The sequence below is a fragment of the Bactrocera neohumeralis genome, chromosome 3, assembly GCF_024586455.1.
Source record: "Bactrocera neohumeralis isolate Rockhampton chromosome 3, APGP_CSIRO_Bneo_wtdbg2-racon-allhic-juicebox.fasta_v2, whole genome shotgun sequence".
Lineage (NCBI taxonomy): Eukaryota > Metazoa > Arthropoda > Insecta > Diptera > Tephritidae > Bactrocera > Bactrocera neohumeralis.
Genome location: NC_065920.1, coordinates 73,360,426 through 73,648,783, shown reverse-complemented (window position 1 = coordinate 73,648,783; position 288,358 = coordinate 73,360,426). Strand labels below are relative to the sequence as shown.

The 288,358-nt window shown below is 34.5% G+C and overlaps 4 protein-coding genes and 1 long non-coding RNA gene across 17 annotated transcripts; 3 read left to right on the top strand and 2 right to left on the bottom strand.

The window, feature by feature from the left end:
* The first annotated feature begins 94,832 nt into the window (after nucleotides 1–94,832).
* On the top strand, nucleotides 94,833–125,651 carry LOC126753753 (uncharacterized). The gene is made up of 5 exons (XM_050465422.1): nucleotides 94,833–94,854; nucleotides 118,015–119,873; nucleotides 119,959–120,322; nucleotides 120,379–120,559; nucleotides 123,295–125,651. Exons 1-5 carry the CDS (start codon nucleotides 94,833–94,835, stop codon nucleotides 124,079–124,081), a joined length of 3,213 nt encoding a protein of 1,070 aa, XP_050321379.1. The 3' UTR covers nucleotides 124,082–125,651.
* Nucleotides 125,652–127,475: 1,824 nt separating this feature from the next.
* On the top strand, nucleotides 127,476–134,339 carry LOC126753355 (uncharacterized). Its single transcript, XR_007666121.1, has 2 exons — nucleotides 127,476–130,096; nucleotides 130,145–134,339. It is a non-coding gene; the product is annotated as an uncharacterized LOC126753355 (long non-coding RNA).
* A 10,228-nt stretch (nucleotides 134,340–144,567) lies between these two features.
* On the bottom strand, nucleotides 144,568–186,558 carry LOC126753352 (probable phospholipid-transporting ATPase IIB). Of its 3 annotated transcripts, none has more exons than XM_050464731.1 (10): nucleotides 184,874–186,558; nucleotides 150,112–150,620; nucleotides 149,892–150,034; nucleotides 149,624–149,809; nucleotides 148,828–149,467; nucleotides 148,573–148,749; nucleotides 146,876–147,250; nucleotides 145,823–146,807; nucleotides 145,091–145,164; nucleotides 144,568–145,003 (listed from the first exon to the last, which is right to left on the bottom strand). In XM_050464731.1, the coding sequence occupies exons 1-10, from the start codon at nucleotides 185,671–185,673 to the stop codon at nucleotides 144,870–144,872; spliced, it is 4,023 nt and encodes a 1,340-aa protein (XP_050320688.1). In that variant the 5' UTR covers nucleotides 185,674–186,558; the 3' UTR covers nucleotides 144,568–144,869. The 3 variants fall into 3 exon arrangements, with proteins under 3 accessions (XP_050320688.1, XP_050320689.1, XP_050320690.1); XM_050464732.1 differs by lacking the exon at nucleotides 184,874–186,558 and adding an exon at nucleotides 153,721–154,179 and having other exon boundaries at nucleotides 144,575–145,003; XM_050464733.1 differs by lacking the exon at nucleotides 184,874–186,558 and adding an exon at nucleotides 151,292–151,404 and having other exon boundaries at nucleotides 144,576–145,003.
* Nucleotides 186,559–188,278: 1,720 nt separating this feature from the next.
* Nucleotides 188,279–196,235, top strand: LOC126753353 (DNA fragmentation factor subunit beta). Of its 3 annotated transcripts, none has more exons than XM_050464735.1 (5): nucleotides 188,279–188,519; nucleotides 188,590–188,827; nucleotides 189,761–189,884; nucleotides 189,944–190,996; nucleotides 193,640–196,235. In XM_050464735.1, the coding sequence occupies exons 2-4, from the start codon at nucleotides 188,591–188,593 to the stop codon at nucleotides 190,966–190,968; spliced, it is 1,386 nt and encodes a 461-aa protein (XP_050320692.1). In that variant the 5' UTR covers nucleotides 188,279–188,519; nucleotide 188,590; the 3' UTR covers nucleotides 190,969–190,996; nucleotides 193,640–196,235. The 3 variants fall into 3 exon arrangements, with proteins under 3 accessions (XP_050320692.1, XP_050320693.1, XP_050320691.1); XM_050464736.1 differs by lacking the exon at nucleotides 193,640–196,235 and adding an exon at nucleotides 191,611–192,083; XM_050464734.1 differs by lacking the exon at nucleotides 193,640–196,235 and having other exon boundaries at nucleotides 189,944–191,422.
* A 2,279-nt stretch (nucleotides 196,236–198,514) lies between these two features.
* Nucleotides 198,515–282,495, bottom strand: LOC126753350 (protein piccolo). Of its 9 annotated transcripts, none has more exons than XM_050464728.1 (13): nucleotides 282,229–282,495; nucleotides 278,982–279,340; nucleotides 224,705–225,459; nucleotides 223,505–224,184; nucleotides 219,130–219,651; nucleotides 218,973–219,066; nucleotides 218,635–218,914; nucleotides 218,311–218,382; nucleotides 216,361–216,635; nucleotides 215,654–215,704; nucleotides 215,408–215,533; nucleotides 204,538–211,429; nucleotides 198,515–198,923 (listed from the first exon to the last, which is right to left on the bottom strand). In XM_050464728.1, exons 2-12 carry the CDS (start codon nucleotides 278,993–278,995, stop codon nucleotides 205,728–205,730), a joined length of 8,571 nt encoding a protein of 2,856 aa, XP_050320685.1. In that variant the 5' UTR covers nucleotides 278,996–279,340; nucleotides 282,229–282,495; the 3' UTR covers nucleotides 198,515–198,923; nucleotides 204,538–205,727. The 9 variants fall into 9 exon arrangements, with proteins under 9 accessions (XP_050320685.1, XP_050320686.1, XP_050320687.1 ...); XM_050464729.1 differs by having other exon boundaries at nucleotides 282,331–282,495; XM_050464730.1 differs by having other exon boundaries at nucleotides 282,444–282,495.
* Nucleotides 282,496–288,358: the final 5,863 nt, after the last annotated feature.

Sequence of the window (288,358 nt, the reverse complement as noted above, 5' to 3'; positions counted from 1 at the left end):
CCATCAAAGACCAGTGTTTATCATTGGTATGGTGAATTCAATCGTGCAGCAGTTTTTGAGGTTAAGGCTCAACCGGAACTTCGCACAAGAAGTTAGGCCCATGATATATAATCTTTTAAGCTTTAGCTTACAATGGATTGAGTACAAATTTATACCTTTTGTAACCATTCAATAGAAACTTGGCATGGCGCATGCCTTGGAATTGTTACCAATATCCCTCCCTGCTCACTCATTCATCCTTGTAGAGCAGCTCTTTTATGGTATAGGGACCAACCGCAATGAAAGGTTCGGGTCCTACCATGTTGGAGGATGCTGCGGAGCAAGCGGCTTCATCAGCCAAATAAGGTTACGATCTGATAGACTGTCCAGTCGTTCAATATACTCCTGCACCAATAGCGATTTAATCTCGTATGCAGAGATCGCTTTTAGTGCCGTTGGAAGTTTATCTCTACGCACCGACTTATAGCAAAGACCTATGCTTGGAATATGTTCGGAAAAGTGGTATTTCGCCACTGAAGTTCTCTATGCGCTCGGAAGAGGTTATCTTACCTCAGCCAAACCCTTTTGCTGTCTTTTGGAGCAGAGTGTGTTTGGCAACCTGCCAGATTACTAGGTAAAGTGGTGTGAGATCCAGCATGACTTCAAGTGAAGCCGTCAGACATGTGCGCATGGCACCCGGACACGCAATAAAAGCGAGTCATTGCAGCTTTCTTTAGTTGAAGTCCCACTGAAGTGTGCGATGCTTTCGAGGCCCAGAGTCATCGCTTCATATAAGGTATTTGACCATATTAGTTATTTCTTTCTCTATGCGCCCAAGGTTAGGTTTCTGAGGCCAGGCAGGGACCTGCGTCTCGTAAGCGGAAGATAGTCGTCGATTGATGTTCAGTCCAACCCCTCTTCACAAACCCTTGCTTAGGCCTAGTCCCCTGTACGATATCGCAGAGGGTGTCCTACAATTTTCCTATAGCTATGATAACAATCTCGTCCGCATATCTTTCACAGCGAATTCTATTGTTAGTTAGCAAAAAGAGCAGTTCCTTCACGACAAGGCTCCATAAGAGGGTGGATACTACTCCACCCAGTTGGCAGCCTCTTATAGTGCCGAGACTAATACTGGTATCCCCTACTGTAGTTTCAGCTATTTTGTTGCGCAGTACGGCCTCTGTCCAACTGCTCACCGTTGCCGCCACATTCCTTTTACCAGTGCTCTTTCTACGCTCGTGTGAGACGTGTTGTCAAAGGCACCTTAGATGTCTAGGAAGGCGCATAGCATTACTTCCCCCTTTCTAGTGAACTCTGTATCTCCGAGGTTAGCTGGTACAGAGTAGTATTGGTTGATCTGATGAATGCTCTGTAATCATTCGTAGGCAGGGGTGACATTTTCAGCGCCTTCGACCTTATTTCATAGTCCACCATCTTTTCCATATGCTTTAGTAAGATGCAAGTTAGACTAATTGGTCTGAAAGATTTAGCTAGTGAATAGTCCTTCTTTCGATATAATAATTACCTTCGTGGTCGTCCATGGTTCAGGGATATACGCCAGCGCAAGGCTATCTCTCATCAGCCGAACAAGGTGGGGTGCTCTTCCTGTTGCAAAAGTTCTGAAAAGAGTTTAAGTCAGGACTTTCATTTGTGCTTTTTTACATGATCGATTTGGTGGCACTGAATTTTATGGTGTACATTGATAATAGTTTTAAAAGTAAAAATGCCTTCTCTTATAGATACTATTATTTTTCGTAACTAATCGATTTAAGGGAGTACGAAATAATTTTTTGTATCTTTTTCAACCATAATTAAGTGCTTCGATGAAAAGCCATCGTTCATCGCTAAAATGAATATATTTGCTCTCTTATTTTATACGATATTTTTGTTGAGCTTGCGTTTGTTTTCTATGGATTGAGTTCGAGTATTTGTCGAAAGTTTTGTGTCATTTGTCTGTCAAATGGTAAGTAGGAAGCCTACTCACTTTAACTGTGAATATTTCAAAACACACTTAATGGATATGTGATATCTCGAAAGTGTAGTAATAGTGAAATAATATCTCTAATTTATGACTAAAGTTCTGCTGTTGCTGCTGCTAAGTTATAGCAAAGGATGATTCGAGGTTCCCTACTTTTTTAAATAAACAACACTGAAACTTCGAATTTATTATCAATCGAAAGAACATTCTTTCGCATTTATTTTTTTAAGATTATCTCTTTCAAATGTCCGCGGCTACATCTCAGATGGTCTATCCTTTGAGTCCAATTTTCGATGATTCGTTAGAGCATTTCGACTGGTAACTGGCGAATGACATGCGTGATATTTTGCCCCAAGGCCTTAATCGAATCGAGATTGTCTGCATAGTCTAAAGACTTTACATAACCCCAAAGAAAAGTGTCAATGGTGTGATATCACATGATCTTCATCGCTGAACACAATTTGGTTCGAAAACCACGGGTCTTCTTGGAACTTTTCAGTTCTTACACAAGCTGTATTTTTTACTCCTTCGGTTTAAGATATCGACGTGAAATGCGCCAAGTCATTCCATACGTCATTTGGAGTTGCTGCGGACGGCGCTGAATCGACTTTCCTTCGTGTACACCCTCAGGTCGCAGGTTGAATGTTATCCAATGATATTGGGTCTCAAGATGGAGGATAGTGTTATAAATAGTACGCTCAGTAGGCCGATTATGTTGGCCATAACTTAAGCGAAGCGCGCGAAAGGTATTCTTCACAGAACGTGAATTTTAGTAATAAAGTTGGACCATTTGTAAACATTGTTCAGAGGTAAGTCTTTTCATGATGAAATGCCAAACAATACTGAACAAAAATAGCATGGCAGCTTGACACGACTAACGCGTGATCTGTCAGAAAAAGTACCTCCTCTTGGAACTTCCGTTAATATAATAATATGCGTGAATTTGTTTTATTAGATAGAGTCGGATTTATGAATTTTATAAGAAGTAGACAAGTTCGAAGAAGAGTTTACGGACCCGCATAGTCTTCGAGTGTAGCTGCCGCTAAGTGATACCCGTTCGTAATCAATTCCAGCTTTCTAAGTATTCGAATAAATTGATTGTGTATTACAATTTAAGTTACAAAATATATACATACAATGTATTTACTTCATTTTAATTCACTTACCGTTCGCTTAGATTTCTTGTATGTGTATGTTACCTAAAAGAGTTTCTATCCAAATATCGCATCACTTACGTTTCCATAGCCCTCCATTTAACAAACGAAGCCAACAAGTTCGAAATCAATCATACAAATTGCATTTGCGCAAGCCATGCAACTGACTTGAAAAATTAAAAAGACTATGCTTTTGCAAGATTGTGGAAATTGTGGTCCTACTACCACATAAATACTTTGACTATGAAATATCGACTGGACACGCAAGCGCTAACCATTTAGTTGACAATGCAACACAAATTCTCTTGACATTCCAACAGCGTGTGTAAAAAAAATATATATATACATATATTTATATATATATATGCGCTTATGCATTTACAGTGGGCAGTTAGAAATGCTTGTCAATCTTCGGTGGGTTGTATGTTTGTACTCGCTTTTTTGTCGGCATATAGTACGCTGCAATGCAAATGCACCGAAGCAATCAATCATTGTTGATGAGCAGCAATTCTGAAGTGTGACAGTTGAAGCTCAAATATTTATATGCACACAAACGTACCCAAGCGAAGGCAGGAGCGAAGCAACGCCAACAATTTCAAATATTTTTATCTGCATGCTGCACACATACATAAATATCTGTATAAATATATGCTCATATATGTATATATGTATATTATACATATGCATAAAATACCACACACTCGCATTATAAGCCATGGCTGACTGCTCAGACCACTCAAAGTCAAATAAAATATTTCAAATCATGAATTTTAAATTGCTATTGTGGTTGCGTAAGAGCCTTCAAACAAAGCATTTTAAACGAGTAACCAATACTAACACAAGCAATATATTCATAAGCGCGCATTTACAAACACGCTGCACAAAAGCCGCTAATAAATCAGATTCATTATATATCTGATTAGTTAAACGCCTGATAAGCTGCCTTTGAGCGCTTCATTGTGTCTGTTCCTTTGTTCATTAATTTTCAGCTTTGATTAAATCTCTTAAAATATTGCCTTATTAGTAACTAAAATTAAAGTGTTTGCACTTGTGGCTTATTAGTAATTAATTAATTTTCAATTAGCCCTTCCTCGTAAAAGTTAATCTACTTGCTGGGTAGTTTTGTGATTTATTACTAACATTTGAGTTTAGTTTGAGTTGAGAGTTCCACTGTGGCCGAATACATTGCACGGTCAAAATCTAATTTCTCGAATTTTTCTATAAAATATAAAAAATTTTAATATTAAGATAATGTAATACGTTCACTGGTGCATCTTTTTCATTTGAAACTAATTTGCTCTCGCTCCTAGCTGTGAACAATTTTTGTTTATTTGCTATTTTCACATATTTTTGTTAGGTTACGTTACGTTAGATTAATCTGGTCGGGCAATAAACCACGCATAGACCAGTTTTGGTCCTTTGCGATACCAGATGGTGTTCAGTTGCTAGGTCCAAAAGGAGTAGTCATCCTTTAGGATGCCGCGTTTGGCTCAAATTTTAACAGATTCTGCGGTCTCACTATCGATACCTCCTCCAGTAGATCATACCGTGGCAATCCCAGATGCTTACAGCGTAGTCTTGCCAATGTGGGACAAGTGCACAATAGATGCTCTCTTTTTTCCCTGTTGCCCTTCTCTAGACATCTTCTGCAGTTTCTGTTTACGCAACGTCAACTCATCAGTTGTTGTCATTGTCCATGCCTCTGCATCATATAGCAGGACGAGGATGATGAGTGACTTGTAGAATTTGCTCTTTGTTCCTCGAGAGAATACTTTACTTCTCAATTACCTACTAGTCCGAAGTAGCACCTGATGGCAAGAGTTATTCTGCGTTGGATTTCGATACTGACGTTGTTGTTGGCTGGTTCCTAGATAGACATTAGATACCCCTCGTTACCAGACCCATTTTTTGTATTAATCAGTCTGGAGAAAGCAGAACTAACGGCGCGATTGTTGAGGCCAATGATATCAATATCGTCGGCATACGCCAACAGCTCGAATTATTTTTTCCAGCCGTAGATTCAAAAAGTCGCACCATAGGGAGGTCCTTCTCGATGCTGACGGAGCTTTTAGTTTTGCTGTACGTCAGATAACAGAGCCATATTTGTTTCGCGAGGATACAAAATTCAGACACACTTGCACAGCTGTGTATTTTTGTTCTTTGTGGTATCTGAAACTCCAAAGTATGAGTTACCAGATCCTTATATGTACTTTTTCAAACACTTACCACAATACTTTTGTGGCTGTTAAAAACAATCCCAGCCACTTCTCTGGGTTCGCTGAAGTGTGTCTGCCGAGATATCTGGGCCAGAAGGATCTCGCGGCTGCCAAGTGGATTCATATTCAGCACTATTGCACGGGGGAACAACGGACTCGTCTGCAGTTTGATGATATTTTGATGAGGTCGCCTCTTTTAGCAAGCAGAACAGTTTTGCAGTTTCTGGCGATGCCATTGTGACTAGGCTCCCAAATAAGTCGAATGTAAAATAAGCTCAATGCTATTACTAATAAGTTCATGCACTTCTTAATGCACACAGTCTGCTTTACTGTAGGAGTGAATGCACATCCTGCACTTTAGAGCAGCACACTGATACCTGGTTGGTAGCTACCTCCGCTTGAAACACAACAGTGGCCTGTTAGCTTACGGTCAGAGTCGATGCAGAGCCGCCGGTAGACGACTCCACCTTTTACTCCACCTTTTACCCTCCCGCTAGGCTTCGATCCAACCGGAAAAAAGTTCACGATACCTCTTCTTCAGCCGCTTTGCAGGACTGAAAAATACCGCCCAGGTGCATTAGCAGAGTTGTAACCACCAGGAGAACGTTATGCGTTAAATTAATATGGATTGTTAGTAATACAATCAAGATAGTGGTATCCCTCATAGAATTTTATTGTTATTGTAAAGCTTCCTCCTATTTTATAACTAACTCTTGTTAGCGTAAAGTTGAAGTGTTTTATTAGTATAGATCTGTATAGAGTGCCTTTCATACAGCAGAAAAAGCAAGTATACTCATTTTATCATATATTAAAATTTATAAGGTAAGTAAAAAAAAGAAATCGCCACAATAGAAAAATAAATTTCAATTCGACTTTACTTTGAGTTTTATAATGTTGAAACAATTCTTACAATAATAATCCTAAAGGTAGGCAACATTAATGATAAGGAAATATCATATGTAAAATGTTGCCTATTTTTAGGTGCACTATTATTTTTCTAAAGTAAGATATATAATATTTTATTCACTTTGATATAGAATTATGAAATAAAGTGATTCAGAACAAATTATAATTATAAGTATGTGTAGTGTGACAAATATATTGCATGCATTAGAATCGCTTTCACAACGTTTGTATTGAAAAACTAAATGTTGAAATTTTTTTCTTTTCAGGTACGTTTCGAACTATATTGATTGTATTTCTGTCCGAACATTAAAGCTCTACAAGGTATGTTCTCAAAATATTTTCCTTTAAAGCAACAAATAGTCTATGTATTTCAGTGCTTATATTTTTGTTTGCCCCAGAAACATACTAAATTACATATAGGTTAAGAGCGCTCTTATATTTCTTTAAATAATTCTCTTTGTTCTAGTTCACATGCTCACTTCTTGTACTTGCACAAATTGTATCCTTCCGCAACATAAAACAGCAAAAACAAAAAAAAAAACACGAAAATCAAATCAAACAAAAACCAGTGTGCTCGCTTTCGAAACTAAGCCGGCTGCAGCATTCGTCTAACTAATAGTATAAGTACATTCAAAGCAATTACCATTATATTTATTCAGTTATACTCGCACAGCCTACGGACGCTGGCAAACAGGCAGCAAACTGCATTTGTTTCATTTGCACGTATATATATATATATGAGTATACTGTCAGTGCGCCTAAAAGCGTGCTGCATGCCTTGTAACAGCGCTGTTTTGTGAGAAGTGCTTAAGTGTGTTTATGTTAGTTTTGGTTTATCATATGAATTATGGCAGGTTTTGTAAGAATTTGTATTTTCTTTTTGTTTTTAAGAAATTTTGGAGTTTCAGTGCTCAGAAAATATAATTTTTTTAATTCACATTTTTCATTTTTCATATTTTTGCTGGTATTTGTACCCAGAATAGCTTTTAAATTTACTATAACCAAGCAGAGAAAAAACAACGGACACTTTAGAAAGTATACACTTATAGGAATGATCAGCTTGATGTGCTGAGCCGAGTTTGAGATGTCCTCTCTTCGTCCGTCTGTATATATGAACTAGTTCATCAGTTTTTGAGCTATCGATTTAAAATTTGGCATACGTTGTTCTCTCCTTAAAATACTTCTTATTTGTCGGAATCGTTGATATCGAGCCAATATTTCATATAGCTGCCATACAAACCGATCTTTCAAAATACAGTTCTTGTATGGAAAACTTTCACATTTGATAATGTATCTTCACAAAAGTTGACACAGGTTATTGTCTAAAATAATAATGTAATATGCGAAGAAATTGTTCACATCAGCTCACTATAGCATATAGCTGCCATACAAACTGGTTGAAAAAAATGTAGTTATTGTATGGAAAACTTTTTTATTTGATGAGATATCTTTTCAAAATTTGGCAAGAATTATTACCTGATAGACCGCAACAACATCCGAACAAATTATTAAGATCGGCCTACTAAAGCATATAGCTGCCATACAAACTGCCCGACCAAAATCAAGCTAAAGATCTTTTTATAACCTTTAGGCAATAAGAAATGCAACTGTGTAGGGTATTATTGTTTTGGTGAAACTCTTTTTCTTCTTCGACTCAAAAAATTATCAAAAATTTCGCTTAAATCAACTTAGCTAGTTTTTTTAGTTACAGCAATAGCTTGCCTAACACACATTTTATACATATCCTGCACGCTGTTATGCTAACATATATACTTTCATGTAAAACCACAGCAACACGAATTCCATATAAATACACTACGTATAGTATATATGCTTAGATACATATATTGTGTGTATATTATGTATTCACATATACCTTCATTTACAATGTGCCCGCATATTTGCATCTACAATATTATGCTGTCGCAACAAAAGAGCAAAAATCTTTTACATTTTTAATTTTGACCTTCAACCACTTTTATGCAGTTGAACATCAGCATACTCTCGTTCCCCAGCGCCGCCGCGCATACTTGTGTCGCTGCTATATTTGCCAGTGTACAAACGTATATATGCAGTTATGTCGGTAAGTTTAGTGTAGCCACACCCATTAAATTCATTAGATAAGCATTACAACATGCCAACGCACACAACAGCACCAACAGCAACAAACACACACAAACATTTACTTGTATTGTGTTTAGTAGCATATGCATGTGCGCCTGTGTGCAAGTAAAGCCCAATATCATTTGTGTAATACACTTGAGTACTGCATTGAATTGGCAAATATTTATTACTTAATTGCCAACATTGTTGGCAAGCTCCGGCTTCGGTGCTCGTGCACCATTACAAATGTCGTCCCATGGAGGCGTTGCATACACGACCGTGTAACGATGTGTGGCATACATTTAGGCGCACAATATTTGTCAATTGCTTGTTGGCACATATGTGCTGCTTGCCGTGCTGTGCTGTGTTGGTATCAATTGCTGATTTATGGACATTCATAGGTTGGCTTACATGTTTATTAATTGTTGTTAATGTTTTAGCATTTGTTAAATATTTTATTCGTTATTATTTTTTTATTGATTCTTATTGTGTAAAGTTAGCTTGAAATTGATGGCGTGGCGGTTAGACTGAGTGATATTTGACACTGAAAACATCTACTACATTTTCTACATAGTTTTCCGCTGAAAAATTTATCAAAAATGCAATGAAAATAAAGACTTAGATTCATAGAAGTTTTGAAGGGAGACTAACCGCCTTTTAGTTACTTGAACTCTCGCGCTCCCTTTCCTTAAAAATTTCCTATCCGAGGAAGAGTTGCTTATATTTTTCTATTTTCAGATATGACCCTCATCCGATTGTGGAACAAGATATTTAAAGCCTTAATGTCATCTAATATAAAACTACATATTATTTTTATAAATTTTAATAAAAATCTTTATTATCGCCTTCAAACTAAGCTCCCAAGCCATTTTCTTCAAGTTTCAGCCATTTTTCCATACACTTGCGAATGTTGCGTTTTACAGTTTCAGCTCATTTTTAGAGCGCTACTTGTATGATTTTTAGACAATGTTGACGTCATAGCCATGAACACAAGCCTTGTCGATACTAAAGATGGTTTCTGATTGAATTGAATTACGTTACTAATTACTCGGGTCTTTTGGTACGAGCTTAACAGTGGCATGCTTCATACCCACAACATTAAACAAAATGTGTTGAGTCGATCCATAGGAGGTGAACGATCGGATTGTGCGAAAACTTTTGTATTCATATAGAGTATTATAGCTTCGGAGCAACCGAAGTAAACGTTGTTTCTTGCTTATTTTCAGATATAATTCATATTCAATCGAGATAATGGGTATCTGAAGCCTTATGATGCTGGCTAGTTGTTACCATCAATTAAATAATATATGATATTAAACCGCCATAGCTTTCAATAAATGGACATTTCTAAAAAAAAATGATTTTCATTATCTTACCTACTACTTGTAGAAATATCCATGTACACTGAAAATAATTTTTTTTTAAATCCTTCATTCCTGTTTGATTGAACTTTCTTTTATTAGTGTACACTTTCATTTTCACCCATATAGAGCGACCCTGTTCCATTGATATTTTACATTGACTTTTTCGCCATTAACCAACTTTTATAAAAGCCTATTGATACTGATATCTGATGTCAACAGTTTCGGTCCTTTATAATTAAGACTTAGCCTAACAAACGTAGGTTTAAAACGAAGTTTCTTTATGATTTTGCATTCGGCTTTTAAAAGAGAAAAAATGTGTGTCTTGGTTTTGACAGACTCTGGATGTCATTAAACTAACAAACGAATAACGCAATGTGTTTTGCAGAAATGACTGACAATCAAAAGGTTTCCATAGGGAGCTGGCAACAATTTTTAAAGATTTACGTGGGCTTCAGAGGTTTAAAAAGGGTTTCTACTATTATACTCTTGCAACCAGTTGCTACAGAGTATTATTAGGCATATATATATATAAATGATCAGGCTGACGAGAAAAGTTGAAATCCGGTTGACTGTCTGTCCGTCCGTCCCAAGTTGTAACTTGTGTAAAAATTATAGAAATCTTGATGAGTTCATAGATGGGACCACTACGCCCATTATTTACTTAAGCGAAACGAATATTGCAAGAACTACTACCATAGTGTTAATAAAAAAATTTTGAAAAATATATCTCCTAAACCAATAAAGCTACAAAAACAAAATTCACCCAGCACGAATATTGCAAGAACTACTACCGATAGTGTGAAAATGGATAAAATCGAATGAAAACCCGTTAACTCCCTACATTACCATACTAAAAGCGCGATAAATCGATAACTAAATGCGCCAGAAACGTCAAAATTCGCCAACGGGATAGTATGACATAAGGGTCGGAAAATTATCTCCTTTATCTCGGAATCCGACTAATCGGTTTCGATAAAATTTTGAACGTGGCATTTTCCTCATATACCTATGTCACTCTATGAAAATGAGTGAAATCGGACAATAACCACGCCTGCTTCCCATATTGCACAATTTAAAATTCCACTTGATTTTTTACTTTCCGGTACACAAATCAAGAAGCAATTAATATAATGGGATCTCAAAAAACAAAAACAAAAAAAAACTGATCCTGCTATGAATCAAACTATTTCGTTAATATATGGCCGAAATGTTACAGTCAATGGGAAACGCTATGGATCCATGACTGATGACATTTTCGTGTCTGAATTGGAGTATGTGGAGAAGTTTTGGTTCCTACCAGATGGTGCAAATCTTTTTTTAAACATAATAATAAAATAATGATAAAATAATAAAAAATCTTTCCTTCGATGAGTTGATAATATTATTTCAAAGCTGTATTATTATATTTTGGAATAAAGTCGCTCGCATCGATTTCTAATTTTAGGAGAATTTAAATATTTTATACTATATAATAAGTTAAATTTTTTTTTACGATCCCGATTAACCCCTTAAGAACAACCAGTCTAAGAATGAGCAAACTAAGCTCTTAGTATATGTACACTTATCAAATTTGATAATTAAAATATGGTATCTTTGGGGTTGAAGCCAATATTGGGTACATATCAGTTTTAGCTCTTCACACCCAGAGCTAAAAGTCACGGTCGCTTATTATATTTTGAGCGAGAGGTGCCGGGGATCAGAACGTTGAGCGCAACAAAATATATATTTGAAAATCTCTTTTACTTGTAGGTGATTTTAATTTTCGGGGATATCAATATCAGTTTTCCGAAATGGACAGTTCTTCTGAGAAAATATTCGACCTAATCACTTACTTGTAGATCTGAAAAATATCCTTTTTCACAATAAACTTACAGACGACTACTTTTCTGGAAGCAGATGAACTAGCCAAAGCTGGCACCAGCCTATAGTTCGACTTCGGAAAAGGCGGAAATTTATGTGACTCTCGCTACTTGCAGTTTTTTGTTACAATAACATGCTATAAATATAGCAGAGTTTTGGTGGAGTCACTCCCTGACTCAATAAGCAGGCAAACATGGCATGAATAGAATATGGGCGGCACATGCTGACCATTTAAATTAAGAAGGGATGACTTAAGAACTTTAGTAGGCATGCTAATTGGTCACTGTTAAATTAGTAGACATGCCAGCAGACTATGAAAACCGTATAATGACTATTGTAGCATTTGTCGGGAGATATAAGAAGAGGAGACTAAAAAACATTTTCTATGTGGATGCAAGGTTTTGTGTAGGAAAATAATCGCAACTGCCGTCGTGGGTTTCTTGAAGCTGTTTCGGAGGTTGCACAGATATTTGTATTGACTGTTTGTATTGATGATTTTTATCAGAAGCAAGTGGTAGTTCAGAGAGAGGAGGCAATAGAGTGAAGACAATAGAGTGAGAGATTTTCAGTCACGGTGGTATCACAAGGAGTCTTCAGACCTGCTTACTGCCCCCCATCGTTTCATCATTGACTGTTCAGAACCGTTTAGACTGTTTTTTAATTTAGTCTAATAAATTCTAACCTTAAAAATATTAAAAATACTTTCCAAAAGGGCAATGTTCTTGTAATATACTCTTTTTTCTGATATATATTTTAATAGCTTTATTCTCGATGTAATTATTAAGCTATTATTTTTGAAATGCGCTCAGATGTAGGCAACGTTTCTCAGTTATTCTGCTATATTTATATCATGCGCCATAATGTAGGCAATGTTTTTCAGTTGTTGTTATTCAAAAACGTCAAGGATTAATTAAATACATTAGAAACAATGGACCAAACCGCAATTGCTGTCGTCAGTCTTTGAGGTTAAATAATGTGAAAATAGATTCCTACTTATCTTTATTATATTTAATTATTATTTTAGATATTATGCTTATATTCTTTCTCTAGCAACAACCCTCTATACGCACAATCCTCATGTGCGTCCTTTCCTTTGTCTAAAATGTCTTCAAATTTCTCCAAATCAGCAATTTGCACCCTTATATTTGCACAAAATCTCCATCTACATACTTTTTTGTAATACTGTAAAGTGTACAATCCGCACGAACACACATGCGCCAGCACGTAATGGTATGCCAGAACTTTTGCCAGAACATTTGACACTTTTCCGTGCTTTGCTTTTGGCAGTTGTCACAAAAGATATAAAAGACATTTGCGTCACATTCGTTCCGTCGCTCCACACTCGGCTGCCAGCTGTAGGTGACACTTTGTCGCACGCTAGCTTGCTGCAGCGAAGCACACTTACGACAGCCAACATGTGGAGGCATACAATCAGGCGCAAGCCAGCCCACACACAGCCCTACGTAGATACACTTTGCAAGCGCAGCGAAGTGGCATTTTGGGCGCTTAAGTGTGTTACAAATAAATTATCTACCTATTGTATAAGGCATAAGACGCCTGATAGCGAGCAAAAAGGGTGTGTGAAAAAATGCGAAAAGATGAAATGCCCACAATTAAACGCTAATTGCGCCTCAATGTTGACACTTTGTTTTAGGCGTTGTGTGGTGTCAGCAGCAAAAAGGGCTGCTAGAACTGCGCTACTTCGACCTCAAATTAAGTGCTATACACTCCGTCGGCATTACAGCAAAAAAAGTAAAGAGGAGCAGCACGAAGTTCCAACAACTCGAGTGCCTTTACATACTAAGCACACAGCAAATAATAATTTTGCTCCAAAAAACTTTCTCATCTCGCCGCTTTTTTGGCCATTTTGTGTTGCACTGCCATAAATTACAGTTTGCAGGTCATTAGATTTAATTTATATACACCATATTTATATTTTACGACTATCTTTTGGTGACTATGCCGCAGTGGGTGAGTCCATGCAGGCTTATGTGTGTGTCTTTGTGTATATGTGGGGTTGGTGGTTCTCCTTTCTGCGGCTGAAAACAAATTTCGAGTGTCAGCCTGAAGCCTGGCGGTGTTGTCTCTGCCCAAAAGGCACACTGCCTTTGCTGTTGTTCTTGCATTTTAGTTGAACTTTTTTTTCTTGACTGCCATCAATATTCTGCTGGCTTGCCTTGGCATGGGTGGCTGTTGTTTTGCCGCTTTATCTCGTTATTGAACGTTTTTATGCGCTTGCTGCCTTAACTTGCCGCCATAATTTCGCTGAAATGTCCCAAAAGCCAGTTGAGTAGTCTTAACTTCGCCGCAGCTTACATTTGCATTTCCCGTTTGGGTTAACGAGTGTGTTGTGAGTGGTGTTGTTTCGCTTAAGCTACCAGCCGGCTTGGATTTGGGTTGTAGTTATCAGTTTGGATATAAGCAACACCGGGATTACACTAAAATTTGGTGGGATATTATAATTAGGGATAGGAAATTTTTGTAAAAATAAGTGTGTAAACCCTAACGTTCCAAAATATAAAATTCATTTGCATTATTCAGCGTGATTTCATTCATTTAGCATTCAGTTTTGAAATGCTCTACTGGCTTATGAAAAAGTTCTGTTTAATTAAAAATTTCAAATTTCAATTTTTAAAAAAAGCCTGGTTGCAGCTTCCCTCTGCCACTTCTTCCGTAAAATTTAGTGTTTCTGACGTTTTTTGTTAGTCGGTTAACGCACTTTTAGTGATTATTATCCGATTTCTTCCATTTTTGAACTGTATATGGAAATGCCTGAAGGAAACGACTCTATAGAGTTTGGTTGACATAGTAGTTTCCGAGATATGTAGAAAAAACTTAGTAGGGGGCGGGGCCACGCCCACTTTCCCAAAAAAATTGCGTCCACATATGCCCCTCCCTAATGCGATCCTTTGTGCCAAATTTCACTTTAATATCTTTATTTATGGCTTAGTTATGACACTTTGTAGGTTTTCGGTTTCCGCCATTTTGTGGGCGTGGCAGTTGGCCAATTTTGCCCATCTTCGAACTTAACCTTCTTATGGAGCCAAGAAATACGTGTACCAAGTTTCATCATGATATCTCAATTTTTACTCAAGTTACAGCTTGCACGGACGGACGGACGGACAGACGGACGGACGGACATACAGACGTCCGGATTTCAACTCTACTCGTCACCCTGATCACTTTGGTATACATAACCCTATATCTGACTCTTTTAGTTTTAGGACTTACAAACAACCGTTATGTGAACAAAACTATAATACTCTCCTTAGCAACTTTGTTGCGAGAGTATAAAAATTTACCTGTCTTCCATATAAGCGGGAGTTGAGATGAGGTAATAAAAAATTCCCGATACTTTCTTGACAGGCTGTAAGTTCGCAAGGCTGTATCTCCGAAACTATAATTCGGATCAACTTGAATTTAGGACAATACTCTAGAGGTGTTGTAGAATTTAATAAGATAATAAAAATCGATTTTTTGAAACTCGTATACCCGTGTAACCCCTTAAGTTTTAAAATTTGGTTAAAGACTTAAATAAGTACCACATTTTGCCAGTACAGGGTTTTCCTGCTATCACGTATTTGCTTCATTTAACTAACAGAGTGTACGAAGTATGCAAAAACAACATTAAACACTGCGGTGTTTATCTTTTCTGGCAAAAGCATGCTCAAGTGTAAGCGCTAAGCTTCAGTACTCATACACATGCATACATAACAATCCGTGTATGTATATGAATGTCCGTATGTACCAAAAACATTTCGGCAAAGTTTCCTTCTTATTTATATTTTTTATTATTTTTGTTGTTGTAGTTTTAGCATGAACACAAAATCAGCTTATTTTTGTACGTCTTTTTTTACCACCATTTGCTCTTCATTTTCGTTGGTATTGTTTCGGTGGTTGATGCAATTGTCTTTACACGAGCGCTATTGGCTGCTTCTGCGCCTAAATATATGCCAAGTGTTCGCTGCTCACTTCTCAACCATTTGGCGATATCTGTGTGCCACATTTTCGCCAACATTTACGCACATAAGCGAAAAGAGATGCCTCCTCTTTGTTTGCTGTCACCTTGTTTCTTTCTTTTATTCCCGCCTCCCTTGCCTTGCCTTGTTCCTCCCTTTCGTGTGCCTTCGCTACTTGTTTGTGCTTTTTTGCTGTGGCCCATAAATATGGTCTGCTGCATAGTTTTAGGCACTTCCATGTTATGCTCGTTATTAAGTAGGCTCCCTCGTTTGTTCCTTCGCTGTCATTTCTGCTAACAAAGTTGCTTTCAACATTCGTTTACCACGCGGGCGACTTTGCACAGTGGTTGGTTAAATTTTTATACATCGCTATATTGTTCCTTTTTATGCCGTTACATATTTCATGTTTGTAGTTTTTGTCACTGCGAGGCTGCTGCCAACCGCTTTTACTTTATCACCACTTTAAATACTTTTAAAGTTTTGAATAGCTCGTTAAATTCAGCGAAATGTTGTCGGCATATAAAAATCTATATTGAGTGCTCTGCTCTAGGCGGAAAATGCTGGAAAATGTAAACACTGGCGATCATGAAAACCGCACCACCTCGAAATATTATTAAGTTTCGTAATTTTTTAGATTTAAACAAGAAGAGACTACTGCCTATTAGGATTTTATTTAACCTTAAGGTAGAGGAGAAAGAAAGCTTTTTGATTAAAAATGTTTAGACTATAAAAGGAAAAATACAAAATTCGATATATAGTATAGTATATAGTTCGAATAAAATTTTGTACACTACAGAAAGCGAAATTTTTTGGTAGCCAATTGTTTTGCAAGATAATATAATAAAATACGATGCAAACCTCCTTTAGTCTTTATGATGGCCAGTACTCTTGACCGCATGGTGTCAACAAGGTTCTTGAAGACTTCCTCGTTTATATTTTTGTGTCATTTATTTTCCAAAGCCGCAATTAACTCCTTTTTATTGGTGGGTTTCTGTGCAGCCACATTCATTACGTGCCATAAGTGCTCAATCGGATTTAGATCTAAGGAGTTACCCGTCCAAGCCAACCGTGAAATTCCTGTGAAAAAATTTTTTGCTTGCAATTTTATTGTTGAGAAGTATGACACAATTAATACAAAATATTACTTACGGACTTAGCTAGGTGGCACTGCGCAGAGTCGTCTTAGAAAATTGGCTCGGAAGTATAAGAAAGATGCGGAACATTTGAGCATTCATTGTGCCACATAAAAAGTGCAAAGGACTACATATGTAATGGGAAAAGCACCTGCAGATCATCTAACTTTGAGGGAACTTAACGGTTTGGACAATACATTTTTCTTCATATCATTCTCTAGCAAAGCGGCGCATATAGGGCAAGTTGTCGGCGCACTGCAGGTTGAACTTGCTTTCTTCTGATCATAAAACGTTTCGTCATTGCTCAAGTAACTAGTTCTTGTACTTGTTTGCCCATTCTAGACGCGATTTTTTTAATTTTTTAGGTCAGTATTGCCATTTTTGTAGGACGTCTTCCAAACAAACCGGCTTCTCGCAACCTTCTTCGTACTGTTTCCATACTTATTCTCACCTCATAGTGTCTCGCTAGCGCTGCCCGTATAGAAATAGTATTTTTGAATCGATCCTAAACACTTATCATTTTTATTATACCATCAATGCTTTTGTTAGGTGCACGTTTGGGACCAGATACTTTTTTTTCGCCCCAGATCCTTTAAAGTATCTTTTTTTTGCAAGAAATGTACCACAGTTGAAAGTGAACAGCCCATCCTTTTAGCAATGGTTATATAAGGAAGACCTTCCTTCACCAATGCTAGATTAGTGACTTTTTTATCACGTCTCAACTGCTTGTAATTTACACCCATTTTCCTCTTTTTATAAACACAACTCAATTATAACAAAATATCACTCGCGAATGACTAACATTTGCTGTCGACATATCAACAATACTTCATCTCTTTCTTCTTTACAAATTAATCTGTAAATTCCCAACCAATTCTATAGTGTTGCCACTTTCATGACCGCCAGTGTAGTATACATACATACATGTAGGGTATATGTAGTATTTAGAGAATAAGTTAATTTTCGTAAAAGTTTGGCAGTTTGCTTCGAAGCATCACAAAAACATAATAATAATGCACCACAATATTAGTTTGATAGTATAAAATAAAGTTTTAGCTTTATCGAAAAATATTGAGAGATAGGAGATGAGATCACTCACTTCTAAATCCGATGAAAAAAACTGTTTTGACACCTTTTTGAAAGTTGGCTATACTTAGACATTAAACAAAAAAAAAAATTCATACTAAAAGTGTTTCTTTTACAAAAGCATAGTGCTCCTATATCTCTGCTCCTATATCTCTAAAGACGTAAAAAAATCTCACTTTATATGACTTCATATCTCTATAGATTCTATTTAGTTCTCAAACCATGATTATTCAATATTCTCATATCTTGTTTGATGGCAAAATTCGAAAATAATTATAATATCCACCTTCCTAGTCAGTTCAACGTTGTTCAGCACAGTTGGGGCTCTCTCCGATGATATCATGGTGAATTTTGCGCCTTAGGATCTGCATCCGTATAAGATATGTTGGCGCAAAAACTGAAGCTGACAAACTAAATTTGCCGCTATTGGCGTCAGTAAAACCCTTCAAGATTAAAGAAACCAAATTGCATCACCAAAATTGACCGTTTGGTGCGGATTTAGGCATTATTACAACACTATTTTTTCCTCGGAATTTGAGGAATTCGAGGCGGACATCTCTATTTCCAACAAGAGTGTGCGAGACAATTGGCCGTCAAGATCCTGCGATTTAAATTCTCTAGATAATTCTCTCTAAAGGTATGTTAAATCAAAGGTTTACGCCAAACAACCAGCAAACCTTAAGAAAGTGGAATACAACATTTAGCGCAGTATGGCCGAAATGTTGCGCAGGGTCATCGAAAATTGGCATAAACGGGTTGAGATATGCAAACGAAGCTATGGTGGCCATTTGGCAGACTTTTTCTTAGATTTTTTTATAACTCAAACAAAACTTTAATTTAGGTTAGGTTGTAGAGCTAAACCTTGCATCTAAGGTGAAACAAGATCCCACTTGGACAACTGTCCTCTGTGATTTCCAAAAGTTATTGTTGTTAATCATTAGACCCTTATTGATCAATGAACTGATTTGGCTTACCACATACAAGTATTAGTTAAGGCGGCTAATATCAATCTCTGCAACTACGCCCGGCTCGCCAAAAGTGTGTCTATCTCAGTTTGGTTAAAGCAGTTTTGCACTTTCCAGCGATTCCTCCAAGACCAGGCACTCAAACATGTTGAATAACAAAATAGCGTGATGCTTTGATAAATAAGTTTAACAGCCTTCGACAAGTTCTACGCGTACTCTTAGTGAGCTCAATGTCAATATTGCCGCTCCTCTGTCGAAGTAAGTGTTCATCTCTCTGAAGACAACTGCACTTCGGAGCAGTATATCTTCTGATACTTTGGTGGCAGCTACCTTCGCCTGAAAACACTGTAGTGGTTTGATAGCCCGAAGCTAGAGTTGATGGTTAGCTCCCAACAAAAGACTTTCCCTCTCATCTTCGCCCTAAGCTTCGATGGGTAAAAAAGCTCAATTGCTTAAAATTTACTTAACTAAACAAAAATTTTAGTAAGTTAACGTAAACTTACTTGCTTAAAATTAACTTAATATAAAAATTAAAGACTTAATGTGAACTAATTTAACTTAAAATATAATTTACTGATTTAAGGGGAACATACATTTAACATAAACTTTAATGACTTAACGTAAACTTAACTTTAACTTAACTGAACAAAAACTTTCTTAACTTAACGTGAACTTACTTCTCTTATAGTTATCTAAACATAAACTTACTTAACTTAAACTGTACTGACGTAACTTAAACTTAACTTAAGGTAAACTTGACCCACTTAACGTGAACGTGTAACGTAAAATTATCTAACTTAAAGTCTACTAAACCTTACTTAACTTAATCTCTACTTTACTCAAACTTAACTTAAGATAAACTTTATTTCAAACTTAAACTTGGCTTAACTTAAACTCAACTTCACATAAACTCAGCTTAGCATTATATTAAATTACTTGACGCAAACTTACTTTACTTAATATAAACATGACGTACAATCACTAGTTTATCATAAACTTACTTAATGTAAAACTTACTTAACTTAATATTGCCTTTACTGACCTTGTTTCACATAAGCCTAACTTAACATAAATTTTACTGCCATACTTATCTTAAAGTTAACTTAATATAAACCTACTTAAACTTAACTAAAGTAAACTTAATATACTTAACGTGAACATGTAACAAGAAATAAACTAATTTAAACTTAACTTAACATAAACTTTATTGACCGTAAGCTTAACTTTAACTTAACTTAACATAAACTTTACAAACCTAAGGCAAACTTTGTTAATTTAAAGTTGACTTAACATAAGCTTACTTAACTTCACTTAAACTTCATAGACTTAACTTAACACTAACTTTACTTAAACTTAACATAAACTTTATTGACTTACTTAAAGTTGACTTAACATAAGCTTACTTAACTTCACTTAAACTTCATAGACTTAACTTAACACTAACTTTACTTAAACTTAACTTAAAAATTACCTTACTGACTTAACTTAAACTTAACTTTACATAAATCAACTTAACATTAACTTAACTTACTTAACTTAAAAGAACCTTAACTGACTTAACGTCAACTTCACATAAACTTTACAGACTTAACTCAACTTAACGTAAATTGACTTAACTTTACATAACGTAATTGTACTTATCTCAAATTAGCGTAACTAACAAAAAACCAAAGTTCTTAATATGCCACATCCATTTCTTATGATATTAAAGCAAAGAATCATCTTTGCTTCTTTCCGGTTTACAATAAAATTTTACATATTTAATGGCTGATCTCCAAAAATTTTTTTTTTTTCATTGTGCATACAAATGCGCACACGACCTGCTCGATAACTCGCATAAACTTTAATGCATTCACGCAAAGCTTTCTCTACGCAGATTTTGCCTTCAGCGCACAAGAATACAAAGCAGCTGCTTAGCAAATGACATTTACAGCTCCATTAAAATCCGCCCGACAGCGAACACCTTGCAGGAATTAGTTAAAAGCATATGTAAGTAGGTGCTGATACACAAATGAGCGCCAGCAAATTAAGGCTGCATAAGAGGATGACAGGGTTCCGCAACAAGGGAGGGTGGAGGCAGGTGTGAAACACTTTAATGAGTTATTTGCAGCGAGCAACGCGACAAAAAATGCGCATTTCAGCGCCATAAAGTGAGAAAGGCAAGTGTGGCGAAAGGTGAAAAAATATTAAATTTGCATAAACAATGCAAAAAAGGGAGCAGGAAAAATAACAACAAAAAAAAAAAACAATGAAAAAAAAACACAAACAAAAACAAATGAATATGAGTGTTTACACAGAAGTGCAAATAATTCGCTTTAAATATTTATGAGGTGCTTGCAATCAACTCAGCTGCACATATATAGATGTGGGTGTATTTGGGTGTGTGTAGGGGTATATTCGTGTGCATGTGTGTGCGTGTACTGCAACAAACAGCAAGCGAGTCAAACACGTGCATTTCTGTTGTTGCTAGTGCAAAGCTGCAAAGATAAATTTCACGAATTTGCTTGCTAAACTAAAATAACGGTTTGTCAACTATTTGTACACACACACACACCCCCACAAAGCACTTTGCATACAAAAACAATTATTTCACTGTTTGTTTGTTTGTTGTTTGCAATGCAAATTTTCATAGCGGGTAATTTAAAGCCGCTCAGCGTTCGCACGCCAACGCGCCACCATTTTCAGCGTCAGCAATTTACAGTTGCCAGCACACACTGGTGCACTATCGCTCGCCCAACTACTCCCACTCAAATGCATTTACTCGAACACTGTACAAATGAATTTATTTATGTACCGTTACAATCGGCAAAAAAACGGCACTTTTTTGCTCGCGCTTCTACTAGTCTTCCGCTGGTCTCACGGCTGGGTCGCTGCAATTTCGCTGGCAGTATCAGCATACAAGCATTTATTCATCCATTCGATAGCATAGTTTTAGGCGCTGCAATGTTTTCTCTCTTTATACATGGGTATACTATGTGTCTCGTCGATTGCCCCACTCGAATTACGTGTTATCTTTATGCGTTTCGCCATCAGCTACTACGTTATTTCTTCAATGCCGTTGTAATCCGCTGCGAGCTGTTTGACAATGCACACGCACACACCTACATATGCGCATAGCTAGCTGCATACATCAATAAACGCGCTTGTGCAGTTGTCTGTGTCTGTGTTTAGCTGGTTTTCGTTGCTTACAACTAGCTGCAGGCGTTTCACAAAGAAGCTGCTTACATGCAGGCGCAAATTTCTCCCTTACATAGCTATGCGTGGGTATGTGTGCCACTTGGTTACATATACATATATCCGGCTGCTTCTATTGCTATGTTGCATGTTTGCTCTGCACTCCTATAAATATGTAACGTAAAATGGTGATTGTGTCGTTGCTGTGATTTGGCATGCAAAGGGCATTTTTCCAATTGCTCCTGCCGAATGCAATGCCTTAGCCCCACTTTCCGCTCAGTCTATGTCTCGCACTGTTACTGCAATTGCAACCAAATCGAGCTAGATACTTGGCCATTGCGTGTACACTGCACGAAAATGATAGCTTTAAGTTTGCTTGAAAAACACTCAAAATGTCAGAAAGTAAATTGGTTCTGTCGATTATTTGAGTAAAAAAATAAAAGAAACAGTTCTAGGCGGAGATGACAATATTATGTAGAAGTGTTTTTGTTGTTGTAGCAGCAGAATTCTGTCGAGTTTACAGTCTTTGGCCGGTATAAAAATCTGTCTGTCGTGGGAACGACAACTTTCATAAGTGTCTTGGGAGTTGGTAACCCACAGCCCCTTTCATTCTAACTCCCGTAAGCTTGGAAAGCGCTAACCAACAACCAAAACTTCTGCGGCCGTGAGATCCTTCTGGGCCAGTGTAGAACGCAAGTGGTCCTCCGAACTGCTTGCTTGAAGCAAAATTAATCTTGTTGCAATGGTAGATTGTCTGAGAGGATACTTTTTAAGCTCACATGGGGTTAGATGAGGTATCTTGTTGGATGAAAATTCCTAAAACCGTATAGATAACTCAGCTGGTATTTGCCACACTACACTTAAAATATCTCAACACATACAATTTCAGCGAAACTGGCGTTGTGGCTGGGATTGACATTAGCTTCCTTTAATTTCTTTTTAACCTCAAAACGCTTTAAGCGTTTGGTGATTCATATCTAAAAGTTTTGTGGTTAGTGTAGAGTGAAGGGCGGCCTCGGAACCATTTCTACTTTCTCTTATATGCTCATATAGAAACGGTCGCTCTATAAAAGATTGCTGAAAACCCTGAAATTTCATCGAGTGAGTTGATCGAAAGCTTTGGATTGGATCCTTCCTTTCGTACAATGGAAAGGCGACTAAGAACATTTGGTTTAAAAAACTATGCCGAAAAAACAACCTTTGATTTCCATGGCGAATAGGAAAAAAGGACTAAATTTTGCAAAAGAATATAGAAATATGCCAACCACATTTTGAGAAAAAGTAATTTGGTCCCCTGAATACAAATTAGAACTACAGCTGTTGACAGCTAATTAGAAACGCTCCGTTTTTTGTAGGTGGCTGTTGAGTATAATGATAAAAATTTTTAATATACCGTTATTTATATTCCTAAAAGTCTTGCATTGTTCGTGCTACTCTATTTACTACTAAATTCACTCTGTTTTGTAGTTGTCAAGTTAAAGTTGTGTTATTTGTTTTCCAAATAGCAAATGCGTTACGATATGGAAGGTGAATTAAGTGAAACAGTTGCTTAAAGAATTAAAATTCCTCAATGTGTTAATTTTTATTAATAATATTATTGATTTCTGTTAAGGGTGTGTTTCAAATTGTGGTTTAATTTTATATTAAAATGTATTATTCAAGTTTTTTAATGAGTACAAGCTGCAGCTGTCTCCGCCCTACGTAGTGACATTTTTGACCTTCGTCAGTCTGGAAAGACGTACAAACCAATTTCGAATCAGGTCAAATGCTCGAAAAAAATTGTTTTCAATGCCCTCAAGCCTATACAGAATTTTAAAACCATTTTCAATATTGCACGCAAAGAAAAAACAAGAAAAACTTCTGCAGAAATATACCGCAGAATTACTACCATCTCCCGAGGAGACCCAAAAAAAGAGTTGCACTGACATTCTACATAAATATAAAATGAATATAATGTCCAAATATCCAAGAAAACAATTGCCCGGCGTTTATTCGAACTTGGATTTCACGGTAGGGCAGCACGCAGGAACCCACTTCTGCCTCAAATTCATAGTAAACAACGCGTAGACATTTTCAACGTTTATTAATCTTGGACAGCAAATAAATGGAAATATGTTGTTTGGAGCGATGTTACCAAAGTAAATCGCATAGATCATGATGATCGAAGCTATGTTTGCCGACCAATCTATCAAGAATTTGATCCTCGCTAAGTTTCACGCGTAGTGAAGCATGTTGGAGGATCAATCATGGTGTGGGAATTTTTTTCCTGGAATGGTGTAGGTGCGCTCCATATGATTGATGGAATTTTAAATAAGCAGCAATACGTCGACATTCTAAAAAATGTTATTCTGCCATGGACTAAGGACAATTTGCATGTTGTATGGAAATTCCAACAAAGCAAAACAATCCAAAGCATACGGCAAAGTCAACACAAAAGTTTTTTGTTGAAAATTCCATGAACGTTTTGGAGTGGCCTGAAGAGAACACATCTGGGTTGATGTCAAAAAAGCTGTAGGTATCAAAAATATCACAAATATTGATGTCCTTTTTGATGAAATTAGGACAGCATGGCAAGCAACACTAGTGGTGCGCTCTCAGCGACTTATAACGTCAATTTGCAGTGGATGTGAAGCAGTATTCAAGTAAAAAGGTTAAGCAACAAAATACAACTGAAAGTAAGCTATATTTTTTAATATCAGTATTTTTTGCTGATAAAAATCGTTGATTCCACACATTTCTGTTAAAATCTTCAAAAAGAAAAAGGATTTTTAATTAAAATTTTTACTATTAGAGTTTAAGTTTAATGTAAGTTTCAATTAAATGAGTGAAAAAACGATGAAATAAGTGATTTATTCGAAAATAATTTGATTTGCTTCAAAGTAAGTCGCCTTTCTAATTAGCTGTCAACAGCTATGAGGAGTTCAAAAAAACGTAAGCGAGCGTGATGTAAAGCTTCTGTGCGCATAAAACCAAAACCACAGTGCATAAAATCATCTGGGAAGCATGGAGGAGGTCCTCTGATGGTTTGGGGTTTTGCTTGTTTAATTAAAGTCGGTATACGATTGGACAGGTGCTTCATATGTTGACACTCTTAGCGCAAATGTGACAATAATGGCGGAAAAAATGAGTTTGGCGTCGTTTAACTTCCAACAGGATAACGACCTCAAGCACACATCTCGCTTGGCCACTCGCTTTTTTTTTTTGCAAAATGCTTAACCGAATAAAATCTAACCAGCTTAGTCAATGGACCTAAATCCAGTTGAGCATTTAATAATAATAAAAAAAAAATTTGATTATAAAAAAGCTGCTATTGACGCGTTAGTGAAGAAAGTTCTTTCTTATAAAACCATTGCTAAAAGGATGGGTTGTTCAAATTCAACTGTAGTACGTTTTTTGCAAAAATAGGATGCTTTAAGGGGTTAGGGGTAGTCAGAATTTTCAAAAAATTAATTAGTTTTTGCACTTTCGTTAAGTGTAATATCTTAAAAATATTCTCTGAAAATTTCACGTAGATCCGATAATTATTTTTTGAGTTATTCGACAAATAACAAATAGAGCTCGGGCACTTCAAAGCGCTAGTGTGAAACTTTAAACGCGTTTTTCTCAAAACTATGTTTTTTAAATTGGTGACAACTGTAACTCGAAAACCGCTCAGTAGATTTTAATGAAATTTAATTTCGATTTTTTAAGACCAATTAACTGTTGATTTTTTCCCAAAAATTTCCTAAGGCCGTAATTTTGTTCATTTTTGAAAAAAAAAATGCTTCGATCAAGCACAGGATTATCTATTTATTAAACTAATTTCTTTTGTGCGATTGATTTTAGATGAATCTCCAAGGTATGGTATGGTCTTATGGTTGTCACCGCAAGTACCTTTTTTTGGAACTGGGTCAACGCAAACAACTATAACTTTGGAAATTATTATTTTTTTTTTTTTTTGAAATTTTCGTGACTTCAAATCAACACATTCCATAATAATGTCATATTACTACTTTTGTAAAATAACACGATTTAATAGCAAAAAAAAAATACTGAAAATTCTCATTTTTTCGTGCCTCTGACTACTCCTAACCCCTTAAAGGACCTGGGGCAAAAAATGGGATCTGGTCCCAAGCATGCAACTACCAAAACTTACTAAAAATACATTAATAGCTTTCATGGTTGACTTAAACGGGTAACTCCTCAGACCTCAGTCCGATTGAGAACTTATGGCAAGTAATGAAAAGGATATAGAAATATACATATGTATATCGAATTTTGTGTTTTTCTTTTTCTGTACATTTTTAGTCAAAAAACTTAGGTATTACAGACAACGTTTCTTACTGCTCTTTCAAATGAAGGTAGTAGTCGGGTAACTTATGCCTATTTTCATGACTTCTTTAGAGGATGGTTTTTTTTATAGGAAAATAAAAATAAATTATCTTGATTTACAGTGGTTTTATTTACATATTGAAAATATAAAAAAAAATTATTTGAAAAAATGTAATACTTTATTACAATTATTATTGGCACTCGAAGTTGGAACCCCAAAAAAAAATGCACATGGGTGGCCCGTGTGATTTTGGCTCTTGACGTTATCAGAAATCAAATATTCTTCATTATTCTTAACCTATAGACATGTCATTCTGGTCGGAACTACTGAAGTTAAATTTCAAGGGTAAATAGCCGAATGGCGGACTTTGAAAAAAAAAAGTTCTTTTATTTTAGCAAAGAAATGGTAGTAAAATAAAAGTTAGGGGTCAAAAAAAATTCTCGTTAGTACCGACGAGAACTATAAGTGTTTAGAACAGCCTGCTAAAATTTGAAAAAAATCGGTTGAGTAGAAAAAAAGTTAGGACCCGGGCCGACCAGAAAAACAATGTTTTGAGAAAAACGCGTTTAAAGTTCAACAACTCCGAGAGAGAGAACTCCGAGGCGCTGTAGGAAACTCGTTATAACTTCCGGAATATTTCGAATTTCTATCTGAAATTTTCACAGTATATTCTCAAGACATTGTACTTTCAAATTAAGCAAAAAAAAATTTTTCGATTTTTTGAACCCAAGTTACCCGACTACTACCTTAAATAAAATTTTCCTAATATTTAGTATACAATAGTCTTTTTTTTTACCTTCTAGCAGAAAAATAGCTTTTTGAAAATCTTCCGCTGCGAGATATTGTAATGATTTTTCGTGGTTAGTGTGAAGTCTGATGCTAATATATGACAGAGAGTTTATAGCTTTTGCTTAGAAATCCAATATAATCAAATACTACATATGGTATATGTATAAGTATATTTTTCATTTACCTTCTGCTCCTTTACATTTTCGGTATTTTTGCCAGATGATATGTCACATTTCCTCGGCCCTGAAAAGCTACTACCGAGCGGCCAATAAAAGGCTTTTCTGAAAAGTATTTCCTTTAATGATTTCTGTATTCTATTTTTTTATATTACTATATTGATTTTGCTATAAAAATCTTACGCCAGCATATCGAAGAACATTTTTTAAAAAATTGGATGCATTTACTTCTGGTCACAGATAATTTCTTTTCAAAATATTCTCAATTACGTTCTATACACTTTTGCATGCATTTGAAACCTCTTCAGGTGTCAAAAAAAGTTGACGTCTTAGTTTATTTTTTATGTACAGAAATAAGAAGCAGTCATTCGATGACATGTCAGGACTATAAGGTAGATAACTCATCAGATACAACTAGCAAACAATTTTTTTTTTTAAATCAAACGTTCATGCGATTTTGAATGTATGCTGATCCCACTAATGCCTATAGTGTTCTCAATTTCACGATAGATCATATGATGATCTTGCAATATCAGTTTGCGCACAGCATCAATATATCAATATGAAAAATGTAAAATTTAAAACCTATGGAGTTGTAAGTTGGCAGTTTACAACACTAGGGTTACCAAATCCCGAAATATATAAGGCAACCTAGTACTTACAATTAGAAGATTTGATGGATTACGGCTACTTGCAACTCTTTTTCAAGACTGCAAAAGATAGTATTCTTGATTTCTTTCACGGATGCTTTATATGAAACTTGTATAGCTACTTTTATAGCTCTCGGTCAACTCTACCGATGCAGCACATTCTCGCTGTGTAGTATCTCGTATTAAGAGCGATTCACATACACAGCCACATGCTCATATACAGATGCGTGCTCGCTGCTTGCTCGACATTCATATGCGATGTAGTATTCGCATAATACAAAAAATATTCCTTTGCAGCATTCTAAAGTTGCCGTTCCCACATTTAAGTAGAATTTAGTATGTATGTGTGTGTGTGTGAGCATGTGTGGGTGACTGCATATTGCAATGTTTACAATGCAAATTCGATTTGAAAATCGCATACAACGCACGTACATACATCTATACACATGTGGAGCCAGCTTCAGCAAAAGCAACGGCAATGTGGCTATAACAAAAGCAAAAATGTTAGCATTAACAACAACAACAATAACAATGCGCACAAGAAACTGTGGCAGCTGTGCTGGCTGCCCACTATGGATGCGTGCTGGCAGCTGTTGGCCAATTGTACAAGTACAGTAACAACAACAACAACAACAACAACAACAATGAAAACGACAACGAGAACGAAACGACAACAACATTAATTTGTAAGATTTAAATCGTGGTGGTGGTGCAATAAAAGGCGCTTAATTTTGTATTGCAACATACTTGCCAGCGACTTAAGCATGTTTATATTTATGCACATTTACATTTATTGGCAGTTGCAAGTGCATGTGGCAACTATGGATTACAGCTATATTTATGTGTTTTATTTGCTAATGCATTAAACCGTTATCTGTGCACAGGCTATTTTAACAAATGGCGGAGAGTGAGTGGGGACAGAGAGTGCTTTAGTGTGTGTGTGTGTGTATCATTGGCAGCATCAGTTTGAGGTTATGGCAGGAATGTTGGTGATTTTATTATTATATGTTCAAATGCAAATTCCAAAAGCTGGAAAGTTTCAGTGTAGATGTGTGTGTGTGTGCATAATTTCGTGTGTATGTATGCCTGTATGTGTGTGTGCGAAATTTAATTGGTTATTTTAAGTGGCTGCGCTGAGCAGTTGGCATTTGGCACTTATCACTAGGCAGTTGGCAATAATGTCAGGTGCTGCAACAAATTCTTGCTACAAAATTCATTGTCAGAAATTTCGGAAAGTAAATGGTGATGTCATACAAGCATTGCCAGAATATGTCTCAAATGTCAACCCTGACCTGCAGTTCATGGTATTAGCTGCCACGCTCACTACCACTTAAATGCGTACAAATTGCACACTCTAATGCATACCCACTTGCGGTGTTATCGAGCTATTTGCTGGCACATATTTGCATACAAACTCACACACACACATACACATACACTTAGAAATAAATATGCTTTGCGTAAAAGTTTCCACTTGCTACACACACACATACAGGCACTCTTGCGCGTAGCAACTGAAAACTGTGCCGAGCAGTTACTTTTCATTTCCCCAATGTGCACTCACTTCCCGTTTCGCCACTCCACACTCGCACTCTTGCAAAAAAGATGGCCTCCCTTCCTGTCTGCTCGACCGTTCGACGGGCTTTTGATTGTGGAATTTTAAACTTTTCACCTTTTTGCGTGAGCGCACATTTTTCTGTTGTTATATTCCTTTATTATCTCCGCTGCCTACATGCCAAATGCGCCCTGTCACTATGTGTGTGTGTGTGTGTGTGTGTGTGTGCCCAAAAGGTCACCGAACAACAATAACATGGATGAGAATACAAAAACCCAAATGTGTGTGATAAGAATTCCAGTAATAGAAGGGAGAAGACTACAAATAAGTGCAGAAAGTTCATGGCGAAAAATGAATAAGTACTGGGAAAAGTTCTAAAACAATATGTGGGCACAAAACAAATTTGCACGTCTGCATTTGATTGGCGAAATTATTGCTCGAAGAAAGTAAATTGCATAGACAGCGCTTATGCACATGTGAAATTTGTCGCTGCTATTTTATTGAGGCTGGCTAGGTGAAGTGAAATTTTCGAAAATTTGTGTGCCGCAAAAAGTTGCGTATACGTCATGTTGTCCTTATGTGAATGAATTGCTAAAGTGTCGCAAAGAAAGTTGCGGTAAATTGATAGGAAGAAAAATGTATTTGTGGTTAACTTCCAACTCCCAAAATTCTGCCTGTGTCACATTGGTATTTCGTTGATTTCTTACAACAACTGCAATTCAATTCAGGATAGAAAATACTCTACTTTGTATTACTATTAAAAAATTACAAAAAATTATAATATTTATACCATGGCAATTATTCAGCAATATATGTAAATAATTTTATTTATTTTAGATTTCAAAATACAATAATTTATTTATGTTTAAAAAATAAACAAATTTGTAAAATATGTATGACGGCGCGTATGAGCAACATTTTGGGGACTCATACAAAATATGAACATACTCGGTTCTAGCGTCGTTATGAACAGCAATATGTGCGAAATTTGGTGAAAATAAATTTTCAAATAAAAAAATGTTTCACTGCAGGAACTCGATTTTGATTAATCAGTTTGTGTGGCAGCTATATGCTATAGTGATCCGATCTGAACAATTTAATCGGAGATTGTATCGTTGCTCTGAAGAGTAACTTGTGCCAAATTTCGTGAAAAGATCTCGTAAAATAGAAAAGTTTTCACACAAGAACTGGATTTTGAACGATCAGTTTTTATGGCAGTTGTATGCTACAGTATTCCGATCTTAATAATATGTTCGCAGAATATAGAGTTGCTTTTAGTAATAATAAGTGCCAAATTTCGAGAAGATATCTTGTCAAATAAAAAAGTTTTCCTTACAATAACTTAATTTTGATCGTTCAATTTGTATGACAGCTATATGCTATAGTGGTCCAATATCGACACTTCCGAAGAATGAGCAACTTATGGGACAGTAAAGGTGGTCTGCAAAATTTCAGATCGATATCTCAGAAACTTAGGGACTAGTTCGCGTAGGCAAGTTAACATGACTCAATTCTCTCTCTCTACTCAATTCGTTATATACGCGATCATGATCTTCTATACATATATACTTGGTAGAGTTCCCGATTTTTCCCTCTGGGTCTTACAAACCTTGTGGTAAACTGTAATTACCTTAATACACTCCGTTCTCGGTACACCAAATAAATAAAATGTGAATGGAGTGGCGTATGAGCAACTTTTTTGTGGCCTTTAACAAAAACAAAATGTGACCGCTATATTATTATATTGTTTATTCGAATATCCACGATTTAGTTAAATTAAAAAACAAGATAAAATATTAATTTTTTATTGCTTTGTAAGACCAACAGACAGCAAAGCAATCCACAGACGAAAGTTAAAGGCCTTTGAATCCATGAGATCAAATCGCTTCAGTATATTTGACTTTATCAATATGCTGTGACTAGGTGTGTCTTTGTAATTTAGAAGATGGCACAATAGACCTACAGTCGCGGTGCATTCCTCGTCTAACTACCTAAGACCAACAACAAAAACGAAGTATACTGACATATCAACTAAAAAGTTCCATTGGCAATCAGTTGCAGTGGGTTATTTATATCCAAACAGCTGAACGTAGACAAACAAAGAGTTTCCTCCTTATACAAATATAATGAAAATTGTATTTTAGATTAATTCTCGAACTTTTACTTGGCTGTTTGACCTCCATGGTGGCGTGCTTTCTTAAAAAGAGCACCGTGATATTACCTCAATCGACTTTTCATGGATTGGAGGGAAACAGAAATTAATCTCAACAAATTTACTACTACCGAATTGATTTTGATTAGTAATGCTTATAGTATAAAAAAAAAATGTTAACTAAGATTAACCGAACTTTCTGGCGCATAGTTTGCATGCAAAGTTTTTTTTCTACGTAAACATTATTTGAATTTGCTATATAACAACTAAATTAAAAATATTTTGGAAAAATAAAAAAAATTTTATGGTACTTTCTCAATAAAATATTTATCTTCTAAGCCTTCTCTATTTGACACCATTGAGTCTTTATATTCATTATATTACCTGCTAACACTTTTATATTCTGTTGTTAACGACTTTTCCCCCTATAGACTTAAAAATGTTAAAAAATATACTGTAAGCTATTGATAACAAAAATAACAATTCATATATTTCACAAATTTGCATAAGATATCTGCAAATCTGGGTAAGACTCCGTAAAGGAAAAAGCGACTTGAAAATGTTTCTATGATATTTTGGAATACAATAGTCTTATATTACTCACAATTAATCCTAAAACCTTATACATATGTATGTTATAGTTATACTGAAGTGATCAAATGGAATTTTTAATTTATAATTCGCTTGTTTTTCGAATCGGTAAATGTTTTTTTTCTGTAAGTTGGTAGTACTGTTAGTGACATCTATGCTAAATTTCTCGTCAAAATATTCATTAGTATTTGAGATACGCGTCGTTTTGTGAGGCTCTAAAAGTGAATTCTTCGATTTTATCATGTCTGAATTTATTGAAGAAAGAAGTGCGATAATGCACCATCTCATACTACATTGGTTATTCGTGATTATTTCGCCACATTTTCAACTAATATCGTGCCGCAACCACCGCATTCCCCTGATCTACCTGCGTGTAAGTTCTGGCTATTCAGCAAATTCACATGACCACTCCGAGGACACCGTTTTGACTCGATTGAGGATATAAAAGCTGAATCGAAGAAAGCTCCGATGACCATAACGACGAGGAATTAAAAGTGCTGTGATGACTGGAAATTTTGTTGGCATAAGTGTGTTGCAGTGGGAGGGGATTACTTTGAAGGAGATGAAATGGACAAAATTCACCTTTCAATTTGATCACATTAGTATTAAATAAATCAAACCGTATGCTGCCAAGGATGGATTTCAGTAGTAACTTGTGAATACTCTCTAAACGTGAATAGAAGAGATCTGTATTAGAGGAGGAGGATGATATCTGAATATATATCGACGGCTACAAAATGGAATGCGGAGTAGGGAGAGGAGCATATTCTAAGTATGTTAACACCTCTTACTCTCTGTCCATTTCCCCGCATCTATCATGTCAACAACAAGCATACTTAAGTAGTTTCGTTGAGGGAGTGTCTCAAAATGGCTCTTCTAGCATTAATAGAGCGTGCGGACGCTGCTTACATAATTATTTGCGAAAAGCGTGTAAAATAAAGCTCGTTATGATTGGGTTTTTCTGTTTGTATTTAGAAGTCTAATTTTTGGTACTGTTTAAACTCTGTCACGAACTGGACGCAATGTAACTAGTTATAAAGTGGTCCAAGTCATACTAGTTTGGAAAGTACGCCTGTGTAAAATTTTTTTTATGAAAATTACTCAAAAATGTTTCTACATACATATGTAATTGAATACATGTTATGATCCGTTAAGAAAAACTATAGATACATATAACTGTACATGTAAATAGATATGTCTACATTTGGATAATAAACTATTATTATTATAAAGTACCCAAATATGATTATAATAACTACTCTAACAACTTGACTCAAAGTAACTAGTTCTAAAGTAGTTCAAAATACACCAGTTGGGGAGTATGCCCGTATAATTTTTTTTTTATGAAAATAACTCAAAAAATGTTTCCATGTAATTGCATACACGCGATGATCCCTTAAGAATATAACTGTTGATACATATAACTGTACATGTATATATGTATGCATTTCTAAATTTTCTTGTTTATTCTATGCAGCAGACTGAAAGCGAATCTTCATTGGGCAATTAAATTTGAACTTGCTTATTTTACTAACGGGCAAATACTACACATAATAAATAAATATTTGCACATGCTCATATTCAACTATATACAGGTACATGTACAAAATACATATGTACATTATACAAACCGTTGGCACTGCTACTTGACCTTGCCGCACAATGGTGCGCATGTATGCCAGTAAATATATGTACATATATTATATACATCTATAGTATGTTGGCAACATAACACAACAAAATGGTTACGAGACAACAAATTTACAGTTACATGCGACAACTACCACCACCACTGCTATGGCAGAACGACAATAACAACAACGGCACTAATACTTAAAATGAAAATTGTCAAAGTACGGAAACGTCGAAACATTCTTTTTCCACTTAACATTGTTGTTACGGTGGTTGTTTGTTTGTTGTTGTTGCTGCAGACGCTTTATTGTTGCTCGCATTCTTGGAGGCTGACAGAAGTATTTGTTTCGACAGCACAAGACACACGAGTAGAGAAACATAAACCGGGCTGTTGAGCCTTACTTTTACGATACGGTATTTGTTGTAGTTGTTTGTTATTGTTATACCCTGAACAGTGTATATTAGGTTTGCTACGACGTTTTTAAACCAGAAAAAAATCCATCCTTTAAAAATATATATATATATAAATTATGGGCATCAGTAGTCTAGCATAGCTAGCTGATTTAGATATAGTATTCATGTGTCTGTCCACCTGCCTGTGTATACGCAACCTAGTCGCTCGATGTGGGATTACTATAGCTTATAGCTGCCATACAAACTGAACGATCGGCATAAAGTGCTTGTATGGAAAACTTTTTTATTTGAAGAGATTTTATAACAGAATTTGTCATGAACATTTCTGGTTAATATTAGTACAATTTCCGAAGAAATTGTTCAGATCAGATCTCTATAACATATAGCAGCCATATAAACTGATCGATAAAAATCATGTTCTTGTATGGAAAACTTTTTTATTTGAAGAGATATCTTCACGAAATTTGTCATGAATTATTCTTCAAAGCAACGGTACAATCCACGAAGAAATGGTTTAGAACGGAGCACTATAGCATATAGCTGTCATACAAATTGATCGCTGAAAATTGAATTTTTGTAAGAAAATTTGAAGCTGTGAAGGGTATTCTAGCTTCGTTGCAGCCGAAGTTACTGTTTTTTCTTATATTTATTTCATTTTATTTTATGTACATTGCTGTGCCGCTTTTACCGTACCAAAACTGTTGTTTTTGTTGTTGTTTTTTTTTTTGTTTTTACTACTTGTTTGCTGTTTGGCCTCTATATGTCCTCAAATTGCAAGCGCATTTCACATGAGTAGGCAGCAAAACAGCAAAGCAGCCAACAACAACGCGCAGCACTACCACTAATGCGCAGCAGTGGAGAATAGTCGAGTAATAACAATAAAAACGAACGGAAAAAGGACACTCAGAACTTTTTTGCCAGCGACGGCAAAGAAAAACTGTGGAAAATATAGTGCAGCGCAGCGAGTGAAAGGCATAAAGCATGTGAAGAGAGTTGTTGAGTGAAAAACGACAACAACAACAACAATAAGAAAAGTAATATAAACACTCAATGTAGTTGTTGCGCTACGAGTGGCGCAGAGAAAGCAGCGGCTACAGAAACAAGTCGCAACGCCAGCAGCGGCAGTGGCAGCGATCTTTGCTGTTGGCAGTAGGCTGGCTGACAGTCAATACGCCCGAAAAGTATGCAGCGAAATATAAAACATACCAAAAAACTATATACTTAGGTACTATTGCATAACGCAAATATACTTGCTGTGAGCAACTCGATAGTGGACTGCGCTTTGCAGTGATTGCGGCCCTAGCACAGCCACAGCCACACATATCCACTTCCAGCCTAAGCAAACAGCGGCGTGGCGAGCACGACAATCGAACTGAAGTGGCGTCGCAACACTGGCTATGTAAAATGTGTGCGAAAAAAGTCTCTCATTGTGCTCGTAAAGAGCGGGGAGCAGCACTCATAAGCCACTATGATTTCTTTGGCACATTTTTCCTGCTTAAAAAGTGTATTTATTTTGTCAGCTTTTATTGTTGTTCTTGTACTATGCTATAAGTGCACTTGCTAGTTTTTGTTATGCCGAGAAATATATGGCCGTTTTACCGTTACTTTTGCTGCAATGAAGCTATCAGTTGGCCAGTGGTCAGGCTGACTGTCACTTCTGGAAAGTTGGCTTTTTTTTTATAAAATAATAAATCATGTGCAATTTACTTCGTAACAGTTTTGTAAGAAGAGACTTTATGCAAGAAGCTTGCACAAAAAATTCATGATTCTTTGAGAAATTATTCTTCTTGGCTAAACTGTTTGTTCTGCTGAGTTTTGAACTCATATTAGCAGCAGTTTTTTCACTTTGAAGATGTTTGATAGATAAAAAGAGCACACTGGAAGGTTGCTTTGTAGAAGGATACTCATTTCAAGCCACCTCTGAAAGTTTATGCATTTCGCACGAAGTTTTTCATTAGAAGATCTGCTGCAGTCAGCTATTAGGTAGCTGCTCCGCATGCTGCATTTTTCTGATATCAAAGTTTAAGGGAGGGTTTAGGATTTCAAGGTAAAAAAAGACTTTTTTGCGAATATATTTTTAAAATATGAATTGAGTTATTTTATTCGGATCTTTTGTACATTATTGAACATACTTTTGACTTTGAAACCCTGACAACTCCTTTAAACATCGTATGTTTTCTATATATGATTACAGGTAATGATCGAAAGAGTAACCCAAATTTTGATTGTTATTAAAATGATGGCTTTCCAAAAAAAATTTAACAACTTAGAAGATAGGATAGTCAGAACAATTCATTGATAAGAAATACAGCGGAAACTGCGCTAAATGGACGCTCTATTTAGCGGATATGTCTAATAACTGAACAGAAAAGCTGGTTTGTTAGTCTCTATTTATGGGAGATTTCACTGTATATACAAGGTGCGTTCCAAAGTAAACAGGACTTAAAAAAAGATACATATCGGAGATGCAGCATTGAGAACTTGTACGCTAAAGACTAGCTAGGCTAAGTGCCTCGCCTTTAAACGCGTTTCTCTCGAAACTGTATTTTTGAAGTCGGTTGGTAAGATCTCTCGCGAACTACCCAACCGATCTTCCTGAAATTTTACACAGGGGCTTGAGATACATTTTTTAAAGACTTGACCGAAGTTTTTTTTCGATTAAAACTTTTGAAAAAAATTTCCCGCGATTTTCATTGAAATTTTAATTGTTTTGTAAAAATATCTGTCAAAATACAATTTTAATTTTTTTTCTTCGTTTAAGTTCTAAGTTAATGTTTTCACTTTAGATGATTCTGCAGTTATCCTGCCAACGCTTTTTTAGTTTAAAATCTTTTTTCCATAAATTTCAGAATTTCTTTGTTAATAATGTAGGTTTATAATAATAAAAATTCGAATAAGATACAAGGTGCGTTCCAAAGTAAACAGGACTTTTCAAAAAGTTTAAAATCTTTTTTCCATAAATTTCAGAATTTCTTTGTTAATAATGTAGGTTTATAATAATAAAAATTCAAATAAGATATAAGGTGCGTTCCAAAGTAAACAGGACTTTTCAAAAAAAAACACAAAACAGAAGAAATTGTTTTTTCGGCAAATTCATATTATTTTATTCAAAATAATCTCCTTCTGCTTCAATACAGCTTTTTGCACGGTCCAAAAGCATGTCGAACGGTATGCCGGTGCAAGCCTTTTGAATGGCCCCTACGTCTGCATAACGCTTTCCTTTCATGGACAATGCATTTTTCCGAAAAGGAAGAAGTCGCACCGTGTCATATCAGGTGAATACGTGGAGTGGTTAAAGGTTAAAATGTGATTTTTGGTCAAATAATCGTCCTTCGAATGATGGATTTTTGCAATTTTTGGTCTCCAGTCAATTTGTGCGGAACAAACCGTGCACACAGCTTTCGTAAGCCCAAATGTGCGGTCCAAATGCGATAAATCGATGGTTTGGAGATGTTCAATTCCATTTCCATGAATTTCAATGATGATTTCGGCTGATTTTTGATGAATTCATGCACAGTTCCGTTGGAATTTCCGGTGATCACGGATTTTGATTGGCCCACATGTTGATCATTATTTATGTCCTTACGACCACTTTGAAAACGTTGAAACCACTCGTGCACTCTGCTACGGGATAGGCAATCATCGCCATAAACTTGTTTCATCATCTGAAACGTTTCGGTAAAAGTTTTACCAATTCTAAAACAAAAATTTAATGTTGGCTCTTTGTTCGAAGCTCATTTTCGCACCGATAAAACAAACATACTGACATTTAAAACGCAATAACTTCACTACCAATTAATGAAATGTACCTTCTCTCGATAAAGAACCTTTTTTAACCAGAACTGATAGATACTGTTAATCTAACTGAGAAAACAGCTTTGAATACGTTATTTTTTCCATTGACATTTATTTGTATGAACATAAAAGATTAAACCTCAAGTGCAATTCGCCTTCATTCATAAATGAAATTTTCACTGAATTTAATACTTTATTGTTTGAATAATAGTATAAAATGTATACCATAGCAACGCGTAGCCGGATCCACTAGTGTTATATATTATATAGTATATGGTATATAAAAATTTTACAAGATTAATCATAAATCCTAAATCCTTCATAACTCTTCCTCAATGTAAGGCACTTTTTATACTGAAAAGTATGTGCTTAAACATCTCCACGAAAATATCTCCAACTATGAGCTCCTAATTTTAACGAATAGGTCCACTGCCTTACAGTTCTCTATTTTTATCATTATCACATGTCCCCTGTGAATTTGGTGATTCAAGACAAATGACATTGAAGGAGGAGCTAAACGAGATCACTAAAAACTACTTTTTTAAGTGCTTATGATTGGAAATTTTGAAAAGCATTCACAAAATGAATCTACAAAACCTATCAAACGAGATAATGGGTTGTCAAAAAAGTCTTGCGGTATTTTTATTGAATTTTTTTTTTATTGAAATTGAAATGAATTTTTGATGACTCATGCCCAGCTATACCAACTATGGCTGCTATTTTAACGAATAGGTCTCTTTCGACCAATTTTAGCGATTTTATCATTTTCGACGATGGCCTTCCGTGAATTTGGTGACTCAAGACAAATCATTGAAGGAACGAAAACGTTGAAACCATCGTTGTGCGGTGGAAATGGAAACATTATCGGGTCCATAAACTGCACAAATTTTATTTGCGGTATTGAGATGCATTTTTTTTATCGTAGTAACTGTAAAATATGTATTTTTCTTTACTTTTGCTCCATGCTTGACCGATGCTATAACTCACGAACGACTTAAAAGCGCGTGTTAGCGCGTGAAATGAGCTTTCCAAAAATGTATAGCATGACCCGATGCGACGAATAAAACTAGAACTACGCGCTTTCAGCGCCAACTAGCGAAAATACCGCAAGACTTTTTTGACAACCCATTATTTCTTCAAGTATTTGAAAGCGATATATGAATTTTCCTAACAGCTAATTAAAAAAATATAATAAATAAATAATAGTAAACTGTAAAGCGGCAGACCCTTACGCTCATACTTGAAGAGATTTTTTTAGTGGTTTCTAAGAACTTTTTTTCAGAGTAACTAGCGTAAAAAAAGGAAAAATTCCATTTTAATAATAATTTTATTTTTTTCAATATATATATAATATAATAATACATTCACAAACACCAAGTAACATCACACTTATTTATTATATGGTATATAAATATATATTTTTTTGTATAACAACACTAAATAAAAAACTTTGTATAAGAAAACTAACAACTAACTCAACTTCTGATTTTAAATATTAACAATAAATTATAAATTTAAATGAAATATGTAAATAACAAACTAATAATCGGTCCAATAAAGTCAGTTCTATAAATCTAGTAAAACTAAATAACTGTGTAGGCAAGTTGGACGCCTTGTCAAAACATTTGAAATATACCACAGTCACTTTTAGTGCTGGCAAGGCTAATCTATTTAGACTTTGTATCACAAATTCGCATTCTAAATTTAAGAGCGTGCTCTCCAATCTACGCTCAATGGCCTTGCCGAGGTAACTAGATCTAATTTACAAACCGAATTTAGAGTACATTAAATCAGGCTCCTTCATCATTTCCATAAGCTTCTTTCGTCGTCGACTCAAGCGGCAAGCTTCCGTGTTCTTATCTCTTTTACGCTGTTCCGCTGGCGTGCGTTCTTTAGGCGCAAAAGTGCGTGCCATCTCACGGCGATAAGGTAATTCTTTTTCGATCTGCTCGCGCGACATTTGAAATACTCTCTTTACCAACTGCTCCTCTTCCTTGTCTTGTGCCAGACGCTTACGCTTCCTTTGTGGCAACTGTGGCGCGGTAGTCTGTAAAGTTGAAGCCGGAACTGATAATGGTTGCGGCATAGCATGTGTTGACACATCTGTTGCTCGGCTAGGCCATGCAGTTGGTACCGCTTGTATCTGGATTGGCATACTACCATAAAAGAAGCATGGCACAAATCTATTCCACCATGCCATTGCTGGTACCGCTGGTTGGGGCCAGTAATTTAAAAAGTTTGCCGCTGGTGGCCTTTGTACATTTATTGAATTATATTGATTATCACGATCTTCCCAGGGACGGAAACATCTTCTAGCTGCTGGTTCATCATATTGTATATGATTTTGGTTATTCGCCTCAACCTGTTTTCGGTCATTCATTTTGGTTAGTAGTGTTTGCTTGTTTAATTTGACTACTCTTGGACACGATGTGCACCATGTGCTTTTTGGTTCGATAATGATATGGTAGCAGAAATGTCTTCGCGATATATAGTCAAACCGAACTTTTGCCTCGCAAAAGCCGGATCATAGAAGGTGTGCAGGTAGTTAACCTTTTTAACACAAAGGACTATCTTGCATACCTGCTACCTGAATGTAGGTATACAAATTTAGACAGCAACACGGCCTAGTTCTAGGAATCAATCTTTTCTTGTTTGGGCGTGGGAATAATGTTCGAAGGTTTTCTACTTTTATTGTTATATTAGAGAGAGGCAGGTAGAACTCTGACCTGTAGGCGGTAACTGTTCAACAAACTCTGTATCTATTATATTTTGTGTTTATGAATTAAAATCGAAATAATAAGTCAGTTGTCTCTTCAATTTTCTTCCTCTGCTATATCATCAGACAACACTATAACTAGGGGAACTATTGTGTTAAAATATAATATGTCTTTTATTACAAATTGATGAAAAATGAGTACATCCACTCGATGTAAGGTGATGTACGAATCGAACTCTCAGAATGTGTCGTCAACTTCGAAGAGAAGTTAAAACAGAATTTTTCTCTCTCAAAACTCTTCTTCAAGTTTGAATAATTTTGTTTTCTCTAAAACATAACTTTTGATGCCTAAAAAGACTTAAATCATATATTTATAATATTTTATAGCACTAATTGCTAGGTTTTTTAAACATTAACTCGAATAGGTTTCCTAAACCACTTATTACAAAGTTCAAAAAGTGTATAATATTTGTAAAGCATAAATAACTCGTCTACTTAACACTTAATACCAAAAGACAAACATATTTCCGACTCATATGAATATTGTAAAGGCATAACTTTAACCAACTGTGGATTATTGAGTACAATACTGTGAACAAAAAAAAAATACTTTTTAATTTAATTTTCGCTCGAAAATCCATTTGCAGATTTTTTTAGGTTGGTATAAATTCTGTGCCAAATATCACATCAAAATAATCATTACTGTATACGCTTATACTCCTGAAATACATAAAGTGCATACGGCGATTTTTATGATGAGTGGAATTATTCATTAAAAAAGTTCCATTAATATCTGGTGCCTGAAAATATTGAAAAAGATCTTCAGAGACAATTGTTTGTCATGAAAAAGTATTTTTGATGGTACAAATTATTCAAAGAGGATCGAGAACGCATTGAGGATGAATCACGTGCAGGACGGCCTTCAACATCAACTGATGATCGACACGTTAATAAAATAAAGGAATTGTAATATTGGAGTGCTCAGTGAAACCCATTTTAAGAGGTCATTTGGGCATAAGAAAAGTGTTTCGATGCAAACAATGTTTTCCGACTACCAGGATGTCATGAAACGTATTATTACGGGCGACGAGTCTTGGATCTATGCTTACGACCCGAAAACAGAAGATCAATCGGCCGAATATTGTGGCAAAGGTGAGCCGAAGTCGAAAAAACCACGTCATAGCAGATCAAAAATTATGTTATGTTATGTTGACAGTTTTCTTCGATTATCGAGGTGTGGTGCACTCCGAATTCCTTCCAACCAGCCAAACTGTCAACAAGCAATATTATTTGAGTGTTACGCGTTGTTTGAGCAAAGCTAATCGTTGTGAGTCAATTGAGGACATAACACGTGAATCGCTGTGCGTGTTGAAGGCTATGCCGGAAATTGAATTTAACAGCTGTTTCGAGGAATGGAAAATACATTGGCACAAGAATATTGGGGACGATGGGACTAGTTACTTTGAGAGCGACGACATAGATTTTGAAGAATAAGTTAAGTTTTTTACAATTAAGAAATTATGAAAGGTCTTACTATTTTTTGTTGATAGTAGTATGTATGTATTGTACAGTGCATATTACGTACCTACATACATATATGACAACATAGCGTTGATCTTTCTTAAGGGGAACACCTTATGAGGCAATCTTGAAAAAAGTATTTTTTTCAGAATTAAAAAAAATACGCTTATGTATGTATGTATAAGTCCTAAGGGTATAACTACTTTCACATATAGAGAAAACTGGGCTCATGATGACCTACTTTGTTTTAAGTAAATTTATTTTTAAACCAATTAACACCGATATTGCTTGAAATTTTATATTTATAATGGAATCATGGTTACAGAAAATGTTACAGAAGCTTTTTTTTGAGAGCCTACTTTATGAAAAGCAAAAGTATTTGATTGCTATAAAGTATTCGCTGAAACTCGTACAGTCATCGAAGACTTGCCTCATGCGAGTCATCCATTCACCTCTGTTGAAGATCGTCTTCGACGACACGTCGAAAAAGAGTACCAAAAGATCCAATATCCTTATATTTTGACTCAAAACATTTTGCTTGAGGCTTTGGGTATGAAGCATATCAATGCTAGATACTCCAAAAGACTTGAATGTTTAGAAAATCCGACGTCGAGTAGAGCTCCTAAGCATTCATGACAATGTTGCTACTCTATAGATTTAATCAACGTAGCTTTTGCCTTACATTCATCAAATACATTATTACTGGTGATTTGACGTGGTTATATGAATATAACGTCGAGAATGTCCAAAAATTTAGCTAATGTCGTACCAGATAAAAACCGAAATAAATAAAAACAAAACTCGTTAAAACTACTGAAGACCAACACAGCTGTTGTTTCTAACAAGAATTTGATTAAGCTTTGGCATGCTTGTATTGTTTCAGATGTATATTTTGAAGGCGATGTATTAATCACCTGAAAATTTAGTTTTTATCAGTCAAACATATATTTTGAAGGCGATATTCAAAATACATGAAAACTTAGTTTTTTTCCCAGTCCGTGTTAATTTTGATCAGATGTCAGCGGCAAATAACCTTAGTATTTTCTGTTGAAACTCTCAAAATCGACAAATTTTGTATTAAAATATTTCTGATTTATTCAAAAAGTGCTCTAGAGGTAAAATTTGAGTTACTATTATGGATATTATTTGGATATATTAGCTCCCACTAAGAATCACCAATTTTATGTTATATTTTCTGTACTTCAAACTCAATTAATTGTACCAAAAATTGTAATATTTTTCTTAAGTTAAATAAAGTCTACGGAAAATAATCTGAGCTCTTAAAAAGTTAAATATACTTCATTTAAATTACCTAAAATTGTATTGCTACTTTAAAGATGTAATCAATATTATCCAACACGAATTGTACTCCTTCACTTCCATTGCCAAATATATTTTCTACTAGCAAGAAACATTGTGGTCATTAAAACTTAAATTCAGTCTTTGCTATGCTAGCATTTACATCTAAACACCACCACTGGGCACTTTAAATGCTGGCTCAACATAACCATTTTATTTGCAAACTTTTTAAGTGTCAATATTGTGCAAAATGCGGCGTTGCCTCAAGCGCACTTGAATTGTAGAATATTCAACTGGCAGCAATTGTAACTTTCAATTTATACACAAAGTACTCGTATTTACACTGAACTGAATTGCTTGGCTTAAGTTTGCCGTGATGATGACAGCTCAAAGTACTCTGTGCGCCTTAAGATATGCTACAGATGTCTTAATCCAATATAATCCCACACTACAACGGTTGACCATTAAGTCAACGATTGTGCGAACATATGCATGAGTGTGCAGTTTTATTGGCGATGATGTTGAGCGGCAACACGAGCGGAAGACCAGCAGCTGACACACATATATCTTATATAAATATGTATATATATTGTAAATATGTAGTATTTCTATGTAAGTGTGGCTTTTACATTCAGCTAAGTATTTGAGTACAGAGCTTCACAAGCTTATGCAAACATTAATGTATAAATGCTTTGGCTAACGGCATTATTGCAGACATTTATGCAAACTTACAAAGATAGGCATACATATATTTATTTGACAATCTGAGGTGCTTGTAAATTTGACGATTTCAATGGCTTGGATTTGTTTTTACTAACATCTATGCATATATACTTATATCATATATACATATATTTATATTATGTACATACATATATATATATTTCTGCATACTTCATATCTCCACTTCCGACTATCTTCCTGAACAACCGCAATCAACCATTAGAAAATATGCATTATTTTAGCCAAGCAGTGCAGCCAATATATTTGTTCGTGTTCATACATATAAAATGTAGCTGTCAGCAATTCTCTGGAACATTTTTCATGAGAATTGTTAGCGCGTGTGCGGTATGCTTGAGAATGTAGAGTGCTTTGGAAAAGTGAAAAATGGCAAGCAACGACAGTTGTCTGTGACCCAGCACAGTCCACGGGGAATGCAAACTCTTTATTGTTATTGAACTGTGATTTTTAGAATTTTTGTTGCCATTTGTGATTTCAAGTGGAAAAATAGTTCCAAAAACAATGTTTTAGCAAGCTTTGAATATTTGTGAAATTTGTTAACCTTTTTCTCAGCATAAATATCGAAACGTTATTTTAGACTTTTTTGTTTGATAAAAAAGTCCACAAAATAATTTGGATGACCGTAAAATGAAGTTGTTTTTTTGATTTGATGAAAAAAGTGCCAGTGGATGCCGCGCGAGTCACTTTTGACTAAAACCAACTACGAGTTGATGATTCGGAGCAGTGTTTGGAAATATTCAAAAGTAATAAATTAAACTTTTTGTATCGATATGTGACAATGACTGAAACACGGCTCTATCATTTCATTTTGAAGTCCAATCGATAGTCACGAAAACGACTGCACACGATGAACCCACATCAAAGGTTAGAAAAACGCAACAGTCGGCTGGCAAGGTTGTAACGTATGCATTTAGGGAAACGCAGGGACTTATTTTTATTGACTACCTTGAAGGGTCATTAACAACGACTACCACATAACGTCATTGAACCATTTGAAGGACGAAATCGCTGAAAAACGGTCGCATTTGAAGAAGAAAAGAGTGCTATTTTACCAAGACGATGAAAGACAATGATGTGTGGTACAAGTCAGTGAAAACGATGCTAAAAAAAAACCATGAATTGGGCTTCGAATTGCTTCCGCATCCACCGCATTCTCCAGATTTGGTGACCAGCGACTGTATGCTGTTCTCAGATCACAAAATAATGCTCGCTTTGAAGAAATTTTCGTCGAACAAAGGGGTGGTCGCCGAAACTGCGACCTATTTGGAAGCACAAATCGTACAACTAATATCGAAAAGTATAACCCTTGAAGGGAACTATGTTGAATAAAAAAAAACCAATTTCACCAAAAAATTAATTTTGCTTTGGTAAGCCATCACAGTATGGTAGACAAATCGAGCAATATAAGCACTTCAACGTCAGGTATAAAATCAATTTTCACTACTTTAATTTCAAAGGCAGCTGGAATGTCTGATATCACTACATAACATATATTGGGGCTATGGAAAAATCAGAACTAACATGTGAATAAAACAAATCATATTATGCAGACGTAGAGGCCATTCAAAAGGCTTGCACCGGTATACTGGCGGCAATACCGGCCAACGAGCTCAAACACTCGTTCGTCATGCTTTTGGACCGTGTAAAAAGCTGTATTGAAGCAAAAGGAGACTACTTTGAATAAAATAACTTGATTTTGCCAAAAAAAAACATTTGTTCTGTTTTTTTTTTGAGTCCTGCTTTCCTTGGAACGCACCTTGTATATAGTTTCATGCATATTTTTGGCCATTTCTTGCACCATGAGCGGCGTTGCATAAAATGTTGCTGATTTTCATTGCACTTGTAAGGCTGAATGTCTGCACTTCCGCTTATATTTATATTCCATTTTACTGTTATTTTCTGTAAAATATGGTTCAGTTATGTAAGTTGTGTGCTTAATGGCATCAGCTGTGGTTTTCGGTTGGTTTGACTGCGACGAGTCTTTAAAATGCTTTAAGAGTTCTCGTAAATTTTTTCTCTACACTTTCGGATTGCTATACTAAAAATTAGTATTTGTTGTAGCGTAGAACTCTAAATGGATAATTTTAAGTTTCTGTTCGGAGAAAACTTCGAATTTGTGAACTTCCCGTTTCTCGTATGGCAGCCAAGACCATAGCTCGAAGAGAGAGACCCTATCGAACGACTAATGGAGCTGTTAGGGATATTAATAGTTTACAGGATTTTTCCGGAAAGTAATAGGACAGATTTTCTTCCTTCCCGACTGTATTTCGAAGCGGGCGCACACCGACTGGAATTGGTAGAAGGCGTTCCTAGCTAATGAACCAGGAGAGTCAGGGCAAACAACTTCGTGCGACGTGTTTCTGTGAGTGGTGCAAGCCGAAAATGCAGCGTTCATTAGAGCAGAGGTAAATCTGCGACAGAGACGTTTGATATGATCAAGCAGGCTTACCCAGATGTTACTTTAGAAAGAAGTGGTATGATTTGGTGGCAATAGGCCTTTTTGGATGGCCGGGAAGAGGTCGTTGATGAAGACCGGAAGAATAAGCAAATCCAAAGTGAAAACGATGCTCATTATCTTTTGTGGCATCTTCTCTGAAAGGCATGGTCCACCATGAATTTGTTCCTCCTGGACAAACCGTCAACGCCAAGTTTTACGTGAAAGTCCTCTACAGACTCAAAAGAAGGGTCCGAGAAGACTTCGCAGCTGGCTCACACTGCCTTTCCAAGGCCGTGATCCCAACGCTTCCGTAGCCGCCCTACAGCCCAAATGTGGGCCTCCGGACTTTTTTGTTTCCTTGCCTGAAAGAGGCAACAGAGGGAATCCTAGCAGCATGAACCTCGGCTTTCAAGGCTATTTCGGAGAATGTTTTTCGTCAACGCTTGGAAATCGCGCTGGCAGCGCTGCATCGACGCAGAAGGAGAATTGTAACGATTGATTCAATATTTTTTTTTAATCGACTCAGTCCAATTACTTTCCGGACAAACCCTGTAGATATAAGAAAGGTGGACCTTGCTGAAGACAAGGAGTTCCCAAGAGCTCCAGCGATTCATCCTAAGTCAGAGTCTGCGAAGGTTCGATATTTCTTGCTCACCTTTCTGAGTAGCTCCATAATAAGCCCTCGAAATTATAATTGATATCCATCAGGTCTCGAAGGTTCGATAGTTTCTGCTTACTTTTCTTCTTTAGTAGCTCTACAATAAGGGCACGATATTCTATCATTACTTTATCCGGTCTTTTCTACATAGAACTGATTCAAAGTTTTCCTTTTTACCTCTGTATGGACATTTTCATTGCTGAAGGGTCTTCAAATATTCAAACATCCTGTTGCAGTCTGCGTAACCGTTATCTAAATGCTTTTAAAAAATACTCTCAACGCTAAAATGGAGTTATCGTGACAACCGGCCACATTCCATCCCAAGCTTTAATTGACCGCCTCTTAACGTTGGCTAAAGTTGAGCCAACAGAATTTTCACAATTTAATTGCAAACCGTTTTTACTTTCCCCACCACAACAAAGCTTTCATATCCGTTGGCATTTTCGAAAAGTTCGTATTATTTTCTCATAAAATGCAGCCGCATGATTGTGGCGCACATACGCTTGCCCTCTGGATGACCTTACTCAATAGCGCGCCCACCATACCATGCTGGTACGCTTATCCAGCTGTCGACCGGCTGATTTCGCAATCATACGAGTACGACCGCTTGCCAGCACCCGTTGGCCGCCAACACTTTCGCTCTGAGTCTAGTCACTTGTCAGTTGTCACTTGTCAGCTGCTTAATTAAAATTTTTCTTCCCCCCCTCCACATTATTTGCAATTTCATCTTTTGTTTGGCGTATGTTCCGTTTGGCGTTTATCTGAGTTAAATGAGAACTGTTCAATGTTATGTCGCGTATAAACTCGTCGTCGAACAATGCAACAATCAGCGGTGGCACGAGTGACAGCATGTTAAACAGCTGCTGCTCAAGCACAGTTCGTGTGCACTGACCTCCTCCCAACTTTATCTATACATTTCGGTGGCTGCTTTGTTGTTGTGTTAATCTTTTCTTTTCTGCGTTATTATCCTCATTATCGCAAGCTGCAGCAAACGGACCGTGGTTGAGTGGCGCTTTAAAGCTCGTAAATCAATATACTTAAAAGGCATTTGTGTGCGTGTGTGTGTGTAGGCGATTGATTATGTGTGCGTGTTTACTCATACATACAAGTGGCCGTCTGTATTTTCAAGTGCAAGCGTTGCCACTCGCCAACAGTGCACATGAACCCACACATGCAAACGCATTTTCATACGCCATTTTGACATTTTCCACACAGATAGCTTTCCGCATGCATTCTGCCGGACATTTCGTAAATCATTTTACTTGTAAAATACACTCACATTCGCTATTCGGTTCAATTAAGCCGAGACGCGTGGCACAATGGGATTTTGACGGTAAAATACAAACATTTTTGAAAATGCGCCTGGAATTTTTAACGATTACTTAAATGTAGTATACAGGGTTTGCCCGGAAAGTAATAGGACTGAATCGGTTTGAAAAATTTATTGAACTAATCGTTACAATTCTTTAAAACTTTCAAAATAGGCTACTTCTGCGTTGATGCAGCGCGTCCAGTGCGCTTTCCAAGCATTGAAGGCGTCACGGTAGGCATTTTCCGAAACCGCCTTGGGAGCCGAGGTGTATGCTGCTTGGATTCCCTTTCATCGGCCTTTTCGGGCAAGGAAACAAAAAAGTCCGGGAGCCACACTTTTAGGATGTTGTTTGGATGAAAAATGCGTCAACAAAAAGTTTAAATTATTTTGAAAAACTTAGTAGGTTGGTTGAAAAGTAAAATAACTTTTCAACCAACCTACTAAGTTTTTCAGTTAGCGTTAGATCGCTGTCGACTGCACATAGGCTATGATTAGGGTCTTTGCGCTCCCGATTGATAACCAATTAAACCATAACCAGCGATTCAATGGAATTGGCTTGATTGTTTCCACCCAACTTTCTCAATGTCTTTTGATACTTAGTCTTAACTTTGGAAGTCTTAGAATATATCCTGTCTCTATTGCCTGAATGCTGGCCATTCGCAAAACTAATATTGCAGCGTCTCTCAAGTCCACAGTAACTTAAGTATAAGCATTTTCATCTGTCCACCATCAACACAACCCCTAAGCACTTTTGTGGAGTGTACTGTCTTGATGTGTTCCAAAACCTGCAATTTTCCTTTAGAGCGCATTGCTACGAGCAACTCTTGAAGGAGTTAACTAGCCTATGACTGCTTATGGGCTGTCCTTCGTTTCTATCCTTATATGATTAGATACCCCACCGAAATTAATCGAGTTCCCAACTGAGAGTTAGTGGAGCATAGTCTTAATCGCCGTTTGGTTATCCACTAGAAGGCTAATAGACTTGCTGGAATGGACGAATTGTAGTAATTTAGTTGGAAGCTACTTCTGTGTATGACTTACTCCAGGAGTAGTTTGCTTCTGCTCTTATTTCCGCCTTTGATTCATCGTTGCATAACATTTACAGATTTTATCGTTGCAACTATGTTCGTCAAAGAATCTTTGGTCCATTCTTCTCAACCGGGAAATGAAACGTTGTATTTAATTACTCATGGAATTTTGAAGAAGTTTCTTATACTTTGCATAAATCACAACTGATTTTGTCTTAATACGGGTTTATATTCAATCACCTATTTTATTCGTTATTCTAGATTTTTGTACTCTGAACAGCGAATCTTAAGTCTGGAACGTTTGCACGCCATTCGTTCTTCCTTTTCTCAGTTCACAAAGTGTAGCCAGTTCAATTTTCGACCTGGTCTTTCCAACAGTGGAGGTCTTCAACACATTCCTCTACTTCCCCCGGTGGACACTTCGTCACACACTTTCAGACCTGGAGGGTTTCGTTCATTCGAACGAAATGACCTAGCTAGCGGAGACGCTGTATTTTAATTCGTTGAACTAAGTCAATGTCGCCGTTGCCAATGCGTAAAGAACCATAAATCTTCCGCAGAACCTTTCTCTCGAAAACTGGCAATGCCTCTGCACTACACAGCAGGACGGGAATTATAAGTGACTTATAGAGTTTTGTTTTAGTTCTTCGAGAGACTTTCCTTCTCAATTGCCTAATTAGTCCGAAGTAGCACCTGTTGGCAAGAGTTATTCTGCGTTGGATTTCGAGGCTGACATTGTTGTTGGTAATAAAACTGGTTCCAATACGCGAACTAGTCTCTCAGTTTTTGATATATATATCTGAAATTTTGCACGTATCCTTTTCTCGGCAAGAGGCTACTCATTTGTTGAAGCCTTCAAAGTCAAATTCTTGAATGAAAATTGTTCTTATTTGAAAAGATATCTTTCTTATTGTCCAAAGTAGTGCTATGTATAAACTGAGTAACATAGACTATGACGACCCGGAATAAAAAAGCACTTTGAACTTAAGAAAGAATTGTTCTTCGCAACATCTTTGGAGCCGTCCGCGTGAGCGATGAATAACGAAGAAGATGGAACCACGAACTGTATCAGCTCTATGGCGGCACGGATATAGTAAAGGTATAGTATAAAGGATACGTGGGTGAACATCGATTACTCATGGGTGGACAACGGAAGCAAAAGTGCCCACGAAACCACTGGAAGGACCAACCGCATAGCGACCTTAATGCACTTTCGATGCACAACTGTTGTGATCTCGCCAGTGTACTCGGCTCAGACCGACCTACGGTTACAGTGCCAAAGAAGAGGAAGAAAAGTGCTATAAACTCCGAACAAATTATTCAGATCGCGCCACTATTATAGTGTATGTAGTTGACTTACAAACTGACAGATCAAAATCAAATTTTTGTATAGAATCTTTTATACTTGCGAAGAGCTTCGGCGCAATCGAAGTGAACATTTTTTCTGGTTTTTTTTTTTAAGTTTTTAAGTTTTACTGTTATAATTTTATTGCCAATTTCCAATTTTTCATTGATTTGGACTTAAATTTTTATACTAATTTATTATTGATATTCAAATGCCCTACAAAAAGTTTAAATAATGAAATTATACAATTATTATATTATATACAATTTCTAATATTATAAGTTTAGTAGTGCTTAAAATATTATTTTAAAATTAAATAAATGCGTAAGAACTTTTAAAAATTCAAGGGGTTGGGGTGCTTTTCACGATCCCAGAATTCATAAAACAATGTTTTCTCATTACAAAAACAATACACCATCAATCTTATTCCATAATGCTTTCAAATTTTAAGATACATACACCTGACCTCGCTGGCAATTAAAAACTTTGAGGTCGCATAACATCTGGTAACTGGCCTTTCTTATATTTTAATCCCTTGCTTTAAACAACAATGAAGTGTATTTCGAAAGTTCCAAGAAAGGATACTGTCGTGCAGATAGTGCATATTTTAGTGGTTTTAAGTTAAGGTTAGTGGCAGGTTGTTGGGAAAAACCCATTGACTTGACGTGAAAGAAGGTGGATTGTTTGGAAACTGACCTTGAAATAGTGAAAAATTTTTACCTGTGTGCTATGCATTGAACGACCCATCGATATCAAGAAAAATATATAAAGCAAGTAAGGAATGACTAAGTTCTGGTGCAACCAAACATTTTATACTGTAGCAACTCGCAAGAACCAAAGTCAAGGATTTAAAGAATTTTCGGTCATAAGCTCATATTCGTGCAAAGTTTTATTCTGTTATATTAATTGCTTCTTGATTTACGTTCTGCAAACTGAACGAATGAAGTGGAATTTGAAGTGCTATATGGGAAGTAAGCTGCTTTTTACGATCCCAGAATTCATACAATAATACAGAGTCAATACCGAGTTAAATAAAACAATGATTTTTCATTACAAAAATAGTACACTATTCTCATTTCATAAAACTTTCAGATTTTAAGTAGCAAATGACCTCGCTGGCAGCTTAAAGACTTTGAGGTAGCATAGTCTGTAGCATAATGCTAGAGTTTCAGATCAAGAAAGCATAAATACTTCACTTTAAAGTGGGGGCCCATATAATTACTTAATCCCTTACTTTAAACAACAATGAAGTGTATTTCGTAAATCCCAAAAAGTGGTTTTAAGTCAAGAGTAGTGGCAGGTTGTTGGGAAAAACCCATTGACTTGACGTGAAAGAAGGCGGATTGTTTGTAAACTGACCTTGAAATAGTGACAGATTATTACCTGAGTGCTATGTATTGAATGACCCATCCCATTCTTTTATAAAGAAACCTTATGTCGACTATGTGCTGTTCTTTGTATCAAACAGCGTAGCTAGAAAAAAAAAACCTGTTTAACAAAAGATTGAACATCTATAATCATAAGGAAGTTTTTAGAATATTTAAAAGGGTTTGAAGTTAAGATTGTACTAAAAGTGTGATTTAGTTTTTGGTCAAAGTTTATCTTCTTTAATTACTAAATTGTATAGAACTATACCACTGTGCGTCGCACAAGTGATGCACACTCACGATCGTACTATGTTGTTACGTGCTCTATATACATACATATGTTTATGACGTGCATACACAATGCCAACTGCGGCCTGCTCCGTCTGCCGAAATGCATCGGCTTTTGTCTCGCATCTGTGTGTGTGTGATAGCAATACTTTCTGCTGCCACTGTCACAATGCGCTTCACTTGTTAATCCTTTTGAATATAACTCAATGCTCATTTATGTATGTTGATTTCGATATAATTTACTGCCTGCTAAATATGCATAATAAGTGGCTGCACACAACTGCGTATTCATGTATGTGTTTATGTGTGCACGTGTGCGTAAATTTATATGGGCATTAACACAATTATGCTTTTAGTTGCGTAATAAATGCGTTTGCTTATTTTTGTTTTAATGGGAAATCGCATTGATGCTTATTTATTTGATGTTAAATCACTCGAGTTGTGACTTTTATTTTCAAGGCCAACAAAATTGATGATTTTGACATTGCAACGCATGGTTATGTAATTACGAACACGTTTTTATATGTGCTTTACTTTGTGGGACGCTTCGGCTGCATTGTTATGAAGAATAGATATTCAATGTTTTCAAAAAATCTTTCAACAAAAAGAAATGATTTGTCTTGGTTTGAGTAAAAATATGTTTTGCTCTGTTTTCGTAAATCCCTTCAATTTCTTAAAGCACATAGTTCTCCTTCCTGGAAGTGCTGGACAACAATTGACCTGCTTACCCGCAGACTTTAGGCCACACGTGTAGTTATATATTTAACACTTACTTTTTATTGTGGCTGGCGAAAAAACTCCAAGGTCGACCATAAAGTTTTTGTAGTAAAGTCAGTCGTTGTTCTACCTACAAAATCAAACAGATCTTAACAAATGTAGGTAGTCGTAAAGGTTTCGGAAGGAGTTCCCCTTTTCTGTTAAACTCAATTACTTTAACCTTGACTTTACGCACCACAATCGGCTTACCGCTTTATATTTAGGTCAGCTTTTCTTAGAATGGCCTAATGACCTAATAACCTCATAATGAGTTACCTCAAATAGTTGTTGCGTTTGGCTAGCGCACAGTGTAGTATATAGCATTTATGCAGGGGGAGTAAATTTTGCAAAGATTTCAATTTCCTCAAAATATTATCTCAGCACATTTACATTTATATAAAAGATATAACTTGATACATTTATATAAGTAAACATTGACAGATAAATTTCCATCAGGTATACTAATTATAATAAATTAAAAAAAAAAAATAAGAAAAAACGTTAACTTCGGCTGCACCGAAAAAAACAGGTGCGTAACTATGTGTTCAGTTTGTATTTGATGAACAATTTTTTCGGAGATTATATTGTTACCTTAAGCAGAAATCCTATGACAGCTATATGTCGTAGTGGTCCGATATCGGCAGTTCCGACAAATGAACAGCTTCTTGAAGAGAAAATGACGTTTACAAAATTTCAGAACTATATCTTAATAACTGAGGGACTAGATCGTATATATAAAGATGGACAGACAGACAGACGGACATGGCTTCAACATACATCATTTATTTATATATAATAGATAAATGGACAAACTTAAAATTCAAAATTTCATTGTCTTCTGGAGAGAACTCATCAACAATTTTACACACTTTTTTCCGACTGATATAATGAACAGCATCCAATGTCAACTTCTATCGACCATCCCGAAGAAGGTGTTGACACATACCTTTAATATTTTATATATAAAAAATTTTGTTGTTGTCTCGGCAGAAAATATTCCCATAGTGTTTTTGAAGCATGGTACCGAAGTGACAGTCCTTGATCGCATACCAATCCGCCTGTACTCCATCTACTTAGACCCGACTATCGTAGGAACAGTTCAGTTTCCTGTTATATATTTTTTGTTCACTAAATATAAAAATTTTGCTGATAAATGCCAATAAACAGTACCGTCAGTCCTTGAACGGTTATAAGTTCGCGGACATTCCGGCTATTTAGACCCGACTGTCAAAGAAACCGGGAACTGAAATGTATTTTTTACTCTTTAAATATAAAAAAACCAAACAGTTTGAAATAGATCTCGATGATATACAAATTGTATTAACACATCTAAATTAGTATTTTTAGCATGTGATATCACCTTTTCAGTGACTTACGTTCTCTATGTAACTTATTTGAGTGCTCCCTCGTGGGGAGCATTAACCGGCAACTAAATGGATTTGCAAAATACATGAATATCTTTTTCACTCCAGCTGCCCAATGGATCTTAAGCTAGTGCATTGGAAGCCATGGAAGATATCCAGTCCCAACCGGTTAGAGGTTGGGTATTCGTAACGGAAATGTTCCAGCGTCTCATCATACAAGTACTCCGTATACACTCTACATACTGCCGATTCCACTTTACATAGTTTCTGAGAGTTACTTTCCTCTTCCACTTTACCTAATTTCTGAAGATGTAACCTTATAAACACTGTTACATTGTTCTATCTTGCCTAAAAGTAGAAGTTTTTTGGTCTGCCCACCATCAACACTACCCGAAAGTAGTTTTGTAGTATTGTAGCATCTCCTGTGTTACTAGTTTTCCGAGACCTAAAGAGTTCCTTTAGAGTCCATTATTTCAAGCCACCATTGAAGGGGCTGTATCATCTGAAATGCTATTCCCTTAAATAGCCTCCGACTGGGTCAGATTGTATGCCTTTCATTTCTTTCTATTGCTACCAGTAAGATCTCTGACGGTTAATCGTCGATTCTCTAGCACCAATTCCTTTATTATTGATGTGTTGTTCATCTGTTAATGTTGATGGCCGTCCTGGGTGTGATTCATAGTCAACGCGTTCTCGGCCCTTGGTGAATAATTTGTACCAATCAAACACACTTGCTCACGACAAACAGTTGTCACCGAAGGCCTTTTACAACATTCTGAACGTTTTGGCACCAAAAACTTGATTCCGCACACAAAATTTAATGGAACTTCTTTGTTGAATAATTTCACTCGCCGTAAAAATTGTCAACTGCACTTTATGTACTTCAGGACAAGGCAATACAAAACATTAATGATTATTTTGATGTGACAAATGTCACTGACAGTCATTCCAATCTAGAATAGCATTTATTTGGACGCATGGGTTTTCGCGCGAAATTTAAATTAAAAAGTCTTACTAATTTTTGCCCACTACCTAGATGATTGTTTAACGAGCTTTGCACTGAAAATGTAGTTATTTTGCTATTTGAACGAAGTGAGGCTTAGTTTAGGCGCTGTGAAGTGCCTTAATTGTTAAGAAAACTTAAAATTTTATAAAGTTGGGATATCGGCTTAAAAGAGTGTACGCATACATGCAGGAAACCTATCCACATACCTCAAATGTAAAGTAATGTATCATCACTTTATAGTTTACAGAATTTCGGTTACAAGTTGGTTATATTTGATAACAGAAATAACTGAAAAGCAATATGAAATAGAAACCACAAAAATTGACTTTTGATTACATTTTAGTTATATCTGATAACAGAAACTTGATATTTTGTATGTGTACAGGTATACATATCGATTATGGTAAACTGAATATTAACCAATAAGACCCTCAAATTCGAATTTTTGGTTATACGCTGTTTTACATTTTAAAAGACGATATAACCTCAGTTTGAATATTGAATAATAATTTAAATTTTGCATGCATATGTGCATTAAATTAATCAAATTCAAATTGCTACACAAGCCACGGGAATAAATTTGGCAGAAAGAATTTAAAATTTATCGGTTTATATTATAATGAAAGGCTCACTACATTAATTTTATGATATATGAAAAATTGTGTAAATAAACGAAATTTCTGTTGCTTATATTTATTTATATTTTGCTGCTTATGTTAGTTGCAAACTAGTAAACAAGTAAATACTCATATTTTGCCGTGAAATAAATATGGAATTAAAATTTCGGCTTAAAATTTGGAATGGCTTTAAATAAATACAATTTATTATTATATTTTTAATAAACGTATTTTATTATTAACATCTAAATTATTATTAAATATTACTCGTGCATAACAATTTGATGGCGATGACGATATGGTTAGAGAATTAATTAAAGGTGTAGATATGAGTATTCATATTTATTTTGTATTTTCATAGGTGACATTTTGTAAGTGACATATTGGTGAGCTTCGAATAAGCTCACCTAAAAAGCAGTACAGCGCAGTATAAGTAATTACTAAAGCATTTTGAGGTTAGAGTTGTATGGAAGGTATATTTTGATATTTCCACAGAACAAATTTTATATCTTTGCTTTTTAAGAAATGAGCTACTTTCCGCTGTAGAAATATTATAAGCCGTTGTTATGCAGTCGGAATCGTGTACATATTCAACCCGATATATATACAGTCTCATAAAGTTGTAAATTATAACCAGCGTTGAGAATTGTAATTGCGTAAAATTATTTCTGTATGTAATCCAACAACAAATAAAAAAGTTTGATTTTACGATGCATTATTACAAGTTTTGCTTCCCCTAATTGTATACGTAAGTTAAAAAACTTAAATTTTGTTCTACAATTTTTAAAGATTTTGCCATTAGGGTGAATTTTGATCACCCAAGTAATATAGAATTAGAAACCGTCACGAAAGTCTAGGCAATTTCAGTTCATTTGTGTCAATACGTAGAAATCAATAACCAATGGTTCCACACGAGTATTTTATTATAAACTTATTTTCTTATAAATCATTAACATTAACTAAAAACCATTCTATGTATATTAAAATTTTATACACACTATACTATATGTTTATACACTTATATTTCTATCTTTAATGAAAATTTTTACTTAACCCTTCCCTTTTCTTTTTTTCAGTTATTCCATATAAATAACAATTCAGTGGAATACAATCGAAAGGTAAGAAGAATATTTATAATTATATTTTTTATATATATTTATTAAATATCTTCAGATTTAAAATATTGTAAGAATTCTAAAAGAATGGAAACTAAAATGTATACAAATTCGAAATCAGTGAATACATACATACAAGGTGGGGTCCAAAGTAAACAGGACTCTTTGAATCAAGCGCCCCCTGGGGGCGCCATCTATATGTCGACTGGTGCGTTAGAATCTGCTATCTTCATCAATTGTCCAGTCAGAATTTTATGATTCATCGATTGGAAGTGAAGTTATTGCGTTTTAAGTGTCAGTATGTTTGTGTTATCGGTACGAAAATGAGCTTCGAACAAAGAGCCAACATTAAATTTTGTTTTAAAATTGGTAAAACTGTTACCGAAACGTTTCAATTGATGAAACAAGTTTATGGCGATGATTGCCTATCCTGTAGCAGACTGCTTTTTGAGTAAAATAAATTGATTTTGCCGAAAAAACTATTTGTTCTGTTTTTTTTTAAGTCCTGTTTACTTTGGAACGCACCTTGTATATTAAAATTTAGTATACGGGGTATTCTAGTCTAAAGACTTGAACTTCAAACGTTTTTTTCCATTGATATTTTTACCATCCATTTCTGATCATTTATTAATTTTTATTTTAACTATACAGAAATTATGCAGAAAAAAACAGTAAATTTTCTTAAGGTTGTGCTTCTTTGAAGTACTATTATAGTATATAAAATAAAGCGCCGTATGAACCAACATACAAAAAAAATCATTTTTTTTCATAAAAGGAGGTTACTTAATTTCTTTCACAAACTTCTCATTTTTCTCAATATTTTCTTAAATGATACATACTAAAAGTTTTCAATTTTGTCAGTTCATATATTAAAGAAATCATCGTCATCATCATAAAAACAAAATTTTGAGAAAAACGCGCTCTAAACAGCTGAAATATGAAATAAAAAAGTACTTGCCTTTTATTTTATACTATAGTACTCCCTTTAGGGACTGTCAGATGAGTTTTGAGTTAAAAAAATGTACCCATTATTTTTATATCTTAAGGATATATACTAAAATACCGGATCAGCCTTGTCGTTATTTAAGTGAATAAAACTAAACTATACTTTATTTTATTCATTTTATTAGTTTATTCATTCTTCTTTTTGAATTAGTAAAAACTAAACAAACTAACTTATTTAAAAATTATAAATTTCAATATAGTATGGAAAACTCTCAAAATCTGGTGCGACAAAACGAAAGCACGAAATGGTGTTATGATTGAAAAATTTATTTATTTACTATTTATTATTAATTTGTTGCGTATCACTTATTTTTCAATACAGCTGTACATCGGCGAGGCATGGACTCAACTAATTGAATTAATGTGTCGCAGAAAATACCGTTACATGCTTCCTTTATTTGTGTGAATAAAGTAATTAAAACGTCCTTCCTTTTACAATTCTCACATCTGATTTTTCGATCTAGAATTTCCCATATATTTTCTATGCGATTGAGTTCTGCTAATTGTGGGCCATTTCAGAACTTCACTCCTGGTTTGTTGATAAACCACTGTTTTATACAAATAGCAGTGTGTTTCTGGTCATGTTGATAAAACCATTTTAAAGACATTTCTTCTTCAGCATGCGGTAGCATAATATTCTGAAAAATATTTTTATACTTAAATTTGTACATTATACTATTGCTATGATGGATTGACCATATTCCATGGCCTGAAAAACAATCAAACACCAGTTCATTGCCTCCACCGTGTTTCACAGTGGCTGTTGTATAACGTAGATTGAAGCGATGTCGCTTCGCACCAGCTTCAACCCCCCTTTGCACCTTTCATATTAAACTTGAATTCAGGGAAAAAAGTACAGTTCGTCATTTTTTAATTGTCCTATTTAGGTTCATCCTACCAAATTTCAGTCGCGCTGTTCTTTAAATAAATGTACGGCTTTTTTGCACTCCTTTAGCATGAAAATCCACCTTGCACAGCTAGATGTTGTATGGTGTATCTCTGTGATTAGATTTATTTATGAGGAATGCACCGCGACCTTTGGTCTATTGTGCCCCTCTCTGTGATATATTTAACCATAATTGCCTAACAATAGATGTTGCAGATATAAAAGGTTAATTTTTATTGCCAAAATGACTGCCTTATCCCCTCGTTTGGTTGTTTTCCGCGGTTTTCCACTTCTCTGCATTGCAACTAAAGAGCCTTATGTGCAAGTTGCAAGAGTATAAAATCTTCGAACTTAGTCCTTCCTTACTTGTTAAAATTAAAATTACTTAAACCCAAATAAACCATAATTATTGTTTAGCAATAACTCAACTGTTTCGCATCTCTGTCCGGACTATCTCAAATTAATGGCATAATTAACAATTGGATTATAATGAATTACATAAAAGATCTGCTTCATTTACATGCTCACAACTAATTAAAGTGACAGACTTGACATGGAAAAGAAATCATAGCTAATCAGCACTCAAAATATACATTAAAATGCAAATATTTGCATAAATAGCAATGAGTCTGCATTAATCACATAGCAACTGAAATGCATAAGTCTAAGCAGATTATAGAAATTTACATTAATGCAAGCTAAGTGTGGGCGATACTATTAGCAGAAATCTTGTGAAAGTGAATATGCACAAAAGCCCTGCATAGACAGTACTCAAGCTGTGCGTATGTTTGCTTAAGTAAATATGTTTGTTTAAGTAAATATCTACGTGTGTGTGTGAAGGTAAGCGCTTGCTGTAATGCAGTAGCCTACGAAATTTCACAGTTATATGCTTTTAGCTGCGGAAGTATATATGCATGTGCCTGTGTGTGTGCGTTAGTGCAGCGTCAGCTGCTTGAGTGCGCTTAATATTAATTAGTATTACATCTTAGGGTAGTTATATAATTACAAGTTTTCAATTGCAAACTGAGAGTTTACCAAGAATCACAAACACTTCAAAAGGGTCTTAGCTGAGCAAGGCAAAGTGCTTGAGTACAAGTAGAGGAGGATGGGTGGATTTGGGATAAGAAGTGTAATTGCGTTAGCTAGTAAAGTCGTCAGCTGAGATATACATATATACATATACAGATACAGCATCGTCTCACACGTCTATTTCTCCCCATGAAGCTTCTCTTTTTTCCAAACTCTCTGATATCGAACCAGTAAAGGATACGGTTGCCATAGAAACTGACCGTTCAAAATACAGTCCTTGAATGAAAAACCTTTTTATTTGACAAGATATCTTCATGAAATTCGGGAAATATTATTTTCCGAAATAGAACTACAATCCCCAAACAAATTGTTTATATTGGAGAACCATAACATATAGCTTTCATATAAACTGACCAATCAAAATCACGTTCTTATATGAAAAACTATTTTATTTCTCAAGATTTCTTCACGAAGTTTGGCATGGATTTTTGTACAAGGCAGTGCCACAATTTCCACAAAAATTGTACAGATCGGACTTCTATAGCATATAGCTGCCATACAATTACATCGATCAAAATTAAGTTCTTGTAAAGAACAATTTTTTGTTTTTCAAGATATCTTCACGAAATTTGGCATAAATTATTTTCTGAGACAGCTTGACAATATCCAAATAAATCGTTCAGATCATATAACTATAGGTTATAGTTGCCATATAAACTAAACCAACCGAAATCAAGCTATGCACCTGTGAAGAATACTATTACAGCCTCGGTGCAGATGAAGTTAACGACTTCTCTTACATTTTTGTCATTTTCTCTTTCTACTTTTACTCTGATTCAGCATAATATACTATACACTTAGTTAGCTCGGTTCCTGTGTACTACTTTTAACCCAGTTTGCAAATTCAATTAGAAGCAAAGTAAGTGTGCTCACACATCAGCTGCCAACATCACACGTTTTATGTGCTCATTGTAACTTTGTATGCAAACTTGTATATATTTGCTATATACACATACTTACATATTTACGTATATACATATATATATATATAGGCTTGTATTTACATTTCTTTATATATTCACACCCACATTCATATATACATACATACGTAGTATATAAGTATATACACACAACAGCGAAGGAACAAGAGCTGAAGTATCTTGCCAAAGAAACTTGGAATTTCCCCGGTCTGCTGTAGAACTTCAAAACTATATACAAGTATGTACATACATACCTGCAAACGTATATATATGCATTTACATATGTATATATCTATATGTTGGCTCACAGAAAAATATGAATAACTTTGTGAACGTATGTATGAAGTTTCATACCGTTACTTAGAAACTGCAAATTCTTACCTACGCCCAAAAGTTTTTAGGAAGATTAAAGATACGAGTTCCTTACCATTTTATGTCATATAAATTGATGATGTGAAAGCACATTTGTCGAAATGGTTTAAAGAATTTTCTTTTCGCCTTAACACATTCCAAGTTAGCCTACTTATGAAGTGTTTAAAGGGTCAGTGCTATATCGATTTCAAAAAAGCGTTCGGAATTCTATATCAACATGCGACATAGACATTCCTTCCATGCAAAAGAGGTTCTCGAAAAAATCGTCAACCTCTTAAAATAGTTATACTCAGCCAATAGCTGTCATGTGAGGTATGAAAATATTCTACTCAACGGTATGCAATTTTAGACTGGTGAGTAGCAGGGTGTCATCATGCAAGAGATTAACATAGTTTTGAATCTGATGACGCGTTGAAACACAAGAACAAATACATAACTTGGGCTTTGAGTGGTTGCCTGAAGATTTCATTTATATGGACGATATATGTCTGATGGTCCACAAATACTCATATATTTTAATAAATATATGAAGATAAAAATATTCGATTTAAAAATGATATCTGATTTAGATAATTTCTTTAGACCTAGACAAAAGTTGGAATGGGTGTATGGAGTATAGAACAGGTCCCCGTTAGTTTTTTTTTCCTTTAATATTTTTTGAAATATTTTCTCTAGGTCTACGACGTACTTATGTATGTATTTAAATAAATGAAGAAAAGGTGTGGAGTATGGAAAAAGTCCCCTTTAGGGGACATTTAACATTTTTTGAAATATTTCAAATATTTTCTCAAAGTATATACACACTTATTTATATAATTGAAGAAAAATAGTCGACATAACGGAAACTTGTTCCATGCTCCTTTACAATTTGCTCATTTGGTGTTTTTTACTAACTCACTCATCTTGCCTTTAAATTCTATAAAGGCGATCTGGCGGATTTTGACTGTATCTATAACTTAGAGAACCAGCTTCAAGCGTTTTAATTTTGTTATTATGCAGCCTGGTACATACTTGTACATATATATACAGATTAAGTTAGTTTGGCTCATGAGCCACGCCTAGACTTTTCATTCATAACGATGCAAGTTGGAGTGCCGCTACGTAGTTCATGAGAAGTAGTCATCTTTCAAAATGACAGCGCTTGACATGAATAGGTTCTGCAGCCTAGTCGACTCCTTTTCCAATGTATGAAACATTACCATACCGTTTCATAGAGTAAGGTTCCTAAATATTTGAACCGGTGCGTTGCAAGTGTACAAGAGATGCTCCATTATTTTCCTGGTGCTTTGCTCTCGAAATTTCTTGCAGTTATCTCAATCTATCAGCCCCATTCTGCAAGCAGGTGGTGCCTATAAGTTGTGACCATTGAGTTTATCATTTATGTACCTACAAGCTTTTCTATCAAGAGTAAGCAGGAACTTTGTTTATTTTAGATCAATATGACTTTTGAAGTTTACATCCTCCTCAATCATTCCATCGAACTTTAACTTTCCTTGACATGCTCATGTTTAGATCATCGTAGGTACAATGCTTGGATTTACCAGCGTCGAGCTCGTTATTGGACGACAGCCTACACCACTCTTGGTCATCTCGTTCATCATATTATTGTCATCGATGCCTTTGTGGCCTGGCACTCAATAGAAGTACAGACGATTGTTCCTGGCGACACTGCATGCATTGCTTCAAAAAACACTTCTGAGCGACATGCGATATGAGGTTATTGGTTACAAATCTATCAAATTTGAAATAATTTACTTAAATAGTGAATTTGTTAATATTTTATTTAACTTGCCAAGTGATAAAAGTTTCTTTACTTCAAAGCCGCTAAGGTGACGTCATTTTAGTGCCAAAGTTATCTCAGAAAAAAAATACTTTTAATCGAAATTTATATGAATGAATAATTTTCTTTTTTATATCATATGGAAATTTCGATACTATTTTTTGATAGAAAAAGAGTTGAAATTACTGCTTTAGTAAAAGAAATATGCCTCTTGATTGAAATATCACTTTGAATGAACACATAGGTGGCCAAAGTAATTTTGTATAGATAAAATGTGTTTTTGTTGTTGTAATAGCAGAAAATATTTCAAGTCTTCAATTTTAAAGAATTATATTTCAAAGTAAAAATGTCTGGCAAATATAAGCATTTTCTCTGAATTTACAAATTTTGTGCTGACGATGAGTTACTGGCCAAAATGCACAAGGCATATGATATATTTCAAATATAAAGAATAACAAACAACTTGGTTGGATCTAAAATCAAAAATATGATTACTATTTGTATTAAATATTGTACCAAATACTTTCAAATTCTTCATTTTCCTCTTAGCAGTGTATTTTATATTTACTTAAGGGGTTACATGGGTTTCCTCGGGTAAAAAACAGCCTTTTTTAACAATTTTTTTCTCATATAAAAAATTAAATATTTTATTAGAATTTTTTGTTGTCACAAACATACACTATTAACAAAGAAATTCTGAAATTTTCGGAAAAAAATATTCTAAACTCGATCATTGCGACGCCATTTCCGGTGACCCCTCGGAAAAAAGATGCGCCTGTGTTGACAGGATAACTCTTTATAGGATCATATAAAGTGAAAAAATACGTTTTCAAATTAAAACCTTAACTTCGAACTTGGACGAAAGAAAACTAAAACCTGAAAATTGGATTTTTGCAGACATTTTTACAAAAAAATTAAAGTTGTAGTTAAATTTCGCGAAACTATACTCGGATCAACTTGAAAATTTAGGACAATATTCTAGAGGTGTTGAAGATTTTATAAATATAATTAAAAACAAGAAAAAACGTTAACTTAGGCTGCACCGAAGCTAATACACCCTTCACAGGTGCATTTCTTTTAGTAACTATGTGTTCAGTTTGTATGGAAGCTATATGCTATAGTAATCCGATCTGAACATTTTTTTCGGAGATTACATTGTTGCCTTAGAAAATAATCTATACCAAATTTGGTGAAGATACATTGTCAAATGTGAAAGTTTTCCATACAAGAACTTGATTCCGATCGTTCAGTTTCTATGGCAGCTATATGTTATAGTGGTCCGATATCGGGCGTTCCGACAAATGAGTAGCTTCTTGAAGAGAAAATGACGTTTGCAAATTTTCAAAAGGATATCTTAAAAACTGAGGAACTAGTTCGTATATATACAGACGGACAGACGGACGGACGGACAGACAGACAGACGGACATGGTTAAATCGACTCAGCTCTAAATACTGATCATTTATATATATACCCTGTTCAGGGTATAATAAGAATTTTTGACACCTCTTAACCCATGTAACCACTTAAGTCTTTCACAACCTTACTCCTTTAAGCTCCTGCCACAAATATTTTGTAATACTTCTTAATAAAATGCAAAACTGAATTATCATGTCGATACTTTCGATTGCATTAACGAAGAAGCGCTTAAAAAATGCTGCACGGCGATTTAAATATTTACAAATATTCGAAAAAAATTGAAACTCGATAAACGCGCACGAGCATGACGCCAGCCAGCGTTGCAACAAAATAGATTGGCGAATATCAGCACACCAATCACTGTGCAGTCACACATGCAATGCAAAATAAATAGCCCATCGTTTTTGCAAGGCGAGAGATAAAAAATAGCGAATATCACGTATACGCCTAGTGGCGCCACAGCACGTGCGAAGCAGGCGGTCGACGGTGGCCAAAAAAAGATATCAAAAGCCAAGCGACAGGCAAGGAAAAATGCCAGACAATACTGTCAGCAGGCGGTGCAACAAAAAAGCCAACAACAACAAAAATAATATACGCTAAGGTTCTGCGTGGAGGGCTACACAAAAATTGAGGCCATGGTGCGCGTTAATCTTTGGCGACAGTTTCTGTTTGCTGTTTTCTGCTTAACATACACGGTTTTCAATTTCGGCTGCCCATGTCAGCGTGCTGTTCACAAGAATGCGTTTGTCCGACACATTTTTCCACTTTCCACTTTTTTGCGTTTTATTCTGCGCGCCGTTTTGGGTGTCCATATTTCGAGGAAGCTTGTAAATTCCACTTTAAAACTGTTCCGTTTTTAATTGCTTACAGCTCTTCACACACACAAACACTTTAATTTAAAAATCTTTTTTATGCAAACTATTTCAATTGGTTTATTTGAGTTGCATGCACACGCTAATCGCTTGCTTGGCTATGTTGCCTTTAGCATATTTAATTTCCTCTCTTCATTTTAAATAAATTCGCCAAAGTTCGCTGCACGTGCTGCTCTTACGTAATACAACGCTTAAAAAGTTTTCCGCACTCTGAAGAAGCGTAAAATTTCGTGCGAGCAAAATGTTTTTGTTGTTGTCGCATTTAATTTTGTCTAAAATGTTTGAAGTTTTAATGGGTTGGCAGCGCCGCATTGAAATGCCAAACTCTTGAGAAATCTTTGCGAAGCTCTAATAATATTTCTTACTTATTTTAAGCTAATTACTATTGACTTTTGGTTTCAAATTGCATTTTCAGAAATTAAAAATTAAATAATTATAATAAAAGCCACGAGTTGTGCTTGATGGCTTGCTATTTTAGTATAGGAGATAACAATAATGCAATTTATCTTTTAAGAAGTCGTTGAAAATCGAGTCTTTTACTAAATTTTGATTTCTTTTTACTATTGAGAAGGTTCCGAAATCGGTGGTCACGATTTCTCAGAAACTAATGAAGTGATCTTATATACATATATTGGGTAGCCGAAAAATCTTTTCGAATTTGTAATCAAACTTCAACTTATTTTTTTATATTTAAAATCAACTTTAATGAACAAAATATGTATCGTTCTTTTTGTAATTTTTCGGCTAGAGACATTATCCCATCAGTGTATAACTCTTCTGGTTTCTCGGTGAAAAACTGCGGCAAGTAATTTTCACAGGCTGCTCTTGAAGCCAAGTCATCAAAAATGTGTGTGGTCTAGCGTTGTCCTGATGGAAGACGAAGCCCTTTCTGTCGATCGGTTCTGACCGTTTCTTTTCGATTGCTTGATTCAATCTCATCAGCTGTTGACAGTAAAATGTAGAATCAATCGGTCGACCAGACTGCAGCAGCTCATAGTGGATGATTCCTTTCCAATCCCACCAAACACTCAGCATAACCTTTCGAGACGTCAACCCTGGCTTTGCGACCATTTGTTGAGCTTCACCACGCTTGGACCATGATCTTTTTCGCACATTATTGTCCTATTTGATCCACTTTTCGTCTCCTGTTAGTCATTCGCTTTAGAAATGGTTCGATTTCATTTCAAATGTCACAGATGTCAATTTTGTCCATTAAATTTTTCACAGACAATTCATGTGGTACCCAAACATCGCGCATCTTTTTGTAATGAGCCTATTTTAAAACCGTTCAAAACCGTTTGATGATGAATTTTAAGTTCCTTAGCGATGTCATGGCTGCTTATGTGACGGTCCTGGTCAATCTTTATAAAAAAATAAAATAAAATAAAAAAATCGATATAACACGATGCAGACCCGATTTCTTTCTGTAGCTTTCAAACAGTATTTCTGAGATTCACAATTCCCTTTCCACGTCTATTGGCACCAAATTTCCCCGATTTTCAATAACTTCGTCTGCTTTTCTATGTTCTGAAATGGCTGTTTGTGTGACCTCAATATTCTGCGAGCTTTTATTGTATTTAGCAACAATTTTCATCGAATGATGCCTTCAGTTCTTTATCTTGAGCCTTTTTTTCCGCTCAGGACATGCTTCATCTTCATACCCAAGATCACCATTTTTGAATCAGGAAAACCACTTTTGGCACATTCGCTCGACTAGAGCATGCCCACTTTCCACCAAAATACGATGACCGTCGGCTGAGTTTTTCTTCATATTAAAGTAATGATGAAGAACTCCCCGCAAAAAACATTTTTTCAGGCTCTAATTTTACTTTAATCTGCAACGTTATCCCATAAACCGGCATGGCAGATCTTACCGATAGAATCAGACCCGATATAATACTAAATCATCTAATCATATCCGAAATGAATATGTTTAATTGCCTTGCACTTCGTTCAATCTCTTTCTTAATTCACGTATGGGTCACAGCTTGGGGGTGAAGGCTTTCTATCAACTCCACTTTTAGACTTCCTGACTATTGCAGTGTCTTCCAGGCCGAGGTTGCAGTCATTAAGGTAGAGGTAGATTTACTGCTGCGGAATGCAGCTTCCTTCAGAGAAGTGGGCACCCAATCAAATAACCGAGTGGCGATACCAGCCTCGAACTCATTAACAGTGCGTTCAAGCAGTGCCTAACCTGGCTATCAATATCAATAGCGTCAAGTGTCTTTGTCATAAGACTGGAATGGGCGCCAGGCTACGGCGGAATCACAGGAAACTGAAGAGTTAGCAGGAAAATGCACCTTAAAACCGCTATCGGTAGAATGGGAGCGGATCGGTGCTCCCGTATCCTCATGCATTCTGCTACTAGATAGCTGAGCTTCCCTGGCTCAAGATCGATCGCAAGAGATCCAATGGTCTCTTTACACTCAGTAAAGCCAGCTTCTACTGCCCTATTGGCGTCCACGCAGTAAGGCTGGGAATCCTAACAGACGCCATCTGCAGAATCTGTTTGAAAGAAGATGTGCTGAAAACAACTCCACCTTAACTGCCCCGTGTTTGGGAAGTCAAGACTTAAACACTTGGGAGCGCATACCTTCAGACATCCCACCGAGCTGCCGGGGATAGAAATTAAACGTCTGTGCAAATTTGTGTTGACTACTAAGTGTTTTGCTAATTTATCTTTGATCTTTGATCAGCCATCTAACCTAACCTGACCTAAGCTTCCTTAAATACTTCAATTTTGGTCAAATTTATTATAATTAATAGACCAAAGATGGTGGAGATATTTAACTGCTCAGTACTCGCCTGCGACTATAACACTAACTACTTATAAACTGACTGTTTGAGGTTTTTCTATAACACCTATTCTGCAGTTATTTATATCTTTCGCATTTGTTGGTTTAAGCCTCTGTAGCTCATTAAATACCGCTTTAAGTGTAAGAGACATACTTCAAAATATTTCAAATCTGATATATAGAGAACAATTTCTCAAAGACTCTGACTAAAAATTGATGTAAAGCGATGAAAAAATTATGTTGAAGATAAAAACATCCCAACTTCGATTAGTCTATTCGAATTTTGAACATATTTATTTAAGAAAATTTTAAAAATAAAGAACACATATAAATTTATTATACAAAAATATGTGGTTTTAATAAAAGTTTTATTGTTCTAAGTATTCTCCAAAAAGTTCACAAAATTTTGCTTGCCCATACTTCGACAGTTTATACCAATGTTGCTCGTATTCTTGTAACTTCTTGCGTCGTCGACTCAAACGGCAAGCTTCCGTGTTCTTATCTCTTTTGCGTTGTTCTGCTGGTGTTCGCTCTTTGGCTGCGAAAGTGCGTGCCATCTCAGGGCGATAGGGTATAATTCTCTCGACTTGTTCTCGGGAGAGGTGGGCAATTTTCTTTACTAATTTCTCTTTGTTCTCACCTATTACCTCGTACTTAGGTTCCTTACGCGCGGTTTGTGGAGCTACAGCTTCCATAGTTGGTATAGTTGGTTGATTCCCTAATAATGGTTGCGGAGTTGACACACTCGTTGCTTCGTAAGGACATATAGTTGGTGATGGTTGTGTTGCGATCATAAATGTGTACGATAAATACCAGTAGTACCACCGTGGTATTGGACTGACTACGGGTTGTGACACTGTAGCGTTTGGTCTTGCAGCATTTTGTTCACTTTGTGCTTCCCAGGGCCGGAAGTATCTTACGGTTTGTGGCTGCTCATCTTTCTTCTGATTTTGGTTGTTAGCATTCATCTTGCTTAATGAGTGAGTTGCTCCTGAGTTACGAATATCACTTTTTCGTCGTCGGACCGAAAATGAAGTCCTCACAGATTTTACATAGCTTTTATAGGTCAGCTCGACTCTGAACTCAAAAGCAAAAGCGTGATTTAAACAAACAATACAATCACTGCTTGCATGTGTCGGCTACCTGAATTTAGGGATCGCAGCCAACGCGAACAATGGTTCCGCTTGCAGATCAATTAAGTTTGTGGCCTTATTTTTCATGGAAATCTTAACCGTTTTAAAGTTTTTGTCGCTTGACCTTGATTTTTTCGCCTTCTCTTAAAACAAACTCAAGGACATGTATGCACATATGCAATATATACAGATGTAAGAGTATGTGTGGGATTATAATATATTGTTTTTGTGTTTCAAAATTCGTTTGAAAACTCTTTTCTTTGGCCTACCAGATTAACCTAACCTAACCCAACTTAACCTTTTCTTTGGAAAGGTAGCTAATATGAAGCACTTTTTATTTCTGCAGCAGTCAACTTTAATATGCTTTCCAAACGTCAGATATTTACTTAATTGTTTCAGGACTGGTGAAGAATTTTTTAAAGCTCTAAGCGTAATATAATATAGTTTCTTACGGTTCACCTCAACGAGGAATTGCATTATTAAACCTTTCATAACCTAAAACTGAACTAAAGATTAATGACATGCCATGTATTTTTAAAGAAAAAAGGAGCAGTACGATATGGGTTTCGGTCTCTTGAACTTACAGCTCAACACTTAAGATGCTGAGGCAAAAGTACGTCTTCATGACCTACTCGTCCGAGGTCATGTTTTGTCGGAAGAATGAAAGGTATATTGCTATTCGTCAAGGTCGTCGCCAGCATTTTATTTTGAACTTAATTGTGCTTGAAGGTACATTCTAACGACCGGTTATGAAGCTTAGGTTCTTAATCTGTAAAACAAAGGATAAACTGTTGGTAATTGCAGCTGCAACGCTTTGATTAAAACTTGTATGCTTAAACAAGAGCATTTTCATTTCTTTTTAGTTGACGCTTTATGACTCTCATAAAAGTGGAAAGAAGTAAGTGTCAAGGTCAACGTTTTACAACTCAAAACCGCAAAAGTAATACTTTTAGCGTGGTGAATCGTCATCATCGGTGAATACCGGTCTTTCTGATTACAGCATCACAAACTATTTTTTCTGGAAGTTAGCAATTCACCAAGGCGACCTACTTTCATATTATTTGTTGCAACTTTTATATCAGTGAACTTGACGCTTCGATAACACAAAATACAAAAGGAATTAGTTTTCGAATCTAAAATGGTCTAACTTTGAGAATTTACATATTCTAGAAATATGCAAAATGAAATAGAAATCTTATCTTTCAGACTTTATTGAAAATGTTTCAATGTAACAAAATATTAAACTGGTCTACAACGGTTTTTGTTTGTGTTTTTTGGAAACTTGGCACAACACTATAACTGAGGGCATACAAATTACTTTGGAATTGATTTCATTAAATAAAATGTACATTCTTTAGACTGAAAATGTATCCTTTTACTCCCCGGCGGAGCCATAGGGTGCAATGTATATCGTCACCTAAAATGCAAAACAACGTATCATCAAAAACATCGAAATTGAGTTTTTTACTTCTTAGGAATCACTACATCATATAACATACAAAGAGTGTTCCAAAGTAAACAGGACTTAAAAAAAAAACTGAACAAGAGCATCTGTTTAATTGTCTTGCACTACGTTCAATCTCTTCCTTAATTCACGGATAGGTCAAAGCTTGGTGGGGAGGCTTTCTATCAACTCCATTTTCAGACCTCCTGACTATTGCAGTGTCTTCCAGGCCGAGGTTACAGCCATTAAGATAGCAGTTGATTTACTGCTCTGAAGTGCAGCCTCCTTCAGAAAAGTGACCATCAATTCAGATAGCAGAGTACGTTCAAGGCTGAAGTGCCCAACCTCGGTATGATTCTATTGAGTGTCTCTATGATAAGACTGGTGCAAGCCACAGCGGAATCGCACGAAAGCTTGCTTGCTTGCAAGAAAAGGCTCCCGTATTCTCTTGTTTTCTACTACTAGAAAGCTGTGCTTCGCTGTAGTTTGGCAGCGCTGGGCCGCCATCGGTAAATGCGCTATCGCAAACGCCTTTTGGCCTAAGACCTATCGCAAGAGATGTAGTGGTCTCTTTACCCTCAGTAAAGCTAGCGTCTCTTTAGTTTTGAGGCAACAGGCCACTGTCCACACTGTGAGCTTGGGAATCCTAACGGACGCCATCTGCGAAAGCTGTATGGAAGAAGATGAGCTGGAAACAACTCAACTCTTCCTTCTTAACTGCGCTGCGTTTGAGAGGTCAAGACTTATGCACTAGGAGCGCATACCTTCAGCTACCGGGAATAGAAATTAAACATCTGTGCAAATTTGTATTGGCCACTAAGCGTTTTGCTAATTTATAGTCGAACACATGAGTTCTTCTTTTCTTTGGCCTCACAAGGGACTACATATATGTAGTAGTGATCTTTGATCAGCCATCTAACCTAACCTGACCTAACCTTCCTTAAATACTTCAATTTTGGTCAAATCAATTGCTATTTAATCTTAATAGATCAAAGATGGTTGAAATATTTAACTGCTCAGTAATCGCCCGTGTCTACAAACCTAATTACTTTAAATATCGCTGTGTTGTTTAAGGTTATGAGCTCTTAAATACTACTTTAAACAAGACTTAAAGAAACGTATGTCAAAATACTTGAAGTCTGATATATAGAGAGCAATTTCTCAAAGACTCTGACTACAAACTTAAAGAATAGCGATGAGAAGCTTATGTTGAAGAGAAAAACATTCCAACATAACAGAATTTTAAAAATAAAGAACACAATTAAATTTATTATACAAAAATGTATGTATGTTTTAAGATAAGTTTTATTGACGTAAATAATCTCCAAAAAGTTCACAAAATTTTGTTTGCCCATACTTCGACAGTTTATACCAATGTTGCTCGTATTCTTGTAACTTCTTGCGCCGTCGACTCAAACGGCAAGCTTCCGTGTTCTTATCTCTTTTGCGTTGTTCTGCTGGTGTTCGCTCTTTGGCTGCGAAAGTGCGTGCCATCTCACGGCGATAGGGTATAATTTCCTCGACTTGTTCTCGGGAGAGGTGGGCAATTTTCTATTACCTCGTACTTATGTTCCTTACGCGCGGTTTGTGGAGCTGCAGCTTCCATAGTTGGTATAGTTGGCTGATTCCCTAATAACGGTTGCGGAGTTGACACACTCGTTGCTTCGTAAGGACATATAGTTGGTGATGGTTGTGTTGCGATCATAAATGTGTACGATAAATACCAGTAGTACCACCGTGGTATTGGACTGACTACGGGTTGTGACACTGTAGCGTTTGGTCTAGCAGCATTTTGTTCACTTTGTGTTTCCCAGGGACGGAAGAATTTTACAGTTTGTGGCTCCTCATCTTTCTTCTGATTTTGGTTGTTAGCGTTCATCTTGCTTAGCTCGTGTATTACGAATATCACTTTTTCTTCTTCGTATCGAAAATGAAGTCGTTACAGATTTTACATAGCTTTTATAGGTCAGCTCGACTCTGAACTCAGAACAAGCTCTTGAACTCTAGAACAAAGGTCAGGCAATATTTGAACAAACAATACGGCTACCTGAATTTAGGGATCGCCAATGACTCGAACAATGGTTCCGCGTGCAGATCAATTAAGTTTGTGGCCTAATTATTCGTGGAAGTGCTAATCGTTTTGAAGTTTTTGTTTTTTGACCTTGATTTTTTGCCTTCTTTTGGAAAAAATTCGAGAACATGTATGCAATATATGCAGATGTAAGAGTATGTGTGGGATTATAATATATTGTTTTTGTGTTTCAAAATTCGTTTGAAAATTCTTTTCTTTGGCCTACCAGATTAACCTAACCTAACCCAATCTAACCTTTTCTTTGGAAAGGTAGCTAATATGAGGCACTTTTTATTTCTGCAGCAGTCAACTTTATATGCTTTCCAAGCATCAGCTATTTACTTCATTGTTTCAGGACTGGTGAAGAATTTTTTAAAGCTTTAAGCGTAATATAATATGGTTTCTTACGGTTCACCTCAACGAGGAATTGCATTATTAAACCTTTCATAACCTAAAACTGAACTAAAGATTAATGACATGCCATGTATTTTTAAAGAAAAAAGGAGCAGTACGATATGGGTTTCGGTCTCTTGAACTTACAGCTCAACACTTAAGATGCTGAGGTAAAAGTACGTCCTCATGACCTACGCGTCCGAGGTCATGTTTTGTCGGAAGAATGAAAGGTATATTACTATTCGTAAAGGTCGTCGCCAGCATTTTATTTTGAACTTAATTGTGCTTGAAGGTACATTCTAACGACCGGTTATGAAGCTTAGGTTCTTAATCTGTAAAACAAAGGATAAAATGTTGGTAATTACAGCTCCAACGCTTTAATTAAAATTTGTCTGCTTAAACAAAAGCATTTTCATTTATATTTAGTTGACGCTTTATGACTCTCATAGAGCTCTGCTACGGGATAAGCAATCATCGCCAAAAACTTGTTTCATCAATTGAAATGTTTCTGTAAAAGTTTTACCAATTTTGAAACAAAAATTTAATGTTGACTCTTTGTTCGAAGCTCATTTTCGTACCGATAACACAAACATACTGACACTTAGAACGCAATAACTTCACTTCCAATAGATGAAAGGTCATGTCATTCTCACTGGACAATCGATGAAAATAGCAGATTCTAACACACCAGTCGACATATAGATGGCGCCACCAGGGGGGGGGGGGCTAGATTCAAAATGTCCTGTTTACTTTGGAACGGTGCTTGTATTATATACAAATGTACATATATGTATATATAGCATACAATTTACGGCTTCCGCTGTCAGATATAACTAGTTGATAACCAAAATTCAATTTTGTTTCAATATGACTGGTTTCTATTATAACGTTCTTCCTTCGCCTGGAAACTTATGAAAAGTGATGGTACGATATTTTGTATTTTAGGTGACGATATGTAAGCCAGATTTAATTTTATTTATCGTAAAAACCTTCCGAATAATTTTTCACTTACTTTTGGTAAGGAATATGTAATTGGGCATCACATGAAGTTTATATTCGAAAAAATTGTGCACAGAAGCCTAATTATGACTGAAAAAGGAAAATATTATATTAAAGAGCCGATAATTGTTGAAAATGTAAAAATATGTACAATAATTATAAAACAATAGCAAATTCACTATATATTTTCATATAAATTTTTCAAAAATGGTAGAGTTGTAAGCAAAAAGATAAAATTTGTGAGCAATGAAATAAGCAATAAATAGTTTAAAAAAGAAATAGTATATAAAGTATAAAATAATATTTCAAGTGAATGTCAACGTTTACAATACTCCCAATGCCTGATTTGCAAAAGGCAAACATTTTTTAAGGTTGTACGTCCTAAAACTTGCTCAAACTCCGACGCTACCCTGGATTGATGAGGAAAAATATTGATTTTGGGACTCTAAAGTGTACTTTAAGCCAAGAAATTTTAGTTTTTGTAATCTCTACACTGATCTAATTCCTAAAGGGGCAAACTCTGTGAATTAAAAAATCGATAGGTACTACCTTTAGAAATAGCATACTGTTTTAACTCTTTAATGGGCTTACTTATTGAAATTAAAAAATAATTATAACTACCTTTCAAAATAGCATACCAAACTTTTAAATCAAAATCTTAAATAAGGTATGAGTTACAGACTTCTAAGGTGTAGCCGCTGAGTTCAATCAGTATATCTTTTAATCATATTTTCCTCTAAGCTACCATTTTCAGATTTATTTGAGTGTCTATTCGAAAACAGATCACTACACAATTTGTCTGCATGTTCTATTTATAGTTATTAATGTATTGCCTCACCAGCCTTTGAGCTGATCAAAAATTGATTTTAGTGGATCAAAAACAACTAAAGCTCCTATCAACTGATAATAAAGACACTCATAAAGTATTACTGAGTCTATTACAATTTAGCAGAGCCCGCTAATGCCAGTTTCGGCTATGACTCTTGTTTCGTAAAAGGGAAAACTACCGATATACTATATTACAACCTCAATTTTATAAAAACTGGACAGTGGAGTAGAGGAGGCTGTACGTTTCCATCTTCCACGTAATTCCACCGCAATCTAATGACAGCAACTTCTGCCTACAAACACTACAATGCTCTGGCCGTTTAAATCTGACCCCGACGGAGAGCTCTTTACAGAAAACTACTCCTCCAACCTTCCCTCCTAGCAGTGGTTAAAGACACTGCAAACAGACCAAGAGGAACATCCAAATAACTTGCTTCGTGACTGATACCTTAGCTTCACTAATTAAACATTTATTTACATACTAAAACAAAAAGTTAATTTATTAAAAAACTGAAAAAATTTATATTTTTTCCCGAACACCCACTATGCCTGACACAGTTTGTACGAATGTTGCTTCTGCTTGTTTTTTCTGCTTGTGCCATTGCTCACACCTGCGTCCGGTACTCATGTGCCTAAAACGTCGACTATATAACTGCCGTTGGGCGCTCGCTACCTTGAGGGCATAAATAACACTTTTTTCTCACTTACAATGCATTCGTTGGATTTTCATTTTCACCTGCTGCAGCTTTCACCTTTCACTCAACAAAGTGCACAATTTCCAACACAAGCGCACACACACACATATACACGCAGTTGCATATATATATTATTACATACACATACATGCATATGAAATGCATGCTTGTGTTGGTGATTGTAATCACAAAAGAATACTATGCGCTTTTATGCCTAAAAGTATGCTTGCAATGTGGCTGAGCAAGAAAAAATGCCGCCAAACTGGCGCTGTAGTCGGGGCTCTACAACAGCTTGCGGTACAACTGGCACGTTTAATCAAAATGCATGATGAAAAACTGTAATCTATGGTATATGTATGTAACTGTATATATTGCATGTGTGTGTGTGTGCATTATCTGCATCGCTAGCATAAAAACAACAACAGTATTATCGCTTATCTCGCCAGCATAACGGCATGGCCACATTTTTGATGCGGTTGCATCAGTTGCATCACCCGCAAAACTACAAAAAAAAAACAAAAACAACAATGAAAATAATAAAAACTGATTTTTTCTACACTGTTGGTCAGCTGTTCGGTCAACTCGTCGCCCTATAACCAGATTGTCTGTTCTTTTTGGCGTTTAAGGCGCTTGGCTGTGTCACTGCTGCCTATTTTTAAGCTTGCCACTTTAATTAAATCGCACTTTAAGATTTATTTGCCACGCCTCGTGTCGTTAAAAGTGCTTAAATTTCAATATAAATTATGAATTCCATTCGAGTCGGGACGCTGAAAGGGAGTTTTTGATTTATTGCACGTTTCTGCGCGTTGGAAAAATTACGGTAACGTGAGTAGTTGGCATTTTTTATGCTTTAATAGGCATTTTTACGGGCTTACAAGTATAAATGGCCAATAGGTGTGAGTGTGAGTGAGGTGCTCATTGGTGGTAGTCAAAGCTTTCTAGAACCATATCTCAAATTTTATATTTGCGGCGCCAAACGATTCGTGTTACCACAGGAAAAGCTGCTACGGCTTTATATGGGAAAGAGCTCTGGAATTACTGCTTTGTGAAGATCATGAGTACTTAAGAGACTTAAAGTAGTTGATTAGGATGATATGTTAGGCTAAAAGGTCGATCACACCTAAAAAGCTCAGAATGCCAGCCTATTGTGATACCAAAATAATCGGAAATATTATTGGAAAATACTCTCAACGATCATCCAATCGATTAGAGCCTTCCGCCAATTTGTTAAGGCGGCTGATATCCATCCCGGCTATTTTGCCAGGTTCGGCGAGAATATGCTACTGAGTAGTTACAACCACAGTCTTGCAAAATTTGGAGAAGAAACCACATGGATTATTCTTCCTCGTTTTCATCCGTACAACTTTTACGGTTAGCGTCGGGCAGATTTTCCAGCTTTAGCGCATGCAGACCGTTCGAACAATAATCAGTAAGAACTCCTACGATTGCATCAAGATGAACCTTATTGAGAGCAAACTAGTTCAGTGTATCTCTTGGTTTCCGTGCAAGGCCGGAAGGATGTCGGAGTCACACAGAATTTAGTTCTTGGACAGCGCTTGGTAAGCTCAAGGGAGGCCAACTCGTTTCCATTTCGATATAGTCGAGGCAAAGGAGCTCTCTTCTAAGGGCGCATCGGCTTTGGTATCCAGACGAGTCTAATAATAAATTAGGTTGATGAGGTCAAGATGAACTTTAATGAGAGCAAGCAGTTCAGTAGATCTCCTGGTTCTGCACTAAGCCCGAAGGATCTCGCTGTCATTCAGAATTTAGTTCTTGAACAACGCTCAACAGAGCTCCAATCCGATTTAATCGAAACAAGAAAACCCCTCTCTTGAAGGCTCATCGACTTTGCTGTTTTCAGCGATTCCGACATGGCCAGGTATCCAGGCAAGTCTGATAATAAAGTAGGTAGATGAAGTCAAGATGAACCCTACTGCGGGAAAGCAGTTTTGGCTTTGATGTTTCCACCGATTCTGCTATGGCCAGGTATCCAGACGAGTTTGATGATAAAGTAGGTTGATGATATCGATCGTGAGGTCAGATACTCTTTAATTAGCACTGAGCGAGGTCAAGTTAGTTTTTAGGATTCAATTTTGATGAAGGCGATGTGACTCTGTCCTAATATTCTTCTTCTTCTTGTTCTTGGTCTAATTTTCTTGTTAATATGTCTAAAATTATTCCAACTATAGGGGGATTATTTCAAAGCGCCATACTTTTTTATATCTTTTGATATTTTTATATTTCAGTAAATGAAAGCTAAATATAAAAATATTAAAAAGTTTTAGGTATCAGAAACCGTAAGATCAATATCTTGGGGTTTCCAACATTTACGTATAGAGATCCGGTAGTAGAGATCTTAAACTATTTGCTGTCACATTCAGTCATACGGTTCAACTTTTTCCATTCTCTACCCAGCAGTATACTTGTAGATATCTTATCTATTTCATCTCTCATTCCCTCGTTGAGTTCCCTAAAAACGACCTATCTCAGATCGCAAAAGTGTTTTTGGTATGCAAAAAAGTTTCGTATAGAATATTTTAAATGCACGAGTGTCTCTCCAATAACATTCGTGGCTCGTTATCACTCGTGTGCGTTAACTGTCTTTCAACTGGACGCCAATTTCCGTTTCGCAATTTATACGCACACACACGAGACCAACATTTTACTATCGTTTTTCCTGCCACAAGATCCTTGTACAATGCCATTAAGGCTTAAACCAAAGCGTATGGCCGAAAGAAACACAAAATAAACAAAAAAAGATGCAGAAATGGACACGCAAAGGAGGAGAGACAAAGCAACCGCAATTAAGTTGCAGATTTACTTGACTGCTTGGCTGACTGATTGGTTTGCTTGCTTGCTTGCTTGCGTAGTTGGCCACCAAGTTGGTAGGCCACGGTTGGTAATTTACATACATTCATATATATTGTGTGCTTATGGTACACATGCAGACCACTTTGCTGTTGCCTTGGTCACCTGCTGCACTGCGCTGGTATTTGTGCTGCCCATTTGTCATTTTTGTTTTCCTTGCGCAATTTTATACGCCACATTTTATATTATTTTATATATATATTTTTTTTTTTTTGAATTTTTTTAATTGGCTTAATTCATTACCAACCTCATTGTGTGTTGCGACAGCAACTCCTTTGATGGACCGCACGGCCAAATGTGACATTGTGGTAATACATTTATTCAGCAAGCGTAAAATGCATTTTTACAACATGTGTGTATGTATGTGTGAGTGTGGGTGGAGGTGTGGATTGAGCGTGTTACAAAAGGCGAAGGCCAACTAACTGCTGGTTGTTTGGGGTTGCTGCTCGCTTGGCTGGTTGTCGCCAAAAGCGCAATGCAGTAAAATAAATTGCAAAATTTTTTATGTCAACTTATTTTGCAATTCGTTTTTATATTTTTGAAAATTTATAATCCGTTGTAATTTAAATATTTTCGTGAAAAGCAAAGTTTCGCTGTATCTTACTATAAGCGATGATAAAAATATGTTTCAAGTAAAGTTAATGGCAACTCTGTACTGAAATAATCCCCTAAACCGATTATTAAAAAACAGAGCTGCCATTTAGTTGAACTCTATTGCAATCTTAAAAACTAATAACTAATAGTACGAGGGCTGCTATATATATTTCTGGCCTAATAATGAAAATAGGAATATTTATCAACGAAAATGGTTTTATTGTTTTTCAAAATATTCTCCATCAAGATTTATACACTCTTGCATACGCTCAAACCAATTTTCGAAGCACTTTTTCCACTCCGATTGAGACACCTCCAAAACATGGTTTTTGAATGCTTCAACAGCATCTTCTGGCGACGAAAATCGTTGACCACGCATTATTTTCTTGATGTGTGGGAATAAAAAGAAGTCATTGGGTGCCAAGTCAGGGCTGTACGGCGGATGACCCATCAATTCGACGTTTTGGCCGATCAAAAAGGCGCTGGTTTGAGCCGATGTGTGAGAGCTCGCATTGTCATGGTGCACAATGATTCGTCTTCTCTTGTTCGTTTTTCGAATTTCTCCGAAGACTTCAGGCAAACAAATGGTGGTGTACCACTCAGAATTAACCGTCCTACGTTGCTCAAGCGGAACAGTCGCCACATGACCAGTTTTGCCGAAGAAACAGGCGACCATTTGCTTCGAAGTGCTTCTTCCACGAACAACTTTCGTTGGATTTGGCTCGTCTTGGAAGACCCACACGGTCAATTGCTGTTTTGTTTCGGGCTCATACGCATAGATCCATGATTCGTCACCTGTGACGATCTTATAAACGTCTTTTGAAGCACCGCGATCGTATTTTTTCAGCATTTCTTTACACCAATCCTCACGAGCCTTTTTTTGAGCGATTGTCAAATTGTGCGGGATCCAACGAGAACAAACCTTTTTTACGGCCAGGTGTTCATGCAATATCGAATGTATGCTGGTGGGAGAAATACATAGGCATGTCTCTATCTGAAGGTATGTTACATGACGGTCTTGCATTATCAGCTTACGTACGGCATCGATGTTTTCTGGCACAACGGCTGTTTTTGGACGACCTTCACGGAATTCATCTTTGAGCGAGCGTCGGCAACGATTGAATTCGTTGTACCAGTTTTTCACAGTGCTATAGGATGGTGCTTCATAGCCATACAAAGATTTTAGTTCATCGGTGCACTCTTGTCGTGATAATCCACGTCGAAAGTTGTGAAAAATGATCGCACGAAAATGTTCACGAATTAATTCCATTTTTTGGCCGAGATGAATTTTTTAATTCCCTGTAAATAACACAATTCACGATTAAATGACAAAACGTTCTGAGTGATGTTATGCTAAAAAATGTCAAACTTTCAAATGGAAATGTCAGATTGCACCTGGCAACACTTAGTGTTGCCTAGGCCAGAAATATATATAGCAGCCTCCGTATTTTATTCGGTCGGTAACTCTATCCAAAAATTTTTCAAACTTAAGCCAAATTTTTTCAAGTTTTTCCAATAATTCATACTCTGGTTCCTTACCATTGAAGTCAACCTCTTTAACAGAAAATACTACTATTAAGCAGCATCCCACTGAAGGAATTTGAATTTCTATTGCTATTTTAATAGCATATTATGAATTTTAAGTGCCAGCTGGCAGTCTTAAGCTGTCATATCCACTTGCAAGTCAGAAAATTTGAATTTATTTTTGCGAATTTTTTAGAAGAACATTTTTTTATTAAACCAATAAAAATAACCTAAATTTATAGAATGTATTGAACTTTAACAAATGGTTATTCATATTGCAAAATTCTGGATTGCTTTGATTTCCAGGAGAATCTCCGAAAAAGGTGTTTGGCGTGGAAGAAAATTTTTCGATTTGAGGTAATTTTAAGCGGACAAATTTCTTCTCCGCCAAACACATTTCTGAGAGGTTCTACTTCAAAGTGACTTAAAAATCGGTCTAAATAAATCTCATTCCTTCGATTGGTTCAACTTCAAATTTCGAAAATTATTCTCGAATATAATATATCTACATATGTATATTCGATATAACTTCATACATGCAAAACCAAAATCGATTTTTTTTTTAATTCACAAGTGGGTATAACGCTTTCATACCCATAAAATAAACTTAGAATATCACCATTGTTAAGCTTTTTGTAAGCGGTGGAAACCCTAAATATTTCTCAAACAAAATATACAAGGTGCGTTCCAAAGTAAACAGGACTTAAAAAAACAGAACAAATGGTTTTTTCGGCAAAATCAAGTTATTTTATTCAAAGTAGTCTCCTTCTGCTTTAATACAGCTTTGTGCACGGTCCAAAACCATGACGAACGAGTGTTTTAGTTCGTTGACCGGTATGGCCGCCAGTATGCCGGTGCAAGCCTTTTGAATGGCCCCTACGTCTGCATAACGCTTTCCTTTCATGGGCAAATGCATTTTTTTCGAAAAAAAGAAGTCTGCCATATCAGGTGAATACGGAGAATGGTTATTGGTTAAAATGTGATTTTTGGTCAAATAATCGGTCACAATGATGTACTTCAAATGTTGGAATATGAGCAATTTTTGGTCGTCAGTCAATTTGTGCAGAACAAACCGTGTACACACGTTTCGTAAGCCCAAATGTTCGGTCAAAAGGCAATAAATCGATGTTGTGGAGATGTTCAGTTCCATTTCCATGAATTTCAATGATGATTTCGGCTAATTTTTGATGAATTCATACACAGTTTCGATGGAATTTCCGGTGATCACGGATTTTGATTAGCCCACATGTTGATCATCATTTATGTCCTCACGACCACTTTGAAAACGTTGAAACCACTCGTGCACTCTGCTACGGGATAGGCAATCATCACCATAAACTTGTTTCATCAATTGAAACGTTTCGGTAAAAGTTTTATCAATTTTAAAACAAAATTTAATGTTGGCTCTTTGTTCGAAGCTCATTTTCGCACCGATAACACAAACATACTGACACTTAAAACGCAATAACATCACTTCCAATCGATGAAGTGTTATGTCATTCTCATTTGACAATCGATCAAGATAGCAGATTCGAACGCATCAGTCGACATATAGATGGGGCCACCAGGGAGGGGCTAGATTCAAAAAGTCCTGTTTACTTTGGAATTTTTCTTAGTAGCACGTAATATTTTAATTCCTTGTTTTTCTTTTTGAGGCAACATTTTTTATTAAAAAGACTTTTTACTTTTTAAGAATTTGCTATGTTCGTGGAAGTCCTTTTTTAGATTTAAAATTTTTTAAATTAATATATGTATGTGTTAAAACATTTTAATATTTACTATTTTCTAGAAGTGGCAACCCTAAACATTTTTCCAACAAATTATTTTTAATTTTTGTTGCACTGGCTTAAATACTTTACCATAGTTGATAGTTTCATGTACGATTTTAATTCCATTTTTTCTGTAGGTGGTAACTCTTTTTATTAAGAAGACTTTTGGCTTTTTAAGAATTTATGAAAATCTGTTTAAAAATTATTTTTTTATAAATTAATACATATATGTAACGAAACGTTTAATATTCACTTTTTTCTGAAAGTGGCAACCCTAAATGTTTGGCAAACAAAATATAAATTCTTTGTTTATATTTTTAAATTTATTATTTAAGTTCAAAATTTTTTTTTTACCCTTTCCCTTCACTATTTCTGAGAATTTATATTTGCACTATTTGTATGCTTTTAATTCGGATTTTTCTTTTAGGTGCAACATTTTTTATTAGAAACTTCGTTTTTTATCTTAAATCTTTTTTAAGTCTGTGCAAATATATTTTTGATTAAATGATTGATGTTTTATGAAATATTCTAATATTAGGGGTGGCAACTTTATTAGTGATTTTAATATTTTAATTTGCCATATTAATTACCATTGGCACGATCTTAAATACCGTTAGTTTAATATCAATGTAGTATTTTACTTTATGTGCTATGTTTTCTGCCATAACAGCTTTCATTTCTGATAACATTTCCGAAAATAGATTTATACCTTTTCCTTTTTTATACATGGGAGAAGGTATCCATAGTGAGGCCGAAGCCTGTTAAAATTCGCGTCAAGCGCAGGCATCCACGACTACTCCTCTTGAACCTAGCAACTGAACTCCATCTGTTATCGCAAAGAACCAAAACTGGTCTATGTGTGGCTTATTGTTCTACCTGCTTAACCTAACCTAACCTTTTCTATTTTTATATACTAACAATATTAAATATTAATTTTTATTACAAATATTTTCTCTTATCATACCTTTTCTTATCCTCACTCAGACAGCGTATTGTGTGGTTATTTTTTTAGTGTATTAGCTGTATACTCACACGGTGTACTTGCGAAACTTTTTTAATATTCACTCATTTTCTATTTTTCACATATTTTGCTTATCACTTTTATTTTCCTGGTAAAATTTGTTTACTTACTTTATTATTAATTTGCTGCTATTTTTATTTGTGTATCATGCATCCGTTTTGCGTATCACTTTTGCTATTCTAGACTCTTCCTCAGAAGTGGAAAGAGGGAAAAATTCACACACACCCACACCGAGAGAGCAATGTGTTTATAAAAAATTAATAGCATACCTTTGTGCGCACATCGTTCCAGCTCGTTTAAGCAACATTTGACAGCTTGTTTGCCAACACTTGTAGCAGCATACAGTTACGCGACGAGCACGTCCACCGCACACACACACACAGTGATTTCAATGAATGTTGTCTTTGTTGTAGCATTTATGTATTCATAAAATATTTAAGGTGTACACGTGTATGTGTGTGTGTGTGTGTGTAGTTTTGCATATTTGGTAGAAAGTTTATGGCGCACTCAATTTTGCTCTACACCAGGTGCGACCGATACGCAGGAGGAGACGACGATATGTCATAGTTGTGTGTACACCATTTTTGCTTGCTCTTAAGCATTCAAGTCAGCAAGTTGAGAATGATTTCGTTTAAGATATTCTTAAATGGATTTGGCAAGATTTTGTCTTAATAAAATATGTAATTTATTTGAAATTGTCTTCCTCGGAATTATGTATGCACATCAAGACAACTACGAGCACGCATACGCACACACCTACGCACTAAATATGGCATGCTTTTTCTTCGGCTTGTGCGTTTATAAGCGCATATAATTTGAGCTTTTGACAAAATACGTCACGTTTTTGAGGTGATTTAAATTCCTTCATTAGTCAATCTTCAAGAAATGGAAATATCAGTGCTGACAGCTTTATTGCGTATTAAAGGATTTTCTCTTTTTTGTTTTGATTATATTTGAGTGAGAGTTTAGTGTGTGGAATTAAAAAAAGTTTTCATTTATGTTTATCGCTCGCAAAGGCCGACTTAATACTTCAAATGTTAACAGAAATCACAATTTTCTTAAAATCAATTAAATGCTGTATTGTACCATATGATCAAATTTGAACCGGACGGAGTGTATTTTCACATATTTTCATACAAATTTTTATTATCGGCTCGAAATAAGCTTCATAAGCCAATTAAAGAATACCAAACAGTCTAACTTTTCATGTACATGTTGTTGTTGTTTTAGTGGCAGAATTCTGCCAAGTTGACCGACCTTGGCCGGATAAAAATCTGGGTCCGTTCTGATTACGTAGACCCGACTGTCTTGTGAACAGTTTCATATACTTAACCCTTGGCTGGTATGCTCTTTAGTGCTTTCAATGAATTTTATTTTTTCCTGCTTCGGCCGCGATTCCATTGGAAACACAAACTTTAAACCAATCTTGTTGTTCAATTTTTTTCAATGAATAAAATCGCCTGATAACCAGCCAAACACACATGGCTTACGACCTTCAAAAGTCTTGTACGGCACCACCACAGCACTTGGCATCATAAACGCCCGGATAGTTCATGGCCTCAACTAAAAACCACCCTACGAGATGACGATCCTCGTAGTGTTAGACTTGTCAAAAGCCTTTGACACAGTCAACTACACAACGCTACTTGAGGACATGTTAAAATCTACGCTCCCTACAAGGTGAAGGGGTGGACTGTGAACTACCAGAGCGGCCGGTAATCTTTCGAACTCTTTCGAGGTAAAGACTTTAAATTGAGAAGAATTAAACAGGGGATTCCGAAAGGTGGTGTCCTCTCCCCGTTGCTGTTTAACTTCTACAACTCGAAACTCTTTCAACCACCAGAGGGAATTTCTATCACCTCGTACGCTGATTATTGCATGATATGGAGTCGATGGCATGTGCTCAAAAGTAAATGACTATCTCTCAGACCTTTCCCACTTCCTCCCTGTACGAAATTTAGCGTGCGTCCCTGAACATTGCTCTCCGAAAGATAACAGGATGTTCTTTTTTGATGTCTCAGTCATCTTGAAGCAACTACGTCGACGACATAAGACAATACGCTGACCAGACTTCGGACGCAACTAACTTCAGACATAGACTACCCGCCATTCACACTGAAGCCACAAACACCTTCACCGACTTTCTCGCAGTAAATGGCGTACTTGGAGTCAAACCAGCGCCTATTGCCGCCCAAGTTGCCGCGAGAATCGAGAGTGACCCTTACGCAGCTTCGTTTAGGACATATCAAATATATGTCCAGCATGCAACGAGTCCTCGCATGGCTCTAACCACCTCCTTGCATCCCTAGCTAACCCTACGCATCTGACATCCCTCTCCCTATAGTCCGACCCCGTCGAAACAGCACGTTTCCTGGGCCTTCCGTTAGATGACCTCGGTGACAACTTATCTAAACGTTACCACCTCTAACGGGAACTAGAAAACCGCTATAACAACAATACAATAGTTGATATATTACATATTAAATACAGGTTAATATGAGTAATTCGAAATTAAATCAGATGTTGGTCAGCGGTCTACTGTGAAACCATTAATGGATAGAGAAATCCCACAGTATTAGTAGAAAAACTGTACTATATGGACCAATCCGGGTCCAATTTTTCTTGATTTTGAGTGTATATTAAAGATGCTTTTGTTCTGAAATCAAATTTTGAAGTAAAAATAAAATTTCAAAGTCAAACTAATAATAGAAGTTAAGCGTCGTTTTCTAACAGTGAACGAAATACCGTATGTTTGATTCCCAAGAAATCGATTAACTTATTTTCCTGACCGCTACGTAGGTTGCGATTTATATTTCGAGACTCAAGAAAAAAACAAACTTTAATCATCGAAAATCACTTCATTATTTTTCACAATATTCTCCATTAATATCTATACACTATATCTACACAAATCGAAGCAATTTCGCGACTTTGATTCAGATATCTTAAAAACATCCGTTCTGATCGCATTAGCCGCCTATGTCCAAGGTGTCCAAGAACGTTGACCTATTAGTTTTTCTTTTACGTACGCGAAAAAATCATTCGGTCCTAACTCATCAAATCGATGTTTTAAGCACTCAAAAATGCAATTGTTTCAATCGATGTTTGAGAGTTCGCATTATCTTGATGAAAAGTGATCCGTATTCGGTGGTTGATTTTCCTAATTTCTTGAAAGACAATAAGCAAACAAATGGTTGTGTACCACCCATAATTTACTGTTTTGCGTTTTTCTAGTGATATGGCTGTGACATATCAAGCTTTTCCTAAAAACAGGCAACCACCTGCTTGGAAGTGTTTCGTTTGCGAACAACTTTTGTTAGATTCGGCTCATCTAGAAGCACGCATACAGTCGACTGCTCTTTACTTTCGGGCGCATACGCATAAATCTACATAAAACACTTCTCTCCACCAATGAATATGAACCTTTCTTTGGAGCGAACGACAAATTGAGTGGGCTCCAATGTGTACAAATAAGTTTTACAGTCTGCAATATGTATGCTAGCCCCACTAACGCCTATAGTTGTCTTCATCTGACGCAAAAATAATGAGCGTCATGAGCTGAGTTGATTTCGCCATGACCGTCTGTTTGTCCGTCAGCATAAACGCTAACTAATCTTTCACTTCTGAGATATTGGTCTGAAATTTTGCACACTACAAAGAAACTGCTCATTTGTGGAAACCGGCGATATCGGACAACTACAGCTTATTGCTGCCATACAAACTGAACGAACGGTTCATATAACGATATATAAAACATTTGTATTTGATAAGATATCTTCATGAAATTTAGCAATGAATATTGTTCAAGACAACGTATCGGAAAATATAGCTTATAACTGCAATACAAACTGAACGATTGGAACCAAATTCTTATGTGGAAAACAATTGTATTTGATAAGATATCTTCTTGAAATTTAGCATCCAACTTTGTCCAAGACAACGTTGCAATCTCTATTCAGATCGGGTAGCTGCTATCCAAACTGACCGCTCAAAATCCAGTTCTTTAGGGACTTTTTGTATTGATGCAGCCGAGGTTGACATTTTTTCTTGTTTCTATGACAATTTAAAACTAAACTCAAATTCAAAACTGCCTGAAGTGCTTGTGACTCTATTCACAGTCGTCAAGCTGAGCTGCGAAGTGGAGCACAGTGCGCGCACTTCAAGCCATGCTATGCACTACTGCCATGCAGCTGCTCAACTGGATGTCACTTCACAGCAGAATGTGACGCAAGGCGACATATACATACATTTATGTATACATATAAGTGCTTATATGCACATACACATACATATATATTTACTGTGGGCGCTACATACATATAAAAGACTAGCCACGATATTGCCGCCATACACACGTAGCTGCCATTTCAATCACACGTTGTTGTTGTTATCATCACTCCATGCATGCATGGAAGACTCGCTCTCAAACTTATGCAAGCAAATAGCATAATGTTTGCATAGTGGAGAAATAAGTGCACGGACACGCGCTGGAGGAGCACAGCATAGCTTGCCATAAAAGCAAATGAATAGACGGCTAGACAAGTGCATGTGCATAGCAACAGTAAACAAATATTATCACTATGTGTGGGCACTTGCGTGTATGTGTTGTATGCAAATGTGTTGTATGTATGTTGTTGTAAAGCCGTTCGGTTGCGTGTGAGGCAGGAAGTAACTAGCGAAACTTTAAAAGCAACAGCAAAGTTTGCTCACACACATGGCTGGCCGCCCGTCTCTGTTTACTTGTTGGCGTGTGTTTATGTGTGTGTGCATACGGAAGCGGAAGTGCAAGTTTAAAAACAGCCAAAAGCAACTTCTTAACTTTCTTTCATTTCTCGCATTTCCTGCTTTTATGCGGAGCAGCTGCAATTTTTCTACTTTTTTGCCCGGCAAATAATACTTAGGTGTATTTATGGGTATTACATGCGCTAAAATGGAGTTCGTTAATATAAAAGTTGATACACTCCAGTGTATGCTGAAATGTGGAGTGGATCAGAAAATGGAAATTGATTTCCCACACTCGTGACGTTCTGGCGCTGCGATTTATTATTATTTTTTTCTTGTTTGGCAAATACTGCAAGGAAACGCTGGGGTATGGAGTGTTTAAGATCAGATTGAATATATAATATTTGTGGGTATGAAGTCGGGTCTGCTAATTTTCGAAAGAAAACTCATTGAAGTCAGGAAATTCCGCCGGCTAGTTTGACATACTCAGATATGCCTAAAATGCTTTTAAAAAATATCAGTTTGTGACATGACTATGAGAAAACAAGATCTCTAAATAATACTTGAAATTATTTTGTTATGCTAAGGAGAGTATAGCCAGCTTGCTTCCTTGATACCTTGATACAATTCATGATCAATTCATGAACAAAAATAATGATTAACTATAGAGATGTGGCACCGATGAGTAAAGTTATTCACCAAAAAAAGCGTGAATGGAAATCGTTTACATAAGCAAAGTGGAAATGGTTACTAGCCTTGCTACACTCGCCTATATAAATCCTTGTACTTATTTCTTGCCTTAAATACTACGTCGTCCATCCACCTACACCTCTGTTAATGACGAAAACAGCGAAAATTTTAAAGAGAAAATGCTTAAAAATCTGTGTTTTTATCAGAAAGATAGAAGGTGAACTTAACATCTCATATGGATCGACTCAAACCATGTTTTGTTTAATTTTTTGGGTATGAAGCCTATCAATAATAGACTCTTACTAAAATACCTGGATCTTTTGCAAAAACGACATCAAGAGATTTACAGGATTTGTCAGGAAAGTAATAGGACTGAGACGTTTTGAAAAATGTGTTGAACCAATCGTTACAATTCTTTAAATAGGCTCCTTCTGCGTCAATGCAGCGTTGCCAGCGCGATTTTCCAGCATTGAAGGCGTCACGGAAAGCATTCTCCGGAATAGCCTTGAAAGCCGAGGAGCATGCTGCTTGGATCCCCCTGCCGGCGTATGCCACTCGGGAAATTGCCTCTTTGTCTCGGGATCATACTCAAAGATCCATGTTACCGGTGATTACGTTACTCAAAAGTTTGTGGTCACTTTCACACATGTTCAAATTTTCTTGGCACACTTCCACTCGCCGCAATTTCTGGTTGTCAGTGAGCACTTTTGGGACCATCTTCGCGCACACCTTGCACATGTTCAAGTGCACCGTAACAATGTCATGAATCACAGATTTTAATAAACTTAACATCTGCGCAATTAAGAGAATACTTAGTAGATGGTCTGAGTTCAAAACTATGCGCATGCGAGTCATGTTCTCGATGTGTGTCGATGTCGCAGGTCTCCCAGCAAGATCTCCCAGTACGGTCTTCATTACCTCTTCCCAGCCCTCCAAAAAGACCTGGTATCACCGAAACACACCACTTCTTGTTAAATAAAACAGGTAAGACTGCTTGATCAGATTTACCGAGTTTCACACAGAATTTAATCGCGTACTTTTGCTCTAATGAAAGCTACATTTTCGGCTTGCACCACTCACAAAAACACGTCGCGCGAAACTGTTTGTCCTGACTCTCCAGGTGCTCGGAGAGAACTGACCAGCTGCTCGTTCTTTAGCTAGGAATGCCCCTTAACGAATCCAGTCCGAAGTACAGTCGCGGCGAAAGAAAATCAGTCCTATTACTTTCCGGTCAAACCCTGTACTTGGCATCGCAGCGTAATCGTCAAACGATGGTAACCAGAAGTGAGTTTACGAATATGATTTGCGACAATCAAACGAATGCCGCTCGAACAATTTGCCGAAACCGTAAACACCACGTTAAAGTCAATCAAATCTCAAGGTGATGCTCATCATTATCTTTGAATATCTTGTTGTGGCTCACCAAGAATTCGTTTCACAGAAGGGTGATTAATGAATACTACTTGACCGTCTTGAGGTGTCTACGTGATTCATAAATTTTTCGTGATGATAATGAGCTAACATATTCTTTTATGATTGTGACTAACTTCTTGTCTAAACACGATAGAAGAGACATCGCTCAGTCCCCGTATTCGCCTGATTTTACTTCCTGTAGCTTTGTATTATTTCGAAATTGTATTGGCTGAAAGAAAAGATGTTTGATTAATTCTGAAGGCCATTACAAATACCAGTATTAAAGTTAAAGAAAATGGCATATTTATTTGTAATTTTTCTTCTTCTTTAATAGCATAGACACCGCTTACGCGGTTTTAGGTGGTCATAGATGGAGAAGCCTCCATAATTTTAGTATGCTCTGGGCGTCAGCCACTAGATCACCTCTTGAGATTCTACAAGAATATTCTCTAGTCTTGAAACCTTTTGTTAGTCACCACAACTTTTCGTAGAATTTTGGAGCATCACTTCTGTCGGCCAGCTTGTAAGCTCTTCGTGCTCACGCATTTCGGCCTCTCTCTTTTTTTGCCTGTAAATGCTTCTAACTTCCCTCTTCAACTCTCGGTATCTATCCCATCCTGCACGTATTGTGATCGATTGAAATGTTGCGAGGTAGGCAGTCTCTTTTCTCTCCGCTGCGACACGCCACTCCTCATCGTACCAGCTGTTCTTTTGAATTTTTTGAAAACTAATGGTTTCGTTTGCAGCTGTAGGTAAGAAGCTTCAAATGCCGTCCCACAGTTCCCTTATACCGATTTGTTGTTGAGTGCTCTCACAGAGCAGGAGTGTAAGTCGAGTAGAAAATTGTTCGGCTGTCTGTTGTGATTCTCTCTTCTCGACGTCAAACCTACCTTGTGTTTGTTGACGTGCCTTTATTGCTACACAGAGGCGGATGCGTAGCTTGGCTGAAACAAGGTAGTGGTCCCCGTCAATGTTAGGACCTCGGAGCGTACGCACGTCTATAACACTGGAGACGTGTCTTTCGTCTATCACAACATGATCGAACTGGTTGGTGGTTTTTCGATCCGGAGACAGCCAGGTAGTCTGATGAATTTTTCTATGAAGGAATCTATGATACACGTAAAACTTCACGGAGCTATTATAATGTGAAAATTTCAGCAACACATATCTTTGAGGTTAGGAATTATAGTAGCACTCTGCAGTGAACGTATTCATTGAATGGTCGTATTAATTAAATAGTTGTAGCCTTAAAGGCCAAACGTTGAATCTCGTTTATGAAAAAACGAAATATTAAAGAAATAAAAATTCGCATAACTGAGAATATCTGGCATGATACACGTGTTGCATATTATAAACTAAAGAAAAAAATACAGATATGCGCAAAAACGTGTTTAAAATGCATAAAACATTGAAGGTAATCATGAATCTTAATTAAGGTGTTCAATATTTAAAATGCAATTAACACCTATTAATGATTTATTTGCCTTATTTTCACAAGCATACTATGTACAGATATTCCGTCAATATGGCAGCGCTGCACACACTATCAATGACTGCGTAATTTAATAAACTGCAAAAATATATGTGTTGTGGTAGTGTGTGACAAAATGTTGGAAAAAATGTATTTCATGCATTAAAAAGCATATTCAAATTCATTAACGAGTTGTGTACAAAAGCGGCAATTAATAAAAGCAAACACAAATTCTTCTGCTGCAATTAACGCAATTACCAGTGGCGGCTGAAATTCAACTTATTTGCAATTGTTTATGCATTTTACCTTCTACTGAATATTTTTTAAATAAATTAAATATTTTAACTAAAAAAGCAAATTGCTTGAGTACTTTTTGTATTTTAGGTTTAAATTTAATCGCTAAATATTATTGTGTTGGCCGTCGTGAGCTAATCAGAGCGTGTGAAATCGCGCAGATGCCTTATGTTTCATATCGATCACATTTCGCGGAATTCCATGCAATTAACTGTTATCCGTAAATTAAGTAGAAATGTATTAAAATCGCATTAAGCAAGAATTTCAACACACTCATAATACAGTAGGATTACAATTATGGTTGCATAAATTTCGAGGCGGAGTTAGGGAAATTACCCAAAGCCAAATGTAGTAAAATAGCAGAGTGCTCACATTTCTTATTAGGTTAACATAAACTAACTGACTTTGTTTATCTCGGAACCGGCTTAAATTCCTCAAATAATTTAAGCCTGCAGATCAACCGCAGAATAATTCTTGCTAACTGCTAGTTTGGGATCGATAGGCAATTGAGATGAAGATCCCTCTCTCGACGAACAAAAATTACGCTATAAGTTTTTTATTAATTCCGTTCTATTATACGCCGCAGAAACATGGATAATGACGAAATAAGATGAGAAACCGCTTCATACATTCTAGAGAAAACTATTTGACCCAAATCTTTGGAGCATTAGAAAGAACTGTTCTTCGCACGATCTTTGAAGCCATTCGTGTGAGCGATGAATATCGAAGAAGATGGAACCACAAACTGTATGAGCTCAACGGCGATATGGACATGGTTAAGCGCATAAATATTCAACGAATGCGCTGTTTAGGCCATGTCGTTCGCATCGAAGATGATGCTCCAGTGAAAAACAACTTCGTCTCGAAACCCATGGGTGTACAACGAAAATAAGAGCCTTCATTTATATAATGGAAGTACCAAATGTGAAACGATCTGTCTACACTTCCAAGTACAACTAGCGTGACCTCGCAAAGGAAGTTTTATGATTTCGGCCCAGACTGACACACGTGTGTGGTGCTTGAAAAGAAGAAAATTTAAAATACCGTGTTAAATTTTGAAAGAAAACTCGAGATTTACGAACAGAACGATTAAGCTTGCAAAAAGTTAAAATAAATTATTTCTGAGGTAATTTTTGAGGTGCACTTTATGCTTTGCTTTGATTATACAGGTATCTTCATCATAACGAAACTTCTTCTTAGCTATCATTTCCTTGGGGTCTTATAATAGAAAAAAGTCACTGGAGGAGAATCAGGATCATAAATTATCTTAAAGCAATTAGAATGCTGTAACTGTTTTTATTGAGTTGAAGATGGCACAGTGTTTTGATAGCGCAGCATTCCTTTCTTCAGCATTTTTCATCGATTTCGTTTATTTTTCCTTCAAACGCTCAGTAAAACTTCATTTAATTCACTTTTTAATAAAAAGAAAACACAAGAATCTCGAGATTTGCGAATAGAAAGTGAAAGCCTGCAATTACTGGCTTTCATGGTTGAGGTACAAATTAGGTTTTGCTTTCATTATATCATCATCGTCGCGAAACTTCTTTCCAGCCTTAATTTTCTACCTATGCGATAACAAGAAAAAATCGCTAGAGATCATTTAATTTAACCAATGATGTCATTGTTTTCGTTAACTTGAGAGGCAGTGAGATGAACCGATGAAACAGTAGTCCTTTCCTTCTCAGTTTTCCTCAATTTCGTGCGTTTTTTTGCCTTTTCAAGATAGTTGATGAATATTGTTTCAATAATACCAAAGCGTAGGTATCATAACCATGACAGCTAACTATTCCGTCTTTCCACTTTTTACCAGCAAGAACCACGTGATCTTAAAATAAAAGAATAAAATTTTATGCGATTAATATTGCTTATAATTTAAACATAATGTCGGGCAACTGACCACCACAGCTCCGTTTGCATATTTCAATTCGTTTGGGCCAATGTGACCCGCTGCAGCATTTCGCCTGGAGTTTCGGCTAGAGTGCGCTGAATGTTGTTTTCGAGCTCCTCGTGCCTTGCTGGTTGCTTGGCGTAAGTCTTTGACTTAACATACCCCTAGCGAAAATAATCTAGGGGCGTTAAATCGCATGATATTGGCGGCCATTCGACTATACGATTTCTCGAAATCAACGAGTTGCCAAACTTTGCACACTATGCATCCACATTTTGACGTGAAGCATGAGGCGGCGCTTGTTGGAAATAGAGATCGTCCTCGTCGATTTCTTAAAATTTCGGAAAAGAAACTCGGTTATAATGCTCGTCATTGATGGTAATGGTAAAACCTGATTATTCTCCCCAAATGGTAAATTTTTAGAGACGTAATTTTGTTTCCTACCACACGATAATTTGACTCTTCCCAATATTTTCAATTTCGTTTATCGACGAAGCCAAGAAATGTGCCTCAACTGAGAAGATGATATTTTGATTAAATGAATTTGTGAGAATGTGAATTTGCGTAATAATCTTGGACAATTTTCAAGCGTTGTAGTAAAGTAAAACGTGAAATGATGAAATTGCAAACCTTACTGAACGCATTGACAAAGTTTGACACAACCCTGTAAGCACACATGGGCGCCAAAAACTATCAAAATCACGTCATATCGATTGGTGAACATTGTACCATATCGTTCGATACATCCAAAGTCAGTTCTTTTATGTTTTCATTGTATCTCTTCAATTTGATTTTCGTCCCAAATGTGGCAATTTTGCTAGGTTATATACCCATTAAGCCAGAAATGGGCCACATCGCTAAATAAAATTTGGCTCGAAAACGTCGAATTTTCTTGGAACTTTTCAAGAGCCCATAGAGCAAGCGTTGTCGCTTGGAATTGTCGAACGGCTACGGTTCTTCCGTATTTTGTACGTTTTCAATTTGAGATCTTGACGTAAAATGCGCCAAGTCGTTCCATACGTCAGTCCGAGTTTTTGCGAACGGCGCCGAATCGACTCTCCACGGTCTTCGTGTACACTCTCAACTACGGCTGTTATATTTTCTTCACTGCATTCTGGACATGGTTTATTCGGTTGAATATTTTCGAATAAGGAATGCTGGGTTTCAAGATGACTGATGGTGTTGCGAATAGTACGCTCAGTAGGTCGATTATATTGACCATAAGTTGTGCGAGGCGCGCGAAACACATTACTTTATTCTTCATGAATGAAACAAAGATAACAAATTCTAGAAGTTATTCTCCGTAAAATAGTTAGTTGGTAGTGTTCGGAGTATAATCTCCGAGTAATCACTCAAGCTAATTGGAAAAATGCTTTTTTACGTAAAACGGGATTAAAGATTAACTAACAGAGCTGATACTTTAGAATTTTATTTGCAATCATTATTTAACTGTTGGTTCTTATTAATAAGTCCGAGTAGAGATAAACCTCATTGAAGCTTATACTTCACTGAATTATAATAGTTTTTGTTGTCCACCTAGCGAGTATCTGCGAGTTTCATTACTTCAATCAGGCATGAAGTACTCAAATGTACTGCAATGTAAACAATAATTCTCATAAACATGTACATGTTGTAAGCTAATAGTAGTAAAATAACAAAATAAACCACAAACGAATTATGCAACATGCGTCCACATAAAAAACATGCAATAAAAGTAAATGAGAAACTTAAAAACAATAAATTAACTAGAAAACATACGCCATGCAATTAGTGCACTGCAATTATATCATATTTACAAAACTCGTCTACACGGCACTACAAAAACAACTTCAGCGAAAGTAAAGGATACAAGCTGCACATTTCGAGGGCTAAATTGGAAGACACTGCTCCTCACATTGCTTATGATGTTTATGCAGCTGTTAGTTTTATTATTATTTTGAAATTTGCGTCAACTTGTTTGTCAACTTGTTTATACTCTTGCAACATGTTGCTACAGAGTATAATAGTTTTGTTCACTTATGTATCACTTAAAAGTAAGCGAGTTAGATATAGGGTTATATATACATATATAAATGATCAGGAGGACGAGAAAAATTGACATCCGGTTGCCTGTCCATCCGTCCGTGCAAGCTGTAACTTGAGTAAAAATTGAGATATCATGATGAAACTTGATACACGTATTTCTTGGCTCCATAAGAAGGTTAAGTTCGAAGATGGGCAAAATCGGCCAACTGAGCTAAAAAATTTGAAAAAGTTTGAGTGGCGCAGTCCTCTAATATGTTTAATGTATATATTTTTCAAACTGTTCAAGCCAAAATAACCAAATTCGCTCGAAGTTTCTCCGGACCCGTCCAAACATTTTCAACCAAATTTTTTGTGGTACGTGACATTCTACTCATATTCCTTTGCTTTGTGCAGATAGGCAAAATCGAACTGCAACCACGCCTATTTCCCATATTCCCATAGCACAATTTTAAATTCCATCCGATCTTTCAATTTCCAGTATAGAAACCAAGAAGAAATTAATATTAATGGATAAAACTTTTGCATAAATATTGTCTTTAGTATGTGCCACATTATGACCAAAATTGTTTAAATCCAACCAAAACTGTTCAAGCTCCTAGGTACCGAAATTTGGACCCCAGTACCAATTATTGACTCTTGATCGAAAATAACGTTCAGTAAGCGAGATATAAAATTCATATTAAGAGATAATACTTCTTTGACAATGGTTGGTCTGTATATCAAAAATAGGTTCAATTGGGCTCAAACTTCCCTTAGCCTCCATATACTTAATATAAAGGTTTTCGAATTTCCGGGAGACTACTTAATGCATATATCAGCCAATATACTTGTAAGAGTTATATCAATGAAAATAAGAGATCGGTGAGAGTGTTTCTTTGAGTCTAAAAGAGCTAAAATTGAACGAAAAGTGGACCTAGCTCCCATATAACTAATATCAAAATTTTCGAATATCCGGCTGACTTTACCTTATATGATTGATGATTGTATGTGAGGTACCTTAATGAATCTCAATAATTTAATTAAGAGTTTACATCTTAATAGTATGTAGTATTAGCAAAGATAATTAAAATCGGGTTGATACTATCCCCAACTCCCATATGCTATATATGATTCTCGCTTTTATCGAAAATGTCAATTCAGTGTAAGAGTTATATATTCATAATGTATATATATAACTGCTTGGGTTCCGATCTTCTGGTTGACGTTTTGCACCTTAAGGGGTTAAATGGATTTACGGGTTTCAAAAAATTAAATTTTTTATTGTCTTATTAAATTTTACAACACCTCTAGAATATTGTCTTAAATTTTCAAGTTGATCCGAGTAATAGTTTCGGAGATACAGCCTTGAGAACTTGTGCACTTGATCCTACTAAGCTAAGTGGTACTCAAATATTTAAACGCGTTTTTCTCGAAACTGTGTTTTTAAGTTCGGTAGTCAAAATTTCTCGAGAACTACTCAACCAATCTTCATACATATCATTAAAAAAAAAATTCGCGAAATTTTCACTGATTTTTTTTTTTTTGTAAAAATGTCTGCCTAAAATCCAATTTTCAGTTTTTTTCCTTCGTTCAAGTTTTATGTAAGTAAGTTAAGATTTTTACCAAAGCACGTATTTTGTTCACTTTAGATGATGGTGTAAGGAGTTATCCGCCCAACGGGGGCACATCTTTTTTACGAGGGGTCACCGGAAATGGCGTCGCAATGGCGGAGTTTAAAATAATTTTTTCCAAAAACTTCTGTACTCTTTTGTTAAAAGTTTATGTTTGTAACAATAAAAAATTCTAATAAAATATTTCATTATTTATATGAGAAAAAATTTGTTGAAAAAAGCTATTTTTTATTCGATGAAACCAATTTAACCCCTTAAAGTATCTCCGTGGCTTTGATTCTTGCTAGTTGCAAGAGTATAAAATCTTCGGTTGCACCCGAACTAAGCCCTTCTTTGCTTTTTGTTATTAATTTACTCTGGAACTTCGTGAGTACCAGACTATATGTATGTGTGAGTGCGTGTGTGTCTCTGAATACGAAATGTAAACAAAGCAAAGTTAGTTATCGTTGTCCCTAAGGAAATGAAAATGCACGAATATTTGTTGGAGAATAAATGAAAATAACACAAGAAAAAACTGTATTTATATATACAGATCTTGAAATTAGTATGTATGTTTATGAAAATAATGTGATTAAAGGCAAGATTCGAACTATTTTTTTTTTTTCAAAAAACCAGTTTAAGAGCAATTTAGAGGGACTTACAATTATGTTTATCAAATTTAAGGAAAATTCTGACGGACACTACTTTAAACAAAAATGAAATCGGATGATAACCTTGCCCACTCCTCATATAATAGTTATATCCATAGAAACATTAAATTTCACATCCGTGATGGTAAGGGAGGGCTTTTTTGGAGCCGAAATCAATAGAAGATGGGGGTGGCACAGCCCGCAATTAGGTGAAAACCCACATCTCAGGACTTATTCAACAAATTTCAACCAAATTCGGTAATATGGCCTATAACCACTCCTACGTTCCATATAACACAATTTTTAATCCGTCCTCTTTTACAAAATTAGTATACAAATCACGAGCCAAACTGTGAATTCCGTCAAAACTTTGCACGAACGGTGCCTTTGAGGTGTGCTGTCTTATGAAAAAAAAATAAATTAAAAATCTTTATGATAACGATTCCTCAAACCGGATCAAAACAATTGAAGCTCGCAGATACCGAATATGTGGACCTCAGTTTTTATAGCGAACTTCTTGCTGAATATATCGGTCAGCCTAACCAATATACTATTGAAATTCCAAACAAAATTTAAACGGGTTTGAAGCTTGAAAGTTGAGAGTGTATAAAATATTCGTTCCCCCTGAACTTATCGCTTCTATAATTGCTTTTTTTCGTATTACCGAAAATCGTAATAAGAAATAATTTTGAAATCTCTAATCTGAATACCAGAATACAGAGGTAAAAAATCGGATTAAATGCGAAATATAAAATTGGAATTCCTAATGCCGGATTGAAAAGAAATGTTAATCTCTAAAATTACTAAATTGAAAAAAAGAAAGTTTATTTTTAATAGAATTTCAAAAACTCTTTACACTTTTTCTGCTCTTTACTTTAATAATTATTCCTCTGTTGTGGATATGTTAATCTTTCCTTTTTATCACTTTTCAATCCTGCTTTTCTTTTGAAAAATATTTTTTGTATGTTTTCCAAATTTTTGAATTAAAAAAACATTTTATTAATTTCAAAATAATTTTTTTTGAGATCAAAATTAAATTTCCAAGTTTTATATCGGAATGGTGATGAAAGTTTTAAATTTAAAGTTTTAATCCGATTTCGTAATTAATACTTTAGACATAATTTTAATCAAAAACTTTTTAATTAAAAAATTGTTTATAAATTTTTAAATAATTTGTTGAACATTAAAATTAAATTTCCAAATTTTGATTCCGAATCGAGGTGAAAATTCAAAATTTCAATTTTTAATTTGATTTTGGAATTAATAATTTAAATCTATTTTTCAATCCAAAAATGTTTAATTCAAAAACGTTTTTGAAGTAAACATGAAACTTATTTAAAACCTACTCCACTCAGATCTAAGATCTGTGATTTTTCTGATTTTTAAGAAGATTCTGAAAATAAACTCCAACTCTGCTCAAAAGCCGTTTACCCCAACTTGTATTTTATGAAACCAACAAATTTCAAAAAGTAAAAATTAAATTGCGAAGATTTTACTTCCGGCCATCACCAGCGGAACCCAACAACCATTAATGCGAAGTGAGCCTCTAAACTACTGTAGATTAGTATTCAAATTTCCATTTGCGGTCCACAAAATATTTCCGAGCACTCCTTCTAATACAAATCACTTCAGTGCCACCACCTTTGTGCTTCTACCTTTGCGTCCATTGAAGCGTTGCACGCACAACTAGCCACTTAGCTAACTAGCCAATAAGTACCAGCAGCTGTGACCAACATACAGCGGCCAGCTTGTATTTTGACAGCAACAATAACAAACGACTCAATTACCTTAAAGCAGCATGTCTATCAAAGAGTTTGAATGCGTGCGCCGTGACGTATGAGTGACCTCAAAAGGAGAACCGCACGCACACGACCCAAGGAGCACAACTACCTCCACGCGCACGAACATACACACACACAGTAGCTGCGTTTGTGTGTTTGACACTTGGGCATAAATCACTTTAAAATTGATTTAATGCAATACGCTGCTGAGTGCAGTCAAGGGAAAAGTAGAATATCAAAATGGCATTAAGGAAACTTTGAGGCACACAGCAATGGAGGGAAATGCTGGTGTGGCGCACGAGCAGTGATTGGTATTGAATACAATGGACGTGTTGGAAATGCGTGAATGGCAGCATATATAGACACGTATAAACACGAGTTCGATTGCCTGATATATTATGCATTAGCGCGTTTTTGGCAAGCGTGCTGAGCCAACTGCTGCCGAAAAGCGAAATGCTGATGGAAATATTTCTTTCTAACGCAACAAACGTGCTTATATATAGTATATTAGAGTATGCCATGCGTTGGTACATAAATAATTAAATTTGATAAATAGCAGATAAAAGGTCGCTTCATCTTCGCCTTAATTTGTGCAGCAAACAAAGCGTTGACTGTTGCTTCAATATGCTTACTTTCATTAACGGTGAATATCATCGATTTTGCTGTCTGCTTTGATTAAATGAAATGCGTATGTCGGTGTTCTTCGCAGTTGCGTCATTAGTTCACTTCATTTTCGAAATTTCGAAATGTCAAAATCTTTACACATCATCATTTGCACTGACTTTAACGACAATAAATCATAAGCATGGCAAGCAATCAATTTTCCAACAACAGTAAGCACTTCAAACCAAACGTAGTGCTTAGGCGGTGATTATCCAAAAATTGTCATTTGCTGTTTGCTTTGGTAATTTGACTCCCATTTGCTTTGTGCGGCATTCATTGCCGGCAATTGGTTTCAATTAAAATCAGACATCACTTTCCTTTGCAACAAAAGTCGTCAGCAATATTGCTGCTGTAGTGAACGCTCTTTTGCCATATACTAGAGGGACGTTACTTTCGAAGATTACTCAGCCACTGTACATTACTGCGAGCTTTTCATATGAAATAGTTTTGTATTTCTAGTTTGAGTTGTGGGTCTAATCTCATGTACATTCCTGTTACTGTCCTAACTTACTTTACAGAAAATATAAAAATCTCGTCTCATTCGTTAAGAAAATATTCCCTCTTAAAACATTTATAACGAAATGTCTTAAGATGAACACAGGCTTTACATCCCGTGTAATAAAGATTTTGAAATTTCGAGAGAAACATTTAGCCATTGTGTGGTATGACGAGCAAGCAGAAAAACACTGGATTCGGTATAATCCTTTACAAACGCAAAAAATTTCTTAAATACCTTTAGTTCCTTTACCGAGTTTGTATGGCAGCTATATACTATAGTCACCCAATCTGAATGATTTCTTGCTAGATTACACCACTGCTTTATTCTATAACTTGAGCAAAATTTCAAAGTGATATCGGAACAAACTGAAGGACTAGTTCGCATATATTCTGACGAACAGACATACGGACATAACTAAAACTACTCAGCTCGTCATTCTGATAATTTATATAACGGGGTTTTCAATAGGGACGCTACAAAAGTAGACCGATAGGGACAGCCAACGACGCCATATTTCCCGCTCTTTTGCTACTTCTCTTCAGCAAGGTTTGCCATTTCATCACGGAATGCAAGAACTGAAGCCGCTTGACCGCTACAATTGTCGTATGTTCGAAATGAAAAATGATCCGGATTTTCATCGAAAAGTCATATTCAGCGATGAGGCTCGTTTCTGACTGAATGGCTTCGTCAAAAAGCAAAATATGCATTACTGGTCGGGCAGCAATCCACACGTACTCCATGAGTCAATATTCCATCCCTAAAAAATTACGGTTTGGTGCGGTTTATGGCCCGGCTGCGTCATTGGGCCGTACTTCTTCCGTGATGATCAAGACTGACACGTTACTGTGAATGGGAATCGGTACCGCTCAATGACAGCCGAATGTTTTTAGCTCGAATTGGATTATATGGACTTGGAGAATATGTGTATCTCACAAGACGGCGTCACCACCCACACAGCGAATATCACAATCGATTTATTGAAAACCAAGTTTTGTGATCGTGTTATCTCAGAAATGGTCAAGTCAATTGTTCGTGCGATTTGACGCCGTTAGACTACTTCCTGTGGGGCTACGACAAGAGTATGGTCTACGCCGACAAGCATACGAATATCGAACGTGAAATTGCAGCAGTATCGGCCGATTTATGCTTGAAAACTGTCGAAGATTGGGTTCAGCTTGATTTTTTCTTCAATGTTTTTTTTTTTTATATATGTACTCTTAAGTTTTTAAAATAGTGGATGAAGTCGATTTTTTAATCCCAAAAATCGCCTGCAGGAATTTTTAAGTGTGTTTGTACCTTGATAAAGTATTTCCTACAATATTTTCCAAATTCAGTCGAAAAAATAAAGATTATTTTTAAAAGCAATTTTAAGAATTGGTCAAGGCGGATCTAAATCTAGATTAGTTTTTCTTGCCATGAATATTCATTCATCTCAGATATATTATGTATCTGACAACCATTTTTGCAACTTTCAAAACTCTCTTATCAAACAATCTTTCTTCACCAATATTCAGTATTTAACTTATTTTTTAAAAGTTCCTGAAAATCGCACAAGTGCTAAGCAAATCTGCTTCGGCACTGATTTCTCAAAAGAGTTTTGTTCTTTCTCTTTGTTATTTAGACTCATTTATCGGAGAAGAGCAAGTCGTGCACCACAAATGAGAGGAGAGGCTCATGGAAGCTATTAACAGAGGCGTAAATGCCTGTATATATGTATATACAAGGGTTATCGTATTGTACAATATCGGATGACCGTTTACTTATACAATGAAATTCCAAATTATGAACAGTCCTCATAGCCGGACATTTTCCATAACTGGACAAATTTCATGAACACAACGTTTTCTTTATTATTTTCATACAAAAGCAATTCTTATAAGCGGACATGATTACGTTCCAAATACCGAACACGGACACTATTTTGATAGTATTTCTTTCAAATTACAAGTATCTCTGATAAACGGATGGGATTTCTTAAATTTTGTCCAGAAAATTGTGTACAATTAATAGTTCTCACTTTTTTAAAATCTTTTTTTGGTGTTTTGAGACAGTTTTTTTTTAAAGAACAATACGTAAAATGAACACAGCAAAGAAATTGTCTTGCGCTGCTGCCGCCCGGTTCGCGGTGGCCCAAAGGAAACTTACATATGTTCTGGCTGACATTAGCGCGCATTCATTAGTTTCATAAAAATATAGTTCTGAGTTGCAGCTTCTGACTCTAAGGATACATTTTAAATACTCGTGTTTGTCTCGCACCTTTATACGGACAGCTCCCTTAGCCGGACAAAAAGACGAACCGGAACGAACCCTGATTTTTTATCCGGCCAAGGACTATCAACTCGGCAGAATTCTTCCGCTACAACGACAACAACAACTGCAATGGTGGGTGTCCGGCTATGAGGAATTTCACTGAAGATCAAAAAATGTCGCAACGTTATATAAATCTGTATTAAAATTTCTTGTATTTCAAAACAGGTGGCAACACTATAAATTTGTATATTACAATGTCGAGAATAACGTAGACTTAATTTTTTTTCTAATTTTTAAAATAAATTTTAGCAAAAGTTAAGTAATGGTGGCAACCTCGTTTCAAAGTATGCCTAGAAACTTTCTTATATGAAGTTATCTCTGTTCTCAATCAAACTCTCAAATTTTCAGCTTGTTAATTATTTTCAAATAAAAAATACAGTTGGCAACTCTATAAAATAATATTTTTACATTTTTTACTAGTCATCTTTTACTAATAATTTATTGTCGGAATACATTCTTAAACAGCTTTTTTTTAGTAAAACTTAATGGAAATTCATTAACGATGGCAACCATGCTTCCTTCTTTATCTAAAGTCAGGCTGTGTAAGACATTTAAGGGTGCCATAAATGCACTGAATAATTTTTAGGTTTTTATTTATAAATAAACCAATCATAAATGAAGTCAGTTGGTAACTCTGTTATCATAAATATCCTACTTTTGTTATGAATCTTGCGTATTTACCTCTACTTGGCTACTCTAATTAAGTTGAATTTTATAAATGACATAGATTTCTTAATTAAATATGGCAACCCCAATTTTTACTTAAAAATATCGTTCTTTTTTACCCATCCTAATGTATAATGTATACACAAAAAGGATCAAATTTGAGCCGGATATAAATTAAGCTGTCCGTTATCTTTTATATATATTATAGATTTTTTCCATAAAAATATTACAATAAAAGTAAAAGTTATGTATGAAATGTGCATATCAACATATCTCAAAATCATACAGTCCACCATGTCGTATGAGTAACACAATATCTATAAGGCACTTGTATGAAGTTGCATAAAGATATTTATGATTAAATTGACAGCCTTGCATACTACTCTTTCCAGCACCACAGCCACTCCAGCTATTTTATAATATAGCATTTAGTGCACATACCCGCATTTACCAGATTATTGCTTATATACTACATACATATGTATATGTACATACAAATGTCTACATCACACAGCTGGTATTTAACACCCGAATTTCAATTTCTGCACACTGCAACAACAATGGTTTCCCCTTTTGTTACTGGTTACCACCTACGCACACAACTGCGCCACCTAAGCCAAAGTTTACCGTTATTATGTGGCAATGACGTCAGCAGTAAAATCGACGTTTGCTGTTGCTGTCGCTGCTTTGTAGCGCGAAAATTCTAGAGAGTTAGTGCTTTGCTAACACTTCCTGTACTATTTTTGTAACTGCATGTATGTGAGTGTGTTTGCACATATTTATTGCTAATTTTTTTCACTCTCTTCAACTAAAATCCTCTTTCGTTGACTACATGTACGTTGGTACATTACTTTGACTGGCTGCTGGAGCAAACATCATTTAGCCTGTTGCTAGAAAAGTTGTTTGCGAGTTTCTATACATGTAGTTGTTGCAGTTACAGTTTAGTGTTTGTATGTACGTATGTCGGAGCTCGCTCTGGTTGCACTGCACTCAATTAGGTAAGCATCTGCGCAAGCACATAAGTTGATGTGTGGTGTGGGGTTTCGACACTGTTACGGAGTGTGCGTGCGGTGGTGTGCTACAAATATGTACTGATGCTGATTTCCTTACATTCACATATGTATATGTGTAAGAAAAATGTTTTCAGGAAGTTAATGTGACATACGCTTTTAAATTCTCCCCATAATAAGTTGTCTAAATAGATTTTTTAGGGTTCGATACTCTAAAAACCCCTTAAAACTTAAAGTTTCTTCAATAATAAGACACCACAAATAATTCTTAGATTGTAGCCATTTATAATTCGAGATTTGGCAGCCCTATTGTTTCAATCTGGCAACTCCCAACTTTATCGTAAAATTTAATATTTTTATTGTTATACATGCTCAGAACGTTTTGACATACGAGCGCTATTAATGTTGCTTACAGTTCCTTAAAATATTCATTTCGGCCAGAAAATGGAAATAAATAGCAAACATTTTCGCGCGATTATTTTTTACAACTTCGATTATCTCAGCAACAGTGCATCGATGAACTTAACGCAATATTTGAATCCAATAGAGATCGAGAATCATTCCAAGACGAAGTTCGTGATTCGTCAAAAATCGGTTGATCTTCGGGAAACTATTGATGCTGTGTACAAACTGATATTGCAAGATCGCCATGTGACCTATCCAGAAACCAATAAAAGTTAATCGCGCAGGAAGCTTTTCCAAGCAGTGGTTGCGTGATGTTTTGGAAAAACTGGACATGTAGCAATCATACTGCTAAAGAGTTGTCCGTTTTGAGGTTCCCTACTCTTTTAAATAAACTTCAAATTTACCAGTGAACGTTTATTATCATTCGATAGAACATTGAATTGAAGTGCTCTCCCAATAAATCTATTGGTTGATGCGATGTATGAGAAGAGGCGCCGTCTTATTGAAACCAAATGTCGCCGAGATGACGAACTTCAATTTCAGACATCAAATAGTCGATTATCATGACGCGATTACATTCTCACCGGCACAATTTTTGAAGATGATTCCACAGGCACACAACCCACACCAAACGGTTGTCTTTTCGGTATGAAATTTCAGCTTCTCTTCAATAACTTCAGATTCCTCTTCGTCCAAATGCGGCTATTTTGCTGGTTTACATACCCATTGAGCCAGAAAAGGCCTCATTATTGACAAAATTTGCTCCGAAAACGTCAGATATTTTTGGAATTTTTTAAGAGCCCATAGCGCGCAGGACACAATCTGTATTTTATACGCTTCCATTTTAAGATTTCGACATAAAATGCGCCAACTCCAACTTCCATACGTCAGTCTGAGTTGCTGCGAATAACGCCGAATCGACTCTCCACAGTCTTCGTCTACATTCTCAGCTACGGCTGTTTTCTATACTGCGTAATGGATGTGGTCTATTATGTCGAATATTATCCAATAATGAATGCTCGGTCTCAAGATGGGTGTTGCGAATAGTCTGTCAAGGGAAGGCTGCTGAAAAAGGTCTTTTTCTACCTTTTATACTTTTTAGCAAACTTTACTAGTGCGACAAAGCTGAACTATTGAGCTCTAAATACAAACTGAATCATTATTAATTTTTTTAGGAGCCATCGCTTATTGCTTAAACTATTCCCGTTGATATTATTGTCTCAATCCAAGGGTGAATGAAATAACTAATAATTTCTGCTCCAAAAAATCGCAAATATGGCAATGAAACTACACACAAAATAAAAACAAGTCTATTTTACATATAACACTATAAAACAAGTGCAACCAAACTAAATTAACTCAACAATAAATACTCATAAATTTGTTTCTGACAGTTGGTAACGCCACAATTTTATATTGTTTGTTTTCACAGAGATTAAGTGTCAATAGACTCCTAAGAGTCGGAGAGAGGCTATAAAACAAAAGGCAGCCTGATGACTGAAATTAATAAGATATATAAACAATAAACACGATTTGACCGAGGTTGACCTTTCAACGCAACACTTTTCTATTCAACTTCGTTCATTTCGGTGGAAACTTTGTTTATTTGTATTATTGTGCTGTTCATTTGCTGCCACAACTTAAATTATTACTTTATGCTGGTAGTAGTGGGGCCGTTATGAAGTCAGAGCATGTAAATAATTTCTTTGGCAGAAGGAAGCAGACAACAGTAATAAATAAAGTCTTTTCACAGATTATTTTAAATGTAGTGAATAGAGAACTTGAAGACGCACGAGTTGGGAAAAAGAGTTTATGAGGAATTTAATGGCATGAAAGAAACACTTAGAGGAGTAAAGTGTTAAATAAGCTTAGAGAAAAAATACGAAATAAAATCTAAACGTCTTTTTTCTCTCCTGTATACAATTAATATATTGGATAGTCGAAAAACCCCAATATAAAGAGCATAAATTTGTTTCTGCTAGTTGAGGATATTTACGGTTAAATTCCACTTGATTTTTTTCATGTTGCCATTTATATGTGGTGACATATACTCCTGAAAGATGCAGACCAACCACAAAATGGCTTGAGTATATATTTTGTTTGTCAACTTCGATTCTACCTAGCAGTCCTCAGAAAATATATCAAATGGAAAAAGTCGTAAGGCTCATTTTTGCAAAATATTTTATCTGCAGTTAATAATATAACATTTCGTCAAACAAAATCTAGGTTTAAATTCTGGTATATTCTCCAATATAAACTCATTTGGGCATGACCAGGGTATTTCAAGTTTTCCATGATATTTGTACTCCCAAAAGTAAACGTCAGATATCATAAAAAAAACAAATTATTAGCGTCACGAGTCCGTCTGTCTGTCCGCCGGTCTGTATATGGCTATGCACAGAGATATAGCACACTTACAAAATTTTGTTTGAAACCATTTTTAGGCAATTTTTTTCAAAATATTTTTTTTTTTTTTAATTTGTTTTAGATGTAAAATTATATGACAAAAAAACACTTAATTGAAAGAAGTTATTTTCCTTTAAATTTTTTTTTTTGTTCAACGTTCACCGGTTTCGGCTGCACACAGAAATAGCACTCTTCCAGAATTATGCAAACCAAATTTTATAAATTTAAAAAATGTAAAAAAAAATTAATATATTATACATATGTTACCAGACTAATATTTTGTACATCCAGCCTACCTTTGTCTGTAAATTTATTTATTTGAATAAATAAATAATACATTTTTGTACAGCCTCGATTTTTCAAGACAGCTTCACATTTGCGAGATAAGCTCTCCACTAGTTACTGGCATCTACTCCGTGGAATGAAATACCACGCCTTCTTAATTCCAGCTCAAAAATCAACCGAATTTTTGATATTTTTTTGCCCGATCTTAACTTTTGCACCATTCCAAAGATTTTCTATTGGCTCAAAAGAGAGACTTTGCGCTGGCCACTATTTGAGTCAATACTTTCGGTAGATAATTATTCCTTTACAGCCTTAGCTGCATGTTGCGGATCATTATAATGCATGAATATCCATTTTGCAGGCATTGATTCAGGTGAGAATGGCTCCATTGTGTGTCTTAGGATATTTAAATAGGCATACTGATCCATTTTGCCATCAATTCTGACCCCACTCTATATCATGAAAACACACCCCATAACATAACATTAGTTCTACCATATTCTAGCGTTTCTTTAATGTTTCCCTGGTTTAAGGATTGGCCTTTTATATATATTTTTTTAAAGAAGCGAGTTTTTTCGGCTGATGCGTTCACAGAGGTCAGCGTCATTAAGGCGTCTTCTGACAAGCGCGCTGGATTTGGTTAATCAAAAATCTCATTAATTTTGGCCATAATGGCACGGGAGGCTTGACCTTGTACTTTACCACAGTTGTTTGATCAACTTTGGAAGGGGTTTTATGTGGAGAAGCCTTTCGGATTTCCTTTTTTTTGCCACTGTGTCATAATTGACTGATGTAGTAGCATTACATACCATTTTTCGCAATCATTTTAATATTTCTGCGGTTTGGGAAAGATTATTCCCGTTTAGAGTACAATATATTCCTCTATCTATTTTTGTAGTATTTATGCAAATTAAAACTTTACTCCAAAATCAATAACTTTCTTGCACAACTTTCGAATTTCAAATGAGAAAAGATCAATATCGCCAAGCATGCTATTTCTCTGAACATCTGCATAAAACGCAACTTATTTAAAAAATCGCTATCAACAATATACTAGTCCATCAGATTTTGAGACATAAATTTACGGAAAATTTTCAACCGTTCAAACACTCAAAGGCTAATCAAATATACTGACATTGGACCTTTATTAGAAATAAGTTGCCATTATAGTTACACGATCGGCATAAAATGCTTGTAAGGAAAACTTTCTCGCATAGATTATTGTTGAAAGCAATATTGCAATCTCCAAAGAAATTGTTCAGATCGGATAACTATAACATATAGTTGTTATACAAACTGAACAAACGGAATCATGTGTTTGTATGGACATTTTTTTCATTTTTCAAGATATCTTCACGTATGTTTGCATGGACATTATTCAGGGCAGGGCAGTATAGGAATATTTTATATGTATATGCGAAAGGATTATAGCTTCGACGCAGCCGAAGGTAACACTTTATTATTTTGTGTTACACTAATAACTCTTTTGGATCTTTAGAACTTAATTCTTTAGGATTTGTGATGCTAATGAATTTCTCCAACACAAATCAAACCATTTTCCGAGATTTATCGTATTGTGAAGAACTCATGAGTACTTTATGACGAGCTTTAATCACTCTTGTTTCATTTTAAAGAGATATTGATTTCCGTTAGATAATTTTAAAACAAATATATTCCTATTTATAAATAAATATACTATTAGTATTATTCCTTTTTGACTTGGATGACAGTTTTCTTCAGAATTCAACAAAAAAATATACAAAAATATTTAAATTTTTTGTTTTTAAAACTTTGGCACCTCTCTCTCTCTCTCTGCATGATTCGTGCGCTAGTCCTGAAGTATTTTCATAATTTGTTTCGATAAAATAAAATGATTCAGTTTACGATTCTCATTATCGCTTATCTAAAATCAAAAACCAAAACATCAAAAAGACAAAACAAAATAAATAGAATCGGTACAATCATTTGCAAGCTTTCAAAATATTTATTAAGATAGAAATATGAATTTAGATACATATTTACATAATATAGTGTAGTTTAAGAAAGGAAATAAGAAAGATAGTGTTGTTGTGAAGCAAAAGTTACAATTTCAAGTGAATACATGTGACAATTACGCTCAACTCCTCATTTGAAAATGCAGTGCCCAGAACATCACGTTTGGCGTTTTAAGTTTTGACAATTGTATAATACTTTTAAGACCTTAAAGTAGAGTCCATCGATAATAGTGTACATAATTTCTTAGACCACCTTTTTGAATTTTGTTTTACCAAAATCATCCTTTCTTAATAGTTGCTTCATACAACTTGCACTCACTTGTTAAATCTCCACAGCGATAGTTTGCTTCATTCTGTACGAATTCCATTATTGCTTTATGTATTTAATTATTGCTTCTTTGCATATTCATGTACTGGAGAAGAAAAGTAAATTAATAACCCACAAATAATGCCTGAACGAGTTTCATTCCAATATCACTTTAGTCCACTTAAGTTTATGACAACTCAGTAAAGATATTCGACACAGCATTGTGCGTTAATAACACACTTGCAAGCAGTAAATAACATTTTCTGCGAACTCTTCAGCCTTAAGTGCCAATTGCAGCATAATTTGTATGAAAAGCAACAAAAACAAATCTGTTATTATTTGTACTCAATTTACACGGTGGCAAAAGTTTGTATGCAAAAAGCGCTGCTTCAACGGAATTCACTTGCCATTATTTATAAGATTGGCTTTTTAATCTGCGCACAAAAGGATTTCCTTTCATTGCACACGTCGACGAAAGCAATTATACACATGTCATGCATTTTTGTGTGAAAATTTAATTATTTTGGAGTATTGAGAGGTGCAGGCAAGCTGTTAAGTAATATTCAAAGAATTTCAACTGAAAAAGAAAACCATTGATTACACACATTTGAATACAATTATTACACTACATTGATAAATAAATGTGCAAATATGCTGTGGGTATACTGCTACAATAACAAAGTGTGTGCTCGTGTGTGCGCCAGCCAATGTTGTATGTTAAAGTTACTCATACGCAACGTCAGCTCAGTCAAGCACATATCACAACATACAAAAAGGTAACTGAGGCAAATATTTTAAATGTAAAGAGTATTGAATCATTTATTTACAATGAACATTTTATACTCGAGTGAGTTTAAAGCAACTTGCAGACAATAAAAAACACACACACACATAAGTAAGGAAAACCAGCTGGCTTTAAGAATTTATGCTACTTCCTATGTTTTTTTGTATTTGTAATGAATTCTTTTGCACAGCAATGTGTTGATATGTGTGCGGGAAAGCAGAAAATGTCATCGAATTATTTTATGAGAATTTTATGAACTTCAGTGTTGCCTTGGCAGACGACCACATACATTTCTTACATGTCTTTGCACGTTAATACTCTTATTTGTAGATGTGTGTGTATTATATATGTATACATATATATAAATGTAAAGGGTGCACTTTACGAGATATGGAATTTTGTTGATCATTAAGTTTAATATAAACCACCTACAAAACACCTTTATGAAGCGTCTAATCTTGATTTTCGACAGTCAGTTTATATGACAGCTATATGCTAGAATGGTCCGATCTGAACCATTAACACAAAAATTTGTAGCTTTGTTATAGTTAATATTCCATGGCAAGTTTAGTGAAGATATCTTGTCAAATGAAGAAGTTTTCCATATAAGAATCTAATTTTAATCGGTTCATTTATATGGTAGCTATATGCTTTAGTGCTCCGATCTAAACAGTTTCTTCGGAGATTATACCATTATCTTGTGTAATAACCTGTGTTAAATTTGATTAAGATAACTCGTCAAATAAACAAGTTTTCCTTACAAAGACTTGAGTTTTATCGGTCAGTTTGTATGGCAGTTGCAACAGATATTGGTCGAATACCGACGATTACAACAAATAAACCGCTTTTTAAGAAGAGAAGGACGTCTGCAAAATTTCAGAGCCATATCTCATCTTCTGAAATACAATTTTTATTTATTTTTTTTTTATCATTTTCTCAAATTTATTTTAAATTAAAACTTCCTTACCCCTTAAAAAGACACCCTTTATTAAGCATAATAAATTCACTCGTGCATGCAAATGGGTGAGGGCTGCCAAGGCAGCAGGAAATATGCATGGAAGATGAAGCAAAGCCAAAGAGATAAAGACAAATCTGCACTGCAGCCTTCTGTACGTGTTCTTTATGGGGTTATACTATGGCGCACTACAACTGCATGCAATCATATTTAGTGGCAGCTGTTGCAGCTTTTGATGCATTTTCTTCTTTTATTCAGTTGCTACACGCTCTGTCCCTCGCAACTTATGTACCGTTACACGCTATTTATATCACCCTCGCATTGCTTTGCTGTATGGCGCTGCAACTGACTGCCAACTTGATTTTCTTTTACATATTTCCAACTCGAATGCCTTTTTGATTAGTTAAAAATGGTGAAAAGCACAAATTTTTCTGTACTTTTGTGCTGCTGACTTACGCACGCGCAATACTTTAAGCGCATTAGCTTTGTGTCAAAACTAAAAACAAAAACAGTTAAATTATTATTTTTTCCTTTGTTACATAATTAGTGAAAGTAAATATCCAGAGTGAAAAATTTAAGTTTTGTTCAGGAAAGTATCCAAAATAATTTGTTTATGAAATGCTATTGAAAATATATATGTATATATATATTACTCATTTTTTATATTATATATAGTATATATGTTTTCTCGTTATCTCATTAACTTTTTTTGACCTGCCCCCTTTTCGTAGACCAGGTCACATATAGGTTTTTCATTAACGATGTGTACTTCGTTACAATGTATATGAGATCACTTCTCTTCCACTACTGCGCTTAAGTATTTTTTTTTTTAAATATTAACTAAAACTGTGACACTAACCCTCTGTTACAAATATGTTTCCCAAAACTTTCCATAAAAAATAAAAAAAATGTGAGTTTTTTTGAAGTTGTGTAAGCTGTCTAAGCAATTTCTGCTCATTCGCTTTTATTGCAATTTTTTTCTAATTTTTTTTTTAATATCTTTTTCCAAATTTTTTTTCAAACATATTTATTAACATTTGTTACAAAATAATTATATTGATTTTAAAAGATAATTTTTTCCAAACATTATTTTCAATATTTTTTACTAATTTTTTTTTCAAAAATTTTAAAAAAATATTTTCCAACATTTGTTTCTAAAATTTTAATTTAAATCTTTTTTTCAAAAATTTCAAAAATATTTTCCAACATTTGTTTCTAAAATTTTAATTTAACTAATTTTTTCTTAAAAATTATTGCTAGGGCACTTTTCAGTTCATTCGTTTTCAGTGTAAGTCTTTATTAATTTCTTTTTCTGAAAAATTACTTTCCAAATTTTTTTCCAAATATTTTTTTTTAATATTCATTTCTAAAATAATAAATTTATTGGATTTTCTTGCAGTTATTTACTAAATCCTTTAAAGAAAAAAAAATTACTTTTAAATTTTTTTTAATTTACTTTTAATTTTTTTTCAATATTTATTTCTAAAATAATTATATTAATTTTTAAAATAATTTTATTTAACATAATTTTCAATATTTTTTCTAAAAATTTATTTTAAATCTCAAAAAAATTTTACAGCATTTGTTTTTAAAAACTTTCATTTAATTAATTTTTACATAAAAATTATTGCTAAGGTATTTTCTGTTTATTTCTGTTTATTTCTTTTTATTGTACTTCTTTACCAATTTCCTTTTTAAAAAAATTTATTTTTCAAATTCTTTCCTAAATATTTTTTTTTAATATTTTTTCTTAAATAATAAATTTATTGATTTTTAAAAGAAAAAAATTTTTCTAAACATTATTTTAAATATTTTATATTTTTATTTATTTTAATTTTCTTTTTTTAATTATTTTGAAAAAATGTTAATTCCAAAATTTTTCTAATATTTTTCAAAATAGCATTAAAGCTATCAACGCTCTCGCGGACTATATTTTTATGTACCCATCATTTCCGCAACAGTCAGTTCTACATACATACATACGTACTATGTTAATACCGGCTCTGTTACTAAATAAATGTTTGGGAGATATAGAAGTATACATCTACAACATATGTATCTATACATATGTGCTTAATAAAATTCGAAATTATTATTTAACACTATAAAACATTAATTTTGTACGTTGTATGGGTATATTTCTCAAAAAATCAAAGATTAACTGTAAAATATGTACATATACACGAGTATCATTGTAAGCCACATTCCACACACATTACCAGTGAAATCTTTTTGAACTATTAGTTGCTTTCCGCGAATTTTTCCGCCGACACGTGCGTATGCGCTTTTCACCACGACCTTGCAACTATAGTTACTCATACGCCATGGTCATGCACCATAGCGACTTTTATTTTTTTTTTTCGAAAATGCTTTGATTGAAATTACTTCCACTCTGTTTTTAAAAATGTAATTCTTTTCAAGGAGTTTTTAATGTTTTTTATATTATTATACTGTGAATATTATTATATCTTTGAAGGCGCATACCGGCACGCTCAAATGCATATGCGTTAATATTGTCATGAGAGATAGTTTAATGAATGTAGAACTGTTTATATATAGTATAAATAAATCAACTATCCAATAGATGAATATATAGGTAGTATTTTGTATCTCACACGCGTTAAAAGGTTAAGATTTTCTACGAAAAAAACAAACATTTCAAACATTTTTAAGATTGCTGGACTCAGTATTGTTGGAATACGCATGAAGTGTGAACACCAGCAAAGGGGAAATATGTCTTATTTTACTTTTTTTTTTTATAGGGGAAAACACAACAAGGCGACTGAGAATCTGGTTATTTTTTTGGTTCTTATACGACGGGAAACAATCACACACAATTATGGTTTCGGCGATTCCGTTCCAGTAATTCTAAGGTCAAATATGCTCAACGCTCTGAAAGGCCCATTGCGGAAACATTTATAAAATAATGGAAATGTCATGTAAACACTATTTCGATTGCCCAGAAGCTTAACATTGCTCAAAAATACTATTATAAATAATTTATATAAGGCAGGATATGAAAATAAACATGAGGTATGGTTGCCAGACGAGCTAATGTAAAAACAATAAAATTTGACACTAAATTTCCATATACGGATCGCTGAAAACCATTGTTTATTGATGATAAAAAATGAGTCACTTACGACAAGCTCAAGCGAAGAATGCGGTGGGCGATACTCGGTGAGCCGGCGCAAACGATGACCAAGCCAATTGACGGTCAGGCAGATTTTATTTTTGTTTGGTGGGATTGGTTGCATTATCAACTACAAGTATTAAAAGTTACTCCCTTTAGACCTGTACTGTTAAAGATTATACCTTCTAAATGAAGAAATCGCCCAGAAGGCCAATAAGTGAGGAATTATGTTTCATCTCGGCAACGCCTAGCCACACATAGACAGTGTGTCGCCAGAAGACGACCTTGATTGTAGGTTAATATCGACTATGACCGTTACTATTACCTGTTCCTGTATAGCGGATGATTTTACATGTGAAAAATTCACCTTAAGAGAACCACGATTCTCGCAGTTTTAAGTCACAAGGGACCAATATTTCTATGAGAGTAGCGTCATAAAATTACATTCAAAATGCCAACATATTTCCGAACAAGATGGTAAATATTTAACTTTAATAGGATTATTCTAAGTTTTCTGAATAAAACTCTGAATTTGGTGCAAAAATATCAGATTTTTTGTCCTAAATATATTATATTTTTTATATTAAACAAAAATTTAGTTAAAATATTTAATTTCGTAATTCCCTTACATTCATTCAGCTATGTAAAAGTTAGTGGAAGGCCATCAAAGGCTTACGCTGATTCAGTTTTTTCAAAAAAATAAGCCTGCGAGTGGTACAAAGTTTCAAAAACAGTCAAGGGATCCTTCAAGATCCTCGTACTGGACGACCTTCGATCTCTTGAACTGATGGAAAAAAGTGGAGGATGTGGTGCTTAAAAATCGTCAGGCAAGTATAAGAGATATGGCAGGAGAGCTCCACATATCTCGTGAGTACGTTCTAATGATCTTGGTGAATATTTTGGGTATTAAACGCATTCTTGCTCCACTCGTTCCCATAAATATGTTTTCTTTTCAAAAAAGGACTGTAAACAGGTCTCCTTGGACATGCTTGATCGTGCGAATTCCGATCACACATTCATGGCGAACATTATAACTGCCGAAGAGAGTTTATGAGTTTAACATGCAAACAAGCCAACAATAATTGGAATGGAATGGAAAAAAACAAGCCAAAACAAAAAACAAACACGCCAAGGCCGCTCAAAACTCAAGGTGATGGTCATGATTTTTTCGATATTCGTGGTTTGGTGCATCACGAATTTATTCCAGAGGGACAGTCGGTCCTTATTAGTTCTTTTTGATCGTGTTAATGCGTTTGCGCAAGAACATCTGTCGAAAATGGCCATAATTGTGTAAGAACAATTCCTGGTTTTTACAGACTGATAATGCACCATCGCATCGAGCTACGATTGGGACCGAATTTAAAGCCAAAAACGCAATGAATTCCAACGATCAACCACCGTATTAACCAGATTTGGCTCCGTATGATTTTTTCTTGTTCCCCAAACTGAAATTGCCGCTCTGTGGAACCCGTTTTCAGTCGATCGAAGAGATAAAAGGAGATTCGCTGAATTCGCGAGGCGACAAAATAAATATTGATGAATAATTAAATAGTTTGCGTTTGTTTACAATTTTCGGGTATTTTTAAGACACAATGTATACATATGTTTTATTGTGTAAGAAGTAGTTACCGACTAATTGCGCTTTTAGCTGCCTTAAAAGCTTCGTTAACTCCCTATATAGAGACAACTGTGAAAGCTAATTAAATTGTGCTTAATTCATAATCCTTTTGGATTCTCGTGAACTCCACGGCGTATACGTAACTGCCACAGCAATGTAATAAGATTACTTAGGCGTTGATACATGCACCGCATTTGTTGTGTAAAAGACACATTTCTATGAAATCCGGCCCTCTATGCTTCAATTAATTAATAGAAATTTTTTTTCACTTTTACTTGCAGTTTTGTGCAGCATCTTGTACGATTACAGAGCGGCTCAGACACACAAGCGACATAAAACAAAGAGAAATATAAGTTTACAATCACAAGCAGTGATTAACGCGATAAATCAAGTTATATAAGACAAAGATAAAATAAGTATTAAATAAAAACCGTTTGTAATCCACACCAAAGCATTTTAATCAGTAACAACGCCTCCATATAAACACATACCCATCCGTCACCACACCATCACATTGGATTACGCGCAGCTTTATTTTCGTCCAGAGCCAACTAGTGGCCCCATACCGCAGCAGTATCAACAGTACCAGAAGTACCAACAGTATCAGAAGTATCAGCATCAACCGTACCAGCAGAAGTATTCACAGTATCAGCAGTTGCCACAGCATTACAACTACTACAACTACAACTACAATCATAATTATAATATCACCAGTTCACGCTCCACACCGACCCATTCGCCCGCTCCCTCATATACACATCTCCATCAACACTCACATCATCAACAACATCATCTGCAACAACAACAACTACTTATACAACAACATCAATTACAACAGCAACAACTACAACTACAAAAGCAACAACAACAACAGCTGCAACAGCAGCAGCTGCAGCAACAACAATCGCTGTCCCAGCAGCAGGCACAACAGGCGTGCAACTATTATACGGCGCCGCCGCCACCAACCACCAACACCAGTTCGAACCACCACACGCCGAGTCATCACAGTTCGACCTATAGCGCATACGGATCGTACGGTTCGTACGGCGGCGGTACATACGGCGGCGCTTATCTCGGCACGAGCGGCAGCGATAGCGGCGTAGGCGGTCTTACACCCATCGGCCGCAACTATCGCTGGTATCACTCGAGCGGCAGCGGCGGTAGTGGCAGCATCAGCGGTAGTGTTGGCAGCAATTACCTTACTGCCGGCTCACTTGGCGCCACATACGGACGCACGTCGCCAGCCGCGCTTGCACACGCGCGCCCCTTGCTCGCCTCCACATCGACAGCGGCCAGCAGCAGCGCTGGTGGTTGTGTTGCCAGCAGCGGCGCATACGGTTTGGGACTTGGCCTGGGTTTGGGCCTCGATCTCGATACCAGTGACTACGAATACGAACGCGCGTCGCTACACTCTGGCGCTTACGCATACAAATCGTCGTCATCGCGACGTGGCAGCAGTCTTGCTGCCGATTATCTATTGGACGTTGCAGCACGTTGCAGCGTACCATCGCCGGCACTTGAGGCCGAGCCGGATACTGATCTTGAACTTGATCTTGATCTCGATCTCGACGTGGGCGTCGGCGTCGGTGTTGACGTTAACGACGTTGACCACATTGGTCACGACATTGGCTTGGGCCTTAACGTCGAGGATCTTGAAGATCTTGATATCCCGGTACCAGAACCGGAACCCGAGGCGGACGTACACGACGAACTTGTGCGCGCACTCGAACTTGAACTCGATTGGGGTCTTGACTACAACACCGCCACCACCACCACTACCACCCATCTCAATCTCGAACTCGACAGCAGTACCGATCTCGTCGGACTCGACGACATCGATATTGACGAAGAAGAAGAGCCGATACTATCGCCTGTGCTCAATCGGTCATTGCGTCCATTCACCTATCCGGCGCTTACGATCACAGCACCAGAGAATAGTATCGCAAGCGAATCACCAATACCTGTGGCGACACCGCCACCGACACCGACGGATTTTCTATATCCGCAGTTGTCCGTACACAGCAACAAAACGTCACCTCAACAGCAACAACCACAACTACAGCAACACCAGCAGCTGCAACAACAACAACAGCAGCCACAACAACAATTCCAGCATCAACCACAACACTACCACCACCAACAACGTACAACGACGACACGTTTACCGCAACACGACGACAGTTGCGAGGAGTTCAATAACATTACCGACGATCCGACGTCCTGCGTCGGCCAAAAAAGAATGATGGTTAGCCGTTTGTGGAACAGTTGTTTCCCCAAATTCACGCCGGAGCATGTGCACCGGCACAATTTCTACCTGTGTCAGGTAAGTCTCTCAACAGTCTACTCTTTTTGCTTAACATGAACTGCTCCTTACCCTCCATTCATCAATAATCTTGACTCCCTCTTAGTGGCAACGCAACACCCAAGTGCGCATAGTGTATCTTTTTTACCGTTGGCTAACGGCAATTACCTGCCTCGCCGCACTCGTTTGCTCGCTACTCGACATCGGTCGCACCGAAGAGCACTTCGAGAATCATTATGCAAAATGGTGGATCTACTTGACACATTGGGGTCTGCTCTTTTGTACGGTGCAAGCTTGGTTGGCGGCGTGGATTGTAACGCAGGGCATGATGGTGGAACGTGAGGATTTCGAGGTTGTGCGTCAGGTGCGCAAGAGCCGCCTGCATCATATCTACTGGGTGCTCTACACATGCGCCACCGTGTACTCGTTCATAATAACGATGTGCTATTGGCTGTTGGTGCACGATCCAGGTAGGAAAAACAAAGCACTTACTTTATTTATTTATATCTTTTCGTTTCTTTTGCAGAAATCCACAAAATAGATGCTTTAAATATAATGGTGCATGTGTTCAATTCGGTGATTATGCTCATCGATTTAGCTATTGTCGGACATCCGATTAAATTGAGTCATGTCTACTTTACGACCGGCATCGGCTTGGCCTACGGCATATTTACGGGCATATATTTCATAGCTGGTGGCACAGATAGGTGAGTACAGAAGTTTTCCGACACAAACCTTCACCTCTATGTTAAAACATAATTTTTTAGTATTGAGTTCACGATTAATTGAGAAATGCACCCAATAGTTTTTAATTTTTCTTCGCAATTTACTTATCACTTTTTGATTTTTTCACAAACTTATTTTTAAAATCAACGTTTTAATTGCTCTTCCGAAATCCACAAGTTAAAATTTTGGAAAACATGTCTGTCTAACCTTTAAATCTCCTTAGTCAAGATTTCATGTTACAATGAGCTTCAAAGTCGCTTCCTTCAAAATATTTGGTAATATAACTCCAATTGATAGAAAAGATTCTTTACGTGCTGGGCTAAAATAAGACGCGATTTCTAGATACATACTTAAAGACCTTTTCGGTTGTTATTCTGATTCTCTCGAGCTGTAATCCTTTTAGAACGTGCACTTCGAGCCCTGGTTTTCTAATGTCAGCCGCCCTCTTGGAAGGCTATGGTAAGCTTTCGAGTATATTTCTGTTATAAAAGAACTCTTTACCACTTAGGTGTGGGCTTAAAACTTTTAAGTCCATGGGGACCCTAGCTACTTACAGCGTAGTCTTTCCAATACGGGAGATGCTGCATTCTTTCCTTGTTGCCTGTCTCTAGACATTTCGTGCAGTCTTCTTAATCTGTAAGGCCCATTTTGTTGTATATATCGACTTTATTGATAAGATAGAGAGAGTTATGTTGACAATTTTCAATTACTTAAGTATCCAACTATCATTTCATTTGCTCCTTAACATTACATCTCAATTTGAACCATTTTCCAAATGTGTGTATCTGTCTCCGCCCAGCAGATTGGTGAAAATAGTTGCTATATACAATTTCAGAGTGTACCATCTAATCAAATTTGACTCGAATTTACACTTTTTACATATTTTAATACAAATCTTTATTGTCGCATTCAAAATAAACTTATTTAGAGCCAATGCAAACATGCTGGAACTTAATCCAATTTCCCTTCCACTTGTTATTGTCTCGACTGGCATGACCTTCAGTGAGTGAGTTTTAAGGCCCTCAGAAGATTCTTAACACATTTCCCAAAATTGAGTTTTTAGTTTTGAAAACAAAGAAAAGGCACAAGTAGTCAAATCTGGCGTATAAAGTGGTTGATGATTGACTCCCATTTTGTTTTTGGTCAAAAAACAATTGAACTAGTATGTGATGAAACTTTATCGTGGAAAAAATCTCTGAATTTACTGCACATAAGTCCGTCATTTAAGACGACTTACTTCACGCAGTTTTATCGGTTTCTGCTTGTTTTTGGAACGACATTAATTAAATTGTTAGATTAATATATAGTTCTCAACTACTCTGGGAAACAGCTCTTTTGCGACTTCTACTGCAAATCGTTTTTGCAAAAAACTCAGCAGGTCTTTTTGTACGAGTCTGACAATGACATTTTTCATACCCAACACATTAACCCAAATGTGTTGAGTCGAATCATAGGAAATGTTGAGGTTCCCCGCTATCGCTCTTATGACAACATTACGACTTTCGATCAATGTTTCTTTAAATTTTTCGTGGAAAGCTTTCGATTATTTCCCGACCTTAACTGAATGAAATTTCGTTTTTCAATATTTTTCATGGTAAAATCGCCAGACCAACCTTTCACGTGCTAAACAAACAGCTGCCAAACACACACTATTCGACAAATGAAGTTCAAACTTCACACGAATGTACCTTTAGAAAGATTGTATGAGAAATCAAAAAGAAATTTACTGGTCGGTTTGTGCGCGTAGTTACAGGGGTTTACTCGGGTAAAAAACAGCCTTTTTTCAAGAAATTTTCTCTCATAAAAAAAATTAAATTTTTTATTACAATTTTTTATTGTTATATAAACATACTTTATCAAAAAAGATATTCTGAACTTTTTGAAAAAAAAAAAAAATATTTTAAACTCAGCCATTGCGACGCCATTTCCGGTAACCCTTCGGAAAAAGGATGCGCCTGTGAATTCTATCTCAAAGATTTGTGTACAATTTTATGAAGATCTGTTGTTCTCGAGAAATCTTGCCAACCGACTTCGAATTCAGTTTCGAGAAAAACGCGTTTAAAGACGACGCACTTAGCCCCTAGCGAAATCCGAAGTTATTACTCGGATCAACTTAAAAATTTAGGAAAATATTCTATAGGGGTTGTAGAATAGTAGATTGGCAACAAAAAATTTGATTTTTTAAAACCCGTAATCCCATGTACAGCTTAAGTGGAACAGTCTGAGTGAAATTTGATCATATAGTATACTATGTATGCACTATAAGGTCCTAAAAGTTTACGTTGCAAATATTTTCATTTAATCCAGTCGTAGAAATGTTAAAACAGTTACTTAACTTTTAAAATTATTTTGCAAATATATATACATATGTATGTATATATGTATGTATGTATGTTTTATTTTATATTTGCTTGGTGTGTTCAATAAATTATTTTTTTGAATGTTTTTAGACTTTATCTAAAAATATTTAATTGAAATATTGTTTTTATAGTAAAAAATAGCTCCACATTAAAAAGCAAATATTATTTTGAATGTATAAAATGTTGAAATATGCACACGGCAACCCAGCACATCACTTTTTGGTTTGATTTCCACATCTTCATTGAGTTTCCTGCACACATTCACCACCTCAACACCGTACACCAATTGCAAGCACATCAATAAATATATAATAAACGCTGATCTTCTTACAAACGTCACAACTTTTTGTTCACAGAAAGAACAACGTCTACATTTACCCGATGCTGGACTGGACCAAACCGGGCAAGGCCATAATTGTCACCGTGTGTGCCATAATATTCGTCGTTGTGGTGCATTTCTGCTGCTATCTGCTCTACCGCACGCGCGTCTGGCTCTTCACCAAGCTGTGCATACGCGGCGCGCACAACCGCGACGGCGACATGGGCGAGGGGCTGCACGACGAGTCCACGGCGCGTCTAGGCGGTGGCACTTCGCAGGAATACTCACATCAACAGCAATATCCGATATTGCATTCCGAGCAACCGCGCAGCGCGCATCACCATCATCAACACGGACATCCGCAGCACACACAACAGCAACAATATCAGCAGCAACAGCAACAACAACAGCAGTACCAGCAACAGCCGAGCGGAAATGTGCAAACGGTAGACATGGTAAGCGGCAGCGGCGGTGGCGGCGGCGGCACACAGCATACCACACCGCCTTACTATCCGCAGTATTCCGGCTATCAGCAGCAGCCCGTTGTGGCGGGCGTGAATGTCGGTGTGCTCAGCGCCGGCGGTTACTATCAGCCGGAAAACAATAATCAAAATAAACAGCAACAACAACAACAACACAAACAACAACAGCAGTCACAGCAGCAACAGGCACAACAGCAGTCGTCGCAGCAGCAGCAGCAACAAAAGCACTCCTCACCCGGAACTGGCAGCGCATCCGGCTTAAGTCGCACCGTCGCCCACTTGGATGCGGCACAGCGTGAGCAATTCCTGAATCCAAACAAGATTGTGGAATATAAGATGTAAAGGCGTTGTACCCGGCACCGATATACGTTCCACTTGTCTATGAAATTCTTGGAGAAACACTGTGCGCAATGTCAGGCGGCCAAGCGACGCGCCGAGGCCGAAGCCGTCGCGGAAGCGCATGCCAAGGCGGAAGCGCAAGCGGCCATCGAAGCGGCGGAAAAGGCAGCAGCCGCAGCGCTCGAAGCAGCCGCCAAAGTCAAATCCGAATGCGCGAAATGCTGTTGAGCGCGTCGCCGATGCCAATGCACTCCGCAGCTCCTAGACATTGGCTACAACACAGGCGGCCGGCCAGTCTTGATTCGTTAGCGTCACAGTGTGCCTGCGTTTTCGTAACTATGTGTGTACATGTGTGTTGTTGTTGTTGTGTGCGCACATTGTTGTTGGTATTAGGTTCAATTTAACTACTAGACAGTGTTCAGTGGCTCCGTTGTTATGGTGTCGGGTATTGGCGTTTGCATTTGAGGTAAACGAAACGGGCGTATGTGCGAGCGCTAGAGAGGAACAGAGGACAAAGAAACGGAGAATACGAAAAAAAGGAAAAAAAAATGTTGAGGAAAACTGGAAATTTTTTTATGAATACAAATGCGGTATGGGGCCTATGGTGGGGTTGAATAATTTTTATAAACAAATAAACGTACAAGTTAGAGTTAATGTAGAAAGCAGAGAGGGGTGGTTAGAGAGAGCAGATGTTTAGAGACTTGTTTGCCGATTCATATGTGTTCCTTTAAAAGCCGAGTTCGTAATTATTTCGTCTGTTATATACAGTTATTTATGAATATAGGTTATTATTTAGGTTAGAGAAAAAGTGAAAAAATGGTTGCCGTAAGCTATTACAAGGGAGAACCATAGTGGAGCTTATGGAGAATGAGGTGCTCGAGAGTTGTAAAAAGACCACAAACGTAAAGGTTGGTAAAAAAAAGTTTAGAAATATTAACATTAAAATTTTCTAGAAAATTTTGGTGCAATTTAGTAAAAAAAAATTAATTTTTGAGTTACAAAAATTTTTTAAAAATTTTTTGGAATTATTAAAATTATAAATTTTGTTTTAGATTATTTTTCTTTAATTTATTGATTTAAGCTATTTAAGAAAATTTTTTAAATTAATTAAGTAGCACGAGCAAGCACATATCAGTATTTTCGAAAGCAGTTGTTTTTAGATAGAATTATCTTGCCCATTTTGATGCTTTAAAAATATTTTAAATTTTTTTTTAGTATTTTGAGGTTAGGATTTTTTTTTACTTTTAGCGTGACAGTATTTTATTTAGTATTTTGGTATTATGGTTTTATTTTAGCATGATAATATTTTATATAGTTCTTTGGGTTATAGTTTTTTTACCAGTATTTTATTAAATATTCCGAGGTTATGATTTTTTTTTTGATTTCAGCTTTACAATATTTTATTTTACATCTTGAGGTTATGATTTTATTATTTTTAACCTGACAGTATTTTATTAAATATTTTGAGATTATGATTTTTTTATTTTTAACGTGCCAGTATTTTAGTTAGTATTTGAGGTTATGATATTCTTTAGAATTTTCTTTACTAAAGCTTAATTATTAGGAAAACAAAACTAAGTGGTCAATTAAAACGAAATTTTAAAAAAGTTTCTTTTGTTTTTTTTTTATATTAATTTGGATTTCCTATATTAATTTCGAGATATCATTTTTCCAAAAAGCCAAAAGTATGCCCAAATTAAATTTAACATTTTTTATATTATATAAATTTAAGCTTATAATAAATTATTTAAAAATATTTGGAACAACTTCTTTCTTGTTTCAACTTGTTTAGAAATTTATAAGGCAAAATTTTTTTTTGTAATTTTTTATATTATATAAAATTTTCATATAGTTTTTTTTTTATAATTTTTATATTATAAGGTTTAAAAATTTCTTTCTTTACTAATGCAATAATTGATTATTCTATTATTATTCTAAGCCTAGTTAGACTATTTTTGCATATATACACCATATACATATCTTTTTAAAACTTTTTACTAAAAGAATTTTTTTGAGTGAAATAGATTCTATATTTTTGTATAAAAAGTATTTGAGTGGAAATTATTACCATTTTCAGTAGTATGCATTTGTCTGGTACAATCGTTTTGTTTCCTAAGTGCTATGTTGCCATTTTTCTTAAATGCTATGTTTCCAAATTTCTGCTGCAAAAGCGTTTTAAATAGCAAAGAGAGCTGCTAGTTATTGCTATTGAAATTTGTGCATAATTTATAAAAATAAATGCTTTTTATAATTCAATTGCACCATTCCGTTTTAAAAACGTCAATTTGTAAAAGCGACTTGGCTAAAACAATTTATTTATTCGGAAAAGTTTCTAATTTTTTCTGTAAAAGTAATATAAAAAGAAACAATAACGTCAAACCAAGAAAGTTAAAATATATTATCAGTATTCAACAATTTAGTACAATTTATGGATGTTGTGGACTTAACTAAATATAAATTTATGCGTGTCTAAATAAACGATATTTGATGCAATTGCTTTGATTTTTGTTATTTTAATTGTGAAAATAAAAACCATAAAAATACATTTCCAATCCTTGGTATGATGTGTTTAGCAAAGAAAAATGTTTAATGATTCCTCTGCTAATTTTTGGCAATTTTCCGTTTCTTTGCTTTTTCATAATTTCGCTTATTGTCAATGTAACTTACTAATTGTTAGATTCTTCTCCTTATTCCTGATAGCTAGCAGCTACTAGCACTTAAGAAACAAACTAAATATAAAACAATAAATGTCAAAACGATTTTTTTCAATAAAAAATAAATATATTATTATGATAATATTTTTTTATTAATATATTATTTTTGTTGTAAACAAACAAGCTCAAAAAAAATTATTATTTTTACAAGTATAAAATATTGAAATCATTGAAAAATTATATCAAAATTAAAATTGTTTACAAATTTTTCTTTTTTCAATATAAAATAATGAATAGACACAATAATAAATTAATGAATTATTACTTTTATTTCTTAAATAATTTTTTTTATATTAGTTTTGAAAAAGTTTACCGAATGTATAATTTGTTTTTATTCTTAACTTTTTATTTTTTATTGAAAATAAAAATTAGAAAACTGCTACTAATTATTAAAAATTTTCTCATTTTTTTTAATAATTTTTTTATTAATGTTGGTACGACTTACTGATTATGTAAGGGTTTTAATACAAATTTAAAAGATAAACATTATGGAAGTATAAATATTTACATATTTTTTATATAGTCACATTTTAACAAAAAAATATTACTTTGCCAGTTTTAAATTATTTTTTTTTATTTATATATTATTTATTTTTTATTTATATTTATATACATATTTTTTTATTTGTACACATTTATATTTTATGTTTATTTGTTTGCCTTTTGGGCAAAAAAAAATAAAATATAATTTTTTTTAACTTGCCGCTTTATTTGAAAAATTATTTAATTAAATAAATTAAATTTTATTTAATGTTTAGATAAAATTTTTTTAATAATTAATTTAGTTAAATAAAATTTAATTAAAATTAAATGTCAATTCTACTTTCGTTCATATCTGCGAGTCAATACATATTTATACACGATAGACATACTTATTTATTTGTGTCATGATTGTTGTGCATAGCGGGTAGTTGGTATATCGGTGCAGGAACCATATATGGATACATATTTATACAGAAAATGGAAACAATAAAAAATATGTACTAAGTATATATATACAACTAGTGTGAGTAGTAAGCAAAACGTAGTTGAAACGTAGAAAGGCCTTTAATATTCAAAAAAGATGTAAATTTGTTAGCGCTTGTATGTATTTATTTAGGAATAGTTGGAACGCCAGAATTACAATAAACAAAGCAAATAAAGAAATACTAAACTAAATTATAAATAGTGTCTACAAGACAGGCAAAAAATAATTAAAATACAAATATGCAAATTTAAAATGAAAAAAAAAAAAATAATAATAAAATGAAATGGAAATTAAATAAAAATAAAATTTAATGAAAATAAAATGAGGGGAAAATGGAAATAAAAATGAAAATAAATATAAAATGAATATAAAAAATCGGTGAAAATTAAAATGTTTTAAAATAAACACACATGTATGTTATATGTGTGCATGTACATAAATTCATGGGAAGCTGAAAAGCCGATTTATTTTTTACTTGGCTTATAGAAGATCATACATGCAGAGTACACACAAAAAACTTGTTAAAATGCTGATTAAACCGAAAAAATAAACATCAATTACTATTATATATACTACCAAATATATATTATATATGAAAAAAAATTAATAAAAAATAATTAAAAATATTTAAAAAATATTAAAAAAGAAAACCATTAAAAAAAAATTAGAAATAATAAACAATTAATGCTTAGCATGTAAATGGCAATTTCGCAACAATAAAAAAACAATTTAATATGTAATTAAAAGCAAAAAAAAATTACTAAATTTAATTTAGCATTACACTGTAATATTAAAAAAGAAAACTATATATTGTATTGTTAAAAAAGCAAACACAAAAATGTTAAAAAAAATACTTGAAAATTGTTAGCAATGTGGTAGTGATTAGTTATAAGGCATTACTAAATATAAAAGCTAAAAAAAAAATAATAAAAAAATTAAATTAAATAATTATGTTAAAAATATATATACAATATAAATGTATTAATATATATTTACATTGCATAAAAGAATGTTTTTCAAAGAAAATTAAAAAAAGAGGAAAAAATATTTTAAGAAACCTCTTCAAAACGTTGTAAGAAACAGTAAAAAACAGTAAATAATAAAAATAAGTACAGTAAAGACTCACCAAACATTCCAAAAGTAAGCACCAAACCAACTAAAGATATCATTTGCAAAAACAAATAGTAAAATAGCAAGAAAAATGTATAACCAAATTATTTCTAAGTGCAGCTGAAAAACAATTTCAGTTTATAACAAAAGAAAGCAAATCCATAGAGTACAGTAAGCAAGAAAATATTAAACCCAAGACCTACATACATACATAACGTCAACTAAAATGCAAAATAACGTAATATCACTTATCATAAGTTTACAGGCGAAGGAAAAACGATTTAATAGAAACCACTCATACTGAAACAAAATTTGAGTTTCGGTTATAAAATGGGTATATATTGGTTATAAAATGGTTATATATTGTTTATGAAATGGTTATATATTGGTTATCATACACTAATACCGAAACTGGTAATATATCGATTATTATATCTGACAGCGATTTTCAATTTGTTTTTGATGTTCCGCTATTTTGCATTTTAGGTGACGATATATAATATAAAGCATACATACCTACAATAAGGCAATGCAATATTTGTAAAACTCGTCAAGAGAATGTGTTAAATATGTATTACTATAGAGACAACACAGTTTGAAAACTTAAAATTAAAAAATATTAAACTACAGTTGCAAACAAAATGTCACACTCAAATTCGCACTTGCCCACTAAGCATAAAATTTATTTTAAAATAATATTATTTTAACTGAACTTCAAAATTGCTTTCAAAAATATTACCAAAAAAAGGTAAAAGCTATGACAGATGAGCGTTTGACAGCTGTCGAATAACTCAATAAAAAATGACTAAGTGAATTTCAAAAATTCAATATGGTATTAAAAAAATTTCAAAAATTTTGAAAGGCATACAGTTTGACATATGAACGAACGTTTGACAGCTGTCAAATAACTCAATATATATTTCAAACTTTCAATATTTAGTTAAAATAATGCCAAACCACTTGCTGATACACCCTATACAAGTATAAGCCATCAAGAATTCAGAGAACAATATTTACCTCGCATTCACATACAGTTAGCAGCCATTATTAAATGAAAGTTTCTTAAATCTCACCCTCTAACTTCCACTTTAATATGCAGCAATCCTTCTTTACGTACAATTTTGGTTTTCCTTTCCATGAATCCTTCTTTATAGGTTAGATCTTGACATTATATTGAATAAGACACTTCTGTGTCGTCAACAGCTTCAATAAATTAATATTATTGCAGTCGTCTATCACATATGCCATCAAGCTTCAAAAATCGGCACTTATTAGGGTATAGATTTTACCATTTTCAAGCCAATTAAGAAGGCGACCTTCTTTGATGTCAAAAAATTGTAGTTAAAGGTTATCATACTCCATATCCATATTAACTTCGTATATACTACCCACTTTCTAGCTCACATATTCGAGTTTTACGAAGTTTAGCAAAAGGTTCCCACAGTTTTCATACAGAAGTGCTCAGAAATAACAAATAAAGACATGTTTTTGTTTTAGTCTCCAAAACTTTTAACGCAAAACCCATTTTCGAAAGAGTTATGTACTAGAAAAACACACTACACAAATTACCACAGTCTTTTTTTCTTTTATCTCTGACATCCTTTAAACACTTTTTGTATAAAGTATGTCTTAAGAGCGACAACTTCAAAATTACGTAAAAGTTATTGAGATGGTTTTCACTATGTTATTTTTTGAGAGCGTTGCTATGGCATTTAGTTTTCATTTCTCGACGAGGACGGCTCTTTGACTTCTCCCATTCCATGGAGGTACTTTTTGAAGTATCCGTGACCGGATAACAGCTGGTGTAAAAGTCGACTTCTCCAAATTTACGGCTTGTCCATAAGTTTAAGTATTTTAATGGTCTGGTCATCGTAGATGATGTTCCACAAGTCTGGACTTAAAATCAATCCTTTTGCTGCTCCTAACGTGATCTCTATCTATCGTGATCCCACCCTAGTTTTGTACAGTAGTGTTCTGTTACTAAGGTAGTTTCGCAGCACAACTCTGAGCTTTTTTCGAGAGCGTCGATCATATCTACCCATCTAGCGCTGTTGAAGGCGTTTCGGACTTCTAAATTCGCCAGCAACACTATTCCTTAGTATTTATGCCATCTACGCGGTGCGGCTTCTTAACTAAACTTTCAATTACGCATTTTATACTCCAGTTTCGTTGCTAGCCTCTTCGGATTAGCACCAGCCGTTGCTTTTTCCAGGGTTCAGAGAATAATCTGGCTTCGAGGCAGGCGTTGTACATAGTTATTAGTACTGCCGATCGCTCTGCAGCGATCATTTTCAAGATTTCTGCTGGAATCCTGTCCGGGCCGGGTGATTTGTTGGCCTTGAGCCTAGCAGTGGCTAATTGCAGCTATTCGAGGGTAAACTGGGGGACTTGTGGAAATCTTAGTGTCTGTTCTGAATCACTAGACCTTTTTTAGTACGTGAGGTGCGTTTACGATGTGATCCATTTGGCAGTGGTTAAGTCAATTGGTTTTGCTCAAGAGCCGAGTTTCTTCATCACTATTCTATTCCCAAGTACCCAATAACGCGTTCGTAAAAATTGCACAGTGTAAACCAAACATTAGTTTCACCAAAAACACATTTGAATTTTCAAAACCACAAAGCAAATATTATTTAAATCTCAAACATAAATTAAGACGTTTTTCGCACGAAAAAAAAACAATGTGTTCATTCATTTTTAAGTAAAATTACGAACACTGCTTTGATTTAAATGTTCAAATACACAACACTGAGCGCTTAAAGCTCACAAATACCAGATGTGAAAAAATAACGATACAGAAAATAAGTGAAATTTAATTACGTAATATAACTATGAAAGACCAGTATTTCACCAACCTATAGTCAGTGCACCTTAAAATTATTCAATTCAACTAAAGAACTAATAAATTATGTAATAACTGAAATATGAAATTTAATAAATTTTTAGCAGCTACAGTTGGACAGCACAGTCTGAACAAAAAAAATAAAGCCCACTTTTTTATTTGTTATGTTTCTAAATAAATTCAAAACGCGTAAATATTCATGAGAAATAGTATTATATATATAAAAATAAAATAAATATAGACTGATTACAAGTTTACGCCGAAAAAATACATAAATAATGCAAATGCAACTAATAAAATGGAAATAAATAAATTAAAATTAAATTATTGATGAAAGAGTTCAAAAATTAAATTTTAATTGTTTAAAAATAACACTGAATATAAAATAAAAAAAATACAAAAATTAAAAAGCCATAAAAAATTAATTGCTCCATAATTTTCAAACAGACTGTAAAAAATTGATAACAGAAATTTTTAAAGTAAAAAAATATTAAAAATTCTATTTTAATTTCAGATACACTGAGATCTTTAAGGTCAGAAAATATTAAAAATACAATTTCGAATTTCGATTGCTTTATTTCGTTTCAAAAACCTCAGATTGTAGGTGCAAAATGGTGTGCGACTTGGCTGAAAAACTTGACTTTGTTCTAAAAAGTTACGAATATTAATTTTTTCACCTAATGTAAATATAAAATATTAAAAAGGCCGTACTTCAATCCATAAAAAATAATAGCGCAAAATTAATGATGTTTGCATAATTTTCGCACATACTGTAACAAATTTGACTAAAAGCTTTAAAGTCAAAAATATTAAAAATATATTTTTAAAATTCAATTGCAGCATTCCGTTGCAAAAACGTCAAATTAAGGGTGCAAAATGGTGTGCGACTTGGCTAAAACTTATAAATTTTATCTGAAAAGTTTCGAATACTGTTTGCATACTTTTCGAACACACTGTAACAAGTTTGACTGAGATCTTTAAAGTCAAAATTGATTAAAAAGTCATTTTCAAATTCTATTGCTCTGTTTCGTTTCAAAAACGTCAAATTGTGGGTGCAAAATTGTGTGCGACTTGGCTAACACATATAAATTTGTTCTGAAAAGTTTCTGTTTCACAAAATGCTCAATGAAAAACAAGTAAGTTACAAAAACAACCAAGAATGTTAGTGTGGATAATTAATATTAAAAAATTTTGCACGATTTGTGGAAAAGGTTTTAGACTATACTAAATATAATAATTAGGTTTTTCTTTGAAATACAACAAATATTTCCCGTTTCTCTCTCTTTCTTCGATATAAATTTTACTTATCTTATTGATTTTTCTTTGTGGAATTATTACTTCAATTTTTGTATTTCGCTTCAAAAACACCAGACAAGAAAGAATGGTGTGAAACTTTGCTAAGAAAAAGTAAGCAGATTGTTACACAAAATGCTCAATGAAATAAAAGTAATTTTAACAAGAACAATAAGTTCAAGCCAAGAATGTAGAATAGCTTACCAGAATTCAATAAGTGTGTGCAATTTATGAAAAAGGTTGTGGACTTGACTAAATATAAAAATTCGATTTTTGTTTGAAAAACTACAAATATATTCAGTTTTTTTTTTTCCTTCAAAATAAATTTTACTTAACTTATTGATGTTTTAGTGTGGAGTTATCTCTTAAATTTCTGTACTTCGCTGCAAAAACGCCTGACGTGTAAGAATGGTGTGAGACTTTGGTAAACACATAAAGTTTATTGCTCAATGAAATTAAAGTAATTTTAATAAAACCAATAATGTCAAGCCAAGAGAGTTAAAATTGATTATCAGTATTCAAAAGCTTAGTACAATTTGAGGAAAAGGTTGTGGACTTGACTAAATATAATAAGTCGATTTTTGTTCAGGTTTTCTCATTTCCTTCGAAATAAATTTTACTTGTTTTATTGCAGCTTTTTTGTGGAATTTTCACTTCAATTTCTGCATTTTGCTTTAAAAACACCAGACGTGGAAGAATGGTGTGAGACTTAGCTAAAAAACATGACTTTATTCTAAAAAGTATGGGATGTTGATGGATGGGATTCAGAAATACTGCATGAAATAAAAGTAATTTTAGGGAAGACCCTTTATACTTTTCTTAAGGTATGCAAAAACAGATTATCAGTATTAAAAAATTTAGTTCTCGCACCGTTTATGGAATAGGTTACGGACTTTGCTAAATAATTTGACTTTTTCTTAAAAATACTTTTTTTTAGTAAATCGTATATATAATTTTTAAATTTTTTTAGAAATATATTATCATCTCTCTTTGTTCCATATTCATCTTCAATGACTCACATATCAACTAACCACATATACATATACCTATATATAAATATAATGGATTGTATTTAAACATATTTCGCTTTAAGCCTAAATAACCAACTTGTTGTTGTTGCCTGTATACAATGAACGAATCAAACGAAATAAAACAGAAATTCTAAAACGTAAAAACCGAAAAAGATTTACCTCATGGGATGTGAGTCAGCAAAATCATGCAATTATTCACTACCTAACCACAAAAATTAAATTAAATAAAACAAAAAATAAATAAAATATGTATGTAAATCACAAAGGAAAAATTATTAAAAGTTACCTAAAAAGTAAATAAAAAAATTAAAGCATAATAGCTGCTGAGAAAAGAAAAAGGACATACACATAGTCAATATTCATAAATAGTGCTGATATGACATAATGAAAAAATTCATTGCTGCAGCAGTTTGTTAATCGAGTGTCGGGAATTCATACAATCATAAATCATGCGAGTACAGTGTGTCGAACAAGTATAGCTTTAAACAGTTAGTTGGTAAAAAATATATAACAAGGTTCATGATTGCGCGGTTGCAAACAAAAAGCTCCTTCCGAAACATAAATATCATGGATATTATCACAATTCTAAGGAAAAAGTTCTATTTTTTGTTTAGGGAAATATTTTCATTATTTTTTTTTATAATTTTTATTTTTAAATTATTTTGTCGCTAGAAAAAACTCTTCCAAAACAAAAATATCACATAATTTGATAAAAACAATATATATATACATATGTGTATACCATAGAAAATATTTTAACATTTTCTTTTATATATTTTTTTAATACACCATCAAAAAATTGTTATTTTTTGTTTGGGAAAAAATGTTTAAATATTTTTTTATTTTTTTATTGTTGCAAAAAATCTCAAAACTCATATCAAATATCAACCAAACATTTTTCTTTATAATTATTTTTTTATTGTTGTTAATATTTTTTGAGAAAATATTTTTCTTATTTTTTCATAAATTTTTATTTATCATTTTTATTTCTTATATTTTTTTTTTGATAAAGAAAGTATTTTTATAACTTCTTTTATCTTTATTATTATTATTTTGGCTATGATTTATTTTATTCTGCACTATAGAACTATTTTTTTTTTTGTTGAAGAAAATACTTGCAATATTTTTTTATTTTTTATATTTATTTTTTAACAATCTTTTAGTTATTTTTGTTGTTGAAAAACCTCCTTCCAAAATGCAAATATCTAAAAAAAAATTTATTTAAATTTTTTTCTAATATAAAATTATTTTTTTGTTCAAGAAAAAATTAAAAAAAAAAAATTTCTAATATAAAATTTTTCAAAAATTTTTCTAATATAAAATTTTTCTAATTTTTTTATTATTGTTAATAATTTTTTTTACTGTTCACAAAAATTGTTTTTCTCTTAAAAAAAATATATTTTCTTAATTTATTTTGTTTTATTTTATTTATATTATTCTTCCTAAGAAGTTGTACTTTTTTTGACGTAATCAAATATCTCTATATATTATTTTATTGTTGCAACATTGCAACAAATATTATACAATAAAAATTTTTTTCATATTAATTTTTTCTATTTTTGTACATATTTTATTTAATTATCCATAAAAAAATTTTTTGTTTCTTTGTGAAAATATTTTTATAATTTTGTTACAACTTTTTTATTATTTATTTTTATTCTTCATATTTTTTTTTCTATTTTGTATAAGAAAATATCATACAATTATAAATTTTTTTATTAAGAATATGTTTTTGCATTATTTTTTATAAAAGTTTTTTCTAATTAAACTTTTTTTAAATAAAAAATTTGTTTTTTTTCCTTAAGAAAATATGTATTTGTATACTTTCTTTATTGTTGTGTATTATTTTATTGATTTCTTTTATTCCTCATAAGAGGATTTATTTTTTTTTAGAAAATATTTCTATAATTTGTTGTTGTTGTTATATATTATTTTATTCTTCACAAAAAAAATGTTTCTTTAAGAAAAATTTTTTTATTATTTTGTTATAACTTTTTTATACTTTTTTATTATTTTATAATTCTCCACAAACTTTTTTTGTTTAAGAAAATATCATTAAATTTTCATTATTTTTTAAATTATAAAATTTATTTATTTTTTTCAAAAAAGTTCCTTTCAAACCTCAGATATGAAACAATTCAAAATTAAAAACAAATTTTTATATTATGTCTTTATAAAATTTATTTCTAGTTATATTTATATTGTTGTTAATATTTCCTTCTATCCATCATAAATAAATTTAAATTTTTTTAGCTTAAGAAAATATTTATTAAATTTTTAATTTTTATGTTTTTATATATTTTATTATTTTATTTATTTATTTATTTTTTTAATTTTTTTCTTAATTTTTATTATCTTTTTATTTATTTTTATTTTAAATTTTTATAAGCATTTTACAGTCTTTAATAGAAGCATTCCTAATACAGTATTATGTACACTTTCCTGTATTAAAAATATATAACGAAAAAATGAAGAAATAGCTATAGAAAAATATTTTAAACACATATTTAAAAATTCAGAAAATTCAAAACATTAAAAATAAAATAAAAAAATAATAATTTCTCATACAAAAAATGAAATAGTAGCAGTACAACCATAACAAAAAATAAATAAATAAATGCATAAACGTTTTAGTTGTTTAAAACCTATTATTGATATTTACTTAGAATAAAACAACAATAAAAGGGAAGAATATGATAAAAAATAGTATACAGCATACTTTAAGATTATATACATACATATAATAAATTATAAAACATTAAATACTGAATATATAATTTAAAATTGATATTAAAAAAATAAATTTAGTGTTTTGCAAAAAAATAAAAACGAAAACAATTAAATAGCAAGTAAATAACCAAAAATCTAGCACCAAAACAACAAAAATAGTTAAAAAAAGTAAAACTCATGTAATTTGTAAGAAAATTTAGAACGCATTAGTTTCTGATAAACAGTAAATAATATTAAATAAATTTAAAAATAAGTATGTATGTCATTTATAATTGCTTACAAGTATTAACTAGACCAAAACAATTCCTGAAAACGACACAAATATCAAACGAACACAGCAAAGGAAATTCAAAACTTATTTACAACCACAAAATTCCAAGCAAACAAAACACAACCAAACTATAAAAGCAAGAATAAAATAAAATAAAATTTAAATTACTTAAAATTACCAAAAAACAGTAAAACAATTAAGCACCTTACTTTTGAAAATTTTAACCCAAATTGTACTGTTGTTGACACACTGTTCTAAGACTATTCGGAAATTTCAACTGTTATTACACATACACGCGCAAAACTAGCAAGTCACATAGGTAAAACAAAATACTGCATAGTACCGCATAGTACCGCATAGTACCGCATAGTACTCATGGTACGACATAGCATGAGTTAGTATGTAAACATGATAAACCAGAAGTATTAGCGCGTTAAAAGACATAACTAGTATTTGCAAATATATATTAAGCAGATTGATAAATTAATTATTTACAATTGATTACATAAATATGCGGCATTCGCGCATAAGTTACATAACATAGCAGTATGTGAAAAGTACGGAGAGGAGCGCGAAATGAACAACTACCTAAACTCAGTTTATCAGAAACGAAAACCAAACCAAAACAAGAACAAAAAACAACAACAAAGAACACGACTAGTTTAGTATTAAAATAAAATTGAGATAAAAAGTGGAAATAAAATATATTAAACAAAAAATACATATAAATGGCAATTCGTGTTTATATTGGGTAGTCGAAAAAGTCGATTCGTACTTTTAGTCAAACTTCAACTTATTTTTTTATATTTATAGTGAACAAAATATGTACCATTCGGTCGACCACTTTTTGGCATTTTTCCGCTAAAAACATTATTGCATCAGTGTAAAACTTTTCTGGTTTCTCGGCGAAAAAGTGCGACAGGTAATTTGCACAGGCTTCTCTTGAAGCCAACTTTATTCCATTAAGGGAGTTCTGCATTGACCGAAACAAATGGTAGTCCGATGGTACAAGGTCTGGATTATATGATGGATGCATCAGGACTTTACGGTGGATGCATCAAAATTTTCCAGCCAAGCTCTCCCAGTCATCAAAGTTGTGTGTGGTCTAGCGTTGTCCTTATGGAAGACGAAGCCCTTTCTGTTGATCAGTTCTGGCCGTTTTTTCGAATGCTTGCTTTAATCTCAACAGTTGTTGACAATAAAATGTTGAATCAATCGTTCGACCAGGCTGGAGCCGCTCATAGTGGATGATTCCTTTCCAATCCCACCAAACACTCAGCATAACCTTTCGAGACGTCAACCCTGGCTTTGTGACCATTTGTTGAGCCTCACCACGCTTGGACCATGATCTTTTTCGCACATTATTGTCGTATTTGATCCCCTTTTCGTCTCCTGTTACCATTCGCTTCAGAAATGGTTCGATTTCATTTCGTTTCAGCAAAGAAGATGTTAATTCGGTCCTTTAAATTTTTCACATACAATTCATGTGGTACCAAACATCGAACTTCTTTTTGTAGCTAGCCTTTTTTAAATGGTTCAAAACCGTTTGATGATGAATGTTAAGTTCCTTAGCGATGTCATGGCTGCTTATGTGACGATCCAAACTTTTGCATAATTTCATGGACTTTTTCATCGACAGGTCGGCCAGTCGCATCGAAATTTCCAAAACGGAAGAGAGCGAACCATTGTTATGCTACAAGAACTGATACAGCATCGTCTCCGTAAACTTCACAAATTTCATTGGTGGCTTGCGTGGCATTCTTCCCTTTTTTATACAAAAATTTCAAAATTCTTCATACTCAATTCGAGCCAACTAGTGTTTCAGCTAATATAATATTGATGAAAAAACAATATTTTTATTTTTTTTTATTTATTTATTTAAAAGAGAAACAATTTTAAATAATTACCTCAATATTTTTTATAGGTTATTATTTATAGGGTGAGAAGTCTATGTATAGATTTATCAGCAGCAAGGTGTATTCCTCATAAATGCTAATTTCTACGAATAGCACTCCCCTCAACCTTAGCTTGAACCAAGTCATCAAACATATAAAATGCCAAAACAGATAGTGAACCAGAACAGGCTATAAGACTTTCAGAAATTCTTTAGTTTACCCTCGAGGAACTGCTAGCAAGTTCAAAACCAACAAATCGTCTGACCCGGATGGGCTTCCAGTAGAAATACTTAAAACGATCGCCAGAGAAAGAGCTACAAATTTGTACAACGCCTACCTCGAAGCTGATATATTTTCTGAAATGTAGAAGAAACAACGATTTCTTTTAATCAGCGAAGGAAAAGGGGATCCCAACTTGCCATCTGTATATCGGCCACTATGCATGCTCGAAACAGTGGGACAGCTCTATTAAATGCTATCTAGAACAAAAATGCTAGATCTAGTAATGCTAAAGACTGGAAGCGGTTATCAATGGTTTTAGACTCGGAAGGTCAACTCTAGAAGCCATCCAAAACGTTTTTGAAAGTGAAGAAGTTGCACAGCGTAGATATCCGAAAAAGTTACAAACGAATAGTTCTGTTGACGGGCTTTCTGCAAGCTTTGATTGTCTCTCCGCCGACTCCTTTCTCCCATATCTCCCTCGAAGCGACTTAAAATAAATAATTTCGAATGTTATACGATATCGAATACTCTAAATCCAGTTGTTTGGATACTTTTCACATTTCTGGTAATTTTGAAGTTTTGTTTTCGATCCGAATTCTTGCACACATTATTTTCTTCTCAAGAAACTGCTTTGTATTCGGAACCATTGATATCCGACCACTATAGGATATAGCTGCCATATAAACCGGTCAATCAAATTATGGTAAGTCCTCGTATGGAAAACATTTTTAACGAGAACAAGTTCTCCAGATCAGATAACTGCAGCATATAGTTGACATACAATCAGACCGATCAAGATATTTATCTTTTTATGCCCTATTACCATTTGAACAAAAATGACCGGACTGACAAAAGAGTCCATTTTCACGATTTTAATACAAGTCTTTATAATCGCCTTCAAAACATGCTCCTCGAGTCAGGCTGGCATGAGTTCAGTGTATTTTACTGGTTACACTGGAGTAGCCGAAGTGAAAAGAGTCACAAGGAGCTACATCTTCGCGACGGCGGCTGAGCGATGAATCTCGTTTCGGGCTTGGTCAAGAAGTCAGTCACAATCATATTAAAATGTGACGAAGCTTTATTGTGGTGAAAAATCCACGAATATTCTAATGAATTGCTTCAAAAGCCAAAACCAGCTTGATTTTCAGCCGACTTTGACGTGGTTTTTCCGATTTTGCCAACAACTCAACACCGTATTCATAAGCACGTCGTATTCATACACGTCTCGTCAGCAGTACTAATCCGTTTCATAAACGTACCAGGTTGATGAAGAGAACAAGAGAACCGCCGTATTCACTAGATTTGACCCCCAGCGACTTCCATTTGTTTCCAGAACTCAAAAAATGTATGAGTGGCGTTTTTCATCATTCAAATGAAGAGGTCATAACGGCTGTGTAAGCATATTTTGCAGACCTTCCGGATTCTCATTTCAGGGAAGGGATCCACAGATTGGAGGATCGTTGGAGGGAGATTATACTGAATAATAAAGTGTATTTTGAATTATAAAATTGTGTTTTTCTTATCAAACGACAAAATTTAACCGGCAGGGTCCTCAGCTACTATGTGAAACAACTCTCTTGCGACTTTTACCTCACGTTTTTCCCGAAAAGAGAATCTTTTGGTATTGACATTCATACCCAAAACATTAACCGAAATGTGTTGAAGCAATCTAACATTATCTACAATCTCTCTGCTGCCAACACCACAGTTTTCAAGCACTGTTCTTTCAACTATCTACTATTAATAGATCGCGGAGTTTTTAAATTTAAAAACAAACTTTTTTTGGCATTTTAGTTATAATTTTTATTAATTTATTTTAGTTTATTAATGAAAATAATCACTGACTCAATTTCTCATTAATTGTTTATTATTAATTTGTTTTAGCAACTAATAATAGTTCATTAACTATATTACAAAATCTAATGATTCTTTTTGTTTACATTTATTATTTGTGTCACTTTATAATTACTTTCGCACTTTAATAACTTGTCATCAGATCTGAATATTTTTATGTTTCAGTTTTTTGCTTTCATCAATAATTAAAATATTGCATATGATTACATAACTAGTTGTGTATATGTACATAGGTATGTGATTATATGCCTTTAGTCCTACATAATAAGATTTTTAGCTTTATTTATTATTTTCAGCAACGCATTTATTTGTAAATTTCTTTAGTTTTGCAGAATCTTAACATTAGCTTGGTTTATTGTTGTTGTATTGGCGCAGTGGCTTTGATGCGAAAACTGCAAAAGCTGGCAAAAAGCAGGTAAACTTGTTGTGGAGCGGAGAGGGAATTGAAATTGGAAACAAAAATTTAAAGTATTTTTAATACTTTTTTAATTATTTTTTGATATTTAAAAAAGTTGTTAGCAAAATTATAAATTATAATGATGGGATGTTTAAGAAATATAACAGAAATGCTTGCAGATTTTTTTGTAAGTTTTAAATGTTTGAGTAAAATATGCAGTTGAAGATTGTAGAGGTTGGGTCTAAAGGCTTTTTTGGCTCCGCTTCCGATTAGGCTGCCAGTAGGGATGGTAAACTCGATTCCGATTCTACTCGAAAATCGAGTTTTCTCGTAAAATAATCGATTTTCCGAATGTCAAGAATTGATTCTTAATCGACTTCTACTACTGAAGATCGATTCTGAAAAATCAATTATTTTACGAGAAAACTCGATTTTCGAGTAGAATCGGATTCGAGTTTACCATCCCAACTGGCAGCCATCGCGTACACATATAATAACCTCCGCAGAATAACCACCACAAAAAAAACGATGTTTTTTCCATGTAATTTATATAATTGAAAGAGGCACCTCTTAATATTAATAGCTCATCTTTTGAGTGACTTTTTTTTACACATTTCGAAAGTTTTGAGCCTGTTTTTCAGTTGAAAAAAAAGGTTGCCTCAAAATGGCACACCCTAACATACATACAAATATAATAATATTAATAAAATAAGAAAAAATAATAAATACCTAATAAAATAATTGAAAAAACGAATACAAATTAAGAAACAAAAAATAAAAAAATAATAAAAAAAGAACGTAAAAAAAGTTAAAAGTATATACAAAACTAAATTTTCGTAAAAAAAAGTTAAAAACAACTTAAAAATAATATATAAAAAAAATAAAAATAAATATATAATATATAAAAAAGATAAAAATAAATAAAATAAAGAAATTAAAAAAGAAATAAAAACAATTTTAAAAAATGGTTAAAAAATAGAAAAAAATAAATATACCGAAAAAAAATAAAATTAAATGAAAAAAAAAAAAATTTTAAACAAAATAAAAGCTTAAAAAAATTAAAATTAAAAGCTTGAAAAAAAAAAAAAATAAAATCAAATAAGAAAAAAAAATAATTATAAAACAAATAAGAAACAAAAATAAAATTAAAGAAATTAAAAAAATCTAAAATCATAAAAAAATAATTAAAAGCAATTTATAAAACGAAATTTTCAATCCCCCAAGATACGCTTTGTAGTAAAAATGTATAAAATAATTATAAAAAGAAACAAAAAATTTAGAAATTAAAGAAATTAATATGAAAATCTAAAAAATAAAAAAAAATTACATAAGAAAAAAAAACAACAAAAATTTAGAAACCATGATCTGCTTTGTAGTAAAAATTTATAAAAAAAAATAGATAATTAGTATCTAATACTAAATGAATAAAAATAAATAAAAAATATTAAATAAAAATATATGTATGTATATGGAATTAAAAAATTACAAATAATATAAAAAATAAATAACTAATTAAATAATAAAAAAAAAAAATAATTGAAAAGCAAACAAAAAATTAAAAATTTTCAATAAAAAAATATCTAAATATGAAAAAAATGCATCAAAAAAATAATAAAAAGAAATACAAAACAAATTAAAAAAATAAATTATTAAAATTTGATAAATACGAATAAAATTAAAAACAAAGTAAAAAAGAAAAAATAAAATTAAAAAAATTATGAAAATATAAAATGAAATAAATATAAATAATAAAATACAATGAACTGAATAACTAATTAAATAAATAAAAAATTAAGAAATTAAAAAAAAATTAAAAATTATAATTAAAATCTAAAAAATAAAAATAAATAAAAAATTTAAATTATAAAATTAAAAAAACGAAATTTTCAATCCCCTTTGAAGAAAAAATATGTATGTATACATACATATGTATGTATGTATGTATATGTATGTATTTTTTTAGTTTACGCAAAAAAGGATATATATATATGTATGTATGTGGGTGAACTAACCGGAAGTGAAGCCGCCATTTTTTTTTATTTTTTTATTTATGTACTTGTTTTTTTCCGTTGCTCACCTTGTATATAATTTATTAATTATTTCCACATTCCATATTTGTTTGTTTAAAAAAAAAAATATTATTAAAATAATAAATAAATAAATTTGGATTCTTTCTCTATCTTCAGTATTATTATTTTTTAGAACAAAATTCTTGCAAACGATTTTTATTAAATTAAAACGATTTCAATTTTTATATTTGTTTTATATTCATGAGCTTTACATATTGATTTATTTTTAAATATTTAAAAAATTTTAAATTTATTTGATTTTAATTTTTAGAAAGTATAAAAAAAATTATTCGAATAATCGATTTAAAACCTAAACTTTATCTGCATCAAATTTTTTATTATTATTATTTTTTTTGTTAAAAATAAAACAAAAATTTCCTTGCCTACCTTTTTCAACAAATATATTCCATAAAATTTATTTTCATTTCTCATTTTAATTTTACCATAACTGTCTCCAACTAGTACTCCTATTTCTTGCGCTGTAACTGTATTTTGTTTTTTTTTTTTTCTTTTTTCACTTCACTGTTGCCATTAGCCTAATTAATTCATATAATTAACAATATTTTTTTTTATAATTTTAACCATTGTTTTTGAAAATTGTTGACACATATTTGCTTGCCAGTTATGCCAATAATTATTTTAGCAATTAAATATTTTTGTATTATGAATTAATATTATGTTTTTTTAAAAATCACCTACGATGTTACATACATACGTTACCAACTAACAACACAGTCTGATTTTATATAAGCTTACAAATTCTTCAATAGATTTATTTTTTAGCGTTCGCGAGTGCGATAAAGGGTGAGAGTTCACGCTTGCTAGCCTTCGCTGACTTTCTCGAAACTTTTTTCAAAGCGCGAAACTGAAAATTTTTGTTACACATTTTTTAAATTATTTATTTTTTTTATTTCAAAAATTTTTAATTAAATTTTTTTTTTTTGAATCTAAAATTTTTTATGTGAAAATATACGCAAAATCAAAGCAAGAATAATACGTTTGTTAGCCAGCAAATACACATAAAAATGAAAAAGAAAACATCAATAAAGCAGCAAAATAACAGTTAACTGCGACGACTTGTTAAACAAAATACCATTTTTTTTAATTTTTATTATTTATTTATTTTTTCTAACCAACATTGGCTTAAATATTTAAATTATTATTTGACTCTTCAAATGCTTATTATTCATATACATATATACTAGAATATAAAATATGTTTTTTTTAATCTAAAAGGCAAACGAAATGTTCTTAATCGCGTGTGTCAACTTAAAGCGTAAATTACTTATTCGGAAATAACAAAAAACGTGGGCAATAAATGAGAAACATATACATACGGACACTTTGTGTATGTGTGTGTGTAAAAATAATAATAAATATCGCGCTTTACGCCAACAATTTACGATAACTTTAAATATGACGGCGGTGAGCATTTTTTGCGCAAGAATTTTATAATGTACAAAGGGAAGCAGGACACTAGGGTAATTATGGAGACCTTCCAGAGGAAGTCATACGACCAGATGAACTCCCAATCTGTGTGTAAAAAGAAAGAGAGATAGAAGGAGAGAAAAATATAATTATACTTAAGTAATAATAATGAGTAAAATATCAATAACTCACCGAAATACTCATGCAACACAGCCAACGATATCAAGTAGAGGGCCAAACTGAAGAGTTCAGCTAATACCATAAGGCTGTAAAAGCAAGAGAACAATTATTTAGCAACGTGAGATATTGGCTTAAATAAATACAATTTTAATAAATTTCGTGAAATAATTTGTCACACAAAAATGTTTTTCATACAAAAACTTGGTTTTGAACGATCAGTTTGTATGGCAGCTATATATGCTATAGTGGTCCGATCTAAAAAAAAATTCGGAGATTGTAGCTTTGCCTTAGAAAATAATCTACGCCAAATTTTCGGGAAGATAGATTGTCAAATAAAAATGTTTTCCATACAAAAACTTGGTTTTGAACGATCAGTTTGTATGGCAGCTGTATGCTATGGTGGTCCGATCTAAAAAATATTTTCGGGGATAGCTTTGCCTTAGAAAACAAGCTATGTCAAATTTCGGGAGGTTAGCTTGTCAAATAAAAAAGTTTTTCATACAAGGACTTGATATTAATCGTTCAGTTTGTATGGCAGCTATATGCTATAGTGGTCCGATATTGGCGAATCCGACAAATCAGCAGCTACTTGGGGACAAAAGAATGTGTGTAAAGTTTCAGAACGATATCTCAAAACCTGATAGACGGTTCGCGTATATACAGATTGATCGTATTGACTTGAGAAAATTAAAATATGAAAAAATTAAAATTTAAAAAAATTTTTTGCAAACTAATCTCACTCACCGATGCCACGTGCGCACTGTCAACGCCACCATGATCAGCTCGGTGACAATGAGCGCCGAGAAGCTAATCGCCACAATATGTATGAATTCGTCCTCGAATAATATGAGTGCGCCATACATAATCACACCGCCTTGGTATATACTGATTAGCACCCAAATGAAGAACGTTTTGTAGCTTAAACTACGACCCTTGGATAGATCCTTGTACAGCTCGGGATAGGTGACTGCTGTGGTCGATGTAATATCTTGATCCAGCACCAAAGAGAAAACGGGAAACATTGTGTACAACGTTGAATAGCCGACCATGAGGAAACCTTGATACAAAGCCACCGAACTGAGATAGAAGACGGCGGAGAAGACTGCTTGCAGTGTAGTTATAATTAAACCACGATGTATGACGAACTGTGAAAGCGCCGCCGAGCGTTTATACGAGCGACGACCATGCACCAACAGCAATTTGGCAATATGTGAGAATTGTGGTACGCTAAAGTCGCCCGCGAGCGAAGCTTGTCTACCCTCACGACCCTCGATGCCCACACCAGCATCGGCTTGTTGTATCATGCTGACATCGTTGCCACCATCGCCGACCGCGCAGGTCCGTTTGCCGGTGTGATGTTGTATGAGTTGCACGACTTGCGCCTTTTGCGTGGGACTGCAGCGGCAGCACACAACCGCCGGACTGGCGGTGGCAAGTTCGAGGAACTCCGGCCGATAATATTGTAAGCAGACCTCGAGCGATTCACCTGATATAACCAAGGCGTGTCCCTGCTTGCGGCGGAAGTTATTCAGCTCGGCGTGCGCTTCGGTACGCGTCGACACGGAGCGCAATACATGTAGGCCCTGATTGCGACCGATCAGCTGTGATGACTTGGCAATACAACAGGCGGTCTCGAGCTTGTCACCCGTCAACATCCACACACGTACACCGGCGTTGCGCAGCAACTCGAGTGTGGGACGCACGCCATCTTGCAGACGGTCCTCAACACCTGCAAAAACACAAAGGAAAAAATTTATGTAAAATTATGGGTTTTACATTCCTTGCCGTCCAACTCACCCGTCAAGCAAAGCAACTCCATTTCACGTTCCAATGACTCAATCACTGCGGCGACTTTTGCAACACGATCGGTTACGCTGAGGCGTGCCGCGCTTATGCGCGTCTCAAAGTCATTATATTGCTCTTCGGAGAGCACTTTCTTGGCGACCACCAAGGTGCGCAGACCTTCGCGCGCCATATTGCCCGATTCTTCGCTCAGCCAATCGTTGTACTGCACGATGGAGGTCATGACTACGTCGGCGCCTTTCAGATAGAAAGTTATTTCGCCGGATCCTGAATCGCGCACAATAATGCCCATACGTTTACTCTCGCTGGTGAAGGGGAACAGCTGGAGAATTTGAAATTGCAGCATACCGTCTGCAGACTCGCCTTTGGCTGTATGAAAGGAGAAGAAGCGAAAATTAATATTAGAAACAAGTAAGGTTGGAATATGAACGGGTGTTGTTGGTATATTGTTGGAGGTCGTCAGTGCTCTCCAGGAATGTTTTATTGATGTTTCGAGGAGGTAGCTCCGCTTGAAAACATCTAAGCAGAAACTGCTTGGAGAGGAGTACATTATGTTCCTTAACCGGCGGATCTCACTATGGAGATGTTCGACGTGGGACATCAAGAGACATCCTTTGACAGTCCGGTGTGCGGTGTGCTGCCGGCAACCGACTCTAGGATCTCTCTAGGACTCTAATGATCGGGATTAAAAGATTACATACAATCAAACGTTACCCAGACATACCCAATGTATGTCCTGCATGCAACGAGTATCCGCATGACACAGACCACCTCTTTGCATGCCCTACCAACCCCGCTCATCTAACCCCTTTTTCCCTTTGGTCCGACCCCGTCGAAACAGCACGTTTCCTGGGCCTCCCGTTAGATGACGTCGATGACAACACAGATAACCCTTACCATCCTAACGGGATTGATAACCGTTAAAACAACAACAACAACATCAAACGTTACTCCCAGGATTTTGGGGTTTTTCACAGTTCCTCTGGATTCAGCAAGAATAGCTTTAGGCCTCTTGCAGTGAAGAAGCGAGAAATGTCGTAGAGTTAAGGGTCACTTTCAAACACATGTCATCGATTCCAGAGCCTGACGTGAATATCGTACATCATACGATATAATGGAACTTCCTTCTGGTGAGGAAGAGAGTTTTGAGATATTAAAACTAAACTGAGGCGGGGAAAGGACAACACCCTGTACAACCACCCGTTTTTATACTTTTAGCTTAGAATTTTGACTTTGTTGAAGTTAATTTTTGGTTCATCTTTTCAGCCCTAGTGGAAACGTGGATTTTGCAATGTCTTATAGTAGTGTTGTGTGACTGCCAGAGTTAAAAGCTTTTGACAAGTACAATAGGATCGTCCTGTTGTTGTTTTTGGTCTAGCGGCAGAAAACATTCCTAAAGTAATACCAAGTTGACTGTCCTTGGCTCGTTAAAAATCCGGGCATTTCCGATTATTTACACCCGACGTGCGAGGGAGCGGACTAGAATGGTCCTCTTATAGGGGGGTTTTTGATTTAAGCCACGAGTTATCTGAGTGTTTAAAGTGCTATCAAGACTCATGGTATTAGGTACAGAGACAATAAAACTCGGGTTGGACCTAACTTAATATTATCCGTCTAAATCAAAACGTCTTCTACTTACGCATATTTTGATGGACAAAATACTAAATCACTGATTTTGTCTTAATACTCACATTTTCTCGTTTTCATTTGCAAAGTCATCGAATTAATGTCACGTGCAATTAAAGTTAGACCAACTTCGGCCGTCCACTTAACCAGCGCGATCTCATCGGGTGAGGAAGCCTGATACTGGTGCTCCGTTGCGCTGGATTCAACATTTATCACAGATTTTGTAGGTGAAGTGGAGCCGCCTGAAACATACAATAAACCAAAAGATGGACTCGTGTTTAAGATATAAAATTAATGTATATTAATGCAAATACACGTACCGGCCGATGATGTGTAGGTCGACGACGTCGATACAGACTTGTTATCGTCCTCATCAGTGATCGGTGTAACATTGTGACATAACGCCAACGCCTTAACCGCCTCCCATTCACGCCAACCCTCCGGATGACGCATGCGATTGCCGGAATACATCGGTTTATTTGTTATAATTAACGGTGCTTGTTGTTGTTCAACGACAACACTATTACCAGCACCACCGCTGCCACCACCACCGCCGACGCCCGGTGCACTTTGTGACAGTATTGTGGGCGCTAAATTTTGTATTATTTGACCGATGTGATGAAATGTGTCATTGTCATGTGAAACTATGCCCAAGTGTATCTTCTTGAAAACCATTTCGTTTTGCGTCAGCGTGCCGGTTTTATCCGTCAGCACGTACGATATGCGACCGAGCTCCTCGGGTATGGTTGTCGAACGTACTACGGTACCTTGTATTTCGGGATCGTTTTGCATTTGCCATGAATAAAAGGCTTTGCCCATATCCAAATTGACGCGCAAGCTAATGGGTATGATGTAGGAGAAGAGTAGTACAAAGCGGAACATGTAACGATACCAGGGGCCGCTGAAGCCTTTGAGCATCATCATGACGAGCGACAAGCCAAGCACGGCACAGAAAAGCACCTGGCGGAACGAAGATTAATAACATTATGTAATTTAGAGTATTAACGAAAAAAACGATTACTTTAGTTGCGACGAGTACCCTAAAGATATAATATACCCTTTTCGGCGGATAATAATCATATTTCAGACATTTGTTGCATGGCAGCAAATACCTACCTTCGTTAGACCATTAATCTCCACATCGAGCAGTCCAACCTTCGAACGAGGCTGTGAGTTATTCATTACGCTACGCGTTTCACAGCCTGTATAGATGACAATGCCAGTGGCAGTGCCGGCAGCGACCACTGTATTCGCCCACAATGTATTTTCCACATTTAGACCAGTTTCATCGCCACCATCGTGCTAAGGAAGAACAAGAAAATTAGATTTTTACGTAAAACTTAATTAAAAATGTTATGGATTCACAAAGAAAACTGCAACGTACCATCGAAAATGTGCCTATGAAGGAGTGTATATCGTTTTGTGGCTTTTCAATGTAAACACTGGCATCAATATTAAACAAATCGGAATCCTTGTTTAACTTTTGCGTAAGCGGCACGGCCAAGCGCAGTTTCCAATCGGTTTCACCTGTAACCAAAGTACAAAGAAAACATATTTACTTTTAAATAGTAACACTAGCGTTCTACGGCGCACACTTCACTCACCATCCAATTGATCGGTGCGCACGAAAACGGAGCCGCTCTTGTCGCTGGTGCGCAGCAGCACTAAATCGGCTGGCACGCGTTCGTTCTTCTCCACAATGATCATATCGCCCACTTTTAGTTTTGATGAAGGCACCATTTCATAACCTGGTGTCTCATTTACAGTTAGCCTCTTGTATTTCTGTGAATTCACCTCGTGATCACGTTGGTGTCGCCGCAAATCGTCGACTGCCTCACGTCCAATTGTCACCATCAGCACGAAACTAAGCGGTCCCCAATAGGTGTACGGATAGCCAATGCGTATGTCGGGTATGAATTGTGACAATGCCATGAGTAGGAAATAGAGATTTAAAAAGAAGCGGAATTGCTCGAATAGCACGAGCGGCAGGAACGTGATCACATTGTATTTTTGATTGCGTATCTCGTTCGGTGGGAATTTCTCAGTAGTCGCACGTCCTAAGTGGACGGTGCGAGCGCGCAGTTCGCGTGGTGAAAACCATTTGCGCCAACAACTGTAAAGGTGGAGATTTAGTTAAAACGTTTTGAGGTGAAATAAAGAGATTTAAAAAAAAATTTGTTGTTGGAAAAAACAGTTTGGTTTTTAAGTTATTATTTTGGCTGCTGGGAGCATTTTTATGATATTTGGAAAAAACAGTTTGGTTTTTAAGATATTATCTTGGTTGCTGGGAGTATTTTTTATGACAATTTTTGGTAATAAGCAATTTTTCAAATAATTTTGAAGTTTTGTAGTACGTTTCACCACACTAGGCAGTAATGACCCATAAAATGAATATGTTTAGCGCTCTGGCAGCATAACTTAAAACACTTTATACATATTTATACTTTCAAAATTCGATTGAAAACGCTGTTGCATCTACACATAAACACCAAATCACAAATTTTCAACAGTTCTTTATTTTTTTCTGAAGGATCTGCAAGTATTTCAAGCACTTAGTATGTCTAGCTTTTTATCGAGCTTAAAAATCAGCATTCATTGTCTCAATTCACCCAGATTTAACTTTTTTTATGAAATTGCAAAAATTGTACTATGTGCTTTTGTCCAACTTTCTACAGCGGACCATTTTTGGACAAAGTTTCCAAATAAGTATTCCAAAATTCACTTGACACACTAATCAAAGTCTTGGGAAATTCACAATTTAAACGATATTTTTCCCAAACCTACAAATATAGTACTAGGAAAAACTTTGCGCTCAGCTTCAACTTCACCAATTCCTTGCCCGTTTCTTTATTTTCGACAACTTCCGACATTTTTGCACTTTACTTTCACAAATTCGTCATCGTTCAAGCCACACCAATAACTTACTGACTGTTTGGCTAGAAGCAAAACTTCAATCAGCACAATTCGTAAAATATGAAAAATAATAATACAAATAATAATGCCTGACTTTAAAGTTATACTAAAGGCAAGCAAACGTATTGATTTTCTGAGCGTCACATTTGAGCTTATGGGCACTCGTTTAATTAACCAGGCATGGCTTTGTATGGCGAAAAAGCAACAAAAATCAAATACAAGTGGAATAATTATAACCAAAAGCTAATTATTATTCATAACTTGAATGCGAACGAAAAAATAAAATAAAATAAATACAAACAATAACAAAATAGCGCAAGCTAAATTCTGAGCAATGAATATTGTGAGGTGAGAGAACTTGCAGTGCATAGCAGAGTTTGAGTGGGTACTCAATGCTACATTAAAAACCTTCAAAAGCAAAACAACTTGCGCGCTTCTAAAGGTAATTCAAGAGCTTTTGAAAAGTAGTAATTAATAAAGCAAACATAAATATAAATATATGTGTTCATCTAAGAAAATATACTATGAAACATAAAGTGTTTTTTTAAGTAAAAAATTCAAACAGAATCAAATAAATCTAAAAACAATAAATTTCCATTAAATTGGAGTTACAAATAATTCAATTACATTAATAATACTCGTTTAATACGTAATTGCAACTCTGCTGCAATGCAAATTAGAAATATCGCTACTATAAAGAAGACTGCTTGCAAACAGAAAAAAGTTTCAAAATTATAACGATATAGTTGCACAAAGGCTTTGATAGTAATAATATAGCAACAACAAACGCAATTTATATGGAAAATAGACTACATATACTACATATATATATTGTGGCGTTGAACTATGGTACAGATTGTGTAGTCATTCAAGGGAAAAAGTAGTTAGTCGTAAATTTTCAATATATGCACACTTTGCGTTGCACTTTTATTGCATTTTATACACATTTATATATTTGTGCAAATTTACAAATGAACATTTTAAACACCCTCAACGATTATATTACCCACTGAATGTGCAGTAATAAAAAACAGTTGAACATAAGCAATTATAAATATGAGAGTGGGAAGCGAATAACAAAACTAGACAAAACTATTCATTGCGAATAATTGCCACAAAGACGAGATGTAGCGAACAGCAATTATAGAAATTCAGCTTTTGAGATATACTTTTGTATATGTATAACTATACCCAGACATATCTGTATGATGTCATGATTGTAACTAACAAATAACATTTGTTGCGATTATTTTTATTATAAAATCATAATAAACAAGTGAAGGAGACTTGAGCAGTAAATGTCATAAGATCTGAAACCACTTTTAAAGAAAAAATACAATTTATATTAAAATCGTCTACACCAAGTGAAAACTGGAAATAAGTTGTCCAGCAAATGCTGATTATAGAACTATTCAATACACATACATATATATGTATGTATATATATAAATATTTTTCTAGATAACTGCACAATGTATTCGGTACAACAACTAGTTGTATAAGCAACACGTAATAAGAATTAATTTTTATTTGGTAAAAATTGGTGATATGAACACTATTTCCAATGAAATTATGTATGTATGTAGAAGCACATCTCTATATACATACGGTCAAGGTCGCTCAAAATACATACACAATCACACATATTTTCTTAATGCTATTTATTAAATTAAAAGTTATTAAGGGAAAGGTCGGAGATTTTATCATTCATTTCGACGGGGTTTGTTATTATTTGTACTCACATTTCTACAATAGACTCTTTTGGTCTGTCACCATGAGTTAGTAACTACATATGTGCATATTATATTGAATTTGTAAGTATGTTACTATTGTGTTGCGGCTTATCATATTTTAATAAAATTTTTACAAAAATTGTCTCAATGGAAAAATTCATATAAACACAACACTTTTATCTATACAACGGTCAATATAGATGAAAAAAATAATTAAAATGCGGACAATAATAACCCAACAGCTTTCTCCAAAAATGGTGAGCTCCTCGCAAACAAAAACAACATACAAAAAACTGCTTTTCACTGCATTCAGCGCGAATGTGGGTCTATAGCGAAAGCTGCAGCCATAAACATTAGTGGAGCACCACTCCAGCACAACGACACACAAACACACAGTAGCAAGTGTAGTTAAAAACTTTGTCACCGTTTTATATAAGCGAATATCTTGTCTGCGTTAATCAATTCCACATATGGCATACCATGTCAAATAACTGTGCAAATAAAATTGCAAACGACTTATGCACTTATATATCATTAAATACACTTAATCGAAAATTGATGATTCACCTGAATAAATACCAACGTCGTCTGGGTCGATTTATTAGCGGAATGTTCTCTCGAGCCGCCATCGGCGTAGTTGCAGAACTTTGCGACGCGTCGTCCATTACGAAATTAGTTAATTTAAACGAATACACTTTTGCGTTTCCAGTTTAAAACTTGGCTGCTGCGTTCTTTGTTATTTGTTCCACACCAAAGACTGGGACTCACACACGATTTGTAAATTGTGAAAGACAAAGTGCCACTTTTTGTATTTACATTGCTTACAGCACAGCAAGTTGCTGAGTAATACACTTGAAACACTATTTCCAGAATACGCACAATATTATTCCTTATTTTTACACAATATTTAGTTCACTCGAAACGCTAATAACAATAAAATTCGCTTTTACATCGGTTAAAATTTTTTCACAGAACTGGTTCCAGACAGTGCTGAAAAATTTCAATGCACACTATCGCACGAATACGCAAGAACACAATGAAAATCGATAAGCCAAATGGCGCAAACGATGAGCGCGAATGTGATAGCATGTCATGTTTTCATTGAGTTACTTCGCAACGTCTGTCACAAGCGTGTGAGTAGAAACACTGCTGACCAGGCTAAGAAATGGCAACTGTGAAGTGGTGGTGGCAACACTGTTTTGACGTTCTTGCTTTCATCAACTTCTGTTTTCGTTGGCTTTGCTTTATGCCAATTCAAATGTTGTTTTTTGTTTTGGTTTGAAATTTTATTATTTTTATTTTTGTTTAATTTTGCTTTGTTTGCGTATTTCGTAAGCAAATGCAACAAATCAGCTGTTCAAAGAGTATGTGCTCGGTCTGCAGAGAAGGTGTGGGAGTAATAGAAGAGAGTATATTTAAAAATTGTTGGTCTTTGGTAGGAGAGCAGCGCAAATGCATATTTGACATTGGTGACAGGAATTTATATTAATTTTATTGAAAATTTCTGTATATAATTATCTAACAGGAGATATTCTTGTTATAATATCAACAAGATTCAAAGGAAGGAATCAAGTTATGCTTAGAAGATTCGTTTGATATATTCCACTCTTTGTTTACAAAAGTTTTTTCTGATTTGTAAGCCCTTAATAGCGTTTCTGTTTTTATAGACGTAAGTATTCATATGTTCATATGTATAAATAATCCACAATCAAACTTCGAGTTAGAGCACTTTCGAGTTATGGAAGGAAATTTGTATCAAATTTGATTTTTATTCCCATTTCCAGAGTTCCAGTTATTGAAAACTTCGAGTTGTAGAAGTTCGAGTTATGGAAGTTCAACTGTTCATATATGTATATTATTCATATGTATATGTACATATATTAATGGAATAAACATAAATTTAAATATTTGCTGAAAATATAATATATATGTATATAAATATTTATGTATGTACATATGTACATACAAAAATATATATGTACACGCTTGCAATCACCCTCATGTATGTGCATATGTAAATTCAAAATTTTTCTTAGAAAATTCTAAAAATAAAATCTAATTAAAGGGAATTTTTCAATATCCAAATCTGCGTGACTATAAAAGAAAATCAGTGATCAGTGATGCGTTGAAATCACACATCAAAATAAAAACAAATTTAAGCAAGTAACAAAAATGAAATATATTTTGAGTTAGCGAATTCATTTCATTTTGGAACACAATCAGTTGGATCAGCAAGTCAAGCAAATAAAAAAAATCTATAAATATAACTAACACTTTTGCTACTAAGAAAATAGGCTGCTGAGTGCAAAAATATTTTGTGGAACTACATAAATTTAAATAAAACTGAAAATTATAAGGTTTTTGAACAGTAAATTTGATCAAAAATCTTTATATAAATTTTATGTTTATATAGAAATCTTTATAATTAAAGTACATCAGCTGTTTGGAAGAACTCTACAATACATTTGTTGGATTACATACTCAAGATCAAACTTGATTTGTCCGGGATCCATATAGTAAACTAGTTGCGAAAACCACATCGATTAAAAAAAATTGATAAATCAGGTTCAAAATTTATCTAGAGCGGTCATTATCTCTTAACTACGCAAGTGAAATATCAATTGCCCCCCATTTATTTGCAAAACCATTTTAGTTATAAATAAATATATACATAAACGTCAAAAAATCCATTTGTGTCTGAGTACAATTTCAATTCTCCCCATTTATTGCCTCGCCAACTGACGCCTCTAATCAAGGTTTCGCTCTGAACGTTGGTCTCTACTTTATATATTCATTTAACATGTAATTGCGAAATTCTTTGTAAATATATATTTATATTTATAATTATAAATGAATTCGCTTTCTTCAATTAGTGTGTATATTTTCAATGAACACAAGTCGTTCTGTTTCACACACATACACCAACGTATTGCAATCATTACAACACCCTTTCGGGCTACCTTATCGTAGATTACGGAAATTCATTAAGTCGACAGTCTGTGTGGGGCGAGCGATTTTGTGTGAACAGTTGTTGGCGTTGTAATGTTTGACAGCGGTTGATTCCACGTGTCAAGGTATTTATGAAAAGCTGTTGTTGGAATAGTTTGCATACATATGTATACATTTCTGTTATTATTAATTTTTAATTATATTGTGCGACAGAAAATGCTGCCGCGCTCAGTCAATTTGAGCAATCTGGTTAATTATATCAGGTATAATGGATTACGACATTAGATTGTTATTGATTCGAAGCTTTATAGAGATACAAATCAGTTTGAACGGTATACAGAATGCTTATTAAAGTATAATAAGCGTCGAACTAATGATTTTTTGCTAATGTTGAAATCAATTTTTGATATACATGTATGTATGTACTATACATATACTTATACCCTAAATAGGGTGTACATACATATGTACATATATTTAGTTTGCAACGAAGTTTGCAAATCCAAAGAAAATGTGGTGAACCGTATAAAATAATCGTGGGCGTGGACGACGATGTGGTCAAAGAGGGCACCTTTGAATCAACGATTGGAAAATTTCGTCTTTACGACAACACCTCCGACATGTTACGCCGCGGCGCGTAACATAGTAGTTTCAGTAACTTAACATTCATAAAGCTACTTGGATGACCCTGATCACAACACGTGCAAAATTAAACACGATGTAATAGACAGAAGAAACGCTTCCAATGTGCTAGACGTATTTTTATTCCCAGGTTCTAACATCGACTTGGATTACTATCTTGTTGCAGCCAAGGTACGCACACTCCACAGTGCAGTGAAGAGCATACGTCAGACAACATACCGAAAGCTATACGACGAAAAGCCGCAGTCAGAACAGACAGCCACAATCCTAGTTAAGCAAACCAACTCCCATCGCGAGCACGTTTCGAACCTGATAACAGACACACAGAGTACACTCGAAATATAACGGGAATACTTCTCGAAACTACTAAATGGCAAAAGCAAAGAACAACAAAGCCTCGAGGACGCTGGACCGGATAAGCTGTTTAGAGCCGGCGGCGAGGAACTGGAAAGCATGATTTGGTGGGATGAATACATACCCAATGATTGGAATATGAGTGTACTCTGCCCTATTCATTCGAAAGCAGATCCCGCAGTCTGCGCTAATTATCGCAGAATTATGTAGCTTTCTTAACATTGCATATAAGATTATTTCGTCAGAATTCTGTGAAAGACTTAAGCTCATTGTAAATAAACTGATTGGACCTTATCATTATGGCTATCACCGGACTACTGTAGCCATATAGCTATCATACAAAAATATATGGAGAGGCTTTTTATTTGACAAGATATGTTCTCGAGATATGCTATTTGTGTTGTTTACAGTATCTTAAAATATTCTTCCCGAAAAAAAATGGATTGAAATTGCGAACATTTTCGCGCGATTAACTCATCAAGCGTACTTAGATGAACTTGCAGATGCAGCTCCATCAAGGATCAGTGTTTATCGATGGTATGGTGAAATCAGTCGAGGTCGCAGATCACTTCAAGAGGAATATTGTGAAGATTGCACAAAATCTGTTGTTGCCATATCCAACAAAACTTGTTCGCGAACGAAGCCTTTCCGAGCAAATAGTTCCCTGTTTGTTTGGAAACAAACGCAGAATAGTAAGGGAAGTGAAGATCTTCCTATGCTTCTCCCGGCGGGTACTGCGTCGAATACTTTCAGAGCTGGAGTGTTTTCGTCCATTAGGACAACATGACCTAGCCACCGTAGCCGCTGTCTTTTAATTCGCTGAACTATTTCAATGTCGTCGTATATGCATACCGCTCATCGTTACATCGAATACGATATTCGCCGTTGCCAAATATTTATCTTAATGGCGAATATTATTAAACACAATAAAGCGATTTTCGATGATCAAATTTTAATTTGTTTTCGAAATCCGAAATATGTATGTATAAAAGGCAACGTACGTATGTATGTATATAAAACTTTTTCGTAATAATTGTTAAAACTTAATAAATTCCAGGTTTCCATTTTAATTTTTCTCAAAGCAAAGCTTTCTCAGGAAATAAATAATTTTTCTACTTTTGTAGTTCGCTGCATTTTCTTCTTCATTTATTTTGTTTTTTTTTCTCAATTTTATTCTTCTCTTATCTATGACGAACCATGAATCACCAAACTATAATATTATCAATATAGTTAAATAGACAAAACATGAAATTCAATTTAAAATTAAAAATGACGTTTGTGCTACATACAAGTCACGTCACCATTTGACATTTTACAGCGTCACCAGATTTTTTAATCAAGCCACGTAAATTTTACGGACGAATCATTAACGAGTTAAATAGTTTAGACGCATTTGGTTCATACACACAAACATATGTACAAATATACATAGAAACTTATAAATTTGTGTTTAGATGTGTGTATGTGTCTAAAAAGTTTGCTATAAATAATACAAATGAACAAAATTGAGAACACTCGTGTGGCTATTTAAGTATTACTTTTCTATAACGTCAGCATATTTGCGGCAAAATTAAAGAACGTCTAGAGTGAACGAAGGAGGCGCATGCAACGGCACGTTGTCTCGGAAAATCAAAGAGTCAATAAACAAGCGAGAATGATGAGAAAGGGCCGAAATACATTAAGTAAAATAAAAAAAACAGCAAACGCAAGCACAAAGCAATAAAAATAAAAAAAAACAACAAAAAATAAAAACAACAAAAAAGTAACAAAGGCGAAAATAACATGTAGACAAGAATCTTGGCTAAGCGTTGGTACGCAATGGCATGCCAAACAATACTGTTAAAGGTAAATGACATTTGCTGACATTTTTCTTTGCGCTCCTACTCCATCTTCCGCTTTATTATTTATTTATTTTATAAATTTTTTGTTTAGCGCGTTTTCGTTTAATTTCAGCAACATAATGTGAAAAATATCGTTTGGTGTGTATAAAATGTATTTACATACATATATAGATCCATGGTGTGAGTGAGTGAACCGCGTCGGTGTGTCTTGTTCATAAATCTTGCTAAATTTGCGAAAAATCTCTGTATGAAAGGCGAAGTAGTTGACACAGGCCAAATAAAAGCCTGCATACCTGCCGAAATTTGTAAGCGCCGACAAGATTGCGCTGGAAAAGGTGGTTGCGTCAACAATCAGCCGCCTTTGTGTTGCTTATACAAATATTCGGCCTCAGCATCGAGGTTATTTACATACATATGTAGCGTTACATACATTTACATTATTTCGTGTAATTTAGGTCAAGCTGCAAATGACTAATATCTGTGGAGTTCCAAAGAATATGCTCCACAAGCAGAACGTTCAAGCGAAACGCGAGTTATGACAAACTTTGATGACAAATCAGAAAACTCTTACGCATAAGCAGTAAATTTTGTGGTGCGTAATTAGTCACACACCGTTCTTTTTGTTATCATTATTGAGTGTCAGTTTTCAGGTGGTTCTGTGAAACCATACCAAATTAGTTAAAAAAGAACGCCTACAGCTAAAGTGACAGCGGCCCTGTGAGGAATCATGGCTAATACTGGTGGCTCTAGCCAAAGTAGGAGCGCTCTACTAGCCAAAATCAGTCAGTCAACACTGATATACCGGCTCCTATATGGAGGACAGCAATGCTCCAAAAAACAAATGTCAATAAGGTAAAGACAGTGTCCAGGTAGTAGTCAGAAGAGGTATGGTCCCAACTTCCCAACTGCTCAAGCAGATTTTCTGACATGCAAATCATCTTACACCGTATCTTGGCTTAAATTCATACTGCACCTGATTCCTTGTTTTTGAATGTATCCAGCTACTTTGGAATATTTTGAAATGGGTCCTTGAGTGAGTCCCAAAAATTCTGCAATCTCTTCTTGTGTTTGGCAACAAAGCTTCATCGGCTAGTATATTCAGTTTTTCAACTTTAAACTTTGTTGGCCGCCCAGGAAGTTCTTACACTTCCAAGTCAAAATCAACACTTTTAAATCGTGGAAACCATTAGATAGAGCTTGTTCCCCAGAAACTTTCGCCAAAATATTTGGATAAAGTTTGGCTAGGTTTTTCTTTATATTAAAGAAATAAAGTAGAACTGCTCACAAAAAAACTTTCAAGCATAAAGTTAGGCATATTTGAGGGAAAAATAAAAAATGGCATACACGGAAAAAGCTTCATAAGGACAGTAGCTTCGCAGGCTCGGAATATTGCCAAAAGGAATAGTAATCAAGTTACGCCATATCTTGGCAAACCTCACCAATATTAATGTTTTTTTCAGAGACTATCAGTTTCCTTGGCTTCAATTACGAAAACATGAAAGATCCAATATATTTAGTTGGTTCCATGAAACTCAAAGGATTTATCATAGGTCTAGCTAATGAGAAGAACAAAGTCCACGACTCACATGCAACAAAAATCATGAAAAATATTTTCCATTCAATACCAGTCGTCCGGGAATGACTAATGGCGCTCCCATGTGTTTTTAGAACCCTGCGATTTATAATTTTTTGGAACAATTTTTATTTAGAGGCTTAATATATCAGCCATTAGTCAGTTAATGGATAACGGATGGCTAACCAGACCTTAAGGAAATTCTCCAAACCTTATCAAGTCCACAAACCGTTTCGCTCAATGCAAAGTAATTAAATTGAGTGCCTTTGTTAATTTTAGTTTTGTCACGACAATTTCATTTAAGTTTTCGCCAGCGTCAACATCTTTCCATTAACTCTGATTCACTACGTATGTATACAGTTCTAAAGTATTTCTATAGAATTTTCACCTCAACGCAACTGATAAGCGCGCCACGTTTATTTACAGTAAATGCTGATAGCGTCTGTCGATAGTAGTTTGTCACTTGACGAGCACTTTAAAGTACAAACAAAGTATTGTATGTATAGTATATAATTTAAAAGTAGTTAATTATATAAAATACCATTTATAAGAAGTGCAGCTGCTTTCTGATAAAAAGTGTTTTGAGAGCTACTCAAGTCAATAATTGAAAATAATGAAATTAACTGTTCAAATGTGATACGAGTACCATATCATTCATTTTTTTTTCTGCTGAGAAAATAACGACAAAATAATTATTTTATGACTGTGCGGTGATTTCAAAACATCTGATAGTAAGTTCGTATCTCCCGCTCAATAGACACTACTATATAAGTATGTATGTATTATCATAACGAACTTTGAATCGCAACTCGTGCTTTTAGGTTGAGAACTAGTGGAGTGAGAGGAAAAGTAACACGAAATAAATTGAAATCTGACACTGATTTTCCAAGCGCTACTCCGTTGAGGATGGAACCATGTGTAGATGTTCACGCAAGTGGGGAAAGTTCTCTGAGCGCGATTCACTTTAAGCGGCCAGAAACGATTCTTTTACATATGGCTCAAGCAGCTCACGACTTCCGGTCTTAGACTAAGTATTCTCTAGGTAGCTAAACAAGAGAATACGTTGGAAGACGAGCTAAAGTGACAAGGCGAATCATACCTCCGCAGGGTTGTGCGCTGGGTTTGGGACATGCCATGTAAAAAAATACCGCCAATGAAAAGATCAAAAGAGCCTCGGAAGAGAGATCACTTTTTGATGACGACTACTGAAAACGTATTAAGGATTACGATTTAAGGGCATGCACCTGCAATGTCCGGTCCCTCGTAAGAGTAAAGACTGACGTCACCGACATCTAAGAAGTGCGATGGACGTAGAGGGATTCCACGCTCGATCTACTACCGAGAGACAGCATCAGCCACAGACGGCTCGAAAATACCGGAAGGCATTGTAGCAGACATTGCGGGACCGCATACCAAACTATCCATACCAATGGGATGTTTTTCGAGCATCTTTCCAACAGAAGTCTTTGCTATAAGTCAGTGTACAAAAATCAATAACCAACGCTACTATTGCAACCACCGTATCGCTATACTCAGCATTAGTCAAGCGGCACTAAAAGCGTTCTCAGCTTAAAAAGTCAAGTCGCTATTAGTGGAAGAGTGTATATGAAGGCTGATACGCCTATCAGTTGCAACCGTGTACACATGATCTGAGTGCCGGGGCATAAAGGGGTAGCCGGCAACGAGCTGGCGGACGAACAAGCCAGCTATGCGGCGGCTTCCAGGATGATGGGGTCAGAATCATGCATTGCGGTGGGATTCCACAACATAAAGGAGTTCTTCCGCACGGAGAAGAGAGTAGGGAGGCAACAGGAATGCCACGCCAAGTTACTATTGGGAGGTTACAACCTAGCAAGGTTTAAAGATATGATCAACTTCTAGTCGCACTCTCTACTGGGAACTGCAGGCTCAAGAAAAACTTGTTCAACATGGGCATAGTCTCTTGCCCAAACTGCCGGTTTTGCGACATGGAACCGAATTTGTAGAAGCAGACCCAATACCCTTGAATCCATCTACGTACGAAAAAGAATCGCATCACTTCCATCGCACCCAACAAACTCCTGGAATTGTTCAGAGTGCTGGAGCTTTGTGACCATATGTGATATATCTATGAGTGTATTTTGTTTACTACCGCTTGGAAACTGTTACGCTCACGTTCTCGTTCTGAAAGAGCTACTCTTCTTCTCAGATGAGGCCCATTCCTGTCTTCGTCTACAAAAAGACTGTCGCTATTGAGTGAATCAAATCCTCGTGGGGTTCAGAAAACGCCATTGCATTCCCAAAAATTTACTGTTGGTCGGGATTGTGTCATGGCGGCATCAACGGACCTTAATTCTTTCGAAATGAGTTCAAAAATAGCGGGCGGAGAAGATAATGCTCGATTATTTTTCTAGACTTCCGACGCGTATGATATCTATTTCCAAAAAAAGTTTAAGAAACTCGTGTATTTCGAAAAATGGTCAATTGTGATATCACACCGTTAGATTTCTTCTATGGGGATATGTAAAGTCTAAAGTCTATACTTCGATTCAGGCATTGCACCAAAATATCACGCGTTTCGTTCGCCAGTTACCAGTCGAAATGCTCGAACGAGTCATCGAAAATAAGACTCAACGTCACAGGAGTATTTTTGGAATAAAAAGGTATAAAAAGATCTTTACCTTGATTTCGATCAATTTGAATGACAGCTAAATGCTTTAATGAACCAATATCGGATATCTCAAAACCTGAGGGGTCTCCGACTTTCCCTCTGAGTGTCACAAAGTTCGCTTTTCAGGGTATAAATACACAAAATTGAATTATCTTATCTCGTGTGCAAAAGTTATCAATTCAAAATCACAAAAGAAAACCAAAAGCTAAGCAAATAAATAAAAGAAGCCGTTCATTGTTTACAAAATGCGGCAAAATCAACACCCACACAAAATAAATCTAATACACACACCCCAAGCACATACAGACAATGGCAGCGAAGAGTAAATAGAAATATGTATGATACCTTCCCTTCCTCTTATAAAATATGGCACACAAATGCCATGAAAGATGCCAAGGAAAAGTGAAAAACAACACAGCGCGAACAAATGATCGAATAAAGACAATTGAGCGACCACAAAGAGCAACCTTGTTGTTGTTGCGGCTGTTGGTTTTCGACTTTTGTTGAAACAATGGCAAATGAAAGCGAAAATTTAATAATGCATTATTATTATAAACATATGTATGTATATGCATAAAATAAAGTGATTTTTTTTAATAATTTATATACTTCGTTTTTTTTTTTGTATTTTATATAATAGAATTAAATTTTAAAAGTCATAATTTTTGGATCTAAATGAAGTATTTTTTTTACAAATTTTACTTTTAAGGCTAGACTGCATACCGTGGGCTGTGGCATTCGGCATTTCGCCTAATAGTAGGCAAAATTAAAAAAAATGTTGCCTACCTTTAGGATTGATAATAATAATATTCCAAACTATATTATATACATTGAACTGGTTTTCCTCAGATACTGTCCCTAAATTCGGTTCATGGAAACGAACTAATTTTATATTTAAAGAACTGACCCTAAGTTGGTCTTGTAGCTTGTTTTTTTTCTGAAATATTAGATATATTACTGCATATATAAATATTATTAAAATATAAAGTCCCACCGTGGCAATGTTCTTAAAAGCCCCCACAGTGCTCATAAATAATTAAACTTATGTATTCTTGGTGACATTATTAGAGCAGAACAGCAGCAAAGGCAAGTCAAATGACAGACAGGCGCGGTACACTGGGTAAGTTAAAAAAAACCGCGCACGTTATACAGTATATATTAAAAATAATGCTACTCATAAGTATAAGACAGTTCGAATATATTATTAGCATTTATTAATAGTAAAAATGGTCCATCCGTTGAGTCCAATTTTCGATGACTCGTTCGTGCATTTCGACTGAAAAGTAGCGAATGACGCGCGTGATCTTTTGCTCCAAGGCCTGAATCGAAGCGGGATTGTTCTCATATACTTTAGACATTACATATCTTCACATAATTCTTGGCGGTCAATCGACCGGCCTAAAACGTAAAATTATCTGCTCACCGAAGTGTTCTCTCAATAAATCCATTGATTGATGTGATGCCTGGGAAGTAACGCGGTCTTGTTGAAACCAAATGACACTGAGATAACGAGCTTTAATTTCAGGCATCAAATAGTGATGGCGCGATAACGGTCGCCATTGACGGTTACGTTCTCACCGGCATCATTTTTGAAGAAATATGGACCGATGATTCCACCGGCCCACAAAGCATACCAAACCGTTGTTTTTTCTGAATGAAATGGCAGCTCTTGAATCTCTTGAGGTTGCTCTTCGTTTCAAATGCAGTAATTTTGCTTATTTAGATACCATTGAGCCAGAAATGGGCGTCACGTCGAACAAAATTTAGCTCGAAAACGTCGGATATTCTTGGAACTTTTTACGAGCTCATACAGCGAAGCGATGTCGATTGGGAAGGTCGAACGTCTTCAGTTCTTGCGCAAGCTGTATTTTGCACGTTTCCAATTTTAAGATCTCGACGTAAAATGCGCTAAGTCGTTCAATACGTCAGTCCGAGTTGCCGGATCGACTCTTCTCGGGCTTCGTGTACACTCTCAGCTACGGCTTCTATATTTTCTTTGCTACGCGCTAGAATTTTGATATTTTCGGTCGAATATTATACAATAATGAATGCTGGGTTTCTCATCCGAGGCTGTTTGTCGCTTTTCATTGGGATAGGCTTTTTACGTGGCGGGTCCCAAACCCAGCGCACAACCCTATGCAGGGGATGTTTCGCCTTCTCACTTTAGCTCACCTTCGAACGGATGTTCTTAGGCTACCCAGAGGATACTTGGTCAAAGACCGGAAGTCGTGAGCTGCTTGAGTCATATGTAAAAGAATCGTTTCTGGCCACTCCCAAGTGAATGGCGGAGGAGGTCCTTGTGACATTTACTACAGTGGCCATATAAAGGAGCGCAAGTTTGGTGTGGGATTCGTGGTGGGAGAGAGACTCCGTCGCCGAGTACTATCATTCACTCCGGTGAATGAACGTCTAGCCACAATCCGCATCAAAGCGAGGTTCTTCAACATATCGCTGATCTGCGCCCACGCTCCGACGGATGAGAAGGACGATGTGACCAAAGATGCCTTTTATGAGTGCTTGGAACGCACTTATGGGAGATGCCCCCGCCACGATGTCAAAATCGTGCTTGGCGACTTTAACGCCAGGGTGGGCAAAGAAGGTATATTTGGCACTACGGTCGGCAAATTCAGCCTCCACGAGGAAACATCCCCAAATGGGTTGAGGCTGGTCGACTTCGCCGGGGCCCGAAATATGGTTATCTGTAGCACTAGATTCCAGCACAAAAAAATTCATCAAGCTACCTGGCTGTCTCCGGATCGAAAAACTGCCAACCAGATCGATCATGTTGTGATAGACGGAAGACACGTCTCCAGTGTTTTAGATGTGCGTGCGCTTCGAGGTCCTAATATCGACTCGGACCACTATCTTGTTGCAGCCAATATTCGCACCCGCCTCTGTGCAGCAAAAAACGCACGCCAACAAACACAAGGAAGGTTCGACGTCGAAAAGCTGCAATCACAACAGACTGCCGAACGATTTTCTACTCGGCTTGCACTCCTGCTCTCTGAGAGCACTCATCAACAACTCGGTATAAGGGAACTGTGGGACGGCATTTCAAACTCCTTACGTACAGCTGCATCCGAAACCCTTGGTTTTCGGAAAGTGCAAAAGAACAACTGGTACGACGAGGAGTGCCGCGCCGCAGCGGAGAGAAAACAGGCTGCCTACCTCGCAACGTTACGATCGACCACAACACGTGCGGGATGGGATAGATACCGAGAATTGAAGAGGGAAGCGAGACGCATCTGCAGACAGAAAAAGAAAGAGGCCGAAATGCGTGAGTATGAAGAGCTTGATAAGCTGGCCGACAGGGGTAATGCTCGAAAATTCTACGAAAAAATGCGGCGGCTTACAGAAGGTTTCAAGACCGGAGCATACTCTTGTAGAACCCCCAAAGGTGATCTAGTGTCCGATGCCCAGAGCATACTTAAATTATGGAGGGAACACTTCTCCAGCCTGCTGAATGGCAGAGAATGCACAACGCCAGGAGAAGGCGAACCCGATTCCCCAATCGATGACGATGGAGCAGACGTCCCATTGCCCGACCATGAAGAAGTTCGAATAGCAATTACCCGCCTGAAGAACAACAAAGCGGCGGGGGCCGATGGATTACCGGCCGAGCTATTCAAACACGGCGGCGAAGAACTGATAAGGAGCATGCATCAGCTTCTTTGTAAAATATGGTCGGACGAAAGCATGCCCAACGATTGGAATTTAAGTGTGCTATGCCCAATCCATAAAAAAGGAGACCCCACAATCTGCGCCAACTACCGTGGGATTAGCCTCCTCAACATCGCATATAAGGTTCTATCGAGCGTATTGTGTGAAAGATTAAAGCCCACCGTCAACAAACTGATTGGACCTTATCAGTGTGGCTTTAGACCTGGAAAATCAACAACCGACCAGATATTCACCATGCGCCAAATCTTGGAAAAGACCCGTGAAAGGAGAATCGACACACACCACCTCTTCGTCGATTTCAAAGCTGCTTTCGACAGCACGAAAAGGAACTGCCTCTATGCCGCGATGTCTGAATTTGGTATCCCCGCAAAACTAATACGGCTGTGTAAACTGACGTTGAGCAACACGAAGAGCTCCGTCAGAATCGGGAAGGACCTCTCCGAGCCGTTCGATACCAAACGAGGTTTCAGACAAGGCGATTCCCTATCGTGTGACTTTTTCAACCTGCTTCTGGAGAAAATAGTTCGAGCTGCAGAACTTAGTAGAGAAGGTACCATCTTTTATAAGAGTGTACAGCTGCTGGCGTATGCTGATGATATTGATATCATCGGCCTTAACACCCGCGCCGTTAATTCTGCTTTCTCCAGACTAGACAAGGAAGCAAAACAAATGGGTCTGGCAGTGAACGAGGGCAAGACGAAATATCTCCTGTCATCAAACAGTCGTCGCACTCGCGACTTGGCACTCACGTCACTGTTGACAGTCATAACTTTGAAGTTGTAGATAATTTCGTCTATTTAGGAACCAGTATTAACACCACCAACAATGTCAGCCTGGAAATCCAACGCAGGATTGCTCTTGCCAACAGGTGCTACTTCGGACTGAGTAGGCAATTGAAAAGTAAAGTCCTCTCTCGACGAACAAAAGCCAAACTCTATAAGTCGCTCATAATTCCCGTCCTGCTATATGGTGCAGAGGCTTGGACGTTGTCAACAACTGATGAGTCGACATTGCGAGTTTTCGAGAGGAAAGTTCTGCGAAAGATTTATGGTCCTTTGCGCGTTGGCCACGGCGAATATCGCATCCGATGGAACGATGAGCTGTACGAGATATACGACGACATTGACATAGTTCAGCGAATTAAAAGACAGCGGCTACGCTGGCTAGGTCATGTTGTCCGAATGGACGAAAACACTCCAGCTCTGAAAGTATTCGACGCTGTACCCGCCGGGGGAAGCAGAGGAAGAGGAAGACCTCCACTCCGTTGGAAGGACCAAGTGGAGAAGGACCTGGCTACGCTTGGAATATCCAATTGGCGCCACGTAGCGAAAAAGAGAAACGACTGGCGCGCTGTTGTTAACTCGGCTATAATCGCGTAAGCGGTGTCTACGCCAATTAAGAAGAAGAAGAATGAATGCTGGGTCTCAAGATGGCTGATGATAGTGTTGCGAATAGTACGCTCAGTAAGCAGATTATGTTGACCATAAGTTGAGCGAAGCGCACGAAACACATTCTTTACAGAAAGTGAATTTTCGTAATAAAGTTCAACGATTTGTAAACTTTGTTCAGGCGTAAGTCTTTCCATGATGAAATGCCAAACAATACCAAAAAAATGATATGACAGCTTGACACGACTCACGCGTGAACTGTCAAAAAAGGCTATTGAAAAAAGTATCTCTACTTGGATCAACCGCTATATAGCTGTCATGCAAACGGACGATCAAAATTAAGATAAAGATTTCTCTGTACTCTTTTATGCCATAAAAAAACTTGTGAGGAGTTTTGCAGCTGCGGTTAAGGTTTTCTCTTGTTTCCAATCACAACGTAGTTGAGTTTGTAGTTGGAGGCTGTAATCTTTAATTTAATTAAAGGCGGTATTCTTAGCAATACATTAGGTTTAGGTTAACAAACACTTGAATAATTTTTCACTTATGTTAACATACTTTCTTAATATGCTGTATGTTTTTGAAATCGCTGGGTAATGCTTCATTTAATCACCGACGCAAAACCGTGGCTCAAATCAGCTGATACGACCTATCTGAGAGTGCATTGTAAATGAACACTCTATCGGCCGCTTCTACCGTCCGTATACGTGGATATGTGCAAGAATTTAATTTTTTTCCTTGAAACGAATCAGCTGATTGCTCTCTTACAACACAGGATTGTCAACAGTAATATGTAGTATTCTGATAAATTTTGTAGTAATTAAAAAATTTACTTAAAATAATTGGAATTTTGGATAGCTCAAAATCAAAATTTTAGTTTTGATTTTATTCATTATGGAAAATTCTAGCTGAAAAGCTAGATATGTGCAAAACCATTTATATAAATTTAGCAATGACAACATCTGTCTACGTTGTCACTACGGATGGCCGGCACGTCGGTGTCCAAATGAAGCATAAAGCATCTAACGCCCCGACGGAGACATTCTCTGCAGTGTTGCACTGTTTTCTTTTCTAACGTGGGCTGATGCATTAAATTTTATGAATGCGCAGAAAAACATACTTACATATGCATATAAATGTATATGTATATACTTGTATATATCTATATATACATATACATAAGTATATCTCTTCACTACATGCAACGTGTTTCATGTCAACAGCAAAACAAAAGACAATGAAAACAATTTACTTGAAGAAAACAACATAACCATTTATATTTGTTTGCACACAACTGTATATTTTTGTTATAGAAAATATGGTCTCAAATGGACGAACAGAAAATATACAAAACAACTGCATAATGAAGAAGAAAAAACAATAATAATAATGACAAATACAGAAACTGTATGAAACTTTATGAGAAGCATTGTCAGGTCTAAGACTCTTTCTTATACACAGGTGTTTACACGATAGGGACCGACAAACACAGTTAACGGAACTTGAGATGTAGAAAAGAGTTTTAGTCCTATAATTCAAACGAGGTTTTCGGTAAATATTCGATCCTACAGTATGGTTTCTGTGGAAGAAGAAAATCTCTTGTTATTCGTACACATAAGTATGTATGTATCTTCCATTTCATTAAAGTGTTTTTTTGCGATAGAATGATCAACGATTTCAAACATGTTTCTACGAGCCATCTCTGTGGTATAATATAGAAAGACTAAAGTTATTAACCATACGTCCATGGAGACAAAAGTATTAACATTCAGAAGATTTTGCGAGAGATTAACTTCAGGAGGTAAGGTTAATTTCAAGAGAAAGTTTTATTTCGACTTTTATAGTCCCCTTACAATAGCTGCTGGAGACCGTAATTCCTATTATGGATCAAAGGAATCAGTACAGAATCATCCAGAGACTTTTAAAGTCTCCTTATAAAAGCTACTGAATATCGTCATTCCTATTATAAATTAACAGGATCAGTACCCTAACAACCAGAGACTTAAAAAAGCTACGGGAGACCGTAATTCCTATTATGAATCCAGAAGATCAGTACCCTATCATCCAGAGAGTTGATGAACTCGGAGTCGGACTGATTCAAAAATTCCAAAAGAAACAAAAATATTTAAAACGAGCTTTAGTTGCCTCTAGACACAGTAGATGCCTTGTAAATTTTATAGCTTCACCAAGCGGCTGCTGGTAAAAATACTATGTAAAATAACCTAATATGCGGAATAAAGTGTAGGTGGGTAATGAGTGCTATGTGTTGTACTCAACTAACTGAGATAACCAGACAGTTGGTTGCTGCGGCGACCGCTACAGACGCCGTGGCTGACGGGTGGACGAGCTATGAAAAGAGTGGCATACAAGAGGCCATCAGCATGAATGACAGACAGTGTTTGACAAGGTTCGTATAAGGTGTAAAGGATGTGACGACCAAAGTGAACCACATTTCAACGCAGTCCTAACCTACTGACGAGGTAGTCACTTAACAAATAGGTATTTGTTGTTATTGTTTTTGCAATTGAAAGTGAAAAGCAAAAAACATGGAAAGTGTATTTAGTCATGGCGCCTGTCGCTCATTAGCAAGCAAGATATGCGCGGGTGTGGGCTGCATACACTGCATGCACTTGCAGACCAGCCTCTTATGGCCACGAGCGTGTGTTGGCAATTTGTTTGGGTGTGCGACGGCGGTAAGTAGGCGTTGAAGTACGCGTGCACTCTGCCTTGACATTTTATTTTCTATTTAAAAAGCACAAAAACAAGTGAAAAAGCGTTGTGAAATAAAATTACTGTAACTGAGGGGCACTAAAGTGGCCAACGAGGCAGGTTTCCTGTTTGGCTAAGTAAATTAAACGAGTCTAAAAATGGTCTAGATTGTAAAGTGATTGGAATTAAGCTTTAAAGATGAGGTATTTCGAACATAAATAATATATAAATGTACAAAAAGAAATCAAGTAACTTGTGGAAGGTGCATTAATCTAATGGATTCCATTAGAAGCTCGAAACTGGTATGAAGAGCTCGCTTCGGTGTCGGATCGCTGAAACTGCAAATCTCGAGAGAAAGCCCTTAGCCTTGGATCTATGGAGCTCTCATCAGCTTGCCAATCATTAGTCAACAACAAGCATTGTACGGCTGCGCGATGCTTCTGGCCCAAAGTGAAACGCAAGAGGTCCTCTTAACTATTTGCTCTTAGCAAGGTTTATATCGGCGCCATAGTTGACGTTCCCACTGGACACTGTCCAATAGGCTCACATGGGGGGAGGCGACATATCCAGACGAACGGAAAATGACAAGGCTGTATTGAAGAAGCCGACGTGGAAGCGTCATATCTCAACTGTCTCGCTTTTTCCAGACTAAGGTTTAAACATCTCGGTAGGTTCAAAGCGCTTCGTCGATCTATTAAGATTTAGTGATCCATATTTAGGAGTTTTAGGACTAACTGTTCAGGTGGAATTCTGTTTGTACGATTGGTACGAGGATCAGCCGTACGACTTAACCTAACCTAATCTAACTTCAAAACCTGCTCGAAACTAATATTGCTGATCTGTTCTATTTAGCCCTTGCTCTTCTTTATTGGCGTAGATACTGGTTACGCGGTTATAGTCGAGCTTACAGCACGCCTTCCGTTCTTCCTTTTCGCTATTTGCCGCCAATTGGAGATTCCAAGGGCAGCCAGGTCCTTCTCCTCCTGGTCTTTACAACGAAGTGGAGGTTTTCCTCTTCCTCTGCTTCCCCCGGCGGGTACTGCGTCGAATACTTTCACAACTGGAGTATTTTCATCCAATCGGACATGACCTAGCCAGCATAACCTTCTTCTTCTTCTTCTTAACCCTACATAGGGTTGTGCGCTGGGTTTGGGATCCGCCACGTAAAAAAACACCCCCAATGAAAGGAAGCCAGCGTAACCGCTTTCTTTTAATTCGCAAAACTATGTCAATGTCGGCGTTTATCTCATTCAGCTCATCGTTCCATCGAATGCGATATAAGCCGTGGCCAACGCGCAAAGGACTATAAATCTTCCGCAGAACCTTTCTCTCGAAAACTCGTAACGCCGACTCATTATGATATAGCAGGACGGGTACGATGAGTGACTTATAGAATTTGGTCTGTGTTCGTCGAGAGAGGACTTTACTTCTCAAGCTTATTTAGCCCTTAGACTATTGAGATCCAAAATGCCTGGAATTATTTTTACTTCCACGGAGACTGGAGAGATTTTTCAGGAAAGGGTTATCTACGTATCCATAACGTATATTTTGGAAATAATTTTCCCTAACTTTAAATATTAGCAAGATTACCAAACAGTCGGTTCACAGCCATACTTCAAGTGGTTGAAACTTTTTAAAAGAAATCTGTTAATAAAGTTTAAACTTAAGTGAAATCGAGGGATGGTTATAAGGCAGTCAACCACTATAAATGGGTAAATATTATTCAAAAAATACTATCAATAAGAAATGAGTATAGGAATTACTACATAAGCTTTAGAGCTCCATGAAGTGAATAAACAATATACGATTTTATACCCAAGCAAAAAATATTGGAGATTGAACACTTCAGAAACACTCGTGAGAACAGCATACAGAATACAAAAAAAGAACACGTGCTTGGCGCTTCACACAGGAGAATCTTGAAACACATTAAAATTCTGAGAACATTGAACTTCACAAAAAGATGGTTTTACTCACAGCACATCATTCTTTCTTAGTATTCATATTTCTGGCGTCGATTTTGAAAAACAAAAGAAAGGGTGAAGCGAAAAGTCGTCGATTGTTTGTGAGAAAACAACACTAATCATACAAATGAACAGCAAGACAACAAATTATGGAAAACAATGAAAGGCAGAAAGCAAAAACAAACAGCTAAAGAAAGTGACAAGAAAAATTGCAACTTTGCATGAAAATTCTCAGTTAAGTGAGGCATAAAGCAAGTGGAAAATTCAATTAGGCGCCCAACTGACAATGTATAGTATATAGCCGCCTTACGTCAAGTGGTGGCGTAGTCAAGTGTAGGTGTACCGAGCAGAGTCTCAAGTGTATTAAATGCAAGTTTCCAACAAATACACGGAGCTGGTTGCGTTAGTGGCTTACAAAAATCGGAGAAAAAACAGTATATTACAAAAGGTGGCGCCAATTGAGGCGGCAACTAAAATGAAAGGCATTGAACTAAAATAGCAAAAAGCCAAGCATTTCATAACAAAAGGCATGGCTTCGAGCTTGTTCAAAATACACTTTGCCCTACATAGCTATAAAGTAAGTCTCGCTAAAAAAAAAGGGTGCGTCATGAGCAATACATATAGAGGCAGTCATATGTGCTTAGATTTGTCGTCACATTAATATTTAATGTTGCAATAAAATTTAATGGTTATGGCCAACTGTTTTTAGCTACGTTTGGTATCTGCTAATACATCTAAAGGTGTGAGATCATTTCACACCACAAGTGACAAAATCAATATTGTCTTGCTTATTTGGCACTGAAACGACACCGAAGCTCGAGAATTTTGTTCTTGGCACAGAATGAGAGTGAAATAATTAAAATTGTTGCCTACAATCGGGCATAATACACATATTTCAGCAAAGTCACACACCCAATACGCTTCAACAAGTATAAAATGAGGGGTTTTTTCAGTTTTTTTTTAATTTTAACTTAAATCTGCACAGCAAATGGAAAATTTACATAACCACATTTACTCCCACAGTCATAATCTTCATTCTTATATATCAGTCATGACTATAAATCACTTTTTTTTGGATTTCCAGAGATTATGTGGGTAAGGTATATGAATTCACTAGAAGTATAATTATGCGATTATATATTAACAACTTATCATATGCCAGAAACTTATGTAAATAAGTACGCCAGAATTAGGAAGTTAATCTACAGGGTACTCATTTAGAAAAATGGTTGCCCCTATGTATCAATTTATTTCAGAGTTCAAATTAGTAATATAATATTTTCGCTTTAAATAAAACATAGTACATAGTACTGCGTTAGCTAAGAATGAATTCAGCTGATGATCAGTGATGTGGTACGTACAAGAAACAATATCTTCAAAGCCTCTGCCGTTTATGAAACATTTTTATTTTCGTATTATTTTTTGTGACAACTAAGAACTTATCTCCCCAAAATATAAGTGTGTTGTATCAAGTTGCTAAAACAAAATTCCATAACTGAATTGCATACTGGACATTTATTATTAAATTAGTAAAACTTTATTCGGTTCAGAACTTGGCTAAAAATACATAATAATATCATTACAGCGCAAGGTTTTTAAGAATTCATTAAACAAACATTTAGTAAAGAATAGAATAGCAGAGGCTAACCCTACTGAGGTCAAAGGGCTCACTGGATTTCTTACGATCAATCTTGGGATAAAAGGATCTTCCGACAACACATGAACCGATAGCAGTGCAGTGTTGGCCACACACGTGGAGAGAGGAGCACCGATTGATTGATTGCTTCTACGCATAGTGGAGCCAGGGTACCCTTCCAACCCATCAGCTTCACAGTTCCGTACTTGATCCAATAACACTTCTTTTCGGTATATTACCTTTTTAATAACTATTTAAATATTTTCCAAATTTAATCAAGCTCTTTAATCAAAAAATTTTACAGAAACGCGACACTACGAGCCATAAAATAAATATCAAGTAACAAATATCGAATTTTGCTCACGCGAAACTAAGTTTTTATTACTTCTCATCCCATTTCATTACTTGAAACATGCTAAGCTCGTCATGCAACAATTCAATAAAGAGTCGAAGTTCACAACAGGGGTGGAACTACCACGCAAAACAAGCGGTAGTCGAATTTTTCGAAACAATTTACAGCTATAGTTTCGGTATTCAGGCGACTGCAAGGCAAATGTACATATCTGCATAGTAGGTAAGTTAGCTTATGGCTTTTTGGTGTGTAAATTTTATCGACTTACAAACGCAAAATAACAGTTTATGCATTCAGCTTGACAGTAAGTATCGACTACAATGCAGACACATCAACTAAGAAGGGTCTAATGTATTATGTGTAATGTGTATGTGTGTGTGAGTTTTTCCAGCGACTGTTTAGTACTTTGACATTAAGAAGCCAATTGGTGGGGTCGCGGAGCAAAATACTCTTGCAAGTAAGGTCAATGTGGTAGACACGAAAATAAATGAATCAGACACTAGCTGTGGTTGTTGTTGTTGCTAATACCTACGAGACATGTGCACCGCACAAAGCAACGTTTGAATTTCTTTTGTCAGCTGTATTTCTTTCGCGTATTTTTACATGCACTGTTTCAGATTTAATTTGGTTTCTGTAAACTTTTCTCTTCCTGTCTCACCATAATCAGCCAAGCAGTGCATTTTCTAGAATTCTAAAGTTTAAAATAAATGCGCTGAACTATTGATTGTTGCAACGCGTTACTCTGTGCGGATGCCTTCTGTTTGTTTAGCTATTTTAGTCATTGTAATAGTCAATATATTGTCGTCATGGCTCGCGCTGTTGGCTTTCCAGCTGAGTTGAGTTGCATATGGCATTTGAGTAACATTTCTCCTTTATTTGCTCTTTGGTGCTATTTCTAAGTGCAGACATGTGATGCGTTAACATATGCCGTTGTAATGAAAACATTTGTGCTGAGTAAATATTTTTGAATGAATTGATTTATTTTAAGAAAATTACGCAAAGTCTTCATCAACGATTGTTGCAGTTTTACGAATATTAAATATTTTTTTTTTGAAAAAATTGGCTAAAAATTAATTTTTTATTAGTATCAAAATATTAAGTTTTTTACGCATAATTTTAGCATTAAAGACAAAAAAATTTATTTTTGTTATTTATAAATGTTGCTATAAAATTATAGCGGCCTATAAAAGTTTTTTGATTCTAAGAATTTTGTTATTCTTATAACAAAAAAGTTTAAATGCCACGTATTTTCATAATTATTGAATTTTTTACTTGCTATAAAAATTTAAAAAAATATTGAATTCTAAAAAGTTTATGATTCTGTCTTCAAATATATATGTTTAAATAACAAAAGCTTGCATAATTATTGAATTTCTGACTTGCTATAAAATTATAGCGAACTCAAAAAGTTATTTGATTCCAGAAATTTTGTTATTCTGATGACAAAAAAGTTTAAATACTATGTGTATTTATAATTATTGAATTTTTTACTTGCCATAGAAACTTAAAAATTTATTTAATTCTAAAGAGTCTATTATTTTGTCATCAAATATTATTATTACTGAAAGAATTATTTGATACTAAAAACTTTGTTTTTCTGATTTCAAAAATGTTTAAATACCTTGTGTTTTCATAATTATTGAATTTTTTACTTGCTATAAAATTATAGCGAACTCAAAAAGTTATTTCATTCTAAAGATTTTGTTATTCTGATTTCAAAAATGTTTAAATACCTAGAACTTTCATAATTTTTAAATTTATGACTTGCTTTAAAATTATAGCAAACATAAAAATAATTTTTATTCTTACGATTACCCACAAAAAGCCGTTTTGCAACTAAAATATGTTTCCTAATAACTTTCATTTGCTATAAAAATATTATAGCAAAAATTTCCTGACTATTTATGTATTACGGGTTACAAAAACCAAAGAAAAAAATATGTTCATTTGTTTACATAAATACCCACTAACTATACTTTACAGTTTCAATGCACATTTAAACATCTGAAAGCTTTGTTTTCAAAAATTTATGGCTTTGTTTTAATTTATAGCATGTTTGCCATTAAGTGATAAGTAACATTTATACTCTTTATAGAAATACAAACAGTCATTAACATTATTCAGCTATTTTGCAATTTTAAGTGTATCTGTCTGAGCCAGGCGAAGTAATTTATATCTCGTTAAATAAAAAGTTACGTCAATTTGTGTGCACTGCTGGATTACTTCACGATTACTTTTTAAAATTTTTATAATGTGGCCTAAAATACAGCACTCTTGATAGCAACATTGACAAAACACTTATTTGCTTACTTGCTATAAAAATGTATTACAATAAAATGTAAATATAATTATTTTCAGGTAATTTTAATAAATTATTGATTCTAAAATACTAGTAAGCAGTGAATTAGTATTAAAGTTGTAATTAATATTATAATATATAAAAATTTAATGAAGTCAGTAGCTAATGCGATTTAAATTAATTTTGTTCTCACTATAAAAATAATAGCACAAAAGCGAGGGATTTTAAATTCCTCTCTATATAAATTTTATAATTAAATTGTTTACAAAATACTAAACATTTGTAAAAAAAAGTACACCAAGCTAATTTTAAATAAGCAATCTTATTATTTTAAATTAATATTACACATTTTTTATATAATTTGGCAGTTATTATACAATTGTAGCGAGCTATAAAGAATTATAGCAAACAAAGTATTGCGTTTTTAAAGTAAAGTAATCGTGTTTAATAAGGTATATTGAGCTATAAATAATGTGATTTTTGGTTACTATAAAATTATAGGAACTTTTATGGCAAGTAAATTATGATTTTTGTGTTTCATAGTCAACTGAACTATCTAAATGTATTGATTTTCAGCAAATTAGACTAACTGGTACAATTGTAGCATGCTATAAAAAATTATAGCAAAAACAATATTGATTTTTTTAATGTAATCGTGTTTAATAAGGTATATTGAGTTATAAATAATATGATTTCATGGTTGCTATAATATTATAGAAACTTTTATGGCAAGTAAATTATATTTTTTGTGTTTCATAGTCAACTTAACTACCACAATCGTATTGTTTTTTAGCTGCGATGCTTTAAAAACTGCTAAAAATATTACCCGTATGTTCTAATGACTCGTATGTTTTTTAAAGTCCCACCAATCCCAAATTCGTGCTAAAATTTTCACATTAATTTCTAACATTTATGTGCTCAGGCCACCTTTTTCACACATATGTACATACATATGTATATACATATAAGCTAAAGCATATGTACATATGTATGTACGCAAATGTACCCATAAAGCCCATAAACATTCAATCACAAAAGACCTCGCCTCAACGAGCGCTACCTTTACCCAAGTGAGTCATATTTCTGTAATATTACCGCAATGTGGCAAAATCTTGAGAACCTTCAATTTCATTTTTTCGAAACTGACTTTTGGGTTTTTGGTGGACGGCATTGCATGAGCTTGTGCGAAGCGTTATGTATGTATGTAAGTTATTTACAAAAGTGCCCGATCAATCACATATTTTATATGCAGCACTTGAAGACAACCCGCGCTATTGTTTACCAGCAAATTTTTTTTCTCAAATGTCTGTCTTTTTCATTGTCTAATTTTGTGTTGTTGTTTGTGTTGGAATGAAGAGTTTGGCGTTTTCACTGCTAATTTGTAAGGCAATGCTTTTGTACTCAGCATTCATAGAAAATGTTATACTCTTATGTTATATACGTATATACATACATACGTATATGCATGTACATATGTGCTTATGTGTGACCTGTCATTATGTACTTCAAGGCTTCACGAAAAACATTGCAACAATATACCACTTTTGTTGATATCATGGCTTTTGTTACTTCTACTTGTTGTTGTTTTTGTGGCGAGCTTAGATTGTAACGGATGCTGCCGTTTTAATGTAATGAAAAAATATTTATTTGATGTGAAAAAAAATTTTAAAACTTTCAAAGCTAACAATTGCAAGTACTTGTGGTGGAAGCGGAGGCGGTGCTGATGGAGATTTGTGGGTTTCTTCGAACATAAAATGTCGGAAAAATATACAAATTTGAGTGAAGTGAAGGAAATGTGTGAAATATTTTTGCCACGGAATTTCAAGCAGCGTAGTTGCTAATAAAAAAATTATTATTATTTAAAAATAATTCTACAAAAACAACGTAATTAAAAATTTAATAATATTTTTTTATTGAAATTATCAAAAAAAAATTATTAAAATTACATTTTTTTAACCTTTTTTCAATTAAATAAATTTTTTTAATTTCCTGAATTAATTTCGTTTTTTATTTTCAATTTAAATATTTTTTCCATCATTCTCAGTCGATTTTATGAACTCTTGTTTGCTATAAATTATGAGCACCAGTACGAATGCCCTTGTTTATCCGTAGCTTATACACATACACACACGCACAGTTATAATTATGTGCGTTGTTGTTGCTATGGAATAAATTTTGTTACTTTACAGCTAGTTTTCTGTTTATATTATTTGCTTTTCTTATTGCATAATTCCATTCACTGGTTAGCATTGACGTGAGGCATCCAAGCTGGTGCACAGTGTTTTAAAAGCAGTAAATAGGGATTAAAAAATTAAAAAAAAAAAATAAAAAAATATTTTTAAAAATTTTAATATTAAAAAAAAAATTGAAAAAACTTTAAAAAAAATTTAATAAAATTTAAAAAAATAAAAACAAAATTTTAAACATTAAAAATGAAATTTTTTATTTTAAAAATATAATCATTATATTTAAATATTAAATTGTTTTGTCAAAACTCCATTTTAAAGATCATCTAATACCGTTAGGTTATGCAAGGTTAAGAGGTCGATCCTAACAGGGATCTCACTTTAACCACCAGCATGTTGTGGTGCCTAAAGCTTCTATATAAAAGATCATAAGACAAATCGACAAAGCGGTTTGAGCCTACCGTCAGAATGTCAGTTTCAGCTACGTCTTCTGGTTCGCTGAAGGTAAGACTGTCGAGACGTTTCAGCTTCAGTCTTGCAATGGCTAGACAATGAAGGAGTTAGTGTTTGGATATTTCCACCCATCCCTCCTCCGTACAACATTGAAAACTAGCGTTCAACAACCGCATGAATGCCTAGTGGACAGTGTCCAGTAAGAACTCCAATCTAGTAAAAACTCCTCAGAGCAAGCAGTTCAGTAGATCCCTTGCCTTCTACTCCAGCGCCCGGTCCCATTACGATGTGAGCGGGAAAGGGTGCTCCTTCTGACTAATTCATTTGCTTTGTAGTTGCCAGCGATTCCGCTATGATCCGACATCAGGATTCCCGCTCTGCTATCGGAGTGAATGCTCACCTCCTTGAAAAAGGTTGCACTTCGTAGCAGCACATCAACCTTAATAGCAGCCACTTCTCACTGAAAAACTGTCAGGTAGCCTAAAGCTAAGGTTGACGGAGAGAGCACGATACTTCTACCTACAGCTTAAGGTATTTCGCCTTATCAACAGGTTGAAAACGGGAGCTTCCGAATTCCGAATTGGAATCTTATACCTAAACCATTTCAATTTTACTTGAGTTGACGGCTTCTATTCGCCTAGTTGGATACCTCGATGAGGTACCCTTCGGTTAGTTCGTAGACGGTATTTAGACATTTTTCTTTAACCATAAGAACAATGCCGCCAGCGTAGGCTACCACCCGACAGCTTCGTTCCTCTTTAAGTAGATCGTTAACCACAAAGATCCAATGCAGTGGGGAAATACGAGACCCTGCGGTGTGCTCGTAATAACTTTTCGGTATGTCTTTGCACTGCTCCACTCCGCTACGAGCTTTCTGTCGAAAGAAGTCTATACATGAGGACCCTTCCTTTTCGGAGGACTTACAAGTCGCATTTCTATAGTAAAGCACCTGATAATGCTTGATCGATTTTAGTTGAAAGAATATTACAGTTCCAACGTAGAATAGAATTAAGTATTGCCTACAATTAGGCTGATGTTTTAGAAACAAAAGTTTTCTCGAAACAGTCCTTTTCAAAACTATATCTACGTTTCTCTGGTTTTACTGGACCGATTTACTTAAATTTTTAGAGAGTCTTCTTTATAGACTTGTCTATGTCTAGAACTAGTCATATCAAAAATCATATGATATTCATGCCTCTAGATTAGAATACCTCCTGACAAATCTACATTAAAAATCGTTGATTTATTTTGAAAAATTTTGGATGCCCTTGATGCCGTTGCAGATCTCCCGCAGGGCTTTATCTATTCTAATCTATTTCCTAAGGATTTTTCTGCCAACGAAAAGAGACAGTTTCGATAACAGAACTTAGGGATATAACCCAATCAGAAATAGGAACTATATGGTAGATGAAGAGTATAAATATTTATCGAAAATATTTCGCCATTCACACCACTGTCGCACACAACCGGCTTCAGCGATAGACGCTCTGCACAAGTCGCGTTTTAGACGCGCCGACGTCAGCGAAACTTTTCTACACACATACACACATATGTATTGTTTTTGTTATTGCACAAAGCACATTCTTTATCTTCACATTTCGGTTTGGACGACTTCTGCAGCTGAACGATGGACTGAGTTTGTAGACGACGACGGGGTAAAATTGTGGTACAAATACGAAATGCGAATGTAGCAATATGTGCGTTGTTGTTGTTATAGCTAATGTTATTTGTACGCATGGTGGCATGTACGTAAATTTTTGTTTTAAATAAGCTTTTTAGATAATTTCTTTTGTTGCTTTATTTTATTTATTTTTTCTGCAGTTTATTTTTGTAATTTTCTTTAACCATTAGGCCACGTTCAAGCACCGAAACGCTTAACAACAACAACAACACAACGAAGTATAGTTTAACGATTTGCGCCAGCGATTAGAATGTGCCACACAAAGGTAGACAGCAAATGGGCAAAACTTTTGAATTTGAACTGGTAGCAGAGCAATGAAGAAGCAAACGAAAGCGCAGCTCACGAAAGCATGAAACATTAGCAAGCGTTAATTTTTGTTGTTATGCGATTTGTTTTTTTGGTATTTTTAGATTGCTTTAGTACATGTGAGGTATTTTTTATTGTTACTTTATGCTTTATAACGCTAAATCATTTTAAATTGCTTTCAAATTCGGCGATTTACTGACGTGACGGCGGGACAAACTATTATATCAAACTACTAAAAAAAAAAAATAAATAAAAAATTTTAAAAATTGTTAAGCATGAAATTCATAAAAACAACTCTGATATGCACATTTTCGTATCAAATATAAACACACAAACGCACAAATCTTGTCAGCGCTTACTATGTGCCGCTTTGACCTTGAGACTGGAAATAAAATCGAGATTTGGGAATCAAATAAAAATTAACGAAATGTAAAAAACTCAATGGCAACAAATACACATAAACGGCATTAGAAAGAATGCCGAAAACGCGAGTGTAACAAAATTTCATTGCCACGAGAAACAGGCCAAACTGGATTTTGATAAACGCACGCACACACACACACACACGCAAGGCACAGAGATGCCGAGCTTAGATTGCGTTTGTATTTAAAAATAAACATAGCAACTACAAAAACAAATCAACAAAAAATATTAGCGAAATTTAATAGCAAACAGAATTCAGACTCAGACGGCCATAAACCAAAGCTGTGCACATTTGCAAATAATTCACGCTGCCAGCAGCACTTAGCGACAGTTTATAAAAATAAACAATTATTTTATGCTTAAAATAATTATTAGAGAACTGTATGAAAATAAAATAATTTTAAGCACGGCGAACATGATTAAAAAGTTTAGTTATTATTCTTCATTAGATTGTGGTAAAATTATCAATATATTTTGTTTTGAATGCAGAATTTTAATATAAAATTAATTTAAATTCTGTTTTTATGCATTTTATGCAATTTTATTGCTTTGCTATAAAATTATAGCAAGTAAAAAGAGAAAAAATATCACGTTTTATGCCTTTTTGCACATTTTTGTATCCTTTTGTGATGAAATAAGTTTACTATAAAATTATAGCAAGCTCAAAACAAAAAATATTGTTGTAAAAACGAGTTATTTTAAACTTTTCATACATTTTCCTTTAATTTTAATTAGTACTTCACTTGCTACAAAATTATAGCAAGTTGCTCAGAGTGCGCTAACGCAACAAAAAATATTTTTAAAAGTTTTCAGCACTTTTCCATAAAGTATTTTTAACACATTTTTTGGCATTTTGTATTTAAAAAGTTTACTATAAAATTATAGCAAGCTCAAAACAAAAAATATGGTTCTAAAAATGAGTTAGATTAAACTTTTCATGCATATAACTTTCGTTTTGATTAGTATTTTATTTGCTATAAAATTATAGCAAGCTCAAACATTTGTTTTAAAAAGAAGGTATTTTAAACTTTTCATACAATTTTCATTCATTTTAATTGGTACTTTACTTGCTATAAAATTATATAAAAAATATTTTTCAAAGTTTTCATCGATTATATGACAAATTTAAACTTTGTTTCATAATATTTTAGTCAAATTATTTGGATTTTCATTAGAAAAGCAAATATTATTTTATTCTTCAAATTTATTTGCACTTAATTTGCAAATTAATTGTTTAAGCATGACAATTTTAAAATTAATGATAATAATAATATTAAATAGACAAATTTTTTAGAATAACAATGTGCTAAATCGAACTCGTTCAAAAACTTTCTCTCACAAAATCTTCTTCACGATTTTTTCGAAGTTAAAAATCATAAATTCCAGCGCAAATATTTCTAATTTACAAGAAAATCACATCAGGAAATGCCTTTTTTATTTTTTGTATTTGCACATATTTATTTTGATTAGTTATAGCACAAAATTCACTATAGAAAATTCATTCAAAGCTTGCGTGCCATTTTTGCTTCAAATTTATAGCACAAATATAAGACTAGAAATTAGGAATATATTCTTGTCTTTATTTCATTTTGACGTTTATTATTAGCCTTTCTGAAAGTATTGAACATTTTTTTTTATTTTTTATTAATTTTTATTTTAATATTTTATGGTATATACACAACTATTATTACTTTTTGTATTTTATTTGTTTATATTACATTATTGTTTCTTTATTTATTTTATTTTGTTATGTATTTTTATATTTTTTATTATTATGAGTTTTTTTTTACTTTTTTGATTTAATTATATATTTTTTTTTATTTTTGGTCACATTTTGTATATCTCTACGCTGTTAAATTCGATTTTTTATTATAACTGTAATATTTAATAATACAGTACGCTTTTTTGTTTTATTTTGAATTTTTTTTCTCAAATTATCTCAATTTGAACCGAAAAAATTTGTAACAAACCACAACACAATTCCCACCAATGATATTTTCGCAAATTTTTTGAAATTCCCAACTTGCTATGTACAAACAATTCACATTCACACAGCGCTCCGCTGTTTTTAATAATTTATTATAGCACATTTTTTCTACGAACAATTCTTTTTTTATATTATATTTTTTAAACATTTGCTTTTGTGTGTTTTTATACGCATGTTTTTTCTTGTTGAGTTTTGCTGTTATGTTGATATGTAAACACTCGAAAGTAGCACAGCATTTTTTACTACTTTTATTTGTATAATTATTTAACAACGAATTCTCACGTTATTTTGGAACACGCTAATGAGCAACACTCGCTTTTCGTTGTTAACAATTGTTGTTACTAAGATTATTACGGGTTTTTGCGATGCACTCACACACTAAGGCGTTTTTATAGCTTGTATTACGAGCTATAAAAAATTATAATATCGGGTCATTTTCATCGCAGTTGTATTAAAGACACATGTACACACACATTTATGTATGTTTGATTGTGTGTGGCAACACTTCGCGTACGCGTAAATAAATAAGGGAAAGTAAAATTATGCGCAGCTTTTTTCGTATTTTTCCAAACAACTTTTTTGCACACACACACACATACACATATGAGCATATGAAGATTTTTTCAACTCATAAGAGGTAGATACTCACCCGCATAGGCACATTTTGCACAGATTCGCCAACGATCTGCGTTTACTGCGACGCCGATTCTTCTGGTAGTAGACGGTCGTCGAACCGTTCTCAGCATCCAATACTGTCTGTTGTAGCACAACACCCGCGCCACCACCCATACCGCCACCCCCGCTAGCACTTTCACTCGTCGCGCTTGTGGCGCCCGTCGCATCATAACGTTTATGTGCACCACTTTGGCCGCCACTATTACGTACGCCCAGCGCTACAGACTCGGTGACACCGTGTGCCGCCGCATCAACACCGCCCGACGCACCGTCGCCACCGCCAACGCGATACGACGTTTGCGTTGTCTGCGCCAATTTCGCCAGTTTCGCAGACGTACCCAATCCCGTATTGAAACCGCCAAAACTAAGTGCCGTTGTTCTAGCTTGTTGTCGCTGGTATTGTTGTTGTTGCTCTTGTAATTGTTGCGTTCTTGCTCTCGAGGCGTCGTATTTATCGCGCTCGCGACTACGTTCATTTCTGAGACGTACTTGCCCGGCAGCGCGGCCAAGACTGTTCGTTGTGTTGCCAAACAAATTGCTAAGGAAGCCCGTCGCTATGTTGGTAGCCGACAACGACGATGCGGCCGTCGCCGTCGGCTGTGTTGCTGTTGAGTAATCATGGAGATAGTAGCGTGAGGTGGCAATGCTGCCGCGTTTCGCTGGTTGGCGCGCACCACCGCGTCCACTGTGGCGTATGAGCAATTCAGTCTCGGAGTCAGAGTCTTCGGTTTCGCCATCGAAATCGCGTAGCTGTAATTCGCTATCGGCCACCATGGCAGTGTGTTAGTGCATGCACAGAACGCACAAAAATTTTTGAATACGAAAAAAACAACGACAACAATAAAGTATGCGTAGAAAAAAAGTTCGAAAATACCAAATTTAGAGAGCTGGAGGCAGAGAGCGTTGATTTAATTTGAAATATTGTATAATAAAAGGCAGAGAGCGGTATTTTGGTCGTCGTGTGGTCTTTTCTCGGGCACACGCGTCGTTTATTTGTTTGGCTATTTGGAGAGCATGTTACAATTTTTAATCCAATTGACTTTGTGTTTGTTTGGTTTTTTAGTTTTTATACAGGCTATACTGAGCGTTTGTTACTGTATTAGCTATTTCACTTTTTCTGTTTATTGCCGTATTTCTAGCGTGAGCGTGTATTTTTAACATCACCATAGTTCTTTGGCCAATTTGCACTGCCAACATTCGTCGTTTTACTGCTGCAGCTGCCGGTGTCGACGCTCAGCACTTCATCACTTGGTGCCGTTTGCCGTTGATTGGCTGCTGCCGCTTTCCGCGCAACGCAGTTGTTCTGTTTTTAATTGCTCGCGTTAGTAATTTAAATGTGCATCAGCAATGCTCAGCATGGTCTCGCTTATTGCCTTGCTATATATTTTATTTGCTTTTGCATTTTATGCCAATTGCTAACTTGTTGTTGTATTTCTATTATTTTGAACGCGCACAAGTGGTGGCATTGATGAGCTGGAGGCTGCTGATGTCAGCTTCGCTGATGTGCTTTTGTTTTCTCACTTCGTTTTTTTTTTTTATTTTGTCCACTTGAATGACAGTTACCAGTTAAATTCACTTTAGCTCAATTATTTATTGACGAACTTTATGGAAATTTAATATTTCCAATGCTTTTTTAATGTTAATTTTTAAATGCTTTAATGAACGACAGTATTTTGTTACTAATATTGAAAAAAGGGAGAGCAAAAATTTTTTAGTTATAGTTATACAATAACAAATTTACGACAATTAATGAGTACTTGAGGATGATTAGGGATCAAATTTGAATCTATGACATTTATTAATTTTAGAACACTAGGCAATAAAAAATGCAAAGTTTTTTCTTTTAATAAAAATTAAATCTGAGGATAAGTAAGAATTCGTAACTTCATAAAGGAAACAAACTAACCAAACGTTGCACTTTACTAAACCTTTTGTGTAATCAAAATTATTTATTTAATTCTACAATGCCATATAAGTAAATTTTATTATTTCATTGTGATATATCATTATTTCACTTGCAAAATTTATTTAACAAATACCCAAAAATCTTTAATTGCTCTCGGCAGTAAAGAAACAAACTTAAACTTTCTTTTTGTATAATTGGAAATTGATTTCAACAACTTATTGGGTTTTGATTTTGAACAATATTTATTACAAAAATTTCTTGATTTATATAGAGCTATTAGAATTCAGCAGTAAAATTAAAATGGTGTAACATCAATTCATTTAAAATTTCATAATAAATCCCAAACTTTGCACTATACAATCATTAAAAAAGTAAATAAACAAACAGCATAAATTCGTTTATTTCAAAAGCTATATAAAACTTTTCACTTTTGTGTAGCCACGACACCAGAAAGGTGCAATACCGCACACAAATGTGAACAATTGAAAGTACTGCGAAAGGTCTTTAACTTGCAATTATTATTGCAGTTTTTTCTTCATACATATATACCGTTTAAAAACAGGTTTTGAGGTTTATATATTGCATACAGCATTATCCATTGATACCAACAATACACCTGTTCAGGGCGAACGTTCATTTACTTCCAATTTCAATTAATTATTTCTTATCAGATGGCAGATTGCAGATTGATTGTGGCAATAGTAATATCAATTGAATTTTGTAACTCTTCTCATATTACTTTTCAATTATTGAATACTTGTTGAAGATAGTAAGCACTATATCTGATTGCAATGACTTCACCCGTCGCGATTGCGTGGCACAACTTTGCTAAATTTCTTCGTAATTTTTACATATTTAACGAAATTTTAATGTGCATATTTTAAGTCCTTCACATTACCCGTTATTTTAGTTCTACTCCGAATTACGATTTATGTTATATTTTTGTCATTTTTTTAGACTTTTACACAATTTATTATAGATAAATATTTTCCACTGGGCGCGCTTGATTTCACTTTGCATATCTTTTAATTGGTTGTGTTCGCATTTACGAATTTGCGAATGTCAAATTACTGAACAGCTGATTATTACATTTTCCTTTGCATACTCTTCGTGTTTGCAGTGTTGGAGAACGGCGTTAAATATGAAAGCATAACGACAAGCTGATCAGCTACAAGACGGGTAATTGTTAAGTAATTGGTACCAGCAACACTCGGGTGTTCTCTTTTAAGTAATACATAAGTTAACTGTAAGCTGTAATTAATGTGCAATGTAACTTAATTAACAAATAGGAAAAGAAAAAGACATTGTTATCAAATTTCATTGTATATTTATTACAAAAACAATTTAATTTTTTTCCAAAATATTGCTACAAAAATATCTTACAGCTGCAACCCTGCTGTTGAAACATTCGCTCTCTCAAAACGCCAACATCCAATCAGTGCATTTTGTAGCAACAAAAATGTAAACAAACAAACATTTTTTCATCGAAAGAGAGTGCAGGCGCAGTGGATGCAACAATTTTCCTTTGTGATATTTCTACAATTTGACGTTTTTCATTCTTCCTGGCATACACAACGGCCTACTCCATTGCAAGTCAAAAAAAGCGCACATTCAGTGGAGCAGCTTAGAGAAAAAGTCAATTTGTTTGTGTCATTGGTATTCGTGGAGTGCAGTAAAAACGTTTTTGGCAAGCGCCAAGTAAGGAAGTTGCAAGGTAAATCAGTTTTCAGCGTTTATATTTGTAGATTCTCATAAGTACACACTAAGTGCATTTAAATTTTCAGTATGCTGAATTTTTTCAAAGACGTAATGGCTCCTACAACGCGTAGCGTAAAATCTGAAGACAATAAGGATGGCGGTGTCTGTGGTAAAATTGGAATCAGTGAAAAATGTGCCCAGCAAACTACAGCACCTCCACCAATTAAAGGCTACAAAATAACAGACAACGAACGTTCTAAAAAATACGGCATTGGCGCTAATTCACTACAAATGCTAAAGGATAAGGCGAAACTAAAGTTCCCTGTGAGTAAATATAAATATTTGATGTTTTAATGGAAATTGCGTCGTACGTTTTCATTGAATACACGCTTATTGCTCAGCGTATCTGCAACCACCCACACCACCACCTACAAGCAAACAGCATCCAATGCCATTGCCAGTGCCAAAACGGCCAATTAATAGTTCTAGGTCGCTCCGTAATGCCAGGAGCCATATGTGTGAATAAAGCAAATACAATGGCAAGGCAGTTTCCAAGAATTTTGTTTTCATATTATGCCTAAACTTGGCATTGGCTACCATATTGTGCACAAATGAAGTGTATTTTTTATTTCCAATTGATGAATTCAATGTCAAGGCGTCGTGCGCATGACCCACAACCGGGCGCGCAAAATTCGCAGACAACAACTACTAAGCAGTGGTGGTGGGCAAAAACTGTGAGCAATACAACCTGTTGCTGCTTTTGATGTAGCATTGAAGCGTGAATGTGTGGGGATACTATGAAGGACGCTAGCTGTAAGCACACATTCATTCATGACAGCTGTGCGTGTATCCTTGAGCGTATGCCTGTAGGGTTGTCAGACTGTTGATCTGCAGCAGTGTACTCTTGCTTAAATTTTCATGTCCTTGCTGGTGTTGTACTTGCAATTGGCAACTCTGTGCCATACGCGTTCAAGGCCAATAAACTTTATTATTTTTGTTTACACATTTGGTGTGTTCCTTGCACTGCTGCTGCTCACATGGCTTTGCGACCTTGTTGGCTATATGGTCTGTTTAGTGTTGTTATCATTGTGGGGCGGCGTTCTTATCTCGGCCAGGGTCTTAAATGCAAACAAATCGTAGGTCATGTCCTTCAATTGCTCACTTGACACTATTTAACTTTTATTTTTTCTTGGCGTGACATAGATGAACAAATATACATATGTATGTGTGTATGTAATTGCTACTACTTACTTACAGGTTAAAGACTTACGGTTGTATATTTCTACTGATGGCTTTGAAGTATCTGATGATGATTACTTTCAAACATTGGCGCCTCAAACACTTTTCATTGTGGCTGGGCCGGATGAGATTATAACAACAGGTACGTATATAGACAAAAATAGTCATGTAATTAATTTTACTTACACATCCCACTTGCAGATGCCGACTTTGAATTCGAAAAACTGCGCCAAAACTCACCCTTACTCCGTGTTGCCGATATCATTTATGAATTCATTGAACAAAATCCCGAACAATTTCGCAAAATGATAACGGATTATGAAAATCGCAAGATTTGTCGTCAACAAGCGCTCGATAGCAACAAACAGGCATACCAAAGCAAAACCGAACTTAGTTTGCGCACACAGCACAGCGAGTGGTTTGAGGGACAAGAGGAACGTTGCCATTCCAAGGAAGAAGCCATGGCACGTCGTGCACAAGATCGCATGCGTAGCTATTACTACAAAACGAAGGAGGAACTGACACGCAATAAACTGTATCGCCAAAATCTAAAAGCCCGTCACATAATCGATGCTGTGCTGGAGCAATTCCGCTATCTGCTAATCGGTTGTGATTACTTTTCCATGTTATTCGATCGCAAGTGTCCGAAAAAACATGCAATTCTGCAACAACAACTCGACGATGAAACAGATGCCAGCGCAATGCTGCCAAATAAACGACTGCGTCAGGTCATCAAAGAGTATACGGCACGCCATAAAATACTGGACGAATGGTCGGTATCGCTTTGCACTGAGCTGGGCGATTTCTACTGTCAAGGCAGCTACTCGGATAACGGCAATTGTTGCGCGCTCAAACACACCATCAATCCGTACGCATCGCGTGAGAATTTAATACTCTTCCAGGTGTGGAATTTAGATCATCAAATCGAGTTGTCGCGTTCCATATTACCCGCATTAATTGAGAATGTGCGCGAGCTGGTTGAGCACCCGCAACGCAAATGCACGCTGCATAATAAGCGCGTTATTGACATTTCTGTGTTGGAATACTTTTTGGAAATATTCTCTTTGAAAAATCTAAAACTGGTGCATATCGTCTGTCATGATAAAACGCAGCGCACAAACAAGTCCAATGGACGCCTGGTGTGTGCACAATGTCATGAGTACAAAATCGTGCAGGAATTAATGGGTGTGCGCAATCAGGAGGATGAAGTGGATGCAACGAGTTAAAGTATTTCGTGCGTGTGATTGGTAGAAGGTAGGACACATTCCTTTGAGTTAAAGTAGTGTCAGTTTGTGCTGATGCAAAGCGTTTAGCAAGTTTGAGAGCTGCCAAGTAAAAGCATTTGACGTGCAATAAATTTCCATTCTACGCTTTGCAACTGCTTGCGTTAAATTTACATAAGAAAAATTTTGAATTTGAAGATGTTCTGTATAAACCTAGCTTCCACAAACATTCTGTCTTAATATCTGTATTAACTTAAACCTAACCTATAAATTTTCACTAAACGGTTTATGATAAGAAAGAATTATATTTGCGATTAGATAACTCCTCCGATTTGCTTCAAATTTTATAGAGTTTCTTAAGGCCATTAGAACAAAAATCCGAGTATATACATATGTATATGTACAATTTTTTTTTGGCAAAAATTAAAAATAAATCCGAAAAAATTATTTTCATATAATTTCTTTAAAAAAAAAAAATAATTTTAATATAAATATAAAAATCATTGATTTGGTTGAAAAAAAATTAATTAATTGTGAAAAAAAAATCATTTTGAATTCATTTTGAATTTTTTTTTTCATCTTGAATTTTTTTTAATTGTTTTTTTATTTAAAATTTTCGTTAAATTTTGTCCATTTCTTTTCTAGCTTTCAAATTTACAAATTTTAAATATAATATTTTGGAAAAATAATTTTTTTAAGTGGCTTTATATGGTCAGTTGTTGCCAACAAACACTTGTGCAAAATATTTGGGGATTATAATTGATAAGAGACGCCCTTGGAAACATCGGGTAAAAATAAAAAGAACTTGGGCTGATCTGGACGTATGGATGGACGTATCTGAAGCAGTGTAACGAATTCATATTTAAAAGGGGCTCCTTTCTATAGGAGAAAGAATGTCCTCCACCGGGATCTAAAGTTTGTAAGGAAACAATCGAAGAATTTACCAGACGTTACCTCCTCAGTTTGGAGCATCATATTTAATGTCATACTACCAAGTTCCATTCTCATTGTGTTTTCATCAAATTTAGTTTTAGTTGTTTTATAATTAAACAGATGATTATATTTAGAATTGAAATTTTCCAAAAAAAAATATTTTCCAAAAAAATTAATTTTTTTTATCACAGGGTGGTTTTTAAATTTTTTTTAAATTAATTTCTTTTTATTTATTTTTTTAATTAATTTAATTTTATTTATCCTCATTGTGACTTCTCAAATTTTGTAGTTGTTTTTTTTAAATAAACATTCTAAATAAATTGAAATTTTCAAAAAAAAAATATTCCATATTTTATTTAAAATTTTTTTATTCGAAAATTTCGTTAAATTTTGTCAAACAGGTTTTATTTCTTCATTTTAAAATACATTTTACCATTTTTGGAAAACATTTTTTTTTGACTCTTTGCCAAAAAACAGATCATGGTGAATTAATTTTTTTTTTTTGGAAATATTGGTTGGCAAACATGTTTTTCATTTTCAAATTTAGTTAAATTTTGGAAAAAGATTTTTCCTTAAATTTTTTTGCCAAAGAAAAGCGGATCGAAAGGGATTTTTAAATTTATTTTTTATACATTATTTTTATTTATCTTTTTTTTTCATAAATTTATTGTTTTTTATAAACATTTACAAATGGGATTTTTAAAATTTTTATTCAAAATTTTCATTAATCATTAACTTTTGTCAAAAGTTTTTGTTTTTTCATTTACAGATATACATACATACATATGTATGTATTTAACTTCTTTAGAAGAATATTGTTTTTTAACTTATTTGCCAAAAAAAAGGTTAAAACGAATAAATTTAAATTTTTTTTGGAAATTTTCGTTGAATTTGGCAAACTTCTTTTAAAAAATATATTTTAAATTTTTGGAAACAGATTTTTTCACTAATTTTTTTTGGCAAATAAAAAGGGATCGTATGAGATTTTTTAAATTCATTTTAACTTATCTTTATTTATTTTGATTTATTTTTATTTATTTTGATTTACTTTTTTATTAATTAATTTATTTTTTATGAATAAACTTTTTTATTAATTTGTTTTGTTTTTATTAATTCGTTTTGTTTTTTATTAATTTATTATGTTTTTTATTAATTTATTTTGATTTTTTTTTGTTTTGGAAATTTACAAGTTTAACCAAAATTTTTATTTTTCCAAGTATTTAATTATTTTTTTGTTCTTTGATTTATTTTTTTTATATATGTTTTTATTAAATATTTTTCTCTATATTAGCTTATTTCTTTTTATAATATATAAATTTTTTTATAAATTTAATGTTTGTTTTTGGAAATTGTCAGTTTATTTTATTAATTCTTTTTATTTATTACCTTTTTGTTTTATTAATTTATTTTTATTATTAATTTAGTTTTTGTTTTGGTAATTTACAAGTTTTACCAAATTTTTTGTTTTTCCAAGTTTTTTTTTTATAATTTTTTGTTTATTATTTAATTTTTTTATTATTTAATTTTTTTATTATTTCATTTTTTTATAATTTTATTTTTTTTTTTAATTTTTTTTTTATTTTTTTTTTATTATTTGTTTTTTTTTATTGTTTTTTTTTTTATTAATTCATATTTTTTATTAATCTATTTATTTTTTTTTTAAATTTATCTATTTTTGTTTTTGATTTTGGACGTTTTTATCAAAATTTGTATTTTTCTTTTTTTAATTCCGCCAAACAAGTCAAGAAATTGCAGATTTATCACATCAGGAACCACAATATACATACATAAATTATGAAACACATGGGAGGAGTGACCTAATCGAAAGCATCGCTTAAAAAACAAATAAACTGGACTATACTTAAGTGCAAAAATGCCGCACTTCTCTCTAATAACGTAAAAATAATAAAAAAGAAATATAAATAAATATGTAAATATTGCTTGCGCTCTTTGGCAAGTTACTAAAGATTTAAGGCAAATCAAAAATACAAAAAAAAAATAATTAATAATTAAAAATATATACTACTGTACTACAGCATACAATATTCATATGTACAAATATATACAAAAAAAAATAAAGTATACTACATATTCATATATCTCAAAGAAATCTAAAAGTCTACCATAAGATAAATACTAAACTGAATAATATATTTACAATATTAATGGAATAAACTGCTAAAAGTATTTACAAATATCCGAACCATATTACCAGCTGCAGTTAACAAAAAAACGTAACTTTAAGCATTGATCTCTAATACAACTGGAAATATGTACATATATACTATAAATATATAAATTACTAAAAGCTATACACATATATACAAATATCTTACAATAAAAATATAAAAATATGCTGAAATGTAGCTTGTTGCGTAATTGATGGCTTTATAGCTTTTAAAAGACATTACAAAAGTATTACAAATACTATAAAATTAAAAAGAAAAAGTTGTTGTTGCTTTAGAAATGCTATATACTATATATTGTTGCTATGTAGTTGCCATATTCTACTATGTAGTAGTGTTGTTGTTATAGTTGTAGTTATAGTTGAGACTTTGTAGAGTTGCTGTCAATAATATGCTTTAGCAAGCAAAGTTACATACATACATATAGCTAACTATAAAAGCAATAATTTAGCAAAATATGAAAAAACACTATTAACCGTTAAAAATTATTGGAAGAAACCAAGCGTTATGCGGGCTGGTCCTGTTAAGCAAACGTTTATAAAGAAAGTAAAAATTATAAACCTAAAAATTCGAACATAACCTAAAATTTTTTCGAAGCAATATTTATATTACGCAAAAATTAAGCTTAAAATGGAGACAATTTAAGTCATAAAGTGTCTGAAATTTATGAATTTACATTCGACATTGACAATTAATAACATTTCTATACAGATTAAAAGATGTTTCATAGTTTTTGTTGCCGAAAAAATCTTAACTCTGAAATACCCTAAAAAATTTTCGAAAATAATTTTTTTTTTAAATATGCCATAAATGCCAAATGAGCAACTGTAATATATATGGCCTAAAATATAAATAGAAATTATTTTCCCTAAAATCACAAACATTTGCATACTTTTAGGAGTAGTACTTTTAAAAATTTGATTTGTTGTATGCGAAAACCGTAGACGTCACTCTAGTTATTCGTAACCGAGTTGTTCCCGGACTGAACTGTCAACTCGACAGCAAAAAACCCGAAAAAATCTTGCCGTTATAAATGATATGCATATAAATCCCAAAATCTTTACCGAAACAATTTTATTTCTGAAATACCCTCAAAAATATTCGAACACATTTTTTTTAGAATATCCATAAATGGCAAATGTACATGTATATTAGAATTATTTTCACTAAATTCACAAACATTTGCATACTTTTAGGGGTAGTTCTAGTATTCAAAAAACGTAGATCTCACTCTGGGTCTTCATAAGCAACAGCATAAAACCCGAAAAAATCTCCCACGATGTTTTGTGCGGTTATAAATACTAACATCTCAATCCCAAAAGGCCCCGTGAGAAATCTTTACCTTAATATAATTTTATAGATATGGAATTAAAAATAAAACAAAAATATTAATTTTATTTAAAAAAAAATAATATTTCTTATTTTTTAATGCTTATTAATTCAAAAAATAATTTCTGAAAAATAAAAATGAAAATAATTTTTTTTATTTTTTATGTGAGATTAAAAAATAGTTTTGGAAAAATAAAAATGAAAATTTTTGGATCCAACATCGGGATTAAAAAATAATTTCTTTTTAATTTTAATCCAAAATTTTTTAATTAGAAATCTCGCAATCCTGCTCCTGCCTTTCTCAATATTATATAACATTTTTTCGACAACTAAAAAAATATATGTACGTATTTGGATTGGTTAACTAGACCCTAGACCTTTAGTTGCAACAGGTTTTCAGATATTACATGACAACTGGTTTCTTAACGCAAATACTTCGTCTTAAAAACGGTTTTTGAACTGGTTTCAATACCTACAACAATGTATGTATACTCAAATGCCAAAATCTCATTAAAAATGTGCGAATTTTAATGCTTTTCTTCAAGCAAAAAATGGTTTTATTCATTGAAACTAAAGAATATTGTTAATGAACCTTTCAATGCCTTTACTATCTAAGCAAATTAAATAACTATATTTAATTATAAAATTTTAACTTTTTTGTATGATTTTGCAAGTAATTATTTTAAACATAATTCCAATTTGTTTTTAAATCTATAAAAAAAAACTGGTTTGCTGCTCGATACCTAAAATTTATTAAGAACTATATTCTATATATGACGTGTAAACTAAAGTTAACAATAAACTGGAAAAATAACTGAACTGGAAAAATGTGGTTTCCTTATTAATTTAAAAAATGTTAACTTGAAAACAAAAAAAAAATCATAATATTAGTAAATAAACTCACTTTGACGCCAAATAATCCTTCATATACTCGTATAACCTCAATCAACGCGTGCAGCAAGCGATAAAAGAAAAAAATATTTAATGCAAAGAAACTCTAAAGTGAGATCCTCCATGCATCATCTCTTACCTGATCTAACCTAAAAATATTTATTTTAGTCGCAATACAACTAACATCACTATTACCTTCTGAAATGCTGATAATGCTCCAAACTATTTCCTTTAAGGATATGTATGTATATTTATTTGGAGGAAAGCACAAATGATTTTTTTATAAAAATATTGTATTAACAGAATTTAATGTAAACGGTGATCCATTTCGAGTTTCCCTACTTATTTAAAAAAACAACACAGAATCTTCAATTTTAAAGTTAAATGTTTTTTATCACTCGAAAGGACATTCTTTGGCATTTATTATTTTAAGATTAGCTCTTTCAAATGTTGGCCGCGGCTACGTCTCCGAGGGTCCATCCGTTGAGTCAGATTTTCGATGACTCGTTCGAGCTTTTCGACTGGTAACTACGAATGACGCACGAGATGTTTTGCTCCAAGTCGTAAATCGGAGCGGGATTTTCCGCATAAGCTTTAAACTTTACATATAATCACAGGAAAAAGTCAAAGGGTGTGGTAACCCACGATCTTGGTACCCAATCGACCGGCACAAAACATGAAATTATCTGCACACCGAAGTGTTCTCTCAATAAATCTATTGATTGATGCGATGTGTGGGAAGTGGCGCCGTTTTGTTGAAATCAAATGTCGCCGAAATTAGGAGCTTCAATTTCAGGCATCAAATATTCGGCTATCGTGGCGTCAGTGATGATCGGCATCATGCTTGCCTAATCAATAAGTACTAATAGCATCAGACATTAAATTTTACACTCGATATGGTACGAAAAGGCCTTATAGGAGGCGGAGTTAAATTTGGACGAAGCCTATCGGTACCGCCCACATTAAGGAGAAAATACATATCTCGGAACTTACTCGATAAGTGGTAGATAAAATTTTTTTGATATTCCTATACTACATTGCAGAAATGGAAAGTTACACGCAAATTTGAAAAGGCGTTTCAGAGTGCTTGAAAGTGCAAAGCCAATTTTAACACGAGCTTCTTAAATATGTTTTTATACAAAGATAGATTTTTTCTCACAGATAAAAATCGATTTGTTTTTCGAGAAACCGCCATTTTGTCAAAACATTTTATTTTGCTTATTTCTTTGATTTGCTTTACTAGATTTTACATTACTTTAATGAAATCTGTTTGGTTTTCTAAATTTCAGAGGATTCAGTTCAGAGATAGAGTGGTCACCGCAAAACGTCTTTTCTGAGAGGAGCTTCCGGAGATCAGCTGTAGTTCCTTTCCAAATAGATATTTTTACTAATACTAAGTCTTAAAATACAGTTAAAAGATACCAGAATATGTATACAAATTGTTGGATCCATAAATTTAGCAATTTTCTCAGAAACAATTCTAGAAAATTCGTTTTTTTCGGTCTCCTAAGTGTATTTAACCCTTAATTGAGTATAAACCCTTAACTTACTCCTTTTTTCCTTTCAATTGCTGCCATACAACTTTTGCCTTATTTTCTACAATTACCAGGCAATTCGACTCGCTTACCATATTTTTGAATAAAAACACTCACAATTTGTTGTTTTTTTTTTTTAATTTTCATATCCTTTATTTCATGAAATACATCGCATTAATAAAAATATTACAACACTAAAGAAATTATTTCGTTTTTTGTTGTTTTCAAAAAGTATAAATAAGTTGAATTGCTAATAAAATGTTTAGATATATTATATAGTATGTAGTATGTTGCATAACAAAAATGATATAGACACACCGTTATAGTGTTTGAGTAATATTTCTTATGAATTCGTGTTTACAAGATTTTTTATAATTTTAATTAATATAAAATTAACAAATTTCGTTACACATGCCACAATAAATTGATGAAATAATTCAAAATAAGCATAAAATGAAGGACTTAATTACAAAAAAAAAAAAAAAAATAACTAAGAATACACAAGTAAAAGTATAATTAATAAAAAATGAGTTAAGAACAAAAAAGTGTTAGCGCATTTTTTCGTTGAGTTCTTCTTCTTCCTTTGCAAGTCGATATTTTAAATTTTTTATAAAATTTCATGTTTCGTTTAAAAATTGTTTACATTTTTAGCTCTGCTTTGCGGCGTTCGATAAGTTTCGTTACCTTTTTCAACCTGCCTTTGTTTTTATATGCTTCTGTTTGTTGTTGTTGTTTAATAATTATCGTTCTCTTGTGCAAACAAAAAGTTTAACATTTCAAATATGTTTCACCCCCCCTCAGTTAGCGTACAATTCAAACATCTTTTTTTGCTTAAGTTTTTAAGTGATTAATAATTCGTTATTCATAAACTGCCGTTAGTCCCCCCAAAAACTGTTTAGGGCTTATAATTATACTTCATCGCCAAACTCCAAAGTGTTAATGTCGTCTTAGTAAGCACTAATGTACTAATGTTGGACAAAAAATATATATAAACGAAATTTTTATTTCTTTATATTCATTTAAAAAAATCTATAACCAATTTCTATAAGAATGAGAAATAATTATAGATCTGATTGTCCAGGCCCTGAAACGAAAATGATAAAAAAGAAAAAGTAAAAACAAATTAGTGATTTTTTCATAAAATATCAAAGAGTCTACAAAATATGTATTCAAACATAAAAAGCTTATTTAAAAAGGTTGGATAAAATGTCAAGCTGCGCGGACAAAGACAGAGTGTAGGGTACAATAACGGTACAGGCGTGGATGCAGCAGCACTACGTTGGCACACAATGACAGTTAGAGAAATATAGTCCACGCTGGCGTAGTTTGTGCGTGCGCTTATGAAAATCTGACAGTTGTTTGACAGCTGTTTGATATTTCATAGGCGCAGACACCTTTTCGGTTTTATTTGTTGTCATAGACAATATTTTTGTTTATTTAATTTTCTATTGAAACATACAGCGTGGTAGAAATGTTGTGGCACAGATTTAAATATTTTAAAATTATTTTTAATTATTATTATATTAATGTACATATGTATGTTTATTAAGGTGGATAAAACAACGAATATTTTTCTTCGCTTGTTACTCTAAAAACCAGGCACTTAGACAGCTCTACGAAAAGCTTTTCAAGTTTAAGAACATTATTGTTTCTACAAAATAGAATGAACTATTTTTTAAAGTAAATAGTTGGAGGTGAGTTATGAATTTATTTAACTGATAATAAGAAGAAAATTAAAGCCGTAAGTCGAAAGAGCTTCCCGTTACAATTAAGAGCTCATAATTGGAGAAATTTTCGAAGCGGCGCCAAGAACCTATTTTTCGGAGTACCAAAGCAAACAAAATATTTGGGTTTCCTGGACCCACCCTAATGTATTTATGACCAGGGTTACAAGAAAACATTTTTAAAGTTTCAATTATAAACTTGAGATTATTATTTTTTTTTAGTTTTTAAATCTGTTATTGGATTTTAATTTTAATAATTTTTATTGTTAATTTTGTTTTTTTAAGTTTTTGTCTTTAATTTTTCGGTTTTTAGAATTTGAAAATTATTTTTCGCTAATATTTTCAGTATAGCTTTCTAAAAATAATTTTAAGTTAAATTTTTATTCTATTATTATTTTTAAGCAATATTTGTAACCCTATACATGACAGTTTCTACAAATATATGTATATTTTTTAAAACTAAATTTTTAATAATGTTATATTAATTTTAATTAAATATTGTCAATTCTTTTTATATTTTCAATGACTTTTTATGTATATTTAATACTCTTTTCAATAGATATATTATATTTTTATTATAATTTAATTTTTATCTTATTTTTATTAAAGTTTATTTTAATATGCGTATATATTTTATTTATCTCTTTTTTGCTAAGTAATTTTTCAATCAGTTTTTCTTTAGATATTTTTTTCTTTCTTTTTTAGCTTTTTTAATATATTTTACATTTTATATATTATTTTCCTTGATTTCCTTAAAAAAAAATTTTATTTCAATTTCATTTTTATTTTGTTAAGAGCATTTACATCTTTATAATTTGAGAGGTTCTTCAGTAGCAACGGAATTAAATTAATTAAATAATTTTTCTTTTTTATAATTTAATTTTCTTGAATTCTATTTATGATTTCAAATTAATTATTTTTTGTTTGGAAACTGCATTTAATTAAATAAGTGCTTCAAGTGCTTCAAATTTTCAAAACTTTTTATTTTGATTTTCTTTTTTATTTTCTTTAATTTTATTTATGTTTTTAAAATTATTATTTTTTATATAATTTTTTTATATGTATATGTTTTTAAATTAAAACATAAATTGAAAACAATTGTATTTAATTAAAAAAAAATATTTTTCAAATTTTACTAATATATTTTTTTGATTTTTTATATTTTAAATTTATTTTTTTGTATATAATTTTTTTTTTTTTTTATTTTGAATATATTTAATTAATTTTTTAATTTATTTTTCAAATTTTTTAAATATATTTTTTAATTGATTTTTCTTTAATTTTATTTATGTTCTTATAAATGTTTAATTATTATTTTTTTTAATTATTATTATTTTTTTATTTTTTTTATTTTTAAATTATTTCGCTTTAATTTTATAATATTTTAATAGTACTTTTTAATTTTAAATTTTCTGCATTTTTTAAGTCATTTGTATAATTTAAAAAAAAACTTAAATACTTTTTTTAACTTTAAAATAATTTTATTTAATTTTTTTTTTGTTTTAACAGTTCTTTAAAAATTAAAAATTTTTGTATTTCAATATTGTTTTTTATTCTTTTTAATTTTACAATATGAACTTATTATGAGCTTTTTAATAATTTTTTAATTTTGATTTTTCAAATACTTTTAGTTTTAACAATTTTATAATTTTATTTATTTAAATATTTTTCTAACAGTACTATTGAGTTCACTGTATTAATGCTTTGCCAAGGGATTTTAAGGCACAGTGCGCAGTGTAAAGCCAAAGCGCATATAAAAATAAGCCAGACAAACAAAACAGCGACACGTAAATAAAGAGCTTTGTATGAGAGAAAACTTCACCTTTTTAATTTCATAAAATTATTATTTTTAAAATATTTGTTTTTGTTGTTTTTTTTTCATTATATATCTCGCACTTAATATAATACAAACATTATTGCCTTCATGTTCAAAAAAATACTCAAACAGTAAAGCCATTCACAGATAAAGAGAATAGAAAACCATTAGAGTTTATTATAAATAATTATATTAGAATTGTTATACTAAAATAGAATTAGAAGAAAATTAGGCGTTTATAAAAAAGTTAATCGGTTTTAGAAGGAAAACGTTGAAAAAATAATTAAAAAAGAAAACATTTAGAAAACGAACGAACGAGTATCGAATGCGGTTATATAAATCAAGTCAGAGTATAGTACAGTGTTTATTTTTCAATTATTTATATGAGGACTATAGAAAATTTCTAAAAAGAAAAATTTTTCATTCGTTTCGTCGGCAATTCAGTGAGATATTTTTTACAGTTCCTTTACGCATTTTCACGCACAGTAGCCAAAGGTGGAGCTCTTCTCTCCATACAACAACAAAAAAATCATTTTTATTTGGGTAGAATTTTTTTCAATAATTACAAGAAGCATTATAAAAGCCTTTTTGCATTAAGCAAAATATTTGCGATAAAATATGTAGACAATGACGTTTAAAAATAAAAATTAAAATATACAAAATTAGAGACTCTAAATGCCAATTTAATTGAATTTAAATCGTCACATTAAAGTGTTAATTACAGTACAGTTAGCCAAATAACAGTTCAATATTATACAAACCTTCAATTGAAAAATAAAATTCCAATTATTTTTATTTTTTATTTTTAACTTTAAATAATTTTTTTTTAATATTAATTTCAATTAGTAAAATATATTTGAAGATGTTGGAGAAGAGTTCAAGAATTAATTAAATTAAAAGCATTGGAATTAATAGTCAAAAATACAAAATGATTTGATGTGTTTCTAATAACGATATGAGACTGACGATTTTTTATGAAAGCTTTTCTTTTTTTTCAAGTTATAGTAAAGTGGAAATTCTAGTCATTTGACGTATCGCAAATATTTTAACTTTTTTTTAGGAAATTTGGTTTAGTTTAGCACACTAGGTTGAGCGCTGAAGCAGCTTAACGCGTAAGCTTGTTTTCGTAAGAGAGTCCACAGTAGGTAAAATGTTGAGAAAAAAGTTTATTAGCAGCTATAAAAAGTATAAATCGTCTGGGAGGAAAATAAAAATCAGAGACGGTAAAAAACACATTTGATTTTTTTTGATTTTCTAGAAACAAAATAGATTTTAAACATTTTGAGGCGAGGAAGTAATGAAGCAATAATAAAGTTTAGCTCCATAAAAATCCAGCGGTCATATTCAACATTAATAACTCTAATTTTTCATAATTATGCCTGAAAGTATGCATCGTTGATTACACGTACATATTGCACGCTAAAAGGTATGCAACAATTTTATTGAAATAAAAGTTTTTTGAAATTTTATTTTAAAGATTTTTTAGACAACTCCTTCATGCCTTTTCGCATAACCAAATTAATTTAGTAGATTGAGATTATAATTAAGAAACCAGTTTTACCCTTTCGCATAGGCGACTACTCCATCAACGATGGGCTCGAATAGCGATCAGCTGTTATATTTGCTTGTGTGCTTCATTTTGCATATTTTCAATTTATTTATTTTTTTATCAATGCACACAACCAATTTTACAGCCTAGACAACAACCGGCAGAGTTAAATACAGCGAAAATTTCAGTGTGGACAACAACCCGCCGAGTTTCAGATTTTGTATCGAAAAGTCGACCTAAATTAGCGCTATAGTCATGCAAAGGCCGGTTAATTGATCAATTAACTCCTGTGCGAAAAGTCTATAAGGAGTTATATTCACTTATGAAATTTTTTAGAGCAGTTAATTTCTAATAAAATTTTTGCAATTTAAAATGTAAAAAAGTTACAAAATTGTTCAAAATAATTCGCCTTAAAATAATCAAACCTTAACCGTTAATAGCTTTCCGAAAAATCGTAAAAGACCATTTTGCAGAGCTTTCAATTTTCTATGAATTGAGCTATTTTTTCAAGTAGTTGGAAGCAAGCTATGATTTTTTCCTGATAATAAAATTTCCCGTAAAGATTAAGAACACATGCCTGGTGAGGTGCCTTAGAGGTGCCTAAGAACCTACCTTCCTAAGAACCGAAAAACAAAATATTTGTTTTTTATACCCACTCTAATATACATACAAGTACTACATATAGTATACTACTATTTAACAATACTGTCCGAAAATGAAGGTGTTTGTCCGTCAATTATTTCGGAAATATGAGAGAATTTTTAATTAATGTAATCGGTGGCAAAAACTTTAAATGTGCTTTTCTCGAAATGCTGTTTTCAGAGTCTTTGAGGTAAAAGGCTGTTCCCTCGACGTGAAGTTTTCACACGATCTTAAAATATATTTTTCTGGTATTAATCGAGGAATTTGGACTTTTGGCCAACTTCGAATAGTTTCTAGTTACCTGGAGTGCAAATGTTTTCATAAAAAACAAAATTTTTACTAGTCCTTAGCTCATTGCATATACTGATTTATGTTCATAATAATTTTTTTTGTGATTTTAGGATTTATGATAATTTTAAGCAGAAAAATCTGCTTCATTGCCAGACACCATTTTTTGAAGGTCCTGCTGGATATTGGCTTTGGGATTAGGCGAATCTAATTTTTTTGAAAACGATTAAATTTACAGATTTTTTATTTATTTATTAAAAAAATGCCTCTTCTCAAAAATCTAAAAAAAAGTGGTTTTCTGACCAGCAAGTGGATATAACCACTTAATTTAGTGAATTATTAAATTGGCGGCATTGCTAATTGACTCAATTAAGAGCTGTAGATTTAATCACAAAATGCCTCTTTATAAAAAAAAAAATAAAAATGTTTAATAATAAAAAAAAAATTAAAAAAAACGTAGCATTCCCGACTTGTAAGTGGAGATAACCTTATAATTTAGTGTATCATCAAATTGCCGACATTGCTAATTGTCTAAATTACTCGCTGTGGATTTTCTCACGAAAACATTATTGGATGATTAGCACAGGGAAAAAAGCCAGCTTTGCGTAAACTATATATCTATGCAAAACAAAAATTGGAGAACAAAAAATAATGAAAATTTTTTTTTTCTTTTAGATACCTTAGGATTTTGAATGAGCTTGGCAAAATACTTTGTTCGTTGAAGAAGAAAATTTTTGGTTTAACGTTTTATGATAAATTTTGGTTTCGCAATTTACAAAAGACGGCCGAATTGCTGTTTACGCGCTTTTTCTTTGTGCGTACGCTTGTGTGTGTGTGTTTGGCTGTTTACGACTGACCTACAATTTTTACACTTGACTGAGGTGTTTTTTGATTGCATGACTTGATTGGTTGGACGATTTAACGATATTTTCTCGATTTAGCTCTGTACATATTTACATAGAAGTATGTGTGTAGTACGTGATTTTGCACGATATACACATGTGTGCATGTATGTGTGCTTGTATGAAGGCACTGAGGTAACGAACGAACGAATGAACGATTTTTCTTTGTTTTTTTTTGCTGGTCGACTGTATTATTGCTGGTGTTTTAGTTAATTTTTATATTTTTTGATTTTTTCTCGAAATGTTGCAGATTTTACAATTTTTATTTTTTATTTACTGTTAATTTTTCTTATTTTTTTATTTTGCTGATTCGTTTGTTTTTGGCAGAAATGTGTACTTTTTATGTTTGTATGATTTGTGTGACTGTGCGGTCTGGTTGGGTTATTTTGAGAGCATGAATGATTCGGCAAAATGCAAAATCTGGCTGGCTAAATGTAAAATTCTGCTTACAAAAGTGTTTTGCATTAAAAAAAAGATTAACGCGGCTATCACTTTATGTTTTTATGAAATATTTAAAATTACTTTTATTTACAATAAATTCAAAGTTGAGCACACTCTATGCGCCAACTTTGCTATGTTTAAACTTTTTCCATTAACTGAGTACAAAAAGGCAGTGTTTGGGTTGCTTGAACTGTGCGAGTTGGTGCTACCACCCAGCTAATAAAAAAACTAGTAAATTTATTAAATTGTTGGCTTGCATATGTGTGTCTCTTGCCTACAGCGCAGCTGTCGCAATGAGACATTTTTTTTTTAATTTTTGATTTTTTAGATTACTTTGGTGCCATGCACCAGAAGCGCATTCCGCCTTTCACAACAGATTTCATTTCAAATTTTTAATTTGCATCACCGTTATTTGTATTTTCCTACAACTATACTTTAAACAGCTATTTTACTTAAGCATTTACGATTTCCCCCAGTTTTGACGACGCTCGCCCGTTGTGTATGTGCCGCCACCCTAATGAGCTCGCTAAACTTTGCGCCAACGACTCACCGAGCCCTCGCGCGATTGCGAGAGACAGTCGGGACTTTTGCTATTTCGTGCGAAAATCTCCGGCGACTCGGTTACACGCGCCAAATCGCGATTTATCGTTTTCGAGCTGAGTACACGTGGACAACGCACGGACCAAGGACTACGCCGCTGCGCATCTTGCATAGCGCGATACGCTTTTGGGGGCATGCCGTCCACGACGCTGCCGTTCGCGTGCGTCCATGTATCATAGTAGTCGGCATAGCTTTTGTCGTTTTTGATGTCGTTTGGTGTGAGCGCCGGTGTCGTCTCGACCGATGTATTTTCCAATGAGTCCAGCTCCTCTTCAAGCACACGTTTGGCAGCTGCCTGCAGCTTTTCCATGGGCATTTGACGCAAATGGCTGCTATCGCGTTTCAATAGCAGACTCTGCACCAATTCATTGACTAGTTTATCGCTGACGCTAGTGTTACTGGACGGTTGTCCCATAATCGGTGAGGCTGGACTGTTGGGTGTCGAGGGATTATCCGCATCGATGCTGGTGTTTTTACGTAGTGGCAGTGAGAGTCGTTCGCGTCGTTGTGTCATGGTTTCGGCATCGGCAAGCGCTTTCGGATTCTGCCGACGTGTGATGGATACATTGTGTACGATCTTGCGGCGGCTTGGTTTGAAGTGATATTCGTCGGCGAGCTCTTTGCTTAGTTTTTCGTCTTCGAGCGGATCGTTGTCGTCTTGCAGCAGCTTAAAGAGTCTGGAATGTGTGGCGGCGCGTTGATAGCTGCTCATTTTACGCAGCTCGGGGAAGCTTTCGGATTCGGTGTCAGTTTCGGAAAGTGGTTTATTCATATCCGTTACACCGGAGTCATCTTCCTCAATTTCCGACTCGGAACGTTGTGAACTGTTACGCGACAGCGTTCCTCTGGGTGTGCAGCTCTCTACCGAGAGTGAGTGTGTTTTGCTATCGTCAGTTTTCTTTGCTGTGGTTGGCGTTTCCACCGCACCAGTTTCGAAAGCAGAGATTCGATCGCGTACTGAAATCTTAACCTCTTCCTTCTTAAGACCCAAATCAGGTAAACCGTTAGGTAAAAGCTTTCTCTCTACAATGGGCTCCACATAAACCTCGGGTAAGGTCTGCTCGAAGTTTGTTGGTGTTTTATTGCGTTCCGTAAACACTTCCGTGGTGTACGGTTCGGTATCAACATCTGTGTTCAGTGTATTTCTTGTTATTTCCACACCTACACTTTTACATCTAGTCTGATTTATGGTTTGTTGTAGGCTATTTTCAGTACAGAAGCTGTCGAGCCCGACACTCTTGCCTCTTGCTGTGGATTGTTCAAGGGTTTCTTTGTAATAGTTGTTTACTGCATTTTCGATGCTTTCTTTTTCATTTACATTCGCGTTTTCTGTCCCGACTAGCGAGTTTCTATTTGAAGATCGGCCTTTTCTTGGTTTTTTCTCGGCGTTCACTTCCTTCTGCTCATCAATAGACGTAGTGAAGAAGGCCATAGCTTTACGGTAATTATTGCGTTTGACATTTGCCTCATCTGTCTCTTCAACGCGTTCAGTTTTAGTGCGCTCCTCCGCCACCGGTTCGGTATTTTCATTATTATCGTTATTATGTATCCATTGTTCGAGATCTTGGTATGGCTTGCTAAGCTCATTGGTCTCTACCGGTGGCGCCCAAACATTTGCCACAACAGGTTCGTGTAGAGATGCTACATCCCAAATGTCACTTGAGCTTTTATTGATATCTTCAAAGTTTTCTGCTTTATCTACTGCGTCTTCTTCCACTGGGATCTCATTAAATTGTGCTGCTAGAGCCTTCTCTTCCTCCACAGCTGGGTCAATGTATTCGGGTTCTTCACCTTTCGCGGCTTCTAATGCTGCCCATAGACCCACGTTTACAGTTGGCTCGTCGGGCAAGTTAGCAGGGAATGGTTTAGTTAACACTTTAGAATAAGGTGTTTCATCGACAGAATTATGGCGCTCACGGTTGGCCCAGAAAGATGCAGATTTATAGAAATTAACATCGTCCGTGTCTTGATCTTTAGCTTCGATTTCAGCCCAGAAATCGATCTCTTCATCGGTATCAACTTCACGTGGTTCTTCGGGGTAAAGTGTGGGATCATAGATATGTTGAGGGGTCTGCGTTGTTTCGGTATTGTTTTCAATGTTTGCCCAGTAATTGCTTTCTTCTACAACGGCTTGTGTTGAAGGAGCCACTGCATTGTTGGTTGTTGAATATGGTTCAGTTGTGGCAATTTGTTCTTTGTTATTTTTTATGTTGGCCCAGAAGTCGACTTCCTCAGCAACCGTTTGGGCTGAAGGAGTTTCTACGTTGTTGATTGCTGATACTTTTTTTGTTGTAGTTCTGTCATTCTTATTATTTTCAATTTCAGCCCAAAAGTCTACTTCCTCAACAATCTCTTGGGCTGGGGAAGACTTCACATTATTATGGGTTGATAACTCATTCGTTGTAGTTGTAATATTCTTATTTTTTTCTATATCGGCCCAGAAGTCAACTTCCTCAGCAACGGCTTGGACTGAAGTCGCCTCTGCGTTGTTGGGGGTTGATAACTCATTCGTTGTAGTTGTAATATTCTTATTTTTTTCAATATCGGCCCAGAAGTCGACTTCCTCAACAACGGCTTGGACTGAAGGAGCCTCTACATTGTTGAGTGTTGATAACTCATTCGTTGTAGCTGTAATATTCTTGTTCTTTTCAATGTCAGCCCAAAAGTCGATCTCTTCAACAACCGTTTGTGCTGATGGAACTTCTACTTTGTCGTAAGTTGAGTATTGTTTTGTTGTGCCAATTGCGGCTTTAGCTTTTTCCACAGAAGCCCAGAAGTCTTCCTCATCTTCTTTCTCCTCCACTGGTGCTTTTGGTTGAGACAGTTTTCTGCTAACATTCCCTTTTTCATACTGAACCTCTTCTTCATCTGCTTCTGAATCATCGTCCTCACTCTCGATTGACTCTTCTTCTACCTGTGGTGATGGAGGCGGTGTATACAAATCTGCTTGTAGCGCTGTTGGTAGAACCTTAGTGGATGACTTCATAGTGTTTGATCTATGCATAACTTCACTTATTTCTTTACGTTCGTATGCATTTTCGGTCTTGAGTTTGGTTTTCTTTTCAGTTGTCTTAGTTTCCTTGGATTTTTCGATCTCTGCCCAAAAGTCAACTTCTTCCGACTCGACTACAGTTTCTACCTTGTTTTTAATATCTACCGTGTCTCCAAATGTGACCTTACGGCCAGCATGGACCTGAGCAGGGGCTTCATCCTTCTTGATATCTGTGTTTACCGACTTTTTTTCTACAACAACATCTTCTGCTTGCATTTCCTCGTGTGTTTTTCGCGTTGCCGCCGCAAATGTGGACCAGAAATCGTCTTTAGCATCGGCTAATTTTAATTTCGGCACCGGCTTCGGTAAATCCTCGTTTCTATCAGCCCAAATATCATCCACCTCTGGGTCGGGCTCTGTTGTAGTTGAGACGACAACTTCCTCCTTTACTTCTTCCTTTTTGGGTTCCTCCTTTTCCTTTAACTTGCCCCAATAGTTCGCTGATGTCTCCATCATTTTCTGCGCTTGCAGCTTAGTTGCACGTAGTGTAGCAAAGAAGTCCAAATCGTCGGACGGAATTACTGGCGTAACTGATTCTTTCGCCACAGGCTCTTCTTTCATCACTGGCCCTTCTTTTATTTGTTTCGTACTTATATCTGGTTCCTTTATTTCTTCTTTTACTTTTTCCTGTATGGTCTCTTTGTGCGTCACACTTTTCAACATCGCTATATTATTGGTCACATCATCCCTGATAGTTTGACCCATAAATTTGTTGCGCGCATTTATTGAGAATGACACCGAAACGTTTTCGTTACTCGATGCTGCGCTTGGCGGCTCTGGTGTTGGTAGCTCTTCAATTGGATATGCTGCTGAGACGCGTCGTCCGTCGGGCTTGCGTTCCATTGAACTCGAACGTGAAGACCCACTCAAGCTTATCGTTACACTTACTTCACAATCATCATCGTACTCATAAGCTCCTCCTGCTTCATTGTCGGAGTCATTTTGAGGTTCCGCAATGACAAATGCAGTGCTGCGCTTACCTTCCGAAGACGTGCTATGGCGTCTTTCTTCAATTTGTGATTTGCCGACCTCCACAGTGGCTACATTCTCATCGTTGAATGAGAACTTTAATGGTAAACGTACGGTAACCGAGGTGGAGTCCTCCTCTGCGTCGTCATTGTTGTCATTCTCCTCAATTTGCTGCTCGACAGCGTCGTCACGCTCAACTGTTGTAGCATCACTGGCATTAGAACCATCACGTTGTATGATTGTATTCGGCTTATCGCTGCTATGTTCAATTTCACTCTCCTCTTCGTAGATGACACTCAGGTTATCGTAGTCCATATCATCGTTTTCCTCAATATATTCATCCAACTCAAGCTCCTCAGCGACATCTTCTTCATTGTCATCCTCATCGAAGATATCGCTCTCGCCGTCAGCCGTTGTCACATCGTCTTCATCATCGACTTCGTTTATGTTTATATTACCATTCTTGTAGATTTGTATATTTGTGACAGATTTTATTGCCTGCAAGCCATTCGTTTCGACACATTTGGGCGTCACATCCGAATCCTCATCACTGCTGCTTTCGGAGTCCGAACTCACTTCGGTCTCCGAAGCTAAAGTTACAATACCTACCGGTACTGGCGATGCGTTATCCGTCGGTGATTTTTCGCCGAAATCCTTATCACGCTCGCCGGCATAGTTCTTCTCGACATCTTTGCTCATATTCAGATTATGTTCGACAACTTTGGACATATTCGCCAAACGTTGTGACAACATATCAATAACGGAACCCTCACGTTGTTCGCGCCTCAACTCTGGCGGCCTCATCTCATTGTCACTCGTAGCGACCTCTTCGATCACGACAGCATCATTGCGCTTTGGCGGTTCACTTTTTTCGATTTTTATGTGATGTTGCAATATAACCTGTGAGGGCATATCATCCGTGCTGGGCGTAACAATGATGTCGGGCAATACACTGCTAGCGCGACTCGACGTCGTGCTCTGACTGTAGCTAGGCGCTACCGGGTAAGGGTATGGGTATGGCGGCACATAAGCGGGATATGCGGCGCTTGCATTAATTTCGTGATAAGCATTTTGCGAATCAAATTCATTTGGGGTTTGAGCACGGGGCGTTTGCATATAAGCATAAGGGTTGTGTGCTGGTGGCGGCGGTGGGGGATAGTAAGGATAATAGTAAGGATAGTGTGTGGCATATGGAGTATGCGACGCGGCATCGCCGCTTTGTTCATTAGTCTGTACCTGTGTTGAGGGTGGTGGTGGTGGTGGAGGCATGCTATATGGGTACGGCCATGCCGGATATGCCTCACCGTTAGTCGGTGGCATTGGCGGCGGATACCAGGGATATGGATATGCATAGCCATAGGCGGGGTAAGGATGTTTGGGTATGGGATAGTTGCAAGAATCGGAGCTGAGCGATGATATAGAGGATGAGGATGATGTGGTGGATGGTGCATGTGTTGTGCTATGGGTATTTGTGGTTTCGGATGTGCCTTCATTATATTCATTCACATATTCAGTACAATTTTTATTAGAAATATTTTTGCTTTCATTTTCTTTGGCTTTCAAAGGGGTTTCGTTCAATTCAACACGATCTGTAGCTGCCAACTCGGCTAAAATATTTTTGATTATTTTTTTTTTTTTTTTTTTGAATTTTTGGGGAGAAAATTTAAGTCAAGTGAATGGAAAGGAATAGAAAGAAGAAATAGAAAAGAGTATAATTAACATAATGAATGCTAAATAAATGTGTAAAAATGTAACGATTTTGAATTTCTTTTTTTTTTTTGATTTTTAATACTAAAAATAATTAACCAATATATGTAACATACAAACAAATGAATGCAGTTAACGTGTGCGTTGAATGTGCGAGTGATTGTATGATGGGAAAATGTAATGATTACTGGGTTATTCATTTTCTAACTCATACACGAAAAAAATCTAAAAATAAACCATTTAGGGGTATAACAAATGTTTGGGATACACTGTTTTTTATAAAAATTTTTAGGGGTTTCTTCACTATTGCTAATTTGTAATAATATTTTTTCTAAGTTTTCAGTTTTAATCATGCCATTAATTACTGCAATTTTAATGTTCTTTTATACAAATTAGTTTGGAAATATTATTTATGTATAAAGTTTGGTTATGTATTTAATATTATTAATAAAAATTAATAAAAAATGTAATATATATATATTTTTTTTAATTTTACAACCCAAATGGATTAGTTTTAGATTTTTTTGCGGTGTAAATAAATATAAAAGACTGTAATGCATAAATATAAATTACAAAAGAATTAATTAAATGACAAACGTTCGAAAGATAAGCGCTTCATTTCTTAGTAATAACTTTAAGGCACAACAACGGTGTCAAATCTAGTAACATTAATATATTATATATATATTTATATATGTATATTGATTTAAATAATAATTTATTGCAAAAAAAAGGTGAAATTTCTCTTCAACTCATAAGAAGTTACTAAACAATAATATATAATAATAATAAAAATAATAGAAATAAATAAATAATAGTTTATAGTCTAATGCAAAACAGTTAGTGTGTCTTTCTTGAATTATATTTTTTGTTTAATTCGTATGTATGTATAGTATTTTTATTGTTTATTTGTAAATGTTTGCTTTGTAAGTTTTTAATGTTCATATGTATATGTTTGATTGGTTGAGTGAAACGGCATCAGCAGATGAGGTCCTCAGGGAGAGAGGAAAAAAATTAATTTTCATTTGGAGCCATTTTTCTAATTATATGAGATGTCATGACTAAAAGTTTCAGGGAAAGTTAACCTAACGAGTTATAGACACTCTGCCTGTCGCTACCTCTACACTACGCACAGAAATCCTTCAATGCTTCATAAAAATTAGTGTTCATAATCCCAAAATTTCGGTATTGTTTATAGTACACTATTACAATTCTCATGTTTCTGATAGAAGTCTTTTTTGACAGAAATTACTCTATATCTATTTTGATAACATGAACTGAAATTAACTTAAATATCGAGCTATCTTCCTAACTAAACGAGATCTTGGGTTAAAAGCTTTATGAAGAACATAAAAAATAAAATTTACGAAAAAACAATATTTTTCAAATTAACAGTTGTCTAGCTTGAAAAAATGTAATTTAGACATTTTGATTTTCGATATATTTTGGGATGTGAAATGTGCACAAAACTAACAACTATGGGGTTTTTCAATAAGGACGCTACAAAAGTAGTCCGATAAGGACAGCAAACGACGCCATATTTTTTTCAAGTCATTTAACATTTCTCCTCAGTAAAATTTGCCGTTTCATCATGAAAAGATATACGATCCCACAACGAGTCGAAATTATTAAAATTTACTACCGAAATTCGGAGTCAGTGGCCTTAACTTTAAGAGCGCTACGCCCAATTTATAGTCGTCATAATCGCCCTGTCAGATTAACAATTAAGCTTCTAGTGAAAAAATTTGAATCCGCAAACACAATAGAAAATTTTCCCATGTCAGTGAGACAAAGAAGTGCCGGTAGTGTCGAGAATATTGCTGCCGCTTGGAAGACCCAAATCAGTCTCTCACACGTCTTTCTCAAGCGTTGGGCATCTCCGTGGCGTCGTTTTGCGAAAAGATTTTGGCCTACATCCTTACAAGATCAAATTAACGCAAGAACTGAAGTCGCTTGACCACCAGAATCGTCGAAGGTTCGTGAATTAGGCTGCGCAACAACTTGAAAACTATCCGGATTTTCACGAAAAAAATCATCTTCAACGATGAGGCTCATTTCTGGCTGAATGTCTTCGTCATTAAACAAAATATTTGTTAATGGTCAGGCATCAATCCACACGTAGTCCATGAGTCACTATTGCATCTCGAAAAAATTACGGTTTGGTGCGGTTTATAGGCTGGCGGCGTTATTGGGCCGTACTTCTTCCGTGATGATCAAGACCTCCCGCTTCCGCGCAATGATAACCGAATATTTTTGGATCGAATTGGATGATATGGACGTGCGATCTGGCGCCGTTATACTAATTCCGGTGGGGCTACGTCAAGCCTATGGTCTATGCCAACAAGCCTGCGACGATTGATGAGCTTAATACGAATATCGAACCTGAATTTGCAGCAGTATCGGCAAGCTTGCCGTGGTGGCCTTGCAAAAGAAATCGTGTTCCATACATAATTACATCGAATGTACTTTTATAGGAATAAAGAATTTCTTTGATATTCCAAACCTTAAAAGCTTTTGTAGCGCTCTTATTGAAAACCCTCTTAAAAACAAAAATTGTGGTATCTTAATATAAATGTAACATGTTTTAAGGGAATTTCTGAGTGATGTGGTCAACAGTTCAGCTATCATCAATATAAGAATTCGTGGTAAATAAGACGTCATCAGCACCTTTTGGCGCTACAGCTCCTTGTGAGCTTTGGTCTCCCGCGCATGTGGACATCTAGTTCATTTGCTTTATAACTTTGTTTGCAAAGCTTCTTCATGTCTTCCTCGATTACGTCGATCCAACTTGATCGTGGTCTTTCCCTTACTTTAGTTCTGAATGCTCTGGCCTCTACAATTTTCTTATTGTGTCCATTCTCGTTACCTGATCGATTCATCTTTGTCGCCGCGCTTTGATAAAGTTTAGAATATTTTCACCTTTTATAGCATAAGCTGGTCTAGCTCATGGCTCCAACTTATACGCCACTCGTCACTATCTTTTAATGCTCCAAAGATTTTTCTTAAGATTTCACTTTCAAAGATTTTCAGTTCGATTTTGGCCCTTTCAAGTAGCGCCAATGATTCTGCTCCCTGGGACATAACTGGTTGGAAAAATGGTTTTGTATAGCGCCAGTTTACATTGCCTATTGTCTCACAAAGTTCTAAGGCAATTTTTGTATAATCTAGTTTCGAGATGTAGAAAGATTAATCTAAGATATGAAGGGACGAAATGACAAAAAACAATTTAAGGATTTTGACGATCTTCGTTCAAAAATTCGAAGTAAAAACCTCAGTACAGGATCCGAAATTCTTCTTCGCAGAATTCTTAGTATACGTAAATATCAGACTATATACTGTTAACAAGATTTTAAAGAATTAATTCAGACAGTTTGTTATTTGAATACGAATCCACTGTGGTTATTTTGGGTTTTGGTTATTTTGAAGTTGTCTTCTCAGATTTTGATTCTAAACCCCTAAATCCTGTTTAGGTACGTACGGTTCAAGCCAAAACCCAAAAAGCGTAGACTTCTTTGAGATTTCGGCTCTTCAAGTTTTGGTAAGGTCCGTACAGAAGTCACTTTCACTTTCTTTGAGAGTTCGGTTTTTAGAGTTTTGGTTAGATCTAGGCTCTTGTTATCTTAAAAGATAAGAAAATTCTCACAGTTTATAATTTATAGCATATACCTAAGGTTTTGAGCCTTTTCCCCATTTTATTCCCACAATTCTGTCCAAACCTCAACCGCTGATCTCACCGTCTTGTAGTTAGCATAAGTTATTTACGTTCGACACAGAGATTTAATGAATCAATTAGTTAATTAAATCAGTTATTTTTTTTATCAGAATTACAAATGTAATATCCATAAATTATTGATCAATGAGGGTGTAAAAGCACTTACCAGCATTTTCTGGTGTTGTCATCGCTTGCAAAATTTTAAACGATCGACTTGGTATTGCGCTACCGGTGTATTTTTTCGGTTCGGGTACTTGCTGTTCACTAGGGTGGATATATGGTTGTGGCATGTCTAAAATTATATAATTATTAAGTTTTCAAATGCACAGAATCAGAAAAGTTATATACAAAAACACATTTCTTCAACAAACTACAACAACACTACAGTCCAATAAGCTTGCAAAAAGCTCACCATTGTTATTGTTGTAAATGGTGTGCTGCTGTGAGCTTTTAAAAGCATTACCTAAAAGAAAAGAAATTGAAGACGCATATAAATATATATTTTCAAAATGAGGGGGAGAGCGGTAAAATTTTGTTGGAAATATGTGTGTGTGTAAAAATGTGTGCAGTGGTGTAAATGTGTTTTGGGTAGTTGTGGTGTGCGTGTTAAGAATATTAATGTGCTTTTTATTAAAAAAAAGCTACAAATTTCCATTCACCAAAAACCATTAATAGTTTTATGAAGCTTAAATCAAAGGAAGCTTAATTAAGGAGGTAACAAGTGTATTCAAATTTAATTTTTTTTCTCATTTTCGTATTTCAGTAGTAAAAGAGTAGCTAACTCAGAAAACCGCAAGCTTTTTGAATAACAGCGCCTTAAAAAGCTTTGCAGCAATCAAATGAGTTTTAGATATAAAAAAGCCAATTATACTTGTTTCACCTTCCTGTTAAGACTCCCCACTTAGTTATTAAATTATTATACTATTTACAAAGTTATTGTGGTGATGGTGCCCCCAAACTTATACAACTTTTCTTAGTTGAGCTTTCATATAGCTCAGTTCACAAAAGCTTTCACCTTTAACTTCCACTTTTTCTTGTTTACATTTACTTCTCAACACCATCTTTACCGGTATCTGTGTGCCCTGTCGTTTTTTAAGCTTTTGCAGGGTTGTAACCCACCTTGATTCCATGCCTGTGGCGCTTGTGACTGTTGCTGTTGCTGCTGCTGCTGTGGTTCGGCGGCGATTTGCATGCGTCTCATTTGCTCTACATTCGGTTGTTGACGCGCCTGTTGGGCGCTCATTTGTCTCGCGTATTGTGGTCGTTGTAATTGTGGCTCTACGTCGACATGGCTTTCTGCTTTCCTATCATCGCCGCTACCGTCGTCAATAGTGTCAGTGATTTTTTGCAAAATTCTAAAGGATTTCGATTGTATGGGTGACGAGCGTGGATCGCTAGAAGAAGTGGGCGAGTTGCTGGTTAGATGTTTTAGTGATGATGTCAATTAGTAGCGCATATTCTCTTGGTTAGTAGTAAAAGAATACAGACTTGTCGAACACAAGCGGTGCTGCGATTAGGTGACAAAGAATCGTGTGGTGTGTGTCTAAGTTAACAGTGCTATCAATAATTATAAGTGCTCTGTGAAAGTTTCGACAAGTTTCCTAAACTCTTAATATTGGTTGGTACTATTCTTATTACACGTTTAGGAATATTGTTCTTTATAAAAACAAAATATGAAGCTTTATACTCAAAAGCTTAGTACTTAACTGAGCTTTCAAAAAGCTTTCGAAGAGTTTATTTATAATTTAGTAATTTTTTGATATTTTGTTTTCTACAAACAAAACTTAAAAGCTAATACTCAAAAGCTTATGTGTTTAATTGAGCTTTAGAAAAGCTTTCGAAGAGTTTACTTGTAATTTAAATGATTTCTGATATTTGACGTGTTCTATAAACAAAACCTAATACTCAAAAGCTGTTGTGCTTAACTGATCTTTAAAAAAGCTTTCGAAGCGTTTACTTATAATTTAATTATTTTTTGACATTTTGGTTTCTACAAACACAACTAAAACCCTAATAGTCAAAAACTGATAAGCTTAATTGAGCTTTCAAAAAGCTTTCAATGACTTTACTTAGAATTTAAGTGATTTATGATATTTTGTTTTCTAAAAACAAACCTAATATTCATACTCATAAGCTGATGTGCTTAACTGAGCTTTAAAAAAGCTTTCGAAATGTTTTGTGTGTTCTAAAAACAAAACATAAAACCTAAAACTCAAAAGCTGATGGCTTAAATAAGCTTTGAAAAAGCTTTCAAAGAGTTTATTTATAATATGATTTCTCACATTTTGTGTGATTTGCTTAAATGAGCTGACAAAAGCTTTCAAAGAGTTTACTTATAATATATGTAAGTGATTTCTGATATTTTGATTAGCTTTAGCAGCTTAAGAATTTACTGAAAAGTATTGAAAGCTTTAAAGGCCTCAAACTTTTTAAGGACACAAAGTATCATGCTGACAATTTTTTAAAGGCCAACGAAAATTTTCGAAAGCTTTGTAGGCTTTCTGGCTTTCTTGAACTTTTAAAAAAGCTTTCTAGGCCTATTGACTTTCTTGAACAATTGAAAATCTTGTTGTAATCTTTTTTTTTCATGAAAATAATTTAATTAGAATCGCTTGTATACCGAATTAGTAAAGAGTTTTAAAATATTAGACTTAAAACAGTAATGAAATTTACAAGTTCTCAGGGCTGGGAGGAAATGTAATTGTTGGCTGAAATGAATTTCTGAAGAGTGGTATTGGTATTATAATCCTGCAATTCAAAGACATTTATTGTCAAAAATTTATGAAAAATTCAAATATTAATTGTAAGAACCCATTTTAGAATCAAACGTTGAAAAAAACTATGCTGCTGAAATTATTCAAAATTCAGTGATTTAAAATATGGTTTTAGGTTATTTATTTTTAGACTCATGAGCTCACGTTAAATATGATTTTGTGAAATTAAAACTTTTCAACTGTCAAATCAAGTGTTTGTTGACATTTTGTCATGCTAAACACACAAACTGTAACAAGACTGACACGTGACATATGACACAAGATACATACAATTGTTTTACATCTCACACGCTACCTGAGACGATTCATTCTGTACCGTATTTCCGCCTCAAGTGGACAATCGTAAACTACCAGATTGTAGTTTTCACTTGATCACCATTAGCAGAGGCAACAAAAAAATACCAAAACAAAGAATAAAAATGTTAATAAAAAGCGTAAAGTTAGTGAAAGCTTTCTAAAATATGTTTGGTTTACTAAAAAAAAAAACTCGAATGAAAGAATATATGGAAATGCGTGCCATCGAAACAATGAGTAAACTGAGCCGATCGAATCGTCAAATAACGAACTTTAAAATGCGAGCTTTTTCACAAAGCTTTCACACAACAGCTTACACACTTACTTTTGCAAAACGATTGGTGATGGTGAAATGGGGCCACGTGTGCCCTCACCCTCCATAGCGATGGGTATGACGCGCGAGCGATTAGCGCCACCACCAGCGCCGTTGTTGTTATTCGTATATTGCTGTTGTTGTTGTACAATGCGTGGAGCATTCAGTTGCTGTGTTGGCGACATCACACGCTGAGCTGATGGCTGTTGATTGGCGCCAGCTGAGGATGGGAAATTGTTGTAACCTTGATCAACGAATTGATTGGGCGAACGCACCACATAGCTGCTCGGTGCTGTGCGAGAGATTGCGAGTGCATAAAGCGATATTACATGTTATCAGAGGTTACTTACCAGTAGTGATGCCACCATAGCTGACATTGAAGTTCGGTTGCTGTGATGTAGTATTCGTCGGTGTCTGCTCCAACTGGATGGGTATGATGCGTTCCTGTGATAAAGAATAAATGTTTATTGTAAAACTACAAACAACAAAATTTCGAAAGTCACTCACCCTTGGACCAGTTTGTTGAGTTGCCGCATTATTGACAATAGGGTTGGCATTGATTTGCAGGCGTAAGCCAGTGCTGCCAATGCCATGGCTACCGAAATTCGTGGGTGCTGCTACAGCAAAACCGTTACCCTGCTCAGGCTGATAGCCGTAGAGCTGAGGTTGCGGTTGTTGTTGCTGTGGTTGTTGATAGTATACTTGCTGCTGCTGTTGTTGTTGTGACTGTGGTGGCGGCGGCGACTTAATGCGATTCAGCGACGAAGGCACCACATTGCCATTTTCCTCGGGACGCGCCCATTCTGGCTGATCGTTTGCCTTCGGCTTTGTGCTCAGCCAAGGCACCGTGGAGCGTAAAGGCTGTGCTTGTTGTTGCTGTGATGTTTGTTGTTGTTGGGGTATTTGACGAATTGGTGATTCGCGTGCTTGCTGTTGCTGTTGTTGTTGCTGAAATTGACGCACAACATTGGGTGCCTGCGGCTCAGTAGGTGCTGCCAGGGGCGCAATATAGAGCGAGCCGACATTGGACTGAAATAAATGCGGAATATAGAGGTGAATTATATGCTTAATAATCGTGAAAAGAAAGAGGAGTGGAAAATTCATATGTATGTATATATTGTAGTTAGATACGAAAAAGTCGAGAGTGATTGCGAAAAACACCCAGATCCACGTTTTTGTCCAGCTATTGGCGACAAAATTTTTCTGGTCGTGATTACAGTACTATCTCAAGATTTGTTTACCTCAACAAAATAGCGATGATAATTCAACTGGTGAAGATTTTAAGAGAAAGGATAAAACAAGTCTATTCTAATTTTGAAAAAAAAATACTTGAGACGATGCCCCGTTACAATTCTAATCAGCTAATATATTTTCTTCAAAATCTGACTTCTAACCTAAAATGAATCTGCAAAGTTTGAAAGCTTTTCCATGAAAAACTCTGCGATCTATAAAACTTCAAACTCTCTTCTGAAAAGCTTTTCGAGCAAAGCAGATTTTAAAAGAAAGACTTGTTATGTGTCTATCCTAATTTTTGAAAGCTTTACTAAGGCTATGTTCATCAGCTCAAATTTTTTCTTCATTATCTGATTTCTAACCTAAAATTAACCTCCAAAGTTTGAAATTTTTTTTGTCAAAATCTTTCCGATTCACAAAGTTTAAAACTCGCTTCTTAGAAGCTTTTGAAAATTTTTCTGTGAAAAGCTTTGCGATTTACGAAACTTCAAATTCGCTTTTTAAAAGCTTTTCGATCTCAGAAGATTTTTAAAGGAAAGAAAAAACGACTTTATGCTAATTTTTGAGAGCTTTACTAAGAATGATGCCATAAACTTACTTATATAATGTTTATCGGTTCACATTTTCCTTCAATATTTTTAATCACCAAAGTTTGAACATTTTTCTATGAAAAGCTTTCAAAATTACAAAGCTTCAAAGACTTTTGTTAAAAGCTTTTCGATCTCAGACAATTTTAAAAAGAAACATAAAACCGTTCTAAGCTAATTTTTGAAAGTTTTACTAGGGATGATGGCTTGCTGCAATATTCCAAGAAAAAAAAATTGTTTCCACAAAGTTTGAAAATACTTCTATGAAAATCTTGCGGAACTACAAAGTTTCAAACACCTTTATTAAAAGCTTTTCGATCTCAACAACGCATTCGGCTGTGGGACATTATCTGCTAAGAGCTAGACCTCTGAACTTTAAGGAATACAGTAAGTTGAAAGACGTCCACTGCCGCGATCTGGACCTAAAATGTTAAGAAAAATACACGAAGATCCTCTATACGATCAAAATACACAAATTTTACTAACGAACCATCGCACAAAGCGCTTATCAAGTTACGTGAGCTTCAACCAAAAGAAAGCGAAGGTTGTATGACTCAACTTAACTGGAAGTGGTGTTATGTATAGTATCAACGACATTGACATTGTAACTATTTCTTTCATGCGCCAACAAGCACAATGCAGAAATCAATGAATCCAAATTTTTTTAAATAAGCACGTACAAAAGTGTTTGGTTGATTCAAGTGCCAATTGTCATAAAACCATCACATCAATTCCGATAATAATTGGTGACAACTACACCAAACTGTTCATGAGCTTTAATTAAGAACTACTAATAAGCATCCAAAAATACGATTGAATAATGAAATTATTGTCAAATGAATTTACAGCAGCTGCGTAGCTGTACATATATGTGAAAAAGCAAAAGAAAACAAATTCATAAAAATATCTGCGAAGAAATCTTCTTTAATTAGATTCTATATTAATGAACATACACACAGAGTAGAAATAAAAACCGCGCGCCATTGATAAAAATAGATGCTTCCGCAAGCTTTGCATTTGTCGACGCAAAAATATTCATGAATGTACCACTATATGTAATTTCATACTATGTTATTGAGTCTAGAACTATGTTCATGCATTTTCATATTTTATTTAGGAAAAACATATGGAAGAGTATTAGATATATGTAAGTACCCGAATGCAGCTGCATTTTGATAATTTGTGGATTTCACCAACAGAACTGACCCGGCTTGGTGTCAAACCAATAATTTTTCATTGGTCTTACAACATGTATCGAGCGTTGTCGTGTTAGAAAATTATTGCCTCGTATCTAGTTGCGAATATATAGACATATTCCAGCAATTGCTCGCTTTAATTTGATGAGTTATTGTCGGTAGTGTTCATTTCACCCGCTTGTAGATGCTCATAATGCAGCATTTTGCTTCTGATCCCACCAAAAAACAAACCATTACCTAGGCGTCATGGATATTTGGATTTGTCCTTGATTTGGCTAGTTGGCCAGGTTTCACAAATGATTCCTTCCGTTTAAGGTTGCCGAAATATGCCCTATTTCATCACCAGTCACACTCTGATAAATAAACGACTTTTTGTAGCGTTCAAAAAGCATTTTTGACGCCTAAAGTTTCTATGATCTCTTATTGTGTTTGACAACCATCTACATCGAGTAATGCTTCCCGTTTCTCATCCTTAAACTTTTTTGACCTCCAGTTCGTTTTTCGAAACCAAAAGCAGGAGCAAGTTCTTCATATAATCCCACCAAAACTTTGAACTTCGCTTAAGATTTTCTTCTTATTAAAGTAATGAAGAAGAACTCCCCACAAAAACACTTTTCAAGCACAAAGTTTGACATACATATTTGAGGGGGACAAATTGTTATCATTTAAGCCTGAAATGAATGACATACTACTGTGATCAAATTGAAAGGTGAATTTTGTCCATTTCTCCTTCAAAGTAATCCCCCCGCTGCAATATACTTATGCCAACGAATTTTCCAGTCATCATATCACTTGGAAAAGTCCTCCGTCGTGATGGCCATCAGAGCCTTCTTCGATTCAGCTTTTATATCCTCAATTGAGTCAAAACGGTGTCCTCGGAGTGGTCATGTGAATTTGCTGAATAGCCAGAAGTTACACGAAGGTAAATCAGGCGAATGCGGTGGTTGCGGTACGATATTAGTTGAAAATGTGGCGAAATGATCACGAATAACCAATGCAGTATGAGATGGTGCATTATCGCACTTATTTGCTCAATAAATTCAGACATGGTAAAAATCGAAGCATTCACTTTTAGAGTCTCACAAAACGACGCGTATCTCAAATACTAATGAATATTTTGACGCGAAATTTAGCATAAATGTCACTAAAAAAATCTATCGATTCGAAAAACACGCGAAGTATAAATTAAAAATTCACCTTTCAATTTGATCACAGTATTATATAGAAAAAAACGTCCAAGGACAGTAGCTTTCCAACACATGTTCGGAATATTGGAGCAATGGAATAATAATCAAACTACGCCATCTCTTGACAAACCGTATGTTATTAATAGATATAGTTATAGACCAAATATAACCAACATTATGGTATTGTGGGTGCTTTTCTGTGAAAGCTCAACGCTAAGTTTTTGGAAAAGTTTGTAAAAATTATCTCTCTAAAAAAATTAAAAAGAGGTACTATTGTTCTTTCCTCCAAATTTTACCATACCTTCATTTAAACATTATAGATATTATCATTAAGATCTTAGGGTCGACTTAAACTAACCAGGGAGCTTTGAAGAACATGTGTAGTAATTTAATTTAACTGGAAAAATATTGTTACTTTTATTATTAAGAAAAACTTTATTCGAGAGACTTTTCAAGAGATAAATTGATAAATTCTGCCGCTATGATGTTTCAGGCTGACTACTGAGCCTGAAAATATGATTACGAAAATCGCACATAGACAGTGGTAGATCCGGTCTTTGTGCTACTAAAAAACACACTTCTAAAGTTCGTTCAAACTTCCAGAATGTCCAAAAATCGGCATTAGCTAAGATCCTAATAAATTCTCAAGCATAATTTTATGTGTTAATATTTCACTTACCGGCTTGGGGCCCTGATAGGCCGAAGCTGGCTGAGTTTGCTGCTGTTGTTGTGGCGAGACATTGTTATATATCGCAGTCGTTTGTGGCTGCGACTGTGGTTGCTGTTGTTGCGTCGGAGTACGTTGAGTGCGCCAGGGCACAGTTTGTGCCGCTGGCTGTGAGTTGGGAGAAGTGTTGGCTGTTGTTGGCTGTGCTGGGGCTCCAGCGCCGGTCGGTGATGAAGTATACAGCTTTGATGGTTGCTGCTGTGCTAGCGGTGAAATAGCTGGTGGAGCGCGTTGTTGTTGCGGTGGCTGCTGCTGCTGCTGCAGTGGTTGTGGACCGCCATATCGGAAGGGACTATCGGTGGCGCGTTGTGGCGGTGTGCCACTTTCAGCACGTGGACTGTCCGTTTGACGCGTGTAGACATGGACACTTGGCGATTGTGGCGGTGCAACGCTACGGAACTCAGGGCGTGGCGATTGTTGTTGCTGCTGCGGTTGCGGTTGTGATGGCGTTGCAACCGACAAGGGTGGTGTGATGTTGTTATATTGAGGCTGTTGTTGCTGTTGCTGCTGCAATGGCTGATAGGATGGTGAGTACGTGGGTTGAGGCGGTGTGTATTGTTGTTGTTGAGTGGAGTTGTTGCTGTTGTAGTTAAGTTCAGGTTGCTGGGTAGTCGTTGTTGGTTTCTTATAACCTATTGTGTGGTTGAGAAATATATATTAGATATTAGTGCTTCAAAAAAATATACTGTATTTTGAGGTTAGTTTTCGGAACCATTAGAATTCGGTTTGGTAAAGGATTAGCGTGTGACTTGTGAGAGTTAGCGGCGCCAGCACCATTTAAAGTGTTAGTGGGCCCAATCGGTTTGCTGAAATACCATATTAATTAGTAGTAAACTTTGTAAACTCTTCCAAAAAGTGGAAACCATGTGTGTACCAATATCTTATATAAGGAGACCCGGCAAAACCCAAAGCAAAAGTATTCTATTATATTAGCAAGTGTCGGGCGTATTGTGGTTTCGAGGTCAACTAGGTCTTCCATGAACCCTTTTGCTTCTACATACTGAGTAGTTGTGTAATGAAAAATAACTTTTTAGTCGATGCAAAAACCACCAAACAAGGACCAAGGTTAAACCCATACAAAGCGTTGTTGATGTGTGGATGAAGTGATGAACCGTAAAATATATAGCGTAATTTTCTACGCGCATTTCTCACCATCGACATGTTCGTTGACATCGTTGTTGTTATTGTTGTTCACATTGTTGTTAAGACTGACCGTAGCTGGCTCACCGCAACCGGCGCTAACGGCATGACCATTAGCGGCGGTATTCGGTGAACTAGCACGATCATTTTCACCCACCATGGGACTCTTGGAGCGATCGCGCACATACTCATCCTTCCAGAAGGTATTCTTCTCCACCGGCGGTGGTACTTTGCGCAATGCCGCCATTGGATTTGGCGGTATTTTGATTTCCGGTCGGAAACCCAATGGTGGCGGTTCGAAACGTTGCGGTGTGGGCGACTTGCGTTGCGCGTTGGGCGAACCGGGCGCACTACCCGGTCCACCGCCATTCTGTGGTGGTGCTAATGTATTGGAGGAGCTAGGTGGTGGTGGTGGTGGCGGTGCCGATGTGCCATTCAATTTCTTACCCGCTACTCCGATTGGCGCTGGTGGTGGCGGCGGTGGCAGCACCTGGAACGGCATACCCATGCCGGCGGCGCCGATTTGCGAAGCAGCATTGCCGCCACTGCCTGGCGATTGCGGCTGTGTCGGTCTGTTTTGTTGTGAGGCGCCCGTGGCGCCTTCGGCTTGTGCGTTGCGCGCCAAACGCTTCGCCATGCGCTCCGATTTGATTTGTGAGAGATCAATGCCGCCCGGTGTGTAGGTGAATGGCTTCTTGTCTTTTGTCACCATTGCATTCTGTACGCAGGCGGGCGCTTCGTAGCCCCGTTGAGCGGAGCCGCCATACCTGTGAAGGAAATAAAGTGAAGAGAATTTGTGGTTAGAGAAGTGGCAATATTTTTGTTAAGAATATAGTATACATATAATATTTCAAAATAAATGAATACAAACTATTTTAACATAAATAAATGTCCTAAAATGCCATTGTGATTAATTATTATCCGCAAACAAAATATAAATTATAGCTTTTTAATCTCTAAAAAAATATTTATGTAAACATGAGTTCCACTCATTACGTTCGTTGACGTCATAGAAGTTTCGAAAAACTGTGCACACGCTAAGTATTTTTTTATACCACGCAGCCTCACAGCTGACGCGTGAACTGTCAATTCTGTTTGTGCCAACTATTTCTTTCGATTTTTTTGAATTTTTCCCAGATAAATCAGCAAGTTTGGCTAAAAAGCGCAAACACGTGCGTTGTGGATGCGTTGGTCATTTCTTTTATTGTTGTTAAAATTTTTTGTCTTATTTTTTTTTTATTTTTTTTTGTTTTGTAAACTGCAAACCTTTGCGTTGTTAATGTTGTTGGTGTCAAAACATAGCGCTTTAGCTGTAGTCACCTAATACTTATGTTTAATACAGTCAAAACTTCGACAATTTGTGCGACTTTATACTATTATGTTCTGACGCATTTTAACCAGACGACATGCATCCAAAAGTTATAGCTATTTGACAGGTTTGACATGAAAACTAATGCCATATGTTTGCGGTTTCAAAAGCTTGTTGGATTGGTTTTAAAGGATTGCAGTGATTTAAATTTTTTTTCTGAGTGGATTATATTACACTTTGTGATGTATTAACGGCACTTACTGCTTGTCTAGACGTTACTGACAGCCTTTGAACCCGTTTGTGGTGTGCGTTTTGAGGTTATCTCGAAAATCAAACGTCATACAGCGCCTTCGTAGACGGTCGGTTGTACTTCTGTCGGAAATTCAAACGCAACTTTGAAATGTTCTATCAAAAAGCAAAAACTATTGTTTTGGTCGGTATTTGAAACCCTAGACCTTTTATTTTATTAAAAAATAAATATAAAATGGGGTAGTACACCCTCTATAACATCTCTAGTTCTTCTCCAGAACGTTAAACTATTCCTTTTGACATGTTTTAACAAAAGGTTGGTAACTGTAATTTCAAGTTTTTTTTTATTAGATGACAGTACATGCAGCGTCTAATACACTGGAAATTGACGACTTTTGAATAAATATAATTCAACTTTCAGAGAATTCTTCACTAAATCGTCCCCTGGTTGTACGGGTTTTCATTCATACTTGTAAAAGGTATATTTCCTTTTTCTTGTTTTATTTATCGTCATTTTCATTTATCTCAAGGGGAACATTCAAAAATAGTAATTTTTGGTGATTAAAAAATTGTTATTAATATTAGTAAATTATTTTAAAATCTTTTTAAAACAAAAAAATGTTTTTTTTTTTAAATTTGTTTTGTATTTTTTTATTTGTTTTTTATCTGTTTTATTTTACAGGCGCTCGGACTCTTAATTAAGTATATAAGATTCATATAAAAGGCTTATTTTTGGATCATGGATTGCTTGTTCTCAAAAATATTCTCTTGGAAACTATTTGGATGCTTAGAGGATATAATTATTGTTGTAACGCAGAGTCTTCGATTTATAATTACTGAAATTTAAATTTTTATGTTCATATTAACGATCAGCTATTATACTCGCTTGGGGTTTTCTTTTGGTATTTTTTCTAATGATTGACAGTCATCAGCTCATTGCTACTTAATCAATGCACACAACCGAAATTACAGCCTAGAGAACAACCTGTAGAGTTTCATTCCAGTTCCAGCTCGATTTGAATTCGAAATTAATATAGTAAAATAAGATTTAATTTTGTATTCCAAATCGAAATCTAAATTAGCACTTTTGTCGAGCTAAAGAGGGTTAATTGATTTTTTTTATTATCTTATTAAATTCTGTAACACTTCTAGAAAATTACCTAAATTTTTAAGTTGATCCGAATAATAGTTTTGGAGATTCATCCTTGTTAACGTGTGACCCACCTTTATAGTCTCTAAAGTCTTTAAATGCGTTTTTCTCAGAACTGTGTTTTTAAAGATTTCTTGAGAACTACTCAACTGATCTTCATTAAATTTTCCAGGTCTCTGAGATACAATTCTTAAAAACTTGGACGAAGTATTTTTTCCGATTACAACTATTTGAAAAAAAAATGTTTCGAAATTTTCATTTTTTTTGTAAAAATGTCTGCAAAAAATCCAATTTTCAGTTTTTTTCCTTCAAATTTTCATTTTAAATGATCCTGCCAACGCGAGTGCATCTTTTTTCGAGGAGTCACTGGAAATGGCGTCGCAATGTCCGAGTTTGAAATTTTTTTTCCCAAAAATATCAGAATTTCTTTGTTAATAGTATATGTTTGTTACAATAAAAAATTTTAATAAAATATTTCATTTCTTATGCAAGAAAAAAATTGCTGAAAAAAGCCTGTTTTCTACCCAAAGAAACTCATGTAAACCCTTAACTCCTGTGTTTCAAAGCTTCTAAAATGCTTCTTTCATTGGAAAATAATTTATTATTCCAATGCTACCATTAAATTTCCAATACTTCCACAATAATTTTTACATTTTAAAACATACATAATCGACTAAAACAACGCATATTTGAATATTTTTTATTCGCAGTTCAATATGACACAGCGTCATTAACGCAGGGTTAAATAGCACCAAACTCGTATTAAATTTGAGCCGCCACAAGACCACCTAACCAAAATATTGACATGCAACAGTTGCTTGTTTACCTTTTGCTCTAATTGGTAATTTGTTAATTTCGAAAAAATATGCGCAATTTAATGACTTCAACGAGGAAATTAGGTTTTTCTAACTGTTGCAAATCAAGAATTGCGGTGGCGCGCTTGTACAGCGCCGAAGTCTGCCACAACTACAACAAAAACAGTTGTGCGACAATTGGCATTACCATAAAATTATAGCAAGACAGCTAATGCGGGCGATAAAAAAAATAACTGTATGGAAATTAGTTGCAATGACAAGACAAGAAATCGTAGGAAACCGCTAACCGCAAAACCGACAATTTTAATACAAATGTTAAGGTTGTGCGCTGAGCATACATATATTATATATAGTATACTGCAGGGCTTAAGCTGTATGTACATATGTATGTACATACTATGGTATGTTTGTATGTAAATGAGTGAACTGAAATGTGGGCCGATTTGTAGGCTTTCATAGGTATTGTATATAAAAATGGTATATAAAAACCTCTTTATATATTATAAAAAATAATAAAAACCGTTATAAATAATAGTAAAAAAATATGATTCAAATCGACTTCTGTTCATAAAACTATTATTTTTTATTAAGAAAAAATCAATTTGAAAATATATTCATTTTTTTAAACGAAATATAAATATAAAATATTCCACACTTTGTAATAATTAAATAATAATAATTAGTAACGCAATTAAAAAGTGTAAATTAACGTCATTACAATTGCCATACACCTCAACGACGCCATGACGCGCCATAATTAATTACATATGAACAATTCAATGTCATAATAATCGCCAACTATCGGCAATTATATTTCACTGCTTCCAAATGCAGATAAATAATCCTGAACGAGCTGGCACTCATAATTCAAACACTAATACATACACATATTTTAATTCAATTTTAATTCGAATGTGGAAATTGCATAAATTAAACATGTTCCGCGCCCATTTATGGCTGTTTTGCGATATGATTTGACAGGTGTCACAGTGTAGAGGAGGGAACTACTTGTACATACACATTGGTTCCACTCTACTGGGTATTTCCCGCTCAGCTGTGAAGTATGAAAGTTATTCCGTTAATCAAACGGGAGCCATATGGTAGCTATAGCTTTGACAATACTGCCGTCTGTGCAAGTGGCTTTCGGACAGATATGGCAGCATGAATTTTATTTTACTGTGTACATACATACAAGTATTTACATATGTGTATGTACAGACAATGCATGTGTTTATGGCATTTTTCCGTTAAATTTAATATAGAAATAATATAAATAACTTGAAAAAAAATTTCAATTTTGAATGTGGTTGAACTTGAACTAACGAAATAAGGAAGCTGAGAAAAGATGAGGTGGCATAAACATGGAACTGACTATAATTGGCGTTATGCGATGCTATCCTTATGTATACGTACATACATATATTTCAATTAAGGCTTTTTTATGTTTTGATTAATTTTTATAAGAATGCTTGGGGGATTTTCAAAATAATTGTTAAGGAAATTAAAAATAGTTATGAAAACTGAAGGACTGGGCAATGGGTGTCGCTGCTTACAATGTCAGGATTTCAAACTTGCTCCTGTCAGAATCGTTACATTGCGGCTCCTAGCTAAGACTGATGTATGTTCCCAATCATCCCCTTATGATGGACTGCTTTATATCCATGCTCAGAAGTAGGTGAATGGTAATACAACGACTATTGCTAACGAGATACCTGGCGGTAGGTATCAAACGCTAGAGGTAGAGACCACTGAATCATAAAACTCAACATGAAGGTCAATAAAAGAACGAAGCAGACTGGTATATCAGTCCAAACGTCGGTGGAAGAAGAGGCTGCTACCACCGGTGGGCACAGTGATCTTATGAGCTGTATCGTTTGTTTTGAAATTAAGGGTTAGGGACGCTTAGGGTAGCCATGAAATAGTATTTCTCACATGACGATTTTCTTCGTACAGTTTGCTACGAGCCTAAGATCGAAAAAATCAAAAAAATGGCAAAACAGCGACGTTTCAAAAAAGTTCAATTCTACCCGAAATTTTGATCACTTTTGGCCTGTTAAAACTCGATTTTTGATCTTATCAAATAACTGTTATTATCATTGTAGTGAAAACATCATTTGTCTCCGAGTAATCACTCAAGCAATATTTAATTACAGCTATTTAAACTGTATTTAGAATTACCAGAGCTCACACTTTTTCCCATTTGCCGCAAATACAGTTTAATAGTTGCCTAATTCGGTCAAACACATCGCAGGTGATAAAACTGGCAACCGTTCCAAGTATGACCAAGTTTAACCAGTCCCACGAGCTTTGCTTATGGCTACATATTTACATACATATATGCATATCTAAGCACCACGAAATCATAATCATTTAAATAAAGCACAGTATTAGATTTAATTTTCGCAAGAACGAAGGCAGACAAGCATATCAGCTCATTATTTTTTATGCGGTGCCGCATGCTCTTCATACATTCATGAATTCATATAAGGGGTGATCCAAGTAGAGATAGTTTTTTCAATAGCCTTTTTTGACAGATATCGTATCAAGCTGTCTTCGGCTCGCTCTTTGGGCTCTTGAAAAATTTCAAGAAGATCCGACGTTTTCGAGCAAAACTTTGTTCGGAGATTAGGCCCATTTCTGGCTCAACGGATATGTAAACAAGCCAAATTGAGGCATTTGAGACGAAGAGCAACCTGAAAGGATTCAAGACCTGCCATTTCATTCAAGAAAAAATAACGGTTTGGTGTGGTTTATAGGCCGGTGAGAACGTAACCGTCAATGGAGACCGTCATCGAGCCATAACAACCGACTGTTAGATGGCTGAAATTGAGGCTCGTGATCTCGGCGACATTTGGTCTCAACAAGACCGCGCCACTCATCGAAAATTAAACACAACAAATGGACCATCTGAGACGTAGCCGCGGCCAACATTTGAAAGAGATAATCATCAAAAAATAAATGCCAAAGAATGTTCTTTCGAATGATAATAAACATTCCACATTAAATTTGAGGTTTCTGTGTTGTTTCTTTAAAGATGTAGGAAACCTCGAAATGGATCACCCTATATATACTAACCAGTTTGTGCTTAGAACATTATGCAGTTGTAATTACGCGCTTTCACAAGCCGTTAAGCGTTTAAGTGGAAATGCGTGCGAAGCGCGGACAAATTTACTGCAGTTGACCATGAAATGAGTCTTCAAATATACATATATACTTACACTCATACATGTTTATATTTTAATGTTAACTGCCATTATGTGTCGAGGTGCATATCTTCGTTTGATTTGTTACACTTGTTTAGCGTTGTAAACAGCCGGCTTTACTGGCTCTAAGCCAACAGGTTCTCAGACACATTTCGCAATTATTTCGCGCTTTTTTCACTCTTTCACACACATAAAAGTAGGAAAGTAGTTCTATCGTAAACTACTTGTAAGCGCAGACGGACACTTTGAGGTGGCAGCGCCACACCATGCAGCAACCGGCTAACTGCCACAGGCCACCGCTGTGAAGCGCGCCAAAGTTGTAGTTGCACACTTTTTCTAGGTAATGCTTTGGTGGCACCGAAAATTTGGGTCAACAGACTGGCAGCATCAGCTTTATAAAAATATTAATATACATGCATACATGCATACATATACACATATATACATACATACATACTATAAATAAAAATGTGGCAAACACTGCGCTGTGTGGCAATCACAATTTGTTTGCTGATTTTATGGTTGCCACCTGATGGCCAATGGCTTTAAGCGGCGCTTTAATAATAAGTTTTCATGGCGTTTAAGCAACAACTGTATTTATCGCACTTTTAATGAATATTTTTTGCAATTCCTATTCTTTTTTATGTGCTACAAAACAAGCTATTTTGAATAGTTTGCAGTTGATTAAAGCCACATAATTAAAAAATAAAATATTTGTATTTAAACAAGAAATAACGTTAACTACATTGGCACCGAAATAAAATAATACCCTACACAAGTGCATTTTTTGTAGCAAAAAATGGTATAAAATATTGTTATATTGATTTTCATGGTCAAATTGTACGAACTGAGATTGTTCCGTTGCCGTTCTGTCGATGATCTACGCCAAATTTCGTGAAAATATCTCGTCAAATAAAAAAGTTTTCCACATAACAACTTGATTTTGTCCTATCAGTTTGTATGGCAGCTGTATGCTATAGTAGTCCGATCGAAAGAATTTTTTCGGAGAATGTATCAATAGATTTGGCAATCATATGTGCTAAATTTAATAGAGATATCTTATGAAATAAGAAAGTTTTCCTTACACGAACTTGATTTCAATCGTACAGTTCGTAAGCCAGGTATATGCGATAGTGATCCAATCTGACTAATTTGTTTTGAAGATTGTAGCTATGCCTTGGATAATTAGCCTTGACAAATTTTGAGCAGATACCTCATCAAATAAAAAAGTTTCCCAGACAAAGAGTTGATTCCGATAGTTCAGTTTGTATGCCAGTTAAGTGCTGCTTGGGAATAAAAAGACCTGTGGAAAATTTTTGATCGATGTCTCAAAAACTCAGGTACTACTTTGCGTATATTGCGGAAGGACAAGCGGACATGGCAAAATCGACCCAGCTCATCACGATGATCATTTATATACATATATACTTAATAAGGTCTTTGACATTGATTTCTGGTTATTTCTGTAAAATGTTGTTGGAAAGGCTACCACATAACTAAATTTAAGTCACAAAGGCTCACATAGCCCCAGCATATTGATAAAGTAGAATATATTATATATAGGTAATAATAAATAAGGCCTTTATAAGTCGATTTCAAATCATCCATGTTAACTGACTCATAATCATAAAAAACTTGCATATTTCCGTAGGAATCTTCAACAGTTTATTATTCTGATGCTGGGAGATATAAACCTGATATTTATTGAATGTTAACTTACATAAACAAGCCTCTAAGCCCTATCGGTATCATTTCCCTAAGCTTTCCTATTAGTTTTCTCTTTTTGCTGCCTAATATCACAGTTCTTTGAAAACATTAAGTTATTGAGAAGAACAAGTATTTTTGTGAAGAATATGCTCGATGAAAACTTTTATATTCCATTTCCAGTGATTTCGTAGCAATAGAAGATTGTATAAACGATAAGCTGGGGGTTTTAAGGATATTCCTGAAAACTAGAATTTCCTATATAGATATGGTCTAGAACCAAATCGAGTCGCAAAAGCGTTAATTTTATGATTTTCCTCAAGAATAAGTAAAACTAATTTGAAGCAAAAATAAAACAAGACGTAACACAAGCTGAAAAAGTTCATTTCTAAACTTCTCATTATTCCATTCGACCCTCAGAAATCCAGAGATGATAACCATAAAATATGATAATCAATGTTTTTCTCATGGATGTTCTGATGATGATTTAAGAAAACTCATGATGGTTAGATCTGAGTATGATTTCAGAATACTCCCAATTTTTGAGCATTTTGGTTTATGATCTCAAAACAATAACAACAAAACACTTTACTTCCATCTAAGTCCCAACTGTGAAATAATTAATTTAATTAAATATTCTTTAATTAACAAAAAACAAGCAATCGTTTAAAAACATACTGGCATTTAGAACACATCGGTAATTAAAAAAGACAGCCGAGCAAAGCAAATAAATGCCTGAACCCTATTCGACCTCAATTTTAATCATCTGCCTGATTGCCTCCTCCACATAACCACCGAAGAACGCAGCGCAACACATCTGACTCATACCTCGGTACATTTGTTGTTTTTGATTTAATATGAAGAATTTTGCAATTTATTTCTACATGTTTTTCTTACATTTGGCATGAGTAATAATTTTTCACCGCCACCATATTTCATGGACCAACAAAACAAAGTGAAATGGAAAAATAAATTACAAATTGTTGCAACTGACTCTGCAACTGATGAAAGCAAATAGCCAAAAAAAAAGAAAATAGCACAAAAAAAGAAAAACAAAAAAAAAATAAAAACAGAAAAAAAAACAACAAAAACATTAAGAAAATTAATTATTTGTGTTTTCGTTGAAAAAGTGTGGCAGCTGGCGTATAGAAGTATCAATATTATGCACTTTGCACTGTGGGAAGGTGTAGCCAGATATTTCCATTTGAATTGTAGCGAAAATTTGTAAGCAGATCGTACGTGTTCTTTTGATGGTTTTCCTTTCTGGTATGAGTAAATATTATTTCACTTTTTTCGTCTATTGTTTTGGTAGTCGATCTGTTTAGTCTGCCTTATGTTTGAGGCATTTCAACAACACGCAGCGATTTCCTTAAGAAATGCCTTACACAATTCTTTACTCTTTGTTGATTTCAGTATTTTTTTTTTTTTCAAAAAAGATCCAGCCTTTTTGTTTTCTTTTTCGCGTTTTTTTGGTAATCAGCAATCTCTGCTAACCTTGAACTTTTGAAAAAAAATTATAACAAATATTTATTTGAAAAATATTAAAAATTATCGGAATATTTTAAAGGCATTCTGAGTAGTTTTTTGTTGTACATACATATATGTATATGGCAACACAGAATTTTGAGTTACTCTACATACTATAGCTCTGAACAGATCCTCAAGGCAAAAGAATTTTTTTTGTCTCATCATCGAAAACTTCTTCAGTGACACATATAAGTATTAAAAATTCGTAGTTGTAAGACTGAAGAAGGTTTCTTTCATCTTTCTATCAATACTATATACTCTCTGATGTACTGAGATAACTTCATCTATTAAACAAGGAGCTTTCCAAACATGTCTAGGCTTTGATCTTCCCAGCGTAATTTTCTTGTAAAATTGTGATAATCAGTAAAGTAACCTATGCATAGGTTATCAAATTTTATTTCGTCGATTTTTTACAACATAACTTATAGTTACAAAAAGGAGGAGGAGGGATGCTCTCCGAAAAGGCAACCGTTGCATTCTTGCGCTTAAAAATATCTGCGATTTTCTAGAACTTTATTTCACTAACGATATAAAGGTTTTCAAGAATTGGCCATATTTTAAGATTAGTGGCAAAATTTAAAAATTACTGAAGTATATGTGTCTATTTCTTTCATAGATCACCATCCCAAGTGGAAACCCACAATAAAAGAGGGCACCAAAAGCTAAAGCTCCTCCATATTATTTTCCAACACATCTACATACTTTACGCTACCACTGTGCTGCTGTTGCTATTAACCGTTTCACTTCGCATGTCTTATGCAAATTAAAAAGACTACTTCATATCTTTTTTTTCCAAGCACTTCATTAAACATTTTTTATCCTCTTTCTATAAATTTCAGTGGCACACAGTATTGACATTTCTAATTTCTATGCGCCACTTCCTGCGGCTAACAAAAGTCAAGTATCCGCTTTGACGGCCACTTTTTCGTTTTGAAAATCTCCAGACCCGTTATGAAGTGGTTTGAAGAGTGGATAATGTGCTGTGCCGGTAGTATGCTGGGTACGAGCGTTCAAAAAGCTAAGACTGACGCAGCTGAGCACCAGGAAAAAGTAAACAAAGCTGAATGACACTTTTGACAGTTAAATTATGCAAATCAACTGATATGATAGGTGCTTGTGGTTTACAGAAATCAATTGAGTAGTGAAATGCTGTTTTGTTTGCCTAGAAAAAAAGTGAACAATAACGAAAACTAATATTGCACACTCATTGCTGAGTCAGTGTATTTGCTGTGACCTATTTTCGAGTGAGTTTTTAATGTAAAAAAAGTTTATAAAAATAAAGTTTATTTGTTTATATGTATATAGTGTAGTATAGAGTATATATATATTAGTGATTCAAAAAAAAAAGTTTTTTTTTTTTTGTTTGCTACTCCGAAAAATAGGTTCCTAGACACGTCTAAGAAAGCCTCTCCAAACATGAGTTTTTAATTGTAACGGGAAGGTCCTGCTACATACAGTTTTCTATTTTTTCTTATTATTATATACATATGTATTTGAAAAAAAATCTGAAATTAGTTTTGAAAACCACCGATCATAATTTTTGCTTTACATATTAAAAAGTAAAATGATTTGTGTTTGTCTTTTATACACATATTATATTTTTATATCCAGATATGTATTCATCATACAGTGTTGTCACACAAAAACAGTGCAATCTCTTGTATTTAAAAATAAATGCATCCAAATTATATTTAAAAACATCGTAAATATTTCACACTTTTCGAAAATTATGTTCATTCAAGAGGTCAGCGCTGACTAATCAGCTTGAAGGCGACGTATGTGCTTTGTGCTTGTAAAGCTCCTCCCAAAACGGCACCACCCAGAAGAAGCGTCATGTCATTTGGCACGTCGCCTTATGACCAAAGAAATTTTGTATACTTATTTTTCATAATTTGTTTACTTTTCTGTTTGCTCTGGAATTGCACTTAGAGATTCTTTATATATTCGAAAAAAAGGCAAATTTCTTTGGTGACATATGAATGACTAAATGTTGTTGACATATACTATATGTATTTGTACCTAGGGTATACGATATATGGTATACGATGTTCGTAAGTGTATGCCGTAAATATATAATATGTATATTCAATTCATTGTTGATTTACGACTCTCCGTTTGCGAATATGATTTCATAAATAGAAATCCACAATCATCAAGAAATTACGCCTTTCGAACAACTCATTCCTTAAACGTAGTATTTTCGGCTATTGCATTTTTATAGGTTTCTTTGAGCTCTTGTTTAATATTTTGTCTTATGGCTAATTTCATTTGGAATAAATATCGCAAATTTGCCAGCTGGTGCTCTCTTGCTTTTGAAGAAAACCTTAATATTTGCTTTTAATTTTCTCCACGAAAAAAATACGTGAAGGTGTTTAAGAAAAATTTTTGTCATGTTTAAAAAAAGCTATTCACTTTCTAAAATCAATATCTATATAGAACATAAATCGATATAAATGAATACACTATCCCCACAGTATGTGAATTTGTTACACCTCTTTACACGATCTTCTTCTTTATTGGCGTAGACACCACTCAATCGGTGATAACCTAAATTAAAGCAAAATTTTATCACCTAAAATGAACTAATGTTTATAGATGTGTAGTCTATTTTTGTGTACCTTAAATTTTCTAATCTACTCTAATAACTGTTAATTGTTCAATTAACTTTGTCAAACAATTTAGCGAATTGCCTTCCAATTAATACATATATTGAGCTTCTTGGAGAGAAAAGCACTTGGGCAAAATTTCAGATAAATTTTTGAGATATGGATCTGAATTTTTGCCCAAGTCTTTTTCTAGAATCAAAGAAGGTGCTCATTTCTCGGAATCATCTAAATTGGACCACTATAACGCATAGCTGTCATACAAACTGATCGATCAAAATGAAGTTATTGTACGGCAAACTTTTTATTTGTCGAGATATCTTCACGAAATTTGGCAGGCTTTATTACTTAAGGCATCAGTGCAATCTCTGAAGAAATTGTTCAGATCGGATCAATATAGCATATAGCTGTCATGCAAACTGATTGATCAAAATCAAGTTCTTGTACGGAAAACTTTTTATTTGTCGAGATATCTTCACGAAATTTAGCACGAATTATTAACTAAAATAATTATTCAATATTCGAAGAAATTGTTCAGATCGGACCACTAAAGCATATAGCTACCATACAAACTGATTGATTAAAATCAAGTCCTTGTATGGAAACTTTCTTATGTGATGAGATATCTGTACGAAATACGGCTCGCATTCGTACTCAAGATAATACTATAATATCCGAATAAATTGTTCAGATCGGACCACTATAATATATAGCTGCCATACAAACTGAAAAATCGAAATTCAACTTATATGAAAAAACTTCTTTATTTGATATATGTACGAAATTCAAAAATTTGTTCAGAAATTCTTGTATGGTTCAAATACTTTTTTGAAAACTTTTTTGTTTGAAAAATATTTTAATGAAATTTTTGACAAAATTTGGCATCGGATTATTACATATGTATAGTTATCAAATTTTTGAAAAATTTTGTCAAAAAAAGTTGACAAAAAGTCAGCATTTTATTTTGTAACTTTTGTTATTTTTGGTGATTTATTTATTATGATATAATTAATTTCGCATTTTTTAAGTGCAACTCAATTCTAACCATTAGCTTGGAAAAATGTGCTTCATCTATAAATAAAATTACAACAACGCCGCATAGAGACTTCCACTTCCCTTACTCATCAAGTTTCGATTTTCTTCCCATACTTGGTCCTTTTGGTTGTGCTGCTGATTCCACAGAAATCTGTGATCGCTAAAAATAGTGCAGCGACACTTAAAAATACGACACTCAGTGATTGTGCGACCCATATGTAATACTGATTCGTCGTGCAATTATTTTTTCCACTCCTTTTTTCACAGCGACCAGCATCATCCACCATTTAATGAACGCCATTTAATCTCGTAACACTCACTACACTTCAAGTTGCATTTTGCTTGCCCAAACAAAGGCTGCAACAAAGAAATGCGGTATACTCGAACGGCTTGAGCCATAGCAACCGAGGAGCATATATATAAGTATATGCATATATATATATACATATATGTATAAGTACTCATATATTTTCAAGTGTGTTCACATATGCATATACTATACATATACATACAAGTAGATATGTAAGCTTATATACATAGATGCACACAGCAAGGCAAGTCATGACTGTAGAGCAACAACATGTTGCTGTTGCAGCTACTGCTCTTGTGGTTATTGTTGTTGCTGCTGTCGTTGATTGGCATCACCCATTTGTTGTTTGTGCTTTTTTTGTTGGCGTTCACATATTTTTCTTTTTTTTTTGCCTTTTTAATGTTTCTTTCTTCTTGGAAGGCATTTTTAAGCGTTCAATGGCATTTCACTTAGTGTCGCTTGCAGTGAGGGGGCCGCCTTGGCGCTTTATAGCCCGCGAAACTTTTGCTTTTCTTTATTTTCCATCAAACACAAGACCACAGCGGCACCCTCCGCTTCACCCACTCACAGCCAACAACACTGACTCACAGCGATTTTTCAAGATCAAGGGCGTCATAAAAAAAGAAAAGCAAATGCGTTGCTCAGTACATATGTGTATGTACATATATGTGAGTGTGTTGTATGTATGTGTGGTGGGGGGTTAGAAGCAGTTGACTGTTGTGTCGCGCAAGCTATTGCATCTGCAGTACATGACATAATGACAGCATGCGTTGCTATAAATAGATGCACGTTAACAAGTCGGCGAAAAATGAGTGGCGAAACCACAAGATGGCGTTTTTGTGGTAGACTGGGGAGGGAGTGCACACATTCGGGAATGTAATATACAATATTCGAATAATAAATGGCACAAAGAATTAAAAAATAAAAATAATTTTCAAGAAAATAATGTTTGGTTTTATTATCAAGAATAATTTTTTTTTGGTAAAAGTTTTTCATACCACATTTATTCATAATTTTTAGTATGAAAATAATTTTGCATATTTACGGAGACCTTTGGAAAAAGATATATTCCCTTTCCAAACTCTAAACTGTATTTTAATGTTTATATGCAAATTTCAAATTTCATAAAAGTTTGCTTGCTAAGTGAAGAACTTAATCAGAAAACAGACTGTAAACAATCGTATCCATCCAAAATAATGCATAAAAATAATAAATATAATATTATAGGTAAAGTTATTCATATTAGAAGAGGGTCGAAAAAGTCTTTTCGTATTTTGTCAGTAGATATCGTTGCAGACGTATATCACCGGTACCGATGCTACCGCTCAAATTGTGTTTTTAAGCTTCATTTAACCAAAAAAAAAGAAGCTCGATGTTTGGGTACCACATGAATTGTCTGTGAAAAATTTAATGGACCGAATTAACATCTGCGATTCTTTGCTGAAACGAAATGAAATCGAACCATTTCTGAAGCGAATGGTGACAAGAGACGAAAGGTGGATCAAATACGACAATAATGTGCGAAAAATAGCATGCTCCAAGTGTGGTGAAGCTCAACAATTGGTCGCAAAACCAGGAAGGACGCCGCGAAAGGCTATGCTGAGTGTTTGGTGGGTTTGGAAAGGAATCATCCACAATGAGCTACTCCAGCCTGGTCGAACGATTGATTTTACATTTTACTGTCAACAACTGATGAGATTGAAGCAAGCAATCGAAGAAAACGGCCCGAACTGATCAACAGAAAGAGCATCGTCTTCCATCAGGACAACGCTAGACCGCACACATCTCTGATGACTCGGAAAAAACAGAGAGAGCTTGGCTGGGAAGAAGCCCTGACCTTGCACCATCGGACTACCATTTGTTTAGGTCAATGCAGAACTCCATTAATGGAGTAAAGTTGGCTTTAAGAGAAGTCTGTGAACATTACTTGTCGCAGTTTTTCGCCGAGAAACCAGAAAAGTTTTACACTGATCGAATAACGTCTCTAGCGGAAAAATGGCAAAGAGTGGTCCACCAAAATGATACATACTGATATTTGGTTCATTAAAGTTCATTACAAGTATAAAAAAAAATAAGTTGAAGTTTGACTAGAAATACGAAAAGGCTCTTTCGACTATCCTATATTATATTTTCAATTTTATAAACATTTTTCATTTTAATTTCGAACACTTTTTCTTCACTTAGTAATATATTTACATTAGTTGCTTATTTATTTATTCGAAATTTTGAGATAACTTTTGTTTAAAAAAAAAATTTTTATTAAAATTTATCATATTAATAATATTTTTCAATTTTTTCTCGAAAATGTTTTCTTCAGTTAATTTTATAGTGTTAAAAATAAAATAATTTATATTTAACAAAAATTTGTTCTCAAAAAGAGAAATAATTTGTTACCTACTTTTGGTTAATATATTTAATTAATTTTCAGCTTTGCCTAAAATAGTAAAAAAATTAAAAAAAAAATAATTTAAATAAAATCACATAGTAGAAATAACTAATGTAATTAAAAAATATTAACTCATATTATTATAATAATTCAACTAATAATTTTATTTAAATTTTTTTTATATTTGAGGAAAAGTTGAAAATATTGTTTTTTGTTCTTTTCAATTAATTAAAAACTATTTTGTTTTTTTTTTTGTTTCTCTGGTAATTATATAAATTATAAAAGTTATTGTTTTTTGCTTCACTTTTTCCGTAAAAAAAATTTTGGACCCACCAATAATAAAAAACAAAATAAAAATAAAAAAATTTTCATACCCACCAATTATCAACAAAAAAACAGAATAGCAACAGAAATCAATCAAAAAAAATTAAACATAATATTTCATTTACATTTTCCGCTAATTTTTATGAACATATCTTCACCACGAATAAATTGCACGAGTTTAACAATAAAACCTTTAAACACATACAACAAACCCATACCCCCAATCTCAATCAAGTAAAATGTGCGCACTTACAATTCGCTCACACGTTCACCCTGTGCCGCTGCTGCTGCGGCCGCCGCCGCGGCCACTTGTCGTAGCAGCGCTGCCGCCGCGCAATTCGGTGGCGCCGTGCCATTCGTGTGTGCGGCTGGCGCTGCTGTGCCAGCAATTGTTGCTGTTATGTGCTGACTTGGCGGTGTAATTGTTGTTGTTATTGTTGATCTCGCTGGTATGCTTATAATGGTTTTCGACGCCACTGTTGCTGGCGCTGCCGCGGTTACTGTCGCAGTCACCGCGCTGCTGGGTTCACAATGGAAGCCGCGATCCTCGCGCACCATATAAGCGGGCAGCGTTTCGATAATTGCATTCGCCTTGTCGTTGTAGGAGCCCAAAAGTTCGCGATATTTCGAGTAGACAATGCGCTTCAGTTGCGGATTTGTGGCTGCATTCGCCGGCGCGGCACTCTGTTGCATTGTCGTGGCCATTTTCACACTTGTGGGCGTCGCGTATGCTGAGTTTTCTTGCAATTAAAATTCACTAGACTTAAGCGTAGTTGTTATTGTTTTTAGCACTTGTTGTTGTGCGCAATTTCACTTGCGTTCAGAAAATCACAATGAATTGCTGTTGTTGTTGGTTTTGCGTATTCAGTGCGTGCTTTCGCGTTCACTGTAGATCACTTATTTTGATTATGATTATTATTTCTTGTTGTTGCTGTTATTATTTGCAAGCGTATTAACACGTTGCTGACTTAATCACGTATTTAAATTAGTATTTTATGATTTTCTTTGTATTCCGGTTCAATTGATTTTATTACTTTATAATCACCTCCTAATTGTGCCGCCACTCATCACTGCCTTTATTGGTAATGCCTATAAATTTTATTATCAGTTACATATGTCCGAGTGTACGTGCGCATATCTAAGCGCTTCTAGAAAATGCATCGTCCGTCGTTATACACAATAATTAAAAAGTTGAAGTGTGGGTGCCGCCGGATTCCTTTGTTACAATAATATCGCATTTCAACGACATTTGAGCACAAAGCGTTCATGATTTTTTTAGAAATGCATACTTTAATATGTATATATAAAGTGTTATATATGTACATATGTATATCGTTACCTAAAATGCAAAACAACGTATCATCAAAAGGAACGAAATTGAGTTTTTTATTCCTTACGGTTCATAGCCATTTTATAACCAAAACTGCTATCATCAAAAAAATCAAAATTGAGTTTTTTATTGCTTACCATTCACTACATCATTGCATGAAATTTTAAGCTGTCGCTTTCAGATATAACCAATATATAACCAATACATATCCATTTTATAACCAGTATATAACCATTTTATAACCAAAACACAATTTTTTTCAATATGAGTGGTTTCTGTTATATCATTTTCCCTTCGCCTTTAAACTTATGAAAAGTGAAGTTACGTTATTTTGCATTTTACGTGACGATATATGTATATATATATGTATATATTTTTATATATATACCGATAATTCAGACATTAAAAGCGCTTGATGACACAATTTAAAAAAAAAATACTTATTTTTGCAAATAGAACTTTATGACTTTTGGTTGCCTTTATAAAGTCAAAATTATGAAAACATATACATATATTTTATTAAAAATTTTTATAATTTAAATTTTTATTGAGCTATTAATCGGTACAAATATAGCGTATTTTCGTATAATTATTTCTTTTGGCATATAAATTAATATTGTGTTTATTTCAAAATTTGTATTTAATTTTTTAGGCGCCTACAAATTGGTTTACTGCTAAAAATTATTTGGACAGTTGTCTTGCCTTTTTTGTTGGCACTGGTTCTTACTCAAATGACATTTGTACTTAATTTTAATTGTTTTAAATAAAAAATAACAAATAATCGAGAGATTAAAAGCATTGCTTGTTCTAGACCCAACTTGAAACTGCGCAAAAGCCAAAAAGTAAGTAGATGCAGTGAACTCAAATTGAAGCTTAACACAAAATGGTTCGAGTCGTCTCCCATACTTTTTAGGCAACTAAGCTTTCTACATTTACTTGTATTCAGCTTAAAATATTAGCTGAAAATGAGTCGAAAGTCAAAACTGGGTTCCAATCGGAAATTTTACCTGAGAAAAGTGCTAAAAGCCGAAACGGCGTTTCAGACAGAATTCATTAAGTTCGTTCATTACCATACCATTCCTGTAACCCCAAGCTTTGAGATCACTTACTTTTGGCTATGATCTATCTCTTTGTATCTAGAATGTTTAAATATAACCATTTTTTTATAGAAAACTAATGCGTTCAACCAGTTAGATTCCAAGGAAGATTAGTTTAGCTTAGAATAGATGGCTGATTCCTTCACATCACGTAGGGATCACACTTAGACTATTATGTACAGTCCATTGTAAAGCCAGATGATAAACTACCGTGATTGGATATCAGCTATCGACTATCAGGGTTAGATATTCAGAGCGCTTGAACCTATCACAAATCCCCTTAGGTGCTTTATTGCTCATTCCACTTTTTCAGCTGGATGTCTAAAGGTATGAGAACCGTGGTGTGTTTGCCTTGATCTTGCAAAGTGTTGAGTCGATTCTATCTCATCTTCTTCCAAGCCGCTAATGCAACTGGTATCCGGTATAGTATTAAATTTCCGCATGAATACCCATTGTGCAGTGTCCAGTTAGAATTGCTGCAACCATTGAAAGGAGGACTTTGCTGAGGGTAAAAAGTTCACTAGATTTCCTCTGATTTACCTTCCGGCAGAAATGTCTGCATGGCTACTAGTAGAATACCAACTCAGAATTTAAGGGAACGCTAAGTTAACAATTTTATCTGTACGGGATGTCCCATAACAATTGCTTTAACCCAAGCAAGACTTCATATCGAATCACTTGGATCACGGACTCGCCAAACCGAACTCTGGCGGCTCATTCTCAGCCCATATATCGGCGAGGGGTTGTGTGAGGGAAGAAGTCGTTGAAGGAGAGGGGCAGTGAACCCCTTTACGGATGGGTCAAAGCTTTGGGCGAAAGCTGGTGGAGGGATTTACTGTCAGGAGCTCTCTATCAATTCCAGCTCTAGACTTCTTGGCTATTGCAGTGTTTTTCAAGCCGAGCAGTAGATTTACTGCTCCGGAGTGCAGCTTCCTTTAGAGAGTGTCTATGCACTCAGATGGCAGGGTGGCGATATTTGCCTTGAACTCATTTATAGTGAGTTCGGTGATGTTCAAGGAATGCCTAACCTCGCTATCGCCATCTCACTCCGAACCGGTGGGAATGGAAATTAAACGCCAGTGTTTCTATAGCTTCACAAAGGAGCCCAAATAGCAGTCCATGTGCGATCTCTATATCAACCATCTAACCTAATCTAACTTAACATAACCTAACCTAAAAAGTCTATACGATTAACTATATACTCCTGACACAACCTTTCTTGCTGAAATTGCTGCTTTTCAGATAAACTAACGGTACTTTGCGATAATTTATTAAATATCATACCAAAAATTTATGAAACCATTGTCGGCAAGATCAGCAAGCCAAATGATCTTCATTACACGAAGTGATCTTTATGGTACATAAAATTGACAGCTGTCAATTAATAATACTTACAGCTGAATCAAATTACCAGCAGGATATCGCACTGTTGCTGCTTACAAACGGATGTAAAATTCACGGAAAACCATAACAAATGCGTGTAACGGCAACCAAAGCCTAACAAATGGTTAGGCAGCAAACGTAAAACGCATCATAAAAGCGTGTAATAAATTCGCACTCATACGGAGCTCAAACGCGGCAAAATACATACATACAACTCGTATAATAAGCGCATGAGGTAATAATAAGCTTAAAGCATTAAATACACTCGCCTGAGCAAAGAGGATCCTGACATGATCATTAATGAGGGAATATCAACATTTTATTGATTTGTGCGTGTGTGTGTGTTTTATAGTAATGCAGTATACTGTTTGGCCTCGTTTTTGTCAAATCTTCAATTTGCGGACATTCATTTTTGCGCTGACAAATAGCGCGAAATTGATCAGTATGATCGGCAATGATCATGCTATGTGATCTTCTTGAACCCCAAATAAAGCAAGCAACTGTGTTTGAACTCTAATTCAATTCAGCTAGCCATTTGAGGCTGTTCAAATTTGAGGAAATACTGCTGACTCATAGCATACGGTTGGAGTATGATTTCAAAGTGCCAGGCGACATACGCGCAACAGCTGATCGTCACACATACCTATACGCACTGCGGTTTACTTGCTTGTAAGTAAAGTGTGTGGGTATTTTTTATGTTTTCTTTTTTATCACAAAAGCGTACAAATTATTCATGATCACATCACGTCATAGTGCCCTGATCGCTTACCAAACCAAGAACAAAATGTAGAAAAAAAATACGAACTCAATTCAATGCGATCATGAAAAGTTCTAATGAAGTAGAAAATGCGATAAACATTTTTGAGCGTGAGATGGAACCTTTTAGTGTGATCGGTCGCACATTTTTCATTTTTTTTCTTCTGCTACTCGCTTTCAATGCCTTGTGGCAAGGCATGAATGTCTTGAGTGTCTGTCGGGCTGAACTTGGCTGGCATTTACTTAGTGGTTGCTTGCCTTTGGGCTAATAGGGCAGTCAGAGCAAACATTGTTGTTGTTGTTAGGCATGCTATGCATGTGTGTGTTTGTGTATGTGTAGGTGAGTAGGTAGGTGGCGGCGTTTCTGGCACAAGGTGAATGCGGTTGCCAGCCGCCAGGAGGCCAAATACTCGAGTATTGAGTGCGGAGCGTGCGATCTATTACAAAGCGCTGATGTCTGCCAGGCCACATTCTTCTTAAATACAACAACCAACCAAGTATATAACTAAGTATATTTATGCAATACATACATATACATATATATATATTTATTTATGTATGCCATTTGGGCCGCTCAATCGGCGGCACATTTAGTCGGTGCGTGTGGCGTGCTTACACATACAAACATATGTATAAACATAGCTATGCATTTAGTGCCAAGCGGAATGATTCATCACGTCCATTCATATCAACAACACTGTGCTGCTGCCTGTAACGCTGGCCCGCCTGCTCGACGGACGCGCACTCAGTCATCCATTGTGCTTCCTCACCTCTATTATCGTCTTTTCAAGCATAAATACAGACAAGCAACAACAACAACACGCAATAAATAAAATTAATTTGTATGAAAAAGTGCAGTGCGGCGCTGAGAACTTCCACATACATACATACACGCATAGATATAAGTACAATTATGCATAAACAACATCAACTACAAACTTCGTATCTGCGGGAAACTGCAGAAAGTGTTTTTTTTTCATTTTTCAAGTAGAAAATTTATTGCATGCACCCACACACACACAAGTATATGTGCGCGCACCTTTAATAAACTCATGCATGCATTTATTTAAATAGTTTATGTGGAACATTTGCGTTCTCACGCAGCTAACCGCATTTTTCGTGATTAATGGGCATGAAAGCCAAGAGAAAATAAAAATTTAGAAGGAATTTGTGCTCTTTTTAAAGAAAATAAACAAAAAAAGTTTTACAAGTTTTCTTTTCACTATATTTTTTAGCATAGTGATTATGTGTTGCTAATTTGATAATCGATTTTTTAATAATAATAAAAAATTTAGCCAATAATTTCAAAATCTTAGCCCAAAAACAATATTTCTTTTTAGTTTTTGCAAGAAATGTAATACTTTTTTAGTAAATATAGCGAATACAATTTTTTCGAAAACTTTTTTTTTTATTTTGATAGAAAACTAATACTTTTTTTGAGAAAGTGTTCAACAATCTAATAGTTTTTGGGTAAATGTAGCAAAAAAAAACTTCGAAAATTTTCGAAATTAGAAAATTCGAAATTATTTTTCTTTGGGAAAAAATGTAATATCTTTTCCTGATTAACTCTTCAACTTTCTCAAAAACCGAAATAATAAACAGAACTAATTAATTACTTATACATATATATACATTTTTAATTTATGTTTATCCGTTATCTTTTATCGAATCATTATCATTTCTATTCGTGAATTTAGTGAAAATAATGAAGAAATTCGCTAAATTTTGAAATTTTTGTATAAAAAAGGGAAGAATGCTACGCAAGCCACCAATGAAACTTGTTAAGTTTACGAAGATGATGCTGATCAGTTCGTGTAGCACAACAATGGTTCGCTCACTATCGTTCTGGAAATTTCGATGTGAAAGATGCACCTCGCTCTGGTCGACCTATCGTTGAAAAAGTCGATGAAATTATGGAAAAGGTTGACCAGGACCGTCACATAAGCAGTCATGACATCGCTAAGGAATTTAACAATCATCATGAACCGGTTTTGAACCATTTAAAAAAGCCGGCTGCCAAAGGAAGTTCGATGGGCACTACATGAATTGTCTGACCGAATTTACATCTGCGATTCTTTGCTGAAATGAAATGAAATCTAACCATTTCTGAAGCGAATGGTAAGATAAGACGAAAAGTGGATTAAATACGACAATAATGTGCCAAAAAGATAATAGTCCAAGCGTGGTGAAGCTCAACAAATGGTCGCAAAGCCAGGATTGACGCCTCGAAAGGTTATGCTGAGTGTTTGGTGGGATTGGAAAGCAAACATCCACTATGAGATGCTCCAGCATGGTCGAACGATTTATTCTACATTTTACTGTCAACAATTGATGAGATTGAAGCAAGAAATCGAAGAAAGAAACGGCCAGAACTGATCAACAGAAACGGCTTCGTCTTCCATCAGGACAACGCTAGACCACACACATCTTTGATGACTTGGCAAAAACTGGGAGAGCTTGGCTGGGAAGTTTGGATGCATCCACCTTATAGCCCTGACCTTGCACCATCGGACTATTATTTGTTTCGGCCAATGCAGAACTGCCTTAATGGAGTAAAGTTGGCTTCAAGAGAAGCTTGTGAAAATTACTTGTCGCAGTTTTTCGCCGAGAAACCAGAAAAGTTCTACACTGATGGAATAATGTCTCTAGCGGAAAAATGGCAAAAAGTGGTCTACCAAAATGGTACATATTTGGTTCATTAAAGTTCATTATAAATATAAAAAAAAGTTGAAATTTGATTAGAAATACGAAAAGACTTTTTCGACCACCAATATTTTTTATTTTTATTAAGTAATATTAAATTTTTTTATTTCAAATACTGTTTGGTTTTAAAAATTATTTTATTATTATTCTTAGTTAAACAATATATTTTTATTTTTTTATTTTTTTCTGACATTTATTTTGTTTTTTTTTAATTTCAGATATTTTTATTAAGTAAAATTATATATTTTTATTTTATATTTTTTTTATTTATGTTTTGATATTTTCTTTTTTTATTTTCAGATATTGCTTTTTATCTACTTTTTCTGCTAAATGTTGTAAAACCAGAAATAATTTTTCATAGAAACGTTTATTATAAAAATATTTCTTTTCCACAAAAACATATACATACATAAAATATGTAATATTTCAAAATTCGAATATTTGAACCATTTTTAAAAAATATATTATTATTTTTGGTATTAAATTTAATATTTCAAATATAATTATTTTTTAATATTATTTTTTAATAATATTAATATTAATTTAATATGCTTCACCAATTTAGTTTAAAAAAGAAACTACTTCAAATTTAATAAATATATAGTCCGTTTCTAAATTAATTTCCTGCAGATATTTTTTCTTTTTATAACAAACCAAAATTTTTTTATATATATTACATATTTCATTTTGGGTTTGTTTTTTTACCCAAATATTTTTTATATTTAATAAACAAAAAATTTATTTTATATCAAAAAAAAATATTTTGTATAATAAATATATAAAAAAAATTTAAATATTCAAAAAGAAAAATTTTAATAATTTTTTTTTAAATTTTTAAAAATTAAAAAAAAAAAAATTTAATAATTTTTTATACAAAATATCTTTTTTAAAACATAAAATAATTTTTTTGTTATTCTAGTTTATTTATTTAGATATTTAAAATTTCGCATGTACTGTGATATGTAATTTTTTGCTCAAATCATGACTTATTTATTAAAAAAAATTATATTAATCATTTTTAAACACTTTGCTTCAGAGAAAGGGTTTTTTATCTTTACTTTTTTATGAATGTACATATTATTATTATTTTTTCAATATCATAAAATAAGGGACATTTTTTTACAATTTTGCCTTTTTCTGCGGTTCCTCCTTATATCACTTGCAAAATGTATGTATGTGTATTGGTTAAACACAAAATAAATCTCGACGTTTTAAATGAAAGTGCAAATACAATAAATATTTCAGTTTCTTATTATTATTTTTTTGTTTTGGTTATAAAACACCGAAAATGTTATCACCGGGCAGCACTCACACACAATAAAATTTATCAGTCAACAGTCAAGTTGGCGAACAAAATTACTCTTACACAACTCGCAAAACGGTAATTTGCAATTTTTTCACAATCTCAAAAAACGCACAGCATTAAATAAACCAAATTTAAACAATTTCGCGCATTAAAGCGTCTTTTTTTTGGTTGCAAAAATCGCCCGACGAAGAATCGTGGTAAATTTTTAAATGATGTTGACACTTGAATTACGCGGACTTACGCGCTGCGACGACAAACATCAAGAGCTGGCAAACAAAAAATCTGAACTGAATTGCGAACGCAACTTAACCGAACTGGAGTGAAGTGGAATACCAGTAAAGAAGTACGGAAGAAAGACAGTTGAAGCGCGAAAAGGCGAACTGCACGCCGCGATGTGTGGACGCGCAATGAGCTGAGACGCGCGTCGAGCGTAGCGTCCAAGCGACTACGACGCCACAGTTGGGGCGCAGTGACGTTGAGACATATCAGCAGCAACAAAAGCAACAATACGAGAATCAACAACAACCATACGAGAGTCAACAACAACAATACGAGAGTCACACAACAAGTTGAAGCGCGTCTGAGCCGCAGCAAACGGCGTTACAAGCAGGGCTCACACACAACTTGGAATGTATATGGGTGTGTGTGTGTTTGTGTCGCTGAACGTTGTCAGTAGCTATGCGGGTTTTGTGTGTGCGGTTTCATTTCGTGTGCTCTGCGCTTGGCTATAAATTGATCTTGTTTTGTTGTTGTGCATTATTGGCGTTATTGATCATGTTGCAATTGCTGTTGTTGCTCTGGTTGCTGCTTGATGGTGACTCGAAATGTGGTTAGCTTTTTTTGTACCCATTTGAGTTGTGGTTGTGGCCGCTTTTAATTTCGTTTCAAAATCGTTATTGTTGCTATTTCCTTTATACATACTTACATATTGCTGGCTGGTGCGCTTCCTTTGTGGCAATGAGGCGCGCGATCACTACTTGTAGCAAACAGTCATGGACACAGCGCGCTGCATGATGACGCCAACGTCACGGCAGGAAAAGTGACCAAGCCGTTAAATGTTTGGCGTCCGGTAGACTTACACACACACACACATGCACGTATAAGCGCACACGCACACCCATGCAGGCGGTGGAAAAAAGGCAGTGGAAGTGGTCGGACAGGCCGAAAGTGGCATGCAGGCGTGCAGACCAGACAGACGTCCATTGCTGGGCACGCAGCCGCCAGAAGTTGCAACAAAGCAGCAAATTGCTGTTGCTAATGCCCAAGTTGTGTGGACTGTCTGTCGTTGGCGTTGTGCGCTTGCAGTGGTGTTGGTTGCGGCAACAGTTTTGGTCAACAGCTTAGGCTGCGCAGCACAAACGTCCCACTTGCTGCAGCAGCGTTTGGTGTGGGCAATTGCAACTTGTTGCTGTGAATTGGGTTGGAGTTCTTGCATAAATTTGTTAAATAAAGAGTTTTATTTCCCTGAGTTGGCTTAAATTTTATTGAGTTGAAAAAGAGAGCGACACTTGTGCTCGAATCGGGTTGTTTTAAGACCTAATATACATAGTGAGAGATTTTTATAGAAGCATAGAATAGATGTCCAAAATATATATGGTATATCATCAATCCATGAAAGTTAACAAGAGTTTGTTGTACGCTAGGCACTGTAGAAGTAAATGTTTTATTGAGTTCCGGAAATAGGAAAAAAATTATTATTTTAATTATAAAGAGCCATATCTGTCTATCATGGCGACTAAGCCAAGAATTTTGTATTTGATTGCTATCATCTACTCCACATGCTAAATAGACAGCTAAAATGAGCTGCCTCGTCATATAAAAAGTAGCTGAGAGCAACTACCCTCTCTCTTCAATGTAAACATAAGAAATGCATTTGCAATTGATATCTTTTTTTAAGCTGTAAGAAGGGTTTCAAATGTCTGCGCATCATATAGGAATCGTCATGCTACTTGAGTGGTGTATCCACTAAAACACATTCCACCTTCTATTATAGATTTTTCCTTGCTCCAAGACCTTTCGTGTTACTTCAAAGCAAGGTTTCCAAGATGGAACTTTGCAGATCAGTTTCTACACTGCCTGCGTCCAGCGCTGTCTAATGCTTTGTAGCCAGCATCAAGCTATTTGAATCACTTTCTATTGACTCGAATACTTCGAGGCCGCGGAGTGTTCCTTCATATGCCAATTTAGATGTCAAGACCTTCGAATGTTATGAATGAAGAAAAATTCAGGTATCGAGACCCTCAAATGTTATAAATAAAGAAAATTTTGGAAAATTATTTCGAAAATATTTTGAAATTTCTATAATTATAACAATTTGTTCTATTTAATATTTTTCTTAAATAATTTGTATTTATTATAAATAAATTTTAGTAAGAAAAAATGAAATTTTAATTCTTTGTGTTATAGTAGTTTGTGATTTATAATTTTTTAATTAATTTTTTTAGACTTTTTTTCAATATTTTAATATTTATTTTTAAATTATTTTCATATTTTTATTTCATTATTATAATTCCTAATTGTCGTTTTTGTTATTAAATTATTATTATTCCTAATTTTAATTTCTGTTATAATAATATTAATTAATTACTTTGCGAAATTTTTGGTTTTTTAATTTTTATATTTTTTATTTTGTTTTAATTTTATTATTATTATATTTTTTGTTTTTGTATTTAATTTTAATATTAAATTTTTCCTATTTCACATTTTACTTTAATTTACTTTAATTAATTGTTTAAGCATTTTTTAATTTTTTAATATATGTATATTATAAAATTACCTTTTTTTATTTCATTATTATAATTCCTAATTGTCGTTTTTTATTATTAAATTATTATTGTTTTAATGTAATTTTTTTAATTTCTTTAAAAAAATTTTATAATAATTGTAATAATTATTATTAATTTTAATTTTTTAATATTTATTTATTATTTTAATTATTTTGCGATATTTGTTATTTTTTTTTAATTTTTAATTTTTTATTATTTTCAATTTTAATTTCTTTTAATATTAATTTATTATTTTAATTATTAAATTATTTTGTGATAGTTGTTATAGTTTTAATTTTTATATATATTTTTTTTAATTTTTTATTGATATTAATTTATTTTAATTTAATTTTTATTATAATTTTTTTAATTATGGTACTTAATATTCTTGTTAATATTAAAATTTATTTTATTCTATATTGGTATTTGAATTTTTTATTTATTTTTTTTATGAATTTTAGTTTATTATTATTAGTATTTTAACGTATTTTTAATTAATCTTTATATATTTTTATTATTATTATCATTATATTATTTTTATTAAAACTTAATATATTTTTTTAATCAAAATTATTATTTTATTAATTTTTTTTTTTGGAATTCATTTATTTAATTAATTTTTTAATAATAATTTAGTCTTTTTTATGCATATATAAAATACAAGTTTTTTACGCACAATCTTCTACCCTTCCATTTCTCCAATATTCGCTGCCACCAATTTCAACCTTAAATATCTGTCAAATTTTCAATTTTTCAAGTGAACACGCTTCATTACAAGCAATTTAATTTTCAACTGCGTTTCTGTTTTCTAATCTTTAACTTAGCCAAGCTATTTGGTGTTGTTTCCCCTTGTTGTTGCTGCCGTTTGTGTTACATATTGCTGTTTTTCTACGTTTTCAGTCACATAATTGCTGTTAAGCTTTTGTTTTGTTGTTTTTGTTTACTAGCTTTTCGTTTGTTAAATTCATAATTTCGCTATCACTTGAATTGTTTTGATTTCGTTTCATGTTTTTGTTTATTTGTTTCGTTTGCAAACTTATATTGTTAAGTTTTTGTTTGATTGCGCTTGTTGGTGTGTTTTTGTTTGATAAATTTCATTTATCTCTTGTGGCGTGTAGTTCCTTTATTTTCTCAACATTTCGCAAATGTAACGTTTATGTGCAACTATTTGATTGAATTTTGTAAAGAAATTGTGAAAGATAAAATGAAAAAAAATTTAAAATATTCATATTAGGGTGGGTCAAAAAAATTATTCATAATTTTTTATTTTTAAGAATAAGAAAAAAATAGGAAATTGAAAATAATATTAAGAAACTGATATATAATAATATTAATTCCTAATAATATGGAGAGCAGAATATAAAGTGTAAAAAAATTTTCCTTTTTTTAACCACCCTAATACACATGCTATATATGTATGTTTAAGAAGAAACTAAAATATAGTAATATAAATTCCTAAAAATATGGATGGTAGAGTATAAAATGAAAAAAAAACGTTTTTTTTAACCACCCTAATACACATACTATATATGTTTCAGAAGAAAGTGAAATATAATAATATTAATTTCTAATAATATGGAGAGCAGAGTATAAAGTGAAAAAATTAGTTTCGGGTTTTTTTTTAATCACCCTAATACTTAATATATGTTTGTATGTTTGTCTAAAAAGTAATAATTTATCGCGCTTCGCCTCGAGACTGATTGAAGTAATTAATCACCTTTTTTGTGCACACAAATATGTTATATGCAGTTGTTGTTGTTTTTATTTATTTATTGTTATTAGGTGATTTGTAACAGTATTATCTGGCTATTACAACTGCGAGCGTCTATAATGTAAAATTAATTAAGCCAGCTTTCGCTGGGCGCAATAGTTGGGAAGTGTGTTGTTACTAATTTATTTGTTTTTGTAATATTGATTTTTTTTTAATTTTTTTATATTTTTTTTTTCTTAAATTTTAATGTTTTTAAGTTGTTTGGTTTTTGTATTTTTATGATTTTTATTTTTTGTCTTTTCCAATTATTATTTTTCAAAATTTTTTTTCCTTATTTTTAATTTTTTCATTTTATTATAATAAGAAAATATAATATAAATAAAAAAACAAAAAATATAAATTTAAACGATAAATATTTTTATTTTTTGCTTTTGTATTTTTTTATTTTTAATATTTTTTTTAATCTCTTTTAATTTTTCCATTTTTCAATATACCTATTTTTTAGTTTCGAATTTCATTAAAGCAAAACAACAACAGCTGCTAAGTGCACCCTCAACATGATTAATGATAAGAAGCTACAAGGTGTCACTAATTAGTTGGCAATCTCAACGTTAAATTCGCTTTTCGCAACAATTCCATAAATGTTGGTTTTTAAGACACCGCAATTTTTGGTATGACTTTCGCACATAATTGCGCTTACCTTGCAGCTGTATGTCAATTTGCCGCTTTCAAGCGTTATGAAATCACTGTCTCGCGGCCTTTCTTAGTTAAAGCAAAGTTCAAATATTTCCATTTATTTTACTTATTTTCATCGTTCATTTTGTACGAACTCAAATCCTTTTTTTATTTTTATTTGTTTATTTACTGATCTAACTGCGCTCAGACACTGGGTTTGTGGAGCAAGCTATTTTATCATTTGCCCTTCTAGGCATTAGCTAAGCTGTTACACTTTCATAGAAGTCATTTAAATGAGGTACACACAAGTAGATATTATGATCTAATATTTATATGGAAATAAACTTTGTCAACATCAAGCAAATTCCTCAGCGTGTGCGCAATTCTCGCAATTTTTCTTCATAACTACATTCCTATATTTGTATTATATATATATATGTATGTATACATAGCTACTTCTGTACATTAAGTTTGAGAAATTAAGTAATTTGCTTTAGTAGTTCACTTAGTATGCTTGTATGTATGTTTACCGCTGACGAAAGGTAGTATACGCGGAATATAAAAATCCAATGAGAAAGCAAATATTTTGTTTTTTAGCCCAGAAAGTGCGAAACTTGCTTAAACGGGGAAGCGGCACTATGAAAAGTGATGAGTGATAAAATTCAAGAATTTTAAAACGTACACACGTATTTCAAATTCCAGCCAGTAGAGACAGAGGAAGAGTATTATACATTTACTCAATTTTATCTATCGGGTAGTCGAAAAAGTCTTTTCGTATTTCTAATCCAACTTCCACTAATTTTTTTTTATATTTATACTATTAAATAAATAAGTTTTGGTCGACCACTTTTTGCCAATCTTCCGCTAGAGACCTTATTCCATCAATGAAAGACCTTACTGTGACAAGTAATTTTCACAGACCGCTCTTTAAGCCAACTTTATTCCATGGTTCAAGGTCAGGAAACATTGCTTTTATATAAATTTTCTAAAATATATGAAATTGGAAGCAACTTGAAGCTTTGTTTTGAAAAAAATAATGTCTTAGTCTCATATACATATGTATGTATGGGTACCATAAATCCAAACCTATTACAAAAAGGTGTTATAAAGTTACTAAACCTTTCGAAGCTCATGAATCAACATATAACCTGTTTTAATCCACATTTGTTTCAAAAGTCAAACGGTGATTTTTTTGTTGCTTTATCGGTAGAAAAAATTTCAAGAAGTCGATATGGATCGGTTTCGGTTACATAAATCTTACGCGTGGACTGGCTGTTGGTGATTGTCACTGTGAACAAAAATTTCATGAATTAACAGAAATTTCGTAACTTACAATTGTTTTCAGGGTAGAAGCGCTAAATTCACAACGAAAGCAAAAGTAATTTCGTTTTAGTTGTGACCTTTGGACCTCCTCAACAAAATTTGGGATCAAAAGTAGGTTTAATTCTTGAACCTTTTGCCGTTAATATTTGGCCAAACGTCAAGCAAGTTCTTAAAATAAGGATTGAAATTATAAATTTTTATTCCAAAAACAAAGTATATTTAAGAAAAATGTTATTCTTGGTAGTGTTACTAATTATATTGGGTAGTCGAAAAAGTATTTTCGTATTTTGTCAATAGATGTCGTTGCAGCCGTATATCTCCAGTGCTATCAATCACATTGTGTCCTACCATATAATGTTGGAAAGGTGAGGTTTTAAGTTTCATTTAACAAAAAAAAATTAATTCGGTTAAGTTGAAAAAAAATGTTCGTGTAAAAATAATGAAAAAATTCCCTATATTTTGAAAGTTTTGTGTAAAAAGGGGAAGAATGCCACGCAAAACCACCAATGAAATTTGTTATGTTTACGAAGACGATGCTGATGAGTTCGTGTAGCACAACAATAGTTCGCTCGCTTACGTTCTGGAAATTTCGATGTGAAAGATGCACCTCGCTCTGATCGACCTATCGTTGAAAAAGTCGATGAAATTATGGAAAAGATTGACCAGGACCGTCTCATAAGCAGCCATGACATCGCTTTGGAACTTCATATTCATCATCAAACGGTTTTGAACCATTTAAAAAAGGCTGGCTACAAAAAGAAGCTCGATGTTTGGGTACCACATGAATTGTCCGTGAGAAATTTAATGGACCGAATTAACATCTGAGATTCTTTGCTGAAACGAAATGAAATCGAACCATTTCTGAAGCGAAAGGTAACAGGAGACGAAAAGTGCATCAAATACGACAATAATTTGCGAGAAATATCTTGCTCCAAGCGTGGTGAAGCTCAAAGCCAGGATTGGCGCCTGAGTGTTTGGTGGGATTAGAAAGGAATCATCCACTATAAGCTGCTCCAGCCTGGTCGAACGATTGATTCTACACTTTACCGTCAATAACTGATGAGATTGAAGCAAGTAATCGAACAAAACGGCCAGAACTGATCAAGAGAAAGGGCTTCATCTGCCATCAGGACAACATCTTGCACCAACGGACTACCATTTGTTTCGGTCAATGCAGAACTTCCTTAAGAGTAAAGTTGGAGTAAAGTTGGCTTCAACCAGAAAAGTTTTACACTAATGGAATAATGTCTCTAGCGGAAAAATGGCAAAAGTGGTCGAGCAAAATGGTATCTCTACAAAGTATAATGACTGTTTATGTTTAAAGTTCATCTCTGTTGCACCACCGCAGTGTTTCTCACAACACTATGTACACAGCCTAAACACGCCAAAACAAAACCATACATACATATAAATATAAATAAATTGTATTCTACATCGAAAACGCTACTCAATTTCACTTTCATTTAAAAATAGCGCTTAACTCACGCACATAATTTTTCAAAACAAACAAATATATTTTCTTAAATTTCAAACATTGTTTCCTACTCTGAAATTTATTGCTTTTGCCCGAAATTCGCGCATAAAAAATACAACAAATCAACCGAATTCTATGTAATTTCTTTATTTATTAAATTAAATGTTTAAATACACGTATTTATACGCCCACAACAGACGGCCGCGCAAAAGGCGAATGAAATCAACACCAAAACGAAAACTAAAGCAAAAAGTAATTAAAGAGTGGAAGAAATTAACAACAAAGCACAAAGTAAAGCACCGTTCTTGATATTGTTGTACAAAAGTCATTTTGGTTATGATATACAATATGTATAGCATAAACAGTTTTCAAAAAAATTTATGACTAAGGTGGTCTTGCTTTTGAAGTGGAGGTGATTTTAACTAAGTCTTTTGGTTCGCGGCCTCAAGAAACTTGGACTTTTAGCATCATTTTCTAAAAGCAATTCAAAGTATTATTCTTATAAGCAACTTTTTTGTTTAAAATTGTTCTTCGAATACACTATTTTGCCATTTAGACTCTCTAAAGATTATTCGTTTTCTATATTTTCGGCCCAAAACTGTCTGGGAAATATACTCGACTCAGTTATTGTTCTTCATATACATTTCCTTAGTGGTTATTACTAAACAAAGCAACTAACAAGATTATAGCTCGTCAAATATATTTTTTATTATTTTTTTTTTGGATAGACTAAATTGTCAACAACATTTAATTTTATATTTGTCAATGACTCTACACAACAGCTGTTTGTCGTCGCATTCCGTCAAGCGCTTAACGAGTTATGTCTGCCTGTTCGTTTGCTTGTAAGTTTCCGGAATAGCAAGTGTTCCGCAGAAATCGCAAACGGTTGTGGTGTCTAATAGTCGTAGGCAGCTGTGGGCGTTAAAAATGTATCGATGCAGAACAGAATGTGGCGCTTTTCGACGCCTACCAACGCTGCTGACAGACTGCATTTTAATAACTCTGATTGCTAACGGCAATTTGTTGAGCAGTAGGTGCAAATACAATCAATTAAAAGTGTAAATTGAATGATTTTTTCCAGTAAAATATGCGATATTTTATAATAGAGAGATAAAGTTGATAAAAGTTAAGGCTATGAACAGATGGAGAGTTTGAGTTGAAGCATACATTTTGAGATAAAGTTAAGGTTGCAGTCAATGTTAAGGCACAGATAAAGTTACTGCAGAGATAAGATTAAGTAGGTTGAGATTTTAGATCTAGAAATACGTTTATGAAGAGAGATTAGGGAAAGGTGTAAACTTTTATAAACTAGTAAGAAATGGTCGAAAACAAAAGAAAAGTCAAATAAAAATTAAAGACGCAAATAAAAGTTAGATAATTTAGCTTAATTATTATAGTAGTTCAAGGTAAAAAGATAGATCATGATATAGTTAAGTCATAGATAATGTCAAAAGATGAGATAAAGACGAAAGAAAACAGTTATTTAAATAAGAATTAATAGATATAGGAAAAAATAGTTAGAGAGAAGGAGAAAATAGAGAAGATGGAGATAATGAGCATATATATAAATGTTTGTATATATAAATAACGGTATTGGTAGAGTTAGAGAGCTAAATTTTTAAAAGATAGCAATATAAAGAAAGTTAGTACAAAGAATTATATAAATTGCCCTAAAGATTTTGAAGATAGAGGAAGCTCGAGGGAGATAAGTATAGGCTTTGTAATAAAAGAAGTGGAAATAAAAGAGAAATTAGTAGAAGTGCAGCTACTCAAAAACTTAAATACTTAGGAGTAAAAATAAAGTTTAGCGCACAATAGAACTAAGGTCGCGGTACATTCCTCATTTATCAATCTAATCTAAGGATAAAGTTTCTTACATTCTTAAGAAAAAATAATAACGAGTCTGCAATTAAAATATATAGATACGAAAAAATGCAGAAATGCTAGGTGAAAATTTAATAACCCTTGTTTATTGTGCATGTGTGGTTTTCAATGAGGCAACACTTTATTCGGAGCTGTTCTCTTTGACAGCTGTAATTTGATTTATAACCACGTAAACGTTGTCTACGACAATAAAGAAGAAGAAGAACGTGATTTATATTCAGTTTGATTCGTCATTCCATAATAAAAAAACTTACTCGGGAACAACGTTTGCAAATCGTGTAAATTTATTGCCAAAATAATGATTCGACTCGAGCGATATAATTTTCGTTCAACCATGAATCGGTTTCGCACCACGTTGACTGAAGTGGCTAATGCTTATACTCATACTGGATGAAGCAAATGAGTCTAGTAGTGAACGAGGGCAAGACGAAATACCTCCTGTTATTAAATAAACAGTCGTCGCCCTCGCGACTGGGCTTCCACGTCACTGTTGACAGTCATAACTTCGAAGTCGTAAATAAAAAATTTCGTCTATTTTGGAACCAGCATCGACACCAACAACAACGTCAGCCTCGAACTCCAATGCAGAATATCTCTTGAATGTTCTGCGGAAAATTTATGGTTTTTTGCGCTTTGGCAACGGCAATTATCGCATTCGATGGAACGATGAGCTATGCGAGTTATACGACGACATTGACATAATTCAGCGAATTAAGAAACAGCGGCTACGTTGGCTAGACACTCCAGCTCTGAAAACATTGGACGCAATATCCATTGGGGGAAGCAGAGGAAGAGATCAGGTGGGGAAGGACCTGGCTGCAATTGGTATCTCGAATTGGCACCAAATTGCGAAAACAAGAAAACACTGGCGCGCTGTTGTTAACTCGACTATAATCGTGTAAGCTGTGTCTACGACAGTAAAGCAGAGAAGAAGAGACGCCGTACAGTGCGCACGGTAGACGCTATTGCTGCCGTGCAGCACAGAATCAAAAAAAAATTCGAAAGAATCCATTTTTTGGTAGTATGCTTATGTTAATAAACAAAATTTTCGCATTTGGAGTGACGATGATCCGCAAGCTATTGTTGAGACGCCGTTATAATCACTGCTTAGCGTGCTCCATGGGCAGAGGAAATCATTGATACATATTTCTTCAGAAATGAAGTATGTAGATCATAATGTTACAGTCAAAGGGGAAAGATATATGTGGCGTGACCTCCAAGATCTTGGGGTTTAGACTATTTTTGTGAGGTTATGTAAAGTCGCTTGTATATGCAGATAAGTCTTGGAAGAGAATATTCGACGCGCTATTGCTGGCATGCGGTCTCAATTACTACAAAAAGTTGTCGAAATTTATTCGAGCCAGTCGCGGCGGTCACTTGCCCGAAATAATTTCAAAAACATAATGACACAGCCCTATATTTATGACTAAGCAAATTTCATATTTTGAAAGCAAAAAAAATGTGCAATATTAATTTGGTTCAAAATAGTGCCCGTAGTGTCGAAAATATTGCTGCCGCTAGCCAATAAATTGAGGAAGACCAAAATCAGTCTCTAACAGGTTGTTCTCAAGCATTGGGTGACGATTTCTGTGACGTCGTTGTGGCGAATTTTTTGAAAAGATCTTGGCCTACATCCTTACAAGATCAAACTGACGCAACAATTGAAGCCGCTTGACCACCAGAATCATCAATAAAAAATTTAAATGAAATTGCAGCAGTATCGGGCGATTTGTGTTACTATATATATCGATTACCAAATATCAATATATTTTTTGCGCAACTCGTAAAATCTTTTCACATGTAGTATACTGAGTAATTGGTCTATATAATACTGTCGGACAACTGAATTTATTAGAATTAGAAGTTTAATTTATATCTACTTGTATAAATGTCTGTATTTTTATGAGCTTACCAAAGCTTAAATGCATAAATCTGCAATAATCCGTGTCACAACTGCATATTGTTTACCGCACAAAGCCCTACAATAATTCACATTAACTTTAAGAACAACAAAAAATATATTTTTGTTGACATTTTCATAGCCGTGCTAATTTTTGCGATTCATTTTGAGTGATTTATGATTTTGAACATAATTCATGGCCGCACGTTTAGCCATGATGATGGCGCTTGAACTTCGCCGGGACTATGCACAATGAAAATATATTTAAATATAAAAATAATATTATTTTAGGCAACAAGTAAAATGTTAATTTTTAAGTAAACACGGCGTATAAATATTGAAAAATGTATGGATTTACACACTTGCTAAGCGAAAATGACTACAAGCGGCTGAAAAATTCCATTACTGCAGGCGACAAAAGTCAATAACAAAAAAAAAAACAAAAAAAAAAACAGAAAATGTAAAAAATTAAAAGTAAAAAGTAAAAAGCTTGTTAGCATGCGCAGTGCTGGCCGCTCGTTTGGGAAGATTTTCACACATAAAAAATATGTTTTGCATGCCGCATGCGCGACTGCGCGCATTTAAATTGAATGTGTTTTTATTAAAGGAATTTATTATTGCATTTCTTGCGCTTACATATTCTTAGTACTTGTCTACATACAGCCACAGCGACTGTTGTTGTTGTTTACCTTACGAGTACACATTTTATGAGCGGTGTTAAGGTAATACAATACATCAAAATGTCGTAAAACGTAAATATTTGCAAAAGTTTACAAGATGCAATGACAACAAATAAAGGTGGAAGGTGGCTGCGCAAAGACGAGCTGTGAAAATATAAACCAAACTTCTCGCATAAATACAATGTACATACCATACATACATATGTATGTACATATGCACATAGTATTACCACCATCCAAAGCGCTTGACGAATTTCATACCGAAAGTTCACGGCGTGAAATTATGCAAAGAAAAGAGCGAAAAAATATATTTCAAAACAAATACGCTAACAAAGCCAAAGCCGATATGTAAGTAAAAAAAATTATATTTGCACAACTTTAAGCGATCACGTGTCGCGGTCTAACTGATCGACGACAGGCCATATCATGGATCGCCTGCCCGAGCATACGCTCGTTGCAATGACCAGAAAGTAAGCAGTCGCTCTACAACAATCCTTTCAGCTTGCGACGGATGAACGAGCTAGTCGCCGGACCATATTGACTGTCACAGCCTAATGCCAATGCATGCAAACCCTGTAGGAAATTTGATTGAGTTTTTGAAAATGTTGTGGATCTGAAGCTAGTACTATCTATTTATAAAAAACTGTCTCAAAAAGTACAAAATTTATGATTAATTCGAACAAGCAACATAAAAGAGAGGGCTCTTAAAGTTTATAAAGCTAGCTTGTTAGTACTAACTTGATGACTGAATACAGGATACATTAAGTTTGCCAAGAAGTTTGTATCAACCATAAGGAAACGTCGGAGACCCTATAAAATATATGTTGTTGTTGTTGTTGTTGTTGCAACGGTCCTAGTCCCCGTTAGGATTCAATAAGTTGTTATCGAGGTCATCCAGCGGTAGGCCCAGGAAACGTGGTGTTTCGACCGGGTCGTAGGGTTAGCAGGGCATGCAAAGAGGTGGTCAAGAACCTCCTGTTGCTCTAAGTAGACGGTTCCGCTACAAGCAGGTCACTGCAGGGATGATTTCTGCGAAAGGACCCCGGCGGAAACTGCTTGGAGAGGAGTTCATTATGATCGTTAACTGAAAGCATTCGGACCTCACTGTGAAGGTGTTCGATGGGAGATATCAAGAGGTATCCCATTGTAGTCTGGAGTACAGTGTTCTGACATGCCTGTAGCTTCCTCGTCTGCGCTTCACTGCATACAGGTGACCAAACTGGTGCGGCGTAGATAAGAACCGACCGATTACCTTGTATGTTGCCAACAACGTTTCTTTGACTTTTCCCCATATGCTGGCGGCTGGCGGCTTGAGAATTTTGTTGCGGCTCTGTACTTTGGCAATAATCGCGGTCGTGTGACTAGTGAAGGGACACAGGCTGTCGAATGTCACATCTAAAATCTTAGATTTATTGATAGTCGATATAATAGTGAAATGCGACTACAGTTTTCGAAAATATTTTTCGGATCGAAAGACTATAGCACATAGCTGTCATATAAACTGATCGACCAAACTCAAGTTCCTGAGTGGAAAACTTTTTTATTTATCGAAATATCTCCAAGAAATTTCGCATGGATTATTTTTCAAGGCAACGGTATAATTTCCGAAATATTTCTTCCGATCGAAACACTATAGCATATAGCTGTCATACAAACTGATCAATCAAAATCAATTTCTTGTTTGAAAACTATTTTACTTGTGATGAACACAACACTTTTTGTTTTCATTAGCTATAAATTTAAAATTTTTATTTCATATATCCACATTTTCCCTACAAGGTCGCTTTACAACCGTGACCATGCAATGTTGCGGTTATTACCACCGCCGCGCCATTTGTGCGGTGTAAAATTACGTTTCACCTTAACTTTTGTTTGTTTTGAAGATTTTTATTTATTATATTTTGTTGTTGTTTCGCCGCTTTTGTTGAACGAACGAACGAATGAAGCATCTCACTTGGCGCTAACCGCAATCGGACGCGCCGCTTCGCATCGCCGCAGAGATTCATCAAAAATTTACACTACATTTGCATTACATTACCACATTTATGCAAATTCCGTCGACACAAAAGAAGGCAAAAGCAAAGTGATCTTCGTCGTTGTCAATAAAAGCCGTTCGTTCAACGAGCCGCCGCCATACAAACACTTTGCAAATCGTCGCAATATTTGTGCGAACATTTACGACATTTGTGTTTTGATGAATGCTTTAATGAGTTATGGTGTAATGCTTGGCGGCGGCAATTTGCTCTTATTTATGGCGTTGTTATTGATGACGAACCGTGTGAGTTGCATTTTCGGAATTACTATTATCATAATTACAGTTATATTATGCTGTTATTTCTTTATCTGGCTGCGAATTCATATTTGGAATGTAATGCATGCATGCAGTGGTGTTTGGCGAAGCTGAGAACCTTTAAATGTTTTCACTTTGCTTCAGTTAAGCTCAGATGTGATATACTTAAGGTCAAAGAAAGAGCATTACCGTTAATTACTTAGCTGGATAGAGTCTATATGTATTGATGACTTGACAATGGACGATGAAGTTTGTGCGGGAATATAATATCCAGAGCTAGGCATAAGGCAACCTTTTAAGTTGCCAGACCACTGTAGTATATTTGAGTGAACGGAAAGCCTGAAGGCAATTCCAGAGTCAACATCTATGTAGACAGCCAAGCGGCAATCAAGCGAGTAACCTTATATCGCATATCGGCCAGAAGTGGCTTGGGAAGCACGCAGCAATAGAAAGTGTTGTCAGAAGTAAGTAACTTCACTTCTAGACGGTATTGCAAAGAATGGTGTACAGCTAATATCCGAAAACGTGATCAACAGTGGGAAACCCATGCATTGCCTCTACGACGATCTCGATAGAAGCATGATAAAGAAAATCAAAAAATTCTGATTGGCACTTGTTACAAGAGACTGTAAGAATATGATTGGGAATACTAACTGGTCACTGTCTGGTGGCGACACATGCCAGCAGAATAAGGCTGAGAGATCTAGAAGAATGCAGGAAATGTCTAGAGTGGGGCACCAGGGAAACAATGGAGCGTCTCCTGTACACTTGTCCCGCATTGGCAAGACTACGCTGTAAGCATGTAAGGTCTCCACGGTTTGATACACTGGTAGAGATATCGATAGTAAGGCCGCAGAGTCTGTTAAAGTTTGCTTCAAGCGCAGGTAGGATAACTACTCCTCTTGGACCTAGAAATTGAATGCCATCTAGTATCACAAAAGACCAAAACTGGTTTATGCGTGGTTCATTGGCGTACCTAATTTTATTAGAAAATTTAAACGTTAATCAAATGGGTAAACACTTGCGATTACTCAGCTGTTCTCGAATAAGTAACTTGTGAACTCTATTTAGCCTATTTTTTCTTACTCTAAAGTTTATCGAAGTGTTGATTTTTAGTCATCCGCTCGAGCGGGTAATTCACGCTTAGTCACTTGTACGCAACTTTTGTAATGTAAGCTCAACTCATGAATTAAAGTAGTGTAATGCAATTTTGGGAAAATATTAAGACCGAACTCCAACACACGTTGACGTAAGAGTTGATTATTCATACGCCGGCGATTATTCAATATTGCATTTTTCAATTCGAAAATGCTTCAATAACTCAATTTGTGCTAAATTTTTGCGCCGATAGCCTACCGCTTATGTAATTAGCATTCGACATCGGTTGAATGATTGCAACAACACAACTCGATTGAACGAACAAAAGCGAATTAAGCACCAATTCAACGCAAATGAGGATGGAGTTTTGTATGAAGCGCACATTTCCCTTGTTCGTTTGCAAGACAATGTGGCATTTGTCATCTCGCTGTTGTTACCGGCACATTGATTTGCCCATTCGTAATGAGCTCCACGCATGCGCATACGCATTGGCAACTAACAACCGTGACGGCCGCAACAAAAGAGGCTGCAGATGCGGGCAGCATTCAGCGCAAATAAACGAAATGAAAATAGTTACGCACAAAACACGATGGGGTGTGTTTCGAAGGCTAGCCAACTGTCTGGCTGTTTGGTCGGCTCTGCTGGTCTGGCTGATCAATGAACCACCGTGTTGCAGGCACATTTTTCATAGTAATCACCTCGCGACCGCGACTAGCTGCGCACATTTATTATGATTATTAATGTAACTCGCTGAATACTGATACGAGGCGATTGCAGCACAAAGTAATGATTGAAGTGCTGGGCTTTTTCGAGTGGACAGCCGACAACATGTGCGACAAGTATTTGCCAAGCCATCAGGCGATCAAGTCAACAGCTGTGCAGGCAACCTTTTAACCAACATACAGCCAATAACATCGGCAGTAAAATCATTAACATGGCATGTATGTATATACATACCTTAGCGCCCAGCTTAAGTCGCGACGCTTGCGAAAGTTCATAAAGAGTGAAAGCTTCACGGTATTGGCGTGCGCCAAAAAGTGCAAAGTCGCGAAAATATAATACGAGTACCAGCATGTGTAAGCATGACATAAATACATGTACATGTACATATGTACATATGTGTACATGTTTATTTGTTTTGAAAATAATACACAATCTGCTGGTTGGTAGCGATTATAAATTAACGAAAGGAAAATCACTGCTTTACTTTTGGTGCATGTAGTTACAAAAACAAACAAGATGCTTAAATTTTTGACAGTATGCGCTATACATAGATTGTTGTTAACATTAAAAATTGCTAAACCCCAAAATTTCGGGATCCCGAAAATATTCGGGACTGGTCGAAAACTTACATATGTATATAGTTTCTTAAAAGATGTGAAAATGTTGATTACTAAGCTTAAAAGATAAAAAAAAATTTCGGGACTTGTGGGGAAACTATAATTATTTATAAGACATGAGCATCCATATGCCAATTAAGAAGAAAGAGAAGAAGATGAATATCTGTATGAGGGTCTGTCATTGTCGTTATTATTAAAAATTATTAAATCACGAAATTTCGGGGTCCCAAGAAACAAGAATACATATGTATATATTTTTAATATTAGAGGTGAACGATGTTGGTTATAACGCCAAAAATTGGAACAAAATCAAATTGGTAAATCAAAAACTAAAGAACAAGTGTTTTCATTTAGAAATCGTCCCCAGTCAATTAATCTCAAAATTTGTTTGGACCTCCAAAAAGTAATGAACAAAACGCATGCTTTTTAACTTCAAACAATAATTTCAGAATCCCGAAAAATTCGATACATATTTAAAATCACGTATTTGGTTGCATGTAAGCTTTTCCGTTCTCAATTATCATTATTATTTATTTTATTTAAAATTTCGGTACACTGAAAAATCGGGATTTTGTAATTTTTAATAATAACGGTAACGACAGACCGAAAATTTTTGAGATCTTTTAAGCTTAGTAACCAACATTTTCACATCTTTTAAGGAAATATATAAGTTTTCAATCAATCCCGAAAATTTTCGGTTCTCGAAATTTCGGGATTTGGCTATCCTAATATCAACAATAACTCCAGCATATAAACCTGTCCGTGCTCAATTGCTATATAATTTTTAACTCCATACAAAAATTTCGGGATCCCGAAAAATTCGGAATTGAAACGAATTTAAATGTTTTACTGCTTATAAGCCCCTCCGTGCCCAAAAGCTATTTATGCCCCCATTAAGCAACGATATTCAAGCAACATTGGTTGTTGTAATACATGTTACTTTCGTTGGCGCCCACATACATATGTACACAAATGTATCGGCAACTCTGCAGCGCGCTGTATCTTATTGAATCGAACATTGTGTGTGTGAGCTCATTTTATTTTAGTTTTTGATCGTTTCTTGTAAATTTATTTTTCAACTACAATTCGCTTAACTACCGACCACCGTTCACCCACCGGTTATTTATGTTGGCCAAAACAAGTATCGGTTACATCTACCACATTTATAGCCATTACCAGCGCATGAGAAATTGTCGTGGCTGATTAGGCGTGTCATTGCTCATTACTCAATTTGTTGCAGCATTATGTTGCATCCCGAAAAAATTTCACTTGCATGTTGCAGGCAGCTGTGGGAGCTGTGCCCAGCAGCAGCGAGGAAAATTTTGTAATTTAAAGGTAATGTAAATATGCATAATTATCCGTGTGATTGTTTCGGTCAAAAGTTTCGGTTCAAGGAGAAACTCGTGGCTGCGTAGTTATTTGTTTACGAATAAGATCAGATGATAAATTTAAAAATATTTTTTCTTTGTATATGTGGAAAGTGAAAACGACACTGAGAAGAGGTACGATGTAGATCATTTTTTGAAAGATTCTTCACATGAGGAAATTTGAAAAGAGCTGAAGTCGACTTAAGCTAAGTCAAACTGTGACCACAACTTTTTTTTCAAATACAAATCGGTAAATCTGCGACAGAGACATTTGATATGATCAAGCATGCTTACCCAGATGTTGCTTTGGCAAGGAGTGGTGTGTTTCGGTGGCTCGAGACAAAGAGACAATCTTCGGAGTTATTCGAGTCCGACAAGACATTGCAGCCGATTGGAAGTTGTACCAAGACAACGCCCCGGTTCAAGCCGCCTTTCTTGTGAACAGCTACCGGTTAGCTGCTAATAGTAATACCCAGCCACCGACAAAGAGCTGCAGGCGAAGCTCAAAATGCCTCATGCGCCCAATGAACCTTTGGCGAACAGATGCCGCCTTTAAATAAGCGTCCACAATACGGTTTGCACCGAGGGGGCACCTACTCACGAGAGGGAGACAAAAAAGCGACATAGATCACATAACGACCAGCACCTAACATGCACAGTGGTCGAAGAAAGCCTTGGGCTCATCAGAATCGAGGACAGTAAGATTCTTATTATGGTGTACTGGAAACCCGAAATATATCAGACTGAAGCCGTTCTCATCTCCGTCTCGTTGAAACCTTGGCAGGCCTTTAAGTAAGTAATGAACGTCGCCGTATTTTTGGCCGTACAGGTTCAGGAGATGAACTCCTGATTAGTACCCGATCCCGACTTAGAACATAAGCTCCCATAATGACTTATTTAAACTCTCGCGTGGCCTCCCTGCTTACATAGTAATAGTATAATTTTACATTTCATTACAACATATATGTATATGATTTTTATTTTTTTTCTTATTATTTTTATTATTTTTTATTTACACACAGTACACTCCCACACATTCTTGAGCGCACATTGCATTCCACTTCATTAAGCACACATTCACTTTCTTTGCACATTCACTTTTTATGCTGCGCCGTAGGTACATAAAAATAGTATACACAAACGTATGTATATACATATATACAAATGTGTGTTTATATTCACTTGTTCTAAATAAATGCATTTTAATTCTTATGCATTGCACAAGTCAATTGGAACGTGGAAGTGCATGGATATCGAGCGTTAAGAATCAAGATCTGGGGCATCCAAGCCACTTACAAACGCACAGGCATATGTAAATATACAATACATATATGCTTTTACATACATATGTACGTTTTTATGCGTCTACAGTAGCAAGGCGAGATCGCTGAGTAAGTGCAACAGATCACACCCACATTTGATTACGTAAAGACTTATATATAACTTGACTTGTGCGAGTATATGGAATATACATACATACTACATATACAAGTATATATACATATGTACATTTAATTTTCCTCTTATTTTTTCTTTGTATATTGTGTGTATGAGAACATCACTCATTTACTTTTTTTAAGTGTGTCTATGAAAACGCTACCAAACCAAAGTTGATTAATGTTTTGGTGTAAATCTGTTTCACATAATTATTTAAAGTATTCATTTGAAAACACTTAACAAAGTTTTTAAAATGCAATCGAAATTCCCTGTAGAAAATTCGCTCGGGACCTGAAAATCACAACACTATATGGAAACTATATTGAAAGTGCGGGAACTTCTACATATGGAGGATGGAGCCATGTTTAGAAGTTCACGCAAGTAAGAAAAGTTCACTGCGTGTCACTCACGATTCTTTTACATATGGCTCAAGCAGCTCACGACTTCCGGTCTTAAACCACGTACCCTCTGGGTAGCCAACAAAAACATCTGTTTGAAGGCGAAACATCCCTCCCCAGGGTTGTGCGCTGGGTTTAGGACCCGCCACATAAGAAACATCCCCTAAGAAAAGAAGAAAACTGCCTCGGATAAGAGACCCTCCTTTTTGATGACGACCACTGCAAACGTATTAAGGATCCCCGCAAAACTAATACCGTTGTGTAAACTGTAGTTGACCAATACGAAAAACTCCGTCAGTATCGGGAAGGACCTCTCCGCGTCATTCGATACCAAACGAGGTTTCAGGCAAGGCAACTTCCTATCGTGTAATGGTCTTCAATCTACGCCTAGAGAAAATAATTCGAGCTGCAGATTTGAATAGAGAATAGAGGTACAATATTCTATAAGAGTGTACAGCTGCTGACGTATGCCAATAATATTGATATCATTGGCCTCAACAACCGCGCTGTTAGTTCTGCTTTCTCCAGGTTGGACAAAGAACCAAAGCAAATAGGTCCAGTAGTGAACGAGGGCAAGACGAAATATTACGTCTACGATAATTACGTCTTCCTTGGAACCAGTATTAACAGCAACAACAATGTCAGATTCGAAATCCAATGCAGAATAACTCTTGCCAACAGGTGCTACTTCGCACTGAGTGGGCAATTTAGAAGTAAAGAAGTCTCGCGACGTACAAAGACCAAACTCTATAAGTCACTCGTTATTCCCGTCCTTCTATATGGTGCAGAGACACGGACGATGACAACATCTGATAAGTCGGCGTTACGAGTTTTCGAGAGAAAGGTTCTGCGAAATATTTATGGTTCTTTGCGCATTGGCAACGGCGAATGCAGGAGTCGATTGAACGCTGAGCTATATGAGTTATACGACGACATTGACATAGTTCAGCGAATTAAGAGACAGCTACGCTTGCTTGGTTATGTTGTCCGATGGATAAAACCACGCCAGATCTGAAAGTATTCGACGCAGTACAGTATATTTATTCATGTACAGGTAAGTGGAAGATCCGATCGTACCAAGTCATTATAAGTTCATATTGCTTACACTTTGTACGACAGCGCGCTCAGCCTTAGAAGTTGATAGAATAACACATATTTTCAAAAACTTTTCGTGTTAATCGAAAGCAATTTAAGTATAGTCCAAAAGAAAATAAAAAAAACTATTTCTCTATGTATCTAGCATAATGGTCTGTTTTGGTGCTTTTCTTGAAACATGTTGAAAGTTTTGTTTACAAAAAGTGAAAAACCGAAATTTGTTTACGAAACATGAGTCAATGAGTAGATGATTCATTCAAAGTATACAGAAAACATATGTAGCTATATAAAAAACTATATGTATACATATCGTAAACAAATAAATTAGTTAATGGTCAAACGCCTGCTGTGGAGATTATAATTAAGCAGGAAGTACTAAAAGTTGTTTAAAAACTAAAAGAAATGGTAAAAAGCAGGAATCGTAAAAAACTCGAATGAAAAACGAAAGTGAGAGTAATAAATTGCATTAGATTATTGGGATTTTTTTTGAGTTTTCAGGAATCAAGTTTTTGGCTTTGAAGATTCTATGAAACACTTGCTTATAAAATGTTTATTGTAATGTTTAACTGTAATTGTGATCTCGGCGATATATGGTTTCAACAAGACGTCGCCACTTCCCACACATCGCATGAATCAATGGATTTACATATACTATATTTCGGCGAATAGATAATTTCATGTTTTGGGCCGGTCGATTAGCCACCAAGATCGTTTGATATCAAACGGTTAGACTTTTTCCTGTGCGGATATGTAAAGTCTAAAGTCTATGTGGACAATCTCGCTTGAGGCCTTGGAGTAAAACATCACTCGTGTCATTCGTCAATTACCAGTCGAAATGCTCGAACGAGTCATCGAAAATTTTACTCAAAAGATAGGCTATTTGAGACGTAGCCTCCGCTAACATTTGAAAGGGGTAATCTTCAAAAAATAAATGCCAAGGAATGTTCTTTCGAATAATAATAAATATCACCCATTAAATTTGAAGTTTCTGTGTTTATTCTTCAAAAAAAAGAAGGATATAAGGAATAGATCACTCATCTTTTTCTCTCATTTACCTCACGAAATTAGTTTCGTCATAACCCTGACCTATTTTATCTTTCACTTCCTTCCGCACGCTTAACATCACAGACCGTTTCTGTTTGTTCTAGTGACCTCTTTTAAACACTCATTTCCACGTGCAGACACTTTGATGCTTTCAGTATCGAAGTGTCAATTGTCAATATGCGAAATTTCTATCAAAATTTTTTTTCAAATCTCTCTGCAATCGTGTACGCTGGCTCATTGTCAAGACGCCGCATATGTTGATTTTATTTACTTAGACATTTTTATGACCTATTTTGCTTGGACAGCGAAAAATTAGTAAGTTATTTATGTTTTTTCTGCAAAGAGTCGAGAATAAGAATGACTAATACCGGTGCTTGTGTGCGTATGTATGTATGTACTTGTGCAAAAATAACAATTAGCGAAATTGAAACAATGCTTCAATAATTCAATTATCCGGCGAGAACTTTTACTGTCATTCGCTCACTGACAAGTGTCAGTTGCCAAATGTCATTATCTCGAGTGAATTACGACAGCTGGTAGGGTTTTGTATAAGCCTTTGTGGTTTTTGAATATTTATATAATATTTATGCGCGTTTGAATGTTTTAGAATATTTTATATATATCTGAACTGCATTCCATTCGATATTTCACTGCTCACTATTTTGGACTGAATTGAATAATATGAATATCTCCAACTCATTACATACGTGTAAAGCTAGATCTCTACAGCAGACTTTTTAGGCCAGTTTTCTTTTAGTAACTATTCGGTTTAAGCTGATTAAAGCTTAAAAAGCTCAAAGCTCCTGAAAAGCTCAAGGGTCCTGAAAAGCTTACCGTTGGAGTCACAGTCTCCTAATCGATTGTTATTCTATTTTTATTTAGCAAACCAGTCGTTTCGGCTTATACTAGATGTTTTTTCGATTAGACACTCCCAAGTTTGAATAACCGATTTGTTTTTATTATATGTATATATATTGGGTTGTCGAAAAAGTCTTTTCGTATTCCTAAACAAACTTCAACTTATTTTTTCATATTTATACTAATAAATAAATAAACAAAAATGTACCATTTTGGTCGACCACTTTTAACCATTTTTCTGCTGGAGACAATATTCCATCAGTGTAAAAGTTTCATCAGCGTAAATCGACATTTCAAAATTTACAGAACGGCAGCAAGCGAACCATTGTTGTGCTACCCAAATTGATCGAACAGCAACACCTCCATAGACTTCACAAATTTCATTGATGGCTTGCATGGCATTCTGCCCTTTTTTATACAAAAATTTCAAAATATAGCGAATTTCTTCATTATTTTCACTCATTTTTGAATAGCTGTAACTTTTTTTCAATTTCCTCGAATTTATTTTTTCTTCGGTTAAATGAAGCTTTAAACCTTACCTTTCCAACCCTACTACGACACAATGTGATTGGTAGTACTGGAGATATACGACTGCAACGACAACTATTGACAAAATACAAAAATACTTTTTTGACTAACCAATATGTTGGTTATATTGTTTATATTATTTTTTTAACATATTATACAGAACATTTTTGATTTTCAAAACTATAATTATTCATTCATGCTTAAAATTAACAGTTTGGATGACTAATCGAAAGTGAAATAGTTTTAGTTGAGATTTCTTTTTATATTTTATTTTTATTTATTTATTTTTATATTTTTTTCCCAGCAATTTTTGTGTTTAAATTCGTTTTACTTTGAAAAGTCCCATATACTTTTTATTTTCAGTCTCTCTCCCACTCTCCATTGTTCTTAACCCAAAGGAAATTTTTATTTTATGTTGTTTTTAATGTTTCGAGTTCGTTTTCGCTTTTCTTTTTTGTAAACACGTGTAGATTAAAGAACAACTTTCTGCGTCAACTAAATTTTAATAGTTGAAGAAATTTTTTTCTTATTTTTAGAACTAAGTTTCTTTTCAGATTTTATTTTTTTATTTTAGCATTCTCGTTGTGTAATAATTTGCTTAAATTATGTGACCTTGAATTCGCACTTCACCGGAGAAGTGAACTGGATTATATATGATTCATCAATGGATTTTTAGAATAAACAAAAAACATGGAATATCAGAAAGATTAAGTTTATTATGAAGATAGATATTGTATTTTGAAGATCTGCAAGTAAAAGTGAATATATTTTATTATTTAAATTAAAAACTAAATTTTCTAAACATTTTTTTCCATTGAGTAATAGCAACAAATATGTCATGGCATAATCAACTAAAAAAATTATTTAGAAATTCTGGTTCAGGTCACAGTTATTTTTCAAAAATATTCCACTTGAAATATTTATAAATTTTTTATTTATTTTTTTTTTTTATTTTTATAATTTTTTTATGCCTTATTTACTTAATATTTATTTATTTTATTTATTTAATGGTAAAAGCTCATTAATTTTCAGCAACTGAAAAATTAAAGCACAAAAACAATAATTATGAAACTGTCAGAATTTTTAACGCTTCTTATTTGTTATTGACTGCTTTCAACATTTGCTAATTGTTTGCGAAAATAAAAACACTCACTAAGCACTGACCTAATTTAAATTGAGCACAAATATGCATATTGGTAATTTGGAGCAGCAAATTTTAAAAATAAATTTTTGGTTGAAAATAGAAATGACGAGACATTAAATATAGATATAGTTTAAACACTATGATTTTTGTTTATTCTATTCGAATATATTTTTTCTTAATTTCGGAATATTGTTTGTTTTTATTTATAATTATTAATATTAATAGTTATGATTTTATTAATTCACAACCTGTTAAAGCATTAAAATCGTAAAATTATAAAAAAACAAGTGTTTTATAATTTTTTTTCCGATGCTTTACGACAGGTTGTGAATTGAACAAATATTTTTTGAGGTATATATATTTTCTTTTAATTAGAGTTGTTGTGGAATCCGATAGTTGTGGGAATCAGAATTGAAACCGATAAAAAAGTGGAGGATGTCATGAATGCAGATATTATTAGTTTGATGTTCGAAACAGAATTTGTATCATGGTGTCTCAAAACCACTTTTATCGGGTTTGATATCAGAAATAAAGCAAGAAGATAATCGCTAACAAATTTGCGTTGCTATTTCTGTGCGCTGTTAGGCGGTTGAAAAACGTCTACTCCCGTTGATATGCCACCTCTGCTAAAAACCCGCAATATTGGTGCCAATTGAATTACAGGTGGAATCGTCGAGGCTGCATTCTGATGATATTTAACACCATAAGAAATGCATCTTTATTCAGTCGTTAATGTGATATGAATCGGTAAAGTAAGCACGTATAGTAACACACAAGTAAATACAAGCTAAATTCCACTTACGATTCTACTTTCCTTTTAATTTTTTCATTTTTTTCTGCTTCTAAAAAAAAATTAAAAATTGTCGAACTCATTGTATATTTTTTTAAAATTGCTTTGACAAGATTAGTTACATTAGTAAATAGCTCATTCGAATATTGGTTTTGCGTATGTTCGAAAAAACGAAAATCCAAAAGGTTTGCAATTCTGACAGCTAAGCAAATCTGTCTTGGATTCCACAACACCCCTGAATAATTTTTAAGAGAGTAATCTAGTCTAGAGGACCCAATTCGACAATTGAAAAAATAATGAAATCGATATTTTTTACTATTCACTTTTATATCATTAGTTTATTCATATTTTGAGAGTACAATTCCGAATTTTTGATTAGTACAAGTGTCATCATCACAAAAACCTAAAAAATTAAAAATATTGTTTTCATAAACGGGTGCCTACTCGAAATAAACTGCAGATTTTTCACTCGTTTTTTTTTACTTTCTGGAGTTAAAAAATTTCAGGTTTTACTGAATCATACATAGAGAGTTATTAAAAAGTGTCTAATATGTAAATAAAGACTAAACCGGCCCAGTTGCCACGACACGAAAACGGCTATAACTTGAATTTTAAATACCTTATAAAAATCCAGAGTAAAATATGGAAAAGTATTTTTCTAACTTTAACAATTTTTAATAAAATTCGGTAAAAAAATAAATGTTTGAATTCCTTTTAGGTTTTCATTTAAAAACGAAATTAATTTTTTGACAAATGTAATGATTCTTCAAATAGAAGTTTTGCTAAGTATTAAAATTTAAAGCACAGAACTAAAATTTCAAAAATTCCGAGCCGTGTTTATCAGCTTACAATATTGTGATCGTGGCAAATTTGATTTCGAATAATTTGTTTTTTTTTATGCGGAAAATTTGAAAATATCCGATGATTTTTTTTATTCACTCATTTTCTGATTTTTGATATATATGCACTTTAATAATCTATTAATCATTTCGAAAATTTTTAGAATAAAATCACTATATTATGATTGTCGCAAATTTGACTTCAAATATTTTTTTTCTGCGGAAAATATAAAAAGATTTTTTGTTTTATTTTAGAGGATTATTTACTCGTTTTCTGTAAGTTTTTTAAGGTTTTTTTTAAATTTTTTTTGCATAAATTTTTTGTATACTTTCATATTCGGTGAATCATTTGAAAATTTTTGGATACCCTTAACAATTTATAAATTTATAAAAAAAAACTTATTTTTTTGAAGCACAAATGCTTTTAACAACTTCCTTATAGTCTCTTTTTCTTGTTCTACTGATTATTTATTTAAAACTATAACTAAATATACCCAAAAATTAAGTACACTCCGCACTTTCTTATTATTAAATGTTTGAAATCTTTCAACAGTGAAATTCCAAAATTGTTCAATGACATTTACTACAGAATTAGGTGCATTAGTAAATAAATTTGTTTGAAAAATTTTTTCTAGATTTTGTCATATTTTTATAATTTTTTTTCATCAACAAGTTTTTATGTCGTTTTTTCATTAGAAAATTCAGTTCTATGAAAAAATAGTTTCAATGAAATGTCAACATTTTGCAATAAGGTTTTTCACAAAACCTCGTATATTACCGATTATATGGTGAACAAATTGGTTTTAAATTTATTTTCTAGATTTTTCCGCATTTTTATAAATTTTTCTTCAAAAAATTATTTATATTATTTTATGAAAAAAATAGTTTAAAAATTAATTTCGACTTTTCTCCATACCATTTTGTACCAAAATTCAGAAAAATGTACTCAATACTTAATTTTAACTTACACGCACCTGTCACGTGCATAGAATCGTATATTTCAAAATCCGCCTACCCAAGTTATCCACTCGCCGGCCATATTTCAATTAATTAATTGTTTATGCGACAGTTTGCGCGAATAAAATTTTCCCATTTCAACATTTAACCGGTTGAGTTTAGGAAAACAAACTAAAATTTGCTATGGCATTGCCCTAAAACAAATTCACACACACGCACACACTTCAAGGTGGAAATGCAAACACAAAACTGTAGAGCGCAATTTTTAATGAGTGATGTATGAGCGAGTGTGTGTGTGAGTGAAGACAGTTAAATGTCAAATAATGCACTGGCTGAGTGCAGTTGCCACTAAACATGCTAGCAATGGTATTTCCGGTGCGAAATAATGTGAAGAGAGAATAAAAATTAATTAATTGAAGGCAAGGGTTGCGCTAATTAAATAATTTTTTAAATGCAAAGTATTCGGTAATTAAATATTTCTTAAAATGATTTTTGACAATGTGCGTAGTTATATCATAAATTTAATTAAAAAAAATATTTAATTACAAAAAAATTTTAAATTTTAAATTTAATTTTTATTTTTAAATTTAATTATTTTAATTATATTTAATTTTTAATAATTTTAATTCTTTATTTATTTATTTTTTTAGTTTAATTTTTTTTCAACTTTAATTAGATTAAAATACAAAAAAAAGTAGTTTAAAATTTAATTTTTTTTTATTTAAATACTTTAATTATATATAATTTTAATTATAATTGAAATTTTTTAATTTAATTTTTTTTTAAGTATTTTATTTTCAAAATATAAATATTTTTTATTGCCCAACTTTCACAAATGTATGTCTTCCTGTTTATTTTTTAATCACTTTTCATTTAATTTTTTAATGTCTTAATTTATTTTTATTTTGCTAAAACATCGGGCGCGCACACGCCGCCCATAAACCCACAATAGTTCGACACTTAGCCAGCGCAAGTTGGTCGGGCGGGGCCAGCTGACGCAACGCATTAACCGTCATAAACGCTGCGCTGGCATGTCGGCGCTGGCGGCCCTGAGGTAGTGGGCGTTGTTGGCCTTCAAAGTGAAGAAAGCCACGACAAAAAATAAATATTATATAAAAATACAAGAACCTCACACAGTATTATTGGCAGCACTATTTGCCTCCTGTGTTGGCGTATGTGAGACGCGGCGCTCTTTACAGAACACACTTTGGAGGGTAAGAACTGCACAACTCGATATTGAGGTTTTAGTAAAATGTAATATAATTTTTAGGTTGAAAAAGAATGTGATAAACGATAAAAGGGAAGGTAAGTGGCAGTTAAAAGTATTAAATATGATTTTCTTATACTCTTCCCACTATTTTCATTAATATATTCTCTTTATAAATATATATTTTTATTTTTATTTTTTTTTTTATTAAAATTTCCGCAATTATTCCGCGGATTTTGATTTACTTTTTTCTTTAAAATTAAATGATTAAAAGTATTTTTTATAATTTACTCACCCCGCTGAATTCATTGCTGTCCGGTTTGTTGTTGCTTCTACCGTTTAGATGCGTTTATGCTGAATTTTTTTTACTCAAAGCAAAACTTTTGCCAAAAAATCGTTGTTTCACTGCTTTGGTCGGTGTTTGCGTCGATTTCGTTTTTGGTTGACAACAGTCAGCACAGTCCACCAGAACAAGCACTTTCTTTCGTTTGCAGTTAATCTCTCTTCGTTTGCTAGCTTTACCGCAATTTATCTTTCAAATAATCTCATTAGAATTCTAAGTACCGCAGCGTTGTTATTTTGCGTTACGTTTTTACTTGATTTTTTTTATTTATTTTTTATTTATATTATGAGCCGAAACTTATCACCAAATCACTGAAAATTCACAGGAAATATATAAATATTCGCCAATAGTGGGCGTGAAATGAAAGAAACAGTTTGCAGGTTGCAAAATTGTCTTCAAACTATTTTGGGTGTTTTGTTTAAGTTTTTAGTTTTAAGTTAATGTTTGTTTGTGCTTTTTGGTGTAATTTATAACCTTAAATGTCGTTGATTATCAAGCCTCAGAAATACAATTGAAAGCCAAAAGGTACATATAAATTTCAAACACTTTTTCCTATAACTTTAAAATGCCTTTAAAAAGTTGTTGTTCACATAAAATCAAAATTCTCTTGTAATTCTTAACCGCTTTACAGATTTCAAATTTTTTTTTGTAATTTTCAACAGCTTTATAATTTTTTAAAAATTAATTAAAATTGAAAAGTTTATTTAATAATAAGAAAAACGTTCAATTCGTCTGCCAGGAAGCTGCAATACCCTTCACAAGTGAGTTTACTATAATATAAATTGTATAAAAAGATATTAAACTTGATTTTTAACGATCAGTTTGTATGACAGCTATGTGCTATAGTGGTCCGATCTGCACAATTCGCTCGGATGTTGAAGCGTTGCTTTAGATAATAAGTTGTGTCCAATTTGGTGAAGATTCATTCTCAAATGAAAAAGTTCTCTATACAAGGACTTTATTTAGGACGGTCAATTTGTATGACAGCTATGTTCTACAGGAGTCTGATTGAAACAATGTGTTCGGAAATTGAAGCGTTGCCTTGGATAATAATCTATGCCAAATATCAAGAAGATTATTTCTCAAATAAATAATTTGTCCACAGAAGAACTTCGTGGAAAACTTAATATGTACTTCAAGATGAAATTATGAAAAAAGGGAAAATATTTGTACAGTTGTATCAATGTTATACATTATTATTTTTGTTTTGAAGGATGAAGAACGGAATCATGTGTAAAAGTTCTCGCAAATAAGGAAAGTTCTCTGAGCGCCATTTACTTGGGAGTGGCCAGAAACGATTATTTTACACAGTATGGTTCAAGCAGCTCACGATTTCCGGTCTTTGACCTAAGAACATCCGTTGGAAGGCGAGGCAAAACATCCCCTCCACAGGGTTGTGCGCTGGGTTTGGGACTCGCTACGTAAAAAATATTACTAATGAAAAGAAGAAAACAGCCACAAAGGTGCAGGCTGCCGTGTTTTTGTTTTTTGTTTTCAAAAATATATCTTAAAAAAGGGAAATTGAAAAACATATTACTCCTATTAGAAAAATGATTTCGCCTATGAAAGAAGGATTTTAATTTTCAGGTATATTCTGAACTTCAATTTGGAATGAAAATGGATTTGCTGGTTTGAAACGTTTTTGGTTCCTAAATTGTTACAAATTTAGTTTTTTTATAAAAGATATCGTCTTTTCAAACCAATTTGTATGATACAGAACAAGTTAAAAGTGAAAATTATAATTTTCAGATTTCAAAAAATGTGTTCAAAAAAAAATAAAATAAAATTTAAAAAAAATTTAGCCAAGTTTTTCTTCTGAATCTAACTTCATCAAAAGTTTTAATTATATTAATTTTTTAGAAATCATTTAAAATTTTTTTAAAAACTATAATTCAATGAAAAAAAAATTATGTTTTATTTTTATTTTTTTTAATGTTAGCTTTAAAAAAATTTTAAATGATTTTTAATAAATTAATATAATTATAACTTAAAAAAAAATTTTTAATTAATTGAAAATGATTGAAATTAATGATTTTTTTTTTAGTTTTAGTTTTAAAAAGAAATTTAAATATTTTTTTTATAAATTAATATAATTAGAACTTAAAAGAAAAAAATATATTTTTTGAAATAAAAAAAAATTTTCAAATAAAAAAAATATTTTTTTATTAAATTACAGATTTTAAAAATATTGTAAATGAAAAATTATTTCATATATTTTTTTTTAGTTTTAGTTTTAAAAAAATTTAAATGATTTTTAATAAATTAATATAACTAGAGCTTTTGGATAAATTTAGATTCAGAGAAGAACTTGACTTAAAAAATGTTGAAATTTTGAAGAGATTTTTTTATTTATTTGTATTTCCCTAATAAAAGTTTTTTCTTAGAACTTGTAGTATTACGAAAAAAGAGTTTTTTTGGAATTGAAATACTATAAGAATAATTTTTTTATTATAACATATTGTTATTTTTAGATATTAAAAAATTCCGATTGTTTAATGTGTCATTTATTTATTATTATTACGTTTATTTTGAAAAACGTTATTTTTTAAATTAATTTAAATATGAATGTACATATTATCTGTTCACTGTAAATGTAATTTCTGAATTTGTATGATCACCAAAACGATCACATCACAGTTTTCTTAAACTTAGTCAGCATACTTAGTTTTTCAAAGTTTCAAAGAAGCAATTTTCTTACTTTTTTTGAAAGGCGTTATTTAAAAAAAAATATAATATATTTGAGTATGAATGTACATATAACTGTTCACTGTAAATGTTATTTTTGAATTTGTATGATCCCTATAACGGTCTGATCACATTTTTTACACTTATTTAGTTTTTCAAAGTTTCAAAAACGCAATTTTTCAATTTTTTTTTAATTTTTATTTTCAAATTTTTTCCACCAGTCTTCACAAGCACTTTCTTAATTAAATTTCACAGTTCAAGTTTTACTCCTCGCACTTTTACAATAATATTCTCGCACATCGCTTTGTTTTTCACACCCAAAACTCGTGTTCGAAATCAAAATCGTTAATATTTTTTGCACTTTACACACGAAATTCTGAAATTCTTATTTTAACCGTTCGCAAATCACATTAATGTGTTTTCTTGTAATTTTCATGCAGCTATTTTTAACTTTATATATTTATATATATGTATATTGTATATATGTATGTAAGTACATGCGACGGCACTTTACTTTTTCTCACACGTTGCAAGCAATTTGTGAATTCTTCAGCGAATTCGCACTTTAGATTACAATTTCAGATTTATTTTTTATTATTTCGATTATTGTGATTACTTTTTTGCAATTTTTCTTGTTTATTTAGAAATTGTTTAGCTTCAATTGATTTCTAAATGTAATATGTAATAATTCTTGTTCTTCTTCGGTCGTTCTTTGGTGATGGTTCTCACTCAGAAAACAACGCGTTTCTTCAAGTAGCCCAACTCGCACTGAATTCGCAGGAAAATTTTCCTCAACATTCTAGCCGAAAAAATGTTGAAACTTTGTGAAAAATTCGTGCGCTTCGGTCAAGCGGTAAATTTGCGCTTGTGTATGTGTGTGTGTGTGCACGGTCGAACTGTATAAAAATATAAATTTCCTTGCATGTATTGGTGTTTTCCCATACATTTTGTGTCTGTGTATATATGTGTATGTGTGCCGTGTATTGGCCATGTTGGAAAACTCACGAATAATATGCTCGCGAGATTTTCGGCCGTTTTCGTTTAAATAAATAAAAGATTTCGGAAAATTCAAAGCTAGAAAAAGGAAATCGGCGCACACACAGCAAGTGCATGAATACGCCGCAGTACATATGTACGTATTTGTATATAATATAAGTAATATATAGTATAGAATTTTAGGCGAAATTGCGTGTGTGCTACGCACGAGTCCGTTAATTCGGTTTCAATATATTCTCTTTTCGATTTTTTTCTGTCTTTGGGGGATTTTCAGTTTTGTTCTAAAATAAAAGGATGAGCAATGTGCTGTGCGTGCCAAGGCGAATCCCCGGAGTTTGGCAAATAAATTTTAATAGCGTGATTTGTTAGTTGAAAAACAAAAATAAACCTTATTTGCAGAATAATAATCACAAATGTCATGGAATAAAAACAAATGCACAAATTTATATATTCAACTATTTATTGCTTTTAAAATATTGGCACTTCAATGCCTGAAAAAATGCTAAGGGCAAAATAAAACGAGCTATTGATTTGAAACTATCCACACGTCCTCCTCTCACCAAGAGACGACTCATTTTGAAAAACCCAACTGACCGATCAAAGTCATGTCCTTCTACCCTTCTTGAAACTGGTTTTGATAACCGAAATGACAACATCTGTCTGTATAGACGCAATCTATTGTCGGCGTCGAACGGAATGTTAAAAATTATGTCCTCCTACCCTTCTTATACTTAGTTTTAATAACCGCAAGACCGGTTCGGACCTTATACATGGACTGTAATGCTTGCTCCTTTGACAAGGCCCAAGGCTCTGACTCCGAAAGGGCCTTTTTAATATCAATCGTCTTACGAAAACGTCCTCTCTTGACCTTATCCATCGATGATAATGTTTCCTTCTTTGACTAGGCTCAACTATAATTGAGTTATGACTCCGAAAAATTATTTTTGACATCGACCATCATAAGAAAGTTTCCTCTTAATGAACAATTTAATATACTTGCACACCAAGACCGATTCTTGCCCTTTATCAGCCATCAACTACTTCGACTTGGATACTGGAAAACTTTAATATGATAATTTAGTAAATTTGCTAGGTTTTTATTCGCACTGTAGTTTATATTTGTGTATTTCATATATTGCCCAAAACTAGAGTTGTTTAAACCTATCCGTATACTGACAGATCGAAAAGAATGCAGAAAATATCTAGAGCAAGGCACCAGGGAAACAATGGAGCACTCTTCTGCACTTATCACGCATTGGCAAGACTGCGCTGTAATCTGTATCTGGGGTTCCCACGGTATGATACACTTCGCGTCAAGCGCAGGCAACCTAAAGTATGACTACTCTTCATGGACCTGATAACTGAACACCATCTAGTATCGCAAGGGACCATAACTGGTCTATGCGTGGCTCATTGGCCTACCAGACGAACCTAAACCTATCCGCAATCGAATAAATTTGTTAATTTGTCCTTCATTGCCACAAAAAAGTGTCTCTTGAACTCAATTCATATTAAAATATATTCAGTTTGTTTAACATTAACTTAAACTTCAAGTAGAGCTACCTCTTAGTTTAAAGTCAGAAGGATAACAACTCTGGAATACATGTTTTTAAGCGACTGCTTCAAAGCTTGAAGCCAAAAGTGATTTAGCTTTGGTTGATTTTAACCTTTGTTCGAAAGATGATTTCCATATCGGTCCCAAAGGTGATTTCAATCTCAGTTCCAAATGTGATTTTGGTGTCCGTTCCAAATGTAATTGTGACCTCGGTTGCAAAGACGATTTCAACCTTACTTCCAAAGTGATTTCAACTTCAGTTCCAATGGGGATTTCAACGTTAATTTCAAAAATGATTTCAACGTCAGATCCAAAAGTGATTTTGTCTCAATTCTAAAGGTGAGTTCAACCTCAGTTTGAAAGATGATTTCAATAACGGTTTCTAAAATGATTTCAATCTGTGTTACAAAGTAATTTAAACCTCAGTTCCAAAGGTAAGTTCAACCTCAGTTTTAAAGATGACTTTAATCTCAATTTCAGAAGTGATCTCAACCTCAGTTCCCAAGATGATTTCAACCTCATTTCCAAATTCTATTTTCCCCTAACTTAAGGAGCTGAATTCAACCTCTAAAGATGATTTTAATTTCTACTGCGAAAGTGTTTTCAAACCAAGTGAGTCGCAAAAAATTCCGCATCCGTTCTTAATAATGAGGAGTTCTCTTCCTCATCAGTACTCAACCGAAACAAAGCTTGTTGACACTTCAAGGTGTTGCAATTATGTCGCACTTCCCAACACATCCCTGATTTCATTATTGAAATGCGTAACACAGTTAGGGAAATGTCAACCAACACGTTCGGTCTATTTAGCATAACCTCCAAAACCATTCCTGGTGTTCAATCATAATCATCACCGCCGTCATAACAAAGCAGTGATCACTACTTATCATCTTTTTTCGTCCCGCTGACGTCTCCTGTCACTTACAAACCTTTCTAATACCAAAGAATTTCTTTTTTTCGCATTTTTTTGTAGACAACTGTAGAACTTGACATAAGCACATCTTTTTTTGGCCCATCCATTATATATTTAACAATTTTTTGCCCGCACTCACAGCTGTTGATCAAATAAATACCACTTTACCCCCCACACGGGTGCGAGCAATGCCGACCAATGGTCACAACGACAACTAATGTCAAACCCGTTGCCGCTGCTGCTGCTGTTGGCGAACGCAGACAATAGATTTTTCATTTTTTCCCGATAGTTTTCCTGAAAGCTTTCACGCGTACACGAGCCCAACGACGATGAATGTATGTACGTACTTACCCATGTGTCTGTATGTGTGTGCGTGTTGGCATTTTGCATTTTTCACCCGTTTCGGCTTCCGAGCAGTTTGCGTTCGACGTTGAGTACCGCATGAATTTTGGCATGCGACCAATTTGTCTAAATCGCATACGAATCAAATGTGTATTGTATTTGAAGAGGAAAAGAAATGGAAAAAGAAGAAGATTTTAACATAGAAAATTAATTTAAATGAAGTATATAAAAGTAAAAACAAAACAACTGAAATGATATAACAAAAAAATTGTTTGCAAAAAATATGACTTTATTTATAGAATTAATTTTATTATTGAAAGAAGTGAAATGTAATTCAGAAATGCAGTATTTTTTCGACTTAACTAGCAAAAGCAGTTTCTATGATTGACAGTTCTTTCTCTATCTTTAGTTTTAATCGAAAATTGAACAATCAAATTTTAAGAAAAATGCATTGAATGATCTCCGACCAGACTAGGATTCGACGATATTTTCCTTAATTACGAATTTATCTATACTTCAGTTAAAGTTTCTTCTTAATCAAACGTTTTTAGCCTCAATTTTTATGGGTATATGGTTCAATAAATCTTTTCAGATGTAGCTGAATGTCAAAAGTCGTCAATCCCGTCTATGGAACTAAAATTAACTTCAATAATATATTCTTGAATAATGTAAATAATTTCTAGCGGTTACAAGATTGGTCTTTGATCTGCAAGTCGTTAAGGCGTTAAATCCACATCTTAGGTAGATCACTAAGTAGTTGATTTTTTCACAGCCAACTTCAGAACAAAGTCGTTGGTCAATACAAATCGAATAAGAACTCGAGAAATTGCTGAAAGACTTTCATAAAATGTTTTACACAATCGCGTAATTGTTTTTATTATTATTGTTGTGCGTAAATTGGAATTAAAAACGTAATTACTTAGCGAACGACCAGCGAACATGTCAGAAAAACGAATTTCTATACTCTTGCAACCTGTTGCTACAGAGTGTACTAGTTTAGTTCACCTTTCAACCGGTATCACTGAAAACTAAGCGAGATAGAGGGTGACGAGAAAAGTTAAAATCCAGGTGATGCTCGTCCGTCCGCCCATGCAAGCTGCAACTTAAGTAAAAATGAAGATAGCTTGATGAAATATAGTAGTATAGAAAAATTACGAGTTCGTAGATGGGCGTAGTCCGACTATTGCCATGCCCACAATTTGTGATATATATAACTGAAATTAAGAAATAATTCTTCTCTTATAATGGTATGTCTGTATCTTGAAAATGTGTTGAATCGGACCAATACTTCCCTTAGCCCCCATATACTTAAAATAAAGATTTTCGAACTTCCGAACAATGACTTTGTACCGCATATATCGGCAAATATGTGAGTTAACTTAGTGGAAATAAGAGACCGTGTCTTACACGTAACAGTGTACCTTTGTGCCAAAAATAGTTAAATTTGAGCAAAAACTTGGTCTAGCCCCCATATAACTAATATCAGGATTTTCGAACATACGGTTGACTTTACGCTATATGATTGGTTTTACACCTTAAAGTATTTCCACCGGCTTTGATTTTTGCAAGTTGCAAGAGTATAAAATGTTCGGTAGCACCCGAACTTAGCCCTTCTTTACTTGTTTGTTACTATTATTATTTTTTTAAGTTAAAATTTTTGATTTTTGACAAAATGACAAAAAAAGTTTTTTTATGAAAAACAAATTAAATTTCAGATCACCAGGCTTGCAAAATCAAAATCGATATCAAACAATTTTATTCTTTGATCATTTCTGACAAATATACATATCTATGAAGGCCGTATGGAATTTTCAGCACGATCGGTTTGATCTAATAGTTTTTTTACAAATACACTCATATCCACGACACTAAGAGTCGGATCAACTTCAAGTTTGTAGATAATGTTTTAAACTATTTGTACATTCAATATATGTATGTATGTATGGTATATGCAAAAACAAGAAAAAACGCTAACTTCGCCGTTTCACCGAAACTAAATAACCTTTACAGTTAAAAAATAGTTTCCATACAAAAATTGACATCAAATCGCTCACTTTATATGACAGCAACTGGTCGGATCTAAAAAAATATTTAGATATTGTTGTAATGATTTTTAGATAATCCGAGCCAAATTTCGCAAAAAAATATCTTGTCAGATAAAAAGGTTTTTTATATAAGAACTTGATTTCGATCGCTCACTTTGTATGAGAGCTCTAAGCTATGGTGGTCCAATATCTGCGGTTCCGATATACATATACTGTGCCCAAAATAAGGTGACATTGTATTTATTTTGCAAATTCTTTATTTATTCTTCCAAATCAATTTCATCCCCTTCAAAGTAATCCCCTCCCGATGCAATGCACTTATGCCAACGGATTTTCCAATCTTAGAAACACTGGTTGTAGTCACTTTTCGGGATGGCCTTCAGTTCCGTTTTCACTGCGGCTTGAATCTCCTCTATCGTATAAAAACGGGGTCCCCGGAGCGGTTTTTTGAGCTTGGTGAACAGCCAGAAGTCGCACGGCGCCAGATCAGGTGGTTGCGGAACGATATGGTTTGATTTTTTGGCGAAATGATCGTGGTGTAAAAACCAAGAATTGTCTTTCCACAATTCCGGCCTTTTTAGGCGAATAGCGTTACGAAAACGACGCATAACGTTCGAATAATATTTCTTGTTGACTGTTTGACCGATTGGAAGGAATTCATAATGCACAACACCACGATAATCGAAGAAAACAGTCAACATGACATTGATTTTTGAGCGACTTTGGCGCGATTTTTTTGGTCTCGGCTCTCTTTTGGCACGATATTCGCTCGATTGATCGGTTGTTTCGGAGTCGT

Bases quoted from the DNA above. Each gene is read 5' to 3' on its own strand.
- LOC126753753 (XM_050465422.1), top strand. From the start codon at position 94,833: ATGCTCGTCATTGATGGTAATG. The intron at 119,874-119,958 runs GTAAGTCTCTCA...ACTCCCTCTTAG, and splicing joins ACAATTTCTACCTGTGTCAG to TGGCAACGCAACACCCAAGT. The intron at 120,560-123,294 runs GTGAGTACAGAA...TTTTGTTCACAG, and splicing joins ATAGCTGGTGGCACAGATAG to AAAGAACAACGTCTACATTT.
- LOC126753352 (XM_050464731.1), bottom strand. From the start codon at position 185,673: ATGGTGGCCGATAGCGAATTACAGCTACGCGATTTCGATGGCGAAACC. The intron at 148,750-148,827 runs GTACGTGTATTT...TGTATGTTTCAG, and splicing joins GACCTACACATCATCGGCCG to GCGGCTCCACTTCACCTACA. The intron at 145,004-145,090 runs GTGAGTTATTGA...TTTTACACACAG, and splicing joins TGTGTTGCATGAGTATTTCG to ATTGGGAGTTCATCTGGTCG.
- LOC126753353 (XM_050464735.1), top strand. From the start codon at position 188,591: ATGCTGAATTTTTTCAAAGACGTAATGGCTCCTACAACGCGTAGCGTA. The intron at 188,828-189,760 runs GTGAGTAAATAT...ACTTACTTACAG, and splicing joins AGGCGAAACTAAAGTTCCCT to GTTAAAGACTTACGGTTGTA. The intron at 189,885-189,943 runs GTACGTATATAG...TCCCACTTGCAG, and splicing joins GGATGAGATTATAACAACAG to ATGCCGACTTTGAATTCGAA.
- LOC126753350 (XM_050464720.1), bottom strand. From the start codon at position 242,012: ATGGCCACGACAATGCAACAGAGTGCCGCGCCGGCGAATGCAGCCACA. The intron at 218,915-218,972 runs GTAAGTAACCTC...TCTCTCGCACAG, and splicing joins CTATGGTGGCATCACTACTG to CACCGAGCAGCTATGTGGTG. The intron at 216,636-218,310 runs GTAGCGTGTGAG...CACTTCTTCTAG, and splicing joins TACAGAATGAATCGTCTCAG to CGATCCACGCTCGTCACCCA.